At 43.7% G+C, this 271,841-nt stretch overlaps 6 protein-coding genes across 14 annotated transcripts in view; 5 read left to right on the forward strand and 1 right to left on the reverse strand.

The window, feature by feature from the left end:
• RASGRF1 (Ras protein specific guanine nucleotide releasing factor 1) overlaps positions 1-37,700 on the forward strand; it is a 53,899-nt gene extending 16,199 nt beyond the window's left edge. For both annotated transcript variants that reach the window (XM_060755435.2, XM_060755436.2), the window contains 23 exons: positions 159-412; positions 1,121-1,200; positions 2,059-2,252; positions 3,192-3,301; positions 3,634-3,752; positions 5,634-5,794; positions 8,126-8,189; positions 8,882-9,018; positions 10,038-10,120; positions 11,758-12,006; positions 13,385-13,803; positions 15,002-15,127; positions 15,589-15,759; positions 16,431-16,537; positions 17,514-17,626; positions 19,371-19,431; positions 23,360-23,463; positions 23,549-23,633; positions 26,332-26,529; positions 27,353-27,432; positions 29,738-29,855; positions 31,840-31,908; positions 34,306-37,700. In XM_060755435.2, the coding sequence (XP_060611418.2) occupies positions 159-412; positions 1,121-1,200; positions 2,059-2,252; positions 3,192-3,301; positions 3,634-3,752; positions 5,634-5,794; positions 8,126-8,189; positions 8,882-9,018; positions 10,038-10,120; positions 11,758-12,006; positions 13,385-13,803; positions 15,002-15,127; positions 15,589-15,759; positions 16,431-16,537; positions 17,514-17,626; positions 19,371-19,431; positions 23,360-23,463; positions 23,549-23,633; positions 26,332-26,529; positions 27,353-27,432; positions 29,738-29,855; positions 31,840-31,908; positions 34,306-34,398 (3,195 nt within the window). In that variant the 3' untranslated portion in view covers positions 34,399-37,700. The remainder of the gene's footprint in view (positions 1-158; positions 413-1,120; positions 1,201-2,058; positions 2,253-3,191; positions 3,302-3,633; positions 3,753-5,633; positions 5,795-8,125; positions 8,190-8,881; positions 9,019-10,037; positions 10,121-11,757; positions 12,007-13,384; positions 13,804-15,001; positions 15,128-15,588; positions 15,760-16,430; positions 16,538-17,513; positions 17,627-19,370; positions 19,432-23,359; positions 23,464-23,548; positions 23,634-26,331; positions 26,530-27,352; positions 27,433-29,737; positions 29,856-31,839; positions 31,909-34,305) is intronic.
• Positions 37,701-42,038: 4,338 nt separating this feature from the next.
• Positions 42,039-55,719, forward strand: CTSH (cathepsin H). Its single transcript, XM_060755434.2, has 12 exons — positions 42,039-42,188; positions 44,785-44,816; positions 45,094-45,202; positions 45,723-45,793; positions 48,100-48,204; positions 48,339-48,425; positions 50,328-50,383; positions 50,708-50,789; positions 50,912-50,980; positions 52,038-52,144; positions 53,718-53,849; positions 55,501-55,719. The coding sequence occupies exons 1-12, from the start codon at positions 42,086-42,088 to the stop codon at positions 55,574-55,576; spliced, it is 1,029 nt and encodes a 342-aa protein (XP_060611417.2). The 5' UTR covers positions 42,039-42,085; the 3' UTR covers positions 55,577-55,719.
• A 7,377-nt stretch (positions 55,720-63,096) lies between these two features.
• Positions 63,097-92,962, forward strand: BLM (BLM RecQ like helicase). 2 transcript variants are annotated; one of them, XM_060755432.2, is made up of 23 exons: positions 63,097-63,259; positions 65,753-65,851; positions 67,385-68,103; positions 68,495-68,645; positions 68,986-69,095; positions 70,218-70,350; positions 71,574-72,004; positions 73,153-73,392; positions 75,524-75,715; positions 77,040-77,158; positions 78,426-78,539; positions 79,519-79,617; positions 79,760-79,908; positions 80,031-80,137; positions 81,332-81,492; positions 83,028-83,223; positions 83,748-83,938; positions 85,431-85,560; positions 86,005-86,204; positions 88,026-88,218; positions 90,019-90,141; positions 90,794-90,992; positions 92,527-92,962. In XM_060755432.2, the coding sequence occupies exons 2-23, from the start codon at positions 65,754-65,756 to the stop codon at positions 92,672-92,674; spliced, it is 4,203 nt and encodes a 1,400-aa protein (XP_060611415.2). In that variant the 5' UTR covers positions 63,097-63,259; position 65,753; the 3' UTR covers positions 92,675-92,962. The 2 variants fall into 2 exon arrangements, with proteins under 2 accessions (XP_060611415.2, XP_060611416.2); XM_060755433.2 differs by having other exon boundaries at positions 63,100-63,166.
• Positions 92,963-95,288: 2,326 nt separating this feature from the next.
• WDR76 (WD repeat domain 76) lies at positions 95,289-115,077 on the forward strand. The gene is made up of 13 exons (XM_060755431.2): positions 95,289-95,414; positions 96,549-96,911; positions 97,031-97,126; positions 98,392-98,447; positions 99,052-99,175; positions 100,030-100,131; positions 100,229-100,272; positions 100,371-100,524; positions 102,375-102,530; positions 104,478-104,692; positions 109,469-109,621; positions 112,511-112,564; positions 113,658-115,077. The coding sequence occupies exons 1-13, from the start codon at positions 95,373-95,375 to the stop codon at positions 113,911-113,913; spliced, it is 1,815 nt and encodes a 604-aa protein (XP_060611414.2). The 5' UTR covers positions 95,289-95,372; the 3' UTR covers positions 113,914-115,077.
• A 1,532-nt stretch (positions 115,078-116,609) lies between these two features.
• On the reverse strand, positions 116,610-222,326 carry FRMD5 (FERM domain containing 5). 5 transcript variants are annotated; one of them, XM_067471371.1, is made up of 15 exons: positions 221,987-222,323; positions 147,814-147,918; positions 146,445-146,487; positions 145,046-145,124; positions 139,128-139,225; positions 137,909-138,032; positions 135,025-135,112; positions 134,689-134,777; positions 127,309-127,357; positions 126,475-126,566; positions 125,141-125,215; positions 124,227-124,295; positions 123,972-124,078; positions 122,716-123,080; positions 116,610-122,536 (listed from the first exon to the last, which is right to left on the reverse strand). In XM_067471371.1, exons 1-15 carry the CDS (start codon positions 222,086-222,088, stop codon positions 122,489-122,491), a joined length of 1,533 nt encoding a protein of 510 aa, XP_067327472.1. In that variant the 5' UTR covers positions 222,089-222,323; the 3' UTR covers positions 116,610-122,488. The 5 variants fall into 5 exon arrangements, with proteins under 5 accessions (XP_067327472.1, XP_060611411.1, XP_067327471.1 ...); XM_060755428.2 differs by having other exon boundaries at positions 127,294-127,357; positions 221,987-222,321; XM_067471370.1 differs by having other exon boundaries at positions 116,610-123,080; positions 221,987-222,326.
• An 11,507-nt stretch (positions 222,327-233,833) lies between these two features.
• On the forward strand, positions 233,834-257,548 carry GOLM2 (golgi membrane protein 2). Of its 3 annotated transcripts, none has more exons than XM_060755418.2 (11): positions 233,834-233,940; positions 239,340-239,719; positions 241,441-241,495; positions 241,613-241,715; positions 242,015-242,105; positions 246,826-246,970; positions 247,208-247,288; positions 248,717-248,812; positions 251,097-251,264; positions 253,388-253,555; positions 255,893-257,548. In XM_060755418.2, the coding sequence occupies exons 2-11, from the start codon at positions 239,393-239,395 to the stop codon at positions 255,961-255,963; spliced, it is 1,305 nt and encodes a 434-aa protein (XP_060611401.2). In that variant the 5' UTR covers positions 233,834-233,940; positions 239,340-239,392; the 3' UTR covers positions 255,964-257,548. The 3 variants fall into 3 exon arrangements, with proteins under 3 accessions (XP_060611401.2, XP_060611403.2, XP_060611402.2); XM_060755419.2 differs by having other exon boundaries at positions 233,836-233,936; XM_060755420.2 differs by lacking the exon at positions 253,388-253,555.
• The last annotated feature ends 14,293 nt before the right edge of the window (positions 257,549-271,841 follow it).

Here is a 271,841-nt window from a genome sequence, read left to right on the forward strand (position 1 = left end):
ATCTACAGAACTGATCTTATATGTAACTCATGGGCTGCCTGTATTTTGCTGCTGCTTTGTTTCGAGTGCTCTTTCCTTTTCAAAGTCCCAGCAGAAGGGGTGAGTGGAGGGTCTGGTCCTTCCTTCAATACTGTTTGTCCCCCTGTGTCCGCTGGCAGGTCCAGAGTTTCCTGCGAGGCTGGCTCTGCCGTCGGAAGTGGAAGACCATAATCCAGGACTACATTCGCTCCCCACACGCCGACAGCATGCGCAAGAGGAACCAGGTGGTCTTCAGTATGCTGGAGGCCGAGGCCGAGTACGTCCAGCAGCTCCACATCCTGGTCAACAACTTCCTGCGGCCCCTGAGGATGGCGGCCAGCTCCAAGAAGCCCCCCATCACCCACGATGACGTCAGCAGCATCTTCCTCAACAGGTCAGCGGGGGCCCGGGGCACCAAAGCCCCCTTTGTAGGGGCTGAACAAGTGACAGGGGGCTCCGGGGTCAGAGGGATGGGGATTGTGCTCCTTTCAGATGAATTGCAAGGTGCCAAAGGAACTCTCCAAGGTGCTGAACTAATTGGCTTCTTAAAGTAGAGCTCAGTGCCTTGGAGAGTTCTTTCAAAGTTTGAAGCAAAACCTAGAATGTGTTGACGCCAGTCCTTGATTGTTTAAGGTAAAAAATGCTGTGATGCTTCAAAGTCAAAATGCTTGAGAATGTTCATTCTTCCTTAGAGATGCCTATATACTTACTTATTTTGGAAATACCTTATTTCCAAGTAAAAGGTAGGTAAATGTGATTTTTTTAAAAAAATCTCAGGTATGACTTGAGAAACTGCAAGTTGCTTCTGGTGTGCTTCTGGACATTGCCCAGGAGATGCCCAGATTTGTTACCATCCTGTGCGCAGCTTCTCTCATGTCCCCACATGGGAAGCTGGAGCTGACAGTCGGGAGCTCACCCTGCTCCCCGGATTTGAACCACTCACCTTTTGGTCAGCAGTCCTGCCAGCACAAGGGTTTAACCCATTGTGCCACCAGGGACTTGGTAAATGTGATGTTATGGATGAAACAGAGCCTTAGAGGGAATGATGCCTGTGAATGTTCTCTGTTGTCTGTCCAACTTGCTTTGCTGGCTTCTTTTGCAGCGAAACAATCATGTTTTTGCACCAGATCTTCTACCAGGGCCTGAAAGCACGCATCTCCAGCTGGCCCACCTTGGTGCTGGGTGAGTGTCTCTCCCTTCAGTTTCACAATACATACTTTCCTTTATTAAACAGGAATCCAATCAGAACAATCATCTGATGGAAACTTCTTCCTCGAAGGTTTTCCTTGATGACCATCTCTCAGGGGTGCTTTGATGGTGCTTTTCCTGTATGGCACGGGGTTGGACTAGATGGCTCATGTGGTCTCTTCCATGGAATCATAGATTTGGAAGGGGGAAATGAGAGAAGCCTCCTCGCAGGATTGCAATGTCTTCGTAGATGGCTTTGTAGATGGTCAAGGAACATTTAATATAATGCCAAATTTTTAAACTTTGTGTTTTTTAAATACATTACAACTGTACCCTTGGTTCACTCCTGATATGATAAACAAACAATAGATTTGGAAGAGACTCCAGGAGCCATCTAGTCTAACTCCGTGCAATGCAGGAAAAGCCCAATCAAAGCACCTCTGGCAGATGTCCATCCTGTTTTAAAGCCTTCAAGGAAGGAGCTTCTACTGGACTCTGAGGCAGAGTTCCATTATTGAATAGCTTTTCTTACATTCGGGAAGTTCTTCCTGAAGGGACACCCAGCACCGGCAGGAAGATTTGGCCAAATAAACCTGTTGAACAATTTCCTTGATTCTAGTGTCTGGATAAAAGGGCTCTAGAGATTCTTGGGCCACTTGGGAAAAGAGGGACACTGCAGTGAGTTCCAACATTGCTAATGTAATTCCAACTCAATTATTTTTTGAAGCAAAATGTTGCCCATTCCCCTTTTCATGCCTTCACCCATTCAGCTCCTCTCCCATCCCAAACTTGCCATGGCTCCTTGCCTTTTCTGTCACCCAAGGAGCCTCACCATTGCTTTCCTCCTTGTAGCCGACCTCTTTGACATCCTGCTGCCAATGCTGAACATCTACCAGGAGTTTGTCCGGAACCATCAGTACAGCCTCCAGATCCTGGCCCACTGCAAGCAGAACCGGGACTTTGACAAGCTCTTGAAGCACTATGAGGCGAAGCCTGACTGCGAGGAGCGGACGCTGGAGACCTTCCTGACATATCCCATGTTCCAGGTGAGAGTGGCAAGTGGCCATTTGGATGAGAAGGTTGACTGACATGGGGCAGGTGTGTGTTTGTGTGTTAATTCACTGCTGTTAACTGGAAACAGTGAAAGGCAGAGCAGTGAAATATAGGCATACCTCAGTTAACAAACCTCTGACAGTGATGTTCCTTTTTACAAAGTCCGTTTTGCACCCCAACATCCCCTTTTCCTCCTCTTTTGTCTGACTGACTTCTTTTTTATTGGGAGGATAGCAACACAGACATTCAGTGTTGAGCTGCCCCTGTGAAATGGAAGTGACCACATTTTCTCTTAAGGAATCCATGCCCAGAAACACATTGGCTTTGATAGCTGGTCACAGTGGTTCCCAAAGTTTGACCCAACTGATTTTTTTTATTGCTGAAGGCTTTCATGACCAGAATAACTAGAGTTCCAATCTCCATGTGTCTTAGAACAATTTCTCCCCATGGAGATGTCAAATGTAAACATAATGATGATGATGATGATGATGATAGGATTTAAAGATAGAACTGCAAAGACTCTGGCACAAGCCAGTAAAGGTGTCCAATGTGTGATCGAATGCAAAAGCCAGCATAGTGATCTTGCTTGCTGTGTACTAATCTTGTTATCTATCAAATAATAATAATGTACTGTCAAAGGCTTTCATAGCCGAAATCACTGGAGATCACTGATTTCTTTGGACTTCCGCTCCCAGAATTCCTTGTCATTGGCTCAGCTTCATGCAGCTTCTGGGAGTTGAAATCCAAAACATTGGAAGGGCCAACGTTTGGGAACCACTGAGCTGAGGTATGCCTGCAGGAATGAAATAAAACCTTGTAGAAGATGCCAGAGGGTGCTTTTGACTCTTTACCAGCCTTTGTTGGCCTATCCATTGTAGCAAGCATGCCTAGCACTAAGGTTGCCTCTTTCCGTTGTGTCTCTTGCGACCCAGATTCCCAGGTACATCTTGACACTGCACGAGCTCTTGGCCCACACGCCCCATGAACACGTCGAGAGGAACAGCCTGGATTATGCCAAGTCCAAGCTGGAAGAGCTTTCCAGGTGGGTCTGGGTGGGCAAATAGATGGGAGACCTCGTGTAGACCTCAGGACCATTGCCAAATTTGTTCTCAGCTGGAACTGTCAGACCTCCCCAGGACTGCCTTTGGAATATAGAACAACCAACAACACCATGTAATATGATTTTTGCTCCTGGGCTATAAATGTCATTTTCTAATTGGTTGTGTCATTAAAAAAGGGCCTCGTCCTTCTTTTGCACAGAGGTGCAAAATCCTGGAATGTCTTATTGGGTAGGACTGGGTTGTCTGTTAGCAATATGCTGTACAGCCATTGTCACAATGAGGGATTGGAACTGACCCTTTCCTCCTCCCGCAGGATCATGCATGACGAAGTGAGTGAGACTGAAAACATCCGGAAGAACCTGGCAATTGAGCGGATGATTATCGAAGGCTGTGAAATCCTTCTGGACACCAGCCAGACATTTGTGAGACAAGGTAGCCCACATCCGTGGCACTTTCAGAAGGAGTTGACCGAGGCTCCTTTAAGCTTTTCAGAGAGTTGCGTAGGGACTGGGGGAAAGAGAGAAATGAAGAAAGGACAAAGAGAAATAGAGAAAATGGAAAATTACAAGCCAGCAAAAGGTTTAGACCAGGCATGGGCAAACTTTGGCCTTCCAGGTGTTTTGGATTTCAACTCTCACAATTCCTAACAGCCTCAGGCCCCTTCCTTATTTATTATTTATTTATTTACAGTATTTATATCCTGCTTTTCTCACCCTCTCAGCCTCTTAAGCTTATTTGTGTGTTTTTCACTGTGCTGTGATCTGCCTCGAACCGTGAGCAGAGGCGGGTAAGAAATAACAATAACAATAATAACTCTGTGGCCCAAATGATTCACAGGAACTTATGTCACAAATACCACCTACCAGCAGTAAAGAATTGGTGGGATCATAAACCTGCGAAGGTAGTGGAAAATGAACATGCAAAAATGCTGTGGGATTTTTGCATCCAGACTGACAAAGTTTTGGAACACAATACACCAGACTTCATGATTGTGGAAAAGAAAAAAGTCTGGATTATTGATGTCACCATAACAAGTGACAGCCGAATTGACAAAAAACAACAGGAAAAACTCAGTCGTTAACAAGACCTCAAAATCGAACTGCAAAGGCTCTGTCATAAACCAGTACAGGTAGTCCCAGTGGTCATCGGCACACTGGGTGCTGTGCCAAAAGACCTCAGCGGGCATTTGGAAACAATAAACATTGACAAAATCATGATCTGTCAACTGCAAAAGGCCACCTTATTTGGATCTGCATGCATCATTCAAAAATACATCACACAGTCCTAGACGCTAGGGAAGGGTTCTACTTGTGATTTTGTGATACAAAATCCAGCATATAGATCTCGTTTGCTGTGACATATGGTGTTTTTGTGTCAGTAAAATAATAATAATAATAATAATAATAATAATAATAATAATTTGATACACAACGCTGGCTTTTGTATTTGATCATACGTCAGACACTTTCTAAGTGTCTAAGGACTGTGTGATGATGATGATGATGATAATGATGATGATGATTATTATTTGATACATAACAAGATTGGTACACAGCAAACAAGATCACTCTGCTGGCTTTTGTATACGAACACATGTCAGACACTTCCCAAGTGTATCCTAGTAGGGTGGCCTTTTGCAGCTGACAGATAGTAATTTTGTCAGTGCTGATTGCCAAGGTCTTTCGGCACTGCACCCAGTGCGCCGATCACCACTGGGACCACCTTGACTGGCTTTTGCCAGAGTCTTTGCAGATCTGTCTTTAAATCCTTGTATTGGATAAGCTTTTCCAGTTGCTTCTTGTCAATTCTGTTGTCACCTGGGATTACAACGTTGACGATCCATACTTGGTTTTTCCCACGATCATGAGGTCAGGAGTATTGTGCTCTAAAACTCTTGAAGTCTGAATTCGGAAATGCCAGAGTAGTTTGACATGATGGGGATGATAATTATAATGATGATGATGATGATTATTATTATTATTCATTCTGTTCTGAGTCTCTCTCTCTAGTCTCTGTGTGAATGGGAAAATGTAGTTTGTAGAGATTTTTCCTTTTGTTTGAATGTAAAAGTCACATAGTTAGAGAGAAAGCTGAGACCCAATCCTTTTCTATCAAGACATGTAGCTCTTATGTTTTAAAACATTTAAGATTGAACTCTGCAGCTGACTTCCTTAAGCTGAAGAATTCTAGACAGCCACACTATATTGCTTTCGTTTGCTCTGAGCAGAATTCTCTATGAAGTAAATAAACCCAACCTGCTGGCTCTGCCTTCCTTCCTTCCTTCCTTCCTTCCTTCTTTCCTTCTCCTGCCAGGCTCCCTGATCCAAGTGCCAATGTCTGAGAAGGGGAAGATCACCCGCGGGCGCCTGGGCTCCCTTTCGCTGCGCAAGGAGGGTGAGCGACAGTGCTTCCTCTTCTCCAAGCACCTGATCATCTGCACCCGAGGCTCTGGCGGAAAGCTGCACCTGACCAAGGTGAGCGAAACAACACACTCCACTGTCATGGCAGCTGCCAATCTTCTACTGATGTTGGGTCAATCTACCTGTTAAGTTCGTTTTGGACACAGCTGAGGGAAGAGATGGACAGCAGATTGGATTTCAATATTTTACTATTTGCAAAATAGTGACAGTATCTGCTTATGCTGACTAAAGGACTGTCACACCCCTTATTGAGTTGGATGTCCATCCTAACACTGATATAAGTCTCAGATGTTTTTATGTTGCAAAGTTAAGCACAGAGTTCTGTGGAGTAGCCAACTGGATGGAAGGATGGCATGCAGGGAAGCCTGTTCCCATCATATTTGTGAACCACATCTTCACATTACATTTGCTGTAGGGCTTGTGTTCAACTTAAGGCACCTCTAGGGCAAACCTATCATGCAGTTTTCATTCTAAGCTTGTCCAGAGGGTGTTTGCCTTTGCCTTCCTCTGAGCCTGAAAGAGTATGGCTTGCCCAAGGGCATTCAATGGGTTTCCATGGGCAAAGAGAGCCTTGAATCATGGTTTCCCAGTGTCCTACTGCAATATTTGAACCATCATAACATACTGGCTCTCTTCTCATCCATAAATGCCAATTTGACTGCCCAAATGCTCTGTCGGCCATGATGCTTTGATGATTTACATCAAACATTTGAAATCTTAACCTGAGGGCTTTTCTGGTCCATCGCCAGGATGCGATCCCTGGCCAGGGAAAGTGTTGCCCTTTGTGAAACAAAGGGACTGCAGATCTGCCATAACAATCTGTCTTAGAATCATAGAATCATAGAGTTCGAAGAGACCTCATGGGCCATCCAGTCCAACCCCCTGCCAAGAAGCAGGAAATTTGCATTCAAAGCACCCCCGACAGATGGCCATCCAGCCTCTGTTTAAAAGCTTCCAAAGAAGGAGCCCTTACCACACTCCGGGGCAGAGAGTTCCACTGCTGAATGGCTCTCACAGTCAGGAAGTTCTTCCTAATGTTCAGATGGAATCGCCTCTCTTGTAGTTTGAAGCCATTGTTCCGTGTCCTAGTCTCCAAGGCAGCAGCAAACAAGCTCGCTTCCTCCTCCCTATGACTTCCCCTCATATATTTATACATGGCTATCATGTCTCCTCTCAGCCTTCTCTTCTGCAGGCTAAACATGTCCAGCTCTTTAAGCCACTCCTCATAGAGCTTGTTCTCCAGACCCTTGATCATTTTAGTCTTATACCACATGAACCCATTTTTGAGGGACATTGAGCATTTAATTTGCTAGATGCCCAGAGCACCAGCCTTTGGTCCTAGAAAAATTCACCTGCCCATTTAGGTACCAAGCAAGGCTCCGTTCTTGTCCATATAGGAAGATTGCTGCCTCAAACCAGACTGAAACTCTGTTAGCAGAGAGCTTCTCCTCCTCCTCCTCCTCCTCCTTCTTTCCAGAGTGTACACATTATAACTAGTGGCATATAAAGCCGCCAATAAACAGTAGTATTCTACATCTTCTAATAATAGCAAAACACTTTGAAAGAATCAAGGAACATGAAAGTCTCTGCAGACTAATTCAGCCAGAAAAGTCAGCCATAGCAGAGCACTTGATGAACCCACCTGGGCACAGCAAATTATTGGAGAACACAGAAATCCTGGACCACTTGAACAACCACCATGTCAGGCTACACAGAGAAGCCATTGAAATCCACAGACATGTGAACAATTTCAACAGAAAGGAGGAAACCATGAAAATGAACAAAATCTGGCTGCCATTATTGAAAAAGTCTAAAATCTGGACCGTAAATAAAGAGCAACACTTAAAACAGAGGAATTCCTGACAGGAAATAATCATGGCCAGCTTACATCTCCCAACAAAAGATCCCCCCAGGCAGAATTCAGCCAGTTTTTGAAGCTGCAAGGCCATTCAATGCTACTCAAGCTGGCCATTTACAGCATTCACACTGGTCTCAAGCAGACACGAGTTCTTTCTCTCACCCTGGATATTCAGTGTACACACACACACACACACACACACACACACAAACAAACCACATTTTCCTAGTTTCCAACAGACCTCACAAACTCTGAGGATGCCTGCCATAGATGTGGGTGAAACGTCAGAAAAGAATGCTTCTGGAACATGGCCATACAGCCCAGAAAACTCACCACAACCCAGTATCTAAACCCTATCAACTGCTCTACACATTTCCATCAGGAGAGCGGCTTTCTCATCCAGGGCATAGTTGAATTCCAACACTGTCCAGGGAGGGAGGACTGGGCCAGCAAAGACACACACAAATGAATATGCAAATAGTGTGCACACCATCCACTTCCAAGGACCCCTCTTTGCTTTCTTCCAGAATGGCGTGACCTCCCTCATCGACTGCACGCTGGTCGAAGACACAGAGAGCACGGACGAGGATGGTATGTGACCCCCACCAGCAGAACCCCCCCCCCAAACAAAAAACAGTACATGTGTTGACTGGAATAATATAATTTTTAATAATTGTTAGAGAACAAAATCCGATGTTAAATTGCTGTTGGTTCAGGAAACATGTCAGGAGAAGGGAGGTGGGGACGTTAGTGAGTGAGAAAGCTAGTTTCCTATGCAACATTGAGTTCAAGGCTGCTTTGGCCTGCAGAAGCGGCCAGGAGATAAGATAATGGCTGTTACAAACTGAGAATGGACAAAGACTTCACTGAGAAACTTGGACATGGACATGCTCCATGGGGCTGAGGGGAGGGATGTAAGCAGGAGGTGGAGTTGAGAGGGTAGCATGAGGTGGGTTTAGGAAGGAATGTTAGTGTGCAATGTGATCCTGTATAAAAGGCCATCCATTTTGTGGATCTGGTGTGGCATGTAGCTGGCTGTTACACAGACCCATTGCTGGTTTACTTCTGCAGGAATAAAACTTCTATCATTTATCATCTCTTCTGTTCCTGGTTTTAATTGAGAAACATAATACTAGGAATATTAAAGCTCTTGGAGAGGTTGCCTAGCTCCTTCTCTTCCTTGGAACTGTTGGCCTTGCCATGAGTTGCTTTTTCTTGCCTTTCCCATCCCTCCGACTACCAATCCCCTTGCCAATCCCTTTCTCTTTCCATCCATTGTGCAGCAAAAGGATCTGGTCAAGATATTGACCATCTCGACTTCAAGATTGTGGTGGAACCAAAAGACAGCCCTTCCTACACCTTGATCCTGGTGGCCTCCTCCAGGCAAGAAAAGGCTGCTTGGACCAGTGACATCAGCCAGGTGAGAAAAGGGGTTCAGCCCCAAATGCCTCTCCAGGACTGGGGGTGGTAGTTCCGAAGAGATGGCGGTAGTGGAAGTACCCAGTAACCCCCCATCAGAGACGGAATGCAGAACAACTGCATTTGAGTCAAGGCTACGGAAGTGGAAATGTGCACGCAAATGCACATTTGCTTGGACAGTAGGGCTGTGCAAAGCTTCGGAGGTCTGTTTTGCAATTTGGAGATTTGTATTATTCATTAATACGAATCTCTGAATTACTAACAAGAGTGGGACCACTCTGAAGAATTGCAAAACAAAACAGAAGCCTCTAAGACATTTCAGAGAAATTAGTAAAGAGTTGTTGTTTGGGAGTGTAACATACATCTCTTTCAAAATAAAAGGTAAAGTTTTCCCCTTGACATTAAGTCTAGTCGTGTCCATCTCTGGGGTGTGGTGCTCATTTCCATTTCTAAGCCGAAGAGCTGGTGTTGTCCGTAGACACCTCCAAGGTCATGTGGCCAGCATGACTACATGGAGTGCCGTTAACTCCACACGGAAGCAGGTCTACTTTGATCTACTCACATTTGCACATTTGCAATTATCAACTCACATTTGCATATTTTCGAACTGCTAGGTTGGCATAAGCTAGGGCTAACAGTGGGAGCTCGCCCCACTCCCCGGATTCGAATCTCTGACCTTCTGGTCAGCAAGTTCAGCAGCTCAGTGGTTTAACCCGCTGCACCATCAGAGGCTCCGGTATACTTCTTGTAGTTTTTTAAAATAATAATGTAATTGAAAAAGCTTATTAAAATTCCTTAAAATCTGTAGATGAACAAATCTTTCTGAAACATTGCAGGAATGATGCCCTGCTTATTTTGTCACATTGTGCAGAAATTTAAGGGGATACCTCTTGAGCTTTAAAACAATATTATTTGTAAAAACTTTAAAAATGGCATACAGTTGTACTTTGATTGCATATTTGGATGTTTGTTCAATCACACAATAGTGCTATTCTCTGCTTTCCTCTCTCTGCGTTGCAGTGCATAGACAATATCCGATGCAACGGCCTGATGATGAATGCCTTTGAGGAGAACTCCAAAGTCACTGTTCCCCAAATGATCAAGTGAGTGTGATGCAGGGAATGGGAAGGTTTTTAAAGGCAGGAGCAACTTTTCCATCAGCTCCTTTTGTTTCCTGGAGTCCCCTAACCCAAATTGTAACAATCCAAAGAGCAATTTTTAGAATCTGAGCTCAAATTTCCTTGGTGTTCAGTGACCCTGGGAACAATATCCTTGTTGTGTTGTTGATGGCTTTCATGGTCGGAATCTCTGGGTTGCTGTGAGTTTTCCAGGCTGTCTGGCCATGTTCCAGAAGCATTCTCTCTTGACGTTTTGCCCACATCTATGACAGGCATCCTCAGAGGTTGTGAGGTCTGTTGAAAACTAGGCAAGTGAGGTTTAGATATCTGTGGAATGTCCAGGGTGGGAGAAAGATCTCTTGTCTGTTTGAGGCAAGTGAGAATGTTGCAAATTGGCCACCTTGATTATTTATTTATTTACTGTATTTGTATACCACCTTTCTCAGCCAATTGGCAACTCAAGGCGGTTTCCAACAAATCAGTATACATAAAACATAATAGATAAAAAACATTAAACAGTATAAGACATCACAAAGGCAATAAAAGCAACATCAGCAGCGTCTCATTATTCTCAAGCATTGTCCAATTCCATTGTCAGGTCATTCGATTTCCTATATTAGCTACTCTGTATTTGTAAATGCTTGCTCAAATAGCCTCCGAAATGTCAAGAGAGAGGGAGCAGATCTGATCTTCCTAGGGAGGGCAGTCCATAGCCGAGGGGCCACCACTGAGAAATCCCTGTCTCTCGTCCCTGCTAAACATGCTTGTGACGAAGGCGGGACCGAGAGCAGGGCCTCCCCAGATGATCTTAAAGTCCTCAGTGATTCGTAAAGGGAGATACATTCGGACAGGTAAGTTGGGCCAGAACCATTTAGGGCTTTATAGGCCAAAGCCAGCACTTTGAATTAGGCCCGGTAGCAAACTGGCAGCCAGTGGAGCTGGAGCAACAAGGGGGTTGTATGCTCCCTGAGCGCCGCTCAGGGATTAGCATTGAATGGCCTTGCAGCTTGAAAGCCTGGCTGCTTCCTGTCTGGGTTAATCCTTTGTTGGGAGGTGTTAGCTGGCCCTGATTATTTCCTGTCAGGAATTCCTCTTTTTTGAGTGTTGCTCTTTATTTACTGCCCTGACTTTAGTCAGGAGGAAACCATGAAGATGAACAAAATCTGGCCACCAGTAGAGTTAAAAAACCTCTAAAATCAGGTTTTATATATTGAAACACTAAATGCTACACCTATAACACTAAGTTAAATAAACAGAAGTGAAACATGACATATACTAACCCAGTTAGTATACTAACTCTGTCTTCTCTTATTTAAAATAATGATTCTAAATTTGATTTTAAATACAGCGTTATGTTTACATATAATTCAACTCTACATATTGAGGATAAGGGTAAAGGATCACTGAGCTCCATTCTTTTTGTAATGTAGCTGAATTTTGTTTTAATCTTGGGAACTGGCATGGGTCTGGTAGAAAGGCACAGCCTGGCAACCCAATCCCTGTATGCTGACCCATCTGCCCATCCATCCACTTGCCCATCGGTATCCAGCTTAGGACATAGACTGAGGAATGGTCTTCGTCTTATGGCATTGTTTCCTTTTATTCCCCTGACATCTTTCCAGGTCCGACACCAGCCTGTACTGCGATGATGTGGACATCCGCTTCAGCAAAACCATGAACTCCTGCAAAGTGCTGCAGATCCGCTACGCGAGCGTGGACCGGCTGCTGGAGAGGCTGACCGACCTGCGCTTCCTCAGCATTGATTTCCTCAACACTTTCCTCCATTCCTACCGGGTCTTCACCACGGCGGTGATCGTCTTGGACAAGCTTATCACCATCTACAAGAAGCCCATCAGTGCCATCCCGGCCAGGTGACCCTTTGATGGTCCCTTCTCTATGGGGAGAGGGTTAAATGGGGTATTGGGAAGGGTCCGCTTTGCCTGGTCAGACTGTTGTTGTTGTTCTTGTCCCTATAAATTTGATCTGACAAATTAATTATTAATTAATTAGAAAAGCAGAATACAAAATTTTAAAAAAATAATAATTAAATAAATAATTACGGGTTAAGATTAAACAACATATTAAAATATAATAAAGACACTTTAAACAGCCTTTAAAGCTCACATATTTTCTCACTAAAAATGCCTGAGCTTTTGGAAAATGGAAATCTCCAGAACCTTTTGGAGATTTTATGATCTTTGGAAAGGAATTACCTTGTTAGAAGTCACCTTTTGAAAAATGATGCCATAGCCTCTTGGTAAAAGCATGACCTGTTTGAGTCATAACCTTTTTTGGAAAGTGGCATTCACTAGCATGCATGCAAGGCAACTAGGTTTCTCAGTTGTTAAACTGATATACCTAGGTATGTCTTTGAACTGTTAGGGACAAAGATGTGTCAGTGCACAACTATATATTCAGCAGAAGTGGCCCCTTAGTTGCCCAAAAACATCTACTCTCTGTTAAAATATATTTGCCTTTACATCACACTCTCAAGAGACAAAAATAGGCAGACTTCTTTTAAAGTAACATCGTTGGTTTACTCACAAACTTCATGTATTCAGCATACAGGTACTTTGCTTATCAATCCAGTTACAAATAGATTTGAAGTAGTTTCTCTGGGTAGATAACACAGGATATCTTTCTTAGAATCAATAGCCCATAGTCCAAAGCATCTATTTGTTCTGAGAGTCTAATAAGAGTTTCTGTCTAGTCTGAAGTCCAATAGAGTCTCTAAGCACACTATTCCTACATTGAAGTCTGAAGCAAAACAGTTCCTACTGAATTCTCTAAGCATACTGTTCCTACACTGGTCTAAAGCAAACAGTTCATGCTGGCATCTGAAAGCAAGCTGTTCCAAAATGGAGTCTGAACCCTGACCAAGCCCAGTTCTGATTACATGGTCTGCAGCCCCTCCTACAACAAAGAGTTAAAGTAAAATTGCATACCAATACACATATATACAATACAGTAAACAATTACATACATAACAAACAACTAGTGGAGGCTTGATAAGGTTACTATTTCCAATATGAGTGGATGGTGGGACAAATTAAATGTGGCATGTTCAAATGCACAACTCTGTAAATGTAAATTCAGGCATGCATTTCATTGCACAGTGCTGCCTCTCAACACGAGGGTTCAGCAGTACAACCAGTGTGTGACTCCAATGTGGAATCTCACCTTTGAAACCAACCCCCCTCCCAGTAGTTCTTATGGTCAACAGGACATCCTTGCTCCCCATCCCACCAGGTCCTTGGAGCTTCTGTTTGCTAACAGCCAGAACACTAAGCTCCTCTACGGTGAGCCCCCCAAGTCTCCACGGGCCAACCGGAAGTTCTCCTCCCCACCACCGCTGTCCCTGACCAAGTCCTCTTCCCCGAGCCGCCGGAGGAAGCTCTCTCTGAACATTCCCATCATCACGGGGGGCAAGGCCCTGGATTTGGCCGCTCTTAGTTGCTCCTCCAACGGCTACGCCAGCATGTACTCCTCCTCCATGTCGCCCTTCAGCAAAACCAGCCTTGACATCAACAAGCTCTACGTCTCTGGCAGTGGCAGTGGAAGCCCTGTCACCACCACCAGCAGCAGCAACTACTCCAGCAAGGCCCCACTGGACGAAGGGGAAGGCACGGCTGAGAGGCCTGAGGACCTTCTCCCCAGCAGCAGGCCAGGTATGTTCCTTCTGGAAGGACCCAGCAGGCAGCGAGTCTGGGTTTCAGAAGAGCTCTCCAAGGTGCTGAATCCATTGGAGGGGGAAAAGGTCAGTGCCATGGATGGCCCTCTGAAGATCAGATGAAAACACAGAGAGGATTCAATGCTTATAGTCCAATGCTTATAGTTCTAGTGCAGTAGCCAACAGTCCTGGCTGTCTGTCAATGCCAGCAAGATGGCAGATGATCTGATAGCCTTTGGAAGAAACTACCCTCCTGCTGTCCGTTTCTCCCTCTTTCTCATTTCCTTTTCCTCTTCCCTCATTTTGTCCTTCTCTCCTTTCCTTTCCTTTCCTCTCCTCTCCTCTCCTCTCTTCTCCTCTCCTCCTTCCTTCCTTCTTCCCTCCCTTTCACATTTCCTTCTCTCCTTCTCTCATTATGTCCTTCTTTCCTTTCCTCTCCTTCTTTCTCTCCTTTCCTCTCCTTCTTTCTATCCTTCCTTCCTTCCTTCCTTCCTTCCTTCCTTCCTTCCTTCTTCCTTCCCCCTTTCTCATTTCCTTCTCTCCTTGTCTCCTCTCATTTCATCTCCTTCCTTCTCCCCTTCCCTCGTTATGTTCTTCTCTCCTTTCCTTTCCTCTCCTTCTTTCTCCCTGCTTCCCTCCTTTCACATTTCCTTCTCTCCTCTCATTCTGTCCTTCTCTTTTTCTTTTCCTCTCCTTCTTTCTCTCCCTCCCTCCTTCCTTCCTTCTTCCTTACCCCCTTTCTCATTTCCTTTTCTCCTTCTCTCCTTCTCTCCTTTCCTCTTCTTCTTTCTCTCCTTACTTCCTTCCCTCCCTCCCTTTCTCATTTCCTTCTCTCCTTCTCTCACTCCTTTCTTCCTCCCTTTCTCCCACCCTCTCTCACTTTCTCATTTTCATCTCTCCTCTCATTCCTTCCTTCTTTCCCCCTCCCTGCTTTTTCTCTTTCCTTTTCCCCTCCCTTTCTCATTTCCTTTTCTCCTCCCTCCTTTTCTCCTTTACTTCTCTCATTCTCCCCCCCCCCCCTTCCCTTCTTTTCCTCTTTCCTTCTCTCCTTCCTGTCAGGTGAAAACCAAAGGAAGAGGTGGGAAAGGGGAGTGGCCTGGACATCCTCCAAGTCAGGGAAAGGGTGCAGCAGAGTTCAGGGCCATCCCATCTCCCTCTTCTTGTGCTTGTGAAGCCTTCCTTTTTCTTCCATTCAGGTGCAGATATGTCCGTCCGGGAAGAATCTGACGGGGATCCCAACCAGAGTGACGACGGAGACACAGAGACATCTCCCATCAAGTCGCCCACAACTCCCAAACCAGTCAAGAGCAAGAGTTCCTCAGGTGAGGATGTAGCCCTGGGGAAGTGGAGGAGAACTCTTCTGCACCATGGCCAGAGAAGAGTTAATGCAAGGACTGGGGTGTTGTGTGGTCTTGGTCTGTATGGTCATGTTCTAGCAGCATTTTCTCCTGACATTTCACCTGAACTTGCAGGTGAAAATTTAGGAGAAAATGCTGCTAGAACATGGTCATACAGCCCAGAAACCATATCACAACACTCTAGTGATTCCAGCCATGAAAGCCTTTGACAATAATGCAAGGATGTTTGCAAGGGTTGGAGGGCCAACTGGTAAACAAAAGCTTCCTCAGCGTGAAAGCATTCTTACTTACTGTTGCATAGCTGTTGGAGGACCCTTCCTTCCAAGAAAGGCTTTATTTAGGGGGCTGCTCCTGATATTGCCATATAGGGTAGAAGTTCATCCCTTTGGTCAGACATTGCTGTTCACCTTCTCCTCCTGGCACAGAGTTTCCCTTGTTTGCCTACAATAACGGGGTGGTCATGACCTCTTGCCGAGAGCTGGACAGCAGCCGCAGCGCCCTTTCCGCAGCTTCCGCCTTCGCCATCGCTACGGCAGGAGCCAACGAAGGCACCCCAACCAAAGAGAAGTACCGCAGGATGTCCTTGGCCAGTGCAGGTAACACAGTTTGCAAAATGTTCTGTTCCTGATTTGAAAGTTTTATTTTCCTGTTTAATTGTGCGGTCCTTTACTTTGAAAGTAGGGGCCCCCGGTGGTGTAGTGGGTTAAACCACTGAGCTGCTGAACTTGCTGACTGAAAGGTTGGTGGTTCAAATCTGGGGAGTGGGGTGAGCTCCTGCTGTTAGCCCCAGCTTCCGCTAAACGATCAGTTCGAAAACATGCAAATGTGAGTAGATCAATAGGTACCACTTTGGCAGGAAGGTAACAGTGCTGGCCACATGACCTTGGAGGTGTCTGCGGACAAGGCCAGCTCTTAAAAATGGAGATGGACACAATTCCCAGAGTCGGGCACAACTAGACTTAATTACAGGGAAAACCTTTACCTTTACGTTTACTTTGAAAGTAGTTGTTCTACTCCAGAAAACCCTTTTGTGTGGCTGCCACAAACTACATTGAATTGGTTGAGACTCTCTGAAATATTCATAGAAAACTATAGCAAAACATAGTGTTTCAGGTTGTCCCTCCTGCAAAGAACAAAGTTTTTGCAGTTTAAGAAATTCTCCCCATATTTTGATGAAAGAACTAATTAGGAAATGACATTGAGAACCCAGGAACACAAATCATAGTGTTACATATTGTAATTACACTGTCTCTTGCCATCCATCCAGGTTTCCCTCCTGACCAAAGGAACGGCGACAAAGAGTTTGTGATCCGAAGGGCGGCCACCAACCGAGTGTTGAATGTCCTCCGGCACTGGGTCTCCAAGCACTCCCAGGTAGGCCCAACATTGGAAGACTGTTGGCTTGTTTGCTTTATTACATCCACCCTGGCTTTTTCCCAGCCTTGGGGCACAAGGCGATTTAGAGCCAGGACAGGGATCTTGTGGTGTAATGTAAAATAAACCACGTGTAGTTCATGTTTGATTAGCACATACACTGCCTTGTCTGAGAAAGAAAATATGCCACGCAAATGAACAGTAAAGAATAAGTAATTAACTCTTCTTAGTTCAGAACATCATATGTATAATGTGATTAGTTGCATCAGCTCACATAATATCCTTTTAGAGATATTTAAAATGGTATTTCTTTGTCCATATGAGAGACCTTCTTTCAGCAGCCAAGAAGCAAATCAATCTGTCTCTGCTTCTCACTTCTTCTTTTTGCACCTACATAGCTTGAGCCTGAACAAAAATGTAACTGTATCCAAAAGTTCCAGCTCAGCCATCACACAGTGCATTGTCCCACCAATCAGCTTTATGCATGTTATTTTACAATTGACACACACACTCACTGATTCCTTGCATGCTCCAAAATATCTCCCTTTTTAAAAGATTATTATTTATTTTTTGTACATAACTACCACATGTCATAAAAGTGCCAACCTTTCCCCCATATTTCCAAGAATCACTAGAACTACTTCTATACATCTTTGCGATCCATTCTGGTGTCATGTACCATCTATGTATCATTTTATAACTATTTTGAGAAGGACAAACTGTTTTCTCTTTTTCTTTGTAATGATACTTCCAAACACTCTCCGTCAATACTATTGCCTTTTTGCCACCTGATAACAATATAGTTACAGCCTAAACCTAGGACAATAACTGTAGGTGGCAGCTGCAAAGAAGGAAGGATTCATTTATATTTACTTCTAGAATAGCTACCCTTTCTACAAACATGGGACCAAAGGCAGATGTGTACACCTTTTTCTTTGGTAAACTGGTATAAATCAATCAGGTTCTTTTCTGCCAGGATTTTGAAACAAACGAAGAGCTGAAAAGCAAAGTGATCAGCTTTCTGGAGGAAGTGATCCATGACCCGGAGCTCCTGACGCAAGAACGAAAAGCCGCCGCCAACATCATAAGGCAAGCTGAGGACAAGGGTGGGAATTAGAGGTCTTTGTGTAACAATAATAATAATAATAATTTATTTATTTACATTATTTCTATTCCACCCTTCTCACCCCAAAGGGGACTCTGGGCGGATCACAAAACACATAACGGAAAACATTCAATGCTGATTATACAACGACAAGATAGAGAACAGATATATATATATATAGGCCTTTCAACGTCTTTCGGCATCTTTGGAGGCTGTGCTCGGTTCTGGCCACGGGGGGGGGGGGCGCTGTTGCTCCATCTCATTGCCAAAGAGCATTCTTTGTTCATAAACTTTCCTCCTTTTTCTGATCTAAATGCCGTGCCTAAAATACCTCCCTGCTAAATGTGATTCCTATTTTATCTACTCACATTGCTGTTTTTTGATCCGCTAGGCGGGTAGGGAGCTGGGCTGAAGGTCAGGAGCTCACCCTGACCCAGCTTCGAACTGTCAGTCTTTTGACTGGCGAGATTTACTGCAGCTGGTAATTAACCTGCAGCGCTAAAGTTATTATTATTATTATTATTATTATTATTATTATTATTATTTGAAACACAACAAGATGAGTCCACAGCAGAGAAGATCACTCTGCTGGCTGTTGTATTGGATCACACAACAGACACTTCCCAAGTTTCTAGAACTGTATGATGTGTGCAGATCCCAGTAGGGTGGCCTTTTGCAGCTGGCAGATGGCAATTTTGTCAGCGCCAATTGTGTTTAAATGTAGGCCAAGGTCTTTAGGCACTGCACCCAGTATGCTGATCAACACTGGGACCACCTTTACTGGTATTATTATTATTATTATTTTATTATTACCCGTGTTACCCTGTGGCTTGAGGTGGGTCACAATACAGTCAAAACACACAAACATTGTAAACATTCTATATTAAGATGTAGTTTAATATACCGACAGGAGGAGAGCTTTCTGCAGCCAGCAGGCTCCATAATTCCCATCTCTGGACTAGACGGTTGCAGCTTTCGCTGTTGGTCTAATTCCCCTTGGAGCATGACTCCTTTAAACTAGATCGAAGGGATGCATACCTCTCCATTCAGAGAAGCAAAGGTCCTCTGGTTGACACTGATTCAATGAGCTGCTTACATAACTCAGTGCATGTATTTGAATCCCTGCAACAATCAGGATTCTGGCGCTGTCTTCAGAGCCATTCAGTGCAGCATAATGAAGGCAGGTCATTTTTTTTCTAAGATTGAGGAAGCATTGGAATTAATCATTCCAGGGCCGACAAATGGCCTTCAACTTGTCCAGTGATTTTCGAATGTTGGTCCCCCAGATGTTTCAGACTTCAGCTTGCAGAATCCCCAACTGGAAGATTCAAGTTTGGGAGTCAGTGGACTAGATCAAAGTCCTCCTAACTACTCAACCCTTTATTTTTATTTGCATTGTGTGTTTATCATCGATGTATGGTAATTCTATGAATGAGAGACCTTCCAAGAACCCCCATCATCCATTCAAACCTTGCAAACTCCAAGCAGGGAAGGCTCTTATCTCATGGGCTGGGCTTGGAGTGAGGCCCACTTGCAGCATCCTTTGAAGCTTTGTGTAACAAACAGGGCAAACCATATACCCAAAGTCACTACTGAGTTCCCTTTCCAAGCACGAATTGAGTCAAATAACACTAGTCGTCTCTTCCTGTGACAGGGATGTCTCAACCTACAATCTAACCACACAAATTTTACTCTGTGGCCCATAATTTCCTCCCTTTTTCTCCCCAGGACTTTGACTCAGGATGACCCTGGGGACAACCAGATCACCTTAGAAGAGATTTGGCAGATGGTAAGTATGATTTAGAACCAGAGCTCACTTTCTATACTATTGTACAATGCAATCGCACGGAAACCGCAAAGACAGGGGAATGTATTTCATTTCTATATTGTCATAAGTCACAAGAACAAACCCTTTTGGAACATTCCACATTTTTGGTACCAAAGAACTGATTTCATTTATTTATCGTGTCAGGAGCGAACCAAAACAGTTGTATTGCATTAAAAAAGCAAACAAACATACAAACAAAACACAAAGTTTGCAGGCTTCGTATTCTATTAAATGTCCTTTGATCAGTAGCTGGCCACTTGGGGTGCCTCTGGTGTCGCTGTGAGAAGGTCCTCCCTTGTGCATGTGGCAGGGCTCAGGTTGCATTGCAGTAGGTGGTCTGTAGTTTGCTCTTCTCCACATTCGCATGTCGTGGATTCACTTTGTGGCCCCATTTCTTAAGGTTGGCTCTGCATCTCGTGGTGCCAGAGCGCAGTCTGTTCAGCACCTTCCAAGTCACCCAGTTTTCTGTGCGCCCAGGAGGGAGACTCTCATTTGGTATCAGGCTCTGGGTTTTAACCTGCCACTTTTGGACTCTTGCTTGCTGAGGTGTTCCAACGAGTGTCTCTGTAGATCTTAGAAAACTATTTCTTGATTTAAGTCATTGGCATGCCGGCTGATACACAAACATGGGGTGGGCTGGAGATGTCACTGCCTTGGTCCTGATGATGGCAACACATTACCTCTTGCAGTTGCCAAAACTCTCCTCTGGGTGGCATGAATCAAAATGCAGAGATAAGGGAAGAGAATGAGAACTGTGTTGTCGAAGGCTTTCATGGCCGGAATGACTGGGTTGCGGTGAGTTTTCTGGGCTGTTTGGCCATGTCCCAGAAGCATTCTCTCCTGACATTTCACCCACATCTATGGCAGGCATCTTCAGAGGTTGTGAGGTCTATTGGAAACTAGGCAAATGAGGTTTATATATCTGTGGAATGGCCAGAGTGGAAGAAAGAACTCTTATTTGTTTGAGGCAAATGAGAATGTTGCAAACTGGTCACCTTGATTAGCACTGAATGGCCTTGCAGCTTCAAAGCCTGGCTGCTTCCTGCCTGGGGTAATCCTTTGTTGGGAGGTGTTAGCTGACCCTGATTGTTTCCTGTCTGGAATTCCCGTTCTCTGAGTGTTGCTCTTTATTTACTGTCCTGATTTTAGAAAGGAGGAAACCATGAAAACGAACAAAATCTGGCCACCAGTAGAGTTAAAAAACTCTAAAATCAGGGTCAAAGTTGAATATATTGAAACACTAAATGCTACACCTATAACATAAACAGAAGTGAAACATGACTACCAATCAGTTTACTAACTCTGTCCTCTCTTTTTTAAAATAGTAATTCTAAATTTGACTTTAAGTATGGTATTATGTTTACATATAATCCAACTCTACATATTAAGGATAATGATGAAGTATCACTGAGCTCCATTCTTTTTGGAATATAGCTGAATTTTGTTTTAATTTGTGTTGAGAGCTGGCACGGGTCCAGTAGAAAGGCATGGCCTGGCAACCCATCCCCTGTATGTTGGCCCATCTTCCCATCCGTCCACTTGCTCATCGGTACCCAGTTTAGATAGCAGACATAGACTGCCGAGAGGTCTTTGTCCTATGGCATTGCTTCCTTTTATTAACTTATTAATATGAATAAAGTGTGAATGCTGCAATCGGCCACCTTGATTAGCCTTGCAGCGTCAAAGCCTGGCTGCTTTCTGCTTGGGGATCTTTTGTTGGGAGTTGTTAGCTGGCCCTGATTGATTCTTGTCTGGAATTCCCCTGTTTTGTTTTTGGTTTTTTTTTTAGTGTTCCTCTTTATTTATTGTTCTGATTTTAGAGGGTTTTTAAAAATACTGGTAGCCAGATTTTGTTCATTTTCATGGTTTCCTCCTTTCTGTTGGAACAGCCTACATGCTTGTGGATTTCAATGGCTTCTCTCTGTAGTCTGACATGGTAGTTGTTGTTAGAGTGGTCCAGCATTTCTGTGTTCTCATATAATATGCTGTGTCCAGGTTGATTCATCAAGTGCTCTGCTATGCTTGAATTAGTCTGCAGTGCCTTTCATATTTCATGATTCAGTGCTTGGGCATTGCTGCTTTTGGGAACGATTCCCTCTTTGTCTTGTATTGGAGAGCCCAGAGGCTCCCTGCCCAGGAATGGTTGCAAGGATTGCTCCAAAACAGCCCTTTTCATTCCAAAGACCTGCGAGAAATGTCAAGGGGAGTGGATGGGCTTCAGAGATGCCAAGGCCCCTTGCCACGGCGGTTTCCTCCTAAGAGGAGAACAAGACATAACACACTGGCACAGGCACCTATTTGAGAAAGCACTGATGTGGCACAACAGGCATTCACTTGATGAAGCCATGAAGGATGGCAACCTCAAGGGTCTTTGAGGGCCTCTTGCCCCAAATTCCTACAACCATGGAGTGTGGCCTTGTGACTTGGGCAAAGCTTTCCAGGCAGCCTTCTGATCAAGCAGGATCTTGGAGACACCCAAGTTTCCTGGAAACCTCCAATCAATGGTGCCTCTTCCTTCACCCCACTGCAGCCGAGAAACAGGGTGAATATGAGTTCTTAGAAGAATGGGAATGTGTTGCATCTTCCCACAAACATCCCAACTGGACTCCCAGTCATCCCAGTCAGGCTGGGAGGTGCGCCAGGTCACCACAGAGCGAGGACTGCTGAATTCGTGCCAATGTTTGTGTATGCCAGGTGGCATTTCTGCACACACAAATAATACTATGTAACTGGGTTGCTGTGAGTTTTCCGGGCTGTATGGCCATATTCCAGAAGCATTCTCTCCTGATGTTTCACCCACATCTAAACAAGCATCCTCACAGGTTGTGAGGTCTGTTGGAAACTAGGCAGGTGAGGTTTATATATCTGTGGAATGATGTCCAGACTGGGAGAAATAACTCTTACCTGTTTGAGTCAAGTGTGAATGTTGCAATTGGCCACCTTGATTAGCATTTAATGGCTTTGCATCTTGAAAGCCTGACTGCTTCCTGCCTGGGAGAGTCCTTTGTTGGAAGGTGTTAGCTGGCCTTGATTGTTTCAAGTCTGGAATTCCCCTGCTTTGGGAGTGTTGGTCTTTATTAACATTATTAATTGTGGACAATTTCAAGAGAAAGGAAGAAACCATGAAAATGAACAAAATTTGGCTTCCTGTATTTTAAAAAATTGTATTTAAACTGTATTATTGTTTATTGTTTTTGTGATGTCTTATGCCGTTAATGTTTTTTATCTATTATGTTTTATGTATACTGATTTGTTGGGAACTGCCTCGAGTCGCCAATTGGCTGAGAAAGGCGGTATACAAATACAAGTAAATAAATAAATAAATAAATATTAAAAACTCTAAAATCACGATGGTTAATAAAGATGATTTTATTGTGTGACTGTGGAGCAGAACAGACAACTCTGCATCTGTATGCTTGTCCATTATGCCCTGTCTCATATACAGAGGAAGAAGTGTTGGAGGCTGCAGACAATGCTATTACTGTTGCCCGTTTTTGGTCAAAAGATATTTAGCCACCTGCGCTCCTTCTATTTTTTTCAGTTTCATACTAATTTATGCAATGCTTTTGATACGAAATAAATTTAAAAAATAAAAAATATAATAAAGAGCAACTATTTTTTCAACTAGTTTTTCAATTAATATCTCATCATTGAGTCTCAACCAATTCAACCTAGTTTGTGACAGCCACAAAAAAGACGTTTCTGAAGTATAACAACTACTTTCAAAGTAAAGACAGCACAGTTAAATGGGAAATTACACTTTTAAACCAGGAACAGAACATTTTTCCAAATTTTGTTACATAGGGGAAGGTGCATGCAGAGGCACACACGTCCCACTGCTCTCATGAGAACAGGCTGAGCCCTTCTTATTTGTCTTCCATCTTTTCAGGCTGCAGGAGTCAAAGCAGAGCCCTTCGAAAGCCACTCGGCCTTAGAGATCGCGGAGCAGCTCACCTTGCTGGACCACTTGGTCTTCAAGAGCATTCCCTACGAGTGAGTGGCCAGGCAAGGTCAAAGGGGAAGGGGAAAGAAGTGGGGGGAAGAAGAAGCTGCAGCCCTGGCCTCTCTCCTTTTGCAGGGAGTTTTTCGGCCAAGGATGGATGAAGACGGAGAAGAACGAGCGGACCCCGTACATCATGAGGAACACCAAGCACTTCAACGACGTAAGTTCATGGGTCTGGATTGCGTGGGGACGTGACGGGGGATTTGGGAAGACATGAACCCGGAGTGGCCACAGTGGTCCATGCTCTTGTCACATCCCAAATAGAGTACTGCAACGCGCTCTACGTGGGGTTGCCTTTGAAGACTGTTCAGAAACTTCAATTAGTCCAACGGGCGACAGCTAGATTACTCACTGGAGCATCATGCAGGGAGCATACCACCTTCATGTTATGTCAGTTCCACTGGCTGCCAAACCAATTCTGAGCACAATTTTGACCTATAAAACCCTATATGGCTCCGGTCCAGCGTACCTGTCCAAACGTATCTCCTTCTACATCCCACCTTGGAGTTTAAGATCACCTGGGGAGGCCCTGCTCTCGGCCCTGACTCTGTCTCAAACATGCTTGGCAGGGACGAGGGACAGGGCCTTCTCGGTGGTGGCCCCCCACCTGTGGCACTCACTCCCTGGGGAAATTAGGTCATCTTCCTATCTCCTCACCTTTAGAAAAAAATTAGAAAAACATGGATGTGGGACCAGGCCTTTGGGTAATTAAGCGGACAATGACAATAACAATGTTGACAATGGCATGGGAATGGATTATGAATAAATTTGATGGAGCATCCAACCACAGTTTTTGGCTAATAATGGCCTCCAGAGTGGTAATTCTTCAGAGATTTTAATTGTATTGTTTTAGATGTTTTTAACTATTTATAGTTATTGACTGTTTGTTTTTATTATGTATATATTGAGGCATCAAATTGCTGCCGATTGGAAGCCACCCTGAGTCCCTCCCAAGTGGTTGAGAAGGATGGGGTACAAATATTCTAAATAAATAAATAAATAAATGGGTCTTGAACCTGTAACTTTCCTAGAGTGGCCTCTCCACCTCAGATGGAAGCCACTTAGCTGAAGGTGAGGCCTTCAAGGGCCCTCCTTACATGGAAATGGTTGAGGAGCTTTCATTGTTCCCAACCAGCCAAACCCGTTTCCGGCCAGCTTTGCTCCTCCTGCCCTGTGTGTTTATATAATACCATTTTGCGTGATTAAAAAACAGAACTGAAAGGATAAGTTAGCAAAGCGTTTCACCTCTGCTTCCTCCATTTGCTCAAAATGAAAGCGAGAGGCAACTGTTTAATACATTCTCCAGCCAACGTTCTCATGTGGATGTTAAGGCTTGTCCTTGAGTCTGAGGCTGTGTAGCAGAGGCATGGGCAAACTTCAGTCCTCCACATGGACATCCAAAACACCTGAAGGGAGGGTCGAAGTTTGCCCATGCCTCTGCTATATAGCATCCATTAACCCTTGTATCCAAAAACTCAAAAGGAATGGCACTTCCAATTCCAAACTGTGCTCCAGGTTGGAGGAATGGAGCAGGGGTGGGAAACTAGGGCAAGTCCAGGAACTAATTACATTATGTACCACCATTTTTGTTCCTGGGTTTTAAATGCCATTTCCTAATTGGTTCTATGTAGCCAATTACTTGGTTAAACCCTTGTGCCAGCAGGACTGGGCATGTTTAGCCTGAAGAAGAGAAGGCTGAGAGGAGATATGATAGCCATGTATAAATATGTGAGAGGAGGCCACAGGGAGGAGGGAGCAAGCTTGTTTTCTGCTTCCTTGGAGACTAGGACGTGGAACAATGGCTTCAAACTACAGGAGAGGAGATTCCATCTGAACATGAGGAAGAACTTCCTGACTGTGAGAGCTGTTCAGCAGTGGAACTCTCTGCCCCGGAGTGTGGTGGAGGCTCCTTCTTTGGAAGCTTTTAAGCAGAGGCTGGATGACCATTTGTCAGGGGTGATTTGAATGCAATATTCCTGCTTCTTGGCAGGGGGTTGGACTGGATGGCCTATGAGGTCTCTTCCAACTCTTTGATTCTATGATTCTATGACTGCTGACCTGAAGGTTGGGTTGCTGACCTGAAGGTTGCCAGTTTGAATCCGGAGAGAGCATGGATGAGCTCCCTCTGTCAGCTCCAGCTCCCTATACGAGGATATGAGAGAAGCCTCCCACAAGCATGGTAAAACATCAAACATCCAGGTGTCTCCTGGGCAATGTCCTTGCAGATGGTCAATTCTCTCACACCAGAAGCTACTTGAAGTTTCTCAAGTCGCTCCTGACAGGGGAAAAATGTTTCTATCATAAAAACATGGAAAAGGTTTATTAAACTACTAAAACTTTGTTTACATCCTGCAGCTCATTTTGCTCTAGCTTTTCAATGAATTCCCATAATTGAGTCTCAACCAATTCAACACAGTTTGTGGCAGTCACCAAAATGAATGAGTAGAGAGAGTGAGTAAAAGCAGAGCAACAACAGGCCTCATTTAATTCTTTCTGACTGCTCCTTGGACAATGACTTAAACTGGTGACTGTTGATTGTTTTTATACTGTTTTACACTGTTTTTACTGTTTTATTGCTATATTGTTATTTAAATTGTATATTTATGTTTTGGTTGTGAGTACCATGGGGTGCCGGTTTGTTAGCCATCCTGAGTCCCTCTGAGAAGGTTGAGATAGGATGGGATACAAATGTCTGAAATAATAATAATAATAATAATAATAATAATAATAATAATATCTATCTGCTTCTCATTGAGGACTACAGACTTGAGCAGTGTGAGGTTGAATTCCTAGACTTTGCCGCTTCTTTCTGAAATGGAGAACTTCTCTCTCTCATGGCTCCTTCCCTTTTCCTGCAGGTCAGCAACCTGATTGCCTCCGAGATCCTCCGCAATGAGGAGGTCACAGTCCGGGTCAGCACCATAGAGAAGTGGGTGGCTGTGGCCGATATCTGCCGCTGCCTCCACAACTACAATGCAGTGCTCGAGATCACGTCCGCCTTCAACCGCAGCGCCCTTTTCCGCCTCAAGAAGACCTGGCTCAAGGTCTCCAAACAGGTGGGTGCCAAGCACAAAAGGCCCGTAGCAACAATCTTTCCTCTCCCTTCGGCCACTCGTCCCCCTTGTCTGTCATCTTGGGAGGGGCGGGGGGATTTGAATCAATTGCACACCATCCCTGAGTTACAAACATCTGACTTACAAATGACTTTGAGTTAAGAATGGGGCTGAGACAACAATGTTGAGGCATGGTGTCCCCTTATTTATCTCTAGTCCGTTAACTTCTTGATTAAAGACTAGGGATAGTTTAATTCATATGTAATATTATTTTTATGCAGATAATAATAATAATAATAATAATAATAATAATAATAATGGGTTGTTATGTGTTTTTCGGGCTGTATGGCCATGTTCCAGAAGCATTCCCTCCTGACGTTTTGCCTGCATCTATGACAGGCATCCTCAGAGATTGTGACAACCTCTGAGGATGCCTGCCATAGATGCAGGCAAAATGTCAGGAGAGAATGCTTCTGGAACATGGCCATACAGCCTGGAAAACACACAATAGCCCAGTGATTCCGACCATGAAAGCCTTCAACAATACAATAATAATAATAATAATAATAATAATAATAATAACTCACTTTATTTATATTCTGTGCTATCTCCCCGAAGGGACTCAGAGCAGATTACAACATACACAGATAGGCAAACATTGAATGCTTTGAATACACTCCGTGTATTTGGGACACTTCATGTAGCTCTGCTGCCCAATGCAAAGTCCTGAGTCCCAGTCATTTGGAGAGGAGGGGACTTCCGAAATGGCCACCCCTGCTTCTTGGTTTTGGGGAGGGTGACCAGTTGACTGTCCTCTTCATTGCAGACAAAGGCACTCATTGACAAGCTGCAGCGGCTGGTGTCTTCAGAAGGACGCTTCAAGAACCTACGGGAAGCCCTAAAAAAGTAAGTAGCTGTTGCACCCTAGCCCTGTGACACTTTTTCATGCAGCACCACACCATAGGCCAATAGTCAAATAATAAAGTGTTTATTGAATAAAGAATAATAAAAGGGGGGAAGGGGGTTATATCCAAAAGTAGCAGTCAGAATATAAACAGCAATAGACAAAAGCAGACAAAAGCAGCCAGAATTCAATAAAAGTCTTTAAGAAATCCATGGAAACTTCACAGGAACTAGAAATCCAAGGTAAAATGCAGGAGCATGAACACAGGAAACATAATACAGGTAAACTTCTTCCAAGGTATTTATTTATTTACTTTACTTTACTTTACTTATATACCGCTGTTCTCAGCCCGAAGGCAACTCACAGCAGTTCACAACAAATAAGAACAGCAAAAATTCAATGCTACAGTATAAAAACAGTTAACAACCTAACACATTACACAATTAATAAACAATTACTACAATAACCATTCACTATCGTCTCATCATCAAAAACATAATCCAGATTCGTCATCCATTGTTCCATTCCTATGTTCATTACCAATCATTGCACTAATTATTCGAACACCTGCTCAAACAGCCAGGTCTTCACTTTTTTACGGAATACCATTAGAGATGGTGCTAGTCTAATCTCCGTGGGAAGGGCGTTCCACAGCCGAGGAGCCACCACCGAGAAGGCCCTATCTCTCGACTCCGCCAGCCGTGCTTCAGAAGCAGGCGGGATCGAGAGAAGGGCCTCCCCGGAAGATCTCAAAGTCTTGGTGGGTTCATAGGCAGAGATGCGGTCGGATAGGTAGCTTGGGCTACATAGGTACATAGGCAAAGGTTGTTGTTGTTGTTTATTTGTTCAGTCGCTTCCGACTCTTCATGACCTCCTGAACCAGCCCACTCCAGAGCTCCCTGTCAGCCGTCACCATCCCCAGTTCCTTCAGAGTCAAGCCAGTCACTTCAAGGATACTATCCATCTATCTTGCCCTTGGTCTGCTCCTCTTCCTTTTTCCTTCCATTTTCCCCAGCATCATTGTCTTCTCTAAGCTTTCCTGTCTTCTCATTACGTGGCCAAAGTACTTCATCTTTGCCTGTTTCAATCTTGAAACAGTCGGTTGTTCCGTGGTCTGTTCTAACTGTTGCTACTTGGTTGTTATACAGATTCCTCAGGAGACAGACAAGGAGATTTGGTGATAGGTGATAGGCAAAGGTATGAACATGAAAAAAGGATATTGACTGACAAGAAACAAAAACTTGGCTACATTAACAGAAGACTGTTCTACATGGCAAAGTTGCCTTCTCTGAAATGCTGAACATCAAACACCTAATTTAAATTTCCTAAGGCACTCATAACATCATCCTTGCCACATCTGGACCTAGAACTCTTATCTCTAATTCTCTGGGAATGTCTTAATTGCTTGCTTTTCATGCCTTGAGTCCCAAGATCTAATCTACACTTCCTCAAGACCTCAGTGCCCTCTGTGTCTTCCCAAGGCCTATTCTCCTGGGAAAATTCCATTTCACTTTCCTCGGTATGTACAGCATTTGCTGGTTCAGGGTCAGGCTAACCTGTCTCAGACTGGTCTGTCTGCAAATCTCCATGAATGCTCTCACACACTTCATTGTGAAACCCATCATCCTCATCAGAATTGTCTGGCCCTTCCCAGGCTACAACAGTGGCTCCTCCATTACCTGGCAAAGACCTTTAGGAAAGACTATTCTAACAGGCAAAGGGTTTCTCTGTTTAAATTGTATGTTCCTCAAGGTTTTTGCTCAGTAGTACAATTCCGTTTCCATGCTGACCTTTTGAATATTTCAGCTATAGAGCAATCTAACTTGGAAGCCACCTTGACTCCCAGCTTTTAGGGGAAAGCAAGATTGAATAAAGATGATGATAGTGGTGATGATCATAAAAAGTTTTGAGTTACATTCACAGCTTGACTGCTTTCCCCCCTTTCCCGCACCCCAAATACATATACATATACATATACATATATATATAGTTTTGAGTAATTCAAGTGACGACTGATGGTCATGATATGATAGGGACCATTTGATCACTCTTCTAGATTGCAGGGATTCCTCTAGTAAAGGCATGGGCAAACTTCAGCCCTCCAGGTGTTGTGGACTACAACTCCCACAATTCCTAAAAGCTGGTAGGCTGTTAGGAAATTATGGGAGTTGTAGTCCACAACAACTCCCATGATCTAGTACTCTCTGGTTGACCCATGATTAGTCTTTCTCCTGCTTTCCTACCTACTGTCCAGTGCTGTGCAATATTGCTATGCATTTTGTATTGACAACTACTTCTTCCTTTCAGCTGCGACCCGCCCTGCGTCCCTTACCTGGGCATGTACCTGACGGACCTGGCCTTCATCGAAGAGGGCACCCCAAATTACACAGAAGATGGTCTGGTCAACTTCTCCAAGATGAGGATGGTGAGCTGTCATTCTGGTTTGGGAAAGGAGAATTCCTTGGAAGAACCTGGGAGCCCAATGAGGTGCAAAGTATCCCAGGTGGAGGAGAGCGTTTGTGGCACTTTAGGCACTGCACCCAGTGTGCTGATCACCACTGGGACCACCTTGACTGGCTTGTGCCAGAGTCTTTGCAGTTTGATTTTTAAATCCTCATATCATGTCAGCTTTTCCAGTTGTTTCTCTTCAATCCTGCTATCACCTGGGACTGCAACATCAACGATCCATACTTTGTTTTTTAACACGATTGTGAGGCCAGGAATATTATGCTCCAAAATTCTGTCTGTTGTGTTTAAGTGCAGGCCCAGATCTTTAGGCACTGCACCCAGTGTGCCCATCACCACTGGGACCACCTTTACTGGTTTGTGCCAGGGTCTTTGCAGTTCGATCTTTAAATCCTCATATAGTGTCAGCTTTTCCAGTTGTTTCTCTTCAATCCTACTGTCACCTGGGACTGCAACATCGACAATCCATACTTTATTTAATCCATTATTATTATTGAATCTATTATTATTATTACTATTATTTAATCCATTATTATTATTATTATTATTATTATTATTATTATTATTATTGATAATAATAAAAATAACAATAATGTATTTTAACAGCGCTCCATGTAGTCATGCCGGCCATATGACCTTGGAGATGTCTACGGACAATGCCGACTCTTTGGCTTAGAAATGGAGATGAGCACCACACCCCAGAGTTGGACAAACCTGGACTTAATGTCAGGGGAAAAACTTTATCCATTAACCTATTTTTACCCACCTCTCCTTTTGGCTAGAGGAGGGGCACAACATAGTGAAATACATCTATAAAATCACATATTAAAACATAGTTAAATATTTCCAGAGCTTGGAAAGTTATTTTATAATATGTCCCTATTAGTCATTAGAGAGTCGGAAAACAATCTGCTTTTTGGCATGCTTTCTAATGCTTTCTGGGAATGCAGGGGGTGGGACCCAGGATTGACGAGATAATGGCTTAATAATTGAGAAATGTCGGTCAAAAAGTCTTTGATCAATGCCACTTTGTAGAGCAGTGGTTTTCAAACTTCCTAATGCCACAACCCCTTAATACAGTTTCTCATGTTGTGGTGACCCCCAACCATAACATTATTTTCATTGCTACTTCATAACTGTCATTTTGCGACTGTTATGAATTGTAATGTAAATATCTGATATGCAGGATGTATTTTCATTCACTGGACACAAATACCCAATACACCCAAATTTGAATACTGGTGGAGTTGGGGGAGGGATTGATTTTGTCATTTGGGAGCTGTCGTTGCTGGGATTTATAGTTCAACTACAATCAAAGAGCATTCTGAACTCCACCAATGAGGGAATTGAATCAAACTTGGCACACAGAACTCCCAAGACCAACACAAAATACTAGAAGGGTTTGGTGGGCATTGACCTTGAGTTTGGGAGTTGTAGTTCACCTACATCCAGAGAGCACTGTGGACTCAAACAATGATGGATCTGGACCAAACTTGGCATGAATATTCAATAGGCCGAAATGTGAACACTGGTGGAGTTTGGGGAAAATATACCTTGACATTTGGGAGTTGTAGTTGCTGGGATTTATAGTTCAACTACAAACAAAGTGCATTCTGAACCCCACCGACGATAGAATTTGGCCAAACTTCTCACACAGAACCCCCATGACCAACTGAAAATAATGTGTTTTCTGATGGTCTTGGTGACCCCTCTGACACCCCATTGTGAACCCCCCAGGGGTCTCGACCCCCATGTTGAGAAACACTGATGTAGATGAAGGAAACACCTTTCACTATGGCACTAATAGGTTCACTTTGGAAATGTGCTTCTGCAACCCCTGCTTCTGTCCTCCAACTTGTAGCTAGTTTCTTGTGCCTGTGCTTGCCTCAACCTTCCTTCACAAGCAGTACATTTGTGAATTTCTCCCCTTTCTCTTGGCACAGATTTCCCACATCATCCGAGAGATCAGGCAGTTTCAGCAGACAGCCTACAAAATCGAGCACCAAGCAAAGGTCAGTGTCTCACAATGTTGGGGTCAAGAAAGAGGTGGCCATAGCCAAAGGTTTCCAAACGCCACTAGTGACTGTTTTAGGCATTGATGTTAATTTGTTGTGCTGTGTTTCCAGTGATCTCTGCAGAAGAGATTTCATTAAGTGTTATCTCAGATCCTTTCACACTGCCCCTATATCCGAGGATCTGATCCCAGATTATCTGACAGTGGGGACTCTTATAATCCAGTTCAAAGCAGATAATCTTTGATCAGATTTTTCCAGCCTTGCCAATGCTGATTTGGTATCAGGAAATGTTTTGATTTCCAAAGCTATTTTATATACAGGCCGTCCTCAAGTTACAGACAAGAGAGGTTCTATAGGTTTGTTCTTGAGCTGAATGTGCATGTAAGTTGGAACAAGGGACATCTAACTTCATATATATATATATATATATATATATACATACATACATACATATACATACACACACACACACACACATATATATATTGCAATGTTGAGCCTCCTTGTGGCAAGAAAAAGTGGGATATAAATAAATATAATAATCATAATCCTAGAATCATAGAGTTGGAAGAGAGCACATGGGCCATCTAGTCCAACTCCCTGTCATGCAGGAAAAGCACCATCAAAGCACCCTGACAGATGGCTATACAGCCTCTTTTTAAAGGCTCTACTAGACTCCAAGGTAGAGAGTTCCACCAATAATAATAATAATAATAATAATAATAATAATAATAATAATAATAATAGCTTTGGATAGCCTAGGGATATCCAAAGGGATAACTGCCCTGTGGCTGTACTTCTGTTCAGAAGATTCCACTTGTGATTATTGGATTTTGAAGAATTTGTTGTGGAAACAAGGATTGGGGCTAAAGCTTCAATGGAGACCCCTTTTCCCCATCATAATAACTCTTCCAGAAGTGGGTTTCCCTTTCTATATGTAGATTCCTCTCATTTCCTGTTATCTCACCCCTGTTCTTAACTAGAAGTTGTTTGTAAGTCGAATGTTTGTAACTAGGGATACACACACACACACACACACACATATACACGTATATATGTATATATATATATGTGTGATAGATATAGTATCATAGATTTGGAAGGGACCCCCAAAGGCCATCCAATCCAGCCCCATTCTTAACTATGAGTTGTTTGTAAGTTTGATGTTTGTAACTTGAGGAGGGCCTGTATAAATATATAAATATATCTATGTATGCGAGATAGATATAGTGTCATAGATTTGGAAGGGACCCCCGAAGGCCATCCAGTCCAGCCCCATTATTAACTAGGAGTTGTTTGTAAGTTGGATGTTTGGAACTCAAAGAGGGCCTGTATCAATATATCTATTTATGTGAGATAGATATGGTGTCATCAATTTGGAAGTGACCCCCAAAGGCCATCCAGCCCAGCCCCATTCTAAAGTGGGAGTTGTTTATAAGTTGGATGTTTGCAACTCGTGGAGGGTCTGTATCAATATATCTATATATGTGAGATAGATATAGTGTCATAGATTTGGAAGAGACCCCCAAAGACCATCCAATCCAGCCCCATTCTTAACTATGAGTTGTTTGTAAGTTGGATGTTTGTAACTCGAGGAGGGCCTGTATAAATATATAAATATCTCTATATATGTGAGATAGATAGTGTCATAGATTTGGAAGGGATCCCCAAAGGCCATCCAGTCCAGCCCCATTATTAACTAGGAGTTGTTTGTAAGTTGGATGTTTGGAACTCAAGGAAGGCCTGTATCAAGATATCGATATATCTATATATGCGAGATAGATATCATAGAATAGAATCATAGAATCAAAGAGTTGGAAGAGACCTCATGGGCCATCCAGTCCAACCCCCTGCCAAGAAGCAGGAATATTGCATTCAAATCACCCCTGACAGATGGCCATCCAGCCTCTGTTTAAAAGCATGGTGTCATCAGTTTCTCATTACTTTATTTTCTAGATCACCAGACTGGGCCACAGCAGCGTTTGGCAGGGGATGGCTAGTATATAAATATATCTATATATGCGAGATATAATGTCATAGATTTGGAAGAGACCTCCAACGGCCAATCAGTAGCCCCATTCTATATATGTGAGATAGATATAAACAGAGAGCTCTGGTGTGGGCTGGTCCATGACATCACGAAGAGTCGGAAGTGACTGAACAACATATATGTAAGACAGATAATGTCATTGATTTGGAAGGAACCCCCAAAGGCTATCTAGTCCAGCCCCATTCTTAACTAGGAGTTGTTTGTAGCTCGAGGACTGGCTGTACTTATATATCCCAGGCCACATCAAAATTTCTTACGCCAAAATGGGTGGCAACTCAAAAAGACCCTCGGAGATGCCTCTTTCTGTCTTGCTCTCTACCCAAATGGCCTCTCTTTCTCTCCAGGTGACCCAGTACCTCCTGGACCAGTCTTTTGTGATGGACGAGGAGAGCCTCTACGAAGCATCCCTGCAGGTTGAGCCCAAGCTGCCCACCTGAGTTCCCGACGCAGCAGCGCATCTGCGGCCAGACAGCCCTGTGGTGTACACACCTTGTAGCATATTGTACATAATAGCGGCTCTGTTCTGTTTCTTTCGGGGGTGGGAGGGAGTCCTTGGCTGAGTCTCTACTTCATCTGTGCTTCTGTAAGATCTGCCGCCTCATCGGCCCCCCATTTGCGACATCCGCTCCCCCGCCGTTTGTCCTTGGAGACACGTAACACTATGTAACACTATGATTTCCGTTCCTGGGTAATCAAATGTCATTTCCTAATTGGTTCTATCATAAAAACATGGGGAAAGTTTATTTAACTGCACAAACTTTGATTTTGCGGGTGGTACATCCTGCGGCCCATCAGGCTATAGTTTCCCAATTGTCGTCTCCTAGACCAGGCTTGGGCAAACTTTGGCCTTCCCTCCAGGCCAGTTTGGGCCCTCCGGGTGTTTGGGACTCCAACTCCCATCATTCCTAACAGCCTCAGGCCCCTTCCTTTTTCCCCTCAGCCGCTTAAGCGGCTGAGGGGGAAAAGGAAAGGGCCTGAGGCTGTTAGGAATGGTGGGAGTTGGAGTCCAAAACACTTGGAGCAAGGACCAAAGTTTGCCCATGCCTGAACTAGAGTCTCAACCAATTGCATATCGTGGCAGCCACAAAAACAAAGTTTCTGGAGTATAGAAATTCATTTCAAAGTCAGGACTGCACAGAGAAACAGGAAATAAGACTTTCAAATCAGGAACAGAATTTTGCAAATGTTACATAGTGTTATGGAAGCCGATTCCAGTTCTCTTTGTTGTGAGGAAAACAAGAGGGCAAAGAGGGAGAGCAGACCTGGGTCCAGAGGGCCTTTTTCCTCCTCCTCCTTTCGCCCAAAGAGCCTCGTTCCTCCAGGACTCAGCAATGGGAAACTGGAGGGCGCAAAGTCCATTTGCAGAGGCAAGCAAGGAAGCAGACATAACACACAAATCCCCAAATGCAGGCCCCCTTTGCAACAGTCAGGGCTCACTCGGAACTTCCCTTGGTGGTTTCTGCAGATTCAAAAGCCACCCATTGGAAGAAACCATGGTCATCCCAATCCTTTGCATGAAAGAGGTCCAAATCTATTACAGAAGGAGACCCCAATGCCAGCTGGAGTTGCATCGAGCCAATCTGCCCCCAACTCAATTGGGGGGACATAATTCCCACCTCTTGCTGAGTGTCCTTCCTCTTCCTTGTAGTTGTCCAAGATCCATAGGACAATAGGGGAGGTATTGGCTTGAATCCCGTTGGATTGTATCTTTCTATATGGCAGAAGGGATTGGACTGGATGACCTTTGGGGATCCCTTTCAACCCTGCTGGAATACAAACTGTCTGCATGTCTGTTAGAATCTCTCTCTGGGGATTGTTAAGCAGAGGCTAGATGGGCATCTGTCGGGAGGGCTTTGATAGTTTGCATTCTTTATGGCAAAAGGGGTTTGACTGGATAACCTTTGAGGATCCCTGAAATATAAACTGCCATGGTGTCCAGTGGAGTCTCTTTCTCTGGAGGTATCTAAGTAGAGGCTGCATGGCCACCTGTTGGGAGTGCTCGAATTAGAATAATAGAATCATAGAGTTGGAAGAGACCTCATGGGCCATCCAGTCCAACCTCCTGCCAAGAAGCAGGAATATTGCATTCAAGGCACCCCTGACAGATGGCCATCCAGCCTCTGTTTAAAAGCCTCCAAAGAAGGAGCCTCCACCACACAATTGTGTCTTTATGGCAGGTGAGGATTGGACTGGATGACCTTTGGGGATCCCTTTCAATTCTTTTAGAATATAAACTCCCTGGGAGTCTGGTGGAATCTCTCTCCAGGGTTTTTTAAGCCGAGTCTGGATGGCCATCTCTCGGGAAGGTTCAGGTGGTGTCTTTGTGGCAGATGAGGATTGGACTGGATGATTCCCAGGCAGTTTATATTCTAACAGACCTCCCAAAGGTCATCCAGTCCAATCCTCACCTGCCATAAAGACACCATTCAAGCCCTCCCAACAGATGGCCATGCAGCCTCTACTTTGGGAATCCCTTTCAACACTGTGGGAATATAAAACTACCTGAGAGTATGGTGGAGACTTTTTATCTGGATTTTTAACAGGCTAGATGGCCATCTGTCTAGAGGGCTCAGATGGTGTCTTTATGACAGGTGAGGATTGGACTGGATGACCTTTGGGGATCCTTTTCAATTCTGTTAGAATATAAACTGCCTGGGAGTCTGGTGGAGTCTCTCTCTAGGGTTTTTTAAGCCACGTCTGGATAGCCATCTGTCGGGATGGCTTGGATGGTGTCTTTATGGCAGATGGGGGTTGGACTGGATGACCTTTGGGGATCCCTTTCAAAACTATGGGAGTATAAACTACCTGAGAGTCTGGCGGAGTCTCTTTCTCTGGATTTTTTAGCAGGCTAGATGGCCATCTGTCAAGAGAGCTTAGATGGTGTCTTTATGGCAGAAGGGGTTGGGCTGGATGAACTTTGGGGTTCCCTTTCAAAAATATTGGAATATAAACTACCTGGAAGTCTGGTGGAGTCTTTCTCTGGATTTTTTAAAAAACAGGCTGGATGACCATCTGTCGAGAGGGCTTAGATGGTGTCTTTATGACAGAAGGGGTTGGACTGGATGACTTTTGGGGGTCTCTTCCAACTCTTTGTCCCTTTTTGGCCACTATCCATCCCTGCAGCAGTTGGTCCTAAAAGGGGGTCACAATTTGGGGAAAATCAAGTGATCTTTGGGGGGGGGGCTAAAGAACTCCCTTGTCTTTTGACTCCTTTCGTTGTGGGGAGGGGGCTTTTGTCCACGCGCTCTTGTCTGTCGCCCCGCTTGTGAGACTTCTTTGTGACCTAGACTTAGAAAGGGATGAGGATGATGAGGATGCCGATGACAACCGCGACCAAGTGTTCCTCTTACATCGACTGTAATCCCGGCTCACCACTTTGCTGCTGGCCGGAGTATAGTGATGCAGTGCTTCTTCTGTGAATATTATTATTATTATTTTCCCATATTTTTAAAAACACTGTACAGTATAGAAGCCCCGGTGACTCTCTGCGTGGCAGGCATGCTCCACACGGCCATGGATATCCAGAAACCCCTCTTTATTTTTCGCTGTAAGCAATACTCATCGGTACCAGAAGAAACAGAAAAAATATATATTTCAACTTACAGCTTGTTTGGGGGAAGAGAGAAAAATAGGGTTCGGGGCGGGAAGGGGAGGGAAAGATGAGGAAAATTTCCATTTTTGTACAAATATATGTTTCCTGATTACCTCTTGCTAATAAATCTATTCTATCTCAGGGTAACGAGGCCTTGGCAAATGTGTATCAATAATAAATCAGATCAATAAATAAGTCCAGACACCGACCGGGATGATTCACATAAACACTTCAATATGGTTTTTTAAGTTCCTATTTAATTCCGCTTTAATGTCCATATATATGTGTGTGTGTGTTCTCAAATAATATCCTGTGTCCAGGTTGGTTCATCAAGTGCTCTACTATAGCTGACTTCTCTGATTGAATTAGTCTGCAATGCCTTTGAGGGACCCTCTCAGCTCTGTAGGAGTCTACCGTATACTATACAGCTGTGGACAACCCTATATAGCAGTGGTTCTCAACCTTGCTAATGCCGTGACCCCTTAATGCAGTTCCCTATGTTGTGGTGACCCCCAACCATACTATTGTTTTCGTTGCTACTTGATACTTGTCATTTTACTACTGTCATAAATCATAATGTAAATATCCAATATGCAGGATGGATTTTCATTCACTGGACTAAATTGAGCACAAATACCCAATATGCCCAAATGTGAATGCTAGTGGGATTGGGGGAGAGGATTGATTTTGTAATTTGGGAGTTGTCATTGCTGGGATTTATAGTTCACCTATAATCAAAGCTCATTCTGAACTCCACCAGCGATGGATTTAAACCGAACTTGGCGCACAGGACTCCCATGACCAACAGAAAACACTGGAAGGGTTTCGTGGGCATTGACCTTGAGTTTGGGAGTTGTAGTTCACCTATATGCAGAGGAGTGCTGTGGATTCATGCAATGATGGATCTGAACCAAACTTGGCACAAATACTCAATATGCCCAAATGTGAACACCGGTGGAGTCTGGGGAAAATAGACCTTGACATCTGGGAGTTGTAATTGTTGGGATTTATAGTTCACCTACAATCAAAGAGCATTCTGTACTCGACCAACAATAGAATTGGGTCAGACTTCCCACACAGAATCCCAATGACCAAAAGAAAATACGATGTTTTCTGATGGTCTTTGGCGACCCCTTTGACACCCCCTCACGACCCCCTCAGGGGTCCCGTCCCCCAGGTTGAGAAACACTGCTATATAGGGACCCCCAAACGCAGCATTGCCTAGACATGAATCAAGGAACATGAAAAGTACTGCAGACTAATTCAACCAGAGAAGTCAACAATAGAAGAGCACCTAATGAAACAACCTGGACACAGCGTATTATTGGAGAACGCAGAAATGCTGGACCACTCTCACAACTACTATGTACGACTACACAGAGAAGTCATTGAAATCCACAAGCATGTGGACAAGTTCAACAGAAGCTTGGAAAGAAGGAAACCATGAAAATGAACAAAATCTGGCTACCAGGATTAAAAAAAACTCCTCTAGAATCAGGACAGTAAGTAAAAGGGAAACACTCAGAAAATAAAGGAATTCTAGACAGGAAACAATCTGTGCTAGCTAACACCTCCCAATAAAGGATCCCCCCAGGTAGGAAGCAGCCAAGCTTTGAAGCTGCAAGGCCATTCAATTATAATCAAAGTGGCCAATTGCAACACTCACACTTGCCTCAAGCAAACAGGAGTCCTTTCTCCCACCCTGGACACTATTCCACAGATATCTAAACCTCACTTGCCTAGTTTCCAACAGACCTCACAACCTTCAGTCCTGCTGGCACAGGGGTTTAACCCTACTGCGCCACTGGGGGCTCCGGTGGCGCAGTGGGTTAAACCCCTGTGCCGGCAGGACTGAAGACTGACAGGTCGTAGGTTCGAATCCGGGGAGAGGCAGATGAGCTCCCTCTGGGAGCTCCAGCTCCCCAAGCGGGGACATGAGAGAAGCCTCCCACAAGGATGATAAAAACATCAAATCATCCGGGCGTCCCCCAGGCAACGTCCTTGTAGACGGCCAATTCTCTCACACCAGAAACGACTTGCAGTTTCTCAAGTCGCTCCTGACACGACAAAACAAACAAACAAACAAAAAAACGGGGGCTCCAGGAGACTGATGAGGGCCATGGATCGAGAGGTGAGGGGAAATCATTGTGAGGAGGGAGCAAGCTTGTTTTCTCCTACCCTGGAGACTAAGACGTGGAATGATGGCTTCAAATTACAGGAAAGAAAGATGAGCACCACACCCCAGAGTCAGACATGACTGGACTTAATGTCAGGGGACAACCTTTACCTTACAATATACTATATCAGGGGTCCACAATGTGCTGTCGCGCGCTGGGCCTGTGCATAAGACTGTAGACAGGACATAAATTCTGTGTGCCCAACGGGATGCCGGGGCTGCCTCAGATTAAAGGCCCTTGGACCTCCCCAAAACAAAGTCTTTAGATTGCTTAAAGGTTCAACAAAGTTCTTTATTAATGATGACAAACAGGTACTTTAAGGCTTTCTTAATAGTCTATTGGCTCTCTCAATCTTGTTCACTGGGAACAGGCACTATCTTCATAACTGTATACTAACTAATGGGGAAATCCTTAACTTCTAATCTGGGCAGTCTTTCTTTGCCTCTGATGGCGTGGAGCCCCTACACCCGGTACCAACTGCGTCTGGCTTCTGCGAGTGACCCTTACCAAGCAGAGCTTTGTAGACTTCCAGGGAAAAAGGAGTTCAGGTCTTGGTGATGGCTGGCTGAAGTCCCTCAGCAAAGGAGCTGTAAGGCTGTATGATCCTCGGCCAAGCTGTGGGGCTGTATCTCCCCGGCCAAGCCATAGAAGACAAAGCTTTCTACAGGAGCTCTTGGTATTATGTCCTGCATGGAAGCTTCTCCGTGTGGACTGAACTCAAAATTCCCTCCAAAAACCCAAAGGGGGCGGGACCAGGAAACCTAACTATAATTGACAGGTGGCTTGCCCTATGATTGAGGCCAAAAGAAGCCACCCATCTGCAAAGTCCCTGAAACTCAGGACTACAACAAATATTCAGTGCAAAGCAAACAAAATTGGAGCTTTTGGTACAGTTGTACCTGCACACACAAACTTTTAAAACAGAGGGCCAGGTCAAAGCCCCTCAAACTGTTGGAGGGCCAAATTATACTTTGAAAAAAAAAGAATGAATTTCTATGCACACTGCAGATAATTTATTTGAAGTGCAAGAAACACTTAAAAACAATACAATAATTAAAATGAAGAACAATTTTAATAAATATAAACTTATTAGTATTTCGATGGGAAGTGTGGGCCTGCTTTTGGCTGATAGGAATGTTGTTGTGAGCTTTCAAGTCGTTTCAGACTTAGGTCAACCCTGAGTGAGGGCCAGGAAAATGACCTTGGAGTGACGTATCCGGCCCCCGGGCCTTAGTTTGAGGACCCCTGTACTATATTATAAACATACACACACATAGAAGATGGGGAACGGGCAAAGGAACATACAAGGAATTCATAGTAAGAGAGGGGGAATCATGCAGGGTCTAAGAGAAAGCCACGTCAGCCCCCCAAAGTCCATAAAAGTTCATAAAGTTTGGCAAGAGTTTATAAAAGTTCGATAAAGTTCATGGAATGTCCAGTGTATCTGTCCGAACGGATCTCCCTCTACATCCCACCCCGGAGCCTAAGATCCTCTGGAGAGGCCCTGCTCTCGATCCCGCCTCTATCACAAGTGAGATTGGCGGGGACGAGGAGCAGGGCCTTCTCGGCGGTGGCCCCCAGTTTGTGGAATTCACTCCCCGGGGAAATTATATCTGCAACATCGCTACTTTCCTTCAGGAGAAAACTAAAAACATGGATCTGGGACCAGGCATTTGGACAATCGGGCAGATAAAGAAAGAACTTTGATGATGACTAGGAAATGATTAATGAATTGGATCTATGGAACTCTGAAAAACGAAACGCTGGATATGAGAATGGTTTATATGATGTTTTATATGATGTGTTATGTACTGGTTGTTTGATTGCTTTAATTTGTGATAACTGTTTTTAACTACGTTTTTGTATATTATGTGTAAATTGTACAGGCATCGAATTGTGCCTTTTTTTTGTAAGCCGCCCTGAGTCCCCCTTCGGGGGTTGAGAAGGGCGGGGTAAAAGCACCAGAAATAAATAAATAGATAAATAAATAAGAGTTGGGCCATGGAAAAAGCCTTAGGTTCTCACATGGGGGAGAGATAGGGGATTATGGGATCATTCCAGCCTGGTGTCCTTGGCAAAACTATGAATTCCCTGATTTTGGACCATCTTTTACAGAGTCCTTGGGGGGGGGGGGGTTACCTTCGATCTCAGACCCAAGGACTGAAAACTGGAGAGGAAGCAGTTTTGGAGAGGAAGCCTCTCCCAAAGGGAGATGCAAGGAGATGGGACGGCCTCTGGGCATGGGCAGAGGGCTCCTCCTCTTTCCGCGGGGCGAGGCTTGCAGGCAGGGAGGGAGGGACCTCTCCTCCTCCTTTTCTTCCTCCTCCTCCTCCTGGTTTTGAGTCTCCAGCAGCGATGCACCTTCCTGGCTTCTCCTTTGGGCTCCTTCTTTTCCTCCTCTCAACCTTGGGCTTCTCTTTGGCCCGACTCCATGGCGACGGCGGCGGGGGTCCCTCAGGTAAGACCCCTCTTTGAGACCCCTTGAAGCCCATAATGGTGAAGGAAGTCAAGGTCGGCTTCTCCTCTCCCTTCTACCTATCAGCTACACCCAGGTGTATGGGACTCCACCTCCCTGGAGCCATCCTTCTGGGATCCAAAGTCAGCAAACCCCTGGAGAGCTGAGTTTGCAAAACACTGAATTCTAATAACACTATGTAACCTGATTTGAAGCCATGTTCTGTTCCTGCTTTGGAAGTGTTCTTTCCTGTTTCATTGTGCGTCCCGACTTGTCCTTGTTCTACTCCAGAAACTTGGTTTTTGTGGCTGCCACAACATATGTTGAGACTCTATCACTGGAAAACTAGACCAAAATATGCTCTATCAGGATGTCCCTCCCTCAAAGACGAAGTTTTGGCAGTTTAATAAACTTTTCCCATGTTTTAATGATGAAACCAATTAGGAAATGACATTTCTAACCCAGGAACAAAAATCATCATGTTACACAGTTTATTTTTATTTTATTTATCGGGTCAAGCAACCGAACAGTTGTATTACATTTTTGACAGACAAACAAACAAACATACAAAAGTTTGCAAGAGTTTGCAAGCTTGGTAGTTGATTAAATGTCCTTTGACCAGTATCTGGCCACTTGGAGTGCTTCTGGTGTTGCCGCAAGAAGGTCCTCCATTGTGCATGTGGCAGGGCTCAGGGTGCATTGCAGTAGGCAGTCTGTGGTTTGCTCTTCTCCACACTCGCATGTCGTGGATTTCAATTTGTGGCCCCATTTCTGAAGGTTGGCTCTGCATCTCATGGTGCCAGAGCACAGTCTGTTCAGTGCCTTCCAAGTCGTCCAGTTTTCTGTGTGCCCGGGGGGAGTCTCTCATTGGGTATCAGCCATTGATTGAGGCTCTGAGTTTGAGCCTGCCACTTTTGGACTCCCGCTTGCTGAGGTGTTCCAGCAAGTGTCTCTGTAGATCTTAGAAAACTATTTCTTGATTTAAGTCGTTGACGTGCTGGCTGATGCCCAAACAGGGGATGAGCTGGAGATGTCTCTGCCTTGGTCCTTTCACTATTGGCTGCTACTTCCTGGCAGATGTCAGGTGGTGCAATACGGCTAAGCAGTGTAATTTCTCCAGTGGTGTAGGGTGCAGACACCCCGTGATAATGTGGCATGTCTCATTAAGAGCCACATCCACTGTTTTAGTGTGGTGAGATGTGTCCCACACTGGGCATGCATACTCAGCAGCAGAGTAGCAGAGCGCAAGGGCAGATGTCTTCACTGTATCTGGTTGTGATCCCCAGGTTGTGCCAGTCAGCTTTCGTATGATATTGTTTCTAGCACCCACTTTTTGCTTGATGTTCAGGCAGTGCTTCTTGTAGGTCAGAGCACGGTCCAGAGTGGCTCCCAGGTATTTGGGTGCGCTGCAATGCTCCAGTGGGATTCCTTCCCAGGTGATCCTCAGAGCTTGGGGTGCTTGTCTGTTCTTGAGAAGAAAAGCACATGTCTGTGTTTTAGATGGATTAGGGATCAGCTGGTTTTCCATGTAGTAGGCAGTAAGAGCACCTAGAGCTTTGGAGAGCTTCTGTTCAACCGTCTCAAAGCTCCCTGCTTGAGCAGTAATGGCACGATCATCAGCATAGATGAAACTCTCTGTCCCTTCTGGCAGTGGCTGGTCATTTGTGTAGATGTTGAACATGGATGAAGCAAGCACGCTCCCCTGAGGCAGGCCGTTCTTCTGTTTCCGCCATTTGCTTCTCTGGCCCTGGAACTCAACAAAAAAGCTCCTGTTTTGTAGCAGGTTTCCTATGAGGCGGGTGAGGTGGTAGTCCTTTGTGATATTATACATTTTTCTCAGGAGGAGGCTGTGGTTCACAGTATCATAAGCTGCTGACAGGTCTATGAAGACAGCTCCTGTGATCTGCTGCCTTTCAAAGCCATCTTCTATGTGCTGAGTCAGGTTCAGCACTTGCGATGTGCAGCTTTTGCCTTTCCTGAAGCCAGCTTGCTGTGGGATCAGACATGGGTCTATTTTTTCCATCATTCTATGCAAAATAAGTCTCTCATGTTACACAGTTAATCATACTAAATATTATTATTATTATTATTATTATTATTAACTTTATTTGTACCCCGCGAGCATCTCCCGAAGGACTCGATGCGGCTTACACAGGCCGAAGCCACAACACAATACAATAGAAACATAACAAGCAAATTAAAAACAAAAACAAATCAAATCAAAATTTAATATAATAATATAATATAATATATTAATATAATATAATATAATATAATATTATATAATAATATAATATAATTATATAATATAATAAGTCACAATAATAATAATAATAATAATAATAATAATAAACTAGTAATCATACTCAATAACAGCACTCCATGAAGTCATGCTGGCCACATGACCTTGGAGATGTCTATGGACAGCAGCGGCTCTTTGGCCTAGAAATGGAGATGAGCACCACCCCCCAGAGTCAGACACGACTAGGTTTAATGTCAAAGGGAAATCTTTGCCTTTACTTTGCTATAACCCAGGAACCGACATCATGTTACATAAAATGCTTTCCCTTCTGTCTGCTTTCCTTCTTCTCCTTTGCAGGTGAACTGCTCTTCAAGATCTGGATGGCTCAGGTGAGACCCCCATTTTCCTCCCAGAAAAGCCTGGCTCCCATCCCAAGCCTTTAATGGGGACATTAAGGTCCCCTAGATCAACAAAAGACCTTCCCCATCTCATTTAAGTCAGACCCAAACAGCCAGGGTCTCCTTTTGCAGCTGTGCTGTCCTTCTCCGGAAACAGCTGTGGAACTGAAAGCGAAAGAAGAAGGACAAAGAAAGTGGGGGATTTCCTGGTCTCCTTTTAATAGCTTTGGCTTCTGCATCCCCATCTACTCCCTTCTCTTTTTTGCAGAACAACAAGCACTACAGTCTGGGAGGGGAATACCAAGAGCGGCTGCAGATTTTCCTCCGAAACAAGCATCGGATTGACAAGCACAATGCTGGAAACCACACTTTCCAGAGTAAGGATCCTAATGAAAACAAAGAAAGACTCCAGAGCAAGCATGGGCCAACTTGGGTGTTTTGGACTCCAACTCCCACCATTCCTAACAGCCTCAGGCCCTTTCCTTTTCCCCCTCAGCCGCTTAAGCGGCTGAGGGGGGAAAGGAAGGGGCCTGAGGCTGTTAGGAATGGTGGGAGTTGGAGTCCAAAACACCCAAGTTGGCCCATGCTTGGCCAAAAGCATCCCAGACACATATCCCTTTCTCCTAGGAGCATAAATCGATGGAAAGGGTTCACCTGGAAGAGGCTGCTAAGTTCCCATCATTATCATTCTGCCCCCTTTTGTGTCCCCCCCCCCCCCCACTTTTTTGCGTGAAGGTAAATAACAGGCCCTTGAAGTGACTGGACTGACCTTGAAGGAGCTGGGGGTGGTGACGGCCGACAGGGAGCTCTGGCGTGGGCTGGTCCATGAGGTCACGAAGAGTCGGAGACGACTGAACGAATGAACAACAACAAATAACAGGCCTCTTTCCCTTTCAGTGGGACTGAACCAGTTTTCAGACATGACCTTTGCTGAGTTCAGGAAGAAGTTCCTCTGGCAGGAACCCCAGGTAAAGTGCCTTTGTGTGAAAAATCCCAAAGCCAAGTGTAATAATAATAATAATAATAATAATAATAATAATAATAGGTTCTTGTGGGTTTTTTCGGGCTATAGAGCCATGTTCTAGAGGCATTTCTCCTGACGTTTCGCCTGCATCTATGGCAAGCATATACCCTGCCACCATCTCCCCAAGGGGACTCGGGGCGGCTTACATGAGGCCAAGCTCGACAGTACAGCAAATATACAACATAAAATGAAGGGTACCCCTTTAGTTAGGCACCCCAAGGCTGGTGACAGAAAGCAAGCAGTCTCCGTAGGTGAAGCAAAATCTCTTTATTCAAGTGTGGCCACACAGGGAGAAACAGCCAAGACAGACCAGTGTCTTCAAAGAAGGCTGTCTCTCCCATTTGGATCTTTCAGTCACCTTATATACATGTCTTTTCGCTGTGTCATGGGCACACACCTCTCTTATCGGATCAACCATTCAAAAACATGTTTTTCTCATATTTTGCCACTTCAGTGTCTCTAACTGATAACCTTCTACAAACTACGTAAACACACACATTGTTGTTACAGATAAGCATTTTGGGTGTTAACCCACCTTGGGTACTCCCTGGGCGTACTTGACAATAGACTAGAGCATCTTCTGTCTTCTAGATACATTATCTCCTCTTGGCCTTCGGCTTCTGTAGGCCGGAGGAGAGGGACAAGCCTCTCTTTAGGTTTGCATTTCAGCATTTAATCACTTCTAAATTCTGTTAACCCTTTCAAAAATACAAAGAGTAAAATATAATGAAAATGAAAATAAATACAAAAACAATATAAATGAACACACCAGACAATATAAAATAGCAGTAATTGGGCAGGTCGAATTGTAAGGATTAAAAGTTTAAAACATTGGGTCAAGCGCACTGTGTTTCTTCCTTATTTATTATTAAATTTATTTATTAAATTTATTATTATTATTATTATTTATTTATTAAATTTATTATTATTTATTATTATTAAATTTATTATTTATTATTATTATTTAAAAAAATTCAAAATGCATAAGGTTGTGGGTAAACTACAACTCACATCATGCTAGGTTAACCTCAAAGCTAATATATCTATATTTTTTGGCTGGAGTTCCACTCTAAAAAGTCTGTCCGACTTACATACAAATTCAACGTAAGAACAATTCAACGTAAGAACAATTTTACATCCCATGATCTGATGCCAGATTATCTGCTTATTCCAGATTATCTTGCAGTGTAGGCTCATATATTCCAGTCGAAAGTAGATAAACTGGGATCATCTCCTGGGATATAGGGCAGTGTGGCAGGGCCCACAGAACCGATCTTGTTTGTTACTTGGGGACTATATGAACTATTCACATGAAAGGACCAGGAGTCCCCAGTAGCACAATGGGTTAAACCTTTGTGCTGGCAGGACTGCTGACCAAAAGGTCAACAGTTTGAATCCAGGGAGCAGGGTGAGCTCCCATCTGTCAGCTCCAGCTTCCCATGCAGGGACATGAGAAAACCCTCCCTCAGGATAGTAAAATATCTGGGTGTCCCCTGGGCAACGTCCTTGCAGACAGACAGTCCTCTCACACCAGAAGGAACTTGCAGTTTCTAAAGTTGCTCTTGACATGAAAAAAAACAATGAAAAAACCATTTGATGACTGAACCATGAGCATGTTTACAAGTAGATTACACCATGTAACACAATTTTTTGTTTCTGGGTTATAAATGTCAGTTCCTAATTGGTTATATCCTAAAAATATAGGAAGTTGGTTAAACTTCAAAAACTGTGTCTTTGAAGCAGCACATTTTGCATAAATACATAAATAATAATAATAATAATAATTATTATTATTATTATTAATGTATTTATTTGACTAGTCATATGACCATTTCAAAATACATGAATAAAATACTAGGCAAAAAGAAGAGGACAGCAGCTGACCTTCTGTTTACAGTCAGAATCTTATTTTCCTGGTTCTTCTTTCAGGAAATGTGCTCTTTTCTGACATTTTGCAATAGTTTTTCAGTGATTATCTATCTCATCATAAAGTCCTGACCAATTCAAGCCACAAAAACAAAGTTTTTGGAGTATGAATAACTTTCACAGTAAGGATCACTCAACGAAACAGGAAACAGCACTTACAATCCAGGAACAAAACAATTTTTTCCCACTTTGGTTACATAGTGTTATTCCTCTGCGAGGGGCTGGGAAGTGGAAGGGGTCCCTGGGAGGCCTTTCTGGCCAGTTGGGCCTGTGACAAAGGTCAGGTTTAGGGGCAGAAAAGGACATCTTTCTGGTTGCTTTCAGAACTGCTCCGCCACCAAAGGGAACTTTGTCCATCGCAACGGCCCCTATCCAAGTGCTATCGACTGGAGGAAGAAGGGGAAGTTTGTAACTCCCGTGAAGAACCAGGTAGGGGACACCTCCCAATGTTGGACCCCCTGGGAAAATACCTTTTTTGGGGGGACGGGGACCCTCCTTTTCCTGGAGACCTTGGCAAAGCCAACCAGCCCTGTTCCTCACCTGCTTTCTTCCCAACTCCAAAGGGCCCCTGTGGCAGCTGCTGGACTTTCTCCACCACCGGATGCCTGGAGTCGGCCATCGCCATTGCCTCCGGGAAGCTCCTAGAGCTGGTAAGGATCCCCGCTCAGATATATTTACTCTTTGCCAGAGAATAGTAATAATAATAATACACTTTGTTTATATTTCACCCTTCTCCTCTAGAGGACACAGAGCGGATTACAGCATTTACATACATAGACAAACATTCATTGCCTTTACAATCACATACAATAAGATACACAGACAAAGGCAGAGGCTTCTCCTTTCATTTCTGGCTTCTGGAGGTGGTGCTCATCTCTGGCTCTGGAGAGGTGCTTTCTCCATTTTCAAGCTGAGAAGCCTGCGTTATCACCTCCTGGTTGTGTGGCTGGCATGATTGCTTGGAGCGTCTCTTTTGCCTTTTCCTGCCGAAGCAGTATCTATTTATCTACTCACATTTGCATGTTTTCGAACTGCTAGATTGGCAGGAACTGGAGCTAACAGGTGGGAGCTCACCCTCTCTCACAGATTTGAACTGCCAACCTTCAGGTCAGCAAGTCAGCAGCACAAGGGTTTAACCCAGCATTTCTCAACCTGGAGGTTGGAACCCCTTGGGGGGGGGGGGTCACAAGGAGGTTTTAGAGGGGTCACCAAAGACCATTAGAGAAAATATATGTGCGGACGAGGGAGAGTGTGAGAGTCAGACACAACTGGACTTAATGTCACTATGTAACCAAATCTGAAAATATTTTCTGTTCCTGGGTTGAAACATTATTTCCTCTTTAATTCTGCAGAACTTACTTTGAAAGTAGTTGTTCTATTCTAGAAACTTATTTGAGTACCATCTTCTATCTTATCCAGTCTTCTCTGTCTTCTTTCCTTATCAACCGGAAAGCTTCATGGGGCAAAATCCAGAGTGGAGTCTTATGTCCAAAGTTCAATTTGTGCTCTAACTAAATTCTCAAAAGTGCTTTTCTCGTGAATATTTTTTGTAAAGCTCTTGTCTATTTGGATTTATTTATTTATTTATTTACTTTACTTTACTTTACTTGAATACCGCAGTTTCTCAGCCCAACAGGCGACTCAACGCGGTTTACAACAAGGATAAGAATCAATCAACGATATACAATTTAAAACCATAAAAGCATAATATACAATATTGACACAACAATAGACAACACAATGCATCTCATAACTAGAGTCGTGATCCAATCCGTCGTCCAAATTTCCATTCCTGTAATCATCACATTCATTGCACTGTTTAACCGAATGCCCGTTCAAACATCCAAGTTTTTAATCTTCTTCGGAACACCATTAGCGAGGGGGCTGATCTTACCTCCATAGGAAGGGCATTCCACAGCCGGGGGGCCACCACAGAAAAGGCCCTGTCTCTCGTCCCCGCCAGTCGCACCTGTGAAACAGGTGGGATAGAGAGCAGGGCCTCCCCAGAAGATCTTAGGGTCCTGGCGGGCTGATAGGCAGAGATACGTTCGGATAGGTAACTTGGGCCAGAACTGTTTAGGTCTTTATAGGCCAACGCCAGCACTTTGAATTGAGCCCGGTAGCAAATCGGCAGCCAGTGGAGCTGGTGCAGCAGAGGAGTTGTATGCTCCCTGCGCTCCGCTCCTGTTAGTATCATGGCTGCCGAGCGTTGGACTAGCTGGAGCTTCCGAGCCGTCTTCAAAGGCAACCCCACGTAGAGAGCGTTGCAGTAGTCTAGATGGGATGTAACCAGAGCGTGGACTACCGTGGCCAAGTCTTATTTACTCTTATTAGAAGGTGTAAAATTAATACTGTTAAGAGGGTGGCTTTATCTACCAATAGTTATGTTATAATGTGTACATTTTGGAAAAATAAATAAATAATTAAATAAATACAAAGCCAGGAGAATTTAAGCAGAATTGCAAGGTCTTTGGATTTGCAAGAAATGCAAAGCATGGCAATACAAAGGGAAGAAAAAGTTCCGAGGACCCCAATTTTTTCCTCTTTTGCAGGCCGAGCAGCAGCTGGTGGACTGTGCTCAAGCCTTCAACAACCACGGATGCAGCGGGTAAGAATCCTCAAAGCCTAAGAGTAGTAAGGGGCACACAAAGGCCATCTAGTCCAGCCCCATTCGGTCATTAAGACACCGTCCAATCCCTAGCGACAGATGGCCACCCATCCTCTGCTTAAAAACCTCCAGAGGAGACTCCACTAGGTGTCAAGGTAATCTAGTGTTTGAAGGGACCCTTAAAGGTCATCCAGTCCAACCCCATTCCGTTATAAAGACACCATACACTGGACCTGCTACAGACCTCTGTCACTGATTGTGGGAGGTGCCTTTCTCTGTTGTGTTGATGCTGATGTTGTGCTTTCTCCGCTTGATGCACTGCAGGGGCCTCCCCAGCCAGGCCTTTGAATATATTCTCTATAACCAGGGGCTCATGGATGAGGACTCCTACCCTTACCATGCACAGGTACAGGGCCTGCCTATGGGGCAAATGGGGGATGGAAGGGGCTATAAGAGCTGTCACACTCAAGACCTGTGAGTGTGACAGCCCTCCTCTAAGAGGCCCACCTTCTCTTTTGTTTTGCACAGAATGGCACTTGCAAGTTCCAGCGAGAGAAGGCTGTTGCCTTTGTCAAAGATGTGGTCAACATCACGCTGGTGAGACCCTCTTCCTCATCTTCCTCCTCCTTGGGAAATGTAGTTCTTCCAGGCTTTTAACTCAGACTTGCTTAATGGGAGTTCACCTTGCCTTCCTGCCTGCTATAAAAGCCCATGACCCCTAGAGGGAGCTCCAAGTCCATAATTAATGATTCTCTCCCTGGGATTTTCACAAGAGACATCTAGTGACTCTCTCACCCATCTCCCCTTCCAAAGGAGCTATTTCCTCTGGGTATTACACTGGGGGTCCTTCTACACTGCCATATAATTCAGATTGTCAAAGTGGATCAACACAGTTTGTTACATTGTGTAATTGAATTCATTCATAGGCCCTAGAATCATAGAGTTGGAAGAGACCTCATGGGCCATCCAGTCCAACCCCATTCTTCCAAGAAGCAGGAAAATTGCACTCAAAGCACCCCTGACAGATGGCCATCCAGCCTCTGTTTAAATGCATCCAAAGAAGGAGTCTCTACCACACTCTGGGGCAGAGAGTTCCACTGCTGAATGGCTCACAGTCAGAAAGTTCTTTCTAATGTTCAGATGAAATATCCTTTCTTGTAGTTTGAAGCCATTGTTCCATTGCATCCTAGTCTCCAGGGCAGCAGAAAACAAGTTCACTCCCTCTGCCCTATGACTTCCTCTCATGTATTTATACATGGTTATCATGTCTCCTCTCAGCCTTCTCTTCTGCAGGCTAAACATGTTCAGGACTTTAAGCCGCTCTTCATAGGGCTTGTTCTCCAGACCCTTGATCATTTTAGTTGCCCTCCTCTGGACACATTCCAGCTTGTCAATATCTCTCTTGAATTGTGGTGCCCAGAATTGGACACAATATTCCAGGTGTGGTTTAACCAAGGCAGAATAGAGGGGTAGCATGACTTCCCTGGATCTAGACACTAGACTCCTCTTGATGCAGGCCAAAATCCCATTGGCTTTTTTTGCCACCGCATCACATTGTTGGCTCATGTTTAACTTGTTGTCCACAAGGACTCCAAGATCTTTTTTACACTTACTGCTCTCGAGCCACACGTCCCTTGCATGTCTCTCTTTCCAGTATGATGAGCAAGGCATGGAGGAAGCCGTGGGGAGGTACAACCCGGTGAGCTTTGCCTTCGAGGTGACAGAGGACTTCATGCACTACCAGAAGGGCGTTTACTCCAAGTAAGTGCATACTTGGAGTTCGGAAGAACATAAAAGACATTCCCATGACTCCTATGAAAGGGACACAGACGAGCATATCTCTGGGCACACACACTAGTGAACTGGCATCCCAGTGCAATGGATCTGCTGGCCCTTTGCAAGGCTCGTTTGCATTTGTTCCACTGGGAATGGTACCCTAATGACTCAAAATTTCATTTTTCTGGGTGCCACAAACTAAATTGGATTGGTTGAGACTCTAGGATGAGATACACATGGAAAAACTATAGCGAAATGTCCTACAGCAGGATGTCTCTCCTGCAGAAATGAAGTTTTTGGAGTTTAATCAACTTTTCCCATGCTTTTATGATAGAACCAATTAGGAAATTATACTCATAACACAAGAACAAAATTGTGTTACGTATTGTTATTATTAATATTGTATATTAAATTATGATTATTATTATTATATATTTATTTTATATGTAGTTATTATATTTTATGTTATGATTTTAAAAACTTATATGTAACTTGCCATCCCCTGTCATGCATTGCTGTGGCCCAGTCTCTGTATATGTGCTTTATGTGTGTATATATTTCTGTATATGTGTATATATGTGTGTTTGCATATATATGTGTGTGTGGTTTTGCACATGCGTTGTAATGTATTATTTTATTTTTTTTGCTTTTAAAGTCTTTTCCGTTGTGTTTTTCAGTGTTTTTATGTGTGATGGTCACTCGTTGACCTGATAGGTGTATTGAGTCCAAATTTGGTGTCAATTCATCCAGTGGTTTTGGAGTTATGTTAATCCCACAAACGAACATTACATTTTTATTTATATAGATTATATTAATATTACATTGTGTATTATTATTTATATTTATATTTTATATGCAATTATATTATTAATATTATATATAATATTATTATAGATACTTATATATCATTATAGTCTCATTATTATATTTTATATTATTATTTTATATACAATTATATTATTAATATAGTATATTATTTTAGATACTTATATGTAATTTTATTAATAATATATATTATTGCAGATACTTATAAATTATTATATTATTAATATTATGTTTTATATCATTATTATTTATATACATAATTTGCATGCAATTATATTAATATATTATTATAGATATTTATATATAATTATATTATTAATATTATATATTATATCATTATTTTAAATACTTCTTATATGTAATTTTATTATTATAATATAATTATAATGAGCTAGTCCATGAGGTCACGAAGAGTCAGAAACAACTGAAGAAATAAACAACAACAAAATGATTATAATTATTATATGTTATATTACCGTTTTATATACATATTTTTATATGTAATTTTATTATTAATATTATGTTTTATATTATTATTGTTATTTTATATACATATTACGTTTATACATCATTATATTATTATTAATATTGTATTTATAATCCAGGAACAAAAATTATGTTGCATAATAGTGTTAGCCTTGTCCCTGCTTTGCCATACTGACCGGTTTAGATTTCATTTGCTGACCCTTTTCATGCTCTGCTATCCAAACTCCTTGTGGTTTCCCTTCTGCAGCCGCCAGTGCGATCAATCTCCAGAGAAAGTGAACCACGCTGTGCTGGCCGTGGGATACGGGGAGGAGGAGGGAAGCAGCCTTCCTTACTGGATTGTCAAAAACTCCTGGGGGCCCTTATGGGGCATGGATGGGTAAGGCGCCTGCACATCCCATTGGTGGAGCCTTGTGGCATCGCCTTCTCTGGAGCACCCTGAGGAGGGTGGCCATCTGTCGGGAGGGATTGAATGGTGTCTTCCTCCCTGGCTGAATGGGGTTGGACTGGATGACCCTTGGGGATCCCAACTCTAAGTTTCAATCCTCATTTTGGGTAACAATAATGCTGACGTTGGAGTCTCCTTCTCCGGAGGTGTCTAAGCCAAGATTGGATGGCCATCTGTTGGGAGGGCTTGGATGGTGTCTTAATGACATCAGCATCAACACAACAGAGAAATGTACCGTCGAGAAGCAGGGGTAGAGGTCTGTAGGGAGTCCAGTGGATGGTGTCTTTATAACGGAATGGGGTTGGACTGGATGATCTTTGGGGGTCCCTTCCAACTCTTAAGATTCAATCATCTTTGATGATGATGATAATAATAATAATAATGATGATGATGATGATGATGATGATGATGATGATGCTGATCTTGGAGCCTGCTTCTCTGGAGGTTTCTAGGCTGAGGCTGGGTGGCCATGTGTCGGGAAGGCTTGGATGGTGTATTAATGATAGAATGGGGTTGGACTGGAAGACCTTTCGGGGTCCCTTCAAACTCAGATGGGATATATATTGCCTTGGCACTCAGTGGAATCTCCTCTGGAGGTTTTTAAGCCAAGGCTGGGTGGCCATCTGTCGAGAGGACTTGGATGGTGTCTTAATGACAGAATGGGGTTGGACTGGATGACCTTTGGGGGTCCCTTCCAACTCAGATGGGATATATATTGCTTTGACATCCAGTGAAGTCTCCTCTGGAGGCTTTTGAGCCAAGGACAGGTGGCCATCTTTGGGTAGGGCTTGGATGGTGTCTTTGTGACAGAATGGGTTGAACCGGATGGTCTTTTGGGGTCCCTTCCAACTCAGATGGGATATATATTGCTTTGACATCCAGTGGAATCTCCTCTGGAGGTTTCTAAGCTGAGGTGGGATGGCCATCTGTAGGGAGGGCTTGGATGGTTTCTTTATGATAGAATGGGGTTGAACTGGATGACCTTTGGGGGTCCCTTCCAACTCAGATGGGATATATATTGCTTTGACATCCAGTGGAGTCCCCTCTGGAGGTTTCTAAGCCGAGGTGGGATGGCCATGTGTAGGGAGGGCTTGGATGGTGTCTTTATGCCGGAATGGCGTTGGACTGGATGGCCTTTAGGGGACCCTTCCAACTCTAAAATTCAGTCATTATCATCATCTTTGATCTTTGATTATGATAATAAAGCTGACGTTGGAGCCTGCTTCTCTGGAGGTTTCTAACCTGAGGTAAGATAGCCATCTGTTGGGGGGGGGGGGGGGGCTTGGATGGTGTCGTTATGATAGATTGGGGTTCAGTCATCATAATCTTTGAGATTCAGTCATCATAATCTTTGGTGATAATAATAATAAGGCTGACGTTGGAGCCTCATTTCCTGGAGGTTTCTAATCCGAGGCAGGATAGCCATCTGTCGGGAGGGCTTGGATGTTGTCTCAATGACGGAATGGGGTTGGGCTGGAAGGCCTTCAGGGGTCTCTTCCAACTTTAAGATACCATGAAGTGGGAGGGCCTTTCTAGGAGGAGACTTTAATGCCAGACCATACCTTTCTTCCTTTTTTTTCAGGTACTTCTACATAGAACGAGGGAAGAATGCCTGTGGCCTGGCAGACTGTGCCTCCTACCCGGTGCCTCTTGTTTGAACCTGGATTTTGGAGGGCAAAGAGCCCATGAAGCTGGACCTGAATGGAGAGAGAGAGTGCACCTCTCCCAGACTCCTAGACTTGAAGGGACCTCCAAAGGCCATCCAGTCAATCCCCTTGCCATAAAGAATTGCACAATCGAAGCCATCTTTTTCCTGGAGATGCCCCTTCTTCTCTGTACTTCACTCTCCCCTCCCTGGATTGTAATGGGCTGATGAATCTGCTTTGGGCTTTCTGGGTGAATCTACATGGTAGAACTAATGCAGTTTGACACCACTTTAATTGCCATGTCTCAATGCTATGGAAGCCTGGGAGTTGTAGCTAGAAGCAAAGGGTTGAAAGAAACCCTAAGGGTCATCTGGACCAACCTCCATATATGTATGTCTAAGTCTATCTCTATATATCTATCGATCTGTCATCTATCTATCTATCTATCTATCTATCTATCTATCTATATCTATCTATCTATCATCATAGAATTCTACTGTTAAAGGGGACCCCAAAGGCCATCCAGACCAACCGCCATGTGTATTTATATATCTATCTCTCTATATCAATCTGCTATCTATATATCTATCAGTCTATTTATCTATCATCATAGAATCTACAATTACAGGGGAGCCTAAGAGTCATCCAGATCAGTCCCATATGTATGTATCAATCGATTTCCTATCTATCTATCTATCTATCTATCTATCTATCTATCTATCTCTCATAGACTCCTACAGTTAGAGGGGACCAAGGATCAACCAAACCAACCCCCATATGTACGAGTATGCATCTATCAATCTGTTATCTATCTATCTATCATCATATAATCCTACAGCTGGGAGGGGGGGTATCTATCTATCTATCTATCTATCTATCTATCTATCTATCTATCTTAGAATCCTACAGTTAGAGGGGACCCCGAGAGCCAACCAAACCAACCCCCATATCTATCTGTCTGTCTGTCTGTTATCTATTTATCTATATATCATCATAGAATCCTACAGCTGGAGGGGACCTGTTTGTTTGTATCTCTATCTGTCTGTCTGTCTGTCTGTCTGTCTGTCTATCTATCTATCTATCTATCTATCTATCTATCTATCTATCATGATAGAATCCTACAGTTAGAGGGGACCCCAAGGGCCAACCAGACCAACCCCCATATGCATGCATGTATGTATGTATGTATGTATGTGTTATCTATCTATCTATCTATCTATCTATCTATCTATCTATCATCATCATAGAATCCTACAGCTAGCGGGGACCTGCTTGTTTCTATCTATCTATCTATCTATCTATCTTTCTATCTATCATCATAGAATCCTACAGTTAGAGGGAACCCCAAGGGCCAACCAGACCAACCCTCATATGTATGTATGTGTTATCTATTATCATCATAGAATCCTACAGTTGGCAGGAATCTGTTTGTTTGCTTGTTTGTATCTATCTATCTATCTATCTATCTATCTATCTATCTATGAATCCTAGAGTTAGAAGGAACCCCAAGGTCCATCGAACTCCTTTCTGCCATAAAGGAAGAAAAAAACTCAAGCACTTCCTCTTTCACCTCCTCTGCCAAAATGGGCTGGTGCCTGACTAAATTGGAACTCCTAGAATCCCATGGCTGTCAAAGCGGTATCAACCTGCATTAACTCTCCAGTATAGATACACCCCAAGTCTAAACATTTCAGGATCTGTCCAAGGTGCTGAACTGCAAAATCATTTCACAGCCCCGAATCCTTCCTATGAAGCCCAGATTCCAATCGGGCTAATAGGGCTAATAACCAGAATAATTGTTGCATAATTGAAGCTTCTTGTTGTTTTTGTTTTTTTGTTTTTAAAGAAATCGAATTATACTTTTATTTTCAAATGACAAAATCAATCCTCCCTGAACCCCACCAGTATTCAAATTTGTGCTTATTGGGTATTTGTGCCAAATTTGGTCCAGCGAATGAAAATACATCCTACATACCAGACATTTACATTATGATTCATAACATTAGCAAAATTACAGTTATGAAGTTGCAACAAAAATCATATTGTGGTTGGGGGTCACCACAACATGAGGAACTGCATTAAGGGGTCGCAGCATTAGGAAGGGTGAGAACCACTGGACTAGGGGTTTCTTTTCCTCTCCAGTAGCGAGCATAGACTATTCTAGCTGCTTTATTTCTATCCCCCGGTGGCACAGTGGGTTAAACCCCAGTGCCGGCAGGACTGAAGACCGACAGGTCGCAGGTTCAAATCCGGAGAGAGGCGGATGAGCTCCCTCTATCAGCTCCAGCTCCTCATGCAGGGACAGGAAAGAAGCCTCCCACAAGGATGATAAAACATCAAACCATCCAGGCGTCCCCTAGGCAACGTCCTTGCAGACGGCCAATTCTTTCACACCAGAAGCGACTTGCAGTTTCTCAGGTCACTCCTGACATGATAAAAAAAATCTATCCAAATCAAAATGTGTTATACCCAGAAGATAGTATTCTGGTTTAAGTTGAAGTTTAATTTAAATAATTGTTTAGATCCCTTTATGTATCTCCCTCCAATACTTATCGGCTATTTCGCAACTCCACCACATGTGGAAGAGCCACATCCACTGTTTTAACCTGGTGAGGTGTATTCCACACTGGGCATGCATATTCAGCAGCAGAGTAGCCAAGCACAAGGACAGAGTGTTTCATCTATGCTGACGATCGTGCCATCACCACTCAAGCCGGGAGCTTTAAAATGGTTGAACAGAAGTTCTCTGAAGCTTTAGACGCTGCCTATTGCAGGGAAAACCGACTGATTCCTAATCCATCTAAAACACAGATGTATGCTTTTCATCTTAAGAACAGACAAGCGTCTCGAGCTCTGAGGATGACCTGGTGAGGAATCCCACTGGAGCACTGCAGCACACCCAAATACCTGGGACTTACCCTGGACATGCTCTGGCTTACAAGAAGCACTGCTTGACTATCAAGCACAGGCAAATGACAGCTTGTAACAATTGAATAAACCTTTCTCTCTCTCTCTCTCTCTCTCTCTCTCTCTCCCCCCCCCCCCCCCCCCGGGCAGTCCTCAGAATGTGTGCTGCTGTATGCTGGGCCTGTACATCAGACTGTAGACAGGACATAAATTCTGTGAGCCCAACAGGACGCCGGGGCTGCCTCAGATTAAAGGTCTTTGGATTTCCTTAAAACACAGAGTCTTTAGATTGCTTAAAGGTTCAACAATGTTCTTTATTAATGAAAACAAACAGGTACTTTAAAGCCTTCTTAACAGTCTATAGGCTCAGTTCTTGTGGGTTTTTTCGGGCTATATGGCCATGTTCTAGAGGCATTTCTCCTGACGTTTCGCCTGCATCTATGGCAGGCATCCTCAGAGGTGAGGTCTGCTGGAAATGGGAAAAAATGGGTTTATATATCTGTGGATATATAACCAGAGAAATCAGCCATAGCAGAGCACCTGATGAACCAACCTGGACACAGCATTTTATTTGAGAACACAAACATGCTGGACCACTCCCACAACCACCATGTCAGACTACACAGAGAAGCCATTGAAATCCACAAACATGTGGACAATTTCAACAGAAAGGAAGAAACCATGAAAATGAACAAAATCTGGCTACCAGTATTAAAAAATTCTAAAATTGCAACAGCAAAACAGCAGGGAGAAAAACAGGCAGGGACATCTAATCACCTTTCAAGAAGAGTTTGCTCCAGGCACTGTCAGCCCATTGTATGCTAATCAAGGTGGTCAGTTGAAAGATTAATACCTAGCCCAACTTACAAAAGCCCGTTGTCTCACCCTGGTCATTCCACAGATATATAAACCCCTTTTTTCCTATTTCCAGCAGACCTCACCTCTGAGGATGCCTGCCATAGATGCAGGCGAAACGTCAGGAGAAATGCCTCTAGAACATGGCCATATAGCCCGAAAAAACCCACAAGAACTGAGTGATTCCAGCCATGAAAGCCTTCGACAATACAGTCTATAGGCTCTTTCTATCTTGTCCACAGGGAACAGGCACTATATTCTTAACTATAACTAATGGGGATAACTTCTAATCTGGGCAGTGTGTCATTGCCTCTGTTGGCGTGGAGCCCCTACACCTGGTACCAACTGCTTCTGGCTTTCGTGAGAGACCCTTACCAAGCAGAGCTTTGTAGACTTCCAGGGAAAAAGGAGTTCAGGTTCCGGTGATGGCTGGCTGAAGTCCCTCAGCAAAGGAGCTGTAAGGCTGTATGATCCTCTGCAAGCTGTGGGGCTGTATCTCCCCGGCCAAGCCGCAGGGCTGTATAACCCCGACCAAGCTGTAGAAGACGAAGCTTTCTACAGGAGCTCTTGGTTTTATCTCCTGCATGAAAGCTTCTCTGTGTGGACTGAACCCAAACTGGCTCCTATTCCCTCCAAAACCCAAAAAGGGGATGGGACCAGGGAACCTAACTATAATTTTTTTTAGTACTTTTTATTGAAGTTTTTGATATCAATACATCAATAGGATGTTAATCATTGACATATTGGTTGTATCTTAAAAGCTAGGGAGGGGGGTATAGTGGGGGGGGTAGGGAGGGAGGGAATGGATAAGGTACCTATCTACTGGGGAAAAAAAGGCGGGGGGATGGCAGGGAAATTGGAAGGGATGGGGCAATCCTTATCTAACGGGAAGAACAGGGGGGGGGAGTGCTTGTGATTTGGAATGTGGGACGTGGAGTGTATTAGTATTGTTCGTTCTTTTTGTTTACTCATTGTTTCCCCCCATAGTTAGTTAGTACAAGTGTTGTCCTCTATGCTTGTCTTCTATCTTCTTTTATTTTTCCCCGTACACCATTTTTGTCCTTAATTTCCTTCTAGATAATTTCTGATTGGAGACCAATTTGTTTTGTTTTCTCTTGCAGTTTGCTTTGTTCTTATATGTTGCGTCAATGTGTCCATGTTCATTATGTCCATTAACTTTAGTCTCCAATCATCTAGCTTTGGAATTTCCTCGTTTTTCCATTTACTTGCTAATACTAGTCTTGCTAATACATGTGGAATAAGAGCCTATCTTTATTCTTTATCTCAAAGTCCAGAATTCCTAGTAGATAATATTCCGCTTTCTTTTCTATTTGTAGTTCCGATAATTTGGTTGTTGTTCCATGTACCTCCGTCCAGAACTTTTTAACTTTTTCACACGTCCACCAGAGATGTTGAAAGGTGCCTTTCTTCTCTTTACACTTCCAACACCTTTCGTCTACATTTTTATAATACTTGGCTAATTTGTTTGGTGTTAAATACCATTGGAACATCATCTTTATCCAGTTCTCTCTTAGGCTGTAGGAGTTGGTCCATTTTAGTTTTATCTTCCATATTTTTTCCCATTCCAATGTGTCGATAGTATGGCCCAGGTTACCTGTCCACTTTGCGATGTAGCTGTCTATACTGTTTCTTTCTGCTTTCCAGCTTAATAGAGGAACCTAACTATAATTCCACTGTAATCCCACTGGAGCATTGCAGCGCACCCAAATACCTGGGAGTCACTCTGGACCGTGCTCTTACCTACAAGAAGCACTGCTTGAACATCAAGCAAAAAGTGGGTGCTAGAAACAATATCATACGAAAGCTGACTGGCACAACCTGGGGATCACAACCAGATACAGTGAAGACATCTGCCCTTGCGCTGTGCTACTCTGCTGCTGAATATGCATGCCCAGTGTGGAACACATCACACTAAAACAGTGGATGTGGCTCTTAATGAGACATGCCGCATTATCACGGGGTGTATGCGCCCTACACCACTGGAGAAATTACACTGCTTAGCCAGTATTGCACCACCTGACATCCGCCGGGAAGTAGCAGCCAATAGTGAAAGGACCAAGGCAGAGACATCTCCAGCTCATCCCTTGTTTGGGTATCAGCCAGCACGCCAACGACTTAAATCTAGACATAGTTTTCTAAGATCTACAGAGACACTTGCTGGAACATCTCAGCAAGCGAGAGTCCAAAAGTGGCAGGCCCAAACCCAGCACCTCAACCAATGGCTGATACCCAATGAGAGACTCCCTCCTGGGCACACAGAAGACTGGGCGACTTGGAAGGCACTGAACAGACTGCGCTCTGGCACCACGAGATGCAGAGCCAACCTTCAGAAATGGGGCTACAAAGTGGAATCCTCAGCATGCGAGTGTGGAGAAAAGCAAACCACTGACTTCCTGCTGCAATGCAACCTGAGCCCTGCCACATGCACCATGGAGGACCCTCTTGCAGCAACACCGGAAGCACTCCAAGTGGCCAGATACTGGTCAAAGGACATTTAACCAACTACCAAACTCACAAGATGTGTATTTTTCTGTCTGTTTGCTTTGTTCTGTTAGAAATGTAATATATAATGGACTGGTTGCTCTGACACGACAAATAAAAAAAAACTATGGTTCTTGTGGGTTTTTTCGGGCTATAGAGCCATGTTCTAGAGGCATTTCTCCTGACGTTTCGCCTGCATCTATGGCAAGCATCCTCAGAGGTGTGAGGTCTGTTGGAATTAGGACAATGGGTTTATATATCTGTGGAATGGCTGGAGTGGGGCAAGGAGCTCTTCCCTGCTGCAGTTAGGTGTGAATGTTTAGCTGATCATCTTCATTAGCATTTGAAGGCCTGCCTGAGCCTGGGAAAATCTGTTGCTGGGAGGTGTTAATCTGTGCCTGGTTTTTTCCTCTCTGTTGTTTAGCTGTTATAATTTTAGAGTTTTTTAATACTGGTAGCCAGATTTTGTTCATTTTCATGGTCTCTTCCTTTCTGTTGAAATTGTCCACATGCTTGTGGATTTCAATGGCTTCTCTGTGTAGTCTGACATGGTGGTTGTTGGTGTGGTCCAGCATTTCTGTGTTCTCAATGCTAATGAAGGTGATCAGCTAAACATTCACACCTAACTGCAGCAGGGAAGAGCTCCTTGCCCCACCCCAGCCATTCCACAGATATATAAACCCATTGTCCTAATTCCAACAGACCTCACACCTCTGAGGATGCTCGCCATAGATGCAGGCGAAACGTCAGGAGAAATGCCTCTAGAACATGGCTCTATAGCCCGAAAAAACCCACAAGAACCTAGTGATTCCAGCCATGAAAGCCTTCGACAAAACAAAAAAAAACTATAATTGACAGGTGGCTTGCCCTATGATTGCAGCCAAAAGAAGCCACCTATCTGCAGAGTCCCTGAAACTTAGGACTATAGCAAACATTCAATGCAAAGCAAACAAAATTGGAGCTCTTGGTACAGTTGTACCTGCACAGAATGGATCCGTCCTTTGGTCATTGAGGCCCTTTCTACACTGCCATATCATCCAGATTTATCAAAGCATATAATAATTCACAATATCTGCTTTGAACTGGATTATGTGAGTTTACACTGCCATATAATCCAGTTCAAAAGTAGATAAATTGGATTTTATATGGCAGTGTAGAAAGGTCCTCCCCTCACCCAAGGAAAGGAATGGTACAGTCCATCTTATTCCTTTCCCCCTATTTACTCTCTGACGTCACCTCCTCCCCGCGCGCAGGAAGGCGTGGAAAAGCCCTTTCGGCAGCCAATCAGGAGCTCGGATACCTCAGAAGGCGCCGAATGTGAAGCAGGGCGGAATCAAGGTCTGTTTCGGGCCTAGTCGTTTACGAGAGGCCGGGGGATGCGAGGCCTAAAGCAGAGTTACTGCATTTCTTCCGCGTGTAACTTTCTAAAAGGTTGTTTCCCGGGGTTGCTTTTTCTTAAAGTGATGCAATGCTTCCCAAACGCATCCTCTCGTGTTTTGGACTTTTGGACTCCAGTTCCCAGAATCCCTTGTCATTGGCCAACGCAGCTGAGGCTTCTGGGAGTTGAAGTCCAAAAGCTAAAAAGGGGGGAAATACTTGCTACCTAGACTTTCCCCCCTTGGTTTTGAATGTTGGCTTTGAATGTAGTATTTTTGGCGTAAGTATTACTACTACTATTATTATTTGCACTTTTCTTTTACTCTGGATCGATTGTAGGCTGGTATAGTTAAGGTAGGCATGTGTTTTGTTACTGTGTTTGCTTTTAATTTAGTTTTGCAGGATGCTGCTAGTTAGGCAGCAGAATAGTTTTAGTGATATATATGATTTTTAAATAAATCTACTTGTTTCTGTATTGAAAAATCTACAAAATTGAATTTATTTACTCTATCAGCAAATTGAGAATACTGTTATACTGTATAGAAAAACCACAAACAAAGTAAAAATCATGGCATTAGCTATATATAAATAAAAATGTAATGTTCGTTTGTGGGATTAACATAACTGCAAAACCACTGGATGAATTGACACCAAATTTGGACACAAGACACCTAACAATCCAATGTATGTCCTTCACTCAAAAAATTGATTTTGTCATTTGGGAGTTGTAGTTGCTGGGATTTATAGTTTGCCTACAATCAAAGAGCATTCTGAACCTCACCAATGATGGAATTGAACCAAACTTGGCACACAGTTCTCCCATGATCAACAGAAAATACTGGAAAGGTTTGGTGGGCAGTGTCCTTTGGTTTTGGAGTTGTAGTTCATCTACATCCAGAGATCACTGTGGACTCAAACAATGATGGATCTGGACCAAACTCTACACGAATACTCAATATGCCCAAATATGAACACTGGTGGAGTTTTGGGGAAATATAATCTTGACATTTGGGAGCTGTAGTTGCTGGGATTTATAGTTCACCTACAATCACAGAGCATTCTGAACCCCACCAACGATAGACACAGAACCCCGATGTGGGCCACAGCAACGCGTGGCAGGGGACGGCTAGTATATAAATAAAAATGTAATGTTCATTTTTGGGATTAACATAACTGCAAAACCACTGGATGAATTGACACCAAATTTGGACACAATACACCAATCAGGCCAACGAGTGACTATCACTCATAATAATACTTAGAAACCCAGCAGAAGAGACTTAAAAAGCAAAAAAACAAAAAAGCATTACAACGCATGCGCAAAACCACATATAAACACATATAAACACAAACATATATACACACACATGTACAAAAACTGGGCCAAAGCAACACATGGCAGGGGGTGGCTAGTACTAAATGTCCTTTGACTAGTAGCTGGCCACTTGGAGTGCCTCTGGTGTCACTATAAGAAGGTCCTCCATTGTGCATATAGCAGGGCTCAGGTTGCATTGCAGTAGTGGTCTGTGGTTTGCTCTTCTCCACACTCGCATGTCATGGACTCCACTTTGTGGCCTCATTTCTTAAGGTTGGCTCTGCATCTCATAGTGCCAGAGCGCAGTCTGTTCAACGCCTTCCAAGTCGCCCAGTCTTCTGTGTGTTCAGGAGGGAGTCTCTCATCTGGTCTCAGCCATGGATTGAGGTTACAGGTTTTAACTGCTATTTTTGGACTCTTGTTTGCTGATGTGTTCGTGGGAGTGTCTCTGTAGATTAGTAGTTCTCAACCTTTTTTTGACCAGGGACCACTCTGCTCAGGGACAACTCTCCAACATTACTTACAAATCAGTTTTTGGTCAACTTTAGATTTGGTTTGGTTATTTGGGGTTCCGGTTCATAAAATTGCATTGGATAGACCACATCAGTTCTAGTTTCTGATACAGAACATATGCCATCCAGTAGTTGCCATCTGCTTGCCCACAGAAAACCATATTTAATCATCTAGAGCTGATATGGTAGTGGTAATCTTTCGTGGGTAGTCAGCCTCTCCTCTCCAGACATCCCTGTTGCATCAGCACTATAAGGTTTCACGAGATCAGTCGATCTCATTGCCACGTGGTTTTGAGGCAACGGTGTAGTAATGGTGAGGCCGTGGACCATATTTTCATTCTTGGGAACCACTGCTGTAGATCTTAGAAAGCTATGTCTTGATTTAAGGCAATGGCATGCTGGCTGATATCTGAACAGAGCATGGGCTGGAGATGTCCATGCCTTGATCCTTTCATTACAGGCTGCTACTTCCCAATGGATGTCAGGTGGCGCAAAACCAGCTAAACAGTATTGTAATGATGTTGTTGATGATGATATTATTAGTATTTGGCAGTGCCGATTCATCCTGAAACACATGCTTCTGCTGCATGAGGCACTGGAAGAGCATTCAGTATAGATGACGGCCTCACATCTTTGTCCATCGGCTGCTTCTACTGCAAATAACCAGAGTCTTTTGTGTATTGTTTCATTCTCACCTGTTTTCTTCTCCTTTGGAAATAGGATGGCATCCATACCCCAAAACAACCTCCAGGAGCAGCTTGAACTTTACTCGGCTAAGGGGACCCTGAACAAGCTGGCGCTTCAGAAACCCAAAGCCATGTAAGTGATGGTTACCTGGGGCTCAGCATTTCAGTCGATGCACAGCTAAAGGGGCAACAGCCCACCTTTTCCAGCCATTGGGTGTCTACTGTGTATTTATTATGAAATGCTTTGGGAAATGTTTGTTTTCCTTTTCCTCCTTTGCTGTCAGAGTTTGTATCAGGGCAGGTTATTTGTGGTTGTATTAGATGTAGTTGGAGCAGACCTCCTGCAATTCCTTGCATTGGGGCAGGTGGGAGTGCAGTTGCAGCATCTGAAAGGCAACTACACATACACAGTCACAGCCTTTATGGGCATATTCCAATAAAATCACAACACAGGCATGGAAAACAAGAGAAAGTCACAGAAAAAAAGGGAAATCTAATTAAGAGTGGCAAAAAAAATATTGGAAAGAAATTCAATAAAATATTGGATATAAAACTACAATTGAAACCAGAATACTTCTTATTAGGAATTACAGGTTTTGATTTAAACAAAAATAAAGTCATGCTATTTAATTACTTAGTGACAGCGGCCAGAATAACATATGCACAAAAATGGAGGACGAAAGAAATAACTTTAACAGAACACTGGATGTCGAAAATAATTGACATAATGAATATGAATAAAGTAACCCAATTAGTTTCTGAACAACCCATGTGGAAATAATAACAAAAAAACCAATGGATTGGTAATCATTAAGAGACTATATGTTATAAGAAAAAAAAATGAAATTGATAATAGAACCAAAATGAGGATTAAAAGAAAAATTGTTTCCCGAGGAATATGAATGAAGAGGGGTTAGCAGACTTATGAGGAATTAAGAAAGGACAGTGTAAACCACAGTGGAGAAGATTGAAAATCAACTTTTTTTTCATTACACTCCTTTCCCTCCCCTTTCCCCCCACTAGATTTGCGTGTGGTTTCTCTCTCTCTCTCTCTCTCTCTTCTTCACTTTTACTCAAACCTTTCCTCACTACCCTATTATATTCCAACTTTTTATACTGTAAAAATTGAAGTCTTATGTTTTAAATTAATAAAAATTATATATAAAAAAGACTTTCCTAATTTCAAGAATAAAATTTGCAACAGTCTCACAAAATAGTGCATCAGACTTGTTCAAAAGATACTGGAATTTTATAACACCCGTGCCATTGAGAGCACTTTGAAAAAATGGAATTCCTGTATTTCATGTGTATATTATTATAGATTTATTTGTACATAACAACACAGCACACATGCATATTAGGTCCAAGTCTCTGGGATTTGTCTCTGAATATTGGGGTCTTCCCAAGGGCCTAGGATATTATTATCATTATCATTATTATTATTATTATTATGTTTAATTCTATAAACACGCATATTAAAATGTAATTCTACAAAATACATATGAAAATTTATATTTCTATAAAATACATATTAAATACACAGGATAGAGATTGAAACACAGGACACAAGTTCAAAATTCATGCTTAAAACTGGCTGAAGTCAATGACTAGAAGTTGTCTAAGTTGTTTCTTTTTCCTTTTTGTATGTGTATATATATTTATATAGGGGGTTTACATTCAGAAAGAAAACCGTATTTCATAACGGGAAAACCACAGAATGTTTAAGTGGGACGAAAGGTTGGCCCTTACAGGACAAGGATACTAACTTTTCCTTGAAAAAAACCAACGGACCTTTATTTGGCCCTAAGGAGAAACAGGCCAAAATCATTGACCTTTTTGGAACAACACAGAAAGGACAAGAAGGAAAACAAAGTTGCCCAAATGACCCATCACAGAGTTCTTTGGGCCGCTTCACATTTTCCGCGAAAGAAAGAGATGCGGGCAGTCAACCGGAGGACCCCAAAGCAGACCACAACTCTTCATACAGTTCAGTTATTAATATCGACAATGTCTGGGATGACATTGATGACTTTGAAATTGCCAGGCAGGAAAAGAAATGCTCAAAATCCCCTGCTTCGTTGTCATCAGGTGCTCTGCTTGCGGAAAAGAGCAAAGCTCCGAAAAACCAAAAGCCTTTAACCAGCAAACAGTCAGTGCCTTTGGTCAGCGGGAAAGGCAGCCAGTTGTGCAATGAGGGTTTTGATAATAACAAGAGCAGCACAATCCAGATTCCTGATGATGATGACGACGATGACAACGAAAATGCTCCAGGAAGCCAGTCTGTCATTTGCCTTGGCCCAATAACCAGCCATGGTGGAAGCCTTTCAGATAAAGATCTTCCACTAGGAAGTCGCTCAGGAGAAAAAAAAGTGGAGCCTTTGGAAAGTGAGTAGTTTTCTTATCTCTGTCTATTGATTATCTATTTATCATCATCATAGAATCCTACATTACGGGGGACCCCAAGGGCCATCTACACCAACCCCCATATGTATGTTTTTATCTATGTATGTATGTATCTATCTCTCTCTCTCTCTCTATCAATTTGCTATCCATCTACATTTTTTTGGATTATGTGATTTTAATATTTATATGTTTTGGAGTTAGAGACAAACAGAGATCAGAGTTGGCAGCATAAACCTCAGATTGCTAAGGAAAGCATGAGAGAAAAAAGAAGATATACCTTTTTCCCCATAGTAAAAAGTTACTTGACTGAATCTGCTAAACAGAATTATTGCTATTAGTAAAAATCCTTTGTTTCTTTTGCTTCTCATTAAAGTACAGAATGACAGAGGGGAGAAACCAGGAAGTTCCTGCAACGACCCAGAGGTGTTCAATGAATCTGAGACTGAAGATTATGTTGACTTCGTTCCGCCTTCCCCAGAGGAGGATGAGGTCCCCTCTTCAGCGTCTTCCTTTAAAAGTGTCAGGTAGGCTTATTATTATTATTATTATTATTATTATTATTATTAACTTTATTTATACTCTGCCTTTCTCCCCATGGGGACTCATAGTGGCTAACAATCCCAATCATAGAGGGGCTTATCCTGTCACTGTGGAAAACTATGAATGGAAATCTTCCCCAAGATAGTTCTTGGTGGAAGTGGCTCCTTTAAGCTATTCATGGAGCTGGAACTCTTTTTATAAGTGAAAGACCAGAAGATGGGGAGGGATTGGATAAGATAAGAAAGAAATCTGTATACTAGGGGATACGTAGAATTTTATGTTGTCTGCCTAGAGTTCTTAATGACACTTTTTAAAAAATGTTAGTTATATATTCAAAGAATCTGCTGTTGAGAAAACACGGTCTCCTCAAGCATTGAAAAGCAGTCTTCCTGGCTCCAGAGAAACCAGCAGTGGAAGCAGAAAGGCTCAGGAAGGTAAAATAATAATAATACTTGACATCATAATAACAACTGTCTTACCCTCCTCTCCCTACAGCTAATAATAATAATAATATAATAATAATAATAATAATAATAACAATAATAATAATAATAGCTACAACTGGAAAACCTTACACATTATGAGGATTTAAATATAGAACTGCAAAGCCAGTCAAGGTTGTCCCAGTGGTGATCAGCACACTGGGAGCAGTGCCTAAAGACCTTGGCCTGCACTTAAAAACAATCAGCAATAACAAAATTACAATCTGTCAGCTGCAAAAGGCCAACCTACTTGGATCTGCACGCATTATTCATTGATACATCACACAGTCCTAGACACTTGGGAAGTGTCTGACGTATGGTCAAATACAAAAGCCAGCATAGTGATCTTGTTTGCTGTGTACTAATCTTGTTGTGTATCAAATGATAACAACAGCAACAGCAACTTTCTTACCCTCCTCTCCCTATTGCTAACAACAGCAACTGTCTTAACCTCCTCTCCCTATGGTTAATAATAATAATAACAATAACTGTCCTACCATCCTCTTCCTATATCTAATAATAACAACTGTCTTACCCTCTTCCTATGGCTAACAACAACAACAGCCTTACTGTCCTCTTCCTATGGCTAATAACAATAACAACAACTTTCTTACTTTCCGCTTCCTATGGCTAACAACAACTGTCTTTCCCTCTCACTACGGCTAATAATAATAGCAACAACAACAATTGTCTTACTTTAATCTCCCTATGGCTAATAGTAATAACAGCAGCTGTCTTTACCTTCTTCTCCCTAATAAGTCCTTAGAAATGACTTCAGCTGTTTTCTTTTGGACTTGTTCAGATACAAACGTCATGTTCTTTGCAGCTGACTAAATTGCAACCCTAAATAACAACTACTTAAACTTCTTGCTGGGTGGCTATGCGTATCAGTTGTCACACAAAAACCATACAAAATTGGCCCCCTGGAAACTATATGTTTTCCCCCTCCTCTGTTACAGATATATTTGAATCAAAATGGACTCTGTATCTAGTAATGGTGGGTGTTTAGTATATTTTCCTTGTTTGGAAATTCTGATGAAGGAGGTTTTATTGAAGTGTGATGTTACCTTTCAGGTAAACCCTTTCCTTCGGGGCAATCCCTCTACCGTATCATGGAGGAGATCTGCAAATTGGTAGATTCCATCCCAGAAAAGGATCTGAGGTCTTTATCATGTGGGAGTGAGCTCATTCGGCACAGAGATTACAGGTCAGTGGCATTTGAAATGGGTTTAAGTGCTTTGTTTCTGAGAGGTCACTTTGCAACCATTTGGGTAAAATTGAAGTGGTTTGTACACCCTGTCTGTTGTTTTTTTCTGTCCTGGAAGGAGCAAGTCGAGAGTAATAACATAAAGGTTATTGGAACTCCATCACATCCTGCACAAGCTTGTGGTCCTCATCAAGGACTTAGATAGGCAGAGTTAGTTAACAGGGAAAGGCTCTGATGACCTCTTTGCCAGCCTGTCACTCTGTTCTCTCCTCCTATCTCCTTTCTTGTTAGACTGATACTTCTCAGAAACATGCCTCCTTTTTCTGAACACATGCTAAGTCCTACATTTTGGTTCTTCTCCTGTGAGCATGGAGAGAGAGAAGATGTCTGCTCTGACTCTGCTTCTTTGAATTGATGAAGCTCAATTGCTCTACAGCTGGCACTAGAAGTCTCTGATCTGCCAAACTGCTGTTACTGCTGTTGTTGCTGCTTTACCATTTTGTAATACTTTTTTCATTTTTGGGAAATTACTCTCCAACAAAAGCTTGATGAAGAAAGAGAGAAAGACGTAAATAAGATGCTAAAACAGTTCATATTCTATGTGTTGTCGAAGGCTTCATGGCTGGAACCACTGGGTTGCTGTGAATTTTCTGGCTGAATGGCCATGTTCGAGAAGCATTCTCTCCTAACGTTTCACCCACATCTATGGCAGGCATCCTCACAATGTTTCACCCACGTCTATGGCAGGATGTCTGCCATAGACGTGGGCGAGACGTCAGGAGAGAATGCTTCTGGAACATTTATTTATTTATTTACGGCATTTATATTCTGCCCTTCTCACCCTGAAGGGGACTCAGGGCAGAGCACAACTTATAAACGGCAAACATTCCATGCCGAAACATATTAGACCATACACATATAAAAGCATTAACATCACATATCTCAACGTTAAAATCCATTAGTTAAAACTGTCTCAACAACCATGGCCATACAGTCCCAAAAACTCACAACGCAGTTCATATTCTTCTATGTAGACCTAACCCAGCCAGTTTTAATCTTTGTCCCATGTATTTAATATGTAGTTTATAGAAATGCCTTTTAATAGGTATCTTTTATATAACTACATTTTAATGTGTGTGTTTATAGAATTTTTTTTGTAATGTTTGTGTGTTTTGATATGCCATGACCAACCTTAAAATTCTTATAATTATTATTACTTTCAGAAGGCAACTCTTAAATAATCCCACTAATGGAAGTGGAAAGGATACAGGTATACCTCTGGATGTAAACAGGAAGGCTTTGTCCAGGTACGATGGCTCTCTGGATAGTGGTGTTTCCTTTCGTCTGGAAGAAGAAAATGTCAACAGTCCTCCTGGAGGAACAAGCACTTCTACACTGCCTTCCGTGAGACAATCTGGCATTCTTGAGCGCCATCACAACTTTCATTCTACTCCTTCCGTCGTTCCTGCTGTTCAAGGCTCCAGTAATTTAAGCCTGTCCAGATTTCCAGGGAATTCTGCCTTGGAGAGTGGCATCTCTCCCTTGCAAAATGCATCATTATCTTTCCCCAAAAGAGGCTCCACCGGTGAAAGGATGTGGTCTGAAAACTCAAGAGAGAAAGGCTTCATGAATCCAGAGATGAAATTTGCAGCTGGTCAGTGCACTGGGGAGGATTTGGTTTTTTTTTGCCCCTTTTACAAAATTTTTATTTCATTTTCAAAGTTTTTATAACATAAAGGAAAAGTGGGAAGGAAAGGGGTGGGAGATGGAAAAATATGATATATAGGTTATGGAGTTTTAATGTATTGTTGAAGGCTTTCATGGCTGGTATCACAGGGTTGTTGTGTGTTTTCCGGGCTGTCTGGCCATGTTCTAGAAGCAGTCTCTCCTAACGTTTCACCTGCATCTATGGCAGGCATCCTCAGAGGTTGTGAGGTCTGTTGGAAGCTAGGCAAGTGAAGTTTATATATCTGTGGAATGTCCAGGTGGGAGAAAACACAGACAAATAAACCCCATTTTCCTAGTTTCCAACAGACCTCATAACCTTTGAGGATGTCTGCCATAGATGCAGGCGAACATCAGGAGAGAATGCTTCTGGAACATGACAATTCAGCCTGGAAAGCACAACAACCCATATATAGATTTTAGATATCGGTAGGGTTTATTAAAATGAGATATTAATTTCACTTTGAGTGATGTTGAAGTCATGGGTGGTGGGAGGAGGTTGGGTTTTATGGACAGATTTATTTGTATTATGTGTATTTTATTTTTATCCATTTTGTTTGCATTCTATACCACTTTTACACAATCTATATAAATAAAAATGTAATGTTCGTTTGTGGGATTAACACAACTCAAAAACCACTGGACGAATTGACACCAAATTTGGACGCAATACACCTCTCAGGCCAGTGAGTGACCATCATTCATAAAAACATTGAAAAACACAGCAGAAGAGACTTAAAAAGCGAAAAAACAAAAAATACATTACAACGCATACTCAAAACCACACATATATACGCAAACACACATATATACACACACATATACACATATACACAGACTGGGTCACAGCAATGTGTGGCAGGGGACGGTTTGTATATATATGTGTGTGTGTGTATGTGTGTGTGTATATATATATATAAAGGAAATGAAGAGGGGGTCAGTTTAGGGGCCTACCGACTTAGGAATTATGGGAGTTGAAGTCCAAAAACACCTGGAGGGAGTGCCAAAGTTGGCCCATGCCTGCTTTTACCCATTCTAATTTTATGTAATTCCCTTTACATTTCATGATCTTGACAGATTCTTTGGCAAATGGATCCGTGAACTTTGACGATGACAATTTCGACATTGATGACTTTGACGAATTAGACGAGATAGTACAGCTTTCAGGTGCGGAGCAGCCTCTCCAGACTCCCTGCCTGCCTGCCGCTGCCCCATTTATGGGAAATGGCTCCCTGGCATCCGTTGCAGGACGGAGCCCACTTTCAAGCACTGTTCTTCCCAGAGCGAACCAGCATGCGCCTGCCAAGACTGGCTTGGGTAAATTATGCTAATTCCTTTTCCCCTCATTTATCATTGCAAGTCTGTCATGCCCAAAAAAGCTATTACGAAGCATGTAATTACCTAATTTGACGTATTGCTGAGCGCCCGTGGTCGCCATGGAAATTTCTTTGTCCCTATTGGCTTAATTCATTGCCATCTCACTGTCGCTAACACTGAAGTGATTATCATGCAATTTCCCCAGGAATTAAGATTTAAGCTCTTTTTTTTCCTTCTTTTTTTCTTACTGCATATTATTGTTTAATAACAAGGAAACATTGAAATGTTTTTGCCTCTTCAAAGTGATATTATATTTATATATGGACACACACACACATTTGGTTATGTACATAAATTACACATTCAAATTTTTGCAACTTCAAAGTGATTTTTAGAATCTTGGATATATATGATTATGTAAAGAAATATAATACATTCAAATTTTTGCATGTTCAGTGATATATTATATTATATTATATTATATTATATTATATGGTTATGTGGAGCCTCCGGTGGCACAGTGGGTTAAAGCACTGAGCTGCTGAGCTTGTTGACTGAAAGGTCGTAGGTTCGAATCCGGGGAGCGGCGTGAGCTTCCGCTGTCAGCCCCAGCTTCTGCCAACCTAGCAGTTCAAAAACATGCAAATGTGAGTAGATCAATAGGTACCGCTCCGGCGGGATGGTAATGGCGCTCTATGCAGTCATGCCGGCCACATGACCTTGGAGGTGTCTACGGACAACACCAGCTCTTCACCTTAGAAATGGAGATGAGCACCAACCCCCAGAGTCGGACACGACTGGACTTAATGTTAGGCGACAACCTTAAAATATGTATGGTAAGTAAATTATAAAATTATCAGTCATTATTACAATTATTCTCCATATATTCTCATACCATTCTAATGATTCTTGTTTTCGTATCTTTTACATTTCTATACTTTTCTGCTACTTATAGTAAAAGTAAAGGTTTCCCCTGACACTAAGTCTAGTTGTGTCTGACTCTTGGGGGTGGTGCTTATCTCAATTTCTAAGTTAAAGAGTCGGCATTGTCTGTAGACATGTCCAAGGTCATGTGGCCAGCATGACTGCATTGAGCGCCGTTACCTTCCCGACAAAGTGGTACCTATTGATCTACTCATACTTGCATGTTTTCAAACTGCTAAGTTGGCTGAAGCTGGGGCTAACAGCAGGAGCTCACCCTGCTCCCCATATTCGAACTGGCAACATTTTGGTCAGCAAGTTCAACAGCTCAGCAGTTTAACCTGCTGTGTCACCAGGGGGCCCATAGTTATGTACATAAATTATAACAAGGATGCATATATATGGTTGTGTAAGTAAATTATAAAATAATCACAGTCATTATTACAATTTTTCCCCATATATTCTCAGACCATTCTAATGATTCTTGATATCATATCTTTTACATTTCTATAATTTGCCACTTATACATATCCCCTTTCTCCCTCTGGGAACAGTTATACCTCTGCTCTTTGTTTTATTTTATTTGTTTGATCATGAAGATTGTCTGATTCACTTCATTATATTTAAGCTCTTGGTGTCGCATAGAGGAACCTTTCCCATCCAGTAACACTGCTCTGGATGTGTGCAGATCACAGCTTCCACCATCCAGCATGGTAAAGATCTCATGGACAAAAGGATGGTGGGAATTGTAGTTCTAACATCCAGAGCAGTTGCCACATTTGAGGAAATTAGATAAAGGTAAAGGTTTTCCCCTGACATTAAGTCCAATTGTGTCCAACTCTGGGGGGTGGTGCTCATCTCCATTTCTAAGCCGAAGAGCCAGCATTGTCCGTAGACACCTCCAAGGTCATGTGGCCGGCATGACTGCATGGAGCACCGTTCCCTTCCTGCTGGAGCAGTACCTATTGATCTACTCACATTTGCATGTTTTTGAACTACTAACTCGGCAGAAGCTGGGGCTATCAGTGGAAGCTCACCCTATTCCCCGGATTCGAATCTGCGACCTTTCAATCAGCAAATTCAGCAGCTCAGAGGTTTAACCCATTGTGCCACTGGGGGCTCCGTATGAATTAATTGTGTGTGTTGTGATTGTGTGTATGTGAAATAATATTTTCTGTACAATCATTCATATATTTTGCTTTTCTCCTAGTCCCAATGGTGGAATCCCCCTCTGTCAGGAATCCGTCCCTGGAACGCTTCAGGGGCTGCTCGTTTCCCCATTCCAGTGAAATGATGAAAGTTTTCCACAAACGGTTTGGTCTGCATCACTTCCGGACAAACCAGCAGGAGGCCATCAACGCCGCTCTGCTGGGCGAAGACTGTTTCGTCTTGATGCCGACAGGTGAGAGATGAGAAAATCACTTCGACAGACTCTTGTTGTTGTTGTTGTTGTTGTTGTTGTTGTTATGTTTTCTCTCCACGAGGAGACTTCTTACGCAACAGGTCCATTTCTGGGCTTTTGGCATCAGCTTCTGTTGTACAGCTTTTAGTGTTATACCATATATAGGTTAACTGTGAACCACTTCGAGTCGCCTACGGGCTGAGAGGGGCGGTCTAGAAATGTAGCAAATAAATAAATAAATAAATAGCAGCCTCTTAGAGGTAGCACCATCAAACTGAAACTAAACTATGTAGCATGATTTTTCCTATAAAATAATAAGTATCAATAATAATAATAATAATAATAATAATAATATAAAATCAAATATTAATAATAATATAAATACATATAAAATAATAAGTATATAAACTAATAATAATTTTAACTATAATATTAGTAATAATACAACTACATATAAAATAATTATATACTTTAAAATATAATATTATTAATAATATAATTATATATAAACTAATAAGTATATAAATAATAATAATTTGAAATATAATATTAATAATAACTCTATGTGACATGATTTTTGTTCCTGGGTTATAAATGTCATTATGTCCTGATTTGTTCTGTCATAGAAACATGGAAAAAAAGTTTATTAAACTGCAAAAACTTTGCATCGCATAAGAGTTTTCCTGTAACACTATGAAACACAATTTTAGTTCCTGGCATAATTATCAGTGTCATTTCCTAATTGGTTCTTTCATAAAAACATGGGGAAAGTTTATTAATCTGCACAAACTTTGCATCCCAGAAGAGTCCTCCCATAACACTATGTAACACAATTTTAGTTCCTGGCTTATCAATGTCATTTCCTAATTGGTTCTATCATAAAACATGGGAAAAGTTGATTGTTTTTGCAGGAGGGACATCCTGCAGCACATTTTCTCTAGTTTTGTCAGTGAATACCTGATTGAGTTTCAACCAATTCCACATAGTTTGTGCCAGCCACAAAAATTAAGTTTCTAAAGTACATTAACTGCTTTCAAAGTAAGGACCACACAGTTAAATAGGAAATAATACTTTCAAACCAGGAACAGAACCTTTTTTCCAAACTTTGTTACTATTTTGTTAAATAGTGTTATCCTCAGAGTACATCAATCTGCAGGCATGAAAGAAAACTACAAATGGGAGGGAACGAAAATTAGGCTAAATGTGTAATTGGTTTTCAAGCTGGCAAGATACATTCAAGCTTTTGGACACATTCTCTTTGCTTTGTGTCCACATTTTTCTATTTTTAAAAACCTTTATTGCTTGTTTTTTCTTTTTTTCGTAGGAGGTGGTAAGAGCTTATGCTACCAGCTGCCAGCCTGCATTTCGGTGGGAGTCACCATCGTAATTTCCCCCTTGCGTTCCCTGATTGTGGATCAAGTCCAGAAGCTGACATCGATGGATGTGAGTTTGAGTCCGTGGCTTTCTATTTTACCTTTTTAAAAGTACATTAGGAGTGTGCCAGGGTGAAAAGGTGACAGGCAAACGAGAGCATGGTGACCAGTACTGATTTTTCTTTTTTCTTCTTTTTTCCTTCTTCCCCCCCTCCCCCCACATTTTTCTTTTTTTCTTTCCCTAGTTTTCCTTCCCCCCCTCTTTTTTGTTCTTTTCTTTTTTCTGCATGTCTCCTTTTTCTTTTCTTTCTCTTCTTTTTCTTCTCCCCCTTCCTTTTTCCTTCTTTCCCCCCTCTTTTTTCTTGTTTTTCTTCTTTTCTTTTTTATCCTTTCCCTTTTTTCTCCTTTTTTCTCTTTTTCTTCTTTTCTTTTTTTCATTCTTTTTCTCCTTTTCCTTTTTCTTCTTATTTTCCCCTCTTTTTCCTTCTGTTCTCTTCTTTTTCTTTCCCCTCTTTTTTCTTCTTTTTCTTTTCTTTTTCTTTACATATTGCATGTGTGTGTGTAATTGAGTTCAGTATGTATCATGAATAATAATAATTATTGTTATTATTGTTATTTTATTTCTTAGCCACTTCTCCTTGAGGCGAGTCACAGCATAATTAAATTTATTTATTTATTTACAGTATTTATATTCCACCCTTCTTACCCCGCAGGGGATTCAGGGCTGATTTCAGTGCACATAGACATGGCAAACATTCAATGCCATTTAGACATACAACATATATAGACAGACACAGAGGCAATTTAACATTCCAGCTTTTTCCGGCTTCATGAGGGTATGCTCGCTTTCGGCCACAGGGGGAGCTGCCGCTTCACTGTCCACTTATGACACCGGGTCCTTTGTTTGAGTACTTCCTCATTCTTAGGCACGCTGCTGGAAGGTTTTATGGTGCTGTAAATTAGTTAAATTAGCCTCTCCTCATAGAGCAATACCTAAATGTCCTACTTGACAGATGCAACTGTCTTTTGGGCTACATAGGTCAACAGCAAGCTACACTATTAATGGTCGGGAGCTTACTCTGACCCGGCTGGCTTCGAACTCATGATCTCTCAGTCAGTAGTGATTTAATGCAGCTGGCTACTAACTAGCTGCGCCACAGCCCGGTCTAATTAAAAACCATAAACATTGTAAATTCTATAAATAGTAAAATATACATATTAAAATGTATTTCTATAAATGCATGTTAAAACGTATTTCTGCAAATTATGTATTAAAATATATTTGTCTCTTGCACTCCAGTTGCTGTGAAAAGTTGAAGGCTTTTTTTCTGTCGTAGATTCCTGCGACGTACCTGACGGGAGATAAGACTGATGCAGAAGCCTCCAGGATCTACATGCAGCTCTCCAAGAAGGACCCAATCATCAAACTGCTCTACGTTACTCCAGAAAAGGTTTTGTATAAGGCTGCAAACAATTGGGAATATAAAGTCATCTGACTCCAAACCTGCTAAGGTTTAATCTCTTTAATTAAATCTCTATGGTAAACAGAAGACACAGCGAAAGTTAGGAAACTCATACAGCCCGAAAGTTTCCGGGCTGTCTGGCCATGTTCCAGAAGCATTCTCTCTGGATGTTTCACCCACATCTATAGCAGGCACCCTCAGAGGTTATGAGGTTTGTTAGAAACTAGGCAAGTGGGACTTATATATCTGTAGAATAATGTCCAGGGTGGGAGAGAGGACTCCTGTTTGCTTGAGGCAAGTGTGAATGTTGCAATTGGCCACCTTGATTAGCATTGAATGGCCTTGCAGCTTCAAAGCTTGGCTTCTTCCTGCTTGGGGGAATCCTTTGTTGGGAGGTGTTAGCTAGCCCTGATTGTTTCCTGTCTGGAATTCCCTTGTTTTCGGAGTGCTGCTCTTTATTTACTGTCCTGATTCTAGAGGTTTTTTTAAATACTGGTAGCCAGATTTTGTTCATTTTCGTGGTTTCTTCCTTCTGTTGAAATTGTCTACATGTTTGTGGATTTCAATGGCTTCTCTGTGTCATTTGACATGGTAGTCTGACATCCCAACAAAGGATTCCTCCAGGCAGCAATCAGCCAAGCTTTGAAGCTTCAAGGCTCATCATGGTGGCCAAATGCAACATTCACACTTGCCTCAAATGGACAAGAGTTCTTTCTCTCACCCTGGACATTCCACAGATATAGAAATCTCACTTGCCTAGTTTCCAACAAACCCCTCAACCTATGAGGATGCCTGCCATAAATGTGGGCGAAATGTCAGGAGAGAATGCTTCTGGAACATGGCCATGAAAGCCTTCGACAACACATCTTCTCATTGTTTCGACTCCTCTCTTTCTTTGGCTTTTCTTCTGCTTCACGGTGCATGTCACGCTTCCCCTAACTCTAACACCTTTGTGCATTTTCTCTAGGTCTGCTCAAGTGGGCGGCTGATGTCAACTCTGGAGAATCTGTACCAGCGACAACTTTTGGCTCGTTTTGTGATTGACGAAGCCCACTGCGTCAGCCAGGTAGGGGAGCTCCTTTGTGCTTTTTGCAATGGGGATGTTGCCTTCCCAGCCGGACTCTCATTGTCATAACCATAAGTCTTTTAGTTATGACTGTCCTTTTTACTGGAAATGACCTTTCCTTTGTTTTGCTTCATTTGGCCAGTGGGGCCACGACTTCCGCCAAGACTACAAGCGGCTGAATATGCTCCGCAAGAAATTCGCCTCAGTCCCCATGATGGCTCTCACGGCCACTGCTAACCCCAGGGTGCAAAAGGACATCCTCTACCAGCTGGAGATGCTTAAGCCGCAGGTGTAAGTCGGCTTGAGGCCTAATGGCGTTTGGATGAAAATAAATCCCTCTTCGTAGGGAATTTTGGGAAGGGACTGATGATATAAATATGTTTTAAATTTCCTTATTTTTTCCCTTTTGATAGGTTTAGCATGAGCTTTAACAGACACAACTTGAAGTATGATGTTTTGCCCAAAAAGCCCAAAAGTGTTGCGTTGGACTGCTTGCAATGGATCAGAAAACATCATCCCTGTGAGTTGTTAATAATAATAATAATGATAATAATAATTGTCAATGTTGCAATCCCAGGTGACAGCAGGATCGAAGAGAAACAACTGGAAAAGCTGACACAATATGAGTATTTCAAGATCAAACTGCAAAGACTCTGGCACAAACCAGTCAAGGTGGTCCCAGTGGTGATCGGCACACTGGGTGCAGTGCCTAAAGACCTTGGCCTGCACTTCAAAACAATCGGCGCTGACAAAATTACCACCTGCCAGCTGCAAAAGGCCACCTTATTGGGATCTGCACGCATTATTCACCGATACATCACACAGTCCTAAACACTTGGGAAGTGTCCGACGTATGATCCAATACAACAGCCAGCAGAGTCACCTTGTCTACTGTGGACTCATCTTGTTGTGTTTCTAATAATAATAATAATAATAATAATAATAATAATAATAATAATAATAGAACTGCAAAGACTCTGGCACAAGCCAGTAAAGCTGGTCCCAGTGGTGATTGGCACACTGGGTGCAGTGCCTAAAGACCTTGGCCTGCACTTAAAAGCAATTGGTGGTGACAAAATTACCATCTGTTAGCTGCAAAAGGCCACCTTACTCGGATCTGCACACATTAATTGCCGATACATCACAGAGTCCTAGACACTTGGGAAGTGTGCAACATGTGATCAAATACAAAAGCCAGTGATCTTGTTTGTTGTGTCCTAATCTTGTTATGTATCAAATAATAATAATAACAACAATAATAATTCTTATCTACCTCTCGAGGCACAACATAGTTAAAACACATCATCAGAAAACATGGTGTAAAATGCATATATTAAAACATTTATTTTAGAGATATATATTACAATATACAGAACCAAGATAAAATCGAGTAAACATAGGACGTGAGTTTAAAATTCATTGGCATCTCCTTTCTTCCTTTGGCAGTGTCTATCCTTGCAAACTCAGCTAACAAGTGAGTTCAGAACATTAGAAAATGCTCCACTATTTGATATTGCTGAATAGAGAAATGGAAATTAGGGCCTTGAGAGTGTATTCTGTGCCACATTCATGATAAGAGGATGATGTAGTTGCTTTGGGGCCTTTTCTGGATTAGAAAATGATGCCCAAAAATGGGGCGCAAGGGTCTCAGGGGGCTCTAGCATTGCTCTTCAGAGGCTTCGCCAGGAGGCTGAAACCTGCCTCTGTTTTGCAGATGACTCTGGAATCATCTACTGCCTCTCACGCTACGAGTGCGACTCTATGGCCAGCAGCCTGCAGCAGGCTGGCCTGTCCGCACTCGCGTACCACGCCGGCCTCCCTGACGAAACCAGGGACATTGTGCAGCAGAAGTGGATCAATCAGGATGGATGCCAGGTACAATGGGTGGAACTGTATCAGAAATAGCAAATTAGTTGAAAATTAAAAGAAAGAGGTGCTGATATAGAGGTAAATATTGAAGACTGTAAACAAGAGAACGCAAGGACGAATGCAGAACTATAGTGTGTGCCTTCAAGTCCTCTTTGACTTGGGCTGACTCCATGTTAGAAAACTAACCTAGGTATACTCGAGTATAAGCCGACCCGAATATTAGCCAAGGCACCTAATTCTACAACAAAAAACTGGGAAACTTACTCCAGTATAAGCAGAGTCAATAAGTTTCCCAGTTCCCCACTTCCCACCCAAGTTTCCACACACTCATCAGGTGGAGGCTGCCATCTTGAGTGCCAAACCAGGCCTCCACCAACCAGGCCCATAGCAGCTGGGAACAGGCCAAGGTGCAGGCGCCTCTGGGCTCAGAGTCACCCCGTGGCAAGAGGAGGAGGGGAGGAAGGCACGCAAGGGTCTCCTTCTCTCTTCTTGCTGTGGCGACAGGAGGATGGAGGGAGGCGCATGCGGGGTGAGAAGAGAAAGGGAAGCCCCTGCTGGCCTTCACATCACACATAGACCTTCCTTTTTTGCCACATGTATGGGCCTCCCTCTCTCTCCTCGTCACACGCACCCCGGCAGGAGGAGGAAGGCAGCAGCGATGTGGAGGCTAGCACAGGGAACACAGTTGAGCGCTGAGCCGGGCTCCCACCAACCAAGCCCAGAGCTGGACTCGTGTATAAGCCAAAGGCTGAAAAAGCCGACTTATACTAGAGTACATATGGCGTCTGTCTTGACTCCACCGGGACTGTGGCGCAGCTGGCTGGGAGTGAGCTGCATTAAGATCACTACTGACCAAAAGGTCATGAGTGATCCTATGTACATTGTAATTCGCCCTGTGGGGTGAGAAGGGCGGAATATAAATACTGTAAATAAATAAATAAATCTCATGCGTCATCGAATCTAATGCGCATCTCCATTTTCAAAACCCTGAAACCAAAAAAAAAAAAAAGGATTTGCTGACAAACGTAATTTACAGCAGCAAAAGCAGCCCTTTTTTAATATGGCCATTAGAGTTTCTGCCTGCTTAGAATTCTTTAAAAACAATTGTATTGAAACACCAAAACTTTCAGCAATGGAAAAAAAACCTTGGGGTGCATCCTTCGCAGAATGAATCACTTTCACTGCCTTGGTTCCACGTTATGGAGTCATGGGGACTATAATTTTACAAGGCCTTGAGCCTTCTCTGCCAAATAATTTGGACAAATCACCGAACTACAGATCCCACAGTGGCATGGCCATTAAATGAAGGATGATGTCCCTCAAATAGGAGCTCCTTGAGTTCCTGAAGCAGCTTCCCCTTTTGCTTTGGCTCAGCACTAAGATGACCGTATGATGCAAATCTAATATGTATCCTAATTTTGGCAAGGTGATTTAGTCAAAAAAAAGTGTTAGATTTGAGTAAATACAGTAATTATTTTGTTTTGTTTTTTGGGCCCTAGCTCCAACATTGTGACTTTTTACGTGTTTCCGTTCCGTTCCAGATCATATGTGCTACCATCGCTTTTGGCATGGGGATCGACAAGCCCGATGTGCGCTTCGTGATCCATGCCTCCCTCCCCAAATCCATTGAGGGCTACTACCAGGAGTCAGGAAGAGCCGGACGCGATGGAGAAATGTCCCACTGCCTGCTCTTCTACAGCTACAGTGACGTTACTCGCTTGCGGCGCCTCATCCTGAGTAAGCAGTGCCTACTTCCGCCTCTGATCCTGGCAGGGGAATTCCAGACAAGAATAAATTAGGGCCAGCTAACACCTCCCATCAAAGTATTCCCCCAGACAGGAAATAGCCAGGCTTTGAAGCTGCAAGACCATTCATTGCTAATCAAGGTGGCCATTTGCAACATTCACACTTGCCTCAAGCAGACAAGAGTTTTTTTTCACCCATCCTGGACATTGTTCCACAGATCTATAAACCTCACTTGCCTAGTTTCCAACTGACCCAGTCTGAGGATGCCTGCCATAGATGCAGATGAAACATCAGGAGAAAATGCTTCTGGAACATGATCATACAGCCGAGAAAACTCGCAGCAACCCAAAAATAAAATAAATCAGTTAAAACCAATTAAAAGTCTATTCATAACTAAAAGCACAGCGGCTTTCCTTTGGCGCCTTCCTCTTTTACACATAGATAAGCTGAAAATGTCTCTGCTGCCTTCTTATTTCTATGAGGCCTTTTGATAAATTTCCCTCTTTCTCCTTCAGTGGAAAAGGACGGCAACAGCCACACACGGCAGACGCACTTCAACAACCTCTACAGCATGGTCCATTACTGTGAGAATGTGGTGGAGTGCCGGAGGATACAGCTTCTGGCCTACTTTGGGGAAACAGGCTTTAATTCTAAATTTTGCAAGGAATATCCTGACGTCAGTTGTGACAACTGCCGTAAGGTGCAGGTAAGTACGTTCTGCTCAATTGAGTGGCAATTTCATTGTATTTCAGCTGGGCTGGGAGAGTTAGGAGGCTGAAGAAACTAAGCACAATTTGCAGATGATGACTTTCGGGATATTCTCTGGTGTCTTTTTTAATTGGAAATCATTCCTTAATAACACTATGGAACAACATTTGCCAACAATTCTGTTCCTGATTTGAAAGTAGTATTCCTTTTTAATTGTGTGGCCCTTACTTTGAAAGTAGTTGTTCTACTCCGGAAACTTTGTTTTTGTGGTCGCCACAAACTGGGTAGGATTGTTTGAGACTCAATGATGAGATATCCATTGAAATACTTGAACACAAGGTGCTTCAGAATGTTCCTTCTGCAAAAAATAAAAATTAAAAATTAAAAAAGTTTGTGCAGTTTAATAAACTTTTCCCATGTGTTTATGATAGATCCAAGTAGGAAATAGAGGCATTTATAACCCAGGAACAAAATTGTGTTATGTAGTGTAATGCCTTCAGATAATATAAAAGGCATGGGCAAACATTTTTGCCTTGGGGCTGGGCTGGGAGGGGATGTAAGATTTCTCAGTTCCAGCTTGTGTTGCTTTGGATCAGTCTTCTTTGTAAAAACACACAGAGATGCACAAGGGCTGAAGATACCAAATGTCTTTATTGTTCGGAATACAAGAGTCTCGCACTACTGCCTGTCTATATAGGCCTAGCTACAATATCATAAATCACTAAGCGTCCTGGTGCCTGGAGCTAGCCCCTTTCCACATTCCAGAGCCCACTTTCCCCCCACCTTAGGGCAATTGCCTTTTATGGCTTGTTCATATGTCCTGTCCTCTCTTTTGGTCCATGGGGCCATGTGTCAGAAAGGCGGATAGTTGGATGGCATGAGATAGAGATAATGACATGGAGAACCGTTTGCATGCTGGGCAAGGTGGCCCGCAAGGGGCAGGGACAGGAGGGGGCAGAGTAGGGCCTGGGTCATTCTCAGGTTGTACTCCCAGCATAAGAATGGGACTGCTTGCCCCATTCATACGCCAGGAGGAAGGTGGGACATGCAGCGACTGCCCTGATCTTTGGGCTGTCCTCTTGGAATTATGCCAGGAGGAGGGTGAGACAGTGTTTCAGAAGGCTCTCAGCCGCCACGTACCTTCCTTCAGCTGTGCTCCTGGCATAAGGATGGGGCTGCTTGCGCCATCCTTATGCCGGGAGGAGGGTGAGACACGCAACAGCTGAAAGTCCTCTCAGCTGCTGCGTACCTTCCTCCTCTGTCTTTCTGGCATAAGTACATGGTAGGCCACTGTGTCCTTTTGCCAAGAGAGCAGGAAAAATGAGAAGGGCCTGAGGTAAGCCCCCGGGCCTTAATTTGCCCATGCCTGTTATATAAAATGTCATCATTGGTGTGCTCGTATCAAATTACAGAATGAAGTTTTGGTTTGAAAGCTAGTATCCAGAAGGAAACTATGGCATTGCAAATTTCCCTATTGATATTGTTTTTAGGATTATAATATGAAGAACGTGACTGAAGAAGTGAAAAGCATTGTTCGGTTTGTCCAGGAGCATTGTGGCGGAAAGGGAAGAAGAAATGGAGGGAGGTACACACTCAATATGATGATCGACATTTTCTTGGGTAAGCCCCCCCAAAAAACCCCTCCAGTATGTACTGTTGGTCACCAGGATTCTGTGTCCCAAGTTTGGTCCAGACTCATCATTAGTGGGGTTCAGAGTGCTCTCTGGATGCAAAGTGAACTACAATTCCCACCTGGGTTGGTCAATCCCCTCACAAACCCTTCCAGTATGCTCTGTTGGTCCTGGGGGTTCTGTGTACCAAGTTTGACCCAGATCTGTCATTGGTGGGGGTCACAGTGGTTTCTGAAAGTGAGAGCCAATAGAAAAGCTGTTGCAAACATATTCCACCTTCCACATACATTAATTCACTTTTATCATATCCATAGATAGATAGATAGATAGATAGATAGATAGATAGATAGATTAATATTCTGAAGGCCTGCCAGGGAGGTTTTGGCATAGAAAGGAGAAATCATCCTGGATGATGTATTTCATTTTGGAACAGGTACCAAAAGCGCCAAAATCCAGACTGGCATCTATGGCAAAGGAGCAGCCTACTCACGCCACAATGCGGAGCGGCTCTTTCGGAAGCTGGTATTGGATAAGATTTTGGACGAAGAGCTGTATATCACGGCAAACGACCAAGCCGTGGCCTATGTACACACAGGAGAAAGGGCCCACGCGGTGCTCAGCGGCTGCCTGCCGGTGAGTAGCAGCTCCAGCCTTCCATTTGTTATGATTATGATTATGATTATTTCCAAAGTGTAGACTTTATAATATAACTATTGGTTTATAAAGCCACTCATTAACAGCAGTCATTTTACACCTTCTGATAATAGTAAAAGACAAGTCAAGTTATCAAATTCTGCAAAGTTTAGTAGTTTGGTCAACCATTCGCTTACAGTTGGAATAATACTTTCTTTCCAGTGTCTGGCATAAACTATTTGGGCAGCTGTTACAGCATCATTAGACATCAGGATTAGAGCTGATGGGTGTTGGGATGCAGTTACATCTGGAAGGCTGCTGTTTGTTCTGTTTTGTCAGGAGAGTGGGGTTTGGATTTAAACACAAGGCTTGTGGGTATAATGTCTAAAATGAACTCTAAGCTTTCTATAGTCTCAGAGCCACAAGGTGGTAGGGTTACAATTTCCATCATTCTCAATATGCCTGATGGAAAACACTATGCAACGAAATTTGAAAAAAAATTCCTGTTCCTGGTTTGAAAGTGTTATTTCCTGTTTAATTGTGTAGTCCTTATTTTAACTATCAAGTTTGCAGATGCACCAAATTGGGAGGGATAGCTAATATTCCAGAAGACAGGAGCAGAATTCAGAATGAATTTAGCAGATTAGAGAGATGATTGGCCAAAACTAACAGCAACAAATGCAAGAGACTCCACTTAGGTAAGAAAAACAAAATGCAAAGAGACAGAATGGGGGACGATGCCTGGCTCGACAGCAGTATGTGGGAAAAAAGATCTTGGAGTCCTTGTGGGGAGGAAGGTGAACATGAGCTAACAGTGTGATGCAGCAGCTTAAAAAGCCAATGGGATTTTGGCTTGCATCACTAGATCCAGGGAAGTCATGCTACCGTTCTATTCTGCCTTGGTCAGACCACATCTGGAATCATACTTTGTCTAATTCTGGGCACCGCAACATAAAGGAGATGTTGACTCTAAGCTGGAATGTGTCCAGAGGAGGGTGATTCAAATGATCAAGAGTCTGGAGAACAAGACCTATGAGGAGCGGCTTAAAGAGCTGGGAATGTTTAGCCTGCAGAAGAGACGGCTGAGAGGAGACAGGATGAGGGCCATGGATCAAGATGTGAGGGGAAGTCATAGGGAGGAGGGAGCAGGCTTGTTTTCTGCTGCCCTGAAGACTAGCATGCAATGGAACAATGGCTTCAAACTACAGGAAAGGAGAATCCACCTGAACATGAGGAAGAACTTCCTAACGGTGAGAACAGTTCAGCAGTGGAATTCTCTGCCCCAGAGTGTGGTGGAGGCTTCTTCTTTGGAGGCTTTGAAACAGAGACTGGATGGCCATCTGTTGGGGGGGGGGGGGGGGGGCTTTGAATGTGATTTTCCTGCTTCTTGGCAGAATGAGGTTGGACTAGATGGTCAATGCAATCAATGCAACTTTGATTCTATAATTCTATGAAAGTTGTTATTTTCCAGAAACTTATTTTTTGTACCTGCCACAACCTAGGTTGAATTAGTTGAGACTCAATGATGAGATATTCATTGAAAAACTATCACAAAATGTGCTATAGCTTGATGTCCCTCCCACAAAAACAAGGTTTTTAAAGTTTAATAAACTTTTCCCATGTTTTTAGGATAGACCCAATTAGGAAATGGCATTGACAACCCAGGAACAAAAATCATAGTGTTACATAGTGTCATGAAAAGTGATGAGAGTTCTCATTCAATCCTGTTTGGAGATCCAAACTTGGTAACTAAACCAAAGAGCACCAACCACTATGTAAAACAGTAACACTATGTCATTCCCCTTGTTGTTATTCCTCCAGGTTGAGTTCTGCGAGACAGAAAGTGCCAGCAGCCTCCGGAAGCACAGGGCGTCTGTCATCAAGGTCTCCCAGCGGGAGGAGATGGCCAAGGAGTGCCTCTCGGAACTCACTGATGTCTGCAAAAACCTGGGCAAAGTGTTCAGCGTTCACTACTTCAACATTTTTAACACAGCCACACTGAAACGAATTGCAGGTGAGGGGGGCTCTTGTGGGGAAATGATCATAGAATCCTGGAGTTGGAAGAGACCCCCAAAGGACATCCAGTCCCTTCTTTCTGCCATGCAGAAAAAGCACCATGAAAGCACTCCCGACAGATGGCCACCCAGCCCCTGTAGTAATATGGAGAGGGAGTATTCTGTATACTGTAACAAAACAACAACCTCTTCTTTCTCTTTCTTTTTTCCCTGTTATTTACTCATAATAAATAATTTACACAAATTATTCACAACTAACTTTAACACAAAACTTACAATGAATCAATTAAACAATTGGTCATATATTACTATAGATTTACTTTCTAGGTGCACCCACAACCCATGGGACATGTATTCATCCTTAATATTATTGATTCTTATATTGACCTCTTCTCCAAAAGGCTAATACGGTATATGTTTATTTGGTTTTATTCCTTTTTCTTTGACAAGTATATATTCCAAGAATTTACCTGATGTTGCCTTGAGTCCCCACAGAGAGAAAGGCAGGGTATAAATAAAGTTCATAATAATAATAATAATAATAGCCTCAAAACAATTAATATTGTTAATTCCTTTTTGCATTTTATTTCACACTAGCCGTCCCCTGCCACGCGTTGCTGTGACCCAATCTGGTGATCTCGAAAATAAATAAAGAGAAAGTGTTGGTTTCTAATATATGTAATTTCTTTTGTGTTGATGTAGAGATTTCTGGTTGGCGTATTTCGGAACATGCAACATATAATTGTCCTTGTTTAGGGGGTCCCTTTCACATCTATCATACTATATGTGTGTGTGTGTGTGAATAATATCTATCTATCTATATCTATGGCTGAATGGCTCTTTGTCAGGAGGGCTTTGATTACGTTTTCTTGTCCTCGTGAAGAGGGTTGGACTGGGTGGCCTTAAGTATTTTCTGTTGGTCATGGGGGTTCTGTGTGGGAAATTTGTCCCAATTCTGTCATTGGTGGAGTTCAGAATGTTCTTTGATTGTAGGTGAACTATAAATCCCAGCAACTACAACTCCCAAATGTCAAGGTCTATTTTCCCCAAACGCCATCTGTGTTCATATTTGGGAATATGAAATTTTTGTGCCAAATTTGTAAGATCCATTGTAAGATCCATCATTGTTTGATCCATTGTAAGATCCATCATTGTTTGAGTCCAAAATGCTCTCTGGATATAGGTGAACTACAACTCCCGAACTCAAGGTCAATGCCCACCAAACCCTTGTAGTGTGTTCTGTTGGTCATGGAATTGTCCCAAGATTGGTTCGATTCCATCATTGGTGGAGTTCAGAATGCTCTTTGATTGTAGGTGTGCTATAAATCCCAGCAACTACAACTCCCAAATGACAAAATCAATTTTTTGAGTGATGGCACTCATTGGGTTGTTAGGTGTCTTGTGTCCAAATTTGGTGTCAATTCGTCCAGTGTGGTTTTTGAGTTCTGTTAATCACACAAACAAACATTACATTTTTATTTATATAGATGTCAGACTCATTCAAGAGAAATATATTGCTTGTGCAGCAAGAATACGGCAAGCAGGAGGATACAGTATCATTACAAATACAATGTTATAGCATCGTGTTGCGGCAACACCTTGACATTTCTTGGGCTCTGTTCTTCCAATGGCTGCTGATCTGTTTACAGGCCCAGTTCAGTGTTGTTTGTGCTGTATATACAATTCTATGCTGCTCACAAACACATTTACTGGAGGACCATCCTTTCCTTGTGTTATTACTACCTGTTTTCATCACGCATACGTTGCCCCCTTTTAAACAGCTCTCATTTTGTCTGCAGAGACGTTATCTTCAGACCCAGAAGTCTTGCTCCAGATCGATGGCGTCACAGAAGACAAGCTGGAAAAGTACGGAGCAGAAATAATTGAAGTGATGCGAAAGTATTCTGACAAAACATTGCCAGGTGATGTGCAACTTCAGTTCCATCTTTAAGTACTCACATGTATTAAAATGCACAGGTTTAACTTTTTTTCAGATGTTAGTTTACCTGGATTGTTAGAAATTTGCAGAAGCCAAATGGGGAACCTCTTAGATGAATTGGTCAGCGTCACTTGTGGCAGTGTGATGTCACGCAAGCCATGCAAATCCATAGTTCGGTCACATTTGGATTCGAATCCCCCCAAATGGGCATGAGTTTTGGGCACAAATGGGACTTGCATTCCAAGGGGACATTTTAAAGGGCTGCTTAGATCCTGCCAAAATATATATTATGCACGCTATCCAGAATATTTTATTAGAAGGGTTCCTCAGACTTTCTTCCCTTTTGTAGAAATTGTGTTTCCTGCACTAATAGAGAAGGGCTGTACAGTTTCTGTATGCGCCTCCCAAGAACCTTGAACTCTGGATGGCGTGTTTTTAACTTTGAATTTATTTTAAATATGTTGTAATTTTAAACTATTTTAAGGTGAATTTGTTGTTTTGAGGCATTATGTATGTGCCATTGTAAGCCGCCTTGAGTCCCCATGCTGGGGTAGAGAAAGGCAGGGTATAAATATGGCAAATAAATAAATACATACATAATTGAACACTAAAGGGTTTGAGGTTTGTCTCCACAGAAGAATGCCAGCCTCCCCTAGCCACAGATTCTGGGAGGAGGAATTACTGCGCTGAAGAGGCTGAAGAAGAGATAGAGGTAACGTCCGGCTACTTCCAGAGCAAACCCAACCGGGGAAAGAAGCGGAAAAAGCCACAGTTCTTCCGAGAGTCGAAAAGGAAGAAGCCTGGGCCTGGAAGACACCAGCCACATGCAAAGGGGTGAGTTGTTTTTGCTTCTTAAAGGCTGTATCCCTGGTTTCACCTCCCACAGCAGAGGTAGCTAAGCTTCCTTTATGTCATTACTAGCATACTGTATATATTCAAGTATAAGCTGACCCGAATATAAGCTGAGGCACCTCATTTTCCCACAAAAAACTGTGAAAATGTATTGACTCGAGTATAAGCAGAGGGTGAGAAATGCAGCATCTAGTGGTCAATTTCAAAATAAAAATAGATCCTAATAAAATGATGTTAATTGAGGCGTCAGTAGGTGAGATATTTTTGAATATTTACATAAAACTGCAATTTAAGATAAGACTGTCCAACTCTGATTAAACCATTATTCTAACCTTCTTCAATGTAAATGTGCTTACGTATCCTTCCGATAAGAATAAAGTGAGTAAAATAATAAATGTAATAATATTAATAGAGTAAAATAATAAATGTAATAAAAAGAATAATAGTAAAATAGTAAATGTAATGTAATGTACATTTACTTAAATGTAAATAAATTTACATTTATAATAAATGTAAATAGTAATAATAACAGAGTCAAATAATAAATAATCTTGACTCAAGTATAAGCCGGGGGGGGGGGGTTCAGCTTTAAAAAAGGGCTGAAAAAACTCGGCTTATATTTAGTATATACACAGTATCTACTTGGCATTGCCCAGTTATCAAAGGGGTCTCTGCCTGCCGGCTTTCACCCCTTTATCGTTCCCTCCCCTCGTACCTTCTCCACTTTCCTTTATTATCCTTTCCTCTCTTCCTCTTGCTTTCTTTCCCCTCTCTCTTCTTTTTCTCTTTCTATTCTTCCCTTTCTCCCATCTCCAGCTTTGAGAGGGCCTGACAATGTCTCCACGGCAACATATGGCTCCCTTTGTGTCTCTTTGTTTTCTTCCTCTCCAACACAGGTCACTTTTATTTCCCAGTGACATTGCAGAGGGCCACTTTGCTGAGCAACAGTCAATCCAGTGACATCACGAAAGGCCATGTAGCAACAGGCCTTTGTAGTGTCAACAAATATTTATATATATGATAGATTGATGGATAGATAGATAGAAAGATCAGGTATGGGCACATTTCGGTCCTCCCTCCAGGTGTTTGAAGTTCAAAACACCTGGAAGGAGGGCTAAAGTTTGCCCATGCCTGTGATAGATGATAGATAGTTAGTGCTGGGTGGGCTGGGGAGAGCATGGAGTTGCTTTAATGTTAAGCGGTTGCATGCACCGACTGTGATGCTAACCTGCACACGTCACATCTATCAGACCATTTGGGATAATAGGCTTGTGTGTAAGGCTGAGCGCCTAAATGAAACAAGCTAGAAATGCTCACCCAGAAGAGGAGGCAGTAGTGAGACGGGAGAAGCATAATGAGCTGTCTGTCTGTACGACAGATTCCCACTTTATCAAGGTTATGAATTAATGTTTAGTGAAAATGTAGAGTATGTCAAGAGCTCAGGATTCTTTGGTAGGCGTTTAATAATATTCCATTGAGCGGGTGACATTGTGTTTCCCTTTCTTTGGTTTCTTAGGAATTGTAACGGCTCCAAAAAGGCACCGTCCGGCCCTTCTTTGAACGCCTCTCCCATCAGACCAGGAAGCGGAAGAAGACCTGGATTCATGGCATTGCCGAAGCCCCAAAGCCGGCAGTACCTGAAGCCTTCTTACTCACTCCTCTAAGGCTCTTGCTGCACTTGACCATTTTCCACGGACGTGGAGTGCCAATTTTGTTTCATCATGAATGTATATGTTACCCATTAATGTTTTAATAAAGACCTTTGGACTGTACTGTAGGAGGGGGTGAAGAATAAGCATTGGCACTATTCTTTTCAGCCCTTTTTCTCTGCCTTTTCGTCCTGCCAATCCTCGCAGAGCAAATGTGGATAAACGCCGCGTTGCTGCCTTTTGTGTCAGTAATGAGAACACGAGTCCTGTCACGGCGCGTTAAGAATACACATGTTACCTGAAGTGCCGAGCAAACGGAATTCATTTAAACATTAATCGGCGGGAATATCAAAGCGGGCAGGTGACAGGCTGTGGGGCACCGTTGGAAGAGGCGGCTGCCATTTCAGAACTCTAAACCAGAATCTATATGTGTGTGTGTGTGCGTAGGCAGTCCCCAATTTACAAATATCCCACTTGCAAATGACTCTTTGAGTTAACAATGGGGCTGAGACAACAGGAAGTGAGAGGAATCCACCTTTTTGAAGGGAAATCCACTCTTGGAAGAGTTATTATTATGGGGAAAAGGGGTCTCCACTGAAGCTTTTTTTCAAATCCTTGTTTCTACAATAAGCTGGGCTTTAGCACCAGCTCCAGTAAATCTCGCCCACCAAAAGGTTGACAGTTCGAAATCCAGGTCAGGGTGAGCTCCTGCCATTTAGGCCAGCTTCTGCCTACCTAGCAGTCTCAAAAACAGCAATGTGAGTAGATAAATAGGTACCACTTAAGTGGGGAGGTATTTAAGGCACCCATAAGGAAATGCAAGAAAAATGCCGGCAATTCAATCAAGAAGGAAGTTTATGCACAAAGCTCTTCGGCAGGGAAAGTGGAGCAAAAGTGCCCCCTGTGGCCGGAACCGAGCACAGCTTCCAAGATGCTGAAGATGGGAAAGCCTTTATTTACCTCTATCTATGAACAATTGTCTGAATTTTCAATATATAACAACATTGAATGTTTGCTGTTTATGTGTTCTGTGATCCGCTCTGAGTCCCCACAACAAGCCAAATTTTCCAAAATCCAATTATTACAGGGACAGAAAGTGAGGTGGAATCTCCTGAATAGAGGCACTGAGACCATAACAGACTCCAGACTTCACAGGGGTGTTAACAATTAAATTAATTAAACCATGAATATAATACTTAATTTTTTTTGTGTCAGATACACTCATAAAATACCCTTCCCAAAAAAGTAACTTTTGCCACAGAGTGTGGAAAACACTAGAAGGGGCAGATTTTACTTGAGCCAAATTCAAGGTTATGACCTATAAAGCCCTAAACCCTTCAGGCCCCGCCTATCTTCGCGATCGCATCTCCCTCTATGAACCGGCGCGAACTTTAAGATCTTCCGGGGAGGTGGGGACGAGAGAGAGGGCTTTCTCGGTGGTGGCCCCCCGCCTCTGGACCACGCTTCCTGGAAAAATAAGACAGGCCCCATCCCTCCCTCCCTTTCGTAAGAGCCTTTGAGAACGACTAGTTCTAGCTCTGCCCCAGATATTGTAGAAATTAGCCATATCTTTTTCTACCAATTACCCAGGTCACTTTCTTCTATTAGACCCTGGAAAAGTACAGCCTAATTTCCTGGACCCTCTAAAATCGCACTAACCCGTCCCAGCCTTTTAAACTGCCTTGAACAGGATTATTTTAAACATATGTGCTATTGTGTTTTTTTAATGCTTATTTTGTCTTGTTAACTTTATGTTCATGCTGTTCTCTTTATATGTATTCATTATGTCACTTGGAAACCGCTCTGAGTCGCTTGTGGAGATAGAGCGGTGTATAAATAAAGTTTTGTTGTTGTTGTTGTTGGGTTGTTGTAGGTTTTTCCGGGTTATATGGCCATGTTCTAGAGGCATTTTCTCCTGACGTTTCGCCTGCATCTATGGCAAGCATCCTCAGAGGTAGTGAGGTCTGTTGGAACTAGGAAAATGGGTTTATAGATCTGTGAAATGACCAGGGTGGGACAAAGGACTCTTGTCTGCTGGAGCTAGGTGTGAATGTTTCAACTGACCACCTTAATTAGCATTTGATGGCTTGCAGTGCCTGGGGGAATCTTTTGTTGAGAGGTGTTAAGATGTGCCTGGTTGTTTCCTCTCTGTTGTTTTGCTGTTAGAATTTTAGAGTTTTTTAATACTGGTAGCCAGATTATTTTCATGGTCTCCTCCTTTCTGTTGAAATTGTCCACATGCTTGTGGATTTCAATGGCTTCTCTGTGTAGTCTGACATGGTGGTTGTTGGTGTGGTCCAGCATTTCTGTGTTCTCAAATAATATGCTGTGACCAGGCTGGTTCATCAGGTGCTCTGCTATGTCTGACTTCTCTGGTTGAAGCTGTCTGCAGTGCCTTTCATGTTCCTGGATTCGTGTTTGAGCAATGCTGCTGCGTTTGGTGGTTCCTATGTAGACTTGCTATTATTATTATTGGTGCTGTTTCATTTTTTTGGACTTCATCTCCCAGAATCCTTAGTCATTGGCCAAAGCGGCTGAGGCTTCTGGGAGTTGAAGTCCAAGAAGGAGGCGGAGCCATGATGGTGGCGGAGCCGCGTAGCCTTTCCCGCCTTTTCCCCAGGCCCCGCCCACCACGCTTTCTGGCCCCGCCCACCGCACAGGAAGAGAGAAGGAGGCAGAAGGCGGGAAGTCGTGAGAGAGGAGGGACGGCGCTATGGAAGCTGCGAAGTCGTCGCCTGAACCCAAGGAAGCCAAGGTACCAATTTTTACCTCAGGGATATCCACTCAGGGGGAGGCCTACCCCGTAGGGCGGTTGTGAGGAGAAAAGTTGAGCTTTTTTGAAGGGGAATTAGGCCTCGAAAACGGGGCCAGGCTCATATTGGGGCCTCTTCAGACCACAGGCCCCAAACCTCTCCCAAACAGTTGCTTTCCAACAATGTTTGCCTGATCTTGAAGGAGCTGGGGGTGGTGACGGCTGACAGGGAGCTCTGGCGTGGGCTGGTCCATGAGGCCAGGAAGAGTCGGAGACGACTGAACGAATGAACAACAACAAATAATAAACTTTATGTGTACCCTGCCACCATCTCCCAGAGGGACTCAGCTCAGCTCACAAAGCACTCAAAGGTGCAACCACACAAAATACAAAAAGTAGCCTCTCAGCTTCCTCACCTCGTACATCATAAAGGTTTTGAAGTTACATCAGTTAAGCCTTTGTTTGTATGAATGGCAGCATTGGGTATATTTTTGGGGGACCAAGTCCTGTTGTGCATTTTTAACAGGAGTTAGAGATCGCAGGCTTTGGCCTCATTTATATTGTCACATAATGCAGTTTCAGAATGCATTGTATACTTTTTATGGTATACTCTGCTTGTATGTTAAGCTGTTTTGAGTTTCCTGTGGGAAAGATAAAGCGGGGCATAAATAAACGTAATAATAACATTACATGGCAGTGTAGATTCATGCCCTCTACAATGTAGTTAAACCGCATTACATAACAGCTCTGGTTACCCAAATTTGAGCCTACGATTTCTAGATTAAAATTTCAGCTGCACAACGTAATAAAACATTTGTGTTAGGCTTTACAAGACACTTGTGTGTTTTGTAGATACAACTTTTGTGTGGGTCGCAGTTCCCAGAACCCCCTTCTGAATACAGGCGTGGATTTTTGAATGATTAAACTCCTTTGTACTCAGATAAAATCTATTTCCCTAGCTCTTGCTGCATTAGGAAATTGCTCTTCTGAGACACGTCAGTTAAAAAGACTCTCGTTCCAAGATTTCCACTTTTACATAACGTTGTCAGCACGATGCAACTGGAGACATGTTTCAAGTCAGAAGTAAAGCGTTAGATAATGTCATTTTTTTCCTTCTTCCTCCAAACATGCGCTCAGGAGAGAACTCCCCAAGAAAATCCCAGCCCTTGCCTTCAGGAAAGACATTTGAGAAGTAAGCTTTTGATGAGACAAGTGAGAATTCATCTCACGCCTGTGCAATTGAACAGCAACGGAGAAGGAGGTGGAGGAGGAGAGCGCAAAAGGCATTGGGCTCAGAAGCGTTTGTTGGAACAGTTTTCCAACTCTGAAGCATGTTTAAGCGAAGAACCAACAGCCAAGAAAGCCCGTGATCATCATGCTCTGGAGTCCCAGAACGGCGAGGAGGAAGCCTTTAGCAGGGAATCTCCGGAACGTGCCCCTGTTGTATCAGAAGACAGCAGCAGCGATTCGGAGGATCCAGAGTACGTCAGGAAGGATTGCGTAAGTGCCTGCCATTTGTTCTTTAAACAAATTACATACTTAATGACTTGAAAAATGCCGCTCAGACCTTCCACTGTTAGAAATCGCCTCACAAAATGATCCCTTTTTATTGGTTGCAGGAAGATGGGTCCCCAGAGCTGTCTGCTTATGAGAGAAAAAGGTTGAAGAACATAACAGAAAATGCAAAATTTTTTGCTTCTCTAAAAATGTTTGAGGTTGGTTGTTGTTTTTTTAATACTGTTTTGCTGGGATTTAATACTGTTTTGCTGATTATGGCAACTGCCATATATATTATATAGGGCTAATAGTGATAGTGGTCATTGGCTAATGTGGCTAAATCGATCATGGCTTCTGAATCCAACGTTACCACTAACAACAGTTTTTGTCTGGTTTATTCATGTCATTCCTAATTGGTTCTATCATGAAAACATGTGGAAAAATTATTAAACTGTAAAAATGTTTGTTTCTACAGGAGGGACATCCAGCAGTACATTTTGCTCTAGTTTTTCAGTGAATATCTCTTGAGTCTCAACCAACTGAACATAAGTTTGTGTCAGCCACAAAAATAACGTTTTTGGAGGAGAACAACTATTTTCAAAGTTAGGACCGGGCATTAAAACAGGAAAGAACACTTTCAAACTAGTAATAGAAAAAAATCAAATTTTATTGCATTATATTATGATATGGGGCTAATAGTAAACATAGAATCATAGAATCAAAGAGTTGGAAGAGAGCCATCCAGTCCAACCCCCTGCCAAGAAGCAGGAATATTGCATTCAAATCACCCCTGACAAATGGCCATCCAGCCTCTGCTTAAAAGCTTCCAAAGAAGGAGCCTCCACCACACTCCGGGGCAGAGAGTTCCACTGCTGAACGGCTCTCACAGTCAGGAAGTTCTTCCTAATGTGAGAGGCCACATTATTAAATAATCTGTAACCTTCAGCTAATCTTGGTCATTGACTAATGTGGTTACATTGATTATTACTGTCAAGCCATTATATGCTAATCAAGGTGGCCAGTTGAAACATTCACACCTAGCTCCAGCAGACAAGAGTCCTTTGTCTCACCCTGGTCATTCCACAGATATATAAACCCCTTTTCCTAGTTCCAACAGACCTCACTACTTCTGAGGATGCTTGCCATAGATGCAGGCAAAACGTCAGGAGAGAATGCCTCTAGACCATGGCCATATAGCCCGAAAAAAACTACAACAACCCAATGATTCTTGACCTCTGTGGGTCCCCAGGTGTTGACCTACAACTCCCAGAAATCCCAGCCAGTTTACCAGCTGTTAGGATTTCTGGGAGTTGAAGGCCAAAACGTCTGGGGACCCACAGGTTGAGAACCACTGTATTAGAAGTACAACTAACTGGCTTGAGGTTTGATTTGTCTTTGGAACATTTGAAGCAAACACAGTAATATTGAAACCGTGTGAATCAGATAGGTGTTATATAGCTCTCTTTTTATTCTTTTTTTCAAGACAGCTGCAAGACTTCGTGAAATCACAACCAAAGGGAAATCTTCAGGGAAAAAAAGGTAAATTTCCCCCCGGTTATAGATTTTTAGCCACGTGTTGTTATGTCTTTTATTTAATAAATATTTAAAAAAAATAAGAATGAGATGAAGGAAATAATAGTGAGAAAATAGAGTTGAATAAAAATAAACTCTTTTTGCCCAGATAATAGAAGATATAGGTGGAAACAAAAATTGGGAAAACTATATGATAGCAGCAATCCAAGCAATGGTAGCTTTTGGGTGGAAAGAGCAAAGGAAATGGGAAATTAAAAAAATAGTATGAATATTTATCAGATTATACAAAACAAGATTACATCACCAAAGGGAGAATAAAATACACTAATGGATATATGAAGGAGAATTGGGAGTTGAAATGGAGAGGGGTTATTGAGAGAATAAAAGAGAAAGGAAAACATAAGGAATTGAATCACAGTTTTCATGAAATAATAGAGTTTAACTGTTCACAGCGGGAGGGAGGAAGAGGGAAAGGGAAAAAGGGATATGTGTGTAAGTAGTACGTAAGTATAGAAATGTAATTGTTATAATTGATCTGCATAACCAAATAAAATTATATAATAATTTTTAAAAAGGAAATCTTAGAGTTAAAACCATGCTTTCTCCTCAGAGTTAAGCCCCCAAGGTCAGAACCGGTGACAGCTTGTCGAAGATCCATGCGCTTGCAGAGAGTGGATCCCACGGGTCTCCCTTTGCCGGAGCCACAAGTTCAGCCAGAACCGGTGGAAGAACATGTAAGATGACAAGTGTGGATGAGGGGCGAGTTGGAAGCGCAGTTCTCCTGCTTTGCTCAACTACTGTATTTCCTTGAATCTAATGTTCACTTTTTTTTTTTTTTTTGGCTATATGACCTTGCCAGAATGTGGGTGCGCATTAGATTTGTGTCATATGTTCATCTTAGTTCTGAGCAAAAGCTAAAGGGGAAACTGCTTCTTTGAGTCTCCTTTGGGAGAGATAAAGTAAGGGTATAAATATAATAATAACAATAATAATAATACTTTGAGGTATGTCACCTGTTATTTAATGGCTATGGCTCAATGCTATGCAGTGCTGGGATTTGTAGTTTGTTGGGCCACCATTATTTAACCACAGTATGCCACTTTGAATCCCACCCATGAGAGAAAAGCGTGATAAAAATAAATACATAATAATTTTTAAAATTAAAATTATCTCTATTTTGGGTATTTGAATATGCATTTTATAGAAATACGTTGTAATGTGTGTATTTGTGGTATTTTTACAATGTTTATATGTTTTAATTATTCTGTAACTGACCTCGAGCCACGAGGAGAGGCGGATAAAAATGTATTATTATTATTATTATTATTATTATTATTATTATTATTTGATACACAACTAGATTAATACACAACAAATAAGATCACAATGCTGGCTTTTGTATTTCATCACATGTTGGGCACTTCCCAAGTGTCTAGGACTGTGTGATGTATCTGCAAATAATGAGTGCAGATCCCAGTAGGGTGGCCTTTGCAGCTGACAGGTGGTGATTTTGTCAGCACCTATTGTTTTGTGGTGAGCAAGAGGCAGAGCGAGCCACTAATCTCTGTGCCATTTCCTTTCTTGAAAGCCCCGCTTGCCTCCTGGGCTGCTCCCAATGGTGCCTGTAGATCAAGAAGAGGGAACTGAACGGACCAAAGGATTTCTGGAGATGTGGGCAAAAATCAGCCAGGTATCTCTAGAGCTCAGTGAATTTATTTACAGGTAGCCTCTGCTGTTTGCTTCCAGCATGGTTAACTTCCTTTTTCTATTCAAAACCAACAATACAGGTAGAGCCTAAGAAGGAGGAAAGAAGAACCTGCACTTTGGAAAGGTAAGCTTGCAAAAGTTTTGACTTACTTTTTAAAGTTGTTTTTAAATGCTCTGATTTTTTTTTTATGAAGGCTAATGTGATGATTACTTTTGGCTTAGCTACCAGACTAGTCTGAGCAGAATGGTCCTGAGCGGAGACTCTGTGGCAAAAGTGGTCAGAGACAGGATTTACTCGGTTGCTGTCCATCCGTCCGAAAGCAAAACTTTGGTGGCTGCTGGAGACAAGTGGGGACAGATCGGGCTCTGGGATTTGGTGAGCAACTTGGTTTTGCTGTGTTTTCTGGGTATCTTCTGTACATGGTTTACCTGAGGGAGAAAAGAGGGGCGTTTAGGAAAATGTGCTGATGGGACTGTGTAATGCTTGAGAGGAGGAGGGAGGGGTAAAAGACTGCCATTAAGAAATACAGACCAGGCAGAAGGTGAAAGGGGCCAATAATATGTTTTTGGTACTTGGAAGCAGTCTTGTTAGGAAAAACCTACAATAGGTTTGCTTTGTGAGTGGCAGCATACGTCAGAAACGACATGGAGGTACACAACATTATACTGTTGATGACCAGTGCCCCCTTATAGCTCTAGTCCTTTCCAATCAAGACAAGCCAAATATAAGCATCAAGAAAAAGTGCTTCGTTTGATTGTCTCTGGATCGTGGGTTTTATAGTCCCTATTGATGCAAATGTACGTACGTACAAGCCAACAATTCAAACATCCCCTTTCTCTTCTCTTTGTAATTTTCCTTCTCAGATCTTCAACGCCTGTGTCTCTGTTCTGTAACATCCTTTTGTTTTCTCTTTTTCTGTAAACATTTCCTTGTGTTCCCAAACGATTTCCACTCATCCTTCCCCATCCCATCTCTTCTGTCGGGTCATATTGATCCCTTTCTTGACCTTCCACACACTTTTCCTTAGCAATGCTTTAGTAATGCTTACCTATCTCACATTCCTTCACTCCTTCTTGCTCCATTTCACTCCTTCCTCCCTTCTCTTAACCCATTATTGAATCCCCTTTTCCTTGCAAAGTTCGCATTACATTTTCCTGTCCCCAACAATATTGTCCTTGGAAGCAGTCTTCTTGAGAAACCCCTACAATAGGTTTGCTTTGTGGGTGGCGGCATAAGTCAAAAAGGACATGGAGGTACATGGCAACATCACGCCACTTCCATAGTTCCTCCTTCATTTGGCAAGAATGAGAAAAAACACCTGCTGGGTTCAGTATCAGCAGCCCTTGCTGATCTGTGAAGGTGGTTTAGGAGCTTCACTGAGTGCAGGATGTGGGTGGCAAGTTTTGATCAGGTCCTCTTAGTTCCTTTGTGCAGGTTCGGCATACCTTTGCAGGTTGCTTTCTTCCCTAGCTCAGTTCAGTTCCATTAATTTTCATATTTAATACCTTATAAGTGGCCTGAGAGCCAAATGCCTGAAGATTGTACACATGGAAATTATTCCTATTGGAATAGACGTAAATATTTTAAGACGTCTCAGTGACATACGCTCCCCTTTCATCATTGTGGATTTAAGAAAAAGGAGGAGGCAGCACAGAAAAAAGATTACCATGCCAGCTTTAGCAGTGGTGTGTGCCTTTGTGGGGCTAGTAATTGGCTGGAAATTACAACTGTGGTGTTGAGTCTAAATCCAGCGTCCATGGACAAGGCCTTTTAAAACTTCTGGCCTTTGGGTGGGGAGAGGATGAGCCCTTTGCTTCCTGCTCCTACCTACCTATGGCAGAGAAGGATATCTATTTTCTAGTATAGTAGTATAGTACAATATAGTAATATATAATACTAATATTGTGCTATGTTAATAATTTAATATATTGTATATACTTATAATAGTGATCATAATATTATAATGTAATAATAATACAATATAATACTATACACACATATATATATTACTATTAATATTAATATTGTGTTATAGTGGTATAGTACAATATACTAATATTATACTAATAATACTAATATTGTGCTATGCTAATATTATAATATATTGTATATACATATTGTAAGCTGCTCTGAGTCCCCTTCGGGGTATAAAAATAGTAAATAAATAATAAATAAATAAATGTGTGGGGGGGTAATGGCTGTAAACATGTGTGTTTCACTTTCAGGACTGCGGCTCAGAAGATGGAATCCATACCTTTGTCACCCACAGCAGGCCTGTTGGCTGCATATACTTCTCTCCATCCAATCCCGCTCACCTTCTTTCCCTCAGCCATGATGGGACCATAAGATGTGGGGATGTTACAAGAGAAACTTTTGAGGAGGTAAATTGACTACCTTGTGGCCTTTGCAAAGCCTGATGGATGGTATCACTCTGTAAAGTCAAAAAAATGTAAGAGTATGTAGGCAGTAGGCCAGTCTAAGAGGAAGGGAGTACCTGTGAAAAAGATCTTGGAGTTTTTGTAGAAACAAGTTGAACATGAGCCAACAATGTAATGTAGCCACTTAAAAAGTCAATGGATTTTGGGCTGCATTAGGAGGAATCTAGTATCTAGATCGAGGGAAGTTGTGGTGTTTCTCTATTCAGCTTTGGTCAGATCTCTTTAACTGGAATACTGTGTCCAATTCTGAGCCCCATAATTAAAAACATATTGACTCTAAGCTGCAAGGTGTTTTGAAGAGGGTGACTAAAATGGCCAAAGGTTTGGAGACCAGGAATAATCCCTCTGAGGAGCATCTTAAAGAGCTAGGTCTGTTAAGCCTGCAGAAGAGAACGTTGAGAGAAGACATAATTCCCATGTATAAACATATGAAAGGATGCCATAAGGAAGAGGCTTGTTTTCAGCTGCCCTGGTGACTAGAACTCAATGGAGCCATGGGTTCAAATAGTGGGAAAGGAGATTCCACCTGAACTTTATGAGGAAGAACTTCCTGACCGAACTTCTTGGCACGTTTCTCTCTTTCGCCCTCCATTCGTACCTCTTCAAATTCTACAGCACTGCTGGTCACAGCTGACCTCCAGCTGGAGCACTCAAGGGCCAGGGCTTCCCAGTTCTCAGTGTCTATGCCAGAGTTTTTAAGGTTGGCTTTGAGCCCACCTTTAAATCTGTTTTCCTGCCCACCAACATTCTGGTTTCTGTTCTTGAGTTTGGAGTAGAGCAACTACTTTGGGAGACGGTGGGCATCCAGACAACGTAGCCAGTCCAGCGAAGTTGATGGCAGAAGACCATCGCTTCAATGCTGGTGGTCTTTGCTTCTTCCAGCATGCTGACGTTTGTCCGCTTGTCTTCCCAAGAGATTTGCAGGATTTTCCGGAGGCAGCACTGCTGGAATTGTTCCAAGAGTTGCAGGTCTGTAGACAGTCCACATTTCGCAGGCATAGAGCAGGGTTGGGAGGACAATAGCTTCATAGACAAGCACCTTGGTCTCCCTACGGATGTCCCGGTCCTCAAACACTCTCTGCTTCATTCGGAAGAATGCTGCACTCGCAGAACTCAGGCGGTGTTGTATTTCAGTGTTAATGTTGACTTTGGTGGAAAGGTGGCTGCCAAGGGAGTGGAAATGATAAACATTTTCTAATGTTACACCATTAAGCTGTATCTCTGGCAGTGGAGAGTGCAGTTGGGCACTTGGTCTCTAAAAGGTTCATCACTAGTCTAGGTGGGCGATAGGATGCTCCCTGCTGTTTTTGACCTTTGCCAGGCTCTCAGCTGGAGAGAGATGAACTTTGATCGGCTCTTTGTTCCCTCTTTGCTATGGTATAATTTTTCTTTGAACCTTCAAAATGATTCTTTGATCCGCTTTTTCAGTGAGACAGAATTTTTTCAGAGAAAGAAGTAGGCACACAGACAGCAGCTATTGGTTTTATAGTAGCTATATTCGTTGGTTTATACACAGAGAGGGGAAACATCACATTCACTCACAATCCATACATTCAACATAGATACTCACCATCCCGCCTCTGTCCAGGCAAGTGGACAAATGCTGCATATCCTGGCAGATCTGGCACACATTACGTAGATATTTTTCTCATCCATAATTTGGTTGTTTTATGATAATTTTATATTCTCTTTGACCAGGTGGAGCTAATGGGTTGTTTCAAGTTCTTAGCTTTAAAAAGTTGTCTTTGACTGTAATAAGTTTGCCCATGCCTGATGGTAAACATATCAGTTTGCACACACCATGGTAGTTTAACACATCATCCTATGGACTGCTTTCCAACAAATTCTATGTTACACCTGGCCTAAGTTCAGCCTGTTTTCCTTTCGCAGGTGTACAGAAATGAGGAGTACAGTCTCTCCTCGTTTGACTTCCTGGCCAGTGACGCCTCCACTTTGTTGGTGGGGATGTGGGATGGGAAAGTGGCCGTGGTGGACCGCAGGACGCCCGGAAGTTCCTCGGAGCTCTCGGCGGACTTTGATTCGCTGACGAGGACGGTCCACGTCCACCCGGTCAACAGGCACTATTTCATTAGTGCTGGAGCCAGGTAGGTTGCTTCCTTTAGGGCCCCAGGAAGGCAAGGCCAGGCTTCCCTGTATCTTCATAATCATTTTTCTTACTGTTTTTGCATAACTTAGTAGAAACCTAATCTGAAAGTTGTTTTGCCAAGTGCTAAACCCAGTTTTCCTAAACTCGTGAACCACAGGTTGTCCTTCAAAAGCCTTTGGTCATCTTTGTTGACCTTCTCTGGATGCATCGATTACACCAGGGGTCCTCAAACTTTTTAAGCAGAGGGCCAGGTCACAGTCCCTCAAACTGTTGGAGGGCTGGATTATAATTTGGAAAAAAAATGAATGAATTCCTATGCATACTGCACATATCTTATTTGTAGTGCAAAAAACACTTAAAAACAATTAATTAAAATGAAGAATAATGTTAACAAATATAAACTTATTAGTATTTCAATGGAAAGTGTGGGCCTGCTTTGGCTGATGAGGTAGGGTTGTTGTTGTTGTTGTTGTTGTTGTTGTTGTTGTTGTTGTGTGCTTTCAAGTCATTTCAGATTTAGGTTGACCTTGAGCGAGGGCCCGGTTAATGACCTTGGAGGGCTGTATTCAGCCCTCGGACCTTAGTTTGAGGACCCCTGGATTACACTATGCAACAAAACTTGCAAAAATGTTCTGTTCCTGGTTTGAAAGTGTTATTTCATATTTAATTGTACGGTCCTTACTTTGAAAGGAGTTCTTATCCTCCAGAAACTTCACTGTTTTTGTGGCTGCCACAAACTAGGTTGAATTGGGCAAGACTATGATGAGATATTCATTGAAAAACTATCACAAAGTGTGCTGCAGGATGTCCCTCCTGCAATTAGAAAATGACATTTATAACCCAGGAACAACAATTATGTTATATAATAATAATAATAATAATAATAATAATAATAATAATAATAATAATAGCAACAACAACACTGGACGCAGTGCCTAAAGACCCTGGCCTGCACTTAAAAAGAATTGGCACTGATGAAATTACCATCTGTCAGCTGCAAAAGGCCACCGTGCTTGAATCTGCACGCATTATCAGCCAATGCATCACAAAATACAAAAGCCAGTATAGTGATCTTGTTTGCTATGTACTTACCTTGTTGTGTATCTAATAATAATAATAATAGTGTGATCCTTACTTTGAAATTAGTTGCTCTTCTCAAGAAAGTGTTTTTTGTGACTGACACAAACTAGGTTGAATTGGTTGAAGCTCTATGATTCATTGAAACGCTATAGCAACAATGTGTTGTTGAAGGCTTTCATGGCTGGACTCACTGGGTTGCTGGAGTTTTTTGGGGTATATGGTCATATTCCAGAAGCATTCTCTCCTGACGTTTCATCCATATCTATGGCAGGCATCCTCAGAATCTGTGAGGTTTGTTGGAAACTAGGCAAGTGAGGTTTATATATCTGGGATGTCCAGGATGGGAAAAAGAACACTGAAAAAAACAAACAAACGGGGAATTAGAAACAATCAATCAGGGCCAGCTAACACCTCCCAACAAGTGATCCCCAGGCAGCAACCAAGCTTTGAAGCTGCAAGGCGATTCGGTGCTAATCAAGATGACCAATTGCAACATTCAAACTTGCCTCAAACAGAGAAGAAGTTCTTTCTCTCACCCTGGACATTCCACAGATATATAAATCTCGCTTGCCTACTTTCCAACAGACCTCTCAACCTCTGAGGATGCCTGCCATAGATGTGGGCGAAATGTCAGGAGAGAATCCTTCTGGAACAAGGCCATATAGCCCGGAAATCTCACAGCAACCTATCTATAGTAACATGTGCTTCAGGATGATGTCCCTCCCGCAAAGACTTTTTTTTTTTTTGCTGTTTAATACACCTTTTCCATGTTATTATGATATAACCAACTAGGAAATGATATTTATAACCTAGGAGCAAAAATTGTGTTACACAGTGTCATTTTTACATTTTTGAGAAAAAAATTCACGTGCTTGTTCTATTTCTTGTTATTAGCAGTTGTATTTTATAGGCTGCCTGTTGAAGCATGAGTCTTACAAGGCAGCTTGTAATGGCCACGTTTAAAGTGCAGTTGTAAAAATGAAATCACAGCATTAACTAATGGTAGCACTTAAGAAATATATAGGTCAGCTTTAAAAAAAGATAAAGCCGCAGTAAGACGTGTCACAACGATTTTCAAAACATGCACCAGCTAAATGGCCATGTTCTGGAAGACGCATCGCCTAAGGAATGGACAAGCTTTCACAAATGTAACTTTTCCAAACAAAGAAAATAGGAAAACGGTATCTGACCAAATGATGATCTTTCACTGAGAATGCTGAAGCCCGTTCTACACTGCCATATAAAATCTGCTTTGAACTGGATTATATGGCAGTGTAGACTCATATAATCCAGTTCAAAGTAAATAATGTGGATTTTCTGATGGGATTTATTTTATTTATTTTATTTCACTTACTTATACCCCGCCCTTCTCACCCTGGGGGGGGGGGGGACTCAGGGCGGCTTACAGAGGAGGCACAATTAGATGCCCAAATCATTGACAAGCAGTACCAAATACAAAGCAATTCAACAGTTAAATTAAAAACATCAATACATCATACAATAATAAAACAATCCCATGCTCAGGGTTCAGAGTCCATATATCCATTCCATTTGCCCTTGTCTATCGTCAGATCCTTAAATTAGTTGTCAGAATGACCAAAGGCTTGGTCCCACACCCAGGTCTTCAGTTTTTTCCTAAACGCCAGAAGGGAAGTCGCCGATCTAATCTCCCTGGGGAGTGAGTTCCACAGGTGGGGGGCCACCACTGAGAAGGCCCTGCTCCTCGTCCCCACCAACCTCACTTGTGATAGTGGCGGGGTCGAGAGCAGGGCCTCCCCAGAAGATCTTAAGCTTCGAGATGGGATGTAGAGGGAGATCCGTTCGGACAAATACACTGGGCCGGAACCGTATAGGGTTTTGTAGGTCAAAACCAGCACTTTGAATTGTGCTCGGAATTGGATCGGCAGCCAGTGGAGCTGACGCAACAGGGGGGTGGTGTGCTCCCTGTACGCCGCTCTGGTGAGCAACCTGGCTGCTTCTCGCTGGACTAGTTGAAGTTTCCGAGCAGTCTTCAAAGGCAACCCCACGTAGAGTGCGTTGCAGTAGTCCAACCGGGATGTGACAAGAGCGTGGACCACCGTGGCCAGATCTGACTTCCCAAGGTACAGGCGCAGCTGGCGCACAAGTTTTAATTGTGCGAAAGCTCTCCCAGCCACCGCCGAGACCTGGGGTTCCAGGCTCAGCGGTGAATCTAGGATCACTCCCAAGCTGCGAACCTGTGTCTTCAGGGGGAGTGTAACCCCGTCTAACACAGGCTGTAACCCTATACCCTGTTCGGCTTTACGACTGACCAGTAGGTCCTCTGTCTTGTCTGGATTCAATTTCAATTTGTTAGCTCTCATTGTTAGCGTAGCAAAGGCTGTAAAGTGCACTTGTGCTAAGGTTGGTATAAAGTGCACTTGTGCTATGGTTGTTATAAAGTGCACTTGTGCTGGAAATTGGAGGGATATTAATAGCAGCAGAGGAAGAGTAACCATTGACATAACCCAGATTACAGAACATAAAGTGCAATTGTTATAACCACTTGACCTGATACTTCGGACCGCTGGATTATATGTCAGTGTGGAAGAGGCCTGAGAGAGGGCATGGAGGTTGTACTTAAATACCCCACTTACCTTGTTTACAGTGTTCTTACCCTTGTTCATATGCATCTTGTATTGCACGTCACACTGCGTTTAATTAGTCTCATCAGTTTATTAATCTGTTTGCAGTTGTGCATCTTTTAACACTGGGCAAGTTGGATCTTTAGAGTGTAATAAAGTTTTGATTTCCCCGAAAAATAAGACCTACCCAGAAAAATAAGCTCTAGGATGTTTTCAGTATGCCCCAAAGAGAAGTACCAATTAAGATTGTTAGCCAGACGAACACATTTAGTACATCAGTTGCAACACACAACAGATATATTGAATTGTAAAATAATAATAACATAGAATTAAATATAAATAAATAATATTATATACATTCATACTTAAAGTAATGAATTTGGAGAGTTGTGAACATGTTCCAGAAGAAGATGGCATGACTGTATTTGAATAAATGTAGATTTTTGTACATGTATACATTATGGTTTGCACATGGAAAAAAAGACATTCCCTGAAAATAAGTCCTAATGCATCTTTTGGAGCCAAAATTAGTATTAGACCTGGTCTTATTTTTGCGTAAATACGGTAGTTATTTATGTATTCATTTACAACATTTCTACCCCACCCAAGCGGGGACTCAGAGCGGCTACCACTGGCAACAATTCGATGCCACAAATCACAGTATAACAACGATATAAAACCATAAATACACAATAATTTTAAAACAATAATATTAGTTAAACAGCCATATAATATTATGATTTTATTATATTTCATATAATCATTAAATATTTAGTTGAAGGGATGTCATGCAGAAGATCAGAATGAGCTTGTTTTCTGCTTTTCTGGGAAACTGAACATGAATCAGTGGATTCATATTACAAGAAAAAAAGATTTGACTTGAACCTCCTTGCTTGTAATAGCTTGCGGTGCCTTCCAAGTGTATGATTTGACAGTGGAATGGAGTGCCTTGCCCTGTTTCACTTCCATTAAGAGAGAGAGGAAGCCCTGATTCCAGAGTTTAGTTCAAAGAAATACTCCACAATTGTCTTCAGTAGCTGTGATGAAAGGGAACACGCTCGGCACGACCAATGTTTGCCTTTACTTTGCAGGAATGTTGGCATTTATGATGTTCGGCACCTGAAGACTTTGGGGAGCAAGCCTGTGGTGTCTCTGGCAGGGCACACCAAGAGCGTGGCTTCGGCTTATTTCTCTCCTGTGACCGGAAACAGAGTGCTGACCACTTGCGCTGATGATACACTGAGGTTGGTGCCTTCCTTTCCCAACACAAAAAAGGACTCCTGGAGTTTGTTGCCACAAGATGCAAAACCGACTCTCGGTGGAGCTTGGCTTTAGCTACAGATTTTGGCAAACTCTTTCCGACAGTCTGATCTCAATATACCAGGATCTGGGTGAAGGATGACCTTTTAGTTTTTTTTGCATTGAGTTGGGGTGGGTTCTGACTAATAATAATAATAATAATAATAATAATAATAATAATCTTTATTTATATCCCGTCATCATCTCCCCAAAGGGGACTCAGAGCAGGTTACATGAGGCCAAGCCCAATCAAGTATAATAAATAGTACAAAATAACAATGGAAAATAAACAGCGGGCAGGCCAAATGCACGACATAAAATGATAAAACACTGGATGAGATAGCAATGAAAAGGTACACTTGTGGGGGAGGAGCTCATAGGGGACTGAACAGTGGAATTAGACTTTCAAAAAGGTGGGGGAAAGTGCTATATGAGGGAAGCAGTGTAGGTGAAACAACAGGACTGGAATATATGGTCACTCTCCAAAGGCACATTGGAAAAGCCAAGTCTTTAGATCTTTCTTAAAGGCTGCTAGGGTGGGGGCTTGCCTAATCTCACCATGTAGCGAGTTCCATAGCTGGGGGGCCACAGCGGAGAAGGCTCTCTCCCTCATTCCCACAAGTCTTTCTCGTCTACCCAAAAGATGCCTTGGTCTGTCTTGATATCTATTTCTCTTGTCAGAAGCAAATTGAGCGTACAGTTGTAATGTATTTAAAAACACAAAGTTAAAAACTTGGCATTATACTAAATGTCCTTTGACCAGTAGCTAACCACTTGGAGTGCCTCTGGTGTTGCTATAAGAAGGTCCTCCGTTGTGCACGTGCCAGGGCTCAAACTGCATTGTCGTAGTGATCTGTGGTTTGCTCTTCTCCACATTCGCATGTCTTGGACTCCACCTTACGTTAGCTCTATATCTCATGGTGCTAGAGCTCAGCCTGTTCTGTGCAGATGTCATCACGTGTTTGGTTGTGATTCCCAGGTTGTGCTGGTCAGCTTTTGCATGATATTATTTCTAGCACCCACTTTTTGCTTGATAGCCAAGCAGTGTTTCTTATAAGTCAGAGCGACTCCTAGGTATTTGATTGTGCTGCAATGCTCCAGTGGGATTCCTTCCCAAGATATCCTCAGATCTTGAGATGCTTGTCTGATCTTAAGGTGAAAAGCACACGTCTGCATTTTAGATGGATTATTAGGAATCAGCTGGTTTTCCCTGTAATAGGCAGTAAGACATGAGAGAAGCCTCCCCACAGGATCATAACACATCTGGGTGTCCCCTGGGCAACATCTTTGTAGATGGCTGATTCTCTCACACCAGAAGCGACTACTTGTCTATATTGATTACCTATATTAATTCAACTCATGCATCATCGAATCTAATGCACACCTCAATTTTCAAAACCCTGGAAAGCAAAATAAATAAATAAATATGCTGACGAAAGTAATGCTCAGCAGAAAGAATTGCACGCTTTGTCATTTGGCTATTACAGTGGCTACCTTAGAATTCCTCCTTTATATAAAAAAAGTGTTGGGACACCAAAGCTTCCTTCCAGCAATGGAAAAGAAACTTTGGGTGCCTCTATGCAGTGTTGCAGGGGTTCTCAAACTAAGGCCTGGGGGCCGGATATGGCCCTCCAAGGGCATTTACCCAGCCTTGCTCAGGGGCAACCTAAGTTTGAAACGATTTGAAAGCACACAAACAACAATCCTATCTCATCAGCCAAAGGCAGGCCCACACTTCCCATTGAAATACTAATAAGTTTATATTTGTTAAAATTGTTCTTCATTTTAATTATTGTATTGTTTTAAAGTGTTTTTGCACTACAAATAAGATATGTGCAACGTGCATAGGAATTCATTCGTGTTATTTTCAAATTATAATCCAGCCCTCCAACAGTTTGAGGGACTGTGACCTGGCCCTCTGTTTAAAAAGTTTGAGGACCCCTGCAGTAGAGTGAATCCACTTTAACTACCTTGGCTCAGTGCTATGGACTTATGGGGGCTGTAGTTTGCTCCTTCTCTGCCAGAGAGTGCTGATGCCTCACCAAACTACAAATGCCAGGATTATATAGCATTGAGCCATGGCCATTAAATTCCATATGGCATCTCTCATAAAACCTCCAGGTGCTCCTGAAGCATTTTCCCCTTTGACTTTAGTTCAGCACCAAATTAACTGTATTAGGCAATCTAATGCACACTCTAATTTTGACAAGGTGATTTAGCCCAAAAAATAGGTGAGCGTTAAATTCAAATAAATAATACATACCAGATTTTCACAAGATTATAGATACATTTCAAATTTCATCTCCATTGACTAATCTGGTCTGATCTGAGAAGATCAGCAGAAACATTCAGCGCCCTCTGATTGAAACAGGGCTCCCTGTTTGCACCAGGGCTCTAAAGATGAGGATCTTTGGAGGCTTTTAAACAGGGTGGATAGCCATCTGTCAGGGGTTCTTTGATTGTGCTTTTGCTATCTGCCAGAAAGAAAGGGTTTGGATTGGATGGCCCTTGGGAATTCCAACTCTTGCAATCTGAGGAGACTGGGGGTTTCCCATTGTTCCAGTCCATATTTTTCCTGTGGGAAGTTAGGGAAGGTCTGCTCTGCTTAAAGAGTAGTAGCATCAGAATCTGGCAGGATCTTTAGGATCTCCTTGTTTTTAAATGTGTGGGAATGATCCTGGGCATAAGCACTTGGCAGGAGAAGTGTCATTATGCAAGAAAAGAAGCAGATTCATAAGAGTGTTTATTTTTTATTGTATTCACTTGCAAAACCAAGGATATCTGTCTGTGTGGATGTTTTCAGTTTTGTTTTCTTGGTTTTTTTGTACTTCCAGGATCTTTGGAACCAAATGTCTGTCGTCTTTGGCTCCTGTTCTCACAACTATCAGGTGAGTAAAGGCAACACTCCTCTTGGGCTGGGAACGTATGCATTGGGTAAAAGTGAGTGCCATGAACGTGTAGCCTAACCCCTGCCAATGTCCTCCACAAACACCATGCTGCCCACCACCCAAGGGAAGGAAGGCTTTCATACCGGGACAGTTCCATCCTAGATTTGATGTGTTTCCTCCACCACAGACATCCCAGTGTTTCTGACTCTCCATTGAAATTCCAGTGGAATTTGCATGACCCTGCCCACTGTGTCTCCCTTTACCTTTTCCTATTCCTTTTCTATGGCACACAGCAAACAGAGAAATTGATCAGGGACTGAACCTGCTAGAGAGGTTTGGGAGAATTCACCATGATTTATAGGATTTGTAGCTCCTGGGATGTATAGTTCACCTGCAATCTAAGAGCACTCTGAACTCCACCAACGATGGACCTGGAATTAACTTGGCACACAGAACCCTCATGACCAAGAAAAAATACTGGACATCTTTGGCGGAAATTCCCCTTGATCTGGGGAAGTTGTAGTTCACCTGCATCCAGAGAGCACTGTAAACCCAAACACCAATGTATCTGAACCAAACTTGGCCCACCTACCTGATATGCCAAAATGTGATTACCGGAGGGATTTGGGGGGAACTGTCCTTCCTTTTTGGGAGTTGTAGTTCACCCAAGACCAGAGAAACCGACCTCCACCAATGATGGACCTGGGCCAGACTTGGCAGACAGAACCCCCATGACTGACTCAACCTGCTGGAAGAGTTTGAGGGGACTGACTCACCATAGGGAGAGTTGTAGTTTACCATACAGCCAAAGAACACGCTGACCCCCACTGGTGATGCATGCAAAGCAAACTTGTCCAACATAACAAACTTAAGTACTGATGGAGTTTTTCAGCGGGTTAACCTGGCATGAGGTGAGTTGCAGTTCACCCAGAACCTTATGCATTTTGTATGGTTAAAAAATTACTTTTTCAGATAACCCGGGCATCGCCAGGTACCCAAGCTAGTAATATGAATATTTGAATAATAATAGTAATCTAAATATGACGGAATTATGAGCAAAATGCCACGTTGTTCTCATCCCTTTTTTGGGCAGGCACAACAACAACACGGGACGATGGCTCACCCGATTCCGTGCCGTCTGGGACCCCAAAAGAGACGACTGCTTTGTGGTGGGGAGCATGTCCCGCCCGAGACAGATAGAGGCCTTCAGCGCCAGCGGAGAGAGGCTGCAGGCCTTCCTCAGCGAAGACTACCTGGGCTCCGTCTGCTCCATCAACGCCTGGCACCCAAGCAGGTACATCTTGGCCGGTGGCAACTCCAGTGGCCGCCTCCATGTTTTCAAGGAGTGATGGAGCGACAAGAGTCTTGGCTCTTACACCGAAACCCAGAAGAGTCCGGCTGGCTTTTTAAGTTTTTGTTAAGGCTTGGCATTTCTCTCAGGTGTATGTGTGAAGTTACGTCAGACCTTGGCATGGTATAGATCAGGCCTGACGAAGCTTTGGCCCTCCCTCCAGGTGTAACCGCTGGTAGGTTGTTAGGAATTGTGGGCGTTGAAGTCCAAAACACCTGGAGGGAGGGCTGAAGTTTGCACATGCCTGGTATGGATTCGTAGTTGCAAGAATGTGGCCTGCACATGAGATAAAAGGTGGCCAGAGGGGAATCTTGGCTTCTTATGTCTAATTGCCTAACTGGACCTACCACAAATGCAACGGTGTGCCTTTCCATGTATTGTTTCTTCATTGTTTGGAGCTTTTTATTGCCATCTGGAGCCTTAAAAACCCAGAACAGACCCTGGCTTCACGACTTTGGCCTTTGAACAAGGCAGGGCCTCGCTGACAAAATGGGGTAATTTTAAAACACCGAAGGAATGTGTTTTTGAAGGCCTTTTTCAAGGTACTTGTGCAATTGGGACTGGAATATAGTTTGTTTGAAAACCAGGTTTTGATTTTTGCAGCCTCAGACAAGAAAACAGTGATTAATCAGCATGCAAATGCCATATTATGAGATGAGGACAGTGTTTTGTTGTGATTCAGGAGCAGATATAAGGTGTGGGCTTATTTAATGCTGATTTACTTGAGCATTAGAAAGCATATTAATTCTAAATGCAGACATTGCTTTGTTGTGATTCAGGAGCAGATATAAGGTGTGGGCTTATTTAATGCTGACTTACTTGAGCATTAGAAAGCATATTAATTCTAAATGCCTTTGAGTGGCAAGATGGGAGAATTGCAGCCATTTCTTTTGGGCTGGGAAGCCTTTGGGGCATTTCACATCAGTGTTGTCCTTTTCTTGAAAAAGTTGTGGAACAAATGTTTCGGATCAGTGTTCTCTTTCAAAGCACACACAGCAAACGCTTGGTATGAAAACAGCCTAAGTTCATTAACGCTACAAAAAAATAATAATACAGATCAGATTGTTACGACTTGATGGTGAAGGGTGTTTTTTAAAGATTTTATTTCCCTATGCTTCAGTTTCTTGAAAGAGTTTGAAATAAAAAAATTCTGCTATAAAAAGCTAGCTTTTCCAGTGTTTTTAAACCCCATTCCCGTGATGAGAGACTAAGCCTGGGCAAACTTTGGCCCTCCAGGCAGGGCTGTAACCAAATCCTTATACTAAGTCTATGTGAAGCAAAACATTAATTGAGTCCCTCCAGAATTGCAAGCACTATCTCAAGCAAACTTTGACAATTTATTCACTCATTATTTGCAGCAATAGCTGATATAGTGGAAACAACCAAGTTGGCCCACCCATAACTGGCAGGTAAAGCCTAAGGCATGGGGGAGGGGGGTGTCACGTGAAGGTCCTCATGGAGACCAGACTTGGTGGGGATAGTTGACAGGGATGGAGCTGCAACTATTTGAGGCTGCTTCACACCCTGCTGTGCTTTTTGCTTCAGCATGAGGTAGGAGGCAGGTTCCTAATGGGGAGTTAAGCCTTTCCCTACTTGCTCCCTCCCCTTTTCCTTTGCCCCAGGGAGACATCCTACAATTTGGGCAGTTTCTGCCATTAACATTTATTGGCAAGCATTTCCTAGCAGACCATAAGGGCTGAACTGAAGGTTTGGGTGTTGATGCCTCAGGCAGGGACCATTCTGGAGGAGGCCATGTGGTCTTCCCCTGTATCCAAAAGGCCCTCCAGGTTCTGCCTGCTCATAGCCTCACAAACTAGAAGGCATCCGTTCTGGTCTGTTGTGGAAGCTGAGCAAGGTACGGACACACTATTGGAAGTATTAAATCTTCATTTATGTGGCCAACTGCTTGATTTCAGGTGAGATTTTCACCTCATGCAATGTTTCATATTGATCTATATTAATAATAATGTAATGTTCGTTTGTGGGATTAACAAAACTCAAAAACCACTGGACGAATTGACACCAAATTTGGACACAAGACACCTAACAACCCAATGTATGTCCTTCACTCAAAAAAATGATTTTTGTCATTTGGGAGTTGTAGTTGCTGGGATTTATAGTTCACCTACAATCAAAGAGCATTCTGAACCCCACCAACAATGGAATAGAACCAGACTTGGCACACAGTTCTCCCATGACCAACAGAAAATACTGGAAAGGTTTGGTGGGCAGTGTCCTTTGGTTTTGGAGTTGTAGTTCACTTACATCCAGAGATCAATGTGGACTCAAGCGATGATGGATCTGGACCAAACTCTACACGAATGCCCAAATGTGAACACTGGTGGAGTTTGGGGAAAATAGAACCTTGACATTTGGGAATTGTAGTTGCTGGGATTTATAGTTCACCTATAATCACAGAGCATTCTAAACTCCATCAACGATAGAAATGGACCAAACCTCCCACACAGAACCCCCATGTGGGCCACAGCAACATGTGGCAGGGGACGTCTAGTATATTCATAAATATATAATTATATAGGGTTTCATATTTATATATTCATAGTTAGTATTTTTGCCGCCTGTGCGGCCTGAGGTTGTTCTTAATGCTGGGAGTTGAAGTCCAAAACACCTGGTTTGCCCAGGCCTGTGACTGACCCATTTCCCCCCTCAATTTACTCAACGAGGCACGTGTTGTTTTTCATTGTAATTAAATATTTATTTAAATTTAAAAATACTTTTTTTAATATGGCACCAATGATTTGACACTAACTACAGGTTGGATATGTAGAAAAGGGTACATCATTTTGAAGGGAGAGGGGGGAAAGAAGGGGAAATGTAACATACAGCATTTGGCACATGGAAGGTTAACACCTATATTATTAAGAAACCTAAAATTCACATTTTTTTCCAGGTAATTTTATTTTACCTTTCTACTGCGTAAAAAGGTGCAGTACACACTAGTCCTCGTTACAATTTTTTGTTTCCTCTGATAACAGCAACCTATGGAAATCACCACAGTTTGTACAAATAAGACCCGGGACGACTCCGTCGTGAGACATGACAAAAACGACATGGGGGCAAAATTAGGGGTGAAACACAGACCTACTTTTTATCAGTTGCTGGCTGGTCAGGAAAAAAAGCTATTTGGCAAAAGGAAAGGAGGGTCTTACGAGTCAACCGCAGTCTAGAACTGGTTGGCCGCCTTCGGTAGCATTGATACGTTGCTCGTTTTCAAAAGGAAGGTGTCCGTTGTACAAAATGGTTACAAATAGGATGGGGGACAGGTAGGTTCGAGGCATATGACGGTCGTCAACAACAACACCCACAATTAAAACATGACGTACTTACTGCATCGTTGTCTGGAGAATGGAGGATATCAAATTAAGACTTTTTCACTCGCTGCATAGAAGCATCGTTTACTACAGACTGAGGTAGGAACACTACACTAGAAGTTTCACTTGGTTGCCGTGTTGCATAAAACAGTGTATGTCCTTATAGAAGCCATCCTTTCCTCTCCGGGCAGAAGTGTTAATGTACCTGTGTAAAACTGAGGTGGTGTTGTGGTTTCTAGGCTGTGTGGCCGATGTTTTCTTGCAGCATTTTCTCCTGACGTTTCACCTGCATCTGTGGCTGGCATCTTCAGAGGATCTGATGGTAGCTAATTTTGTTTTGGTTTAGTTTTTGTGTCAGGAGCAACATGAGGAACCGCAAGTTGTTTCTGATGTGAGAGAATTGGCCGTCTTCAAGGACGTTGTCCAGGGGACACGCGGATGTTTGATGTTTTACTATCCTTTTGGGAGGGAGGCTTCTGTCATGTCCCCGCATGGGGAGCTGGAGCTGACAGAGGGAACTCATCTACGCTGTTCCCGGATTCGAACCTCCAACCTGTCGATCTTCAGTCCTGCTGGCAAAATGGGTTTATCCCATTGTGCCACTGGGGCCTTGTTTATTTTGTGTGTCATTGTTATTCCACTGCATTAAAGGCATTGAATGTTTGCTTATCTGTGTATGTTGTAATCCGCTCTGAGTCCCCTCGGGGAGATAGAACAGAATATAAATATATTGTTATTGTTTATGATGTCAAACAAGTGGAGTATATAATAAAACTGGAATAATTTCCAGGGTGGGAGAAAGAAAGAGCCATTATCAGTTCAACATATGTAAAGGGGTGCCATTAGCAAGCTAGATATTCTGTGCCCAGTTTGGTTTATCGTGTGTTCTGCTATTGAGGAACTGCAAGTCACTTCTGGTGTGTGAGAATTGGCAGTCTACAAGGACATTGCCGAGGGGATGGCTGGATATTTTACCATCCTGTGGGGAGGCTTCTCTCATGTCTCCACATCAGAAGCTGGAGCTTACCAATGGGGGCTCACCCCACTCCCTGGCTGGATTTGAACTGCTGACCTTTTGGTCAGCAGTCCTGCTGGCACAAGGGTTTAACTCATTGCGCCACTGGGGGCTCTTCTCTGCTACTGCTAATAAACCAAGGTGGGCATAGAGTTTTATTTGAGAATATGGAAATTCTGGACCACTCTGTCAACTACCATGTCAGATGACAGAGAAGTCATTGAAATCCACAACTGCTTGATCATTTCAACAAGGAAGAAACCATGGAAATGAACAAAATGTAGCTACCTGTATTGAAAAACACACCCAAATCGGGACAGTGACTATTGAACACCACCCAGGCTCAGGAGGCCTCCAGGCAGGAAGCAATCAAGGGCAAGTGAACACCACCCAGGCTAAGGATGTCTCCAGGATGCAAACAATTCAAACGGAATGAAGGCCAGGCTACTTTTAGGCCAGTGTTTCTCAACCTTCCTAATGCTGCAACCCTTAATACAGTTCCTCATGTTGTGGTGGCTCCCAAACGTAACATTATTTTCATTCCTACTTCATAACTAATTTTGCTACTGTTAGGAATCGTAATGTAAATATCTGATATGCGGAATATATTTGCACTCACTGGACCAAATTTGGCACAAATGCCCAAATTTGAATACTGGTAGGGTTGGAGGGGATTGATTTTTTCATATGGGAGTCGTAGTTTCTGGGATTTTATAGTTCATTTACAATCAAAGAGCATTCTGAACTCCACCAACCATGGAATTGAACCAAACTTGGCACGCAAAACTCCCATGACCAACAGAAAATACTGGAAGGGCTTGGTGGGCATTGACCTTGAGTTTTGGAGTTGTAGTTCACCTACATCCAGGGAGCACTGTGGACTCCAACAATCATGGTCTGGACCAAACTTGGCAGGAATACTCAATATGTGAACACTGGTGGTGTTTGGGGAAAATAGACCTTGTCATTTGGGAGTTGTAGTAACTGGGATCTATAGTTCACCTAGAATCAAAGAGCATTCTGAACCCCATCAACAACAGAATTGGATCAAACTTCCCACACAGAACTCCCAAGACCAACAGAAAATACTGTGATCTTTGGTGAGCCTTCTGACACCCCCATTACGACCCCTCCAGGGGTCCCAACCCTCAGGTTGAGAAGGCAGATGTCTTTACTAATTGCCTGCTATTGATTATGGTTATTCACATGCTAATGGGTGAGTTCCACTCGAACACTTGCAAATCAAGCTTGCTAATGGCACCCTTTACACTTGCTTAATAGACAATAGCCCTTTCTCCCGCCCTGGGCATTCCACAAGTATATATATCCTTGCTTTATACCATAAGATGCTCTGAAGATGCCAGCCACAGGTGGAGGTGAAGCGCCAGGAGAAAATGCTGCTTGAACACTTTGGCCATTGCCTGGAAACCACACAGCAACACCCCAGTGATTCTGGCCGTGAAAGCCTTTGACAATACCTGTGTAAAAAAGTTAACGTGAAAGCCAAAATGTCTCTTTTTGACTTATTGACGATAATGGTTTGCTGTTTCTGGCAGTTGCAAGTTAATGCTCTCCCAGCAGGTGTGCAAATGTCACAGGATCCTAAGGGAACACACGTGTGTGTGTGTGTGTGTAGGTATGTGTGCGTACATACATACATACACTGCAGTCTGAGTCCTTGCCGACGCTCCGCTGTATTGCTCGTATTGGTTATTGTGCTCGTTTCCCCCCCAGTGGGCAGAATGACCGGACCTGGGGAGGAGGTGGTCAGTGCTTGGGGGGCCCCTCGTGCGTCGCTCTTTTTCACACCCGTGTTCTGGCAGTGCTTCATTTCTGCGTGAACACGACTGCAGCTAAGCGTGCAAGCACAGGGACAGGAGTGTGAAGCCAGCCTTCCCCGAAGAAATAAATATTTTTCTGATCCGATTCCCAGATGATGGCCTGGAATAATCTCTTCCCTGAGATGAAATATAACACTGGCCAAAGCCTGGCTTCACGCTCTTGCCCGGCCTGTGAACTCTCTTTTATTTTATTGCTCCCTTTTTTTTTTTTAACAAATGAGCTGCTCTTGGATATAAATAATAATATAATTCACATCACAAGATAATTTTTTCTGAATTCCCTTTCGTTTGGAGACAGCGTCGGTCAGATTGCATTGCCAGGTTCTCTGGTTTCCGCATCGTCACTTCTGCTTTGCAATCCTTTCGCTCCTTCCCGGGATCAGCTGAAGCGGCACGGGAGAACCGTTTTCTTCCCTTCCTGAATCTTATCTACAGGTGCGTTAGTACATGATGCCCAAAAGGCCATTCTTAAAAAATCAAAAATCGCACATCTTTTGTTTGCCCATCGCTTTGTACACCACACACCCTATATACACATGTTGTCAGTCGTAAAGTAAAAAAAAATTAACAAAATAGCATTTTTGTTCTTAAAATAGAGGTTGAAACTTTGTCGTAGAAAAAACAATTATAGCTTTCTGAAGCAAAACAATGTCTTTCAAAAGAAATCCAGATGGTCACAACTACAATAGATAGATAGCAAGGCTTGGCCAGAGAGAGAATCTGTGACAGGTATTTATTTACTCTGCCTGTGTGCTAATTAATGGCTGCTTATTTGGGGAGTTGAACTAAAGGAAAGTCCTGGAATCTTACCGGTGAGAAGCTGAAATTCCCAAAATAAAAATAAAAGGAAGGGAAGGAGGTGGAATTGGGGGAAAGAGGGTTAAACCTCGTCTCTTTCTTGCCTATTGCTTAAAAACAAATGGAAACGGTGGCCTTTCCTCCTTGTCCGAACCTTGTTTCTTCCCTCTTCTCTCCACTTACGAGGGTTATCCAGAAAGTAAGGTTACAAGACTTTCACAGGGGAATCACTGCTGTGTAGTGGGAAGCCAGCGGTAGTGAACGAGCAGTGCCAGTTGTTAGTAGTTCATCAACTGGTGTTGTGAAGATTTGAGATGAGCGTCCTCATTCTGTTTCCCTCCAAATGCAAAGTTTGCACTGGAATACACTCCCTAAATGCGAAGGATATGAGCGCCGCTGCAATTCATTGCGAAATTGTTTCCGTTTATGGAGAGGACATCATGTCAAGACAAAATGGGTGTGGAATATATTGTGAGACTATGAAGAAACTTGGCAGAGCCATCCAAAACAAACATGGGATGCCGATGGTGGGAATCTGTTTCCTTCATGACAATGCATGACCAAACACCACTCTTGCAACTCAAGAGTGGTTCACTTCATTTGGTTGGGATGTTTTAAGCCACGCCTCTCACAGCCCCGATCTCGCACCCAGTGACTATTATCTGTTCACTAAATTGAAGGAACACCTGGGTGGAAAAAACGTTTCCGGCGACGAGGTGAAAATCAAAGTGACGAACTGGCTGAAAAAGGTGGCGGGAAACTTGCATGACACGGGCATCAAAAACTTGTCCCACAGATGACAAAATGTATTGAACTGAATGGTGATTATGTGGAAAAATAGTGTAATCCCAATGCTACAATCCATGTAAGTTCTATTAAAATATATTCTTTCTTTGTATTTTAAAAAAAACCCTTGTAACCTTACTTTTTGGATCACCCTCATATCTTCCACATTTAAACCAGAAGTGGATGGGAGTGAGTTAGGAAATCGCCCTCTTTCCAAGTGACTGCATTTAAGGTGGTCGTGCTGTGCACAGTAGTGGCAGTTTCAACAAAATAATAAAAAATAATAATGGTAATAATACCGTCATATTAAAAGTACAACTCGGTAGCACCATTACACAAAAGCTCCTGCATAAAGTCATCGCTCTCTTCTTGAACTAGCGTCCCGGATGGAGGCTGGCATTTAATGCAGTCATCGAAGTAACAAAATAAACTCTCTTTACTTGAAGTCCTTGAAGTGAAGGCTAAAAGGAAACGTGAAGAGTGCAGAATAAAGTTAAAAGAGTTGGGAAGCGGACCTGTTGCAGAAATGTTCCAGGAAAGAGGGCCTTGAAAGAAATGGGGTGAGTGTTTGAATCTGGCATAAGTCGGATCTCCCTTTCTTCCGCTCGGAAACAACTCCCCTAGGTTGCAGTGTACTTGGATTCATGAAAGGAGGAGGAAGAGGAGGAGAAGGACTTATAGTTATGTGCCGATGGTGCCGCGGTGTGTCCCGTAACTTTCTGGGGGCGGGTAGCAGGGGTCTTCACAATCCACCTGGCTAGTTACTAGGAGGAGGAGGAGGAGGAGTCCTGCCTTCAGGTGTCAATGAGCAGGCTGAACACGGAGCGGATTTTGCAGGCAAACCATCGCCTGAGGGGACAAAAGTATTGATAATGGAACTGTTCAAACTCGGGGGTCTGGCGAATATCACGGAAAAAGGCAATGTCAAGGTCAGACTCGGTTAGGATGATCAGGAGGAGGAGCAAAACAAAGAGGAGCCCGACGGTCGCAAGGAGCAAACGGAGGACACTTAAAACAAACGTATTCACCTGTTCTGCCTGCTGCTGCGCTCTGCCGCGGCGGCCTGCGCCAGGGCACAAGGCGCGCAGCTCCCCTCCGCGCTCCTCTCCTTCCGCCGCTGCCAGTGTGGGGGTGCCAGCCTCGGACTCCTTCTCCTCCTCGATGCTGCACGGTGCCCCATTGATTTGCCGCGAGAGTAGCATCAGCTCCAGGCTGTGCTCCGCCACCGGCGTTGGGAGCACGCTGTCCGAGGGGCTGTAGATCTCATCCGAAATGATGGTCACCCGCTCGCTGCTCTCGGCCCGGAAGGTTCGTGAATGCGGCAGGAAGGCATCACCGTGGGAGGCGGAGCGCACCGGCGTGGAGTGGGCGCTGTCCCGCAAGGACTCCAGACCTGGAGGAAGAGGAGGAGGAGGAGGACACAAGACTCCAGTTAGATAAGGTAAAGATTTTCCCTTTACATTAAGTCTAGTCGTGTGCAACACTGGGGGGTGATGCTCATCTCCATTTCTAAGCCAGAGAGCCAGCATTGTCTGTAGACACCTCCAAGGTCATGTGCCTGCCATGACTGCATGAAGCGCCCTTACCTTTCCGCAGAAGCGGTACCTATTGATCTACTCACATTTGCATGTTTTCAAACAGCTAGGCTGGCAGAAGTTGGGGCTATCAGCGGGAGAATCAACTTAGAAGTCGTTATATTGGAAGCGGAATTTTTTGACTACTATTCCTATTGGACTCGAGATCTTTCACAGCTCCAGGACTTATTAGGACTTGGTTGTTTCTATATGCTTTACTTTATGTCTGTTACTTACTCCGTGAATAGAATATGCTTTGTTGAATTGTATAGAATAATTAGACTTGTACTATTGTAATTTTTGAAGTATTTTCAACATGGTAATACAGCTTTAAGTAACTTACTCGTAGAGTCGTAGAAATTAGATCCTATGTTATATTTCTTTTAAGTTCGCACATACATTGTTGTTTCATTTGAAGGTCCGTCTTATGCCATCCCACATCCTTTTCCTCATAGAGTTTCATCCATCAGTCTTCCACTTTGTGCCATTTGGAGTCAAAAGACACTCTGGGCTCTGTTTCTCTACGCTGCCGAAACAGAGGCCCACAGAGTCCTGCCGGACATTGTTGTGTGTCATGTGATAAAGTCCATTTTGGCAGCATAGAGCAACGGGAAGAAGATGCAGAGAAAACTGTCTGATGAGGTCATTAGACAGTGAGCGTGCAGCACAGAGTGAGAACGTGGCCATAGAGAGCTGTGAAATGGCCTCACCTTCCATGATGGAGATGTGCACTGCTCTCCTCCGGGTCCTGGGGATGCTGGTGAGCCGTGGGCCGTGGGTGATGGACGGGCAGCTGCGGCTGGGAACCAGTCCCGCCCTGAAAAAGAGAAGGAAGCACAGGCGCTGGCTTTGGAGACCCCTCTGTGACAGACCAAGGCCGGATGATGGCCCAAGCACACCAGCAAGACCCCTCAATCTATAGACCCCAGAATGCTGTCCTCCCTTCTATGTCTCTGGAGCCTCACCTGTGTATCTCTGGAGGCTCCCTCTTGATCTTGGCACTCGATTCCATCACCTCCTTTGCAACCCGGCCACTGAAAGTGAGTAAACAGAAAAGGTGACGAGGACAGAACAGCCCTTTGTAAACAACATGACATGCATCCACCATCCTCACTCCGTCTTACTGCTATCTTAATATCTCTTAGATAAAACACTTGTACTTTGAATGCCTGTGAAATAATAGGTCAATTTTTAATAACCTAGTCTTGAAATCAATGGATTAAGGAAGAAATAGAGCCTGAATTCTCCCTAGGAGCTGAAAGGACCAAATTGAAGATACTGCACTCTGAGCTCATCGAAAGGAGGACCCTTTTACACTGCCAGATAAAATCCAGACAGTTTGCATTGAACTGGATTATGGCAGTGTAGACTCATATAATCCAGTTCAAATCAGATAATGTAGGTTATATGATTGGATAATGTAGATGATATGGCAGTGTAGAAGGGGCTGAAGATGTGACTCTGGAATGATGTTCCTAGAAAACAGTATTACGGCGGCTCTGCTCCTTGTATCTTGAAATACGGTTTGATGCTGAAGTGTTTGATCTTTGCAAAGGTTTAAATAAAGCAGAATAAATATGTGGATTTCTTAAAATGTTCTGTAAAGCGGAAAGCAGTAGGAAAAAAAGGGTGACAGAGCTACATGGAGAGAGACTCGAAGCATGAATGCTGTGGCTGCCCTGCATTTGCAAGGCTTAAGCAGAGCCATTGAGGGATGTGTGTTTGGATGGTTTTAAGTCGAAGGTTATTTGACCGAGAAGAACAGAAATCTCTCTCAAGTCATCCGCAAAGCTACCCTAACACAACCTTGCCCTTCAAGCCATCCTGTGGCTGGGTCCAATAACATACCCAGGAACGGCCACTTGCAGCCCTTATTTACCTGTATCGGAACCGACTCCCTTTGAAAAACAAGTTGCTGCTGGAAACGGTGCGGACTTGGCTGGACTTCTCCAGTCTGAAAAAAGAGGCAGGTGTTGGCAAAAGAGAACAATCCCAAACATGAGAGAAATGAGAACATGAGGTGGGTGTCACCTATGGCAATGGTTCCCAACCTTTTTGACTCACAGAGCCCTGTTTAGAATCAATTATATGGCGGAGCCCCTTGGGCCTCTCCTATGTCTTACAAGTTTATGGTGTTTAGGAGTAGTGTTACAAGGGGAGGACGAGGGGGAAGATAGTAAGGGAATGTAAAGAGGTATCTAAACAATAGCACAATGTCCATGCACTAAAATTGCATTGTAAACACATTGAAATTTACCATAATACCCAATTTTTTTCTCAACTACCACCAGTATGTATGCTATTGTCAAAACTTAGCCATACATAGAAATTCTCCCAAAGTTCGATAAACGAAACCAAATTCTGTTCAGAATTTTCAGGATGTAATATCTTAAGTTTTCTTATTTAGTGTCTACATTTTGTTTCTTGTTCTTTGATTCATTCAGTTTTTATTTATTTTCCTGGAATGGCTGCGGAGCCCTCAAGAAGCATATGCGGTGCCATTAGGACTCCACGGAGCACAGGTTGGGAACCGCTGACCAATCTGCATCCTTCCAGCTTTAAGTGCATTTGATTCTGTATTTAAGGTCACTTCCTGCCCAGAAATGGTAGCAATACTATCTGGGACTTTGGCTTTTTGTGGTCTTCTACAGCTCTACATTGAACCCAGAATACAGTAGAGTCTCGCTTATCCAACATAAATGGGTCGGCAGAATGTTGGATAAGCAAAAATGTTGGATAATAAGGAAAGATTAAGGAAAAACCTATTAAACGTCAAATTACGTTATGATTTTTCAAATTAAGGACCAAGACATGATGTCTGGCAACAAATCGACAGAAAAAGCATTTCAGTACATGGTAACATTATGTAGTAATTACTATATTTACGAATTTAGCACCCAAACATTGCAATGTACTGAAACAACTGTGGATCCGGGCAGGAGGCAGGCTGCATCGGATAATACAGAATGTTGGATGAGCGAAGGTTGGATAAGCGAGGCTCTACTGTAGTCACATTTGTGTCAGGTATGGATTTGCTGTAGAGCCTCAACTATCTGCTTCCGGGAAACACATGAGGATTTCTCCAGCAATGATACAGAATGGTGGAAATTCTTGCAACTTAATAACCGAAAGAAACATTTAACAGGGAAGGCTAATTTATAAAGAAAACAAGGACAAGCCATAGGGAGGTACCCAGTGTGACGCAATGCTTACTTATAGAAGGCTTGGTTCTCGATCCCACATTTCCAGAGGTGCTTGCAGGCTTCAGGTGTTGGAGCAAAATAGGTCAGAACAATTTTCTTTTCCTGCCCAGAAAAATACAGAAAGCCAGTCTATGCGTTTGGTCCACACGCAGCATGCTTTCTATAACTAGACTGAAATGCAAGTGCCTTTGCGGCATGGAGTGAAGGATCCCCGGCTCATTTGGATGTGGATGTATGTGTCTGTGAAAAATCCGGGCTGCTCAACAAGCATTGTGTGCAGACTAAGCATATTAGTAGCTGTCCAGCAAGGCAGTTCCAGCGCACCAGAAAGGTCAGGACCATTTCAAACTGGGCAACATGAGCTTGCAATGCTGCTCTGGGTCCTTCCAGCAACGTTTCTACTTGTTTTTTTCTCACCTACTATTTCAGCATCCAACTCTGCAAAGAGCAAAACTGCATGCCCAAAAAGATCTGAACCCTAACATGTCTCTGACTCTGCCTTCTAATTATAAGACACCATTTATCTAGCTTTGCAAAGGGATGCACATATCGAACGTTGTTCTCGAATGTACAGCCAGAGGCTTGGTAATTGTAAACAAAGAAGGAAAAAGGGGAAAGGACGGGAAGAAAATGAACTCTCTCACATCAGGCTGCTATCCCTTCGTACTTAAAAAGGATGCGCCCAACTCGCTTGGCACCTCTCAGACTTATGTTGTATTTCTTCAATGGCTTTGAAGCAGAAGTGGGTTCAAACCAGAGATTCTGACATTCTGCTTTTTGGAAGAGAGGCAAATATGATGGTTCGTGGCCATTCGGCAAAGGCACTCACCTCTTTCTGACTTACGTATAAATAGAACGTCTTGCCTTCAAATTTCAGCTTTGCCACTTCATTCCTACAAGGGACATGTTAAAAAAGAAAGAGAGGGCTTCTGTAAACAGAGCGATGGAGCGTCTCTTCCTCCCTCCATTGCAAACGCAGGGCCCTTCCCAACATGGAAATGTTTCTGGCAAGAAGCAAAAACTTAAGCCAAACTCTCGGCACCAAAGAAGGAGAGTTTTCAAGTCGCCATCCATTTGCAGTTCATCCAAAGTGCAACATGGGGAGAGAAGAGGGGCAACCTCAGCATCTATTGTGTGTCTACACCGTAAGATGCTATTTCTCAACCTTCCTAATGTCACGATTCTTTAATGCAATTCCTCATGATGTGGTGACCCCCAAGAATAACATTATTTTCATTGCTACTTTGTAACTGTAATTTTGCTATTGTTAGTAATCCTCATGTAAATATCTGATATGCAGAATGTGTTCCCATTAACTGGACCAAATTTGGCACAAATACCCAATACTGGTGGGTTGGGGGAATTGATTTGGTCATTTGGGAGTTGTATTTTCTAGGATTTATAGTTCACCTGCAATCAAAAAGCATTTTGAACTCAAGCGATGGAATTGAACCAAACTTGGCATACTTTCTCCTATGACCAACACAAAATACTGGAAGGGTTAGGGGAGCATTGACCTTGAGTTTTGGAGTTGTGGTTCACCTACATCCAGAGAGCACTGTGGACTCAATCAAACTTGGCATGGATACTTAATGTGCCCAAATGTGAACACTAGTGGAGTTTGGGGAAAACAGACGTTGACATTTGGGAGTTGTAGTTGCTGGGATTTATAGTTCACCTACAATCAAAGAGCATTCTGAACTCCACCAACAATAGAATTGGGCCAAACTTCCCACACAGAACCCCCATGCCTTGAAGAGACTCACTGGTGTGAGCTTCCCTCCCATCTTACACGCTCTCCCTCGCCCCACACATGCCCACCACACTGCCATGCGCCGAGCATGCCTGCTCTCGCCTCCCCGCTTGGAGTCTCAAAAATAGCCCCCCCCCCTTGGCTGAGAGGCCGGCCAATCACAGCAGAGAAGGGCTTTTGGTGAAAAGATTCACCATCTGTTTACAAATAGGAAGAGAAGGACAGGCAGAGAGAACTTCAGTTTTCTCTACCAAAAAGATTGCTAAGACCATCAGAAATATGTTATCTGATGGTCTTTGTTGACCCCTCTGAAATCCCCTCCTGACCCCCCAGATTGAGAAACGCTGCTGTAAGAGTCTTAAGGAAAGGGTTCAGGAGCCCCCCCCCCCCCCCGCTATCTCTTGTATCTAACCCAGATGTGAATATCAAATGTAAGAGAACCACAATTAGCTGATGGGGCCGACGTCGGATATAACAGTGACGGAATGAGCCACAATGCAACCACGTCTGGAGCAGGACCGAAAGAAGCCCCATTGAGGGGACTGTGCCAAGAACATGGACAACGTTGTTCAACGCAGACAAATGTACGAAAAGAATGCGCTCGGGGGGTGAGGGCGACAGACTCAATATTGAGAGTACAGATCACACGGAAACAGTCATGCAGCGTACTGACCAGGAAAGGGGGCTAGGGGGGGTTGCAGAAAAATCCTTGGAACCGTCAGCCCCAGTGTGTGGCTGCAGTAAAAAAGGCAAACAGGAAACTGGGGTACATCGACAGCGGGATACAATGCAAAGCAAGAGAAGGGGCCGACTGAGCGCCACAGGGACTGGATGCACTCCTTTCCACTCTGGGGAAGGCAAGGAGAGGAGCCACGCATTGCATTTGGTGAGGAACCACGTACTGCAGCGGTTTTAGGATGATGGTGGGAAGGAGACTGCTGCTTGGGACCATCTCAGGATGAGTGAACAGCCAAGGGTTTGAAGGCCCAATTGCTTAGTGGTCAGCAGTCAGGATGCATTGACTCTCAGGATGCATGATGCAGGGATGAAGGCTAACACTTGGGAAGCACTTTGTATATTGGGGTGTTATGTGGTTTCCAGGCTGTATGGCCAATGTATTCTAGCATCATTTTCTCCTTTCTTTGTTTTGCCTGCCTCTGTGTCTATAGGATGTGATGGGAGTCAAATAAGTGGAGAATATATACCTGTGGAATGTCCAAGGCAAGAGGAAAGAACCATAGTCTGTTAAACAAGCGTAAAGGGCGCAATTCCCAAGCTTGATTTGCATGTGTTGAGTGGGATCCACCCATTAGCATGTTAGTACATAGGGCATCTGCATGGAAGTAGCTTGACCTTTGTTCCCTTTGAATTGTTTGCTGCTTAAAAACTCTGCTGGACTGGCCACATTGTCCGGATGCCCGACCACCATCTCCCAAAGCAGTTGCTCTACTCCGAACTCAAGAACGGAAAATGGAATATTGGTGGGCAGGAAAAGATGGGCCCAAAGCCAACCTTTAAAACTCTGGCGTAGACGCTGAGAACTGGGAAGCCCTGGCCCTTGAGCGCTCCAGCTGGAGGTCAACTGTGACCAGCAGTGCTGCAGAATTTGAAGAGGCACAAATGGAGGGTGAAAGAGAGAAACGTGCCAAGAGGAAGGTGCGTCAAGTCAACCCCGATCGGGACCACCTTCCACCTGGAAACCAATGCCCTCACTGTGGAAGTACATGCAGGTCAAGAATAGGGCTCCACAGTCACCTATGTACCCACCGCCAGTACACTGATCTTGGGAGACAATCCTACTTGGACAACGAGGGATCGCCTAAGTAAGTAAATAAGTAATCTTAAAGACATCCTTAGCCTGTGTCGTGTTCACTGGTTCTTAGCTGCTTGCTGCCTGGAGATCTCCTGAGTCCGGGTAGCGTTCATTAGTGTAAGTCTCGATTCTGGTTTTCTCCCACTCTGGACATCCCACAGTTATCTATACTCCACTTACTTTACCACCATCAGATCTTCTGACGATGTCAGTAGCCACAGATGCAGGTGTAACATCAGGAGAAAATGCTGCCAGAACACATTGGCCATACAACCTGGAAACCACACAACACCCCAGTGATTCTGGCCATGAAAGCCTTTGACAATACTCTGTATATTCTGTGGCCTTTTTGTCTTCAGAACTAGTTCTAGAATTACAGAGGAAACTGAGACATTCAGCCACAATTTGGCAAAATCCTTGCGGCCAGAGATAGGTTCCCTTTCCATTCACGTGGTCCAGTTCCCTGCTTTGACAGACGGAACATATTGGAGTGCTGGGCCTTTTAAGGCCCAGAAAAGGGCTCCCAATGTAACCCTTCAGAAACAGAGGGGGGCAAAAAAATACAGGGTTTTGAATCTGGGCCATTCAGAGCATCCCAGTGCCCTAGATTGTCAACAGCTTGTATGAGGATTTTCCTGGCTGTTTGGTGGGGCCTGATTGGGATCAGCTGTGCGGCAAATCCTTTGATTCGTTTATTCCAAGTCATTTCAATCCCACTTTTCCAATCCCATTTATGGAAAAGGACTCAAAACAACTAACAAACACCATGAATACATGAATTAAGCAATAAACCAGTGAAAAATAATCACAATATTCAAACTGGCACTTTAAGGCTTATATATTACGAGGGTTGAATGAAAAGTAATGCCTCCACCTTCATAATAGATGGCAGTACTGGTATGCGGCAGGTACTGGCTTGTTCAGTAGACTCTCCTCTACAGTCCCATTTTGGCAGGAAGCCTTAGAATTGAATGGTTGTGTTGTTAAAGTGCGAAGTATGGAACCCTGCGCAGACGGTCGGTCAATGTGACTTAAGTAACATGCAGGTATTGACTTCTTGACACAGAAGGTGTCACCCCAAAGGAGATTCATCAGGGAATGCAAGTTGTTTATGGTGATTGTGTTGATGTGAGTACTGTGCGTCATTGGTTGAGTAAGTTTAAAGATGTTGAGGTGACACCTTCTGCTGCCAAGAATTCAATGACTACACGTTGCTTAAGTCGCATTGACCAACTGTCTGTGCAGGGTTCCATACTTCGCACTTTAACAACACAACCGTTCAAAGCTAAGGCATCCCGCGAAAATGGAACTGTAGAGGAGAGTCTACTGAACAAGCCAGTACCTGCCGTATACCAGTACTGCCATCTGTTGAGGAATTATGAAGGTGAAAGCATTACTTTTCATTCAACCCTTGTAATATAAGGCTTATATATTAATATAATATAGTATTAATATATTACTGATGTTCTGTGCTAACAATATAATATATTGTATAAACATTTAATATTGATAATAATATTAGAATGTAATACAATATACTAATAATAATACAATATATGAATTATATATTTTATATTACATGTAATATTACTAATAACATAACAGTATAATGGTATAGTACAATATAGTAATATATGATACTAATATCATGCTGTGCTAATAATATAATGTATTATATAGACATATAATATTGATAATAATGTTATAATGTAATACAATATGATACTAATAATAATACATTATAATAATTGTATATTTTATATTACATATAATATTTCTAATAATATTACAGTATAGTGATATAATACAATATGGGAATATATGCTACTAATATTGTGCTGTGCTAATAATATAATATATTGTATACACATATAATATTGATAATGTTATAATGTAATACAATATATTACTACTAATAATACAATATAATAATTATATATTTCATATTACATGTAATATTACTAATAATATTACAGTATAGTGTTGTAGTACAATATGGGAATGTATGGTACTAATATTGTGCTATGCTAATAATATAATATATTGTATGTACATATAACTTGTAAGCCGCTCTGAGTCCCCTTCGGAGTGAGAAGGGCGGCATATAATGTTGTAAATAAATAAATTATACTTCATGGGTGACCTTTTTGGCCTATGCTTTTATGCCTACGTCCACAATGGACTCTTCCTCCTTTCTGGTTCAAAGGCTCCAGGGAAACAGCCGAAAACCTTCAAGCGGATGAGGAAGGAACTTGGCTCCAAAGGACTGCTCTCCAAACCTTCTGCCCTATGTGGTTTTAGCGGCTCGGTTGTGGTTTTGCTGTTCTTTTAAGTGCCTTTTCATCTGCGGTTTGGTTTATTCCACAAGCCACCTTGGTTATTTTTAGAGGCAGTGTACAGATGTAAATAGACACAGCCAAATCTCCTCTGGGCAACTCCATTTGTGAGCAAGACATCCATCAGAGAGACACCTGGGATGCTCACAGAATAGTAAGAACGGACAAAGGGAGACCTGTCTACAAACCGACCCACACTAGAAGTGGATGAAGAAGCTCACCTCACTTTTGGGGCTTAAATGCACTCTCTTCCTCTTAGGAGGATGTAGGGTGCGAGATGTAGGGGAAGAGAAGAATGAATCATTGAAAAACAATAGCAAAATGTGCTATGGCAGGATGTCCCGCAAAAACAAACTTTTTGCAGTTTAACAAACTTTTCCCATGTTTTTATGACCAAGTAGGAGACAACATATATAACCCAGGAACAAAAATCATGTTAGGTAAAAGTAAAGGTTTTCCCCTGACATTGTCCGACTCTTGGGTGTGGTGCTCATTTCCATTGCCAGCGTTGTCCATAGACACCTCCAAGGACATGTGGCCGGCAAGACTGTTTGGAGCACAGTTACCTTCCCGCCAGAGTGGTATCTATTGATCTACTCACATTTGCATGTTTTCGACCTGCTAGGTTGGCAGGAGCTCATGCCACTTCCCGGATTTGAGCCTGTGACCTTTCTGTCAACAAGCTCAGCGGCTCAGCGCTTTAACCCACTGCACCGCCGGGGCTCCCTTATATTAATATTATATTTTAAATTATTATTTTATATGGGTTTTTATTTTTCGGGCTATATGGCCATGGTCTAGAGGCATTCTCTCCTGATGTTTCGCCTGCATCTATGGCAAGCATCCTCAGAAGTAGTGAGGTCTGTTGGAACTAGAAAAAAAGGGTTTATATATCTGTGGAATGACCAGGGTGGGACAAAGGACTCTTGTCTGCTGGAGCTAGGTGTGAATACACATGCTTGTGTATTTCAGTGGCTTTTGGACAATTTCAACAGAGAGGAGGAAACCATGAAAATGAACAAAATCTGGCTACCAGTATTTAAAAACTCTAAAATTACAACAGCACAACAACAGAGAGGAAACAAACAAGGACATCTAATCACCTCTCAACAAAAAGTTTGCTCCAGGCACTGTTAGGCCATTATATGCTAATCAAGGTGGTCAGTTGAAACATTCACACCTAGCTCCAACAGATATATAAACCCTTTTTCCTAGTTCCAACAGACCTCACTACCTCTGAGGATGCTTGCCATAGATGCAGGCGAAACTTCAGGAGAGAATGCCTCTAGACCATGTCCATATAGCCCGAAAAAACCTACAACAACCCAGTGATTCTGGCCACGAAAGCCTTTGACAATATTATTTTATATACTTATTAGTTTACATATAATTATATTATTATTAATATTACATTTTAAAATATTATTATATATACTTCTTACTTATACTTATCTTCTCTGTGGTGGCCCCACGGCTCTGGAATATTTATTTTATTTTATTTAAAACTTTTGTATCCCGATCTTCTCTACCTCCATAGAGGGACTCAGACCGAATACCCTCCCAAAAGAGATTAGGTTAGCCCCCACTCTTCAATCCTTCTGTTGGAAACATGGATGTTCAGACAGGCCTTTGACACTTGAGTAGACGGAATGGGCCCATAAGAAGCTGCAAGTGGGCAGCTTGTGAATTGACGACAGTTAGGTTGATCTACTGTTGTTTTAAAATTGTATTATTTTGATTTTATGCTACATGTGTTGATGGGGGTTGTTGTTATAATTTTAAGTGGCTTGTTTTTGTACTGTTGTTGTTTTGTTTTCTCTCATTCTCTGTCCTTCCTCCTCCCATCCGAATTGGTGGCGTAGGATGGAATTCTTCGTAATGCATCTTCCTTTGTTTTGAAACCTTGTGTTCATTCATTCCTTCATCCACCTCCTTTCCATTCTTTATTTGTGTGTGAATGGGAAAATGTAGTCTTTAGAGATGTTTCCTTTGGAAGTCATGGAGTTAGAAAGCTTAGACCAAGTATGGGCAAGCTTTGTACTTCCAGGTGTTTTGGACTCCAACTCCCACCATTCCTAACAGCCTCAGGCCCCTTCCTTTTCCCCCTCAGCCGCTTAAGCGGCTGAGGGGGAAAAGGAAGGGGCCTGAGGCTGTTAGGAATGGTGGGAGTTGGAGTCCAAAACACCTGGAGGGCCAAAGTTTGCCCATGCCCGCCTTAGACTCAATCCAGACAGTGGCACTATTCCCCACCCTGTGGACCACCCATCCTTCTCCTCCTCATCATCATTATCATGCCAGCCCAGTGGGCACAACAGGACTCACCATTTGATGAAGTGCACTCGCTTGTTTCCTTGCAAGACGACAAACCCGAAGGGGGTGAAGGCCAGGAAGGCGGCGTTCCCAGACACATCCTGAAACACACAGAGAGAAAGCCTTGTGACGGAGGCCAAAGCACAGGCTTTGTGCATCACCCAACCCTCATGCGCTCCTCCATCTTGCCAGGAAAAAGGGCCGGTCCCAACCGCACTCGGCCTTCTGAATCCGTCCCTTGACACCAAGGCAATGTTCAGGCGATCTGCATTGACCTTGTTGGTCCACCAAGCAACGCCATAAGAAAGCCAAGGAGGCCCTTACATCTCACTCCGGCTGCGGGAATACCTTGCAGGGATGTGGGTCGACGCCATAGGTTTCCAAGGTCTGGGCTTTCCGCAGGAAATTGAGTTCTGACATGGCTGGTGTCTGACCACTGCAAGCAAGAGGGAAAGGCAGTGAGAAGGCTGAGTGAGCCTCAAGGAACGAATTCCCAGTTCAGTTTGCAGAAGATCCTAGAGAACTGTAACTGCGTGGTACAAATTGGAAGCTCATAATTGTTCCAGTTACACTTTTATGACAACCACTCTTCAGAATATAATATAGAATACTAATTATTATTATTATTATTATTTATTTATAGGAGCCCCCGGTGGCACAGTGCCGGAAGGACTGAAGACCGACAGGTCGCAGGTTCGAATCCAGAGAGAGCGCGGATGAGCTCCCTCTATCAGCTCTAGCTCTTCATACGGGGACATGAGAGAAGCCTCTTACAAGGATGGTAACACATCAAAAAACATCCAGGCATCCCCTGGCCAATGTCCTTCTCTCACACCAGAAGCAACTTGCAGTTTCTCAAGTCACTACTGACATGACGAAAAAAATCTTTATTTATACTTTGCCACCATCTCCCGAAGGGACTTGGGGCAGCTCACAAAGCACTCAAAGGTGCAGACATACAAAATACAGTAAGTGCATAAACAATAACAGAAAAACTGCTAATCACCTCCCAACAAAGAATTCCCCCAGGTGGTAAGAAGCCACACCTTGTAACAGCTAGGTAATTAAATGTTAATCAAGGTGGCCAGTTGAAACAATCACACGCCACCATCTCCCGAAGGGACATGGGGTGGCTCACAAAGCACTCAAAGGTGTAAACATACAAAATACATAAACAAAGTGCATAAACAATAACAGAAAAACTGCTAATCACCTCCCAACAAAGGATTCTCCCATTCGGTAAGAAGCCACACCTTGCAACTGCTAGGCAATTAAATGTTAATCAAGGTGGCCAATTGAAACATTCACACGCCACCATCTCCCAAAGGGACGTGGGGCGGATCACAAAGCACTCAAAGGAGTAAACATACAAAATACATAAACAAGGTGCATAAACAATAACACAAAAACTGCTAATCACTTCCCAACAAAGGATTCTCCCAGGCAATAAGAAGCCACACCTTGCAATTGCTAGATCATTAAATGCTAATCAAGGTGGCCAATTGAAACATTCACACCTACCTCAAACAGACAAAGAGTTATTTTCCCACCCTGGACATCATTCCACAAATATGTAAACCCCATTTACCTAGTTTCCAACAGATCTCACAATCTCTGAGGATGCCTGCCATAGATGCAGGCGAATGTCAGAAGAGAATGCTTCTGGAACATGGCCTTGCAAGACACAACAACCCAACAACACAAAAGCAATAATAGACAACATAGCATCATAAAACCCCACTGGTTAAAATCAATAAAAAGCAACAACAGCTGCAGATATAAAACAAAGTGCAATCAATATCAGCCTCATAAAGTGCAAGGTGAAATAATCTCTAGGTCCTTGAATATGTTCATTAAGAATTTCTAAACATGGTCAAAGACTTGTCTAAAAGGCATGTCTTCAATTGTGTCTGAAAGGCTTGGAGAGTGGGAGATAGCCTGATCTCTCTCAGAAGGGCATTCCACCATCGAGAAGGTCCTCTCTCTCGTCCCCACCAACCACACTTGAGATGGAGGTGGGACTGAGAGGAGGGCCTCCCCGGCTGATCTCAAGGCCTGTGCTGGTTCGTCATAGGAGATGCAGTCTTGAAAATAAGTTGGACCTGAACCGTATAAGGCCTCATAGGTAATAACCCGTACTTTGAATTGAATCTGGAAACTTGTTGGCAGCCAGTGGAGTTACTTTAATAAGGGCATCATATGCTTCCTATAATTCGCCCATAGTAGTGATCTGGTCGCCGATTTTTGCATTAATTGCAGTTTCCGGGCTGTCTTCAAAGGCAGCCCCACATTGAGTGCAGTATAGTAGTCCATTCTGGATGTAAGTAAGGCATGGACCACTGTGGCCAGATCAGACTTTGAGGTATGGTCACAACTGGCACACAAGATTTAACTGTGTGAAGGCCCTCCCAGCCACCACTGACACCTGAGCTTCAAGTGCCAGCGCTGAGTCCAGGAGGACCACCAGACTGCAGACCTGTGTCCTTAGTGGGGGTATAACCCCATCAAGCATAGTTGCCACCGTATACCCCAACTGGCCTCACAACTGACTAGGAGGACCTCTGTCTTGTCTGGATTGAGTCTCAGCTTGTTGGCCCTTATCCAGTCCATCACAGCTGCCAGACACTGATCCAGGATCCAGGGAGCTTCCTTGGAATGGGGTTGTAAAGTGTAGTAGAGTTGTGTGTCATCTGCGTAGAGATGGCACCCAACTCCAAAACTCCGGATGACCTCACCAAGCTGTTTCTTGCAGATGTTGAAATGCATGGGAGACAGAATGGAACATTGTGGGACCCCACAGGTCAAGGGCCAGGGATCCAAGCAGGTGTCCCCCAGCATCACCATCTGGGTACAATCCTCCAGGAAGGAGTGGAGCCACTGCAAACAGTGCTCCCAAGACCCATTCTGGAGAGCCGTCCCAGAAGGATACCATGGATGATGGTATTGAAAGCCACTGAGATATTCAGGAGAGCCAGAAGGGACACACTCCCCCTGTCTAGTTCTCTGCAGAGGTCATCCACCAAGGCAATCAAAGCATTCTCCATTCCGTGACCAAGTCTAAAACCAAACTGCAAGGGAGCTAGAGATAATTGGTTTTATCCAAGAATATATGTCTGAGTGCTCTATTAGTCAACAGCAATGGCAGATTTCCTACTCATTGTGTATATGGGGACAAGCAACATTAGCCAGAGAGTTCCAGGAAACTCAGCACCAGAGAGGAGGTAGCCTTCACCTGAGCTCAATCTTGTGGATCTCTGCAATCTTCTTTTCCAGCTTTTCTGAATGTTTGGGGAAAAACTGGAACTTGGAGCTATAGCCCTCAGGGTGCTTCCCGGGGTCATAGTCGCCAATCTCCGCTGAAAGAAGAACAACAAGAAGAGAGGGATTGAGAAATCAGGGCTTTGTGGTGCAGAAAAGCCTGGCATGGTCTTCCCTTCCCTGGTTGCAGCAGGATAAGCGCTAACTGCCTTCACTTGCTCCAGGAGGCCACAGAAGAGAGGAGAAGAGATTCCCCTAAACCTCTTCTCCATCACTCCAACACTTTCAGCATTGCAGAATGGCAGAGGATGGCTGTTGGCTTATGTTGGCCAGGAGCAAGCCATTGAAATCCAAGAGCACATGGACAATTTCACCAGAAAGGAAGAAACCATGAACATGAGCAAAATTTGGCTACCAGTATTGAAAAACATGAGAATCAGGACCGTAACTAATGAATGAACCCCACCCAGACATAGGAGGTCTCCAGGCAGCAAGCAATCAGGAGCTTGTGAACTCCACCCAGACAAAGGATGTCTCCAGACAGTAAACAAAGGGAACGAAGGCAAGGCTACTTGCATGCAGATGCCCCTTACTAAATGACCATGCTATCTTCATGGTTATTTGCATACTAATGGGTAAATACCACTCAGCACATGTAAATCAAGCTTGCCAATTTATATTGCACCCTTTATATTTGTTGAATAGACAATGGTTCTTTCTTCCATCCTGGACATTATTCCACAAGTATATTATATATTCCACTTGCTTGACGAGCATCAGGTCACCTGAAGATACCAGCCACAGATGTAGGTGAAATGTCAGGAGAAAATGCTGCCAGAACACGGCCATACATATATTTATTGATTTTGACTGAATTTTTAATACCCATGATATTGGGCTGTTTATATATTTGCAGATATTGAATTGTACTGAATTGCTTTTTATGCAAGTTGCTTTGAGTCTCCTTGTGAAGAGAAAAGGCAGGGTATGCATAAACAACAACAACAATACAGCATGGAAACCACTCAATATCCCATGGATTTGGGCCGTGAAAGTGTTTCACAATACAATGGGCAGTTTATTTTGGTCCAACTGAATGGCGGAAGGGATGTATCGGCTCAATATGCTGCTTTGCGGTAATCTTTTGGAGCTGAAACCACAATAACTGCGCTTCCTTTCAAAGGTGAGCTCACCCTGAAGGATGTGGGCAGCGAGCAGAGCGGCGTCAGACGTCTTGCAGAGGAGGCGCCCGTGATAGAGGTCCCTTTTAATCTGCAAGAAGACCAGATACCTGGCAAAGAAACCACAGCAAACAGGGGGTTAGTGCCTTTTGCTTCAGCCCCAGCTGCAAGAGAAGAGTCATAGAAGTTAAGGCAGCATTTCTCAACCTGGGGTTCAGGATTCCTGGGGGGGGGGTCGCGATGGGGGTGTCAGAGGGGTCGCTAAAGACCATCAAGAAAAACAGTATTTCCGGTTGGTCGTGGGGGTTCTGTGTGAGAAGTTTGGCCCAATTCTATTGTTGGTGGGGTTCAGAATGCTCTTTGATTGCAGGTGGACTATAAATCCCACTAACGACAACTCCCAAATGTCAAGGTCTATTTTCCTAAACTCTGCCAGTGTTCACATTTGGGCATATTGAGTATTCGTTCCAAGTTTAGTCCAGATCCATCATTGTTTGAGTTCACAGTGCTCTCTGGATGTAGGTGAACTACAACTCCAAAACTCAAGGTCAATGCCCACCAAACCCTTCCAGTATTTTCTGTTGGTCATGGGAGTTCTGTGTGCTTTTTGAATGCTCTTTGATTGTAGGTTAACTATAAATCCCAGCAACTACAACTCCCAAATGACAAAAATCAATCTTCCCTAACCACATTAGTATTCAAATTTGGGCATATGGGGTATTTGTGCCAAATTTGGTCCAGTGAATGAAAATACATCCTGCATATCAGATATTTACATTACAATTCCGAACAGTAGCAAAGTGACAGTTATGAAGGAGCAACGAAAAAAATGTTATGGTTGGGGGTCACCACAACATGAGGAACTGTATTAGGAAGGTTGAGAAACAGTGGTCTAGATGACCTTTAGGGGCCCCTTTCAATTCTAAAACTCTTGCTTGGTATTCAAGTGTGTGTGTGTGTGTGTGTGTGTGTGTCTATCTATCTAGTCACCACAATATGAGGAACTGTATTAAGGTGTCGCAGCATTAGGAAGATTGAGAAACACTGGTCTAGATTACCTTTAGGGGCCCCTTTCAATTCTAAGACTCTCACTTTGTATTTGTGTGTGTGTGTGTATCTATCTATCTATTTATCTATCTATCTATCTAATCACCACAATATGAGGAATTGTATTAAGGTGTCACAGCATTAGGAAGATTGAGAAACACTGGTCTAGATTACCTTTAGGGACCCCTTTCAATTCTAAGACTCTCACTTTGTATTTGTGTGTGTGTGTGTATCTATCTATCTATCTATCTATCTATCTAATCACCACAATATGAGGAACTGTATTAAGGTGTCGCAGCATTAGGAAGATTGAGAAACACTGGCGTAGAACATCAACAAAACCAGATACGTCTTGCATGCTACTTTTTTGCAGAATGTGTGCTTTAGCCCTTAACATGTGTGCTTGTCTTAGCTATATCCTCTTCTGCAATCTCTCTTGACAAGTCTGATAGGATTGAGATGCATCAGCATTCAGATGGCCTTCATTCCATCATTGTATCACTCTTTTGGCCTCTGTCTTGTGCAATCTTAAATTATCTCTTGAGATATATTCTGGCAATTAGAAGGAATCTTAAATCACGTAAACTACAAAGTGTTTATTGGAGGGGAAACTAATGTTCACCACTCGAATCAATTTGCAACACTAAGCAACAGATAATATTCTTTGCAAAGCTGACGCAAAGAGCACATCAAGATTTCAGTGCTGAGCGGCTCCTAGGGCTAAGGCCATCATCATCCATCAGTGAGGCTCCTGTTCCATTTCCTGCCTTTCCAACCCATAAGAAATAGGGTTGACCTACATTAATTTACAGACATAGGCTCTAAAATTAGATCTGCTCCCGCTTTACATTTCTGGACAAAAACTGCTTGGTTGCAAGGATGGCACTTCCCTTCTCTTCCAAATCCTTTTCACCTGCAGTTGGGAGATAATAACATGGCAAAGAAGCCACTGGATCAAACGAATGCCAGATGATCCAGACCATCGAAGAGCCACTCAGGTCTGCCCCTTGCTCGGCATTGAGGGCTGTTGCCATCCCCCTGATTATTATCATCCTTGCAAACGAATGAACGGACGTCCAGGGCGGGCGCTGACCCAGAGCATTCCCAATTAGCATATTGCATGCGGCTGAATATCTGTCGGAGACAGAGGCTGTTTCGCTGCCCGTTTTGCATTTAAATCGAGGTCTCCTGGGTGCACAGCAGAGCAGAGGCTGGAGCTACTGATTAGCATAAAAATCTGCAACGCAAATGAGCTGGTTCCTAGGGCAGTGGGCTTCCTTGGGAAGCACTGTCTCTGGAGGGACCAAGCCACATGCAAAGAGATCTGCACCCAAAAAAGTGGCAAGATTTATCAGATCATCCTTTGGGATGGAGCCCCCGGTGGCACAGTGGGTTAAACCCCTGTGCAAGCAGGACTGAAGACCGACAGGTCGCATGTTCGAATCTGGGGAGAGCGAGGATGAGCTCCCTCTGTCAGCTCCAGCTCCTCATGCAGGGACATGAGAGAAGCCTCCCACAAGGAGGATAAAAACATCAAATCATCCAGGCGTCCCCTGGGCAACATCCTTGCAGACGGCCAATTCTCTCACACCAGAAGTGACTTGCAGTTTCTCAAGTCACTCCTGACACAACAACAACAACAACAAAAATCCCTTGGGATCTTCTGGCCCAGGTCCTTTATGATTGGCTGGAGGAGCAGAGTAAAACACCCTGGTAACGTCACTCTGTGGGTTACTTACTAAGATCTTCTAAAAATTAAGAATTCTAAACAATCTGAAGGTCGAGGTATGTAAACATGTCAACAACATTATTTGTTTGTTTGTTTATGTATTTATTTATTTATTTGCCGTATTTATATACCACCTTTCTCAGTCCAGAAGCAACTCAGGGCAATTTACAATCGGCAAAATTCAATGCCCCCAACAACATAAAATATAATTAAAACATTAACATATAATATAAACCATATAAAAACAATAGAGACAATAAAAACAATAAAACACAAGTCCTCATAATTAGTTGACTTCTACGAAATGTCATTATTTCTTTACTACTACTACTACTACTACTACTAATATTATTATTATTATTGCATTGTTATTACTGCATTATTGCATTATTATTATGTCATTATTATTACTATTATACCTATTTGATAAACAACATGATTACTACACAGCAAACAAGATCACTATGCTGGCTGTTGTATTGGATCACACGTCGAACACTTCTGAAGTGTCTAGGACTATGTGAAGTATCGGCGAATAATGCATGCAGATCTGAGTAGGGTAGCCTTTTGCAGATGACAGATGGTGATTTTGTCTACGCCAGTTGTTTTTAAGTGCAGGCCAAGGTCGTTAGGCACTGCCCCCAGTGTGCCGATCACCACTGGAACCACCTTTATTGGCTTGTGCCAGAGTCTGCAGTTCGATCTTTAAATTCTCATATTGTGTAAGCTTTTTGAGTTGCTTCTTGTCAATCCTGCTGTCACCTGGGATTGCAACATCGACGATCCATACTTCGTTTTTTTTCATGCTCTTTTTTCCATGATTGTAATATAGCTATTATTATTAATAGTATTATTATTATTTGAAACAGAATGAGTCCACAGCAGACAAGATTGTTGCATTGGATCACATGTCGGACACAATTATTATTATTATTATTATTATTATTATTATTATTATTATTATTATGGCATTATTATTATGGCATGATTATTATTGGAGTATTAGTATTACAACAATTACTACACTATGTGATATGATTTTTGTTCCTGGATTACTAATGTCATTTCCTTATTAGTTCTATCATAAAAGCATAGGAAAAGTTTGTTAAACTGCAAAAAAAAAAAGTCTTTGCAGGAAGGGCATCCTGGAACACATTTGGCTTTAATTGTTCAATGAATCTCTGATCAATGAGTCTGTTTGTTGCAGCTACAAAAACAAAGTTTCATGAATATAAGAATTACTTTCAAAGTGAGGACTGCACAACTAAACTGGAAATAACACTTTCAAACCAGGAACAGAACATTTTTCAAATCTTGTTCCATAGTGTAAGGAACTGCATGGCCAAATCCTTCCTGGGACAGGAAGCCTCTCATTCTCTGCTTAGACAGCTCTGGCTGATGATCCAATCTCCTTGTGAGTGACCAAGGGCTGTAGAGACTTCCCCCCCAAGGAGAAAAGACAGCATCTCCACACCCTCCAATCCTTGCCATTTGGCCCATATTCAGTCCCAAGGAGCAAAGTCCACTACCGATCCAGGAAAATGGGTGCATGTTGGCATTGGTCAGTGCAGGGAATGCTAGAGATCGATCTGTCTATGACAGCGTTTCTCAACCTGTGTGTCCTCAGGTGTTTTGGCCTACAACTTTCATAAATCTCAGACAGTTTACCAGTTGTTAGGATTTCTGGGAGGCAAAGGGCAAAACTTCCAGGGGTTCACAGGTTGAGAACAACTGATCTAAGAGGCTTTTGGTTTGGGAGGAGAGGAAGCCCAGCCCTTCCTTTTATGGACAACACATCCCTCTCCTCAATGCCCCAAAGAGCTTAAATACTGAATGAAGGAAAGAAGGAAGAGCCCATTATGGTGTGTATGTGTGTATGTGGGGGGAGCACAGCCCAGTAAACAACGGGCAGACTGGCATTTTCCCAAGTGGGATGCCTGGCAGACGGCAAGGAGGGTTGGTGTTTGTGTGCGGATGTGCTGTGTGTGTTGGGAAAGAGACAACATAACTTATTCATGGGCCGCTGTCCTCGTCCTTCAGACAGAAAGGCTGCAGTCATTTCAGGACAGGATGCTGTTGGCATTTGGGGCCCAGGAGCTGGTAATTTTCGCAAGACCCTTTGGACGTTCAGCAGCTTGTTGAAGATGCAAGTACAGGCCATCCCCAAGTTACAAACAAGAGAGACTCTATAGCAGGCATGGGCAAATTTTGTCCCTACAGGTGTTTTGGACTTCAACTTCCACAATTCCTAATAGCCGGTAGGTTGTTAGGAATTGTGGGAGTTGAAGTCCAAAACACCTGTAGGGACAAAGTTTTCCCATGCCTACTCTATAGGGTTGTATTTATTTATTTACAATATTTATATTCTGGCCTTCTCACCCTGAAGGGGATTCAGAGCATAAACAAATTTACGGCAAACATTCAATGTTGTTATACACTAACAAGACAGACAACTGTACATAGATAGAGGTATATCCATCTTCGGCATCTTGGAGGCTGTGCTTGGGGGGTGCTGTCACTCCACTTGCTGTCACTTGGGGGGTGCTGTCACTCCACAGGGGGGTGCTGTCACTCCACTTTCTCTGCCAAGGAACTTTGTTTGTAAATTTCCTCCTTGATGGAATCACTGGCATTTTTCTGGCATTTCCTTATAGGTGCCTTAAATACATTCTTGCTAAGCAGTACCTCTATTCACATTGCTGTTTTTGAAACTGCTAGGTAGGCAGAAGCTGAGCTAAAGGCCAGGAGCTCACCATGACCTGGGCTTCAAACTGTCAAGATTTACTGCAGCTGGTCGTTAACCTGCTGTGCTAAAGCCCAGCTTGTTGTGGAAATAAGGATTTGAGGGAAAGCGTCAGTGGAGACCCCTTTTCCCCATGATAATAACTCTTTCAGAATTTCCCTTCTGATGGTTAGATTTCTCACTTCTTGCTGTCTCAACCCTGTTCTTAACTGTGAATCATTTCTAAGTCGGATGTTTGTAACTCAGGGATGTTAGCAGCCCAGTCTTTGGAGAATTCAGGCCTCCATGGTGACCTTCTAGCCAGAACTAGACATCCATTGCAAAACCAACTCCTTTCTGAAGGCTACAATCTGGAGCTCTGTTTCTGAAATTTCTGAAGCCCTCTTTTCCTCCCAAAGGGGGATCCCTTACCTGGTGATCTCCTCCTTCAGGGCGGCCGGATCCGTGGGGTAGAACTTCACCCGGAAGCACATGGTGAAGGGCGGCTGCGCTGCAGGAGAGAAGGGCACCAATGTCAGGCTGGCTTCTTTGAGGGGTCAGCATTATCCACAGGAACAGCTCTGACCCCATTGAGCCAAGACAGGGTCTCTCCAGGAGGAAGCAACCTTCTCAATCCTCCTCTATATGATGTTTGTGTATTTTAATGTGTCGTTTTATAACCTGAAGCATATACTACATGCCCAGACTACATGTCCGAACATATCTCCTACTAATATCTCATCACAAAGTTTAAGATCATCTGGAAAGGCCCTGCTCTCGATCCCACCACCATTGCAAATGCGATTGGTGGAGACGAGAGACAGGGCCTTCTCAACAGTGGCTCCCCGTCTGTGGAATTCCCTCCCCAAAGACATCAGACTGGCCACTTCTCTCCTGTCCTTTAGAAGGAAACTCAAGACTTGGCTGTGGGACCTTGTATTTGACCATTGAACAGCGGCTGTATGAAGAAGACATAAGCAATTTTGAAGTGACAATGAATTGATCCAGACCTGGATTTTAATTGGCGTGTTTTAACGACTGTTTATTTAATGTTTTGTTTTAATGAATTTATTGGGTTGTTGTAGGTTTTTTGGGCTATATGGCCATGTTCTAGAGGCATTCTCTCCTGACGTTTCGCCTGCATCTATGGCAAGCATCCTCAGAGGTAGGGAGGTCCCTTGCCATAGATGCAGACGAAAGTCAGGAGGAAATGCCTCTAGAACATGGCCATATAGCCCGAAAAACCTACAACCACCCAGTGATTGCAGCCATGAAAGCCTTCGACAATACAATGAATTTATTGATTGTTCATAATGATAATTATGATGGCACTGAATGGTGTTTGCTGTGAGGCCATCCTGAGTCCCCCCTCGGGGGTGAGAAGGGCAGGGTACAAGTATATGAAATAAATAAATAAAAATAAATATGTCTTATTTGATGTAAGTTTCCTTATCTCTATATACCTAAAGCAGTGGGAGGGGCTGCAGGTCAAGTGATTGTTCAGTGACAGTTTAGAATGTTCAGGTTTAAACAGAATGACAGTTGAGATGTGACTGTTAGAGAGAAGTGTTGAGTGAAACGTGTGTATAGAAGTCTGTCAGAGTGCAGAAGTTACTCCAAATAGGTTGTGATCCTAACAGTTCATGATCTATATACCCTGATAGTTAGTGATCCTAATAAGTCATCCCCAATAATTATTGTAACAGAATTGTAAACCCAATTGTAAACGATGTTGTCTAGCAGCAGGAGATGACACAACACCGCTATCCCTTTCCCCCACTTTATGGCATCAAAGCCATGCTTCAGTCCCAAAGTTAGACACAATACTTACATCGCATCTGCTTGACAATAGACTTCGTGAACTCCAACCAGTGCTGAAATAGAAGAGGAGGAAATATAATGTTTTCAAGAAGACGTAAGGGAAAAATGAGCTAAGAATATTTGGGCTCTCATCAACGCAACCTCACTGGCCAAACATCCAACGGGCGGTTGGAAGTTTGTATCACCTTCTCTCAGTTATAGAATAGAATAACTTTATAGTCGTTGTACATTGTACAGCGAAATTAAATGCCATCCCCAATACACATTATATATGTAGAATTACAAAACAAAACAAGCAAAGGCCCCTGACTGCAAAGTAAATGCTAAATCTGCTATAAGCACTGGATCTGAGATGTGGAGCTGCATCTGACGAAAATGGGCAAATACTCAGAAATCACAAACAGCATTATGTTGTTCACTCCAGTGGGTTACTTATCATAGAATCATAGAGTTGTAAGAGACCTCATGGGCCATCCAGTCCAACCCCATTCTGCCAAAAAGCAGGAAAATTGCATTCAAAGCACCCCCAATAGATGGCCATCCAGCCTCTGTTTAAAAGCCTCCAGAGGAGCCTCCACCACACTCTGGGGCAGAGAGTTCCACTGCTGAACAGCTCTCACAGTCAGAAGGTTCTTCCAAATTTTCAGAAGGAATCTCCTTTCTTATAGTTTGAAGCCATTGTTCCACATCCTAGTCTCCAGGACAGCAGAAAACTAGTTCACTCCCTCCTCTCTATGACTTCCTCTCACATATTTATACATGGCCCTCATCATGTCTTCTCTCAGCCTTCTCTTCTTCAGGCTAAACATACCCAGCTCTTTAAGCCACTCTTCATAGGGCTTGTTCTCCAAAGATAAAGATAAGCATCCCCAAATGTAGGAGATCATTCACCCTGGCCAGATCCAATATATTGCCACCAGGATTACTGAAGGGTAGGTTTGAAGGCATCCCCTACCAGGAGCATATGGAGAGAGTGGAAACTGGCTGGCATATTGTTTGACAATGTCACTTCTACAGGAATATTCAATCTGATTTGCCCATGCTTGCCTTGAGAGGAGAGGTCACATTCTCCACCCTGAGCACATCTGGCTAAGGAAAACCACCTGCACATAGGCTTTTTTTTAATATCTTAGGGCAGTGGTTCTCAACCTGTGGGTCTCCAGGTATTTTGGCCTACAACTCCCAGAAATCCCAGCCAGTTTACCAGCTGTTAAGATTTCTGAGAGTTGAAGGTGAAAACATCTGGAGACTCACAGGTTGAGAACCACTGGCTTAGGGGCAAATAGACCCACCAAACCTTGGGGCAGCCTCTCTCTGGCTTTTTTGGGGGTTCTTCCACCTGGGTTTCTCCTCTGGCCAAGCCCTTTCCCAGCACTCACCCGCTGCTTGTCAGGGTCTACGAAGCGGATCCCAAAGTAGTCCTTCTCCAGGAGGTTCAAGTGATGGCAAAGGAGGTCGAACAGATACTGGCCTTTGGCATCTCGCTGCAAAAGAGAGAGACAGTTACAATGAAAAAGTGTGCCAAGAGCACTCTCTGCACTGGGAAGGAGCTGTGCCCCTTGCACATGGCATCCAGTAAGGTACCAAGAAGATATGCAGCAAAGAAGATGGACCAGAGGGAGAAGAGGGTATCTGGGGACATGGCACAATTTTAACACAGGGGCCATGACAGGGCTATCCATTGCCCTGCTTTTTCCTTCCAAATGTTGAGGTTGGTGCTGCCCCAAAACCCTTAGTATCTCTATTTCAATCAGACACTAGAGGCAAGGAGATCAAAATGCAATAGATTTATTTTGGATGGAGCAAAACTAATGGGTGTGCAACAGGAAAATAGTGCCACCAGGATGAGATGCAACTGCCTTTTTATAGCCTCTTAGTTGAAAAAGCAGGTTATAAATAAACAACATCATCATAATATAGTTGATGTTTCTGAAGTTTCTAAGCATGTGCACACTTTCATTCACACACTTCTCTGCTTCTTTGTACTCTCAGAGCTTCTCTAATTTATCTTCATTCCCACAATTTCTCCCTTTCTTCCCTTCTCTTTAGGTCTTAAAGTCCTGCATCTTGAAACTTCTACTCCCATCTTCCCAATTTCCTACCTAAAACTCTTGCTGTTGTGCAGTATTGACTAGCAAAGAGATCCATCCACCTTTCAAGTCCTTCCAGCTCCTTTCCTTCACTTGCTTCCTAAGTCAATTTCCATTCTTTTCACAAGGGCTGCTCTGGGGGCCCTGGAGATGGGCCCAGGAGATTCTACCCCTCAACTCATCTGTCCAATGTGCTTCAGGTTCATTTCCCATTGGGGCAGAAAGTGGCACCCCAATCTCTTAAAAGGTGCAGCCACAGACAGAAACAGACAGCAAAATAACCAGGCGTTTCTTGCTCTCAGAAAGAAAAACTCAGAAGAGAGAACTGGAGCTCCAGTGGTGCCACCAAAACGGAGGGACCCCTGAGGAGTACATAACCCATTTCCATTACCTTGGCAGCCAACTCTCCACAAAAGTCAACGTTGACACTGAAATACAACACCGCCTGAGCTCTGCAAGTGCAGCATTTTTCCGAATGAAGCAGAGAGTGTTTGAGGACTGGGGCATCCGTAGGGATACCAAGGTGCTTGTTTATAAAGCTACTGTCCTTCCAACCCTGCTATACGCCTGCGAGACATGGACTATCCACAGACCTCACATGCAAATCCTAGAACAATTCCACCTGGGTTGCCTCTGGGAAGATGTCAGCATGCTGAAAGAAGCAAAGACCACCAGCATTGAAGCGATGGTCCTCCGCCATCAACTCCGCTTGACCGGCCACGTTGTCTGGATGCCCGACCATCGTCTCCCAAAGCAGTTGCTCTACTCCTAACTCAAGAACGGAAAATAAAATGTTGGTGGGCACGAAAAGAGATTTAAAGCTGGGCTCAAAGCCAACCTTAAAAACTCTGGCATAGACACTGAGAACTGGGAAGCTCTGGCCCTTGAGTGCTCCAGCTGGAGGTCAGCTGTGACCAGCAGTGCTGTAGAATTTGAAGAGGCACAGATGGAGGTCGAAAGAGAGAAACGTGCCAAGAGAAAGGCGTGTCAAGCCAACCCCGACTGGGACCACTTTCCACCTGGAAACCAATGCCCTCACTGCGGGAGAATATGCAGGTCAAGAATAGGGCTCCACCATCACCTACGCACCCCACCACCAGTACACCGATCTTGAAAGACAATCCTACTTGGACAACGAGGGATTGCCTAAGTAAGTAAGACAGTACATTTGCTTTTATAGTTTCACAGGGCTGTGCCATCCTTTTGGGTCATCACTTGTCAGGCTCAATTGGCTAAAAGACAAATCAGGCAATTTCACATCATGGTCCATGTCCCCCGCCCTGCAGCCTTTCTTTGTGTCAGTGGTTCTCAACCAGTGACCCCCAGGTGTTTTGGCCTACAATTCCCAGAAATCCTGGCCAGATTACCAGCTTTTAGGATTTCTGGGAGTTGAAGGCCAAAACATCTGGGGACCCACAAGTTGAGAACTATTGGCTAGTTCTTATCAGTAGGAACTCTTTGCCCCAAGCCCACCATCTACAAGGTGAGTGCTGATGATGCAAATAGGACCGGGGAAACTCCAGCAAGCCTCCAACTTAATAAGGCCATCTGTGTTTAGCAGGATGGGTCACGAGGTGCTCACAAAAGCACAGCCAGACATAGAAATAGTCAGTTTCATTCTCAGCTCTCTGAGGAACACTCAGCCCTTCTTTGCCAGAGGGAAGGAAGGAAGGCAAAAGGATGCAAGATCATCCTGGATAGAAAGGAGACTGCTTTTGTCTGAAAGCTGTGGCTACTAATGGCAGCACTTAGTGGCACAAAGGCATCCACAGCTGCGCATGAGGCCACCTCTGAACCCTCTTGCTCGGAGGGAGAATTGTAACCCTGGACCTTCCCTTGAATGCCGCCATCACAGCTACCTCTTTCACAAAGGACATGTCACCTTCTCTGAAACCAAGGCCCGTTTCGTGGAGTCGCATTCTGCCACTGAAAATATGCATGAATTAAACGTTACGGCCACTTCGTTCTGCAAATGTGCCAAACACCCTCTCCTCCTCCTTCTCGCAAGGCTGAGCTCAGAGGGAAGATCACACTTGCATCTATCGTTAATGAGCTGATTAATTGTGCTAATTGAAACCATTAATGGACTTGGCTTCTTTTCAGTTTGGTATCACCAGGGCAGGATTTCCCCGAATGTCAGGGCTTTCAGGCATTGCACAAACACACATTCTTTTCTGCTGGTAAACATGACATGAGCTCTCCTCTGCCTCCACGAAGGGGAACAGAAAAGGGTGCCCTCCTTCTCCTTCTCCTTTTTGCATCTGGGGAATTTGCTCATTCAGCCCCTGCCTCTGAATTTCCCAAGCTGCGCACTCACTCCCTTTTCCTAGCATACAACTAAAGCCAAATGGCCTCCCCAAAAGCCGGCTGCTTCCTTTCGCCTGCAAGACCCTGGAGCCACAAATGCACTTGAAAAAAGAACACACACACAGCATCTGCATTCATGCAACTCACAAAAAAGTGGAGCTTGACATTTCAAAAGAGGAAGAAGAACCCAAACTATGCATGAGGCATTGCATCCCATCGCATTCTATCATAGCCTCTCTTCCTCTTTGGCCAAACAAGTGCCCTCCGGCCCATTGGACCTATAGATAGATATCCATACATGCCTTATGTCAGTGTTTCTCAACCTGGGGGTCGGGACCACTGGGGGGGTCACGAGGAGGTGTCAGAGGGGTCGCCAAAGACTATCAGAAAACACAGTATGTTCTGTTGGTCATGGGGGTTCTGAGTGGGAAATCTAGCCCAATTCAATCATTGGTGTGGTTCAGAATGCTCTTTGATTATAGGTGAACTATAAATCCCAGCAACTACAACTCATGAATGACAAAATCAATCCCTCCCGTCCCCAGCAGTATTCAAATTTGGCTGTATTGGGTATTTGTGCCAAATTTGGTCCAATGAATGAAAATACATCCTGCGTATTGTATGTTTACATGATGATTCATAAAAGTAGCAGAATTACAGTTATGAAGTAGCAACAAAAATAATTTTATGGTTGTGGGTCACCACAACATGAGGAACCGCTTTGAGTCCCCCTCGGGGTGAGAAAAGCAGTATATAAATGCTGCAAATAAATAAATAAATATTAGGGAGGTTGAGAAACACTGGTCTAGATGGCTTTTAGGGGCCGCTTTAAATTCTAAGACTCTCACTTTATATTTGTGTGTGTTTGTGTATCCAGTCCCTTATTACAGCAACAAAGTCACGTGCAATTTGGTGGAAGACAAACACAAAGGCATAATTGCCATCTTGGTAAGGGGCTCGTTGTTTATTTATTATTCATAGATATGGGTGGGGTTTACAATAAGGTATCCCTCATTATAAACCCAATTAACAGAATTAATTGCATTCGTAGTTAGATGTATATCCCAATTTATCCCCTGATATTGTAAAAGGCTGTCCCCTGACATTAAGTCCAGTCGTGTCTGATTCTGGGGGTTGGTGCTCATCTCCATTTCTAAGCCATAGACACCTCCAAGGTCATGTGGCCAGCATGACTGCACGGAGCGCCGTTACCTTCCTGCCAGAGCGGTACCTATTCATCTACTCACATTTGCATGTTTTTGAACTGCTAGGTTGGCAGAAGCTGGGGCTGACAGTGGAAGCTCATGCCGCTCCCCGGATTCGAACCTGTGACCTTTTGGTCAACAAACTCAGCAGCTCAGTGGTTTAACCCACTGCACGACCAGGCACTCCCCCATGATATATAATTGTATTTGATATCTATTTATATATCTTGCTCTATGTATATCTATGTTTATCGGTATCTCTCTATTTATTTCTCTCCTTCAGGTCACTAACTATTTTGGGTTGGCTCTGAGCACAAATTAGTGCATTATTGGAACTTTCAGAGACTAGGAGCTAAACTATTATTATTATATTTCTTACCCGCCTCTCCTCATGACTTGAAGTGGGTCACAGCACAGTTACAAAGGCGTCATCATAAAACATATAAAATCAACATTTCTATGGATGCAATGTATAGGCTAAGATGTCTCAAGTGTGGTCCTAAATCCAGACTCAAAATGAATGAGAGTAAACTTGCAGTGGCAGCAAAAGCAAACAGACTCACCGGGGACACAGCAGCCAGACGAGTTATTTTCATCCGCTGTTAAGATCTTTCAAAATCTAGTTAGATAACCAGAAGGCAGAGCACCGCTGACATTTGGAGTCATGGGTTTAGAGAAGACCGAGTCTATTATAAACTCAAGGGCAAAAGTGTGTTACTGGGGATTGACCACCCACTTTGGGTTTTAGTCTGAACCGCTAAAGGAGCTCTATGAAGGGGTGGCAGCAACCAATTGCTAGGTTGGTTGCGGAGGCAGGAGGAGACCCGTCCCTAAGTATCTACAGCTATAATGATGATGATTACACTATGTAACATCATTTTTGTTCCTGGGTTATAAATGTCATTTCTATCACCAAAATGTGGACAGTTTATTGAACATCCGGGCATCCCTTGGGCAATGTCCTTGCAGACGGCCAATTCTCTCACACCAGAAGCGACTTGCAGTTTCTCAAGTCACTCCTGACACGAAAAAAAAGTCACGAAAATGTTGTATCTGGAGTAGAACAACTTTCAAAGTCAGGATCACACATTTAAACAGGAATACCACTTTCAAACCAGGAACAGAACATTTTTCAATTTTATTACTTATTATTGTTATTATTATATTTAATAATACCCTGCCTTTTTCTCTGTGCAGCTGTGACGGAGCAGATTTATTTTGGGATTGTGGGGCAAGGGGACTCGGTGAAAGTAAAAAGCAGAGTGTCCTAATGGCTTTTTGGATTGGAGTCTCCCTCTTTATTGGGAGGTTTCAAAGCACTGGCTGAATGATCACTGACTCCCTTCAACTGTGGGCTGGACTAGATGACCGTTCCAGCCTGCAATCCCCAGGGATGCTTTGAATGCGATTTTCCTGCTTTTTTGTTGTTGTGTCAGAATCAATTTGAAAACATACTGCAAGTTGCTTTTGGTATGAGAGAATTGGCCGTCTACAGAGATGCTGCCCAGGAGACACCCAGATGTGATACCATCCTGCTGGGATGCTTCTCTCATGTCCCCACAAACTAGAGATGACAGATAGGAGCTTAACCTGTCTCGTGAATTTGAACCGGCAACCTTTAGGTCAGCAACTCAATCTTCAGGTCAGCAGTCCAGCAGGAACAAAGGTTTAACCCATTGCGCCCCCGTGGTTCATTTTCCTGCTTCTTGGCAGGGGGTTGGACTGGATGGTCCAAAGATCTCTTCCAACTCTATGAGTCTATAATTAGGAACTGTTTCGGTGTGCCATAACACGACCCTGAAGTCCATATATATGGCATGGATAGAGTCGCTCACATGACTCGTTCATAATAATTTTGTTAAAATAATCTTTTTGAAGTGATATCGAAGCTTTTTTAAAAACTGGAAGCCCCCTTTCCCTTCTGAAGCTTTTTCCACCATTTTTGTTATGACTCAGAAAGTGAGTCGGAAATAATTTAGCTTTTCCCCGCTTCTGGTCCCTGGCCTCAGCTCAAGCCAGAGAAGCCACTTCTAAAGCCAGAGAAGGAAGGAATTTCCTGGCCTCAGCTCTAGCCAGAGAAGCCAGTTTGAAAGTCAGATGAGGAAGGAATTTCCTGGCCTCAGCTCTAGCCAGAGAAGCCAGTTTTAAAGCCAGAGAAGCCAGTTTTAAACCAGAGAAGGAAGGAATTCCCTAGCCTAAGCTCTAGCCAGAGAAGCCAGTTTTAAAGCCAGAGAAGCCAGGTTTAAACCAGAGAAGGAAGGAATTTCCTGGCCTCAGCTCTAGCCAGAGAAGCCAGTTTTAAAGCCAGAGAAGGAAGGAATTTCCTGGCCTCAGCTCTAGCCAGAGAAGCCAGGTTTAAACCAGAGAAGGAAGGAATTTCCTGGCCTCAGCTCTTGCCAGAGAAGCCAGTTTTAAAGCCAGAGAAGGAAGGAATTTCCTGGCCTCAGCTCTAGCCAGAGAAGCCAGGTTTAAACCAGAGAAGGAAGCAATTTCCTGGCCTCAGCTCTAGCCAGAGAAGCCAGGTTTAAACCAGAGAAGGAAGGAATTTCCTGGCCTCAGCTCTAGCCAGAGAAACCAGTTTTAAAGCCAGAGAAGCCAGGTTTAAATCAGAGAAGGAAGGAATTTCCTAGCCTAAGCTCTAGCCAGAGAAGCCAGGTTTAAAGCCAGAGAAGCCAGGTTTAAACCAGAGAAGGAAGGAATTTCCTGGCCTCAGCTCTAGCCAGAGAGGCCAGTTTTAAAGCCAGAGGAGGAAGGAATTTCCTCCGCTTGCTTTTCCCCACTTCTGGAGTAAAAGAACTACTTTCAAAATAAAGACCACTCAATGAAACAGGAAGTAACACTTTCAAACCAGTAACAAAAGGATTCAGAAGTCTCAGAAGTTTCAAAAAGTTATGAAAAAAAATTCTGTGAAAATCGGAATTGACTCTAGAATCGAATCACCAACAGAAATGAGTTTTGAACCATTTTTTTGTTTTGTTGATCAACCAACCCTAATATGTATGTATGTCTAATTGGCTCTCCTCCAAATTATCTGACTTGTTTGTGGGCGACTGGAGGAGAAATAGTATCAGCAATCTTGGGATGTATAGACTTGGGAGGACTTTGTAGCTCCGGACTATAACGCTTTAACATCATTCATTTGCTGTGAATGTCTGCATTTTTATAATCTCAAAGGGACTCACATCTCAAATCAAGAAGCAGTTTTTTTTTTGTCCTAGTATCTCGATATACATAGAGGGGATTAAAATAGCATACCATGGGAATATCTACACTGTAGGATAAATGCGGCTTGAATCCACTTGAACTGCTCTGGCTCAATGCGCTTGGATCCTGGGAATTGTAGTTTGTACAATGCCTTTTAGCCTTCTCTGTCTAAACGCCCAGGATCCCATAATATAATTACATTATCTTATATTACATGTAATATTACTAATAATATTACAATATAATGGTATAGAACAATATAGTAATATTTAATACTGATATTGTACTATGCTAATAATATAATATATTGTATGTATATGTATCTTGTAGGCTGCTCTGAGTCCCCTTCGGGGTGAGAAGGGCGGCATATAAATGTTGTAAATAAATAAATAAATAAATAAATAAGCATTGAGTCAGGGCAGTGAAAGTGATGTCAAACCACATTCAATTCTGCAGTGTGGATGGGCCTTACATCTTGAAGACGTTCAGAGGCGGCCCTAGGTAATTTTCAACGGTAAGCAAACAGTATTTTGGCGCCTCCCCCGCCCCCCAACCAATCACTGATATATATTTTCTCTTCGTCATGGGAGTTCTGTGTGCCATATTTGGTTCAATTCCATCATTGGTGGAGTTCAGAATGCTCTTTGATTGTAAGTGAACTATACATCCCAGTAACTACAACTCGTATATGTCAAGGTCTATTTTCCTCCAAGTGCGCCTCAAGAGCGCCCCTGGGCAAAATCAACTATACTGCAAATGCTTACTTTGCGTAATGGGTTGAGCCGCCCCTGAAGGCGTTCCAAATCCTGCCTGGTGGATGTGTCTTGGAACAACTGGAGGTACAACTTTCCCAATTCTACTACAACTCAGTTGACACACCTGTTGTATTCCAGAAATACCAATACGAAGGATACCCCACTCAGTAATGGTAAAGGTTGTCCCCTGACATTAAGTCCAGTCGTGTCCAACTCTGAGGTTTGGTCCTCATCTCCATTTCTAAGCCAAAGAGCCGGCGTTGTCCGTAGACACCTCCAAGGTCATGTGGCCAGCATGACTGCATGAAGCGCTGTTACCTTCCTGCTGGAGTGGTACCTATTGATTTACTCCATGTTTTTGAACTGCTAGGTTGGCAGAAGCTGGGGCTAACAGCAGGAGTTTACACCTCTCCCTGGATTCGAACCTGTGACCTTTCGGTCAGCACGTTCAGCAGCTCAGCGGTTTAACCCACTGCACCACAAGAGGCTCAAATACCCCACTGATTCTATGCAAACAGAAAGTGAAATTGTCGAAGGCTTTCGTGGCTGGAATCACTGGGTTGTTGTAGCTTTTTGGGCTATATGGCTGTGTTCTAGACCTCACAACCTTTGAGGATGCTTGCCATAGATGCAAGCGAAATGTCAGGAAAGAATGCTTCTGGAACATTGCCGTAAGGCCTGAAAAACCTATAACAACCCAGAAAGTGAAATCCCTGGATGTAGAGAAAAAACAACTGCTTTTGCACCAACTTGCAAATTTAACCCAAAGCAATGCTGGGACTGCATTCATCAAGGCAGTCCCAAAACCATGCCATGGCCTATCATCCCCTTCCTTTGCCTCCCATGGAAGCCACACAAAGCTCAACGTTTGTACTAACTCCAGCGGCTGCAACTTTAAATAGGGTTTTATGGTACTAACAGCGAGTTGGACTGACATCCCAGAAGGGAGAATTTCAGCTTTGAAAGAGACAGATCCCTTCTCCCTCTGCCTCTTGGAGGGATTTGCAGAACGAAGATGTTTCAAGTGCGTTCGGCTGCCTGGAAAACGTTTTCCTTTGCAATTGGAACAGACAGACAGGGAAACATATCACAGAGGACAAGTCAAACAGGCTGAGAGCGGCAGGGAAGAAGGAAGGAAGGAGGGAGCCGGAAAGCGGTTGCCATTACGCGCAGAACGGCGCCCGCTTTGATCTCCCTAACTTGAATTAAACATGTTTCAGATTACTCATTAAGACTCCGTCCTTTGGGGGATTGAGACACATCGCAACTTGCGGAAAGAGCTCTCCTGCCCAAACGCCCTGAAGGTTCAGGGCCTTATGAAACAAGGTTTGAATTATAGAAGCCTAGAGTTGGAAGAGACCCCAAAGGGCATCCAGTCCAACCCCTTTTTGCCAGACAGGAAAACAATCCAAGCACTCCTGGCAGATGCTGAAAAACCTTCAGAGAAGGAGGCTCCACTGGACTTCCAGAGTTGGAAAGGACCCAAAAATGGCATCTAGTCCAACCCCTTGCAGCCAGGCAGAAGACACAGTCAAAGTATCCCCAACAGATGGCCATCCAGTCTCCTTTTAAAAACATCCAGAGAGGCTTAATCACTACAGAAGGGGAGGGCTGGTGCTGTAGAGAGTACACAAGAATCAACTATAAGTGTATAAATACAGCTTAATGGTGTAACATTAGAAAATGTTGACTATTTCCGTTACCTTGGAAACCACCTCTCCACAAAAATTAAACATTGACAATGAAATACAACACTGCCTGAGCTCTGCAAGTGCAGCATTTTTCCGAATGAAGCAGAGTGTTTGATGACCAGGACATCCGTCCTCCCAACCCTACTATACGCCTGTGATGTGGGCTATCTACAGCCATCACATGCAACTCCTGGAACGATTCTATCAGCACTGCCTCCAGAAAATCCCGCAAATCTCTTGGGAAGACAAGCAGACAAATGTCGGCGTGCTGGAATAAGCAAAGACCGCTAGCACTGAAGCGATGGTCCTCCGCCATCAACTCCGCTGGACCGGCCACATTGTCCGGATGCCTGACTACGGTCTCCCAAAGCAGTTGCTCTACTCCGAACTCAAGAACGGAAAATGGAATGTTGGTGGGCAGGAAAAGAGATTTACCGATGGGCTCAAAGCCAACCTTAACAACTCTGGCATAGATACTGAGAACTGGGAAGCCCTGGCCCGTGAGCACTCCAACTGGAGGTCAGCTGTGATCAGCAGTGCTGCAGAATATGAAGCATAAATGGAGGTTGAAAGAGAGAAACATGGCAAGAGGAAGGTGCGTCAAGCCAACCCCAAACGGGACCGCCTTCCACCTGGAAACCAATGGCCTCACTGCGGGAGAACATGCAGATCAAGAATAGGGCTCCACAGTCACCTTTGGACCCACTGCCAGTACACTGATCTTGGAAGACAATCCTACTTGGACAATGAGGGATCGCCTAAGTAAGAAAGTATAAGACATGTAAAGGAAAACTTTCCAGTAAATATCATATGAAACTTATCTATATCATATGTATAATATACCATATTTTCTGGCGTATAAGACTACTTTTTAACCCAAGAAAATCTTCTCAAAAGTCAGGGGTCGTCTTATATGCTGGGAGTAGACTTATATGCTGGGAGTAGCCTTATATGCTAGGAGTAGTCTTATACACCGGGGGTCGTCTCATATGCCGGGAGTAGTCTTATAGAGCGGGTGCTGAAACTTCCAATCCGGGTTGGAGAATCTGTGGTTGTTGCATATGGTGGGGGGAGCTCAAAAATGGCAGTGGCTGCATCCCTGCCGCATACAGCGACTGTATGAAAGCATTAAGGGCGACACTGTACAAGTACAATAGAAGAAAATCCATTCATCAAGATTCGTGGACTTAATGTCCCACCGGGAAGGTATAACTGAAGGGCAGAGCAAGCTGCAGGCGTCCAGGGTGCCCGGGGTATGGAAAAAAGAGATAGAGTGGCTCTGGGTCCAGAAAAACACACCTCTTTTACCTGTCTGGCCCGCCCTTGTATCCTATTACCATACCTCCTCCTCTGCCTCTCAGATCTCGCTCCTGAAGACTGCAGTGAAGTGACGCAGGTGCGCATGTGTGAAATCTGAGAGGCAGAGAAGGAGGTACAGTAATAGGAAAATTACCAAATTGAAATAAAATCTGATGCTTTTAAAATTTTATTTGGTGTGCGTTGGAAGAAGGGTAGTCTTAAACAGCGAGTATATCCCAAACTCTATATTTCAACTGGAAAAGTTTGGGGTTCATCTTATACGCCCAGTCGTCGTATATGCTGGAATATATGGTATATTATATGATACATGCATATTGTGTGAAACTTGTATAATGGGTTTGTTGGACCTCCGGTTTGCTAGTAAAACTGAATCCCTGTGTTGCGAAAGGATGCTTGTCTACAAAGCATGTCACCGACATGGAAATTTTGGAAAGTTCTGCAATCAAGGATGGGACGCAACGCGGCCACACTCAGCCATTTGCAATTCTCTGCCCTCCTTTCCTTGCAAACAGCTCATGATTATGTATATTTTAAGTTCTGCACAGCGACACTGGCAATCCCTTGTGACTCCACTTGCTCTACATAATCCTGAAGTTTTGCTAAAGCCATCATCCACTCCTCCCTCTGCATGAAAGAGGAACTTTAAAAGTTTGCACATCGACAGAGCAGCTTATGTCACTGGCAACGACAGCAAAGCAATCTGTGCGTTCAACATCTCCCTGGAGAGCCTCTACTGAGCAAACACTTGAGTCTCTTTTAAGAGGGAAAAGGGGGATATAAACAACAATAACAACAACGCTGGGGAACCTGCCCATATCTGCTGGGAACAGTGATGGGTGAGATGAGCCTGGTCGGTCTGCTCCAACAGGACTCCAGTTTGATTTAGGAGGTGAATGTCTATAGTGTTGAACATAGAAATTTATTTACCATTTATTTACCATATTTATATACCACCCCTCTCAGCCTTGAAACATTATCGTGAATGTCTCCATGTCAAGTCATTATTTAATTGCGTCATCCAGTAATTCCATGCTTTCATATAACTATGCTGTATTTGGGAAGGCCTGCTCAAAAAGCCCAGTTTTCACCTTTCTCCGAAAAGTCATGAGGGAGGGGGCAGATCTTATATCTCTAGGTAGGGCGTTCCACAGTCAAGGGGCCACCGCTGAGAAGGCTATGTCTCTCGTCCCCGCCAAACGCATCTGCGAGGAAGGCAGCACCGAGAGCAGGGCCTCTCCAGAAGATCTTAACATCCTAGATGGTTCTTAAGGAGAGATACGTTTGGATAGGTAAGTTGAACCGAAACCGTTTAGGGCTTTATAGGCTAAAGCCAGCACTTCGAATTGTGCCCATAAGCAAACTGGCAGCCAGTGGAACTGGCGCAAGCAAGGAGTTGTGTGCTCCCTGAGCGCCGCTCCTGTTAGCAACCTAGCTGCTGCCTGTTGGACCATTTGCAGCTTCTGAACAGTCTTCAAAGGCAATCCCGCAAAGAGCGCGTTGCAGTAGTCCATACAGGATGTAACCAGAGCGTGGACTACCATGGCCAAGTCAGACTTCCCAAGGTATGGGCACAGCTGGCGCACAAGTTTTAACTGTGCAAATGCTCCTCTGGTCACCACTGAAACCTGGGGTTCCAGGCTCAGCGATAAATCCAGGATAACACTCAAGAAATGGTAGAGAATAATATCTATCTGTCACACAAACTAAGCTCAACCAATTTTTCAAGGGGAGGAGTGTACTATGATTCCTACGGATTCTATATGCAGAGTTGGTCCATGCTGGGATTCCTTTTTATTGAAGGGAAGGCCAGGAGATGATGAGAAACTTGAGATTTTGCATCAGGTGTCATACAGTTGTTGATGATTCCCAGCAAGGTATCACCCAAGCCCTGAGCAAATATATACTTTATTTATATTCCACCCTATCTCCCCAAGGGAACTCAGGGTGGATTACAGTACACATATACGGTAAACATTCAATACCGTTATACAATTAACAAAGACAGACAGTACAAAAACAGAGGTAAAGGCTTCCCATCATATTCCATCTCCGGCATCTAGAGGCTGTGCTCGACTCCAGCCATGGAGAGGCACTGTTGCTCCATTTTCCATGCCGAGAAGCTTTGTTGTCCTTAGACATTCTCCTGATTGACTGAGATACAGAAGGCAAGTGGTGCAATCTGAATGCAAAGATGCCCCAGCTGAAGGAGGAGATGCCAAAAGGGTCTTATACCAACAGAAGGGCTGACAGAGAAGCAGAATTTGGCAAAAGAGAAAGGCAGTCCGGACTCATTTCCTAAACCGAGAGGGATTTGGAAAAAAGACGACCAAGGAAAAAAGGGAGGGAGAGAAGGAGGGGCCCGAGTTTCTCCAAACTTTCACTCTGACTTTGCATTATCCTGACATATTTGAAGCTCCTCCAGTTTGTGCCTAATATCTCCCCTCTTTAATCCTCCTGCCTGTTAACTGCCTTTTTAATCCTTCTCCCCCTCCCTTTCAAGGCTTATTATGGAGGCCTTCTTCTCCCTAAACCCTTGAGAAGGGGGCCTTGCTAAGGGAGGAATGAGCATCGTTGAGGGCCTCTTGGTTCCTTAAGCCCCGAATTAGAGTTTTTAAAAATCTCTTTAACATTTAATGCGTGGCCTGGTTTCCTGGGATCCGCTTTCATCTGCCTGTCGCACCCTCCCTTGGAGCTCAGGCTTCTATTCCTTTTGGGACCAAAGTGGGCTTCCCTCCATCCAAAGCCTCTCCTGCGACCTGTTTCAGCCCTAAACCAGCCCCAAAGCAACCTATGTCCTTGGTGCATGATAACCCCCATCGTGGTCCACTACCATTCTTTCATAAGAGAACCATGTCAATAGGAAAAGGAATTTTGGAGAGAAACAAAGGGACAGCTCTGGGTCCCTCAGTGTAAGGGGACGGCAGACTATACTTTGTTGTCATTGCTGTTGTTGTGTGACTTCAAGTTGTTTCAGGTTTAGGCAACCCTTTCACAGTTTTATGATCAAGGTGTAGTCCAAAGGGATTGGCCTTTGTCTTCCTCTGAGGCTGAGAGAGTATGACTTGCCCTAAAGGCACCCAGTGGATTCAGATCCATCAGATCAAACCACTACACCATGCTTCATGAATTCCTTCCTTCTCTTTTTTCTGCCTTCCTTTCTTTCTCCCTTTCTTCTCTTCCTTTCTTTTTGTTTCCTACCTGCCTTTCTTTCTCTTCCTTCCCTCTATCTGCCTTTCTTTCATTCTTTCCTTTCCCCCCTCTGTTTGGGGGAGGTAGAGAGAAGAAACGGAAGAGAGGAAAGGAGCAAGAAGGGGGTGGCGATGGTGATCTTGGTGGGCCAGGTTTGGCCCACGGGTCTTAGTTGAGAACCCCTGATTTAAGTGGCCACAGAAATCCAGTGCAGGGCAAAGGTGACCAGCCAGATGTTCCTGGACTGCAGTTCCACTTGGCCAATGAAAGAAGGAGTCATATTCTTGCTCCATTTTTAGAGGGCCCACAGGGTTCTTTCCATGGCTTTATTGGTGCCTGAAGGGTGGTCCAGGAAGGACAAGAAACTGCAGCAATGACTAGAATCACAAAATCAAAGAGTATGAAGGAGCCTCGTAGGCCACAGAGTCCATTCTGCTCAATGTGGAATCTTGAGTGAAAGCATTTCCAGTTGCACCAACGTTGCTTCCAGCAACTAGCTGATCCAGCCTCCAGCTAATTATGCCACTTTCCCAGGTGATCCCACTTGTTGGCCCTCCTTTCAACCAAGTGACTGGATCTCCTCAGTTGAATGGCATCAGTTCTTAATTGCAGCCTAGCTGGAATAATAATAATAATAATAATAATAATAATAATAATAATAATCTTTATTTATACACCACCACCATCTCCCCAATGGGGACTCAGGGTGGCTAACATGAGGCTGAACCCAAAAATAATACAACAAAATAATATACAAAACAATAGAAAATTAAACACAATACTTAGTTTGCTTCTTGAAGCCTCTGATCCTGCTCTAACTCTGTATCCCTATTTCTGCAGAGGTGGATTCCTCAGTGTCAGGCTGCTCATGCTGCCCATCTATGTTTGCCTCGGACCCAGATGCTGGTTGAAGAAACCCTTCACCTTTGTCCTCAGCACAAGACATGACACTGCCCTCCTGAAACTATTAAACTTGATCCTAAAAGCCATTGCAAATTTGGGGAGAATTGCAGTAACCACAGGAGCCCTGCACTGAGGTGCATGCCTGCAAAATGTGGACCAAGCCATGTCCAGAGAAGAAAGAGGCACCATGGATTGTATTGCAAACATACATTTCACTACGTAACAAAATGTGGAAAATGTTCTGTTCCTGGTTTGAAAGTCTTATTTCCTTTTTTATTGTGTGGTCCTTACATTGAAAGTAGTTGTTCTGCTCTTGAAACTTCATTTTTGGGGTTGCCACAAACTAGATTGCAATTGGTTGAGACTCAAGGAGATAATCATTGGAAAACGAGAGTAAAATGTGCTCTAGGATTTCCCTCCCACAAACACAAAGTTTTTGTAGTTTAGTAAACTTTCTTCATGTTTTGATGATAGAACCAATTAGGAAATGACATTTATAACCCAGGAACAAAAAATGTGTTGCATAATGTTTGATAACATCACACTCCAAGGAATGCCTAGTGATCAAAGGCAGCCTTGCCTGACCTATTTGCCAAACGATCATGGAAAACTTGGGATAACTCTAAAGCAGTGGTTCTCAACCTGTGGGTCCCCAGGTGTTTTGGCCTACAATTCCCAGAAATCCCAGCCAGTTTACTAGCTGTTAGGATTTCTGGGAGTTGAAGGCTAAAACACTTGGGGACCCACCGGTTGAGAACCACTGCTCTAAAGGAATAGATGTGCCTCAACACTGGATGATGATGATTGTTGTTATTATTATTATTATTATTATTATTATTATTATTATGTTTATTTAGATCTCACTCTACTCTCCACAAGGAGACTCAAAGCAGCTTTGGATTGCTCTGATATTCAGAACAAGGTTGCTGTGAGTTTTCTGGGCTGTATAGCCATGTTCCAGAAGCACTCTCTGCTGACATTTTGCCCACATCTATAGCAGGCATCCTTAGAAGTTGAGGGGCCAAAGCCTTCATTGCCCTTCAACCTCTGAGGATGCTTGCCATAGATGTGGGCAAAACGTCAGGAGAGAATGCTTCTGAAACATGGCCATACAGCTTGGAAAACTCACATCAACCCAGTGATTCTGACCATAAAAGCCTTTGACATCACAAGAAGCTACTGTTAGGACAGAATAAGAAGAACTGAAAATATTTGGGGCTGAACAACTTGACTATGGAAAGGAGGAGAAGTGGTCATTGTTCAAGAGAGAAAAAGCTCCTCAACACTAGATCGGAGTGAACTGCTTGCCTTCACCATTTAGAGCTTTCCCTGCTTGGAAAGCATGCCTCTTTTGCTCTGTTGGTTTGGCCAGAGTCTAGTCAAAGGGATGAGCGGCAGGAGGCTCCTGTCCAGCTCTTGGCCCCAAATGCCAGAGCCACCGCCTCATAAGATAATAATGGACCTCCTAATAAAGCATTTTGCTGGCCTGAGAAATGGAGCAGGCCTTCCAGCTCCCTCTCCCCATTGGAAAGAAAAAAAACAATGAGCTCTAATTAGCAGAGCCCTGCATTATTTCCCTGCATAATCTCCCAAAGCCTTTTATGTGCGGATTTGGCTCCTTGGCTTCCTCTCCGTCCCCCTTTTTTATTGCCTCAATTAACATGTTTTCACATCTTTAACCGCTGGCTCTGGAACCCAGTGCCCTTCCGCTTCGGCTGCTTAACTCCACCACCAATAGAAAGGGATGCTGGGAGCTGCAGTCTATTTGGACGGCTGCGCCATCCCATTCCTACAATCTAAGGCTTGTTATGGCTTCTTTCTTACTGGCTAACTAACTCATTTTCCTCCCAAAGTGGCAGACGTTTTGAAACTATAGGGACCATTTAGATCTCTTTGATGAGTTTGTGCCAGTGCGGCCCTGCCGTATATGTGATTCTGACGTCTGCGAGAGGAGCAAACACCATTCATCTACAAAGGCACTGATTGCAGGCCTTTGAATGGGAATCTTTTGGAGCAATAGAGACATCCCTTCCTCAAGAGACGCTTTCATGACGGATCTCCCCAGCCACTCTCTGGGCCTTTCAGAGCAGAAAGATGTGAGGATCTCATTGGTTGCTCTTGCGCTCTGAAGGTGACTTTCCTCTGTTCAAGAAGGCAGCACCAAAGGGCTTTCAAAACGTGTCTACTGCAGAGGAACAAACATTTCCCTTTTCTTGTTTGCCTTATTCGTTCCCCAAAACCAGCCTCTCCTGAGCCACTGCTGCTTCGCCTTCTGTAAAGCAAGAATTGCTTCTTCTCGGAGACCTTTCTGGTACCATGGACAACTCCCTCCAAAAGCGATACTACAAAGCTATTGGGAGCAGCGACAAAAGGGATCCCTGCCTTCAGTCATCTCATTTGCATCTCATTTGCATCTTCTCTACCCTGCCTTTGCCTCTTCCAGATGTGGAAGTGGCTTGGAGAAGTTGCAGATGCCAAAATGGCAAAGCGGCATCCTTCTCTGGTTGGACAACAAAGCAAGACCCGCACTTCGGAACAAGTCAGGCGTTCAATTACTGTGCAGCAACAAAGAAAGCAGCAAACACAACAACAACAACAACATATATAAAAAATAAGAACTAGAGAGACAGCAAAACACTTGCGAAAGGAGGTCTCAATAAGAAAAGGCTTTGCGCAATGAAATAATAATGCAAGAATGTTACACTATATGACACGATTTTTGTTCCTGGGTATCATAAAAATACGGGAAGCTCTAAAAACTTAGTTTTTGCAGGGCATCCTGTAGCACATTTTGCTCTAGTTTTCCAACAAATATATCATAGAGTCTCAAGCAATTCAACAGAGTTTGTGGCAGCTTTGGAAGAAGGTAAAGGAAGAAGAAATCTCCAGGATTAAAAAAAGAAACATCTCAGTTAACACCATTTGCTGATGACTTAAGTGTTAGATTTGGAAAATCCTCTGGAAGGCACAGAGGTGTTCGTGGGAAAATTAAAAGGATTTGGTGAGCTGCCAGGTGTTGGGATTAATACAGACAAAGAAAGAGGCTGACGACAAATATGAAAACAGAGGATCACATAGAACTGAGTGGCTTCTCCTGAGTGATGCTGGTTTTGGGTCCAACACTCCTGTCCCACTTTGGAAGGTCATGTCCGCATTCATGGGTCATTTCCTTTGTTACTCATTGGCTTCCTTTTGTGAAGCCTGCTATTTAACATGCAGCATTAATTATTCAGTGAAGAATTATAATTGGCGTTCGACATTTTTCAATGCCTAAGACAGAATAAATCCCCTGAGCGTTCTGTGTTGCTGACCCACTTTGGAAAGAGAAGCCCACTCCTCAACTCTGCCTTTGCCCAAAGAGATGGGCCATAATAATGGAGGCTTGGCTCCCTTTTGTGTCTGAACCGGAAGGAAGAGTCCCAAAAGGATGGAGCTGGGGCACCATCTACTGGGAATGGCAAGCATTTCTGTAGCGACTCACATCTAACACAGAGAACCAGTGCAGCCCAGGTCGGCCTCCCACACATCCATCATACTCATTATCATCCCCTACTCCTAAAGAGGACCTAAGGCAACCTGTCTATTCCAACGTTAACAATTTTCCTGGATTTTCAATCAATTTTTTTTTAAAAACCAACATGCAACTTAAATCTACCACTCAGAAATCAAATTAGACACTAGAATAAAACAAACAAGACCAAAACAGCACCCTCTATTTAGCTTCTCCCAAACCCTGTATACTCTCTCCCCCCCCCCCTTTAAAAACCCTATAAGTTAAAATATAAAAAAGAGATAAGCAACAGCAGTGACTCTTATGCCAACAATGGCAGCTATGATGATCTAGATGAGGATGAACAATCTGAGACTGAATCCAGGCAAGAAAGAGGTCCTCCTGGTCAGTCGAAAGGCCGAACAGGGTATAGGGTTACAACCTGTGCTGGACGGGTTACACTCCCCCTGAAATCACATGTTTGCAGTTTGGAAGTTCTCCTGGATTCATCACTGAGCCTAGAACCCCAGATTTCAGCGGTGGCCAGGAGAGCTTTCGCACAATTAAAACTTGTGCACCAGTTGCACCCATACTTTGGGAAGTCAGACTTGGCCACAGTAGTTCATACTCTTGTTACATCCCAAATAGACTAGTACAACATGCTCCATGTGGGGTTGCCTTTGAAGACTGTTCAGAAGCTTCAAGTGGTCCAATGAGCAGCAGCCAAATTTCTCACCCAAGCAGTGTACAGGGAGCATACAACCCCCCTGTTACATCAGATCTACTATCGAGCACAATTCAAAGTGTTGTCTTTAGTCTACAAAACCCTAAACGGTTCCAGCCAAGCTTATCTGTCCGAAAGTATCCTTCTCTATGAGCCACCTTAGAGGTTAGATCTTCTGCTCTTGTCCCACCTCCTTTGTAGGCACAACTGGTGGGGACGAGAGACAGGGCCTTCTCAGTGGTGGCCCCTCAGCTGTGGAACTCTATCTCAATGAAATCAAATCAACCCCCTCCCTCGTTCTTGATAGGACCAATTAGGAACTGATATTGATAACCCAGGAACAAAAATCGTGTTTCATAGTGCAATGCTATCAGATAACCACACAACTCTCTTTTAAGCTGCAGCAATATGAACAGAACCCAGTGGACACTGAAACTTAAGAGATCGGCATCCATGGACCCCAATCAACTTCATCCCAAGCAGGAAGTGAATTATCCTATTTCTTTAAAGGATCATCACAGCCCCATAGCATTGGAAGGAGCCCTGTACCCCACTGAGCCCACAAACCAGAGGCTGCCAGTGACACGGAGCCTATAAGTCACACCTAACTTTATACTGCACTTTTTAGCTGCAAAATTTCCATTTCTAGGTTATTTCCTTTGCATGTGGTTTCTGTTTCGCTTGGCTTGAAAACTCCCACCCAGCAGACAAGAGATGCATGCGCTTTGCACATTCGGTGACCTTTCAGATGACAGCCGGAAGGGCAGCACGAACTTCTTTGAGGCAATCTGATTTACCGACGGTGATATGGGCTGACATCTTCTCTGGTATTTCACGGGCTTTGCGTGAGGCACAGCAACCGCCCTGGGATTTGGGGAGATAGAAGCAAGGAAACAAAGCAAAAAAAGAGGGGGGAATGGACATAACTCATGATGGGCATCCCAACGATGGCTGCATTGCTGTGGTTTTACTGTCAAACCCTTCTCAGGATTCTTGGCATGGAATCTGCTGGCCAATTATGCAGAGCCAGCAGGAAATGTAATGCTGCTTCTATTGCTGATTTACCTCTTTTGAATGCTTTTTCCTTTTGCAAATTGTCGCCCCCTAAAAAAAACCAGCAAACAAAAAGGAGCACCATGTTGACATCTTGGAAAGAGGATCCCAAATAATGGACAACGAGTCAGAAGAGTGAGAACTTTTTAAAATTGCTTTGTTTTTCAAAGGCCTTTCAGAAGTTAGCTCTGCTCGGGTTTTGAGTTCAGCCGGGAAAAAGCACAGCCCCGAGGCAGGTGTCCCATCCGATCTCTCATCTCCCGCAAAGACCCAGAATTGCCTCCATGAACAAACGAACAAACGTCGCCTGCCTTTCTCAGAGAGATGCCAGATTGGCCAACTCAACAGAGACTATTTTTATCCCCTCCATTACGATCCAGGCATTAGGATGGCTCTGCTTTGCTCCCTCCTCGGAAGGTAGGTGTCGGGCTCAATCTCATTTCCCCGGGAAAAAGGCAACATCATGCGTTGGAATGGGATTACAAATGTCACAACGATCTTGGCTGAAGGGCAGCAGCCCTGCCATCTTTTGCTGCAGCAGTATTCACTTCCTCTCTATGCTCCCAATCCACACAAACACAAACTTCCCAGACATTTCAAGACATATTCATCAGAGACAAACGGGGGCTCCGAACTCTAATGTTGGGACACAGTGTCATGTCCTTCTATTACCAATACCACAAACCTCCAGCGTTGTTGTTTGATCAGACACGGAAGGCAAGGAGATTGTTCAACAGGTTTATTTGATCAAAACACCCTGCCGGATGAACAAATTGTCACATAAAATTGAGACACAGCTCAGTTTTATAGTCAACACCTTGAGCATGCGCACAGGCTATTTTCAAGCTATCTTCTCCAATTTGTGCCTCATCTCTATCTCGTTCTTTTCTTCCCTTCTGGTGCCAGCTCTTATCACTATTCCTGTGCCTGTTTTTCTCTGCAGCTGACTCCCCCTCCATTGTCTCTCCCTCCTGCACCTTATTGTCACTAGGCATTTCCCTTTTGAGCTTTCCCCTTGTCTGAATTCTCTGCTTTGGCTGATAATTTTCCACTACTACCTCAACCATAGTCCCTTCACTAGTGGCACCAAGGGGTTGGAATAGATGACCTCAAGGGTCCCCTTCAACCTATGAAATAAAGAGAACACTCATTCCTTTGCGATGGAGGTTCAACCATTCTCCAAAGATTGCTGGCCTACAAGACTCCCAGCATAACCTATGGTGAAGAATGCTGGAAGGTGCAATCCAAAGACATCTGGAGCACCCCACTCCTACTGAACCTAATCAATTCAGTAGGGAATGCCATAGCTATCCAGGGATTGGTGGGCTGAAACTGAAAGCAGCCTTTTAGCCAGCACAGCCTATGGTGAAGAATGCTGGGAGGTGCGATCCAAGAAGGTTCCTCTCCAGTTTAAACATTTCAGTGGCCACCAAACCACTCACTCAGGCAGATGGGATGCAAAGAACCCAGAATCATGGTTTGGGGAGAACAACACATTACACTATATAACATCATTTTTATTCCTGGGTTATAAATGTCATTTTTAATTGGTTCTATCAATAAAACATGGGAAAACATTATTAAACTACAATTTATTTATTTTTTGCGGGAGGGACATCCTGCAGCATGTTTTGCTCTAGTTATTCAGTATCTTATCAAATCTCAATCCATTGCAGCCTGGTTTGTGGCAGCCACAAAAACAAAGTTTCTGGAGTAGAACAACTACTTTCCAACTAAGAAGTGCACAATTAAACAGGAAATAACACTTTCATACCAGGAACAGAACATTTTTCAATTTTGCCTTTGCCAGGACGGCAGCTAACCAACACGTGGCCTTTGCTTTGGGCTAAATGTCTCCTATGCCTTTGCGCTTTCTGTTCATGAACGGAGCAATTGCGTGCATTTAATGGCGTGACACACACCATCCAAATGGAAGATGGCTTCCAGGGCTCTTTATGCCCCAAAACTTCGCTCAGAAGAGTAATGGGAGTAAATTGAACTGGTGGAAATGGGTCACAAGGGACTGGAGTAGAGTCAAGCATGGCTTCCAGGCCTCCTTCCGGGCCACAGGCTTCACTTGAATTTAATTACAATATTTTTGTGTTCAAAACCATGACATTTCCGTCCGACCTGCATGAAAGAGAGGTTAAGCCTTTCTTAAAAAACCTTTGTAGAAGATCTTGGGGGAAACACTGTGGATTTCTTTGGGGACTGCAATTCCTAACACCCCTGAAACAGGACACCTGGGAGTTCTATATTTCCCTTTAAAAAGTAATAAGGAGGAGTGGCTTCCCTATTTGCTCCAGGTTTAATGCAGACTTATTCATTCCACCCATTTTGGGAATAAAGTTCAGTACATTGGAGAGCTCCTCCATCATTCATAAATGCTATCCTAAAATGGGTTCAGCACCTTGGATAATATATCTTTACAGCATGGAATAAAACACAGGGAAGAAGCACAATGCAATTCCATGGCAAGGAAGGGAGCAAGAGCAACAAATTACTTATCATGTCTGATGAGAGTAATGGCAGCCTAGTCCTTGCCTTATAAAGGACCTTTCCCCATCGTGCTTGTTTTGAGCCTAAAATCCCCAAATCAGTGAACTTCCACAAGTGGATTTTAATCAGGTGCCTTCCTTCCTTACCTCTCTCCGTCCCTAACTTCTTCCATCCTTCCCCCTTCCTTCCCATTTTTCCTTCCTTCTTTCTCATCTTTTCTTCCTTCTTTCCTCTGTAACTCCTTCCATCCTTCCCCCTTTTCTTCCTATCTTTCATTCTTTCCTTTCTTCCTTCCTCACACCTTCCTTCAATTCCTCTCCTCTTCTTCCCTCCCTCCATCTCCTTCCTTTATCTTCTTTCCTTCCTTCCTTCCCATCTTTCCTCCCTTCCTCCTTTCCTTCCTTCCTTCCTTCCTTCCTTCCTTCCTTCCTTCCTTCCTTCCACTTCTCTCCTTCCTTCCTCCCTCCCTCATCTCCTTCCTTCCCCCCTTTCCTTCATTCCTCCTTCCTCTCCATCTTTTCTTCCTTCCTTCCTTTTTTCCTACCTTGTCTCCTCCCTCCTTCATCTTCCCATCTTTTCTTCTTTCCTTCCTTCCCTCCTTCATCTTCTTCGTTCCTTCCACTCCTCTCCTCCCTTCCCTACGTCATCTCCTTTCTTCATCTCCTTTTCTTTCCATTCTTCCTTCCTTCTTCACTACTTCCTTCCCATCTTTGTCTGTCTCCTTCCTTCCTTCCTTCCTTCCTTCCCTCCCTCCCTCCCTCCCTCCTTCCTTCCTTTCTCTCCTTCTCTCTCTCCTTTCCTCTCCTCTCCTTTCCCTTTCCTTTCTTCCTTCCTCTCCCTCCCTTTCCTCTCTTTAAACAGAGGCAAACGCTTCCTTCCAGGATGCCAGGATGATGAGCACATAAAAGGAGAGTGGATCACAGATCTGGTGCTACAGGCCTCGTGTCGCCACGCTGTTCTACCACAACGCTGCCGAGCCACCTTCATGCATTTTTCATGTACCGCTCCCAACAAACAGAAACAGGCCTTGTTTGGGGAAGCGCATCTGGCTTGACATCGTCATCATCATTATTGGCGGCGGAGGCATTGCTCTTAATGGACCGAGTCTGATGGTGGAAAAAGACACTAGTGGATGGATCTCCCTAGCAGTGCGATGCCTGGATAGCCGTGATATGAGAGTTGCAGCACACTTGTGAATAGGAACACAGGAAGGGGCAACATTTGGAAGAAGATGAATGGAGAAGGTAGAAGAAACACTGCTCAGCCAATGAAGCCTATCGGGACTGCACTTGTGGACTGCGGTGGTTCAGGATGCTCTTGGGAGCTGGGCCTTCTTTGCCTTAAAGCCTCTCCGCACTTCATTTCCTGGCTGAGGCATCATCGCCACTCCATTTGGTTGCAGGGCCACAAAATATAGTCTTATTTAAATCCCAAAGGCACCTGGCAGTCAAAAGCCAGTTGCAAAGGATCAGAAAGACCAGCTCCTGCAAGTCCCCCTCCCAAAAAGGAGACCTTTCTTTATTGTGGCAGCAAAGCTCTTACCAAATACTCCTCTACTAGAGAACAGTGGGATTTCACTTATTTCACTTGGGCTACAAAGAGAAAAGGGATGCTAAAAAGGTTCCTCCTCCAGGCCAGGGATGGAGATATGTTGACCACCGCAAACCATATCCAACTCAGAGATTTGTCCCCACCTGGTTGGAATGGGTCTGCTTCCAACTAAGGCACAGGCAGTCCCCAAGTTACAAACAATGTAATGTTCGTTTGTGGGATGCACATAACTCAAAAACCACTGGACAAAATGACACCAAACTTGGCCACAGGACACCTACTACCCCAAGGAGTGACCATCACTCAAAAATCACCAAAAAGCAGTGAAAATAACTTTAAAATCCAAAAAAGGTAGAAAATGACACAGCACATGCGCGCAAATGCATTCCATGGCTTTGTCCCCTCCTGCGCGAGAACATAGCAAGCACAAGAAGCTCCACCAACAATCTTCCCTCTTCTGGCCAGAGCAGGAGCTAGGAACAGATGGCACAATGGTGGGTCTGGTGAGGGGGGAGCCTCATCCGCCACCAGGGATGGAAGGAAAGGAGGGAAGGAAGCAGAGAAGGAAAGAAGGAGAGAAAGAGGGGGGAAAGGAACGAGAGAAGGAAGGATGGAAGCAAAAAGTGGAGGAAGGAAGGAAGGAAGGAAAGAGATGGAGAAAGAAGAAAGGAGAGAAAGAAAAATGGGAAAGAAAAAGGGAGGGAAAGGAGGGGAAGAGGTAGAGAAGAAAGGAAGGAGGGAGGGAAGGAAAGACAAAAAGGGAAGGAAGGAAAGAGAGAGGGAAGGAAGGAGAGAAAGAAAGGAGGTGAGAAAGAGGGAGGAAAGTTTGGACATAGCAATGCATGGCGGGTACGGCTGATATATATATCCGTTTGTGAGTGACCTTAAATCTCTCAAAATATTTCACCGATTGCTTTGAAATTTGGACACAATGCAGCATTCGAACAGGTGAATGTTTTTTATGTATTCACATACCTACTATTATATGGATGTCACACTTGGGACAGGAAAAACCTGTTTGGCATCAAAAACAGCACCATCTGCAGGATGTACAAGCAACTCATTGTGATGTGACATCATCAGGGCTGGAGCCACCATTAGGGGTCCATGGCCTGGTTGCCCCCCACTGAGCCTGCCTGCTCGCCTCCCTCCAGAGCAGAACCGGGAGAAGAAGATCAAGAAAAGGGTGGGGGGTCAGGTAGGGAAACCTGGCCATGGACCCAGGGGAGGGAGGGAAGGAGGCAGGCAAGGAGGTAGGCCCAGCTCAAGTCCCAGGCTCCCATAGCCTCACATCCTGCCCAGCCTTGCCCAGCACTGCCTCATGTCCATGCCTCTAGGAAGACTGGAGGCTCAGAAGGAAGGAAGGATTGAATGGTAGGAAGGGAGAGAGAGTAGGAGGGAAGGAAAGGAAAGGGTTTCTCCAAAACACACTGATCATTATTAAATAGACCAGTATCATTGCTATTATTATTATCAGTATTACATACACAAGTATTATTATTATTATTTACACAATTTTTATTATTATTTCACAGACAATAAAACAACAAAAATATTATATGTCCCCATCATTATGAAATTACATATATTAGAAACCTGCTCTTTCTCTTTTCTCTCTTTTCCATTTAACCAGACTGGGCCACAGCAACATGTGGCTGGGTACAGCTAGTGTACACATACACACCCATGTATATGTATGTATGTATGTATAAGCTTTGGATCGCATTGGGAAGGGTTAATACCCCCGTGGGGTTTGTTTTGTTGTCTGTGTCCCTCTTCAGAAGATTTCACCTCACCGTCTGTTCCTATGATAACACTATGTAACATGGTTTTGGTTCCTGGAGTATAAACCTCATTTCCTAATTGGTTCTATCATAAAAACATGGGAAAAGTTTATTAAACAGCAAAAACTTTTTTTTGCAGGTGGGACATCCTTCAGCACATTTTGCTCTAGTTTTTCAATGAATATCTCATCGTAGAGTTTCAACCAATTCAACATCGTTTGTGGACACAAAAACAAAGTTTCTGGGGTAGAACCATTACTTCCAAAGTAAGGTCTACTACATAATTAAACAGGCAATAACACTTTCAAAACAGGAACAGAACATTTTGCAAATTTTATTACGTAGTTACTCTATGAGAGGCCTCCTGGTGGCACAGTGGGTTAAACCACTGAGCTGCTGAACTTGCTGACCAAAAGGTCAACGGTTTGAATCTGGGGAGTGGGGTGAGCTCCCACTGTTAGCCCCAGCTTCTGCCAACCTAGCAGTTTGAAAATATGCAAATGTGAGTACATCAACAAGTACTGCTTCAGCGGGAAGGTAACGGCGTTCCATGCAGTCATGTCAGCCACATGACCTTGGTGGCATCTGCGGATAACGCTGGCTCTTCAGCTTAGAAATGGATTTGAGTACCACCACCCAAGAGTCAGACATGACCTTTACCTTTATCTTTTAGTTATTCTATGACTTCCCACCCTAAAGCTTGCATTTCTCCATCACTGTGCTTCCATGATCCCCATAAGTGAGCCTGGTCATGAGAAAAGCGGGTGGAAGAGGCGATCCCCATTTGCAGTCTCCCCCCTTCACTGCCCTTTGCACGCCACAGCTGTCATGTCTATATTTGGCTGTCTTCAGGGAAAGGCTCAATAAGTTAAAGCTTCGGTAAACTTCCAAAGCTCACGAAGCCCCAGTTTGGGCAAATGTCAGCAAGCTCCCGGTGGATGCTGGCAAAACTGCTCTCATCTCCTCAAGAGAAAGAGCAATGCCAATGCCATTATCTCTTGCTTCTGACGCTCCAGATTGAATGGGCTCATCTCCCATCACTTCTTAGCTGCCGTAGCCAGTGGTGGGGGATGATGGGAATTATAGTTCAGCATTCTCTTGGAGGGCCTGCAGCTGTCCCACCACTGGCCTGCCAGAACCCAAATCCAAATTGAACAGGTTTTGCGATAACTGGACACATTACACAATGTAACACAATGTGTCCCTTGGTTATAAATGTAATTTCCTAATTGGGTTTATCATAAAAACATGGAGAAAGTGTATTAAACTGCAAACACTTTGTTTCTAGGCAGGGAATGTTTGCCTTTGTGTTTGCTGGAATCCACCCTGAGTTCCCTTGGGCGGGATTACAAATAAAGTATTATTATTATTATTACTATTATTATTATTATTAGAAACACAACAAGATGAGTTCACAGCAGACAAGATCACTCTGCTGGCTGTTGTATTGGATCATACATCAGATACTTCCCAAGTGTCTAGGACTGTGTGATGTATCAGCGAATAATGCGAGCAGATGCCAGTAAGGTGGCCTTCTGGAGCTGGCAGATGGTAATTTTGTCAGCACCGATTGTGTTTAAGTACAGGCCAAGGTGTTTAGGCACTGCACCCAGTGTGCTGATCACCACTGGACCACCTTGACTGACTTGTGCCAGAGACTTTTTATTATTATTATTATTATTATTATTATTATTATTATTATTTGAAACACAACAAGATGAGTTCACAGCAGACACTCTGCTGGCTATTGAATTGGATCACACATTGAACACTTCCCCAGTGTCTAGGACTGTGTGATGTATCGGCGAATAATGTGTGCAGATCCCAGTAAGGTGGACTTTTACATCTGGAAGATGGTAATTTTGTCAGTGCTGATTGTGCTTAAGTGCAGGCCAAGGTCTTTAGGCACTGCACCCAGTGTGCCGATCACCAGTGGGACCACCTTTACTGGCTTGTGCCAGAGTTTTTGCAGTTCGATCTTTAAATCCTCATATCATGTCAGCTTTTCCAGTTGTTTCTCTGCAATCCTGTTGTCACCTGGGATTGTGACATTGACGATCCATACTTTGTTTTTTAATATGATTGTGAAGTCAGGAGTATTATGCTCCAAAACTCTCTGTCTGAATCCAGAAGTCCCAGAGGACTTTGGCGTGTTCATTCTCTGTAATAATAACAATAACAATAACAACAACAACAACAATAATAATTATTATTATTATTATTATTATTATTATTATTATTATTATTATTATTATGGAACACATTCCCGATTAAGGTAAGATTGGCTCCCTCCCTCCTGGCTTTCTGAAAGAAATTAAAATCATGGTTTTGGGACCAGGCTTTCAGACAATAGACGCAAGCAGCACTTTAGAAGGACATTGACTGGAATGGCGATATGGCTGATGGGATTGTTTTACAATTTTAATGATTGCTTATGTATTTTTTAAACTATGACTTATGTTCAATTGTGGTTTTATGATTGTAATTGCTGTGTAGTGGCATCGTAACGGTGCCCATTGTAAGCCGTCCTGAGTCCCCCTTCGGGGGTTGAGAAGTGATGGGATAGAAATACGGTAAATAGATAAACAAATAATGTGCACCCTAATTTTGGGAGGATCATTTAGCGCAAAAGGGTAAACATTAGATTCAAGTAAGCATGTCACGAAAGGCTGCATCATTTTTCCTCCTTTACAGCAGGAAGACATTCAACTGGGACAGCTTTCCCTGTTGGGTGTTATGGCCTCTTGTGTGGTCTCCTCCATGCATGCTTTCATTCATTCGTTCCTGCTGCTGCCTGCCTTGTCAATACCATTCTGGCAGAAGGCATCCCTGCAGAGCCTCCTTTCAGGCTCAGCCTCAGGAGATGCCTGTCTCCACCACTTTTGGGGTCACTGCATGGACCTCCTCTCCCAACGCTAACCACTTTTGTCACAGAAGGTGACTTTGCATCCCCAGGCAGGCCAGCCAGTGTGCCCCATGGGCCCAAAGCTCTTCCACATCAATGTGGGCCAAGGAGAGGCAGGGGGAGATTCACTTTTGGAGGCGGAAACAGACTCACTTTGGAGGAGACCTCTGGGCTGGGAAGTAAAGGGGTTTGCAAATGCAGGAGAACAAAAGTGTTGAGGCTCAGTGACTGCAAATCCCTAGTTTCTATATTCCAATCAGGCCTGATGTTTGCATTCCAAGCACACAAGGAAGGAGTGCACGGCACACGGCGCATCGCTCCCAAGATGGATGTGTCTCCCTGCCGGTGATGTCTCCTTTGAATAATAACTGCAACTGGCATCAAGCTCACACCTCCTTCCTTTGAGGAAGGGAGGCAAAGGGGTCCTGCATCACAGCTAACGGCTGAGGACAATATGCCAACGCAGAGCCCTGGGCAAGGGAATGGGTCGCGCTCCGTGCCAGGAAAGGTTCCCACACAAGGAGGCCTCCGGGAGACAGCGCTTCCGCACTACAGTGGCAATGCGCTTGCACCCGTCAGTTTGTTAAACATCACGAAGGAAGGCTGGGCCCTATCCAAGGTTAGCTGCCATTGGTACAATGTGTGGCAAAGCAAGTGCTACCAGAGACCCAAAGGCAGCCATTCAGTCCTCTCTGTTTTATTCTGGATGCGAAAGGGCCTCTCCAAGGTGCTGAAGCCCAGGAAGAAAACCCAAGGATGGATTCCACACTTTCAGACATAGAAGCCCTAGGCAGCCACTGCAAAACCTGTAGATTGCTACATTTAGTTGTTGTTCTTCTTGCATTATTATTATTATTATTATTATTATTACTATTATTATTATTATTTGACACACAACAAGATTAGTACACAGCAAACAAGACCACTCTGCTAGCTGTTGTATTGGATCACATGCCGGACACTTCACAAGTGTCTAGGACTATGTGATGTATCGGCAAATAATGCGTGCAGATCCAAGTCGGGTGGCCTTTTGTAGCTGACAGATGGTGATTTTGTCAGTGCCAACTGTTTTTAAGTGCAGACCAAGGTCTTTAGGCACTGCACCCAGTGTGCCGATTACCACTGGGACCACCTCTACTGGCTTGTGCCAGAGTCTTTAAATCCTCGTATTGTGTAAACCAACTTATCATAATATATATAACTGAACTACAACAACTAACACAACCCTATCTAAGACTATCACAACTCATACTAATAAATAAATTCTAAATTAAGCATGGTCAAACTTTGTCCTTCTAGGAGTTTTGGACTTCAACTCCCACAATTCCTAGCAGCCTCAGGCCCCTTCCTTTCCCCCTCAGACGCTTAAGCTATCATAACTTATATTATGATAAGTTGGTTTACACAATACGAGGATTTAAAGACTCTGGCACAAGCCACTAGAGGTGGTCCCAGTGGTAATTGGCACACTGGAAAAAGGAAGGGGCCTGAGACTGCTAGGAATTGTGGGAGTTGAAGTCCAAAACTCCTAGAAGGACAAAGTTTGACCATGCCTGTTCTAAATATACAACTGAGATTAATCTACAGACCTCAAATTCATTGCTTGTTGATTTTTACGTCTTGTTTTCCTAGTCCCTTTCGGTGACATTATATGTCCACACTTCTACTTTGATTACACTCCTCTAAATCAGAAATCCAGTCGTTGAAGTTTGCCCCCACCTTTGCTATAAAAACAGGATCAATAATTCTTTCTTGAAACTCATCAAGGATTTCTCCTTAATCAGCATTGCCCATTTGCCACATTTCTGAAGGAAAAGGCCAGAGCAGGAAGCTGCTCTTATTACAATGCAGACGAATACTGGTTTCTCAAAATGCTATCATGGAGAACGAGGGTGCTCACTTTTTATCTCTGACTTTAAATAGGAAGTATCAGGATTTTTTCATTGATTAGGTTTGGGGTATTTTCTGAACCCACTGAAATCCCAGCATATGACCAGAGATGGGGTTTAAGGTATGTTTCCTTCATTTCCTGAACCTACCAAGAATTCCACTGAATTGCCAAAAGCAATTCTCAATACACACTCACGACTTGTTCAGATATTTTCTGTGGTTTCACCTGTGTTTTGCCTTTAAAATCTCATGAAGGAAGATTTTTTTTTTGTTTGCAAAAGAATGCATCAATACAAAGGCTTCCCCTCTGTAAACAAACACACAGCCAACCGTACATGATAAATGCCCAAAGCTCTCAAGGAGACAATACTATACATTATTGCCTTGTAAGTGTAGTTCTGTGTGAATTCTGCAACAAAATGCGACCCCAGGAAGCAAGTGACTGCTCTGCTTGGAGAGGGTTCAAAGAAGGTACCGATTTCTGTTTATATTGCGAGTTCCGTGTGAATCTTTCAATAACACATGATCCTGTGAGAGTAAAATATCTCATTGTGATGCATGAGGATTAATAAGGTAAGTGGGAGGGATGCCAAAACATTCTTTGTTCACACTTTTTATTGCACTTGAGATATGTCACATGCAATTCAAAAAGATTTTGTTGGTTCCGTTTCCTGCTCCTGGACAAATGTCAATTTGTGATGTGTCGGGGGTTCTGTCTCTTTACAGGTCCAACTCAGCGGTTACTTTTATCTGTGATAATTTTCATTATCCTTTCTGAATCCAGCCAAAGAAGAATAGTGAGGCTCCCTCTCGACACGCAAAGGGGACCCACAAGGAGTCCTTGGGGAGAAAAGCCCGCCTGACGGTTCCTATTTTTAACTTCCTGATGTTCTTGACTGTCAGGATCAGCTCAGAAATCATCTCCGCGAAGCAGACGCCAGAACCAGATGTTGCCCTTTCAAAGGCATAAAGAATTTCTGAGGCCAGCGCGTTGATGGATATCCGCCGAGGAACCTGTCCAATCCAATCTTCCTCCAGCCCATCATCCCCCAAACGGTCTGGTGGTTATTTCGGGCTGAACAAATCAAACTGGGGCTTTGCACCCTCCGGGACCAGCCTCCTCCACTCCCACCAACGCATTGGCCATGCTTTTTGCTTTTTCACTTTTTGCTTCATCTGGGTTCTTGATTTTCCAGACCTGAACAAGCCGTATCCCTCCAGTGGATGAGGAGACATTGCCTCTCCTCCTCTCAGGTGGAAACAGGTGCCTCTTCTCCACTCGGAGCATGGCACATGTGCATATATATGTCTCTCTTTGGAGGCTTCTTCATGCACTTGGAAGGTAAGGAAGTTGATGGGTCCAATAACTATTTGCGTATTTAAAAATATGAGATCTCCTTTAGTAATTCACTAAGGATGGAAACAGAGGACATAAATGAATGGGCTAGAGCAGGCATGGGCAAACTTCAGCCCTCCAGGTACTTCAACTCCCACAATTCCTTACAGTTGGAATTGTGGAATTGTGGGAGTTGAAGTCCAAAACACCTGTAGGGTCGAAGTTTGCCCATGCCTGGGCTAGAGTTAGGGAAAATAAAATTACCAGCCAAAATAAAGTTCAGACAAATTCTCACATGTGGTGTGGAGTAGCAGGGATTGAAAGAACCAAAAAAAGAAAAGAAAGTCCAAAGGGTTTTATGACCTGTAATGATGGGGGAGGGCTGAAGAGAGAAAGAAGAGGGCCTTGAAGGGGAAAATATTAGTCAAAACAGAGCTCAGCAGAAAGCGGGGAGAACTGATGCGAAATCCTTGTGTCTACTGATAAGAGAAAACAAAGGAAGAGAAAAGTTCACTGAACTATGCGCATGTTAAAAGGTGCTGATTACAAAACTAAAATGCACCCCAATTCAATGTGGCACTCTCCACCCAGCAAGGCGACTTGATCAAATAAACTTGTTGTAATGATCTCCTTGGCTTCCAGAGTGATTGCATTAAAAACTCTGAAGGTTTTTGGGCTAATTAATTAATAAGAGGGAACGACAGAGAGCCCCAACATAAACATCACCCTCCTTCTCAGATTCACACAGACTAGCAGCCAAAGAACCAAATTTAGGCCAAACTATAAACACCTGGACTCGCAGTTGTGCTTAATAACACACAGATTCAGCTTCTTAAGGTAAGGTGGAAAGAAAGTAATGTCCCACTCAGTAACCCCAAAATGGATCTGTCTTACATCGAAGCACTTTCTCTATCCCTTACGGCAGGGGTCCTCAAACTAAGGCCCAGGGGCCGGATACGGCCCTCCAAGGTCATTTACCCGGCCCTCGCTCAGGGTCAACCTAAGTCTGAAATGACTTGAAAGCAAACAACAACAATCCTATCTCACCAGCCAAAAGCAGGCCCACACTTCCAATTGAAATACTAATAAGTTTATATTTGTTAAAATTGTTCTTCATTTTAATTATTGTATTGTTTTAAAGTGTTTTTTTGCACTACAAATAAGATATGTGCAGTGTGCATAGGAATTCATTCATTTTTTTTTTTCAAATTATAACCCGGCCCTCCAACAGTTTGCGGGACTGTGACCTGGCCCTCTGTTTACAAAGTTTGTGGACCCCTGCCTTACGGGGTCTTGGTAAGAGGACTGTGGAATAAAGAGACCAATTGGCTTTCAATATGCAGCCCAAGTCACAGTCAGTGATGCCTCTTTGACTCCAGGGAGAAAGGGAGGGGTGAAGTAACCACATGCAACAAGAACCAGGCCTGTTAATCTGTACCTTTTCAACTAAGAGCAATTCCGCATGCAACTAATAGGGAATTCCACATGCATGGTTATGGTCTCCAACACAAGAACCCCCTCACAAACTGGAAAAAAGGCCATTGCTTGGCTGAATGTGCAGGTGCTTCGGGATGGGCTGTGGCGGGAGACGCCAAGGAGCTCTGTGTGCCAGACAATCCAAACTGCTTTCCACAGCAGGAAGAAAGAGGCTTCTATTACACACTGTAAGGAAGTTCTTGACAATCCTGATGTCAAAGGGAAACCAGATCACAGTTTACCTGCAACTGAGCAGTTTGATGGTTCTATGGAGGTTATAGAAGGACACAATTGAGGCGCTGGAAGCAACCAGCACCTTAACTTGACTGTCCGTCCATGACAGGGGCAACCAGGTCGGCTTTAAGGTCATAATATCCTGTATTGACCTACATAATATCTTGTATCATTATCAGACATTTTCTATACAATGTATTGCTAAATTACATGGCTACAAAGGCAGCAGCCACTCCAATTCCATCCTTGCTCAATATGCTCAACAATAACAACCACAGAAATGTTGCCATTTTCTTTGTATATGAAGGGAAACAAGGAGCACCAAGCCATGAGTCCTATTTTGCTAGTCGCAAACAAGCCTACCCATTGATCAAACAGTTTCTCGTCAACAGGGTTCACTCAACAGTTGGTAGCTGTACCTTGATCTTGTTGGAACATGTCATCATCAAAAATGGAAAGCTTGTTGTAGTGCCACAACATCAAATTTACTTTTTTTGATTTGGTTGAAGAATCTTTTTTGTTTATTGGGGGAGTTAAGCCCGTTAATATTATTTGAGTAACATTTCAACTCCATAATTAATCTTCCTCAGCGTTCTCCATCTCCTCCAAAGTGTCAAGGTCTGTAGGTTGTAATCCACTGGGTTGGACTTAAATCTCGGGCTTTTCATTTCTCTTTCGCTCTCTTGGTTTGTCAGGTCTTCTCTTTCTTTGTCTCTCACAATCCTCTTGTAAAATTCCCTCTCCTCAGAGGTTATCCAAAATCTCTCATCTTTATACGCATCCTCAGCTTGAATGTGCCTACTTGCTATTATTTATTTATTTATTTACCATATTTATATACCACCCCTTTCAACCCGGAGGTGACTTGAGGTGGTTTACAGTTGGCAGTCAATGCCACCAAACAACATAAATACAGTTAAAAACATTACATGTAACATAAACCATATAAAAGCAAAAAAATAAATAAAAACCATAAAACACAAGTCCTCAGCGTCTCATCACTAAAATCGTTTTTCCATCGCATCGTCCAATTGTTCCATGGATCTCAATTAGTCTGTTACACTGTGTCTACAAATGCCTGCTCAAACAGCCAGCTTTTGACTCTCTTTCGAAATGTTAGGAGGGAGGGGGCCGATCTAATATCCCTAGGGAGGGCGTTCCATAGCCGAGGGGCTACCACTGAGAAGGCCCTGTCTCTTGATCCTGCCAATCGCATCTTTGAAGGGGGCAGGACTAAGAGCAGGGCCTCACCAGATGATCTTAAGTGCCTAAATGGTTCTTAGGGAGAGATGCGTTCAGACAGGTAAACTTTAAAGTTTAGGGCTTTAAAGTCTAAAGCCAGCACTTTGAATTGTGCCCAGTAGCAAACTGGCAATCAGTGGAGCTGGCACAGCAGAGGAGTTGTGTGCTCCCTGAGCGCCACTCCTGTTAACAACCTGCCTGCTGCCCGTTGGATCATTTGAAGCTTTTGAACAATCTTCAAAGGCAGCCCCACATAGAGCACATCGCAGTAGTCTATATGGGATGTAACCAGAGTGTGGACTACCATGGCCAAGTCAGACATTCCATCCATCTGTTGTTGAAAACCAGACCCCAAAAATGATGAATCCCAGAGACCAGAGCTTCATTGGGACAGACAATATGCACGCATCAACCTCATCCTTAATTCTAAGCTAACCTTCAATGAACTTCTCCCTGAAATGTTGCCCAACCTTTCCCCAGACCCTGGACCTCAGGGGATGGCCACACATTTAGCATAATCCTTTTACAAATCCCTGGGAAAGTTACAGGGAACGCATTATGGGTCCCTTAGAAAAGCCACAAGGGTTGTCATATTATCTGTTCAGATATCAGCCAGCATGCCAATGCCTTGAGATGGTGGTGGGACCGAGAGTAGGGCCTCCCTCTCGATCTCAGAGCCCACACCAGTTCGTAGAAAGTGATGCAGTCACGAAGATAGGTAGGTTCCGAAGCATAATATTATCTCTTTATACCCCATTTTTCCCCCTCTGGACTGAGATCAAAGGCAACTCACAATCTTAAAAACAACACACCTTACAAACCTACACATTCCTAGCCGAGGGCACACCCCTGCGCTCTGTCTCCGGCTTCCGAGCTCCACAGTCCTCCTTCCCATCGTTTCAATTATGTTGATAGATTTTCCTATTGATTTATTCTGAATGGCTCTAGTCTTGTGCTTCCTGCTCATTTAAATTTTCCACCTGGAGCAATTCGGAGCAGGAGGGGGGGAAAAAAACCCCTCTCCGATTTGCAACGAGGCTCCCATTTGCTGCGCAAAGCATTTATCAGCCCTATTGTAGCTGAAGCCCTGCTGAGGCAGCTGCATCAAAAAAAGAAAAGCACCAGGGGGAAAAAAATCCAAACAAGTTTAAACCAATTACTCTGTTTAGAGAAAGAAGCAGCAAAGGTAAAAGCGGCAGCAACGGCGGCACTGTGAAGACAACAAAGAGGAACCCCCTCCCCAGCCCCCTTTTTGCCAAACCTCATGTTACGCAGCACAAATGGAGACACAAAAGCTCCACGGAAAACAAAACGAAGGGCGTAGCAAGGAAATCCCAAGACTCCCAAAAGATTTGCTCACTTTGTGTACTCTTTTTAAAAAAGACTATAGACACTTTGCACATCTGCAGTGACATCAAGTAAAACCTGCAGAAACAGTCTGCTAATGAACTCATGAAATCTGTTTCTCTCACAGGCATCGAGGGAAACATGGCTCCCATGGACCGTGGGGCACAGAATCCCACCCCCCTGTTAAAGCAGCCTGTGGTCACATGAATTGTTGCCCCAAAGAGTAATATCATATTGATTTGAATCTAATGCTCACCTTTTTTTCTGACTCAACTGCACAGCCAAAAGTGAGGTGCACATTAGATTCGTTGGCACTTTAGAATCGTGTCTTGGAGAATTAGAACCTTGCAGATTTTTTCCTGTTTGTTTTTATGACCCCCAATCCCATCTGCATGCCCCCTTTTCCATGGTGTATGTGACTGTAGCCCATGCTCCATTTCCTTTGAAGGAGAACTAAAAGTTGTTCTTTCTTTGTTCTCGATCAGTGTGTGTTTGAATGCCAACCTGGTAGTAACTTTGTGTTCGTTTTTACCCTTTTGCATGATGCACCGGGGAGTACTCGGTGGCACAGCAGGTTAAATCACTGAGCTGCTGAAATTGCTGACTGAAAAGTTGGCAATTCAAATGTGGAGAGTGGGGTGAGCTCCCGTTGTTAGCCCCAGCTTCTGCCAACCTAATAGTTTGAAAACAAACAAATGTGAGCAGATCAATTGTTTGTTTGTTTTTGTCGTGTCAGGAACGACTTGAGAAACTGCAAATCACTTCTGGTGTGAGAGAATTGGCCATCTGCAAGGACGTTGCCCAGGGGATGCCCGGATTATTTGATTTTTTTTTATCATCCTTGTGAGAGGCTTCTCTCATGTCCCTGTATGAGAAGCTGGGGCTGATAGAGGAACTTATCCGCCTCTCCCCGGATTTGAACCTGCGACCTGTCGGTCTTCAGTCCTGTCAGCACAGGGGTTTAACCCACTGCGCCACCGGGGGCTCCTAGATCAATAGGTACCACTCCGGCAGAAAGGTAATAGCGCTTCATGCAGTCATGCCGGCCACATGACCTTTGAGGCATGTATGGACGACGCTGGATCTTTGGCTTCAAAATGGAGATGTGCACCACCCCCCAGAGTCGGACACAACTAAACTTAATGTCAAGGGCAACCTTATGATGCTCTAGCTGGCTGCATGGGATTTCTTTCCTTTTGTTTCACCGATTGGAATTCTCATTTAATTGGACTTCTCTCTTCTACCTGGATTGTCTCTGTATTGTTCCTGCAGAAGTCCATTACACCAATTTGAGGGTATCTGGTTTCATAACTGGAGTCCTTAGAGTACCTTCCACACAATCAGGTGTTTTATTATGGTATAAAACAGGCCTGGGCAAACTTGGGCCCTCCAGGTGTTTTGGACTTCAACTCCCACCATTACTAACAGCCTCAGGCCCCTGAGGCTGTGAGGAATGGCGGGAGTTGAGGTCCAAAACACCTGGAGGGTCCAAGTTTGCCCAGGTTTGGTATAAAACCTCTGACATCTTCCAGAATTGCCTGCCAGCACACACCAGCACCGGAGTCCTTCCCTAGACCTCTCTTGGATCGGGACATTTCCCAAAGCTAAAGTGGGCCTGGGTCCCCCCTCCGCATATCTTCCGCTACTCCACTTCATCCCCCAAGAACCAATGAGACCCCAAAGGGTCAGCATAATCACCTCCTAAATGAGATATCTGCAAGACTTTGAGTTGCCTTCCCTGCACAAAGGGGTCTCTTCAGTGCACCTTTCTCCATGCAGGACCCAAAGAGGCATGCAACGCAAACACACACACACACACAAATATGCATAGCTAGAAAGCACAAAGTTCTAACATTAAAGGGAAATTTTGAAAGCCATCCTATTTAAACCAAGTATTGAATTGAAACCACTGACAAACACAACAAAGGGGGAGAAAAGGACAGCAGTCACCACTGAAAGAAGACAGTGGGTAAAGACTTGCATGACTTGAGGCAGAGATGGAGCCAGGCAAGTCCCCAGTGGGAAGGGGTCTCCATGAAAGCTGTGGTGCAGCTAGTTAGTAGCTAGCTGCATTAAACCACTACTGACCGAGAGGTCATGAGTTCGAAGCCAGCCCGGGTCGGAATAAACTCCTGACCATCAGGCATGTAGCCGGGGGGGGGGGGGGGGGGTTTGAAGGGCTTCACCCCCCCCCCCCAAATTCTCATGGTGGTTCGCGAAAAGGCCTTACTGGTGCATTATTTAAACTGTTATGTTTATTCATATCATGATTTGATCACCATACTCAATATATCCCATATGCATAGGGGTATTGGGGTAATGATACAAAAGGTTTGCTAGGGTAGGCCCTCTTTAACTCTGACTCAGCCCCCCCGAAACTCAGCCCCCACCCTGAACCCCCCCCCCCCCCAAATCAAAATCCTGGCTACAGGCCTGCTGACCGTTAATAGTCTAGCTTACTGTTGACCTATGCAGCCCGAAAGACAGTTGCATCTATCAAGTAGGAAATTTAGGTACCGCTTTATGTGGGGAGGCTTTCTTAACTAATTTACAATGCCAGCAGTGTGCAGAAGAATGAGGAAGTACTCCATCAAAGGACTCAAGTTACATAAGTGGATGATGAAGCAGGAGCTCCCCCTGTTGTCGGAATAGAGCATACCCTCATGAAGCCAGAAAAGCTGGAATGTTAAATTGCCTCTGTATCTGTCTATATATGTTGTATGTCTAAATGGCATTGAATGTTTGCCATGTATATGTGCATTGCAATCCACCCTAAATAAATAAATGAAGTTCTTCTCCATGAGGTGATGAACCATGAAACACATTGTTCTCTACGTTCCTTGTCACTAGCACCTGGTTTGGAAGGCAGCCTGCGATGAAGAAATTGGGGAAACTGGAAGTGTGGCATCCAAGGGCATATGCAAACCATGTGGTCCGCTCATCTGGGTTGCAAAGGCACCCATTGTTTGTATATCCCTCAACAACGCATGACTCAGAACCTCAAGAATATCTGGAGGTATCACTGAGATGGTTTAAGGTAAAGATAAAGGTTTCCCTTGACATTAGGTCTAGTCATGTACAACTTGGGTGGTGCTCATCTCCATTTCTAAGCTGAAGAGCCAGCATTGTCCATAGACACCTCCAAAGTCATGACTGAAAGGAGTGCCGTTACTTTCCCGCAGAAGTGGTACCTCTTGATCTACTCACATTTGCATGTTTTTGAACTGTTAGGTTGGCAGAAGCTGGGACAGTGCAAGCTCACCCCGCTCCCTGGATTCAAACCGCTTACTTTTCAGTTAGCAAGTTCAGCAGCTCAGCGGTTTAACCCGCTGCACCACCAGGAGGCCCTGGAATGGTTTATCTACTGGGAAACTGAAAGTTGGGGATTCTGTAGTACCTCAGAGGCAGAAAGAACCTTTAGGGCAACAACGGAAGATAGAAGTTCCAGAAATTGGGAAAGTTTTGTTAGTCACAGTCCATAAAATAAGCCCTTTGCAAATGGCTCCGGTCACCTGTGGCAAGCAGCGTGACACCAAAGGCCTGGCTATTAACGAGTGCTTGGCATCTACCTTAAGGATCCCAGGACTATTATGGTCTGGCAAGACAAAGCGAGGAAGAGAGGGAGAGAAAAAGAGACTCAGAGAGAGAGAAGAAGGGGGAAAGGAAGGAGGAAAATGTATCTGCAGAAATCAAACATGGCCATGGGGAAACCTCCCCGTCTGCTGCTCCTACACTCAGCAGCTGGCGTTTACATAGAGTCGTCTTCAATAAAGATGACAGCAGCCATTTTTGTGCCACAGCCCCAAAAAGATCAGCAGCCAAGGAATGAAACACATGGTGGTACTTTGGAGAACAGAGCAACCGCAGTGTTTTGTGTACGTCTCTGTGCGCAAAGGGAGCAAAACACAGGCAGCCAAGTCACAAAGAAGAAAAACCACAAAGCAGGTGGCTTTCTAAGGAGTTTCTCATGGACAAAATCAGCTGACCCTGATGGTGATGTTATTTGTTATCAATTACATAGAACAGCAGTTCTCAACCTGGGGGCTAAGACCCCTGGGGGGATCATGAGGGTGTGATCAGAGGTGACCCCCAGGACTCCGTAAAAGATACTTCAAAATCAGGGAATTCATAGTTTTGCCAAGGACACCAGGCTGGAATGATCCCATAATTCCCTATCTCTCCCCCATGTGGGAACCCAAGGCTTTTTCCATGGCCCCACATGGCAACACCCCTGTAATCCAAACTTTCTGAACTTTTATGGACTTTGGGGGGTTGACGTGACTTTCCCTTAGACCCTGAATGATTACCCCTCTCTTCCTATGAATTTCTTGTATGTTCCCTTGCCCCATTCCCCATCCTCTATATGAAAATATAAAGGAAAAAGCCACTGTTTCATAAAACCAGCAACTCTCATGGTTCTGGAATTCCCTTCACGACTCCTGTGCTGGTAATCCCTTAATAAAAGGTTTCACCAAGCCCACTTGCATGGACAATAAGAATAAATTGCTCTTATCAGATCAGGCTTCAGAGGGCAAAGCCAGACCATCTGGGATGATACGAGTCGTGGACATTTAAATTACTCAACACAAAGGGTGTCTTTCTATCTGTGAGGAACCAGGAATTTCACCATAGCCTTTCCATTGTGTCAATCCCATCCGGCCAAAACCAATCTCAAACTACATCTATGAACTCCATATCCCAGGACAATAAGACAAAGGATCTAGCCCTTTGGGGCTAGACGAAAAATGATGATTCAAAGGACTAAAACAATAACTCTGATCTGACTTGAGGGCTTAAGCTATCGTTGGGTCATTTGGCAAACACTGGTCACCCTAATCCTGACAACTAAACATTTCTTCATTGGTTTCCCTGTTGCCCGCCTTCCTTCCCCTTCATTGGCTGAGTGGCCAAAGAAGGGCTCAGGCCACCATTAACTCTCCTGCTGGCTTGCTGACGTCACAGCCAATCATAACAAAGCCAGCTCGGGGGGGGGGGGGGTTGGTGGGCATGGAAACTTTTGAATCTGAAGGTTATAAATATTGTATCTCTCTGCCTAATGGGCATGTCGATTTTGTTGGCAAGCTACTGCAATCATCATCCTTTCCAGCTGGAATGAAATAAAAACCTCGGTGGCCTTCTCTTCAACTTGGTGAGATTTATTCTGGAACACTGGCTTCTCTTCTCACCAGGCAACCCACAATGGCTTGGATCTCGCTATCCACAGCCACTCTAAATTGCTCGACAACAAGGGAGTGTCAGAGGGATCGCCAAAGATTATCAGAAAATACAGTATTTTTTGTTGGACATGGGGGTTCTGTGTGGGAATTTTGGCCCAATTCTATCGTTGGTGGGGTTCAGAATGCTCTTTGATTGTAGGTGAACTACAAATCCCAGCAACTACAACTCCCAAATGTTAAGGTCTATTTTCCCCAAATTCTCAGTGTTCACATTGAGTATTTGTGCCAAGTTTGGTCCAGATCCATCACTGTTTTGAGTCCACAACATGAGGAACTGTATTAAGGGGTTGCAGCATTAGGAAGGTTGAGAAACACCAACATAGAATCATGGGGTTGAAGGACACTCCAAGGGCCATCTAGTCCAACCCCTTTCTGCCAGGCAGGAGAAGCCCAATCAATGTACCTATGAATCATGGTCACCTAGCCTCTGTTTAAAAGCCTCCAAGAAAGGAGCCTCCACTGGACTCAGAGGCAAAGACTCGTTCCACTGTTGGACAACTCTTCTTATAGTCAGGAAGTTCTTCCTGATGTTCAGGAAGGATCTCCTTCCCTGTCATTTGAACCATGGCTCCATTGAGTCCTAGTCTCCAGGGAAACAGGAAACAAGGTCTGCTCCCTCTTCCTTATGACATCCTTTCAAATGTTCAAACATGGCTCCTTTCATGCCTCCTCTCCACCTTTATGGCAGCAGCAGTGCCCCAAACCTTCCTTCCAGGGTCCCCACTGTAGCCATGGAAACATGGGCTAATCCCCGCTCAAAGATGCAATTTATAAAAGGGCACCGATATTATGATTATCTGAACCCTGATTTTGATTCAGGAACCCTCCAGAGGCCAGGTCTTGATAGCAGGTGCACTCCAATTTATTCTTCCTCTTTATTGTCTCAATAATGGGCAGCCTAGGAAACCTCGGAGCGCATTTCCGCAGAGGATGCCCACCGAAGAGAGCGAGGAGCTAAGTGCTTTGCTTCCCCCAAAGCCCCCCTTCTGCTCCAGAGTGATTAACTATTGATAACCAAAGCATTTACTTGCAGCGCAGGACGGCATTTATTTTGGTGCCGTTTTCCTCCCTCTCCCGAGCATCCATCGTTTTTGCCCGTAACGAGATCCCTAAAAGAGGTAATGGGGTATGTGAACATGCATCAGTCATGCACAAATCCACCCTCTGCATAAATAGAAGCGCCACTCACTCACGCACTTGTGTGCACACTCATGCTACCAGTTCGGACTAATTGTGATCAACGGGTCCAGAGCCATTCCGCATTCCATCTGCATGCAGAAGAGCCGCTTTCCAATTAGGGGCAAGCGAGAGAGAGACGGAGAGAGGGGGAGAGAGAGAGAGACAAAGCTGGGTGCCACTTGCATTGCAAATGATGCGCTCGTCTCTAGTGGGGCAAGTCGCTCGGAGACAAATCTGGACCTGAAAACTGAAAAGGAACGGCAAGGAGAGACGTTGATGTTTACTACAAGTGATGAAGCGCAAAGGGGCCGAGAAGAACCCGACCAAAACAAGCCTCCTCTCCCCAAAAGCAGGCCACGTCTTCCGTCTACAAACAGGCACAAGGACATATCCTGCGTTCCTTTGCTTTTTGGCCGGAGGCAGAGAGAAATCATCAGAGGACAAGGAGCCTGTCTCCCTGCTTCCTCCAAGAACTGGAATGGACAGGAAAAAGCAAATGGTGAAAGGCCACAGGCCTCCGAGAGCCAAACTGTCTTCAGTGGAAACTAAGGGTGTGCTGCTTTCATTTGAATTTTGTGTGTTTTCGGGAAGATTCGGGAAGGGGCAGTTCGGATTCTTAACATCGGGTTCTGTTTTCATTTCGGTAAGATTCGGTCCATGTGAGAAAACCTTTAGATGCTCATTTTCCCATCATTTTTATGGCTACCAGAATGAAATAGGCAATGAAGATCTGGATAGTAAAAGGAATGGTATTCCCTGTAGTAACCTATGGATGTGAGAGCTGGACCATAGGGAAGGCTGAGGGAAGGAAAATAGATGCTTTTGAACTATGGTGGAGGAAAGTTCTGAGATTGCCTTGGACCGCAAGAAGATCCAACCAGTCCATACTTCAGGAAATAAAGCCCGACTGCTCATTGGAGGGAAGAATAGTAGAGGCAAAGATGAAGTATTTTGGCCACATCATGAGAAGACAGGAAAGCTTAGAGAAGACAATTATGCTGGGGAAAAGGAAGGAAAAAGGAAGAGGGGCCGAGCAAGGGCAAGGTGGATGGATGGTATCCTTGAGGTGACTGGCTTGACCTTGAAGGAGCTGGGGGGTGGTGACAGCCGACAGGGAGCTCTGGTGTAGACTGGTCCAGGAAGTCACAAAAAGTCAGAAGCAACTAAACAAATGAACAACAACAACAGGATGAAACACGGCACATTTGTGGACACATTAATGGCCAGAAGCTCCCCCTAAGTTTCAGAACATTTCGCTAATCCACTGATTTTTTGGGTATTTTTAGAAGTTTTTACCAATAACATTTTTTTAAAACTACAAGAGGGATTTCTGGGATTTGAAGTCCAAAACAGTGTGCACCACAATAAGGGAGTAGAATGGACGGAACCAGCCCTGTGATTGGCTGAGAATCAAGATGTGCTCACGGCTCAGCCCCATTGCCCCCCATCATGGAGAAATTGCTGCTTGCAAAACAAACAAACAGTCGGAAAACGAATGAAAAATTAGCCAGAATCAAGAAATCTTTTCCAATTTTTTTGTTTCATTTCGGTACGCCTTTGGGGAAGAGTGTTGTCGTGTGTTTTCCAGGCCATACGGTCGACATGTTCTAGCAGCATTTTCTCCTTTCTTTTGTTTCACCTGCACCTGTGGCTGGCATCTTCAGTGGATATGATGGTAGTCAAGCAAGTGGGGTATATAATATACCTGTGAAATAATGTCCAAGGTGGAAGAGAGAACCATTGTTTGTTAACAAGTGTAAAGGGGTGCAATTAGCAAGCCCAATTTGCAAGTGTTGAGTGGGATCTACCAATTAGCATGTCTTCCGTTTGCCACATCCCTTTGAAAGTGAACGACCGCCAAGTAAAGAGGGTCCATTGCAGGAACAGAGCCTGGCACGGAGCACTTCCCAGAGAGATGGGAGGATTTTTAGGGCAAGGACAAACCAAGGACATTTCCAGATCGATTGTCTTCAGCTCCAGAAAGAGGTTTGACTCTTTCCTTGACCTCGCTGCAGCTCCTTGCTCCAGTGCATTTGATTAAGGACGCAACTCAGCAGAAGGAAAAAGCAAGACTTTCAGGTGTTCCTCCCTCCTTCTTTCTTTCCTTCCTTTCTTCCAATCCAAACCATCCCCACAATTGGCTCCTGGACCTGACAGATATCGCTTGCTGATTTTGGAAGACGCTCCCATGCAATTCCGATGCTTTCTCAGTGCCAGGCTGTACATTCAGCAACCCTCTCTCCTCCTAGATTTTGGTGACTTGGAGAGGAATACATTCTACCGAGAAAAACGATTTTTGCAATCATCCAAAAGAGGGGTGGGCAAGGTATATCCATTAAGGCATGAGAGCGGGCAACTGTCACGCTGTACCACTCACTTTATTTAACCAAAACCCATTTCACCATGGCAACACAGGCAACCGCTGCCCAAAGTATTGTCATAAAGGCTTGGAAATTTGAAAAGAGTAATCACCAGCTGCAGAGGCAGATTGCTTCAGACATAAAAGCTCTGTGTGCTATCCTTCGTTCCTTCTTTCTTCCCCCCCTCTTCCTTCTTTCTCTCCATCTTCTTTCCTTCTCTTCCTTTCCTCTCTTCTTTTTCCTTTCTTTCCTTCCCTCCCTCCCTCTTCCTTCCATCCTTTCTTCCCTCCCTCTTCCTTCCTTCCATTCATCCATCCATCTTAAAGAGACTCTCTCTCCTCTTCCTCCTATTGCAAGACTGGATTTTCTGCAAGTCCTTCTTTAGGGATTTCATAGAATTGGAAGAAACCCCAAGGGTCATCCAGTCCAACCCTATTATGCCAGGCAAGAAGACGCCGTCCAAGCCCCCCTGATAGATGGCTTGCCAGCCATAGATGTGATAGCCATAGACATATGGGTTGTTGTGGGCTTTTTAATACTGGTAGCCAGATTTTGTTCATTTTCATGGTTTCTTCCTTTATGTTGAAATTGTCCACATGATTGTGGATTTCAATGGCTTCTCTGTGTAGCCTGACATGGTTGCTGTTAAGAGTGGTCCAGCATTTCTGTGTTCTCAAATAATAAACCACGAAAATGAACAAAATCTGGCTACGAGTATTTAAAAAACTCTAAAATTATAACAGTACATAAAGAACTAAACTCAAACACAGGGGAACTCCAGACAAGAAACAATCAGGAACAACTAATCACCTCTCAACAAAGGATTCCCACAGGCAGTAACAAGCCACACCTAAAAACTGTCAGGCCATCAAATGCTAATCAAGGTGGCCAATTGAAACATTCACGCCTAGCTCCAGTCACGAGTTCTTTCTCCCACCCTGAACATTCCACAGATATATAAACCCCATTTTCCTAGTTTCCAACAGACCTCACAACCTCTGAGGATGCCTGCCATAGATGCAGGCAAAACGTCAGGAAAGAATGCTTCTAGAACATGGCCATACATTCTGAAAAAAACTACAACCCAGTGATTCCAGCTGTGAAAGCCTTCGACAATACATAGACATGTGTCTATGATTGATATATGCACATACATATGTATGTATATGTGTAGGAATATATATATTTCTAAAGTTGGAAGGGGGCTCTAAAGGTCATTCAGTCCAACTTCCTTCTGTCAGACAGGAAGACACCATCCAGGCCCTCTCAACAGATGGCCTGCCAGTCAGCCATAGATATGATAGATGTGATAGACAGATAGATAGATATATGCATATGTGATATCTATAGAATCCTCCAGTTGGAAGGGACCTCTAAAGGTCATCCAGTTCAACTTCCTTCTGCCAGACAGGAAGACACCATCCAGGCCCTCTCGACAGATGACCTGCCAGTCAGCCATAGATATGATAGATGTGATAGATATATGTATATGAGATAGCTATAGAATCCTACAGTTGGAAGGGACCTCTAAAGGCCACTCAGTTCAATTTCCTTCTGCCCTGCAGGAAGACACCATCCAAGCCCTACCAACAGATGGCCATCCAGTCTCTGCTTAAAGACCTCCAGAGAAGGAGTCCCAGGCAGCATATTCTGGTGTTGAAATCCAGTACTGCGGTGGGAGGAAGAGGGGAGGGATTCTCTTTTGGATGGCTAGAGAAGCCGGGAGGAATGCAGGCCTGGCAGGAGCCGCCCTGCGCTTGCATTGCAAGGAGAAAGAGCCTTTGAGGCTCTGCACATTGGACGTCTTTGTTCCCTCGGCCAAAGGCTGGCTGGAGGAGAAAGCCGGCCAAACCTGAGGTCAGCCTGAGTCACGGCGGCTGCTAGGATGAAGGCAGAGGAAAGCCATTAATAGAACAGGGGATTCTGCATCTGATCCTATACAACACTGAGGATCTGGTCAATGGAGTGGAAGTGGTGGGATCCTTCGGTGGGAGTGACCATGTGCTCCTAGAGTTTGTGATACAAAGGAAGGGTGAAACTAAAAGAAGTCAAATACGCATTCTAGACTTTAGGAGAGCTGACTTCAGGAAATTTAAGGAAATATTGAGCATGATTCCATGGACAGAAATACTAAAAGAGAAGGGAGTTAATGATGGATGGGAGTTTCTTAAAAGGCACAATTGCAAACAGTGCCAGCCTACAGGGGAAAAAATAGGAGAAGTGTAAAACAACCAGAAAGGATGTCCAAATTTTGGGCTGCATCCAAAGGAGTGTAGTGTCTAGATCGCAGGAAGTCATGGTCCCTCTCTATTCTGCTTCGGTCAGACCTCTTCATCTAGAATACTGTGTCCATTTCTGGGCACCAGAGTTTAAAAGAGATATCGACAAACTGGAAGGTGTCTAGAGGGGGGAAACTAAAATAATCGAAGGTCTGGTGACCATGAATCCCTATGAAGAACTGGGTATGTTTATCCTACAGAAGAGAAGACTAAGAGGAGACATGATAAAGGTAAAGGTTCCCCTTTGACATTAAGTCCAGTCATGTCCGACTCTAAGGGGTTGGTGCTCATCTCCATTTCTAAGCCGAAGAGCCGGCATTGTCCACAGACCCCTCCAAGATCATGTGGCTGGCATGACTGCATGGAGCGCCGTTACCTTCCTGCCGGAGCTGTACCTATTGATCTACTCACGTTTGCATGCTTTTAAACTGCTAGGTTGGCAGAAGCTAGGGCTAACAGTGGGAGCTCACACCACTCCCCGGATTTGAACCTGCAACCTTTTGGTCAACAAGTTTAGCAGCTCAGTGGTTTAAACCACTGCGCCATAGGGAGCTGCTAATAATGCAATAATAATGCAATAATAACAGTAATAATAATGCTTTTTGAATGTAAAAGGAAAAGACGCAAATACCAGATGACGGAAACGATAACTAAACTTAACAATTAAAAGTTCAATAACCTCTACAGGAAAAATTCGGAAGTCAACAATCAAGAACTTTTTTTAAAAAAAAAAAATTATTATTTTTTTAAAATTCTTTTTCCTTTTTTATTTTTTGTTCTTTTTTAACATTTTCTTATTTTTCTTTTTTCAATTTTTTTCATCTTCATGACTTCCTTCCCCCCATTTTTTGTTTTTGTTTTCTTTTGTTTTTTGCCTCTCCACCCCAGCATCCTAATTTTTTCCTTTACTAATAGGGCTTCCCCTTTTTACTTTTCCCCTCCCTTGATAGTATTTCTTCCCATTCCCAAAACTTTCCACCCCCTTTCCCCCCAAAACCCATACCCCAAGATCCTTCTTTATTTCTATTCAAAAATAAATAAAAATAATTTTAAAACAGTAATAATAATGAAATAATAATAGTAGTAATAATGTAATAATAATAATGCAGTAATAATAGTACTAATAATGCAATCATAATATCAAAGATGCTTTAACACATCCATTTGGTTGCATTTTAGTTTTATTATGGCTCTGTTTATTCCTCCTTGTTTATTTGAATCAATGCCTGACTGCAATGTTGCCATGAAGCAAGGCAACGGAGAAAGGCAAGTCCAGCAAAGCGAGGAGCAGAAGCCGTTCCTCATTGCCCTCAAGGCCTTTCTTCACACACTGATGCTCCTCTTCTGCGCAAACCGCGCTTTCCCAAAGTGCTCCCAAGAGAATGCCTGCCTTATTTTTAGGTTTTTCCTCTCTATTTTTGCTCCTGAATCTGCTCCACCTTTGAGTCAGCACCCAGAAGGCATAGAGATCTGGGCACATGGAAGACCACCATCTACCGCCTCTTGCCCCTCATGATGGGCCCTTCAACTCAAACGCTGCCTTGGCTTCAGGGAGAGCAGGCATTCGGTTCCTGGAAGAAAGGTGATTTCTGGAGAGCGACAACAACCACTTTTGGCCCAGAATTTCAAACCTGGTTCCAGAAAAAAGAATGCTGCAAACAGCCCAAACTCCGGCGGGGTTTTCTGCAGTTGGAAACATATTCCAGTTTTAAGAGGCGGCAATTTGGCAGGCTCTGGAAGAAGCAGTCCTCCTCTCTTCCTTGGTGTTTTGAGAGGAGAAGATGAGTGGCCTCCTTCCAAAAGCATTTCCTTACCAGGAAAGGAATCTGTGGCTACACTGCAGAGTTTGATGCAGTTTGACGCCACTTTAAAACTGCCATGGTCCAATGCTATGGAATCCTGGGAGTTGTTGTTTGGTGAGGTACCTTGTCAAACTACAACTCCCAGGATGCCACAGCACTGAATCCAGGGTGGTGGAAGTGGTGTCAAACTGCATGAATTCCACTGTGTAGATGCACCCTGCGAAGGAGGGAAATGACAGAGCAAGTGCATTCCATTCCGACTTCTGGGCTTTGAAAGGAAACGCTGTCTGAGGCTGGATCTACACTGCCACATAATCCAGATTATCAAAACGGATCAATCTGAGTTGAACTGAATTATATGAGTCTACACTGCCATATAACCCAGTTCAAAGCAGATAATCTGGATTTTATACAGCAGTGTAGATGGAGTCTAAACGTCTCACTTTTCACCAGAACTGGAACCACAGCAACTTCAATAAATGAACAACAGCAACTCAAATAAAAGTGGTGAGAGGCCAACTAAAGCTCAAGCATTTCTTGGAAAAAGTGCCGGTTGTTGTATTGCCGTGTTTTTAATTGCACTGTAAACCGCATTGAGTCGCCTGTCAAGGGCTGAAATATGCGGTATAAAAGTGAAGCAAATAAATAAATAAATAAATAAAAGTGAGGAGGGAATGAAGAGAAGTGTTTATCGGCTCTGAGACATGAGATTTGCCAGCATTTTACACATTTCAAACATGAGCTGATGATGTTTTGGGTTTTTTTGCTGCCTTAGCAGCCCAAGAGCAGGAAAGCATCCCTTGATCACAATGCTTTTCCTCTTTTCCCCCATTAAAGGAAGGCAGGCAGGCAGTGTATTCGCCCCCCTGACTGTTAATTCCCTTTTCCGCTTATCAGCAGGTCTGCAGGCGATGAAGGGAAGGGAAGGAAGAGGAGGATGGCCCCCATCCAGGACCGTCACAGGTATTCAGCCAGTCAATCTCTCTCCAAAGGAAATGCGGCAGCGGAGCCCTCTCTCCTGTTGAATAAAACAAGAGACTGGGCAGGAGAAGGTGCTCAGGCCCTTGTCACAGACAGAAGATGAAGGGAAGGAGGAAGGAGAGAAAGAAGGAGGAAAGGAAGAAGGGAGGAGGGGAGAAAGATGGAGAAGGGAAGGATGGAGGGAGAGAGAAGGAAGGAACTAACAGAACAAGAAAGGAAGAAAGGCAGAAGGAAAGGAAGGGTAGATGAGAAAGGAAAGGAGGGAAGGAGGGAAGAGAGAAGACAAGGAAGGAAGGATCAAGGGATAGGAGAAGGAAGGAAAGAAGGAAAGGAGAAGGGAGAGGAAGGAGAGAAGGGAAGGGAAGGAGGAAGGAGAGGAAGAAAGAAGGAACAAGGGGAGGGGAGGAAGTAGGGAGGGGAGGATGGAGGGAGGGGAGAGGAAGAAGGGAAGGGAAAAGAGTAAAGTAGGGAGGGAGGGAATGAAGCAAAGGAGGAGACAAGGTAGGAAGGATCAAGGAATGAGAGAAGGAAAGACAGAAGGAAGACGAGTAGGAAGGGAGGAATCAAGGGGAAAGGGAAGGAGGGAGGAGAGGAAGAAGAATGAAAGGAAGAAGGAAGGTCAGAAGGAAGGAGAAGGGAAGGGAAGGAGAGGAAGAAGGGAGGAATGAAGGAAAGAAGGGAAGGGAAGGAGGGAGGAGAGGAAGAAGGAAGGACAGAAAGGAGGAGAAGGAAAAGGGAGGAGGGAGAGAAGGAAGTACAGAAGGGAGGAGAAGGGAAAGGAAGGAGAGGAAGACAGGAGGAAGGAAGGAGAGAGAAGGGAAGGGAAGGAAGAAGGGAGGAACAATACAGAAGGAAGAGAGAGAGAAAGAAGGAAGGACAGAAGGAAGAAGAGTAAGAAGGGAGAAATGAAGAGGAGAAGGGAAGGGAAGAAGGGAGGAGAGGAAGAAGAGTGAAAGAAAGAAGGAAGGACAGAAGGGAGGAAAAGGGAAGGGAAGGAGAGGAAGAAGGGAGAATGAAGGAAAGAAGGGAGGAAAAGGAAAAGGAAGGAGAGGAAGACAGGAGGAAGGAAGGTGAGAAGGGAAGGAAGAAGGGAGGAACAATAGGAGAAGGAAGAGAAAAAGAAGGAAGAAAAACAGAAGGAAGAAGAGTAAGAAGGGAGGAATGAAGGGGAAAGGGAAGGAGGGAGAAAAGGAAGAAGAGTGAAAGGAAGAAGGCCAGAAGGGAGGAGAAGGGAAGGAGAGGAAGAAAGGAGGAATGAAGGGAAGAAGGGAAGGGAAGGGAAGGGAAGGGGAGGGGAGGGGAGGGGAGGGGAGGGGAGGGGAGGAGGAGAGGAAGAAGAGAAGAGTGAAAGGAAGAAGGAAGGACAGAAGGGAGGAGAAAGGAAATGAAGGATAGAAAGAAGGGAGGAAGGAAGGAGTGAAGGGACGGGAAGGAGGGAGGAGAGGAAGAAGAGAAGTGTGAAAGGAAGAAGGAAGGATAGAAGAGAGGAGAAGGGAAGTGAAGGAGAGGAGGAAGGGAGGAAGGAGAGAAACGAAGGGACGGAGGGAGGAGAGGAAGAAGAGAAGAGTGAAAGGAAGAAGGAAGGATGGAAAGGAGGAGAAGGAAAGGGAAGGAGAGAAAGAAGGGAGGAATGAAGGAGAGAAGTGAAGGGAAGGAGGGAAGAGAGGAAGAAGTGTGAAAGGAAGAAGGAAGGACAGAAGGGAAGAGGGAAGGAGAGAAGTGAAGGGAAGAAGAGGAAAAAGGGAGGAACAAGAGAAGGAAAAAAGTAGGGAGGATGCAGGTTGAGCATCACTTCTGGTGGTGCAGCTGACTGTGCAAGTTGCTTTGCAGCACCTCTTGAAGGGACTGCAGAAGCGAGAGGGGCAATGCACAGCTTCTCCAATCAAGTACAAAGGACAGAAACCAGAGAGAAAGAGAGGTGCCACCTCCACCCCAAATGCACTCACTATATACGGAGCATCATCCCTTCCCTGTTTTTTAACTTGCAAGGCTGAATTCACATGGCAAAAGCAGAGATAGCAAAATCAGATGCAAGAAAGCATCTATGGATTCAAGCTGCAAGGGAAAGGGATCCCACTCGAGCATTAGGAAGAACTTCCTGCTGGAAAGAGCTGTCCAGCCATGGAATAGGCTGCCTCCAAGACCAGATCTATTGAAAAAAAAACAGTTGAAAAAAGATTAAATCACCAAATGCAGAGCAAGTCTGGCAATGAGGGGCTGTGTGGGGACGAGAGACGCTGCAGTCCTGACTTGTGCAGAAAACCCAAGGACATTTCCTCTGTTGTGTCAAAGGCATTCCCCCATTAGGCACAACCGAGTGGATCTTTCTGCAAAAACAGGAAGACGGCGGATCTCAAACGCCGATCCTCTATCTCTCCCTTCTCCTTTCTAGAAGGCCCTTTTCTATGTTGCCGATAAGAAAAGCGCAATTTCCGCCCAGAATGGCTATCTCCTCCACGCTTTTCGCTCCAAAAAGGAGTCCCTGAAGTCAGAAAGGGAAATTCAGAAAAGGAAGCATTTGAAGCATTCTGTTTCTTGCACCAAAAACGCATAGAGATCCTATCAACGATCGCAAATCAAATCCTATTTTAAGAAGAAGCCTCACACAAGAAGCAACCAAACAGACTGTTCTTCCAAATCCAGTGCCACTGCCCCAAGTTAAAATCCTAAGAAGCTAGAAAGCAGAAATAACAACCTGCAATCAATGCATTTTATAGTATTTTTAGACTTCATTACAATAGACTCTCAATTAACTGGTATGCAGGGGGATATATAGTTTCTGGTTGCTTGAGAGTTAGGCTTAAATCATACTATATCCCACACTATACCATACCATAAGCTCTGTTTGACCCGACACTGATATTGAAATACAGTCATTCAAAGCAGATTAAGACAAACTTAACTCTTTCTGTATGTCAATTTTACTTAATGCATTATTTATTTGATTTTTTTGCCTCTGTAATAATAATAATAATAATAATAATAATAATAATAATAGGAGGAGGAGGAGGAACTCCCAGGGGTATCTATGTATGTATATCTTTGTATGTGTCTATATGTATGAATATATGTGTATGTGTATATGTTTATGTATGTATGTATGTGTATACCGTATCTAGATATGTATATCTTTGTATGTGTCTATATGTATGAATATATGTGTATGTACATATGTGCATATGTATATGTTTATGTATATATGTGTATACATGTATCTGTATTTATATATGTATCTGTAGATCTGTATATGTATATATGTATATGTGTGTGTATCAGTATATATCTGTGCGTGTGTATATGTATATCTGTATTTCTATATGTGTCTGTGGACGGGGCTGGTGCAACTAGTTAGTATCCAGCTGCCTTAAATCACTACTGACCAAGAGGTCATGAGTTTGAAGCTAGCCCAGGTCAGAGTACGTTCCTGACCATTAATAGTCTAGCTTGCTGTTGACCTATGCAGCCCGAAAGACAGTTGCATCTGTCAAGTAGGAAATTTAGTTACCGCTTTATGTGGGGAGGCTAATTTAACTAATTTATGACACCATAAAACCTTCCAACAGCATGCAGAAGAATGAGGAAGTACTCCATCAAAGGACCTAGTTCACAAGTGGTCGAAATCAAGCATACTCTCATGAAGCCGGAAAAAGCTGGAATGTTAAATTGCCTCTGTGTCTGTCTATATATGTTGTATGTCTAAATGGCATTGAATGTTTGCCATGTATATGTGCATTGTAATCCGCCCTGAGTCCCCTGTGGGGTCAGAAGGGCAGAATATAAATACGGTAAATAAATAAATATCTGTGTTTGTGTATGTGGGTATGTATATCTTTGTATGTGTATATGCGTATGAATATATGTGTATGTGTATATCTGTATTTGTATATGTGTCTGTAGATCAGTATATGTATATATATGTACTAGCTGTACCTGCCATGTGTTGCTGTGGCCAACCTTCCCTCCCTCTTTCCTTCCTTCCCTTTATTTTCTTTCCTTCTCGCCTTCCTTCCTTCTTTTCCTCCCCCCTCTTCCTTTCCCTTTTGCTTTCCTTTTGTCCTTCACTACTTAGTCTTGGATTGCAAGTCCTCCTGATCAATCTATCTACCTACCTATCTCTATCTAATCTATCTATTTTATCTATCTGGGAGCTGTAGTCCAGAAGAGAATGTGGATAGGCTATTGTGTGTTCTGTTTGCTGGGGGAGTCATTTTGCGCATGTGCTGTTGCGTCTTTTTGGGGGTTTTTTGGCTTTTAAAGTCCCCCCCCCACCCCCGCTGTGTTTTAAAGAGTGATGGTCACTCTTTGGCCTGATATGTGTATTGTGTCCAAATCTGGTGTCAATTCGTCCAGTGGTTTTTGAGTTTTGTTAATCCCACAAACAAACATTACATGTTTATTTATATAGATTTGTATGTGTAGCTGTGCATCGAACACTGAGAGAGCAGCTGTGTTTCACTGAATCCAAGGTATCTTCAAATGTAAAGCACACCCTGTTTTTGAAGTCCCTGAAACGGGGAAAAAGCATGCCTTAGATTCAGTGGATTACGGCATCAAAAATGTGCCAACCCCAAACCTGCCCAAAATGGATTCGGCACCTTCAAAATTGCCACTGAAAGAAATCTGGGTTCTCACTTCCAAGGAATGCTGTCTCTTGAACAATAGCAAACATCTCCATGGCCAAGCCATCTCTGGAAAGCAAAGGAGAGCAAGCCAGGATTTTGCCTGGAACCAAGAGGCGCCAGAGAGAGCTTTGCCAGGGTGCGGATCCTGCGAGGAAAAGAGGCCGCTTGGCATCAAGAGGAAAACCCATCCAAGAGGCCTTTTGCTCCGCTTCCAAGAGGCCACACTCCACTTGAACTGTTGCAGTTCAAATTCTATGGAATCAAGGGATTTGTAATTTTATGAGGTTCTTCACCATCTTTGCCACACTACAACTCCCAAGAATTATTCCTTGGTTGTTGAAGCTGCATTGGACATCCGTCTTCTCTGCAGCAAACCATGGCCAAGTACTTAAGAGCTTCTTCCAAAACAGAATAGAATAACTTTATTGTCATTGCACGTTGTGCAACGAAATCAAATGCCATCCCCAATCACATGCATATATGTACAAATTACAAAAGAAAACACAACATATAAGTACAATAATATCAACCCTTTCACAGCTCTGAGATGGACTGTATTAAAATGTGACAAACTGATAAGGAGTCTGGATATTGAACTAAGTGGAGTGCAATTGATATTGAACTCAATGACCCATTTGACTCGAGGGTGTCGGGCACTTTTTCTCCCTGTGATTTTGGAACTTTGAATATGTTTTAATGAATTTTAACTGTGATTTTTAAAAATACTGTTTATATTTAATTCTGTTTTAATGTTTGCATATTTGCATATTTTAAATTGTATGCTAATGCTTTTATGTTAAGCCATTTTGAGTCCCCTTTGTGAGAGATAAAGGGGGTATAAATAAATAAATATTATAATTATTATAATACTGGCCTATAGGGATGCATACATGCAATGCCCAGAAGCAACCACAAGAGGCAGTATATAGAAAGAAAGGAAAAACTACTGGCTTATAGAAATGCATGCCTGCAATGTTCAGAGGCAGCCACAAGAGGGCAGTATACAGAAAGAAAGGATTAGCTACTGGTCTATAGGGATGCATGTATGCAGTGCCCAGAAGCAACCACAAGAGGGCAGTATATACATAGACAGGATTAGCTACTGGTCTATAGGGATGAATGGACGCAATGCTCAGAAGCAACCACAAGGGGCAGTATATAGAAACTAAGGATCTGCTACTGGTCTATAGGAATGCATGCCTGCAATGCTCAGAGGAAACCACAAGAGGGCAGGATATAGAAAGAAAGGATTAGCTATTTGCCCATAGAGATGCATGCAAGCAAAGTTCAGAAGCAACCACAAGTGGACACTATATGCATTGAAAGGATTTGCTACTGGTTTATAGGGATGCATGCATGCAATGACCAGAAGCAATCACAATCATAGAATAGTTGAGTTGGAAGAGACCTTGCGGGCCATCTGGTCCAACCCCTTTCTGCCGAGAAGCAGGAAAATCGCATTTAAAGCACTCCTGACAGGTGGCCATCCAGCCTCTGTTTAAAAGTCTCCAAAGAAGGTTTTTAAGAGGTGAGTATATACATAGAAGAGATTTGCTACTGGTCTATAGGGATGCATGCATGCAATGCTCAGAGGTAACCACATGAGGGCAGAATATAGAATGAAAGGATTAGATATTGCAGCGTTCAGAGGCAACCACAAGAGAGAAGCATATACATAGAAGGGATGTGCTATTGGCCTATAGCAGTGGTTCTCAACCTGGGGTCCCCAGATGTTTTTGGCCTTCAACTCCCAGAAATCCTAACAGCTGCTAAACTGGCTGGGATTTCTGGGAATTGTAAGCCAAAAACATCAAGGGACCCCAGGTTGAGAACCACTGGCCTATAGGAATGCATGCATGCAATGCTCAGAGGTAACCACAAGAGGGCTGAACACAGAAAGGATTAGCTACTGGTCTATAGGGATGCATACATGCTATGCTCAGAGATATCCACAAGAGGGAGTATATAGAAAGAAAGGACTACCTACTGCAGTGGTCAGAGGCAACCACAAGAGGGAAGCATATACATAGAGGGATTTGCTACTGGCCTATAGGGATGCATGAATATTATCAAAATAAGAATACATAGCTCCTCAAGTGAAACACTGAGAAGGTTAACAATCACCCAAGAAGAAAGAGACTAAATATTTGAGAGTTTTGAGGAAGATGAGAACGAGCACAGGACAAAAAGACCGTCAACGCAAGCTGCTAATTTTGCATTTGTGGGCAGAACACATAGTCCTAACATTTGATAGTCAGATAGAATACAACACACTGTGCAGTTATTTAAGAAAGAGATTCTGTCCCTCCGTTGACTCTGCCTACTTGATCATCACTTTTTTTGCACTGTTTGAAATGTATAGCCTGCCCTCCATCCCTGAGGCAAGGAGCAGGTGCAACACAATAAAATAAAGAGAAACCAGAGCTAAAATTTTAAATCAATGAAGACAAGAGAGGCCCAAAATAAACCAGTCCCAACCCAAAATTCAGCCTCTATCCAGTCATTACGTCGAGAGTATAATTCTGCAAATAACACTAATGTACATGGAATCAAAGGCAGGAATGGCAGCGTCTTGCTGAAAAACCCACATCTTGGAGGAGCCCTGCTTTCCATTTCTGCACAAAGGCCTTTGTTCTCGTTCTTGCAAACGGCTCAAACGCGACGCTGATACAACGCGTCTGGAAAATGAATGTGTCTAAAAGCCCAAGAATACACTAAAAAACAAGAGCCTTACATTATGTTATTGCAAAAAAATATAGATGGATTTCTTCCTAAATAAACCCTAAAAGGAAACAACTCCCGAAGTCTGTGGTGCCAAAAACTACATGAAAAGCTCACAAGTTTTAAGAAAGGAAAGAGGAATACAGATAACAGCAGCAGCAACAGCAACAACACAATCCAATGGCTGTCTCCAGCCATTCAGAGTCACTTTGAGTCTCCATTGTGGAGAGAAAAAAGCAGAGTAATAATAATAATAATCATCATCATCATCATCATCATCTTCCTCTTCTAGGAATACATCTATACTGTAGAATTAATGCACTTTATTTGCCAGAGCTCAATGCTATGGAATGTTATGGCTTCCAAAGGTCTTTCTCGTACTCTGCCAAAGAGGACTGGTGCCTCACAAAACTACAATTCCCCTAAATCCATGGGTCCATGGCAGTTAAAGTGCATTAATGACATAATAATAATAATAATAATAATAATAATAATAATAATAATAATAATAATATGATAACAATGCTGTAATAATAATAGTAATAATAGTAACAATATTGTCACAATAATAATAATAATAATAATAATAATAATAATAATGCCATAATGATAACAGTGCCATAATGATGATAACAGCGCCATAATAATAATGTAATAATAATAATAATAATAATAATAATAATGTCATAATGATAACAGTGCAATAATAATAATAATAATAATAATAATAATGACTCAAGGGCTTTAGGGAAAGGCTACCAATACGAATGCAGTCATCTTGGTCTGACAAGACTGCATTTGCAGAATCTGGCAACCTCTCCATAAGATCTCATTTCTGGAATAAGGCCAGTTATTTGCCAGTTATTTCCATCTTCCGCCAAATGCATTCTGAGCAAAACTCCTGCCTCTGCACACAGCTAGCGCCTTTGTCTTTGCAAACACACCCAAAAGGGCAGAGTGGCCCATGCCCAAGAGGCAAACACATTCATTCCTCCAATGCCACTGACCATCGCTTCCAGTTCAATCATGAGTTCAATCCTCATCACTGAGCATTTCCCAGAAACGCAACACTGCCGCTTGGGAAAATGTGCCGGTTATCTGTACATTTCTAAAGTCTACTATACAGGCTGTTCCCAAGTTACAAACATCCAACTTACAAATGACTCCTACTATGTGTGTGATACTCCTCTGAAGATGCCAGCCACAGATGCCGGCAAAATGTCAGGAGAAGGTGCTGCAAGAACATGGCCACACAGTACGGAAACCACACAACCCATCCAGATAGATAGAGATGGATAGATAGATAGAGCTGGAGTTACTCCTATTAGTCACTTGAGGGCTGCCTGTATTGTGATGAAATGTGGTTTTCATGTTTATCACATGAAAAACCACTATGTAATAACATTTGAAATTTTTTCTGCTCCTGGTTTGAAAGTGTTGTTTCCTGTTTCATTGTGCAATCCTTACTTTGAAAGTCATTCCTCTACTCCAGACACTTTGTTTTTGTGGCTGCTACAAACTAGGTTGAATTGGTTTAGACTCAATGCTGAGATATTCGTTGAAAAACTAGAGCAAAATGTGCTCCATGAGTATATCTTTCCTGCAGAAACAAAGTTTGCAGTTTAATAAACTTTTTCCATGTTTTTGTGGTAGAATCCAATTAGGAAAGGAACAAAAAATGTGTTGCATGGTGTAATTATTATTAATTTTCTCCCCCTTGTGTTTTAAGACAGGAGAAAGAAAACATATAAGTAAAATAGTATTAACCCTTTCCCAGTTCTGTGATGGACTGTAGTAATATGTGACAAACTGGTAGGGAGTCTGGATATTGAATTAAGTGGAGTGAAATTGATACTGAACTCAATGACCTATTTGACTCGAGGGCATTAAGCGCCTGTTCTGATGGAGTCTCGCACATTTTGTGTTTTGCTGCTGCATTCCAGCAGAAAAATGGCTTTTTCAAAAAGCAACTCAAAAGGAAAATCCTAGTAAGGCTGGATGCATGAAGACCTCAAGGCCCAAACCACCAAAGCACAAAAAACCTGAACAACGGACTGAAATACATTTATTTGTTTGTTTGTTTGTTTGTTTGTTTGAAACACAACAATATGACTCCACGGCAGACAAGATCACTCTGCTGGCTGTTGTATTGGATCACACGTCGGACACTTCTCAAGTGTCTAGGACTGTGTGATGTATTGGCAAATAATGCGTGCAGATCTCAGTAAGGTGGCCTTTTGCAGCTGGCAGATGGTAATCTTGTCAGCACCGATTGTGTTTAAGTGCAGGCCAAGGTCTTTAGGCACTGCATCCAGTGTGCCAATCACCACTGGGACCACCCTGATTGGCTTGTGCCAGAGTCTTTGCAGTTCAATCTTTAAATCCTCATATCATGTCAGCTTTTCCAGTTGTTTCTCTTCAATCCTGCTGTCACCTGGGATTGCAACATCTACAATCTATACTTTGTTTTTTAACACAATCGTATTGTGCTCCAAAACTGTCTGTCTGAATTTAGAAGTGCCAGAGTAGCTTGATGTGTTCATTTTCTGTAAATTTTTCCAGCTTGTGGTCCCACCAGTTCTTTGTCGCAGGCAGATGGTATTTGTGGCACAAGTTCCAATGAATCATCTGAGCAACGGTGTTATGCCTCTGCTTGTAGTCTTGGGGATATCTCTTTTTTACTCACTTGCCCCAAGTCAGGAGCCATGGTGGCACAATGGGTTAAACCCTTGTGCCAACTGAACTGCTGACTTGAAGGTCAGCGGTTCAAATTCACGAGATAGGCTGAGCTCCCATCTGTCAGTCTCAGCTTCCCATGCAAGGACATGAGAAAAGCTTCCCACAGGATGGTAACACATCTGGGCATCCCCTGGGCAACGTCCCTGCAGACGGCCAGTTCTCTAACACCAGAAAACTGCAGTTTTTCAAGTTGCTTCTGACATGATTATAAAAAAACCCTTTCCCCAAGTTGTATTTTTTTAAGAGAATTTTTTAAAAAATTTAATGTGAGTATAGGATTCAAGTAAATACGGTAATTCTGAGGACAGGAACGGCTGCCCATCTGCATCATTTCACACTAGCAGCCAGTATGGATCAGTGCGCTGCATCTGCTCCATAGGGACCATTGCCGACTGTCACATGCGGCTTGCAGACCCGCTTTGGAGAGAACCGAAGAGACAGCAAACTTCCCCAGAGGCCCCAATTGCAAAGCAAAGTGATGGAAAAAGAAAACCTTGAGATGCATCTATGTCAGGCATGGGCAAACTTCAGCCCTCTAGGTGTTTTGGACTTCAACTTCCACAATTCCTACCAGCCTTAGCCCCTTTCCTTTCCCCCCTCAGTCGTTTAAGCCTGGGGTTGTTAGGAATTATGGGTCCAAAAGAACTGGCCATTTAATTAGAGGTGACATCCCTCCAAGAGAAGCTCCTGAAGCAGCTTCCTAATTTGGCTTTGGCTCAGCACTAAGATGGCCATATGATGCAAATCTAATGTGCACCCCAAATTCAACGAGGTCATTTAGTGAGTGAGCATTAGATATGAGTAAATATGGTAAAGACAAAATAGGACATTGGCCTAGAAACATGGTTTCCTGCAGCTGTGCCCAGGAAGCTTACACTGTTCTCTGAATGCTGGAGGCTGGGCTCAGGCGCATGCAGAGACATTCAGAGGCACACTGGCAACCTAGGATCACATGCAACAGCCAATGCAAAAGAGGCTCCTTTTCCTCAGAAATGGCCCAGGTTCAAAGCAGAGGTAAGGGATAAAAAAGAGAGACACTGGCGACTCAATCCAGACCCCCTGCTTTTGAATAACTCCCTTTGAAAGTGAGCCTTTGCGCTTGCTGCCCCTGCTGACCACAAAGTGGGTGGCTTGCCTTGAGACAGACTCAGCAACCTAATGCAAAGTGGCACCCGTCAAAGCAGCTGGGTAATTTTGTCCGACCGTTCCACTCGGGACATCCGCCGGGCCGCAATCACATTTTCGTGCCACTCTGCAAAACTTGCCGATTTGACTGACAAGCTGTGATCTTCCTAAAGGGGAAAACAGGGCCCTCTGTGCCAGATGCAAGGCCGAAGTCGGCCCAAAAACAAGGCTTTCTTCTGCAAGGCTAAACTGCTCCGCAAATCCATGGCTGCCTCCCAACAAGGTGACCTTGTCTTGTTGGAAGAAAGAAGGAAAGAAAGAAAGCGTAGCAAAGAGATTTTTCAGGACAATTGTACCCTCCTTCCTTGGATCCAGGTCTACTCTCTAATGAGAAGAAAGCATTGTTTTTGAGAAACCTTTAGGGACCTAATCACATCAGGAAATACTCCATTTCTGAAACTGATTGAGGACGATTTTCAGCGGGTCTCGTCACATGATATTGATCCCCATCCCGTTGAAATCCATCTGCGAAACATTGCAGAAGCAGAATATTTCTAATAGCAGTATTTGAAAACTGCACAGATTTCCATCATTGAAGTGCAGCATTTGCATGTGATTGGGAAATCCATGTGCATCCTGTCAACAACTATACAACTTGTCATTGGGGGCGTGTCTGGTGTGCAGAGTCTCGTGACTTCGGAATTTCCATGACAGGTATCACGTTGCCAGGGCTCGACCAGTACGCAGGCAGAGGTGAACCAAAACAAACACCCAGCTTGTTTAATTAAAGCAGCACTTAATTACTAACTGTTTTCAGAGTCCAAATGTAAAACATAAAGATAGAACTCAGCCACAGAATATAAAACAAAAACTGATAGCAAATGCTGATGCAGGTTCAAGAGAACACCGTAGTCAAAGAGTCGAGAGTTCAATGAGTAAATGCCGAGAGTTCAATGAGTAAAGTCCAAGGATCAAGAGCCTATACCAGGGGTCCTCAAATTAACGTCCGGGGGCCGGATACGGCCCTCCATGTTCATTTACCTGGCCCTCACTCAGGGTCAACATAAGTCTGAAACGACTTGAAAGCACACAACAACAACAACAACAACCCTATCTCATCAGTCAAAAGCAGGTCCACACTTCTCACTGAAATACAGTACTAATAAGTTTAAAATTGTTCCTTTTAATTATTGTATTGTTTTAAAGTGTTTTTTGCATGACAAATAAGATATGTGCAGTGTGCATAGGAATTCATTCATGTTTCTTTCAAATTATAATCCGGCCCTCCAACAGTTTGAGGGACTGTGACCTGACCCTCTGTTTAAAAGGTTTGAGGATCCCTGGTCTATACCATGATCAAAAGCCAGTCCAGAGATTCAAGGTGCCAGAGTTCCACGAGTTTATATGACAGGTCAGGATGCTCAAAATCCACAAAACAGGGAGAAAACCACCAGTATCCACTGCCAAAATAAGACAAAGACTTTTCTCCTGAGATCAGTCTCCAGGCTAGCTCCTTATAACCAGTAAAACCTAGCTGCAACTTATCCCTTGCATGCCTCCACCCTTAATTGCTTTCACTTGTAAACTCTTACTTATAGATTACTCAGCCCTTTAGGACTTAGACTTACATTAACCCCTTCCATCACCAACTACAGATCATGATACATGACAATGGAAAGCAGCCGCCATTTCTGTTTGGGACTTCGAAGGAGGAAGATCTCTGGGATTAAGGAAATCTGCAATTGCTGCTTTATCTCATTATATATCTGCACAATTTCTTCCTCTGTTGCATTTGCATTGAAGCAACAGACTTTTACTTTTAACTATTACACCTGCTCCTCAGAAGGCGAGGTAGTGTTGTCAGAAGCTGTTGCTGCCTTTGCATCACCTCGAGTTCAGCCTCATAAAACTGAAGAAGTAATAATAATAATAATAATAATAATTTTTAAAAAACTTTATTTATACCCCGCCACCATCTCCCCAAGGGGACTCAGGGCGGCTTACATGAGGCCAAGCCCAACAACACATCAGTAAAAACAACAAAAATAAAATAAACAACAACAACAACAAGCGAATAAAACAGTACAATTAATATAACTCACATATAAACAATAACACAGATAATTTAAAACCTTAAGGCCGGGCCAGATATAATAAATTAAAGTTTTTAAAATAAACACTGGGCGTGGACAGAGGTAGGATGTATCTAAGCAGGAGGGTTTTAAAAGATAATGTAGGGAGACCAACCCAATAGGTAGTAAAGTGTTTCTGAGGACGATTGCAGAGAATTAATCAGAGCAAGGCATTGTTTCCTTATTCAGGGAAGGCACACTGGAACAGCCCCATTTTCAGGCTCCTCCTAAAGACTGCCAATGTGAGGGCTTGTCTGATATCCTTGGGGAGTGAATTCCAGAGTCGGGGGGCCACCACAAAGAAGGCCCTCTCCCTCATCCCCACCAATAACGCCTGCGAAGGGGGCGGGAGCGAGAGCAGGGCCTCTCCAGATGGTTGAAGAGATCGCGGGGGTTCATACACAGAAATATGGTCACATAATGGTCAAGTAACCCCAGCAGCAGAATCAGTAGATGCAGCAAAGGAGCCATTTCTAATGAATCATGATCCATTTTTAAAAATTAGATTACTCCGAACTCCATACTATAGATCTCTGTATTTCGCGCCAAAAGGTAGCAATCAGCAAATGAATTTACTGCGCAGATGCGAACATGTTTTGAAATCTCACGAGAGTGACACTTCAAGATTTTGTCGTCTCAACCAATTGCAACAGAGTTTGCAGCAGCCACAAAAACAAAGTTTCTTCTGGAGTAGAAAAACTACATTCAAAGTAAGGACCGCACAATTAAACAGGAAACAACACTTTCAAAGCAGGAACAGAAAATTTTTCAAATTTTGATACATAGTGGTATAGATGGCTGAAGCAAAGTTCTCCCTGCCTACACACTAAGCACTACGTTAGCCTCATTGTTATTGTGCGATTCTGGGACTTGGGAGAGTTTTCTGGGAAGAACGCTTAATAGCTCCCTAAAAAGCTCACAATGGTCACTCTTCACTTTGAGGGGATTTCAGAGGGTCCAAGAGTTAGGGCCAAAGTGAGCTTGAAATATAGGGCAAAGAAACACCAAGCCATCTTCCCACAAGCAAGGCAAGCCTTAGGCTAGCCATTTGTAAGCGCCAGCTGGCAAGTCTGTCCAAATGTATAACTTTTAGTGATTTTAATTTTGTAAAAACCAAACTCCTATCTCTCACGTATATCCTTGGGAAGCGATGCCTGTCCAGGCTTTTTGAGGTTGTGCAAAAACCCCAGGCAGCCCTTGGCTCCTGGTTGAGGGTCCCCAGGCCAAACAATTTGCTAAAACAGACAAAGGAAGGTTTGCGGAGTATGTCACCCACTGTGCACAAGGTTTGGCCACCTGGGGAAGACTTCTGGAAACAAATCTGTTTGTGGTTCCACTCTTACAGGGAAGAGGAAACCCCCGTTGCTTCTCCCATCGCAGCGGAACCGCATTTGGCAAGAGCCGACTCTGCCGCTGTCATTTACGAGGACCAACAGCCCTGCGGCCGCTGTACTTCAAATGCTTCAGGCCTGCAAGCTGGCCGCTCCCAAAGCCTGCCTGCCTTCTCTTCCCTCCTTTCTTTCCACCTTTCCTTTCTCCCTTCTTTCCTTCCTCCCTTCCAGTCTTTCCTTCCTTCCCACCTTTCCTTTCTTCCTTCTTTTCTCCCTTCCTTCCCCTCTTTCCTTCCTTCTTTTCTCTCTCTCTCTCTCTTCCTTCCTTCCTCTCTTTCCTTTCTTCTTTCCTCTCTTTCCTTCCTTCCTGTCTTCCTTGAACTCTTTCTCTTCTTTCCTTCTTTTTTGTGGCTGCCACAGACTATGCTGAATTGGCTGAAAAACAAGGGCCCCCTTTACTCTGCCATATAAATCCAGATTATCTGCTTTGAACAGGATTATATGGAAGTGTAGACTCATATAATCCAGTTCAAAGCAGATAATGTGGATTATCTGCTTTATAATTTAGATTTTATGGCAGTGTAGAAGGGGTCAAAGGGGCCTATGGCAAAATGTGTACAAAGTTTGTGCAGTTTAATAAACTTTTTTCCATGTTTTTATGATAGACGTAATGGTCAAGGTTTCCCCCTGACATTAAGTCCAGTTGTGTCCGGTTCTAGGGGTTGGTGTTTATCTCCATATTTAAGCCGAAGAGCCAGCATTGTCCATAGACACCTCCAAGGCCATGTGGCAAACATGACTGAATTGAACACCATTACCTTCGCGCCAGAGCGGTACATATTGATCTACTCACATTTGCATGTTTCCGAACTGCTAGGTTGGCAGAAGCTGGGGCTAACAGTGGGAGCTCACCCCACTCCCCGGATTTGAACCACTGACCTTTCGGTCAGCAAGTTCAGCAGCTCAGCAGTTTAACCCACCACGCCACCGTGGGTTCCAATTTATGATAGAACCAATTAGAAAATGACTGAGCCAGGAACAAAAATCTTGTTACATAGTGTTGTTATTATTATTCCCCAGCTCACATCATCCCCATAATTCTTGACCAAAATCAAAGGCTATTTCCAAGCTGGACACTTTGCACTGCAAACAGGAGACCGGTTCCAAGATCTCGGGGAAATCTGGCTGCAACCATAAAAGAACAGATGGCCTCCCGAAATGCCCTGCGAGGCAACACATGCGCCCAACTTCTGCAGAGCAAGGCCCTGTTCCGTGCACCAGAGGCCCAAAGGACCTGGCTCCTGCATCCAGCTGCTCCGGCACCAACATCCTCATCATGTGGCCACTGCATGTGTGACAGGCAAGACACGCATGCAGTGCTTTACGTTGCACCTTGCAGCCCTTGTAGAGAGAAGGAAGTGAACAAGGACCAAGGCCAAGGATGCGTTGGAAACAGGAGAAACCCTCCAGCACAATTTTGAGCTCGGCGAGCTGTGCTCTCTCTTTTTCTGCATTAAGCATGCAATGTTTCTAGGTCCCGTTCCAAAACAAGGGACTCGATGCCAGTCCGATGCCCCCTGGCTTTGCAAACACCAATTAGGCTTCCAAACATTGAGGAGCTGCCCAAGCAACAGAGGAAGGGAAGGGGAGAGAGGAAAGCTGGCCTCACAAGATAAATAATCATAACAGTAATGATGATGATGATGATGATAATAATGATAATAATAATAATAATTCTTACCTGCCTCTCTGCTTTGATAATCTGGGTTATATGGCAGTGTAGAAGGGGTCTGTTTCACCAGGTAAATTTGGGGTGATTATAAAAGCTACTATACTGATGTCCCATTGAGGGAGAGCATGATAAACCTTCAGATTATGCACTTCTGCAGCCCCAGCAAGAATCATGCCCAAGTGGACCTGCTTCTTAGAATCACAAAAATCCTAGAGGTGGAAGAGATCTCCAAAGGCCATCCAGTCCAATCCCCTTTTTCAAGGCTGGAAGACACTATCAAAGCATTCCTGACAAATGGCCACCTTGCCTCTGTTTGAAACCCTCCAGAGGAGGAGATGTCACCACAGTCCTGATTAAGCCTGACCACAATCTCAAATCAAGCACACACACACACACACACACATGCATATTTATGTATGTATTAAGCAGACTGAAAGTCAAAACCAAGGTCACAGCAATATCTGTTATAGAACTCCAATATGCTGATGATAACATAGTCTGTACACATACAGAAGAAGACCTACAAGCCACTCTAAACACGTTTGCAGAAGCATATGCGAAGCTTGGCCTGTCATTGAACATCGAGAAAACCAAAGTACTCTTCCAGCAATCACCAGCCAATCCCTCTCCAATGCCGGAAATATAACATAATGGGGAAACATCAGAAAATGCTGCCCATTTCCACTCCCATGGCAGTCACTTTTCCACAAAAGTCAAAATTGATACTGAAATATAACACCACCCGAGCTCTGCGAGTGCAGCATTTTTCTGAATGAAGCAGAGAGTGTTTGAGGACCAGGACATCTGTAGGGAAACCAATATATTTTCATAAAGCTATTGTTTATAAAGCAATTGTCCTTCCATCCCTGCTATATGCCTGTGAAATGTGGACTGTCTACAGACGTCACACTCAACTCCTGGAATGATTTAATCAGCGTTGCCTCTGAAAAATCCTGCAAATCTCTTGGGAAGACAGGCAGACAAATGTCAGCATGCTGGAAGAAGACAAGACAACCAGCACTGAAACAATGCTCCTACACCATCAACTCCGCTGGACTGGTCATGTCCGAATGCCCGATCACCGTCTCCCAAAGCAGTTACTCTACTCCCAACTCAAGAATGGAAAACATAATGTTGGTGGACGTGAAAAGAGATTGAAAGATGGGTTTAAAGCCAACCTTAACAACTGTGGCATAGATACCGAGAACAGGGAAGACCTAGCCCTTGTGTGCTTTAACTGGAGGTCAGCTGTGACCAGCAGTGCTGGAGAATTTGAAGAAGCACAAATTGAGGGCGAAAGGGAGAGACGGGCCAAGGGTATGGCACGTCAAGCCAACTCTGACCAGAACCACCTTCTACCTGGAAATTGATGTCCTCACTGCTGAAGAACATGCAGATCAAGAATAGGTTGCCACAGCCACCTATGTATCCACTGCCACTTGGAGGGCCATCATCCTTGGGCTACGAGGAATTGCCTTTGTATGTGTATATGTATATTTTTGTATGCATGAGAAATGTAATGAATTCCCACTTCGAGTTGAGATACAGCTGAACCTCTTGGTGAATTCTAATTCTGCAGTTTGACAATGAAATCTGTCTTTGGAAATCTTTGATGCCAGGAGGGCCCCTTTAGGGTTTGCACCAAGTTGCTAATGGGGCCCTTTGCCCCCAGGCCAACAAATGTCACCATTTCTTACACCAGGTCCTTGTCAACCCATTCTTTTGCAAGGAGGCCGCTTTGCTTTGTCTTATGTGTCTCTTTGTGGAGAGAAAAAGTGGGGTATAAACATAATAAACATAAACATAAATATAATAATAATAATAATAATAATAATAATGCATTGGTGGCTAATGATGACCAAGAAACAGAAGAATCGCTTTGGACTTCCACATCACACTGAACCTGGTTTTGGAGAGTCAGCACATTGGACAGCTATTCTAAAGCCTGAACTAAAGCTTAAAGAAATGAGAGGAATGAAAAACTGGCCTTTTCCTTCCTTTCTCCTTGCACAGCAAGAAAACAGGGCAATGGGTACAGGGAAATTAATTTGGAGAAAACAGAGAGCAATAAATACTTGGGATGGAATCGAATGGGAAAGCCATTGGCAGGAATTCATTAGAGGGGGTATTTATGGGGATAGAAATTGTTGTTTTAGTAGAAGCCCATTCCTTCGGGGGAGATCCTTGTCTGCATGGAGAAGAATGGCTCTAACTGGTGAGGCAGAGGGGAAGGTTGCTCTCTTTGGACAGAAGATCTCTCCACCGGATCCGCTCCAAAAAAGAGCCAAGGGATCCACTTCCCATTCCCTCTCACAGAGGCCAGCTGGCCGTTCCTCCTTGGAAAGCAAGCAAGAAGGGAAGGCACGGAGCAAGGAGAGCTCATTCTCTTCCCTAAACAGCCTTGTTAGGCCATTTCTAAAGGCACCCCATGTTGTCTCAGTGAATTCCAGGTCTTCGTTCTGTATGGGGATGGAAGGGATGACTTTCCAGGACATAATAATTATCAGAATCATAATAATATCTGGCTTTCCTTTCTTAAAGCGAGAGTTGACGTGACTATAAAGGTACTGTAAGGTACTGGCAGCATTCTAGCAACAAGGGGAGCAAGGACACTGATGGTGGATTGACGGCACAAGATGGATTTACCTTGTTTGCTTGCAGCTTTGGACAAAGTCCCTCGCTTCCCACTTGGCTGGAGTCCTTTGCCGCCTCTAAAATGGATGCTGCAGCTGAAGCTGGGTTTTCCCCTCTCCTTTACCCATTGCTGTTGCGGGGTCTTTTATGTGGAAAGCAAAGGAGAGGGACGACAAGGTGGTCCAGGGCCACACACAGAGTACAGAGGTGGATTCCACCCCTTTGCCTCACATTTGCTGCAGTGCCACAAGTGCCGGGCTCTGCATCCGACTTGTGCCTCTCTTCCTCAATTCTCCTGCACTTGGGATGGGTTTTGTCATTTCAAATAGGATTCACAATATGGAAGGGTTTTTAAAACAGAGGGCAGGTGACCAATGGTCAGTGAGGATTTAAATACAGATCCCCTGCACTGGGTTGGTTTAGATGACCCTTCTTGGGTGCATCCTATGAGCCAGGAGCTGTGCCCATAGCTATGTATGGACCGCTATCCCAGCTAAAGAAACTTCTGGTATTATTATTCTATTTTTGAAAGCTTTCATTGCCGGAATCACTGGAGTGTTGTGTGGTTTCCAGGCTACATGGCCAATGTGTTCAAGTCGCATTTACTCCTGCATCTGTTGCTGTTGTTGTTATTATTATCATTATTGTTATTATTTATACTACCCCCTTTTTCTCTTCACAAAGGAGATTCAGATCAGGGCAAACCTCCTGGTCTATTTTGTTCTGAGGAAAGGTTGCTGATGGATTGACGTCCACCCAGATTTGAAAGGATGTCCTATTTTCCTGACTAAAACAGTCCTTTTCTCCCCAAAGGCGATCGCTCTCCGATGCAAGGACCAGCAAACACAGACGCACAAAGCTGCTTCTTCCATCGGCATCTATCTATACATGCAGACAAAACGTGTGTGCAAACACGAAGGGGGCCTGGCTATTCCTGTGGGCTCAACTCTAAGGCCATCGTTCATTTCAGCTTAACTTTCAACGCCAATCTGGCCTTGCATGGGTCAGTTACTGTCTCCACTTGCAAAACAACAAAACAAAATGCCACAAAAATGTATTTTATCTCTCCAAAAAGGAACACGGTGCACAAAACAAGACCCCTGAACCCAGCGAAGGGAAGGAAGATTGTGTTGGCATGTTTTAAACAAATGACCTTCAGCAACTGCTCGCTCCGTTTGCAGGCCTGCAGATGCACTCTCTTTGCAGGCAACAATCTCTCTCTCTCAGATGCAAAAGCATTGCCCCGTTTCCCCACTCCTCCATTCCAGACATGATTACCACATCTTTAATTGATCAGCGGTCACCAGCATATCGGGAAATGATTGTCCTTAGCTGTGTGACAAACACAGTGGCTTGGACACTGGAGACCTGAGTTCAAAGCTTTGCTCAGATCTTGGAAACCCCTTGGATAACCTTGGAGCAGCCACTCTCTCTCAGCCTCAAAGGCACACTCCCTCCAAACAAATCCTGCAAAGGAAAAGGCCTGCCCTAAACTACTCGAAGGCACACAATAAGCCATGTGAGCCCAACTCCCATCATCCCTTCTAGACAACGATGAGGAATGCTGGGAGTGGGAGTCAAAGAATATTTATCTGTGTTGTCAAAAGCTTTCATGGCCAGAATCACTGGGTTGCTGTGAGTTTTCAGGGCTGTCTGGTCATGTTCCAGAGGCCCAGAAAATTCACAGCAACCCAATATTTGTCTGCTTTCAATCAATGAGAGTATGGCAGGGATTTGAAAGTAATAGTTCTCTAAGGGGCAGATGAAGGCAGGCAGAGCTAGGCTTCTGCATTAACATGAAAGAGTCAGCTTCTCATCAGAACAGAGCTGTGAGAGAGTCAGGAAACAAAGGCAGTGGAGGAAAGTTCCCATGGCAGAAGCAAGGATCCACTCAGAACCTGATTTCCAGAAATTAGGAGTGACAGGCAGTCCTAAAGTTACGAACAAGAGAGACTCTGTAGGATTATTCAGAAGTTGAATTTGTTTGTAAGTGGGAACAGGTCCATTTCTTTAGTGTAACTCCATATATATAGATAGAGATATAAAGGTAAAGGTAGTCCCCTGACATTAAGTCCAGTCATGTCTGACTCTGGGGTGTGGTGCTCATCTCCATTTCTAAGCCGAAGAGCCAGCGTTGTCCAAAGACACCTCCAAGGTCATGTGGCCGGCATGACTGCATGGAGCGCCGTTACCTTCCCGCCGGAGCGGTACCTATTGATCTACTCACATTTGCATGTTTTCGAACTGCTAGGTTGGCAGAAGCTAGGGCTGACAGCGGAAGCTCACGCCGCTCCCCGGAATCGAACCTGTGACCTTTCGATCAACAAGCTCAGCAGCTCAGTGCTTTAACCCACTGCGCCACCGGGGGATAGATATATATAAAAGCTTTGGATAGCACAGGGAAGGCAACACCATTGCTGTGTCTGTTTTGCTGTCTGTGTTGCTGCACAGAAGATTGTACCTCAAGGAATCTATAATAATTTGCAAAAATTGACCTCACAACCTCCAGGAGGGAATGCTTCTGGAACATGGCCACTCACAGCAACCCAAAAATTGTGGAAACAAGGATTGGGGGTAAAGTGTCAGTGGTGACCCCTTTCCCCCATGATAATAACTCTTCCAGGAGTGGATTTCTCTTCCTTCCAAGGAAAAGATGCTTCCCATTTTCTGTTCTCAGCCCTGTTCTTAACTTGGATTTGTTTGTAAATCGTATGTTTGTAACTCAGGGACGCCTCTCCCTGCAGTGTGGCAGTGTGGATGGACAACCCCGATTAAAACTGGCTTCGCAGAGGGAGCAAGGCCCTGCTGACCAACTTTTGGCCCCGAAGTCAAGGCAGAAGAGCAGACCTCAGGCTGGCCTGTTTGCCTACACTGGGTTTGCAGGGGAGGAACAAAAGGCAAGGAGTGGACAAAACAATTCTCAGACAGCCCTGTCTGTGTTTGCAAAGGGCAGCAGAGGCCCTTCTGGGACCAAAACCATGCAGAATGGAAGCTGTACATACATAGAAAGAGGGATGCTGCCCAAGGAACAGCAAAGTGCCAAACCAGAGAGGGGATCACCAAAGCCTCTTCCCATCCAGGCCTTGCCTCCCTGAGCTGGGCTTTCTTGGGCTCAGCATGGCATCTACCACAAAGCCAGGTGTCTATTCGCTTTCTTACTTCCGTCGGCCCAGGCCACACAGTCTGAGGCTGGATAATCCAGATTATAATCATCTTTGAACTGGATTATATGTGGTCCCTTTCTACATTGCCAAATAAAATCCGGATTATAATCTGTTTTGAACTGGATTACATGTGGTTCCGTCCTAAATTGCCAAATAAAATCCAGATTATAATCTGTTTTGAACTGGATTATATGTGCTCCCTTTCTACATTGCCAAATAAAGTCTAGATTATAATCCTCTTTGAATTGGGTTGTATGTGGTCCCTTTCTGCATTGCCAAATAAAATCCAGATTATAATCTGTTCTGAACTGGATTATATGTGGTCCCTTTCTACATCGCCAAATAAAATCCAGATTAGAATATACTCTGAACTAGATACGGGACCCTTCCAGACAGGCCGTATATCCAAGGATATGATTCCAGGTTTTCTGCTTTGAACTGGATTATATGAGTCCACACTGCCAGACAATTGGGCTAAAGAGAAAACCTGGGATCAAATCCTGGGATATAGGACCTGCTTGGAAGGGCCTATATGATCCAGTTCAAAGCAGATTCTAATCTGGATTTTTAGTTGGCAACGTAGGGCCTTATGTGGTACCTTTCTACACTGTCAAATAAAATCCAGATTAGAATCTGTTTTGAACTGGGGCCCCTTCTGCACTGGCGTATTGTCCAGATGATGAAAGTAGAGTGTGATCTACATTGATTGCTTCGAACCGGATGACACGAGTATACACTGCCATATAATGCAATTCAAAGCAGATTATAGTCTGGATTTTAAATGGCAATGTAGACAGGGCCTGCCTTAGATGGCAGCGTGGACTCATATAATTTGGTTCAACGCAAGCCATGTGCATTACAATCTGCTTTAATAATGATATGTCAGCATAGATCCTGCCTGTGAGTGTAGATCTGGCATGGGCCAATTTGGGCCCTCCAGGTGTTTTGGACTTCAACTCCCATCATTCCTACCAGCCTCAAGCCCTTTCCTTTTCCTCCTCAGCCGCTTAAGCGGCTGAGGAGGAAAAGGAAAGGGCTTGAGGCTGTTAGGAATGATGGGAGTTGAAGTCCAAAACACCTGGAGGGCCCAAATTGACCCATACCTGGTCTACACTGCTATATAATCCAGTTCAAAGTAGATAATAATCTAGGACCAGATGCTGAGCTGATAGGGCAGTGTGGATGCAGCCCTGAGCCACTGAACTCAGGTTTCACGAGGCTGGGACCAGTTCCCAGTGAGAAGCCTCTTCCTGCTGGGCATCCCTGCAAAAAGGTCCTTGGAAAGGCAAGGAAAAAGAGGGGTGGGCTGTCTCTCCTACCTGGATGGTGCAGGCGTACTCGCTGTCATCCAGGAGGCGGACGGTGCAGCTGTAGTCGCGCTCCAGGCTCCTGCTGCTGCCACTCATCAGCCGGCTCAGCATCTTGGACCACCCAGGAGAGAAAGGAGGAGGAGGAAGGAGGATGAAGGAGACCCCCGAGGCCGGGGACTGGGCCCTCTTCACATGGTGAGGAAGAAGAGGAGGAGGAGGAGGAGGAGGAGGAAGAAGAGGCTGCCTTTCTTCACCGCTGCCTGCTTCACACACAAAGCCCGGCTCCCAAAGAGCACAAGTCGGGCCCTCCTCCTCCTCTGCCAATCCGGGCCCCTTGCCGCCTCTGACGGGCTCTGCTCTAAACCAATAAGAGGATAGAAAGGGAGGGGGGCACACACAGAAGAAGGGGGAGGGTCCTTCTTCCTTTGCAACCCCCCCTTTTTGCAAAGCAAGGGGAGGAGGAGGGTGCCTGCAGCCCTTTGTGCGGCTGCAGCAGCCAAAATTGGGAAAGGAGAGGATGGAAAGGAAGAGGAAGGAAGGGAGGGAGGGAGGGAGGAAGGAAGGAAGGAAGGAAGGAAGGAAGGAAGGAAGGAAGGAAGGAAGGAAGGAAGGAAGGGAAGGGAAAGAAGGGGAGAAAAATGCCTTTCAAGGCAAAGGAGGAGTGGGAGGGGGATATGGAAGAAAGATAGGAAGGAAGGGGGGGAGGAAGGGAAGAAAAGAAGGAATGGAGGGAAAGGAAGGAAGGAGGGAGGGAAGGAAAGAAGGAAGGAGAGGGAGAAAAATGCCTTTCAAGGCAAAGGGGGATTGGGAGGGGGGATATGGAAGGAAGGAAGGAAGGAAGGGGGAAGGAGGGAGGGAGGGAAGAAAAGAAGGAAGGAGGAAAGGAAGGAAGAAGAGGGAGAAAATGCCTTTCAAGTCAAAGGAGGAGTGGGATATGGAAGGAAGGAAGGAAGAAGGGGGGAGGGAGGGAGGGAGGGAGGGAGGAAAAGAGGAAAGGAAGGAAGGAGGAAAGGAAGAAGAGGGAGAAAAATGCCTTTCAAGGCAAAGGAGGAGTGGGAGGGGGGATAAGGAAGGAAGGGGGGAGGGAGGGAGGGAAGAAAAGAAGGAAGGAAGGGAAAGGGAAGGAAGGAAAGGGAGAAAAATGCCTTTCAAGGCAAAGGAGGAGTGGGAGGGGGGATAAGGAAGGAAGGGGGGAGGGAGGGAGGGAAGAAAAGAAGGAAGGAAGGGAAAGGGAAGGAAGGAAAGGGAGAAAAATGCCTTTCAAGGCAAAGGAGGAGTGGGAGGGGGGATATGGAAAGGAGGAGAAGAAAGGACAATTTAAGGGAGGGGGAAGATGGAAAGCAGGGCAGAAGGGAGGAATCAAAGAAGGGAAAAGGAAGGAAGGACAAATTAGGGTTGGAAGGGGGGGGGGAGAACCTTCCAAGGAAGAAAGGAGAAGGCAAGGAAAGAATTAAGGTTAGAAGGAAGCAAAGATAGGAAGGGAAGAAAGAAGGGAGAAATTAAGGGAGGGAGAAAAGAGCCCAAGAAAAGAAGGAAGGAAGGAGAAATCAAGGAAGGAAGGAAGGAAGGAAGAAGAAATCAAGGAAGGATAGAAGGAAGCAAAGGAAGAAGAGAAGAGAAAGGATGAGAAGAAAGCACGCAAGCAAGGACAATATAAGGGGGAGAAGAGGAAAAGAACTGAAGGAAAAAAGCAAAGAAAGAAAGGATAATTCAAGGAAGGAAGGAAGAATAGAAGGGAAGAGAAAGGACAGGAAGAAAACAAGCAAGAAAGAACAATTTAAGGGTGGAAGGGGGGAAAGAACCAAAGGAAAAAAGGACAAAACAAGGAATGAAGGAAGAATTGAAGGAAGTAAAGAAAGGAAGGGGAGAAAGAAGAGACCATTTAAGGGATGGATGAAAGATGGAAAGCAGAGCAGAAGGAAGGAAGCAAAGAAAGAAGGGAAGAGAAAGGAAGGGAAGAAAGAAAGGACAAATTAACAGTGGAAGGAAACAAGAATTGAAGGAAGAAAGCAAAGAAAAAAGGAGAAATTAAGGGTGGAACAAAGGATAGAAGGAAGCAAAGAACGTCAGGGGAGAAAGAAGGGGGAATTTGAGGGACTAAGGAAGGAAAGAAGGGCAGCAGGAAGGAATCGAAGGAAAGAGAAAGAAAGGAAAGAAAAGATAAAATAAGGGTGGAAGGGGAAAAAATAACCTAAGGAAGAAAGCAAAGTACGAAAGGACAAATCAAGAAAGGAAGGAAAGATAGAAGAAAGCAAAGAAAGGAAGGGAAGAAAGAAGGAATAAATTGAGGGAGTAAGGAAGGACAGAAAGAAGGAGCCCCACCCGCCCCCTCAAAAGGGAAGAGGGTGAGGGATGCTCTCCAAGCCATTGGAGTTTGTACCCTTGGCAGAGCTTGTTTTCCAACAAATATCAGAATCATTAAAATCCCTAATCATGACTATATTCCTTCTTTCTGCATGTACGTATGATCCTCTGTTCAAGGAAGGCTTCATCCTACTCTTTTGTCTGGCTTAAAAGTCTGTGATAGACCCCGCACAATTGCATCTTTTTCATACCTCGTTCCCTTAATTCTTATCAAGATGCTCTCAACCTGGTTTCCAGGATTGAAGGCCTGCATCTCTTCACAGGTGTAAATATCCTTGGCATGTACAACACACTTGGTGCTAAGGCCTGGGCCGCAGAGGGAGGGCCACCAAAGGCCATCCAGTCCAACCTTGGGCCCTGAAAGAGAGAGGCCTGCTCTCCCATAGACTCTTGATTCTGTCAATGTCTGGAATTGCTCCGAAACAGAACACCTTCACTATATATAGCTTTGGATAGCATAGGGAAGGGTGAACACCTCTGTGGGGTTTTCTTTGCTGTCTGTGCCCGTTCAGAAGATTTTCCCTCACTTTCTGTCCCTATAAGAGTTGTATTTTGAGAAATGTAACTTGTTGTGGAAACAAGGATTGGTGAGAAAGCGTCAGTGGAGACACCTTTTCCCTTCCTTTCTTCTGAGGAGGAGATTCCTCTCACTTCCTGTTGTCTCAGCTCCATTCTTAACTATGAGTCATTTGTAAGTTGGATGTTTGTAACTCGGGGACAGCCTATGCTTCTGTCAATGAACTACACTTGTCTTTGTCAAGACTCCTGCAAATATGGAGCAAAGTCCTAAACACATTACTATCTGGTTGTTTCATAGAATAGAATAATAGAATCCTAGAGTTAGAAGAGACCTCGTGGGCCATCCAGTCCAACCCCATTCTGCCAGGAGACAGGAACATTGCATTCAAAGCAACCCTGACAGATGGCCATCCAGCCTCTGTTTAAAAGCCTCCAAAGAAGGAGCCGCCACCACACTCTGGGGCAGAGAGTTCCACTGCTGAACAGTCAGGAAGTTCTTCCTAATGTTCAGGTGGAATCTCCTTTTCTGTAGTTTGAAGCCATTGTTCCCCAGCCTAGCCTCCAGGGCAGGAGAAAACAAGCTTGTTTCCTTCTCCCTATGACTTCCCCTCACATCTTGATACATGGCCCTCATCATGTCTCCCCTCAGACTTCTCTTCTGGAGGCTAAACATGCCCAGCTCTTTAAGATGGTCCTCATAGGGCTTGTTCTCTAGACCCTTGATCATCTGAGTCATCCTGCTCTGGATGCATTCCAGCTTAGAGTCAACATCTCCCTTCAATTGCGGTGTCCAGAATTGGACATGGTGTGATTCTAGGTGTGATCTGCCCAAGGCAGTATATAGGTGTAGCATGACTTCCCTGGATCTAGATACTAGACTCCTATTTATGCAGGCCAAAATCCCATTGGCTTTTTTAGCCACCGCATGACATTGTTGGCTCATGTTTAACTTGTTGTCCATGAGGACTCCCAAGTTTTTTTCACACATCCTGCTGTTGAGCCAGGCATTGCCCTCCATTTTGTATCTGCATTTCATTTTGTTAGTTTTGGCCCATCTCTCTAATCTAAGTTTCCCAGGACCACTGAGATGCCAAAAACAAAATACCTGGAACCATCAGGCCCGCTGATCTCTTCTCCTAGGAAGATGTGAATCCTACACGTTCAGAGATATTCTCCGGCTCTTTTCTGGTTCTTGTCTAGGCTGCTTTACGATCCTATGCATTGAATTTATCTACAACTGAATCCACAAACTACCAGTTTTTCCTTCAGGACAACAGGATGACATGGTTTACTCCCAAGTGGCATTTTACAGGGTTTGGGGCCATGAAATAATGATACTGAAGCAGCTTCAACATCTGTACTTTGCAATTTCCTGAGAAGTCTCGCACATTTGGAAAGCGTCGCTGGTGCCAATTCTGCAGAAAGCTGTGAGTTGTTCTGCAGTCCTCTGCAGCCGGGCTGAAAAGAGCTACATGATGAATTCATTAGTCTTCTCCTTTTCTTCCTGCAGCTCTATATCACTCTTGCGGGCAACCTTTTGGCCTCAAAGCTGTGGGAGTCTTTTCCTAATGGCAGGAGCATTGGGATTTTCATCCTCTGCTGTTTTGGTCCTTGACCCATCACTCCTTCAGACATGCCTTCCTGAAGTTAATATCTATTAATCAGGCCTTTTTTTCATTGTGTATCAAATCCTAGAGTTGGAAGAGACCCCCAAGGGCCATCTAGTCCAACCTGCCATGAAGGAATATCCAATCCAGCTGTCCTGACAGATAGCCATCCAACCTTTGCTTAAAAACCTCTGGAGAGGAGATTCCGATGGATTCCCAGGCAGAAGCATATTTCACTGATAAAAAGCTCTAATGTTCCAATGTTTATGTGGGATATATTTTCCTGCAGTTTGAATCCACGGCTCCCTTGTGTCCTAGTCTCTGGAGCAGCAGAACACAAGCTTTCCCTCTTTTCCTCAATGGGATACCCTTTTCAGTCCCCTTCCTCTCAGCTTTCTCTTCAAAGAATCATAAGAGTTGGAAGAGACTACATGAACCACTGGCTTTTTGACCATTTTGGTTACCCACCTCTGGAAATCTTCCAACCAATAAATATTCTAATTTAATTGGGATGCCAAGAACTGGACAGAGTATCCAGGTGAGGTCTAAGCAAAAACTGGACAATAGATTGTCGGAGGCTTTCATGGCTGGAATCACTGGGTTGTTGTAAGCTTTTTGGGTTGTATGGCCATGAGGATGCTTGCCACAGATGCAGGTGAAACGTCAGGAGAGAATGCTTCTAGAACATGGCCATACAACCCAAAAAACCTGCAATAACCCAAAAACTGGACACCATATTCCAGATGCAGGTAGCTGACCTTGCATTCCACTTTATTCTCGCACTCCCCTCTCTTTTATATCTCATAGAATCATAGAGTTGGAAGAGACCACATGAGCCATCTAGTCCAACCCCCTGCCTCACAGGAAATGCACTATCAAAGTCCTCCTGAAAGATGCCCATCCAGCTTGTTAAAAGGAGGGAGCTTCCACCAAACTCTGAGGCAGAGAATCCCCTGCTGAACAGCTCTCCTTACAGCCAGGAAATTCTTCCTAATGTTCAGGTGGAATCTCCTTTCTTGCAATTTGAACCCACTGCTCAGTCCTAGTCTCCAGGGCAGTAAAAAACAAGTCTCTCCCTCTTCCTTATGACATCTGTTCACATATTTATCATGTCTCCTCTCAACTTTTTCTTCTGCATGCTAAACAGACCCAGTTCTTTAAGATGCTCCCCCTAGGGATTCATGGTCTACAGAACTTTGATCATTTTAGTTGCCCTCCTCTGGACACCTTCCTGCTTAGAGTCAAACTCTCTTTTAAACCGTGGTGCCCAGAATTGGACACAGTATTCCAGGTGAGGTCTAATCAAAGCAGAATAGGCACCATGACTTTCCTCAATCTGGACACTATACTCCTTTTGATGCAACTTAGAATACATTTTTTAAGCTGCAGCATCATACTGTTTTCTCATGTTCAACTTATTGTCCACGAAGACTCCCAAGATCTTTTTCACACACTGTTGTGGAGCCAGGAGTTATCCATTCTGTATCTTTGCACTTTTTTGTTTTGTTTTTTTTCCTGCCAAAGTGAAATATCTTACATTTCTCCTTGTTGACATTTATTATGTTAGTTTTGGCCATTCAGCTCTATAATCTGTTGAGGTTGTTTTGAATTCTGATCCTGTTCTCTGGAATATTAGTTCTCCCTCCTAATATGGTCCCATCTGCCACCTTGATAAGCATACCCTCTAAACCTCCATCCAAGTCATTAATAAAGATGTTGAGCAGCCCTGAAAGGCCCAAGACAAAACCCTCTTTATAGCACCCAAATAGTCACTTCTTTCCATGATGAAGAGGAGCCACTGGGGAGAAACATCCTTTGGGTTCGGTTGCTTATAGATATGACTGTGAGCTTCTGAGAAGAACAGTTTCATCTCCAGCCCCACCAGGCATAAGTCTGGGAGACATCTAGAACTCCCCAGAGAACACATAGCCCTCCAACTTTCCAAGGTGCTGAGTTAGTTCTTTCCAGAAGACCTTGTAAACACTTCTGTTTCCTACAGAGCCGGGAGGAGAGGCTGAGGAAGCAGATCTCGCCGTCGCCAGAGGCACTCCAGAGTGATGAGCTTTGCCCTCTCGGCTCCATCCGCGGTGCAGTAATATCATAGTGTTTGACAAGCGCTGGGCGTAATTCGGGCTTAAGCTAAACGACTTGTGGCATTTCTTGCTCTGAACTCTGCCCAATTCTTCCAGTGTCTGATTCTGAAGAGCCGGTCGGGAAGGATGCTTCTCCGGCACCGCAACATCAGCATGGGACCCTGTGCAAAGGGGATAGAGATCCTTGGTTTTGCATGCAGAGAATCTGCTGACAAGAACAAGCACAAAAAACAAAATCCTGTTGTTATAAACAAGTTTTGGAACGGGCTGTTTGAGCAAGCTGAAATGTCGCCAGATTTTGATCTCGGTCTCATGCAGAGAGGATGTATGAATGTTTCGGCTCGAGCTGGCAAGAAACAAGAGGCAGAAGCTGCTTTGTTCATAGAGATGTTCCTTTCCACATTCACTCATTGCTAAGGAACACGGGGCCTCCATACTTCCAAAAATCACCAACCTTCTCTTAATTGACAAACAAGAAAATGCCAGCATTTTAAAGTCAAATTCGAGGTTTCAAATCATGGTATTTATGAGCAGGTGTCAAACTCAAGGCCCACAGGTGCTTTGAGTCTCCTTTTGGAGAGAAAAGGCAGGCTATAATAATAAATAAATTAATTAATAATAAAACCAAGTATGGATTGTCAATGTTGCAATCCCAGGCAACAGCAGGATTGAAGAGAAACAACTAGAAAAGCTGACATACGATGATTTAAAGATTGAACTGCAAAGACTCTGGCACAAGCCAGTCAAGATGGGCCCAGTGGTGATCGGCACACTGGGTTCAGTGCCTAAAGACCTTGGCCTGCACTTAAACACAATCAGCGCTGGCAAAACTGTCAGCTACAAAAGGCCACCCTACTGGGATCTGCACACATTATTCGCCCATACATCACATAGTTGGGAAATGTTCGACGTGTGATCCAATACAACAACACAACAACCAGCATAGTGATCTTGTTTGCTGTGTACTAATCTTGTTGTGTTTCAAATAATAATAATAATAATAATAATAATAATAATAATTTCACCCTGCCGTGTCATTGAATGTGGCCCTCCTCCAGATGTTGGACTACAACTCCTGTCTTTTTCATCATTAGACATTATTAAGACTAGAGCTGATGGGAGTTGATGCAAGAACATCTGAAAGGCTGCATCTTGTTTAGTCAGGAAAGTGGGATTTGGCTTGAGATGCAAGGCTTGTGGTTAGGATGTCTGACTTCAAAATGGCCTTTAACCATTCCCATTCTGGCTGCTATAGTATTCTGTGCATGGGATGCTGTTTTAGCCAACTAGACCAGTGGTTCCCAACCGTGGGTCCTCCAGGTGTTTGGGACTTCAGCTACCACAATCCCTAACAGCTCTTAAATTGGCTGGGATTACTGGGAGTTGAAGTCCAAAAGAACTGGAGGACTAAAGATTGGGAACCACTGTCCTAGATGCATACCAAAATTGGGGGGGGGGGGGGTTTCAAGGCTAAAACAGCACCCCATATAGAGCGTAATATAGCAGCAATAATGGGAGAAATAGCTGACAAATAATGCCAGTGGAAACATGTCCACACAAAAACTTAAGTTCTGAAACTCCAATAGGTTTAAAACATGGCAGCCAGATTGGTTACAAGAATATCCAGAAGGAAGCCGATTACATGCATATTAAATTCAATCCACTGGCTCCCAATGAGTTTCCGGGCCAAGTACAAGATGTTGGTTTTGTATCTGTTTGTTGCAAGCTTTTTTTAAAAAAAAATTGTGTTTCTATCTATATTTAATTTATTGTATATATTTTATGTTCATATGTGCTTGTTCTGCCCCACCTCGAGCTGTCAAGAGAGGTGAGTAATAAGAATAATAATAATATCCAGTCTGCAGAGCGGATCATCAAAAGTGATGGGGATTGTTATTCAATAACACTGAACATTGTTTTAACATTGAGTAAAAAAGAAACCACTATGAGGGAAAAACACAGTTGGCCCTCTATTTCCATCGTTTCCCTATCCACAGATTCAATGACCCTTGGATCATAATGTGGCCCTTCATCACTTAGATGAAGATTTATGAATGACTTAGATGAAGGTTTAAACAAGCCTTTGACAATGGTTAATGTTAAGTTCTCTAATGGGCAGAGAACTTAAGTGGGACTAAGTTTTAACTGATTTTTCACTTTTAACCAGACCAATGGTTGGGATGTTTTAATTGGTTTATACAACATCGCCACTGTTTATTTTCATTTATGAATTATGTTGTTGTGTCAATTTAATATGAGGTTTTGTGTTGATTTAAGTTAATTCTGTTCTTGATCTTAATGAATTATTGTTTATGGTTTGCACTGTTATTGTGCTGTAAGTCGCTCCAAGTCCTCTCAGGGAGATGGGGCAGGATTCAAATAAAGTATTAATATTATTACTATTACTTCATTCATGTAGGATGCTTCAAGGGGCCTCAGAGGAGACACGAGAGTCATGTTGAAACATTTGAAAGGCTGTTCTAAGGAAGAGGGAGTTCCCGTCCGACTCTAGGAGTCTATTATTATTATTATTAAGCAGGGGCTGGATGTCCATCTGTTTGGAGAGCTTTGATGGTGCCTTTCCAGAAATGACAGGGTTGGACTTGATGGCCCTTGGATTCCCTTCCGACTCCAGGAGTCTATTATTATTATTATTATTATTATTATTATTATTATTATTAAGCAGGGACTCGATGACCATCTGTTGGGAAGACTTTAATGGTGCCTTTCCAGAATGGCAGTAAGGGGTTGAACTAGATGGCCCTTGGATTCCCTTCCGACTCCAGGAGTCTATTATGATTGTTATTATTAAGAAGGGTCTGGATGGCCATCTTTTGGGAAGGCTTTGATGGCGCCTTTCCAGAAATGGCAGAAGAGGGTTGGACTTGATGACCCTTGGATTCCCTTCCGACTCTAGGGGTCTATTATTATTATTATTATTAAGCAGGGACTAGATGACCATCTGTTGGGAAGACTTTAATGGTGCCTTCCCAGAATGGCAGAAGAGGGTTGGACTGGATGGCTCTTGGATTCCCTTCCAACTCTAGGAGTCTTCTATTATTATTATTATTATTATTAAGCTGGATGGTTATCTGTTGGGAAGGCTTTGATGGTGCCTTTCCAGAATGGCAGTAGGGGGTTGGACTGGATGGCCCTTGGGTTCCCTTCCGACTCCAGGAGTCTATTATTATTATTATTATTAAGCAGGGACTGGATAGCTATCTGTTGGGAGGGCTTTAATTGTGCCTTTCCAGAAATGACAGGGTTGGACTGGATGGCCCTTGGATTCCCTTCCGATTCCAGGAGTCTATTATTATTATTAAGCAGGGACTGGATGGCCATCTGTTGGGAGGGCTTTAATTGTGCCTTTCCAGAAATGGCAGAAGAGTGTTGGACTGAGTGGCCCTTGGATTCCCTTCCGACTTTAGGATTTTTCTATTATTATTATTAAGCAGTGGCTGGATGACCATCTTTTGGGAAGGCTTTGATGGTGCCTTTCCAGCAATGGCAGAAGAGGGTTGGACTTGATGACCCTTGGATTCCCTTCCAACTCTAGGGGTCTATTATTATTATTATTATTATTATTATTATTATTATTAAGCAGGGACTAGATGACCATCTGTTGGGAGGGCTTTAATGGTGCCTTTCCAGAAATGGCAGAAGAGGGTTGGACTGGGTGGCCCTTGGATTCCCTTCCAACTTTAGGAGTTTTCTATTATTATTATTATTATTAAGCCGTGGCTGGATGGCTATCTATTGGGAAGGCTTTGATGGTGCCTTTCCAAAATGGCAGAAGGGGCTTGGACTGGATGGCCCTTGGATTCCCTTCCGACTTTAGGAGTCTTCTATTATTATTATTATTATGCAGGGGCTGGATATCTGTTGGGAAGGTTTTGATGGTGCCTTTCCAGAATGGTAGAAAGGGGATGGACTACTAGATGGTCCTTGGATTCCCTTCCGAATTTAGTAGTCTATTATTATTATTATTATTATTATTATTATTATTATTATGCAGGGGCTGGATGACTATCTGTTGGGAAGGCTTTGATGGTGCCTTTCCAGAATGGTAGAAAGTGGATGGATTGGACGGCCTTTGAATTCCCTTCCGACTTTAGGAATCTTCTATTATTATTATTATGCAGGGGCTGGATGACTATCTGTTGGGAAGGCTTTGATGGTGCCTTTCCAGAATGGTAGAAAGTGGATGGATTGGACGGCCTTTGGATTCCCTTCCGACTTTAGGAATCTTCTATTATTATTATTATGCAGGGGCTGGATGACTATCTGTTGGGAAGGCTTTGATGGTGCCTTTCCAGAATGGTAGAAAGTGGATGGATTGGATGGCCTTTGGATTCCCTTCCGACTTTAGGAATCTTCTATTATTATTATTATGCAGGGGCTGGATGGCTATCTGTTGGGTAGGCTTTGATGGTGCCTTTCCAGAATGGTAGAAAGAGGATGGACTGGATGGCCCTTGGATTCCCTTCCGACTTTAGGAATCTTCTATTATTATTATTATTGAAGGAGCTGGGGGTGGTGACGGCCGACAGGGAGCTCTGGCGTGGGCTGGTCCATGAGGTCACGAAGAGTTGGAGACGACTGAGCAAATGAACAACAATTATTATTATTATTATGCAGGGGTTGGATAGCTATCTGTTGGGAAGGCTTTGATGGTGCCTTTCCAGAATGGTAGAAAGGGGATGGACTGGATGGTCTTTGGATTCCCTTTCGAATTTAGTAGTCTATTATTATTATTATTATTATTATTATTATTAAGTAGGGGCTGGTTGAGACTTGTAAGATACTATGTATCTTCTTCTTCCAATCCAATCGTTCTTAACCCTTTGACATTTCCATAACATGCGGCTATTAAACGGAGGCTGTGTTTCCCGCCAAATTCCGGACTTGGCTTAGTACGCATGCGTATGCCTTTGTGCCTTTCCCCGACCAATTTGCGCCTCATGTTGCGCATGCGCACTGGGCGAGGAGGCAATGTGACGCGCATGCGCAGCAGACCTCTATCCCTCACGGCTCCTTTCAAACCCCGTCATACGTCCGGCCTCTTATTATTCTTTCGAAACAATCCCAGAACCTTTTAAACCGTTACAGACCTCCTCGAGATACTTCTAAAAGGGGAGAAAAGGCGGCTTTAACCCGTCACCTTCTACTATTAGCTCAGCTCCTGTCAAATAAGCCTGAGCGCCGGAATCTCGCGAGACTTCCCGCGCGAGAGTGAGAAGAAGCGGAAGTACCCCAGCAGAGGCGGGGCTTCGTGGCGAGGCGGCTCTCGCGAGAGTTGGCAAGGCGGAGGAAGGCAACGCGAACGCGGAAGTAGTCGCTGCAGGAGCGTCGGAGGAAGGCGGTTGGAGCGTTGAGGCAGGTGGGCCTTCGCCTTTCATTATCCACAGGCATTCTAACTGAAAATAAAGCCCAAAGAGGGTCCTTTTGAGGCCTAGAGATGCTTCTGTAGGCCTCTCTGGCTCCTCCAAAGGCCAATTCCCTCATCTCCATGCTGAAGGACTGTGTTATAACTGTTTTGATTTTTACTCAGGCATGGGCCAAGTTGGGCCTTTCCTGCAGGGGGTTTGGACTTCAATTCCCACAATTCCTAACAGCTTCAGGCCCTTTCCTTTTCCCTCTCAGCCGCTTAAACCGCCTGCAGGAAAGGCCCAACTTGGCCCATGCCTATTTAAACTGATTCACATGTTTCACTCTATTCAAATATTTATGTGTTTTAGATTCTAAATCGCATTGTGTTTTGATGTTGTGGGTCGCTTTGCCTCTCCCTCTAAAAGATAAGTAAGGATATCAATCAAAATACTGATATTGAAGGGAACTCTTTTATTAGCTTACAGGTGAATCTTAAAAAGTCAGCCAGTCTCCTCTTAATAATATTACTCCTCTTAATAGTATTTCTCCTCTTAATAATAACTGTATTATTAAGAGGAGAAATACTAGACAAGTCAGTTCTTGTGGGTTTTTTCGGGCTATATGGCCATGTTCTAGAGGCATTTCTCCTGACGTTTCGCCTGCATCTATGGCAAGCATCCTCAGAGGTGAGGTCAGAAGAAATGCCTCTAGAACAGGGGTCCACAAACTAAGGCCCTCCAAGGTGTTTTACCCGGCCCTCACTCAGGGTCAACTTAAGTCTGAAATGACTTGAAAGCACACAACAACAACAACAACCCTATCTCATCAGCCAAAAGCAGGCCCACACTTCACACTGAAATACCAATAAGCTTATATTTGTTAAAATTATTCTTCATTTTAATTATTGTATTGTTTTAAAGTGTTTTTTGCACTACGAATAAGATATGTGCAGTGTGCATAGGAATTCATTCATGTTTTTTTCAAATTATAATCCGGCCCTCCAACAGTTTGAGGGACTGTGACCTGGCCCTCTGCTTAAAAAGTTTGAGGACCCCTGCGTTGCCGCAAGAAGGTCCTCCATGGTGCATGTGGCAGGGCTCAGGGTGCATTGCAGCAGGTGGTCAGTGGTTTGCTCTTCTCTACACTCGCATGTCGTGGATTCAACTTTGTAGCCCCATTTCTTAAGATTGGCTCTGCATCTCGTGGTGCCAGAGCGCAGTCTGTTCAGCGCCTTCCAAGTTGCCCAGTCTTCTGTGTGCCTGGGGGGAGTCTCCCATTTGGTTATTTATTTATCGTGTCATCAGCAACCATATCATTGTGTTACAATTCTAACAGAACAAAACAAACACAGAGATTAAAAAGAAAAAGAAAAAAAACACACAGATTTTGCAAACTTGGTAGTTGGTTAAATGTCCTTTGACCAGTATCTGGCCACTTGGAGTGCCTCTGGTGTTGCCGCAAGAAGGTCCTCCATTGTGCATGTGGCAGGGCTCAGGGTGCATTGGAGCAGGTGGTCAGTGGTTTGTTCTTCTCCGCACTCGCATGCCGAGGATTCCACTTTGTAGCCTCATTTCTTAAGACTGGTTCTGCATCTCATGGTGCCAGAGCGCAGTCTGTTCAGCGCCTTCCAAGTCGCCCAGTCTTCTGTGTGCCCAGGGGGGAGTCTCTCATCTGGTATCACCCACGGATTGAGGTTCTGGGTTTGAGCCTGCCACTTTTGAACTCTCGCTCTGTCACAACAGTATCTCATTTTTACAGTGAACAACAACCAAACCCATCTGCCTCCCCAGCCTTTGACTTTGCCCTCTCCCCCATGACAAACTACTTCTTTCCACCCTGATTAAAAACAATAAAAAGGGCTTCTTTTCTTATGTCAGTAGAAAAAGGAAACAAAAGGAGGCGATAGGGCCTCCTCTTCGAGGAGAAGATGGGGCAATGCTGACAGGGGGTAGGGAAAAGGCAGAACTACTTAATGCCTTCTTTGCCTCTGCCTTCTCACAAAAAAAAGTCATCTTCAACCTCAGCAAGATGGAGTGGATGAGGGATTAGAGGACATCCAACCCCAAATTGGGAAACAAGTCGTCCACGATTACCTGGCTGCTATAAATGAGTTCAAGTCCCCAGGGCCAGATCAACTACACCCAAGAGTAATGAAGGAACTAGCGGAAGTCATTTCAGAACCATTGGCAATCATCTTTGAGAGTTCTTGGAGAACGGGAGAAGTTCCAGCCGACTGGAGGAGGGCCAATGTGCTCCCAATCTTCAAGAAGGGAAAAAAGGATTATTAAATGTCCTTTTGATCAGTATCTGGCCCCTTGGAGTGCCTCTGGTGTTGCTGCAAGGAGGTCCTCCATTGTGCATGTAGCAAGGCTCAGGTTGCATTGCAGCAGGTGGTCAGTGGTTTGCTCTTCTCCACACTCGCATGTTGTGGATTCCACTTTGTAGCCCCATTTCTTGAGGTTATTATTATTAACTTTATTTGTACCCCACTAACATCTCCCAAGGATTCGGTGCAGCTTACAAAGGCCAAGGCCCTCAATAAAACAACAGCATAACAAATACAACAATAAAACTCATAAAGCGAACCAACAAACATTAAAGCAATAACAGTAAAACATTAAAACAATACATCATGACACATTTAAAACTAGGGCCAGGCCAAATGTAATGTCTAAAATTAAAAGTGCTGGACATGACAGGTTGGCTCTGCATCTCCTGCCAGAGCGCAGTCTGTTCAGTGCCCTCCAAGTCACCCAGTCTTCTGTGTGCCCAGGGGGGAAGTCTCTCATTTGGTATCAGCCTTTGATTGAGGTTCTGGATTTGAGCCTGCTACTTTGGACTCTTGCTTGCTGGGGTGTTCCAGCGAGTGTCTCTGTAGATCTTAGAAAACTATTTCTTGATTTAAGTCGTTGACATGCTGGCTGATACCCAAACAAAGGATGAGCTGGAGATGTCACTGCCTTGATCCTTTCACTATTGGCTGCTACTTCCCAGCGGATGTCAGGTGGTGCAATACCGGCTAGACAGTGTAGTTTCTCCAGTGGTGTAGGGCGCAGACACCCCGTGATAATGTGGCATGTCTCATGAAGAGCCACATCCACTGTTTTAACGTGGTGAGATGTGTTCCACACTGGGCATGCATACTAAGCAGCAGAGTAGCATAGCGCAAGGGCAGATGTCTTCACTGTGTCTGTTTGTGATCCCCAGGTTGTGCCAGTCAGCTTTCGTATGATATTGTTTCTTGCTTGATATTCAGGCTGTGCTTCTTGTAGATCAGAGCATGGTCCAAAGTGACTCCCAAGTATTTGGGTGCGCAGCAATGCTCCAGTGGGATTCCTTCCCAGGTAGTCCTCAGAGCTTGGGATGCATGTCTGTTCTTAAGGTGAAAAGCACATGTCTGTGATTTAGACATGTGCTTTTCACCTTATGTTGCTAGGTGACGTGGCCCTTTCGCTGGGAAGGAAGGGTGGAAAGGGAAGGAGGAAAGAAAGAGAAAAAGATGGGAAATGAGAAGGAAGAGTAGAAAGAAGTTCAAAGTAAAGGTTGTGGGACATTTATTTATTTACTATTTATTTACTACATTTATACCCTGCCCTCTCTCGCTCCGAAGGGGACTCAGAGTGGCTTACAAGTTATATGTACATACAATATATTATATTCTCAGCATAGCACAATATTAACATTATACAGGGTTAGTCAAAATGAATAGGCCAATAAGAAAATTAATTGTACCCGAATTGGCCTATTCATTTTGACTAACCCTGTATATTACTATATTGTACCATACCACTGTACTGTAATATTATTAGTAATATTACATGTAATATATTATTTATTTATTTATCGTGTCAGGAGCGAACCAAAACAGTTGTATTGCATTAAAGAAACAGACAAACAAACAAAACACATTGTCCTGGGAGAGCTCAGAGCCTACTCAAATTTATTTATTTACAGTATTTATATTCCGTCCTTCTCACCCCGCAGGGGACTCAGGGTGGATTACAATGTACCTATACATGGCAAACATTCAATGCCATAGACACACAACATATATAGACAGACACTCAAAGGCTATTTAACATTCCAGCTTTTCATGTGGGTAGTCTGGCCACCAGGGGAGCTGTTGCTTCACCATCCATTTGTGACACTGATGAAGTACTTCCTCATTCTTTGCATGCTTGCTGGACATTTTTATGGCCTCGTAAATTAGTTAAATTAGCCTCTCCACATAAGTGGTACCTAAATTTCCTACTTGACAGATGCAACTGCCTTTCAGCTGCAAAGTATTTTTAGTATTTAGTTTTTATCTTGCACATGTGGCCCTCTCATTGTTATATATTATATTATATTATTTTATTGTGTATTATTTTGCTTTATCATTTTTGTACTCATATGTTGTATGTATTTTACTGTGTTGTTATTGTGTTTTGGTTTTACTTTATTGTAATATGCTGTTGATCTTGGCCTCATGTAAGCCGCCCCGAGTCCCCATTGGGGAGATGGTAGTTTGGTATTAAATAAAGTTTATTATTATTATTATTATTATTATTATTATTATTATTAAAGGTCGACAGCAAGCTACACAAATTGGTCGGAAGCTCACTCTGACCTGGGCTGACTTCGAACTCATGACCTTTCAGTCAGTAGTGATCTTAATGCTGACTCCCAGCCAGCTGTGCCACAGTCCCGGTGCTCAAATTCACCATGTACCCCCAGAGTTCTAAATTTACCATGCAGGGAGCCATGTAGGACATGTGAATACCTAAAAAGCCTTACAGTGACTAAATATCACACACTCTACCAAGACGAGGTTAAACATATTTCCCTCAGAGCTGCTAAGACACAGATTGTCTGGAATTCCTTACTCACAAAGTCTATGCCCCTGTGGAGGAAATGAAATAGAAGCAATAGAACACATTTTATTGCATGCGCCTATTATACAGTGCAATAAATAGCCAGCTTTTATATCCAATCCTATCCCACATGACCAACCACTATGTGACACTATGTAATTTGAAAACATTTTCTGTTCCTGGTTTGAAAGTACAATTTCCTGTTTAATTGTGCACTCCTTACTTTGACAACAGTAACTTTACTCCAAAAAAGTTTTTTTTTTGTGTGACTGCCACAGACTAGATTAAATGGGTTGAGACTTGAGAGAGATTCATTAAAAACTAGAGCAAAATGTGCTATGGCAGGATGTCTCTCCCACAAAAACAAAGTTTTTGTAGTTTAATAAACTTCCCCCATGTTTTTGTGATAGAACCAATTAGGAAATGGCATTTATAACCCAGGAATAAAAATTGTGCTACATAGAGTAATAGTTCCCTTTCTTTGGGGTCCTATGCCCGCAGCTCCTTTGAATGTGAGTGCTGACTTTGCACTGTGCTCTCTTTTCCCCCCTTGCAGGGGGAGTGTCGTTGCAGGGTGGAGGGCCTTCCCCCTCCTCCCCGGCCTGCCTGATGGTGGGCTTTGGGGCCAACCGGCGGGGCGGGCGCCTGCCCTCCTTCCTCTTTGTGGCCCTTCTGCTGGTGGTGGCCATCCTGGCCTTCAACTACTGGAGCAGCACCACCCGGCAGACAGTGCTGCAGGAGGAGGTGGCCGAGCTGCAGGGGCAGGCCAAGCGCAGCGATGTGGCTCGTGGGCGGCTGGAAAAGCGCAACTCTGAGCTCCTGTTGCAAGTGGAGTCCCATAAGAAGTTCCTGGAGCAGAAAGAGGCTGACCGGAGCCACCTCAGCAGCCAGCTGCAGGCCAAGGATGGACAGATCCGCAAGTGCGAAGAGAGCAAGGTAAAGGCTTAGGAGAAGGTTTAGAGGGCAGGCCGATCAAGTTTGCAGATGACACCAAATTAGGAGGGATAGTTAATACTCCAGAGGACAGGATCAGAATTCAGAATGACCTCAACAGATTAGAGAGCTGATTGGCCAAAACTAACAAAATAAAGTTCAATAAGTGTAAGATACTATATTTAGGCAATCAAAATGAATTGCATATACAGGATGGGTGACACCTGGCTCCACAACAGAGTCACATCCCTCTGAGGAGTGGCTGGCTCTGTTTATCCTCAGAAGAAACTTTGGAGTCTTTGTGGACAACAAGTTGAGGATGAGCCCACAATGTGATGCTGTGGCTAAAAAAGCCAACAGGATTTTGGGCTGCATCAGAAGGAGTTTAGTGTCCAGATCAAGGGAAGCCATGGTGCCCCTCTATTCTGCTTTGATCAGACCTCACCTGGAATACTGTGTCCAATTCTGGGCAAAACAGTTCAAGGGGGAAATTGACTCTAAGTTGGAAGGGGTCCAGAAGAGGGTGACTAAAATGATCAAAGGTCTGGGAACCATGAATAATCCCTCTGTGGAGTGTGTGGGTCTGTTTAGCCTCAGAAGAAGTTGAGAGGAGACATGAGAGCCATGTAAGAGCTGTTCAACAGTGGAACTCTCTGCCTTGAACTCCAGTTGAGGCTCCTTTTTGGAGGCTTTTCATCAGAGGATGGATAGCCATCTGTCTGGGGTGCTTTGATTGTGCTTTCCCTGCCTGACAAGGGTTTTTTTTTTTACTAGATGGCCTATGCGGTCTCTTCCAACTAATGATTCTAAGGGGTTCTCTTCCTTTGGGCTGAGAGCACATTCAGTCTGTGGTGTGTGATTTTGGCCAGCCTCGCTCCCAGATGGTTGTAGCTTTGGTTGAAAGATCCTGGTTGGTTTGCCTTGGCTTTATTGTGGATGCTGCTCCTACTGGGTTGACCATCAAGTACAGACATTAATCAAGGGCCCTTCCACACAGCCCTATATCCCAGAATATCAAGGCAGAAAATCCCACATTATCTGAGTGTGGACTCAGATAACCCAGTTCAAGGCAGATAATGTGGGATTTTCTGCCTTGATAATTCTGGGATAGGGCTGTGTGGAAGAGCCCTAAGTCAATTGTCTAGCTCATTAGTGTTATTGAGAGCATAGTGAAAGACACATGTACTCCCATTTTCAAATTCTGTCAAAGACTTAATGCTCCAGAACACATTTACTTTGCTAACTGCAGTATACCTGTAATCTGGTTAAACAAAGTGTTGAAGATTTTAGTTTTATCTTGTAAGCTGTGTATAGAAACCATGGGTATAAATAACCCTTGGGGCACTACTATTGTGTTACACAGATTCATTAGATTGGTGTTCCTGGCTACCTAATAAGAAATGAATGTAGAAGAATGTCAATATTTATCTTTTAAGTCCTACTAGTGGATTTAAGTTGGTTTTTTTCTCCAGTGTGATGATGTGGCTACCACTTCATCACACTAGGAAAAAATCCACTTAAAATCTGGTTTCTGGCTCCTGCAGAATTCTGGGGTTTGTAGTTTAGGGAGGAGCCTTTAACAGCTAAACTACAAATCACAGAATTCTGCAGGAGGCAGAAACTGGATTTTAAGTGGATTTTTTTCTCTAATGTGATGAAGTGGTCATTCAAGAGACTTATATCTTGTAATCTGAGTCCTTATTTATTTTGTATCTCCTTTCCAGGTCAAGCTTCAGAACAACATATCATACCAAATGGCAGACATCCATCGCTTAAAAGGTAAGAAGTTCTGTCAAAGGACAAGGTGAATCTGCCTACCTCTCCTTCCCTGACTTTGGCGTTCACTTTGAAAGAGGTCTTTTCTTTAATCCCACTGACTGTTATGCTTTGGCTTAGAACAACTTGCTGAGTTGCGACAAGAATTCATCCGTCAGGAGGATCAGCTTCATGAATATAAGAAGAACAACACACAGCTTCTTAAACGGTTAGAGTATGAAAGGTGAGTGGGACAATAATATAATATTTTTAGAATCCTGTGGCCTTTGGGTGTTTGCTAGTCTCACAAACGTTATCATCCGTATCTGTGAACAGATTGTATCTTTAACGTTCTTTTGCCTCTGTCCCTCTGTCAAAGGAGTAAGAAGAAACAGTGTGTTGTAGGGCAACTAAACCTGGTCAGTGGGCCAGAGTATACCTTTTCCCTTACTAAATGCCACGGAAAGGGAGTCCCTATGAAGCAGTGCGTTTTATCATTACTAGGCAAATTTGAAATACTCTGACTTGGCTGTCTTTTACCAGTTTCCAGTGTGGGCAACAAATCAAGGAATTGCGAATACAACATGAAGAGGATATGAAAAAACTAGAGGAGCAAGTTACACAAGATCAAAAGGTATATTCTGCTTATATTCTGCTATCGAGCACAATTCAAAGTGCTGGCTTTAGCCTATAAAGCCCTAAACAGTTCCAGCCCAGCTTACCTGTCTGAACGTATCTCCCTCTATGAACCTTCTCGTAGGTTAAGATCATCCGGGGAGGCCCTGCTCTCGGTCCCACCTCCCTTGCAAACATGACTGGTGGGGATGAAAGACAGGGCCTTCTCAGTGGTGGCCCCAGAGCTATGGAATTCCCCCCCCCCCAATGAAATTAGATCCACCTCCCTCTTGGCCTTCAGAAAAAAGTAAAAACTTGGCTATGGGATCAAGTCTTTGGGCAGTAAGCAATACAAGGAATGACCAGGGATTATGTGCAATTGACATTTGATATTTGGAATGCCTTGGACTACGGTTTTTTGATTATGTGATTTTAACAATTATATTAATATGTTTTTAACTCCATGTCTTAATGACTAAATGTTGTTACATTTTTATGATTTATAGTTCTATATTATTGTTGTTTTGTGTTAGATTTCATATGTGTCTAAGGCTTTAAATTTTGCCACAAATATATTGGAAACTGTTTTGAGTCCTCCTTGGGGTGAGAAAAGCGGTATACATGACTCGGCAGCTCGCTGTGAAGCCTTTGCTCAGTTCTTTGCAGACAAAGTCGCTTTGATCCGCTCTGGTCTGGATACCATATTAACGGCAGTCTCTGAGGATGTAACACGAGCATCTGCTTGTCCTATTTTGATGGATTCATTTCAATTGGTTCAATCTGAGGATGTGGACAAGGTGCTTGGAGGAATGAGAGCTACCACATGCATCCTAGACCCCTGCCCATCCTGGCTTCTGAAGGAGGCCAGAGGGGGATTGGCCGAGTGGGTGAAGGTGGTGGTTAATGCCTCCCTTCGGGAAGGCATATTTCCAGCCAGCTTAAAGCAAGCTGTGATAAAACCGCTGTTGAAAAAACCATCACTGGACCCCACTCAATTCGTCAACTATCGACCTGTTTCCAATCTCCCCTTCTTGGGCAAAGTCCTGGAACGTGTGGTGGCCTCACAACTCCAGGCATTCTTGGTAGACACGGATTATCTGGACCCGGCACAGTCTGGCTTTAGGCCGGGGCATGGTACCGAGACAGCTTTGGTCACCTTAGTCGATGATCTGCGCCGGGAGCTCGACAGGGGGAGTGTGTCCCTGTTGGTGCTGCTGGACCTCTCAGCGGCCTTCGATACCGTCGACCACGGTATCCTTCTGGGACGCCTCGCGGGAATGGGTCTTGGAGGAACTGTTCTACAGTGGCTCCGCTCATTCCTCGAGGGTCGGTCTCAGAAGGTGTTACTGGGAGACTCCTGTTCAACCCCACAACCTTTGTCTTGTGGGGTTCCTCAGGGTTCAATATTGTCTCCCATGTTGTTCAACATCTACATGAAGCCGCTGGGTGAGATCATCCGGAGTTTCGGGATGCGATGTCATTTGTTTCGCAGATGATGTTCAACTCTGTCACTCGTTCCCACCTGTCACTAAGGAGGCTGTCGAGGTCCTGAACCGGTGCTTGGCCGCTGTGACGGTCTGGATGGGGGCGAACAAATTGAAATTGAATCCAGACAAGACAGAGGTACTCCTGGTCAGTCGCAAGGCCGAACAGGGTATAGGGTTACAGCCTGTGTTGGATGGGGTCGCACTCCCCCTGAAGACGCAGGTTCGCAGTTTGGGTGTGATCCTGGACTCATCGCTGAGCCTGGAACCCCAGGTTTCGGCGGTGACCAGGGGAGCATTCGCACAGTTAAAACTCGTGCGCCAACTGCGCCCGTACCTTGGGAAGTCTGACTTGGCCACGGTAGTCCACGCTCTGCTTACATCCCGTTTAGACTACTGCAACGCTCTCTACGTGGGGTTGCCTTTGAAGACAGCTCGGAAGCTCCAATTAGTCCAACGCTCGGCAGCCATGATACTAACTGGAGCGGAGCGCAGGGAGCACACAACTCCTCTGCTGCACCAGCTCCACTGGCTGCCGATTTGCTACCGGGCTCAATTCAAAGTGCTGGCGTTGGCCTTTAAAGCCCTAAACGGTTCTGGCCCAACCTACCTATCCGAACGTATCTCGGCCTATCAGCCCACCAGGACCCTAAGATCTTCTGGGGAGGCCTTGCTCTCTATCCCGCCTGCTTCACAGGTGCGGCTGGCGGGGACGAGAGACAGGGCCTTTTCTGTGGTGGCCCCTCGGCTCTGGAACGCCCTTCCCATGGAGGTAAGATCAGCCTCCTCGCTGATGGTATTCCAAAGAAGACTAAAAACTTGGATGTTCAAGCAGGCATTTGGTTAATTCGGTGCAATGAATGTGTTGATTACGGATTGGTAATATGGATGATGCAATTGGACCACGATTTTAGTTAGGAGATGTATTGGATTGTGATTTATGTGTAATATTGTGTATTATGTTTTTTATGGTTTTAATTGTATACTGTGCACTGTATATTTTGTTGTAAACTGCGTTGAGTCGCCAGTTAGGCTGAGAAACGGCGGTATACAAGGACAGTAAATAAATAAATAAAATACAAGTGAAGTAAATAATAAAATATTATTTTATTAGGTGGGTGACAGCATCGCTAAAACACATAATCATCTAAAACATTCTATAAAATACACATATTAAAACATATATCTTAAAAGACAGAACAAAGATTAAACAGAAAATGCAAATGATTTGTGTTTAAAATGTGTCTGGGTGGGCCTGCTGGAAGAGATAGAGGACTTCAAATGGTTTTAAATTCTTACAGCTCATTTAGCTGTGGGAGCTCTTCCAGTACAATCTTGAGGGGGGCAATAAAAAGTCATCTGGGTGATGGTTGCTAGTTGGATTTAGGCTGGTTGGAGACAATGCAAAACCCAGAGGACCTTGGTCTTAAGGGGGTGGATTGTAGGGGAGAAGGCAATCCTGTAGGGTAGCTGGACCCAAATCATATAGGGTCTTAAAGGTTAAAACCAACACATTGTACTTTGCCCAGAAACAAATTGGCAGCCTGTAGAGTGACTTTAGAATAGGGGTGATATGCTCAATCCTAGATGTTCCTGTGCCATATTTTGAACCAGCTGGAATTTCCGAACTTGGTACAAAGGTGAAAAGCCCTTGCAGAAACCCAGCCTGGAGGTGACCATCTTTAGGTCCTCCAAATCTAGGAAGAGGCGCATCTGGTGCATCAGCCGAAACTGATGATAAGCACTCCTGACCATCGCCTCTCCTGGGCTGACATTTGTAGAGACAGGTCCAGGAGCTCTTGTCCGAAGCTGTGGACATAGTCTTTCAGGGGGAGTGTAACCCCATCCATAACTAGCTAACACACCCCCACCCACAGATTAGGCCCCTTGATGGCAAACACCTCTGACTTGTCTGGATTCATTTTCAATTTGTTTGTTTTTTCATCCAGCCCATGACCTCCTCCAGGCATTCATTCTGAGGAGTCATGGAGAAATATATTTGGGTGTCACCAGCATCCTCATAACACTGTGCCCCATGCCTCTGGATGATCTCTCCCAGCAGTTTCATGTAAATATTAAAAAGCATTAGAGACAGAATAGCAACTTGTGGGATGCCACATACCAGCTCCTTTTTGAGTAGCAGCTACCCCTAAGCTCCATCACCTGGAATCTGTCTGAGAGATAAAACTGGAACCATTGCAACATAGTGCCCCAATTCCCAAACCGCCTTTAAGGCATTTCAGAAGGAGATCATATCAAAAGCCACAGAGAGGTCTAGAAGCACCAACAAAGACCCCCACCCCTTGTCAGAGTTAAGACTAAGATCATCCTCTAAGGCAGCATTTCTCAACCTGGGGGTCGGGACCTCGGGGAGGGGACCGTCAAAGACCATCAGATACATATATTTCGGATGGTCTTAGGAACCCCTTAGGAGCCCTTAGGAGCTGAAGATCTCTCAGCTTGTTCTTCTCTTCCTTTTTGGAAACAGATGGCGATTCCTCTCACCAAAAGCCCTCTTCTGCTGTTATTGGCTGGCCTCTCAGCCAAGGGGAGGGTTGTTTCTGAGACTCCAAGCAGGGAGGGGAGAGCAGCCGTGCTAGGTGCATGGCAGTGTAGTGCACATGTGTGGGCAAGGGAGAGTGTGTGAGGCTGGAGGGAGGCTCACGTCAGCAAGTCCCTTCAAGGTATGGGGGATCTGTGTGCCTAGTTTGGTTCAATTCCATCGTTGGTAGAGTTCAGAATGTTCTTTGATTGTAGGTTAACTATAAATCCCAGCAACCACAATTCGCAAATAACAAAATCAAAATTCAAATGTGGGTGTATCAGGTATTTGTGCTAAATTTGGTCCAGTGAATGAAAATACAGCCTGCATATCAGATATTTACAGTATGATTCATAATAGTTGTAACATTACAGCTATGAAGTAACAACGAAAATAATTTTATGGTTGGGGGTCACCACAACATGAGGAACTGTATAAAGGGGCCGTGGCATTAGGAAGGTTGAGAAACACTTCTCTAAGGCGGCCATGACAGTCTCATTTCCATATCCTGCTCTTGAAGCCAGTTTGAAATGGGTCAAAGAGGCATACAGTATTCAATTGCCTTGGATGTGGGTCATGGCCTTTCTCCTTTAATCATGACGTTGGCTGCAAGATATGAGAATATTTTCCTTGATAGTTCAGTGTGACGAGATTTCTGTCTGGCACAAAGGTAGAGAAGCTTTTCTTTCCTAAAGCTGTTAACGTTTCCATAGGCATTACGCAGGAATCTGCCCAGTAATGACGTTGAGGTGGGCCTGAGCAATAACCTGACCATTTTGAAGACAACTCAAGAAGCGGGCGAAAGGGACACTGTTAAGAACGAAGTGCCTTCGGTCAACAATATCTCAGATGGCAAAGGTCAGTCTGGTTGCAGCTGTGCTAAGATACCAGTAAAGCCATTCTCTTTCAAAGTAGGGAGTGCTGGCATTGCTGGCACCTCTGTTCACTGGGTATTATTACCTTGAAGCAGTGGGATTTGTTTTCTGTGAAAGAAATGTGATCCAACGCTGCTATTTCTGTCCCTGTAACAAATCTGAAATCACTGCGAACTGAATGTAAAGTGCAGGAAGGAGAAATCTCCTGTTCTTTCAACAGAGAAAATTAAACTAGGAGATGATGCAGGGATGCCCGGAGTAGAAGAGAATGACCCTGCCAAAGCTGAAGACACACTCACTGGTAAGCAACAGTATATGTTTTATTATTGTTGTCGTTTCTCCTGGAGCTGAGGGAGCCAAGGACAGTATCAATATCTCTCTAATCTTATATATAAGGGACATCGGTGTATATCATAGGATTTGAGCCTCCATGGGTTTTGCTATCCCTGGGGTTGTCCTTTAAGACTGGTCAGAAGCTTTAACTAGTCCAATGTGCGGCAGCCAGATTGCTAACGGGAGCAGCGTATAGGGAGCACACAACCCTCCTGTTGTGCCAGCTCCACTGGCTGCCCATTTGCTACCAAGCACAATTCAAAGTGCTGGCTTTGGCCTATAAAGCCCTGAACAGCCCCGGCTCAACTTACCTGTCTAAATGCATCTCTCCCTATGAACAACCACGTAGGTTAAGATCTCCTGGGGAGGATCTGCTCTCAATCCCACCACCATTGCATGTGCGACTGGTGGGGATGAGAGACATCTTCCAAACAAGTGAAAACTTTGCTTTGGGAGCAAGCATTTGGCCCAGCATAATTATCTGTGCAATACAATTGGAATTGACCCTGGATTGATGAATATGATTATTTTATTATCTGTGCACAATAGTCATCTCATGTTTACATATGTTGCTTAATGTTGTTTTAAATTGTTGTTTAATTGCTTTTAATTGTTGTTGTTTGGGCATGGAATAATGCCAATTATGTAAGCCGCCTTGAGTTCTCTTCGGAATGAGAAGGGCGGGATAAAAATGTCGTAAATAAATAAATATCCGCTGTGGGTCCAAACCCTATCAGATACTGAAATCCACTGTATTTTATTTAAGGGGTTTGGTTTTAATGTTCTTGGGAGTCGAGTGTGCCCTAATTGTTATAGCTGTGGCACAACTGAACTGGTCCCTTGTATCCACAGATTTAACCATCCAATATTGAAAAAAAGTTTGGTTTGTATACCTTTGAGATATATCTATATACTCAGGGTCACATAAATATTTCTTGGGCAAAAAAGGAATCACAAGCTGAAAAAGTGTAAGAAGCCCTGTCCTAAGATGACATCCATTTAAAAGGAGTGGTGCAGAGGATTGATCGAAATGATGGATGCCACACCTGAACTGCTGGATTTATTTTTGGCTTCTTAGTATGCACTGACTTGAATTAGCTACCACAGCTAGAAATAACAATGCTGTGGAATTGTATAACTCTTCACAGCAATCAAATTCCTTCATGTGCTGTGGTGGTTAAAGCCTTTTGAGGTCTAGTGGTGAGTTCAGTGGACGTTTGTGGGAGTAGGACTTATTGAATTGTGTCCTAGCATGAAAGCCTTTTCATTTTGTGTAAAAACGTAGAAGAGTGCTTCCCACCAGCACAGCATCATTTCCAAACAAACCAGTTCCAAGTCCTGAGTGCTCAATAGGATATGATGAGTATTGGTTGTAACGTGGATTTGTTTCGTGTAGTTCTGAAGAAGCCATTTGTTGATTCTGAGAAGCTGCAACATCAGCCCATAGGAGAGCTCCCTACGGAAAACCCTCACGCCCCAAACCTGGCTCAAGGTGAGAGGCTGCTCTGAACTAGCTGCGTTGTTTATACCTGAATTTCTTTTAATACTAATAATATTTATGAATTGCTGCCTGCTGTAAGGCCGCCCTGAGTCCCCTTTTAGGGTGAGAAGGGCAGAATACAAATATGTGAAATAATAATAAATTTTAATATTTGTATATTTTAAAAATAGACTGAAATGCTTTTAATGTAAGCCACTTTAAGTCTCCTTTTTGGAGAGAAAAAGTGGGATATAAACCAACACAATAAGGATAATAATGACACAATACGACGATTTAAAGATTGAGCTGCAAAGACTCTGGCACAAGCCAGTCAAGGTGATCCTAGTGGTGATTGGCACACTGGGTGCAGGGGCTAATGACCTTGGTCTGCACTTAAAAACAATTCACACTGACAAAATTACCATCTCTCAGCTGCAAAAGGCCTCCCGACTTGGATCTGCATGCATTATTTGCCGATACATCACACAGTCCTAGACGCTTGGGAAGTATCCAGCGTGTGATCCAGTACAACACCCAGCATAGTCATCTTGTTTGCTGTGTACTAATATTGTTGTGTATCAAATAATAACAACAACAGGAGACAGGACGATTATTAGTTCAGTTGAAAAGGATGTGGCAAAGGTGCCCCCCTCTTCAAGACCTTTTGAAGTAAGCATCATAGAATTCTGGAGTTGGAAGAGATCACATGGGTCATCTAATCCAACCCTCTGCCATGCAGGAAAAGCACATTCAGAGCTGTTGAAAAGTCTCCAAGGAAGGAACTTCCACTGAGGCAGAGATTTCCAGTGCTGAACAGCTCTTACCGTCAGGAAGTTCTTCCTAATGTTCAGGTGGAATCTCCTTTCGTGCCGTTGCTCCTAGTCTCCAGGGCAGCAGAAAACGAGGCTGCTCCGTTTTCCTGATCACATCCTTTCACATATTTATACATGGCTATTGTGTGTTCTCTCAATCTTCTTTTCTGAGGATAAACATCCCCAGCTCTTTAAGCAGCTTCTCAGAGGGATTCATGGTCTCCAAACCTTTGATCATTTTACCCACCCTTTTCCTCTGGACACATTTCAGCTTTTCAATATCTGTTTTAAACTGTGCTGCCCAGAATTGGACACAATATTCCAGGGAAAGAGGTCTAACCAAAGCAGAAGAGAGAGGCACCATGACTTCCCTCAGTGTAGACACTACACTCCTTCTGATGCAACCCAAAATCTCATTGGCTTTTTAGCTGCTGCATCACACTCTTAGCTCATGTTCAATTTGTTCTCCACAAAGACTCCAAGCTCTTTTTCATTTGTAACTCTTTTGTGGAACCAAGCTTCACCCATCCTGTATCTTTGCATTTCATTTTTTTTCCTGCCCAAGTGTAGTATCTTACTTTTGTCCTTGTTGAAATTCATTTTGTTAGTTTTGGCCAATCAGCTCTTTAATCTGTTATGGTTGGGAATCTGAGAAGCATCCTCTTTCACCCTCTCCAGATGGGAGGGTCCTCCCAGTTCCTGTTTTGCGTTCCCAGGTTCACGAAGAGATGGGGGGGGGGCAAGGATGGCTTTCTGCCAGGTACTTCCTTTGGACCTTCTGTGGCATAATGTAAAAATAAACCATGTGTAGTTCACGTCTGATCAGCCCATACACTGCCTTGCTAGAGAAAGAAAATCTGAACAATGAAGTAGTTTACTCTTCGTAGTTCAGAACAACATATGTGCACTGTGGTCAGTTGCATCAACTCACATAATGTCCTTTTATGAGAAATTTAAAATGGTCTTTCTTTGTCCATGTGGATAAACTCCTTCAGCAGCCCATGAAGCAAGGGCACACACCAAATTCTGTCTCTCTCTGTTTCACTCTGCTTCTCTCCAAACACCTGCATAGCTCGAGCCTGAACCAAAGTAACCAAAAGTCCCAGGCTCAACCAGCTCCCTGCACAAAGTCCGACCAATCAGCTTAGTGCATCTTGTTTTACAGTTGACACACACCCAAGCTGATTTCTTGCATGCTCCAAAACGTTCTCCCATCTTTCTCAAGGAAAGAGGTGCAAGAAAGAAAGGAGCAGCCTGGTAAGACAGTGGCAGAATCCCTTTCCCTCCATTTACTACCTTGATTCTTGTCCCTTTAGTTGAGAAATCACCCCACAAGTGAGACGAGGAGAGGGGATGGTCGTAAAGCCAGTAAAATCCCACTAAAAAACCTTTGGAAGGATGACCTGGGGTTCTGGACCCAGGCTGCTGACCGCCTGTCTGTCAAAAGTCACCAAATGCAACTCCTTGGATACTTGTTTCTGCAGATGTCAACAACCAGGATGGAAACGCAGATGTCGCAATGAAGCAGATCCCACCAAACTCTCTTCATAACATAATGCCTGTCCAAGTGCTGGATAACCAGAAAGCGGAGAAAGAATTCATAAAACAACCTTCCAAGGACAGAGTCGCTGACTTCCAGAGAATGAAGCAAAGTAAGTTATCATCGAGGCACCAGGAACTGATTATAGTTGCAGGTGTGTTTGTGATGAGTCAACATAAATTGAAAGCTGCATGGAATAGCGTGAAAATACCGGTTTATAACCCCACTAAAACTGAAGTGCAGACAAAGCATGCCTGAAGAACCACTGTGGCAGATATTTTTTAGGCAGCTTGAAAGAGTTTGAGATACGGAAGAAACAAATCGGGGTCCTTATGGATGTTTCCCGGAGCTGAGGAGCAACACAATACTTGCATATATATTTTTCTATAATGCAAAGCTTGGCCTTTCTGGGGAGAGCAATCGATGGTTTGATGTAGCTTCTAGGGCAGAAAGCAGCACTGAGTTTGATAGATTTCATGGTCTTTGGAGCAGGTTCTTCCTAGATGACTTGCAGGATGCTCACCATAAGAACAGTGCTGTAAAACCCAAATAATGAGAAATATAACTGAGCACCATAGGAACGGGACTAGAATGAATTAATGGAAAATGTAAGGTATGGAAGGGTAGTTCAAAATATTGTACTGGAGATCTCTTTTTCTAATTTGAGGAAGGTTGAAGAGTATGGGTTACAGGATGTGGGAGAAGTTAATATTAGAAGTGTCCACATGGAGGTTTGCACCACTTTAACTTATTGTCCTTTGCTGGCTTTTGTCATCGTGTATGGCACAATTGTGATTACCTGTTCTGTATATTAGGAATATGTGTGGTTTCTTGAGAGCCAGTTATTCTGGAATGAAGAAAAATGAGTTAATACTGACTTACTGTTGCCTACAAGACATTGGTACACAGATTTCAAGAGGTTTACTGCAAAATGCAACCTTTGAATATCAGCAGATTTCAAAGAGGGGAGTGGGCATCAGCACTCTCTTTCCTGCAAGTCTCAGTTCCTGCCAGTTGCTGAGGAGAGTAAGGCTGAGGAATTGCTTTTAAATGGCACAATTCACATTTTTAGTTAATAGACACTTTGAACTCATTCCTTGAATATTTGCGGATCAGCACAAAAGAGGACCTTGCTTTTTCTCAAAGAGTTACTGGTTTTCGTTTTTGTTTTAGTTTCTGAAAGTACGCTTCTGTGCAAAGTATTAAGGCTGGTAGAGGTTGGTGCAAGCTTTTGGAGTGTCTTCGGTTTTTTGTTTTGTTTTGTTTTGTTTTTTCATCCCAGCAGCAGCTCTGCCAGCATCTCCTAAGTGTAAGACATGCTGGGGAAATGCCTTTCGGAGAGCCTTTTCACTTCTTACAGTGGCACTAACTGATAACTTGGATCAGGCTAACTCATGTATGGAAAAACTTCGGCCCTCCAGGTGTTTTGGACTTTAACTCCCATCATTCCTAACAGCCCACTGGGAGTTGAAGTTCAAAACACCTGGAGAGCTGAAGTTTGCCGATGCCTGGCTAACTTCATCGGCCTTTGTCATAAAAGCTTCTGGATCCTTATTTTCCAAACGTCTTGGCAATTTCATCATATTCTAGAGGAAAAAAAGTTTTTGTTAAATACACTAGGATCCTATCCTGTTGCTCATGCTGTTAACAGCTTTGCGCAGATTGGGAATATCAGGCTGTTAGATTAAAGCTGCACTTTGCTGTACGATTTGCTTTGCTTTGCTTGAGCGGACCCCTTGAAACGAGAGGCTGTTTCCCTTCGCCTGAAGAGTGTGGATCTCCCTGTACCTTCACATATACCTTCCAGTCACAGTTAACCTAGCCACACTGGTTTATGGTTAAACGCTTGTGCCCTCTCTGTCCTCATTGTGGTAGCCATGGGCAGAAACAGTATTTATGTATTTACCCTATTTATATTCCACCTTTCTCTACCCAGAAGGGGACCCAAGGTGGCTTTACATATAGGCAACTATTCAGTAGTCAATCATTCCAGCATTGCCTCTGAAAGCAGATGGGAGACCCAAGCAGAGAGGGCCAAAGGGGAGTCCCAGATGCTGAAGTGGAGCTCAGTGCATTTCTGTCCGCAGACGCTCTTCCTTCCTTCCTTCCTTCCTTCCTTCCTTCCTTCCTTCCTTCCTTTCCTCCATCCTCTTTCCATCCTCTTCCTCTTCTTTCCCCGATGGCCTTACCCTTTCCTCCTTGCTTCTGACTGTACATCCTCTGCCTACTTCACAGGCCGGTTCTTTGATGAGAATGAGTCCCCTGTTGATCCGCAGCATGGCTCTAAACTGGCGGATTATAATGGGGATGATGGGAACGTGGGTGAGTATGAGGCAGACAAGCAGGCTGAGCTGGCCTACAATGAGGAAGAGGATGGCGATGGTGGTGAAGAAGACGTCCAAGGTGAGCTTGGGCCTGGTCTCCATCCCATACGCATAATTCTCCCATGTCATCACCACATCGAATGACATGTGTGTGCATTTGTGGTGTTTCACCCTTTGGCTGTTCTGCGAATGGGCAGAGGAGCTCCAGCGTGTGTTGTCTTTGTGTAGCAGTTTAGTCTGAAGTCTACAGATACCTTTGGCTTTCTGGGGGTCTTCTCTTTTTCAAAGGAGGGATGTTATTAATTCTTGCATGCGGCATGAAGGCGCTGGCTGTGATGAAAAGGCGGTGTGGTTCAAGGGAAAGTGTTGCAGCGCTTTCTCTTTTCCTGCTGCTGAGCACTAACATGGTGGCTGTCTTAGGTCTTGTAGTCGTATGAAGTGGAAGGGCTATGTCTTGATGCGGAGCGCATGTGGATCTGGTAGACCGAATGCTGAGCATATTTCATAACCATCGCAGGTTGATTCATATCATAGGACTGCAGCTCTCTTGCTTGCCTGGACATCCTGAGTGCATGGCGCTTCCTAACACCTTCATTTCTCTGCTTTGCTAATATTACGGACACAGTGGGCCTCCCTTGCGCAACATCTGCATTGTGTGTGTGCACCTGCTCCATCTCCCACTTTGCATGCACTTTGGTGTGGCATCCTTCATTGTCTGTCTGCTACGGCAGGTGCAGCATCATTTCCATCCAGGCGTTAACTGTGTCTTGCAACAACTGGAACAAAAAGTGTCTTCTTTGCAGGGAAAAGTGACAACAAAATAGCTTCTTGAGAGATCCCTTCTAAATAGCATAAGAATTGAAATGGGACAGATTTAATGTATGCCTTCTCCATTCCCTTTCATGAAATGAGATGTATCCCTGTGCAGCTCCCAATCATTTCAGTGCAAAAGAATGTTAAAAAGAGTTAAAATTTTAAACAAAAGTTGTATTCTTTGACATTTACCCTCTCAGCTTCAGAAGAAAACAAAGATAAGCTTCCCCTGAAGGAATCCTGACAAGAAAACCCTGTGATAGGTTTAGAATAATAGAATCCTAGAGTTGAAAGAGACGTTGTGGGCCACCCAGTCCAACCCCCTGCCAAGAAGCAGGAAAATCACATTCAAAGCACTCCTGACAGATGGCCAACCAGCCCGTTTCAAAGCCTCCAAAGAAGGAGCCTCCACCACAATCTGGGACGGAGAGAGAGTTCCACTGCTGAACAGCTCTCACTGTCAGGAAGTTCTTCCTCATGTTCAGGTGGAATCTCCTTTCCTGTCATTTGAAGCCATTGTTCCGCATACTAGTCTCTAGGCGAGTAGGAAACAGATTAGCTCCCTCCTCCCTATGACTTCCCCTCACAAATTTATACATGGCCATCATGTCTTCTCTCAGCCTTCTCTTTTGAATGCTGAACATGCCCAGCTCTTTAAGCCGGTCCTCATAGGGCTTGTTCTCCAGACCCTTGATAATTTGAGTTGCCCTTCTCTGGACACATATCTTAGGGTAGTCAACAACATTCACATAACAACCGCAAAGGGATGGGGGAAGTCCTGATGTATTCAATTTAGTTTTGTATAGCATGGACAGAGAAAATTGTTACATAATATTAAACATAGGAAGCTTATTGAAATTCCACATTTGGAAGCCAAGGTGTTGTGTTGAAGCATTCCTCATTGCACTGTGTAACATTGTTGATTTTTGTTCCTGGATTATAAATGTCATTTCCTATTTGGTTCTATAATTAAAACATGCAAAACGGGAGGAACATTTTGCTCTAGTTTTTCAATCAATATCTCATCATCAAGTCTCAACCAATTCAATGTAGTTTGTGACAGCCACAAAAACAACAAAGTTTCTGGAGTAGAATAACGACTTTCAAAGTAGGTAAAACTCAAGTTTGTCCCCTGACATTAAGTCCAGTCGTGTCTGACTATGGGGGTTGGTGCTCATCTCCATTTCTAAGCCATAGAGCTGGCATTTTCTGCAGACACCTCTAAAGTCATGTGGCCAGCATGGCTGTATGGGGCGCCCTTACCTTCCCACCAGATTGGTACCTATTGATCTGCTCATATTTGCATGTATCCAAAATGCTAGGTTGGCAAAAGCCGGCAAACTTGCAACCTTTCTGTCGGCAAGTTCAGCTGCTCAGCACTTTAACCCAGTGCGCCACTGGGGGCTCCTTCTGTACAATTAAACAGGAAGTAACACTTTCCAACCAAGAACATGTTTTTTTCCAGATTTTGTCACATAGTATTATTTCTTTCATGTTAACAGTTAGCTTATACAGAGGGGCAATGGGGGGAGAGTTTGTGTTGTGGATTTCTAGTCAACTTCCTTAGGAAAATATAATTCTGGCCTGTTTCCCTTGATTGCAGATGATGAAGAACGAGAGCTTCAGATGGATCTTGGTGACTATGGAAAGCCGCACTTCAATGATGTACTTTAGAGTCTAAATTAACTTTATCTGAGGTATCCTGGGAGAGGAGGAGAAGAAGAAACGAACACCCAAAGCAATCTTTCAGTATTTACTGTAAAGGACTGAAACGAGAAACAGCCATGAGCATAAATACAGCTATTTAACATTAAGAAGTGGAAGGAGAAGGTAAAAAAATGTCCATGTATATAGTTGGTTCTGACCATTTGCAAACGTAGTGTAGAAGACTGTTGGTTTTTCTACAAAACAATGATGAGCCTGAATATGGTGGTAGAGCAAAGCCCAACTAACTATCCTGGGTCAGGCGTCCAGACTGTTCCTTACCTGTAACCCTTGAATTAAGAAGTAACCTTGCAGTGTAACTTGCGTCGACCTATTTCCGAAACGAAGCCACTTTGTAAAACTGGAGAACTTGTACAGTTTGTATCTAACATACTTTTAACTACGCCATTGAAGAAATAATTGTACAGATGGGACACCCTTTGATACAGTGAAGTATTTCATCCACGCAAGGACATTATTTTTCTCCTGCGATTGAAAACATTTCCATTTCCTGCGATGGAAATATTACATTTCCAGGAACATTTCATTTTGAAAAGTTGGCTGAGAAACATGTTTAGTGCTTTATGAAGGAATGTTCCTTTAGAAACGAGGAAAGTCTATGTGACGGTGCAACACTGTACATGAATACAGTGAGACACCAGAAGAGTGATAAAAAGTTACGCATAGTGTCAAACGTGTCGAGATAATTAGTCTCGCATTACAGTGTAAACACTATAACCAGTATTTCCAGCAAAGAGTTAGAAACATTTTATTTTCCAAGAAATTTACAGCCGTTCTGATTGTATGCAGTAAGAGCTGAATCTATTGGCAAATTCTAAATTAATGCCTGCGTGAACCCTAATGTATTTTGAGTATCGGATGACAGTTTCATTTCATCTTCGCTGCTGCCAGATGGATCATCCAGAACATGGGGGACGTTCTCTGTTTTTTCCTAATTTTGTGTGTGTTTGTGTGTGTCAAAAATGTAAGATGTCTTTAGGGCTGGTTCGGTTTCGTTTAGCACTTTTCTTCAGTGCCACAGAAATGGTTGTGTGCATCGACGCTCTACCCGCGACACACGATTCAACCCTCGCTCTAGCAATCAACAAAGGGCTACTGTGAATAATATGTATAGCTCCAACACGACAGGGTCGATTGTACTTCACTATTTCTGTACTCAGGTTAACGCTTGTGAAGAAATCCACAATCTTTTTATCGTAATTTAATGGCTCATGTGCATTGAAAAAAAAGAGGGATGCGTTTGCTGAAGAGCAGAAAAAGGAGGCCTTGATTTCTGGCTGCAGAAATGGAAGGTTTGCGCCTGGGCAATTGCTCAAGCTGGGAATGTTCTCACGGTTTCATCTACAAGTTATAAGCCTTCTTGGGATTCACACACAGCTCTTTAAAAGTAGTTCTTCCCATCGCCATCCGTCTTCAGTGTTGTACTTTGTGGAATTGACCAAAGTATGTGTGTACCCCAAGGTAGGTGTGATTTCATTGAGATGCTGCTGTTGAAATACATCATTTAATAGGTTCTAATAAAATCTTAATATGGTGTTAGTGTCCGTCTCTGTGCTACTTCAACTAGTAGAGTGAATAATGATGTTGGACAGGCATGGGCAAACTTCGGCCCTCCAGGTGTTAGGTATGCCAGGTCCGGTAGTCTGATAGGAATTCTGAGAGTTGATGTCCAAAATACCTGGAGGGCCGAAGTTTGCCCATGCCTCATGAAGGGCGTTATGAAAAATGGCCCCTCGTTGTTTTATTGCACTACGTGACACATTGATTTTTGTTCCTATGTTATATATGTCATTTCCTAATTGGTTAAAACATGGAAATAGTTTATTAAACTGCAATACCATTCGTCTTTGCGGAGGGACATCCTGCAGCACATTTTGCTCTAGATTTTCAATAAATATCTCATAAGAGTGTCAACCAATTCAACCTAGTTCTTGTGGGTTTTTTCGGGCTATATGGCCATGTTCTAGAGGCATTTCTCCTAAGGAGAAATATAGCCCGAAAAAACCCACAAGAACTGAGTGATTCCGGTCATGAAAGCCTTCGACAATACAATTCAACCTAGTTTGTGCCAGAGAAAAACAAAGTTTCAGGAGTAGAACAATTACTTTCAAAGTGAGGACCACACAATTCAGCAGGAAGTAACACTTTCAAACCAGGAATAGAACATTTTCCAAATTTTGTTACATAGTGTTGTGAGGCCCATCAGAGGGTGCAAACATTGTGTGGAAAATTTCTAATAATAATAAAAGTCGACTACAGATTACAAGTGTAGACTCTGCAAGGAAGCAGATGAAATGATGAATCACATCCTTAGCTGCTGCAGGAAGATTGTGCAGACAGACTATAAGCAGAGGCATAATACCGTTGCTCAGATGATGCATTGGAACAAATACCGTCTGACTGTGACAAAGAACTGGTGGGATCGCAAGCCTGAAAAAGTATACAGAAAGTGAACACTTCAAACTACTCTGGGACTTTCGAATTCAGACTGACAGGGTTTTGGAGCACAAGACTCCTGACCTCACAATCGTGGAAAAAAACAAGGTATGGATCATCGATGTTGCAGTCCCAGGTGACCTCAGAATAGATGAGAAGCAACTGGAAAAGCTGACATACGAGGATTTAAAAATTGAACTGCAAATACTTTGGCACAAGACAGTCAAGGTGGTCCCAGTGGTAATCAGCACACTGGGTGCAGTGCCTCAAGACCTTGGCCAGCACTTAAAAACAATTGGCACTGACAAAATCACTGTCAGCTGCAGAAGGCCACCCTACTTGGATCTGTATGCATTATTCACCAATACATCACACAGTCCTAAACACTTGGGAAGTGTCCGACGTGTGATTCAATACAAAAGCCAGCACAATGATCTTGTTTATGGTGTACTAATCTTGTGTATCTAATAATAATAATAATAATAATAATAATAATAATTTTTTCTTATCCACCTCTCCTTGAGGCAGGTTACAGCATAATTAAAACACATAAACATTGAAAATATTTTATTTACATATTAAAATGTATTTCGATAAAAATACATATAATGTATTTCTATAAAATACATATTACAATGCACAGAACAGTTTGTGGGACTGTGGTGGTAAGTATTCTTTTTTGTTTTTTGTCAAGGGACCTGGGCAACAGATGTCTTGTATCCCTATTTAAGTAGGCAGTCAACATTGAGGTGTTTCAAATAAATGAAGCATTGCAAACATACAGCACTTTTTTAGGCTTCATGTTTCCTTCGGCATTTCTCATATAAAGGTGCTTGATGCGAGCAATTTCCTTGCACATGTAATCTGGATGCAGGAAATTTCCATTTGCTACCCAATACGTTTGATGCATAAACCTAGACAAGTCACATCTGGCTGCAAGCTCTTGTGTCTGTGGCAAAAGCCTGCATGGATTTCTAAGATTATTGAGGTAGCAGTGAATTTTTCTACAGGACAGTGATATTAGCAGGACAAAATTAGTAGTTGATCAATTCCACGTCGTGCCGTGAAACGCACTCTTTCTTGATTGGTTGGTGATGACATTTGACTTAACACAGGTCAACCTGGTTGTGAATTTTGTGAAGACAAGGTAAGCAATAAGCAGGGATTTGGAGCACAAAACTAGAGTAGCTTCTGCTGGGAATGGTCAGGAAATAAAGCGGGGAAACACAGACATATTTTTCCTCTCCCTTTCATGTGTTGCAATGGATTTAATACAGAGAGAGGCGATGGTTTAATGATCGGGTTTATATTTAATTATTGGGTTTTCCTTCCTTCCAAGTAATATAAGAGCTGCCTGTTGGGGCCGTGTTTTTTAAAAATGGGTGGGTTGCACATCTACTGAGTGAGATGCCATCGCCATGGAAACAGGTACCAATTCATCATGAGCAATGCCGCACAACGGAGATGCTTCCAGCCCAACCATCAGCCTGCCTCTGGAGACGTTCCTTGATTTGAAATCTGCAGCCATAATGCACTGGAATTGCAAAGAAGGCACTTTCTCTTCTACGGGAAGCAACATCAAGACCTCAGCCACAGACCCCATTTAATTCCTATTCCAATGCCCATGTTATAAATAGCAATGCGGTTCCTCCATTCAGTATAGTATGTTTTAAGTAGAGTAATCTCACGATAGCAACTTGCCACCTACTTTGGAAGCTTTGCATAATTTTGGATTAGATTCCTCCATGTAGAGTGCAGAGCCAAGATGTTTTTGTGTGTGAAAGCAATTCAAGACTTCTGCCCCAGCATCTTCTGCACATCTGCAAGGGATGTTGTGCCTTTATCACCGAAACATGAACCAGTATATGCTACGAAACAAAAACCTTTTCAGCCTCACTATTCTTGCTATAGAACGTGTCTTTCCTATTGCAGATTATCCCAATTGACTTTTTCTCCCTAGTAGCCTTTCCTCAATATACTCATAACCAGGGGTCCTCAAACTTTTTAAACGGGGGGCCGAATTACTGTCCCCCAGACCGTTGGAGGGCCGGACTATAGTTTTTTTTAAAAAATGATGACCAAATTGCATATGTCCTATTTTGCTACTGTTATGAATTGTAATGTAAATATCTGATATGCATTATGTATTTTTATTGTTACAATCTGAACATAAAGCATGGTTTTAGCATTTCTGGAGATAAAATAGTTCCAATTAAAATGAGGAAAGCATTCTATTTTCTGTCTTTTTGAAAGTGGTTTTTGGAATATGAAAGCATGAGTCCCCTTTCAGGGGGAGAAGGGCAGGGTATAAATATAGGAAATAAATCTATATAAATAAAAATGTAATGTTCGTTTGTGGGATTAACAGAACTCAAAAACCACTGGATACCTAACAACCCAATGTATGTCCTCCACTCAAAAAAATTGATTTTGTTATTTGGGAGTTGTAGTTGCTGGGATTTATAGTTTACCTATAATCAAAGAACATTCTGAACCCCATCAATGATGGAATTGAACCAAACTTAGCACACAGTTCTCCCATGACCAACAGAAAATACTGGAAGGGTTTGGTAGGCAGTGTCCTTTGGTTTTAGAGTTGTAGTTCACCTGCATCCAGAGATCACTGTGGACTCAAACAAGGATGGATCTGGACCAAACTTGGCACTGATACTCAATATGCCCAAATGTGAACACTGGTGGCATTTGGGGGTTGTATTTGCTGGGATTTATAGTTCATCTGCAATCAAAGAGCATTCTAAACTCCACCAATGATGGAATTGAACCAGTCTTGGTACACAGAACTCCCATGAACAACAGAAAATACTGGAAGGGTTTGGTGGGCATTGACCTTGAGTTTTGGAGTTGTAGTTCACCTGCCTCCATAAATCACTGTGGATTCAATGAAAGATCTGGCCCAAACTTGGCACGAATATTCCATATGCCCAAATGTGAACACTGGTGGAGTATGGGGGAAATAGAATATTGACATTTGCGAGTTGTAGTTGCTGGGATTTGTAGTTCACCTACAATCACAGAGCATTCTGAACCTCATCAACAATAGAATTGGGCCAAACCTTTCCAGAGCAGCGCGGGATGGAGAAGCCTGTGGAGGGAGAAGCGCTCTCTGCTCTCCCACGGAGAAAAGAGAGCGCAGCAGAGTGGGCGCCATTCATTCCTCTGTAACAGACGATCCCCGGTGGCAAGGAAGGCGTGCGCGAATGGTGGAGGCGGCGCCGGGTGGGCGTGGCCAGGCTTCCAGGCCGGGAAGCCAGCATCGCTTGGCCACGCCCACCCGGCGCCGCCTCCACCATTCGCGCACGCCTTCCTTGCCACCAGGGACCGTCTGTTACAGAGGAATGAATGGCGTCCGCTCTGCTGCGCTTCTCCCTCCACAGGCTTCTCCTTCCACACGGGATGGAGAAGCCTGTGGAGGGAGAAGCGCAGCAGAGCGGGCGTCATTCCTCTGTAACAGACGATCCCTGGTGGCGCGAATGGTGGAGGCGGCGCCGGGTGGGCGTGACCAAGCGATGCTGGCTTCCCTGGCCACGCCCACCCGGCGCCGCCTCCACCATTCGCGCCACCAGGGATTTTCTGTTACAGAGGAATGGCGCCCGCTCTGCTGCGCTCTCTGTTCTCCGCGGGAGAGCAGAGAGCGCTTCTCCCTCCACAGCCGTCTCCATCCCGTGTGGAAGGAGAAGCCTGTGGAGGGAGAAGCGCAGTAGAGCAGACGCCATTGGCGGCGGCGGCGGCGAGGGGCTTTGGACGGGCCGCGCGGCGAGGGGCTTTGGACGGGCCGCGCGGCGAGGGGCTTTGGACAGGCCAGGACAGGCCGCGCGGGCCGGATAAAGGCCCTTGGCGGGCCGCATACGGCCCGCGGGCCGTAGTTTGGGGACCCCTGCTCATAACATTACATAATCATTTGGTTTCCTGATTATCCGAGACCTGATATGAAAGCCACGTGCCAGGTATATATTTAAAAGGACTTCGCTTCCCCATTACAATGCTCAAGTATTTTGTGCCCATGTTAATACAGTGATATATATTTACAGTATTTATATTCCGCCCTTCTCACCCTGAAGGGAATTCAGAGCGGGTTACAGAACACATATATGACAAATGCCATTATACACTGACAAGACAACAACAGTACAGAGATAGAGGTATATATAGGACGGTGTTTCTCAATCAGGGTCGTGACCCTTGGGGGGTGGCAAGAGAATTTCAGAATTTCACCAAAGACCACCAGAAAACATATATTTCTGATGGTCTTAGGAACCCCTTTAGCAGATAAGGCTGAAGATCTCTTCTTTCATATAGAACAGTGTTTCTCAACATGGGGGTCTGGACCCCTGGGGGGGGGGGTCACAAGGGTCACCAATGACCATAAAACAGTATTTTCTGTTGGTCATGGGCTTCTGTGTGGAAAGTTTGGTCCAATTCTATCGTCGGTGGGGTTCAAAATTCTCTATGATTGAAAGTGAACTATAAATCCCAGCAAATACAACTCCCAAATGTCAAGGTCTATTTTCCCCAAACTCCACCAGTGTTCATAATTGGCCATATTGAATATTCGTGCCAAGTTTGGTCCAGATCCATCCTTGTTTGAGTTCACCATGTTCTCTGGAGGTAGGTGAACTACAAATTCAAAACTCAAGTTCAATGCTCACCAAACCCTTCCAGTATATTCTGTTGGTTGTGAGAGTTCTGTGTGGCAAGTTTGGTTGAATTCCATCACTGGTAGAGTTCAGAATGCTCTCTGAATTGTAGGTGAACTATAAATCCCAGCAACTACAACTCTCAAATGACAAAATCACCTCCCCCCCCCCCCAACTCCACCAGTATTCAAATTTGGGAGTATCAGATGTTTGTGCCAAATTTGGTTCAGTGAATGAAAATACATTCTGCATATCAGATATTTACATTACAATTCATAACAGTAGCAAAATTACAGTTATGAAGTAGCAACGAAAATAATTTTATGGTTGGGGGTCACCACAGTGTGAAGAACTGTATTAAGGGATCATGGCATTCAGAAGGTTGAGAAACACAGATATAGGAAGACACAATCTAATCCCTTCCAACAGATGGCCATCTAGGCTCGCTTCGTTTTTGGAAACAAACAGCAAATCCTCCCACCAAAGGTTCTACTCCGCTGTGATTGGCTGGCCTCTCAGCCAAGGGGAGGGCTGTCGAATGCTCTTAGGCTCTACTGACGATGTGTCATGGAAACCAGGAGGACTTTTCCAACAGACTGATCACACAGGATGAAAGCTGGGTCCATCACTATGATCCTGAGACTCAAGTCCAGTCGATGGCAATGGAAGCGTCATGACTCACCGCACGTGCCCAACTTTCAGCAGGCAAGGTCATGCTCACAGTATTATGGGCCCAGCACAGAGTAGTATTGATGGATTTCCAAGCAATGGGTACTATGATCACTGGGACATACTAGGCTACACTGCTGCAGAAATTGCGGGAGGCCATCAAAACCCAGAGACAATGTGGCATGCTCACCAAAGGCAATGCACCAGTTCACAACTCACCTAGAATCATAGTTGGAAGAGACTTCATGGGCCATCCAGTCCAACCCCCTGCCAAGAAACAGGAAAATTGCATTCAAAGCACCCCCGACAGATGGCCATCCAGCCTCTGTTTAAAAGCTTCCAAAGAAGGAGCCTCTACCACACTCTGGGGCAGAGAGTTCCACTGCTGAACAGCTCTCACAGTCAGGAAGTTCTCCCTAATGTTCAGATTGAATCTCCTTTCTTGTAGTTTGAAGTCATTGTTACCCATCCTAGTCTCCAGGGCTTCCTCCTCCCTATGACTTCCTCTCACATATTTATACACGGCTATCAGTTCTCCTCTCAGCCTTCTATTCTGAAGGCTAAACATACCTAGTTCTTTAAGCCACTCCTCATAGGGCTTGTTCTCCAGACCCCTGATCATTTTAGTCACCATCCTCTGGACACATTCCAGCTTGTCAATATCTCTCTTCAATTGTGGTGCCCAAAATCTGACATAATATTCCAGGTGTGGTCTAACCACGGCAGAATAGAGGGGTAGCATGACTTCCCTGTTGCCCAAATGGAAGAAGCATGCTCCTGTAGCTTTGGAATTCTCCTGCATCCACCTGACCTCGCACCATCAGACTTCTACTTCTTTCCAACAAGGAAGTTATGTTTGAAGGGCAAGCATTTTTCAGATGAGGAGACTCTGATTTCTAAAGTCACAACATGGTTTTTGGAACAACCTGTCGACTTTTACAACTGAGATGTTTACAGTTGCTTCAAAAGATGGGAGAAGTGTGTCCCTAGGTGGCACCCATTGAGAGAAGGACTCATAACTGGACCAAGTTTCATTGTTCTCACTCCACAGGAAGTGGGTCAAAGGAAATCTTTAATGAACGCCCCTTGGAATTCACTGCCCAGAGATATTAGACAAGCCCCCACGCTGGCAATCTTCAGGAGGAACTTGAAAACCTGGTTATTCCAATGTGCCTTCAGTGATTGAATGTAAAACTCTCCCTGACCAAACTTTGTATAAAATGACCTCAGAAGCACTTTATTTTATGGTTCGTGCAATTAAATCCTTCCTCATCCCCAGATCCCCCTCCCTGACAATTTATATTGTCCTATCTTCCAGTGCTTTAAAATTTTATCTTTGAATTAGGCCCTGCCCAATGTAATCTTTTGTGTTTTAATGTCTGATTTTATACTGCTATGTCGTTTATTATATTGGTTTTGTATTTTATGTATTTTATGTCCTGGTTTTGTTATGCTTCTGTGTCAGATCTCACTACCTCTGAGGATGCTTGCCATAGATGCAGGCGAAATGTCTGGAGAGAATTTATTTATTTATTTGCTATATTTATATACCGCCGTTTCTCAGCCTAGCCGGCGACTCAACGCGGTTTACAACATAATATAACAATCAACAGTATACAGTTAAAAGCATAAAAACATAAAAAACATAAAAACACAATTTTTATGCCTCTAGAATGCCTCTAGACCATGGCCATACAGCCCGAAAAAACCTACAACAACCCAGTGATTCCAGCCATGAAAGCCTTCAACAATACATTCTTCTGTGTTATATTGTGTTTATTGTACTGGTGGGTGTGGCCTCATGTAAGCCACCCCGAGTCCTCCTGGGGGAGATGGAGCGGGGTAAAAATAAAGTTTTATTATATTATTATAATATTGGATCTTGCACCCGAGGTTGCAATTTAGCTCTTGATTTCAGGCAGGGATAGGATTCTAGAGCCAAATGGGTAAAAGTTGTGTATGCCTTTGAGACGCCTGTGCTGTCGCACGCTGGGCCTGTGCATTAGACTGCACACAGGACATAAATTCTCTGTGCCCAACGGGACGCCGGGGCTGCCTCAGAATAAAGGCCCTTAGATTCCCCCAAACAGAGTCTTTAGAATGCTTAAAGTAAGTCCAACAAAATTCTTTTATTAAGGAACAAACAGGTACTTTAATGGTTTTCTTAACAGTCTATAGGCTCTTTCAGTCTTGTCCACTAGGAACAGGCACTGTCTTCTCAACTGTAACTAACTGATGGGGAAATCCTAGCTTCTAATCTGGGCAGTCTGTACTTGCCTCTGTTGACGTGGAGCCCCTGCACCCGGTACCAACTGCGTCTGGCTTCCGCGAGTGACCCTTGCCTCAACAGAGTTTTGTAGACCTCCATGGAAAAAGAAGGAGTTCAGGTTGCTGTGATGGTGGGCTGGAGTCCCTCAGCCAAGCTGTGGCTGTATGTCTCCTGGCCAAGCCGTAGGGCTGTATAACCCCGGCCAAGCTGTAAAAGACAAAGCTTTTCTACAGGAGCCACTTCGTTCTATGTCCTGTGCGCAAGGCTTCTTTGTGAGAACTAACTCAAAATGGCTTTGTTCCCTCCAAAACTCAAAAAGGGGCGGGATCAGGGAACCTAACTATAACTGGCAGGTGGCTTACCCTATAAATGCAAATTATAACAGGAAACCCCCTGCTACAAAATCCCAAGCATGGGATTGCACACAAACATGGAAACACAGCAAATAAATCTGGAGCTCCTGGAACAGCTGTTCCAGAACAACGCCTGTTACACTTATGAATTTCATAAGAGTTTTCTTAGGAATACTTGGCATAAAAATCTAGAACTCCTAAAACCCTACAGGGCATGCTCTTCTGCTGCGGTGTTTGAAGCTAGAACAAGATGTGATCAGGCTTGTTGGGATCGTTGGGCGGCATCTCAGCTTCTTGGGTGGCTTCTTCATGCTTGCAAAACAAAACAAAACAAGGCCTGGCAGGCAAATCCCAAACGGAAGTCCCATCCCACTGCTTTACAAGTATAAGCAGTTGTTTCTCACCTGGTGCTATAAGGAGCTATAAGGAGCCCTTTGCATGCAAGGGTGAGAAACAAAGACGATATCGGGAGTAAAGTACTCCTCTGTACTTAACTCAGACAATAGAAGAATGACAAATTTATTAATTTATTTATTTGCAACATTTATATTCCACCCTTTTCACACCGAAAGAGACTCAGAGCAGCTTACAAGATATATATACATACCATATATTATATTATCAGCATAGTACAATATCAGTATTAAATACTACTATATTGTACTATACCATTATATTGTAATATTATTAGTAATATTACTTGTAATATAAATATATAATTATAATATCATATTAGCATTAGATTGCATTACATTATAATATTATAAATATTATATGTATATACAATATATTATATTATATTACATTATATTATTAGAATAGCACAGGAGAAAAGGTGGAACTGTCTTCCGCCCCCCCCCCCCCCTTCACTCTGGCCCAGAGCAGCAGTTGGTGTTGGGTGGAGGGGTCCCCAACTGATGGCATATGCAGGAGACAAGATGGAACTGTCCCCTGGCCCCCTCCCCCTTCAATTTGGCCCAGATGCCTCCTTGGGTCATAAAGCTTGGAAGTAACAGAGTCCTTTCTGCTGAATGGCACCCATGGTGACAAAATCTCTCCTTAGCAATTCATGCTGTATCCTGGGGATAATAACCATCAGCCTAAATCTTGACATAAATCTTTCAGAGGGACTGCTTTGAATTTTCTGGAAGGGTGGGTTTCAATCGACCATCGCCTAGACTAGATTTGGGCTGTTCTAACAAGCAAAACAGGCAAGATATGAAAGGGCTGTACAGGCCGTCCTCGAGTTACAAACATCCAAGTTACACTCCACTCATAATTAAGATCAGGGATGAGACAACAGGAAGTGAGAGAAATCATCCCCTCAAAAAGAAGGGAGATCTACTAGTGCAGCATTTAATGGCTTTGCATGTTCAAAGCTTGGCTGGTTGCTGCCTAGGGGTATCCTTTGTTGGAAGGTGGCCAATTGCAACATTCACACTTGCCTCAGGCAGGCAAGACTTCTTTCTCCCACCCTAGACATTCCAGAGATATATAAGCCCCACTTGCCTGGTTTCCAACGGACCTCACAACCTCTGAGGATGCATGCCATAGATGTGGGTGAAACTTCAGGAGAGAATGCCTCTAGAACATGGCCATATAGCCTGAAAAAACCTACAACAACCCTTCAGGAAAAAATGCTTCTGTAAAAATGGCCATACAGCCCAGAAATTCACAGCAACCCGGCTTGGACTTTTTTCTTTTCCCAGGAATGCATTCTTTTAGCCGTTTCCATCTGAAGAAAACTCAGAAAGCATATTTTTTGTGGGCAGCTGCTTCTGTTAAGTGCTTTGCTCAGTCCACTAGGTGGCAGGCAAAGCCATCAAATTGGCACAATCAGCAGGAGAAAAGGGATCCCTTGCTAGATGTCTTCTATCTCAAAAAGCCATGCTTAAGGCAACCTAGCTCACAAGACATGGGAATGAAGTCAGCATCCTAACAAAATACAGGGATGTGAGGGCAATCTGGCAGTGATATTTGCAGGTTGTGCAGGCCTGCGCCAATGCATTATGAAGGAGACAGATATTTCAGCATCCAAGCACAGAGCCGTAAGACACTATGTAGGATTATAAATGTCATTTCCTAATTGGTTCCATCATCAAAACATGGGAAAAGTTTTTTAAACAGCTAAAACTTTGGAGTTTTTGTGGGAGGGGCATTTTTTTTTGGTCGTGTCAGGAGCGACTTGAGAAACTGCAAGTCACTTTTGGTGTGAGAGAATTGGCCGTCTGCAAGGACGTTGCTCAGGAGACGCACAGATGTTTTAAAGTTTTATCATCTTTGTGGGAGGCTTCTCTTGTGTCCCCGCATGAGGAGCTGGAGCTGATAGAGGGAGCTCATCCACACTCTCCATGGATTCGAACCTGCAACCTGTCAGTCTTCAGTCCTGCTGGCACAGAGGTTTAACCCACTGCATCACCGGGGGCTCCTTGGGAGGGGCATAATTCTGCAGCACATTTAGATATAGTTTTTGAATGATTGTCATAGAATCATAGAGTTGGAAGAGACCATCAAGTCCAACCCCTGCCAAGAAGCAGAAAAATCACATTCAAAGCACCCCCGACAAATGGCCATCCAGTCTCTGTTTAAAAGCCTCTAAGGAAGGAGCCTCCACCAATGCCTTATCATAGAGTCTGTCCACTAATGTCTTGTCATAGAGACTTAACCAATTCAACAGAGTTAGTGGTACCAACAAAAAAATGTTTCTGGAGCAGATCAACTACTTTCAAAGTAAGGACCGCACAATTAAACAGAAAACAACACTTTCAAACAAGATACAGAACATTTTTTTTCAAATTACATAGTGTTATGTCATATCATATGTTATGCTTTTGCTCAAAGTACCTCTGAACATTGCACTCCATAAGAGCTCTTAGGAAAAGTATATTGAAATCTACAAAAACTTGGCCGAATACAAATCAGTGATACAGATTCTAGAGAGGAAGACTTCTGCTACTTTTGCGACCAACTGCCTTAGGTTTGCATCTATTTTAATTTCAACACTCTTCTAAAGGCTGCAGAAAGGGTGGGGTTGTAATAAATGTAATAATAAACAGCTCAGGCGAAAATAAACCCATCAGTCAAACAGCGCTTGCAAGACTCCTCTCTACTTCTTTGCCTTAAAGGTACCACAACACACCCTTCCCTTCCCTTGAAGTGTTATTTTAAGAAATATCAGTTAACATGGGGAATTAATGCTACTTACTGGGAGTCTGTGAACATTGCACAATGTACACAAAGCAGGCATCTACACTACTAGTCCCTTCTTATAAGGGGGAATCCCTTACTTGAAAGTTGGACTCAACTAAACATACACACACACTTTATTTATATTCCACCCTATCTCCCCGAGGGGACTCAGAGCGGATTACAGAATACATACATGGCAAACATTCAATGCCGTTATACAAATAACAAAGACAGACAGTACACAGGAAGAAGCGAGGGTTCCCTCTTTTTTAGTTTCCGGCTATAGTGAAGATACAAATACAGTGAAGTCATCTGCCCTTGCGCTATGCTACTCTGCTGCTGAGTACGCATGCCCAGTATGGAACACATCTCACCACGCTATAACAGAGGATGTGGCTCTCAATGAGACATGCCGCATTATCACGGGGTGTCTGTGCCCTACACCACTGAAGAAATTACACTGTTTAGCCGGTATTGCACCACCTGACATCTGCCAGGAAGTAGCAGCCAATAGTGAAAGGACCAAGGCAGTGACATCTCCAGCCCACCCCGTTTGGGTATCAGCCAGCACGGCAACGACTTAAATCAAGAAATAGTTTTCTAAGATCTACAGAGACACTCGCTGGAACACCTCAGCAAGCGAGAGCCCAAAAGTGGCAGCTCAAACCCAGAACCTCAATCAATGGCTGATGCCAAATGAAAGACTCCCTCCTGGGCACACAGAAGACTGGGCGACTTGGAAGGCACTAAACAGACTGTGCTCTGGCACCATGAGATGCGAGTGTGGAGAAGAGCAAACTACAGACCACCTGCTGCAATGCAACCTGAGCCCTGCTACATGCACAATAGAGAACCTTCTTATAGCAACACCAGAGGCACTCCAAGTGGCCAGCTACTGGTCAAAGGGCATTTAATCAACTACCAAGCTTGCAAACTTTGTGTTTTGTTTGTCTGTTTGTTTTTAATGCAATACAACTGTTTGGTTCGCTCCTGACACGATAAATAAATAAATAAGTTTCCGGCATCTGGAGGCTGTGCTTGACTCAACCATGGGGAGGCGTTGTTGCTCCATTTTTCCATGTCAAGGAGTCTGTTGTTAATGGAAGCCTTCCTGATCAAATTGCCGGCATGTCTCCAGGGGCGCCTTTTACCTCCCCACCACAGCAGTACTTATTTATCTACTCACATTGCAGTTTTCGGAATTGCTAGGGGAGCAAAAGCTAGGGCTGATGGCAGGAGCACACCCCTCCTGCGGCTTGAACTGCAAAGCTTCTGGTTTGTCAAGATTTTCCGTAGCTGGCAGTTTAACCCCCTGTGCAAACTATCAATCCGTGAGGTGAGTAATAAATGATAAATGATACATTATAGTTACTATTGACTGCAGTGTTTCACATAAATTACACTATGTAACAACATTTGGGGGGAAAAATCTGTTCCTGGTTTGAAAGTGTTATTTCCTGTTTAACTGTGCAGTCCTTAGTTTGAACGTAGTTGTCCTACTTCAGAAACTTTGTTTTTGTGGCTGCCACGAACTAGGTTGAATTGGTTGAGATTCAATGATGAAATAGTCCCTGAAAAACAATCGCCAAATGTGCTGCAGGATGATGCCCCTCCCACAAAAAAACCCCCAATTTTTTGGAGTTTAATAAAACTTTCCACTGTTTTGATGATTGGGCCAATTAGGAAATGACATTTATAACTCTGGATCAAAAATTGTGTTACGCAGTGTTATTATTATTATTATTGACTGAAGTGAGTGTTTCACATGAATTATGAATGTGGGTGGCACTGTACTTGTCGTACATCCCTTACCCAGATTATTATTATTATTTGAAACACAAGATGAATCCACAGCAGACACTTTGCTGTTGAATTGGATCATACGTCGGACACTTCCCAAGTGTCTAGGACTCTGTGATGTATCGGCGAATAATGTGTGCAGATCCCAGTAAGGTGGCCTTCTGCAGCTGGCAATTTTGTTAGTGCCGATTGTGTGTAAGTGCAGGCCAAGGTCTTTAGGCACTGTACCCAGGGTGCCGATCACCACTTTACTGGTTTGTGCCAGAGTCTTTGCAGTTCGATTTTTAAATCCTCATATCATGTCAGCTATTATTATTATTATTATTATTATTATTATTATTATTATTTATACCCCAGTTTTACACTCCACAAAAATACCTGGGATTCACTCTGGACCGTGCTCTGACTTACAGGAAGCACTGCTTGACTATCAAGCAAAAAGTGGGAGCTAGAAAC

This window comes from Anolis sagrei, chromosome 9, assembly GCF_037176765.1.
Source record: "Anolis sagrei isolate rAnoSag1 chromosome 9, rAnoSag1.mat, whole genome shotgun sequence".
NCBI lineage: Eukaryota > Metazoa > Chordata > Lepidosauria > Squamata > Dactyloidae > Anolis > Anolis sagrei.

Coding starts and splice junctions, on each gene's coding strand:
- WDR76 (XM_060755431.2), top strand. CDS start 95,373: ATGGAAGCTGCGAAGTCGTCGCCTGAACCCAAGGAAGCCAAG. Junction 95,415..96,548: donor CTGAACCCAAGGAAGCCAAG/GTACCAATTTTT, acceptor ACATGCGCTCAG/GAGAGAACTCCCCAAGAAAA. Junction 100,132..100,228: donor TGTGGGCAAAAATCAGCCAG/GTATCTCTAGAG, acceptor CCAACAATACAG/GTAGAGCCTAAGAAGGAGGA.
- BLM (XM_060755432.2), top strand. CDS start 65,754: ATGGCATCCATACCCCAAAACAACCTCCAGGAGCAGCTTGAACTTTAC. Junction 65,852..67,384: donor CTTCAGAAACCCAAAGCCAT/GTAAGTGATGGT, acceptor ATATTTATATAG/GGGGTTTACATTCAGAAAGA. Junction 88,219..90,018: donor CACACTGAAACGAATTGCAG/GTGAGGGGGGCT, acceptor TTTTGTCTGCAG/AGACGTTATCTTCAGACCCA.
- GOLM2 (XM_060755418.2), top strand. CDS start 239,393: ATGGTGGGCTTTGGGGCCAACCGGCGGGGCGGGCGCCTGCCCTCCTTC. Junction 239,720..241,440: donor GCAAGTGCGAAGAGAGCAAG/GTAAAGGCTTAG, acceptor TCTCCTTTCCAG/GTCAAGCTTCAGAACAACAT. Junction 241,716..242,014: donor AAACGGTTAGAGTATGAAAG/GTGAGTGGGACA, acceptor GTCTTTTACCAG/TTTCCAGTGTGGGCAACAAA.
- FRMD5 (XM_060755425.2), bottom strand. CDS start 222,088: ATGCTGAGCCGGCTGATGAGTGGCAGCAGCAGGAGCCTGGAGCGCGAC. Junction 147,919..221,986: donor AGTACGCCTGCACCATCCAG/GTAGGAGAGACA, acceptor TCTCTTTTGCAG/CGAGATGCCAAAGGCCAGTA. Junction 125,216..126,474: donor GAGAACCAAGCCTTCTATAA/GTAAGCATTGCG, acceptor CTCTTTTTTCAG/ACTGGAGAAGTCCAGCCAAG.
- CTSH (XM_060755434.2), top strand. CDS start 42,086: ATGCACCTTCCTGGCTTCTCCTTTGGGCTCCTTCTTTTCCTCCTCTCA. Junction 50,790..50,911: donor CCTACCCTTACCATGCACAG/GTACAGGGCCTG, acceptor TGTTTTGCACAG/AATGGCACTTGCAAGTTCCA. Junction 50,981..52,037: donor ATGTGGTCAACATCACGCTG/GTGAGACCCTCT, acceptor CTCTCTTTCCAG/TATGATGAGCAAGGCATGGA.